Source organism: Salmo salar, chromosome ssa10 (assembly GCF_905237065.1).
Source record: "Salmo salar chromosome ssa10, Ssal_v3.1, whole genome shotgun sequence".
Classification (NCBI taxonomy): domain Eukaryota; kingdom Metazoa; phylum Chordata; class Actinopteri; order Salmoniformes; family Salmonidae; genus Salmo; species Salmo salar.
In genome coordinates this window covers 3,131,396-3,405,276 of record NC_059451.1, presented here as the reverse complement: position 1 = coordinate 3,405,276, position 273,881 = coordinate 3,131,396, and the positions used below count along the sequence as shown (strand labels likewise).

Sequence of the window (273,881 nt, the reverse complement as noted above, 5' to 3'; positions counted from 1 at the left end):
CTCCTCCTCATGGACTGCACTAGATTTGCCAGTACTTGCTGTGAGATGTTACCCCATTCTTCCACCAAGGCACCTGCAAGTTATAGGACATTTCTGGGGGGAATGGCCCCAGCCCTCACCCGCAGATCCAACAGGTCCCAGACGTGCTCAATGGGATTGAGATCCAGGCTCTTCACTGGCCATGGCAGAACACTGATAATTCCTGTCTTGCAGGAAATCACGTGCAGAACGAGCAGTATGGCTGGTGGCATTGTCATGCTGGAGGGTCAGCATGAGATTGCCTGCAATGACAACAAGCTCAGTCTGATGATGCCGTGACACACCGCCCCAGACCATGACGGACCCTCCACCTCCAAATTGATCCCGCTCCAGAGTATAGGCCTCAGTGTAACACTCATTCCTTCGACGATAAACGCGAATCCGACCATCACCCCTGGTGAGACAAAACCGCGACTCGTCAGTGAAGAGCACTTTTTGCCAGTCCTGTCTGGTCCAGCGACAGTGGGTTTGTGCCCATAGGCGACGTTGTTGCCGGTGATGTCTGGTGAGGACCTTTCTTACCACAGGCCTACAAGCCCTCAGTCCAGCCTCTCTCAGCCTATTGTGGACAGTCTGAGCATTGATGGAGGGATTGGGCATTCCTGGTGTAACTCAGGCAGTTGCTGTTGCCATCCTGTACCTGTCGCGCAGGTGTGATGTTCGGATGTACCGATCCTGTGCAGGTGTTGCTACACGTGGTCTGCCACTGCGAGGACAATCAGCTGTCCGTCCTGTCTCCCTGTAGCGCTGTCTTAGGCGTCTCACCGTACGGACATTGCAATTTATTGCCCTGGCCACATCTGCAGTCCTCATGCCTCCTTGCAGCATGCCTAACGCACTATCACGCAGATAAGCAGGGACCCTGGGCATCTTTCTTTTGGTGTTTTTCAGAGTCAGTAGAAAGGCCTCTTTAGTGTCCTAAGTTTTCATAACTGTGACCTTAATTGCCTACCGTCTGTAAGATGTTAGTGTCTTAACGACCGTTCCACAGGTGCATGTTCATTATTTGTATATGGGTCATTGAACAATCATGGTAAACAGTGTTTAAACCCTTTACAATGAAGATCTGTAAAGTTATTTGGATTTTTACAAATTATCTTTGAAACACAGGGTCCTGTAAAAGGGACGTTTCTTTTTTTGCTGAGTTTAGAATTTGGCAGTACGTTCAACCAGCCTCACAACCGCAGACCACGTGTAACCACGCCAGCCCAGGGCATCCACATCCGGCAAGTCAAATCTTATTGGTCGCATACACATATTTAGCAGATGTTATTGCGGGTGTGGCGAAATGCTTGTGTTCCTAGCTCCAACAGTGCAGTAGTATCTAACTAAATGCTTGTGTTCCCAGCTCCAACAGTGCAGTAATATCTAACTAAATGCTTGTGTTCCCAGCTCCAACAGTGCAGTAATATCTTACTAAATGCTTGTGTTCCTAGCTCCAACAGTGTAGTAATATCTAACTAAATGCTTGTGTTCCCAGCTCCAACAGTGCAGTAATATCTAACTAAATGCTTGTGTTCCTAGCTCCAACAGTGCAGTAATATCTAACTAAATGCTTGTGTTCCTAGCTCCAACAGTGCAGTAATATCTAACTAAATGCTTGTGTTCCTAGCACCAACAGTGCAGTAGTATCTAATTAAATGCTTGTGTTCCCAGCTCCAACAGTGCAGTAGTATCTAACTAAATGCTTGTGTTCCCAGCTCCAACAGTAATATCTAACTAAATGCTTGTGTTTCTAGTTCCAACAGTGCAGTATTATCTAACTAAATGCTTGTGTTCCCAGCTCCAACAGTAATATCTAACTAAATGCTTGTGTTCCTAGCTCCAACAGTGCAGTAGTATCTAACTAAATGCTGGTGTTCCCAGCTCCAACAGTGCAGTAATATCTAACTAAATGCTTGTGTTCCCAGCTCCAACAGTAATATCTAACTAAATGCTTGTGTTTCTAGCTCCAACAGTAATATCTAACTAAATGCTTGTGTTCCTAGCTCCAACAGTGCAGTAGTATCTAACTAAATGCTTGTGTTCCCAGCTCCAACAGTGCAGTAATATCTAACTAAATGCTTGTGTTCCCAGCTCCAGTAGTGCAGTAACATCTAACAATTCACAACAATAAAAAGGAATATAAAGAATATATAAATATTAGGATGAGCAATGTCGGAGTGGCATTGACTAAAATACAGTAGAATACAATACAGTATATACATATGAGATGAGTAAAGCAGTAGAATAGAATACAGTAGATACATATGAGATGAGTAAAGCAGTAGAATAGAATACAGTAGATACATATGAGATGAGTAAAGCAGTAGAATATAATACAGTATATACATATGAGATGAGTAAAGCAAAAATATGTAAACATTATTAGAGTGACTAGTGTTCCATTATTAAAGTGGCCAGTGATTCCAAGTCTATGTATATGGGGGAAAAAAGTATTTGATCCCCTGCTGATTTTGTACGTTTGCCCACTTACAAAGAAATGATCAGTCTATAATTTTAATAGTAGGTTTATTTGAACAGTGAGAGACAGAATAACAACAAAAAATCCAGAAAAGCGCATGTCAAAAATGTTATAAAATGATTTGCATTTTAATGAGGGAAATAAGTATTTGACCCCTCTGCAAAACATGACTTAGTACTTGGTGGCAAAACCCTTGTTGGCAATCACAGAGGTCAGATGTTTCTTGTAGTTGGCCACCAGGTTTGCAGACATCTCAGGAGGGATTTTGTCCCACTCCTCTTTGCAGATCTTCTCCAAGTCATTAAGGTTTCGAGACTGACGTTTGGCAACTCGAACCTTCAGCTCCCTCCACAGATTTTCTATGGGATTAAGGTCTGGGGACTGGCTAGGCCACTCCAAGACCTTAATGTGCTTTTTCTTGAGCCACTCCTTTGTTGCCTTGGCCGTGTGTTTTGGGTCATTGTCATGCTGGAATACCCATCCACGAACCATTTTCAATGCCCTGGTTGAGGGAAGGAGGTTCTCACCCAAGATTTGACGGTACATGGCCCCGTCCATCGTCCCTTTGATGCGGTGAAGTTGTCATGTCCCCTTAGCAGAAAAACACCCCCAAAGCATAATGTTTCCACCTCCATGTTTGACGGTGGAGATGGTGTTCTTGGGGTCATAGGCAGCATTCCTCCTCCTCCAAACACGCCGAGTTGAGTTGATGTCAAAGAGCTCCATTTTGGTCTCATTTGACCACAACACTTTCACCAGTTGTCCTCTGAGTCATTAAGATGTTCATTGGCAAACTTCAGACGGGCATGTATATGTGCTTTCTGGAGCAGGGGGACCTTGCAGGCGCTGCAGGATTTCAGTCCTTCACGGCGTAGTGTGTTACCAATTGTTTTCTTGGTGACTATGGTCCCAGCTGCCTTGAGATCATTGACAAGATCCTCCCGTGTAGTTCTGGGCTGATTCCTCACCATTCTCATGATCATTGCAACTCCACGAGGTGAGATCTTGCATGGAGCGCCAGGCCGAGGGATATTGACAGTTCTTTTGTGTTTCTTCCATTTGCGAATAATCGCACCAAATGTTGTCACCTTCTCACCAAGCTGCTTGGCGATGGTCTTGTAGCCCATTCCAGCCTTGTGTAGGTCTACAATCTTGTCCCTGACATCCTTGGAGTGCTCTTTGGTCTTGGCCATGGTGGAGAGTTTGGAATCTGTTTTATTGATTGCTTCTGTGGACATGTGTCTTTTTTACAGGTAACAAGCTACGGATGGAGCACTCCCTTTAAGGGGGCCTAATGAATTTATTTCAATTGACTGATTTCCTTATAAGAACTGTAACTCAGTAAAATCTTTGAAATTCGTGCATTTGTATTTTTGTTCATTGTTGTACCACCATACATGTGTGTATAGAGTGCATGTGTGTTGCATGAGTTACTTGATGTGGAATATAGGTCCATGTAGTCATGGCTCTGTGTAGCACCGTGCATTTTCCAGAGTCTATTCTGGGACTGTGAAGAGACCTTGTGGCATGTCTTGTGGGGTATACATACTGAGCTGTGTGCTAGTTGTTTTGAACAGACTGCTCAGTGCTTTCAGCATGTCAATACCTCTCACAAAGACGAGTAGTGATGCAGTCAATCTCTCCTCTACTTTGAGCCAGGAGAGACTGACATGCATGTAATTGCTCTCCATGTACATTTAAGGTCCAGCCGTGCTGCCTTGTTCTGGACCAGCATTAATTTGCCTACGTCCCTCTTTGTGGCACTTGACCATATGATTGTGCGGTAGTCCAGGTGCTACAAAACTAGGGCCTGTAGGACCTGCCTTGTTGATTGCAATGTCAAGAAGGCAGACCAGCGCTTTATTACGGACAGACCTCTCCCCATCTTAGCTTCTATTGTATCAATACGTTTTGACCATGATAGTTTACAATCCAGGGTTACTCACGTCAACTTGCTCATTTCCAACTTATTCATTACAAGATTTGGTTGAGGTTTATGGTTAAGTGAATGACTTGTCCCAAATACAATGCTTTTAGTTTTTTAAATATTTAGTATTTCTTGCCATCCATTCTGAAACTGACTGCCGCTCTTTGTTAAATGTTGCAGTGATTTCACTTGCTGTGGTAGCTTATGTTTTCCAAGATGGCGTAGCAGTTCAGACGTCTTTGTCTTGTTGTGTCCCATGTATATATATATATTTATTTTCCTTCGTATATATTTCGTATATATTTTTAATCTTTTTAACCTCTGTTTCAACATGCTCTCCTGCAACCCGCTTCCCCCAATGTGCTATTTTCTATACTTTAGAACAGGAACCCCCAACAGAAGCTAGCCAGCTAACTAACTACTAGCTAGTAGTCAGTTAGCCACTGTTAGCGGTCAGCTAACCTTAGCCCGGTCAACTCCTGCCAGTCTGCATAGCGCGATTCAACCCAGAGCATATCGGACTGCTTTTTCTCCACATCTCCGGATTCCGACTGCAAGCTCTGAACCTTTTCACCTGGATTATCGCAGCTAGCTAGCTTCTATCCGAGTGGCTACCCCCTGGCTAATGTCTCTGTCCCGAAGCAAGCACCAGTGAGCCTGGAACTAGCCTCGTGCTAGGCCCATCTCCTGGCTAGCTGAAGAGGTCCATCAGTCACTCCTTGGGCTTCAATACCTATTTTGCCAATTGCACTGGACCCCTTTTACTGCCGACATGGAGCCCCGCCGATCCATCACGACTGGTCTACCGACGTAATCCTTCCGAGGGGTTTCAACAGGCTCCTACGTCACGACGTTCCCTGAAGGCCTATCTGCTAGCCGCGGCCCGCTAGCTGTCTAGAGCATATCGGACTGTTAGCTGAAGAGGACCATCAGCCAATTTCTTGGGCTACAATACCTATTTTGCCAATTGGCCTGGACCCTTTTACTGCCTACACGGAGCCCTGCCGATCCAACACGACTGGTCTGCCGACGTAACCATCCGAGGGGGCTACAACAGACTCTTCCAAGGCCCGCTAGCTGTCTGAATCGCCGTGTCTCCAGCTCGCCTAGCTACCCACTGGTCCCTATGATCACTCGGCTACGCATGCCTCTCCCTAATCGCAATACGCCTTGTCCATTGCTGTTTTGGTTAGTGATTATTGTCTTATTTCACTGTAAAGCCTCCAGCCCTGCTCAATATGCCTTAGCTAGCCCTTTTGTTTGACCTCCCACACATGCGGTGACCTCACCTGGTCTAAATGATGTCTCTAGAGACAAAACCTCTCTCATCGTCACTCAATGCCTAGGTTTACCTCCACTGTATTCACATCCTACCACACCCTTGTCTGTACATTATGCCTTGAATCTATTCTTCCGCGCCCAGAAACCTGCTCCTTTTACTCTCTGTTCCGAATGTACTAGATGACCGTTCTTATAGCCTTTAGCCATACCCTTATCCTACTCCTCCTCTGTTCCTCTGGTGATGTAGGTGTTAATCCAGGCCCTGCAGCGCCTAGCTCCACTCCCATTCCCCAGGCACTCTCATTTGTTGACTTCTAACCGTAAAAGCCTTGGTTTCAAGCATGTTAATTAACCTCTTACATCTAGACGTTCCGCTAGCGGAACACCTGCTCCAATATCCAATGATAGGCGTGGCGCGAATGACAAATTCCTCAAAAATACAAAAACTTACATTTTTCAAAGATATGACTATTTCACAGCATTTTAAAGACAAGACTCTCCTTTATCTAACCACACTGTCCGATTTCAAAAAGGCTTTACAGCGAAAGCAAAACATTAGATTATGTCAGCAGAGTACCAAGCCAGAAATAATCAGACACCCATTTTTCAAGCTAGCATATAATGTCACAAAAACCCAGAAGACAGCTAAATGCAGCACTAACCTTTGATGATCTTCATCAGATGACACACCTAGGACATTATGTTATACAATACATGCATGTTTTGTTCAATCAAGTTCATATTTATATCAAAAAACAGCTTTTTACATTAGCATGTGACGTTCAGAACTAGCATACCCCCCGCAAACTTCCGGAGGAATTTGCTAACAATTTACTAAATTACTCACGATAAACGTTCACAAAAAGCATAACAATTATTTTAAGAATTATAGATACAGAACTCCTCTATGCACTCGATATATCCGATTTTAAAATAGCTTTTTGGTGAAAGCACATTTTGCAATATTCTAAGTACATAGCCCGGCGTCACAGGGCTAGCTATTTAGACACCCGGCAAGTTTAGCACTCACCAATATCAGATTTACTATTATAAAAGTTTTATTACCTTTTGTTGTCTTCGTCAGAATGCACTCCCAGGACTGCTACTTCAATAACAAATGTTGGTTTGGTCCAAAATAATCCATCGTTATATCCGAATAGCGGCGTTTTGTTCGTGCGTTCCAGACACTATCTGAAAGGGTAAATAAGGGTCGCGCGCATGGCGCAATTCGTGACAAAAAAAATCGAAATATTCCATTACCGTACTTCGAAGCATGTCAACCGCTGTTTAAAATCAATTTTTATGCAATTTATCTCGTAAAAAAGCGATAATATTCCGACCGGGAACGTCCATTTAGCTAAACAGAGGAAAGTAAACAAAGCTTTCGGTCGACGCGGGCACGAGCCTGAGTCTCACAGTACTGTAACCAGCCACTACCCAAACGCGCTACTTTTTTTCAGCCAGAGCCTGCAAAGCCACGATTCAGCTTTTTACCGCCTTCTGAGACCCTATGGCAGCCGTAGGAACTGTCACGGGACAGCTAAGATCCTCACTCTTCAATAAACAGAGACAAGAAGAACGACACCTTGTCAGACAGGCCACTTCCTGCATGAAACCTTGTCAGGTTTTTGCCTGCCAAATGAGTTCTGTTATACTCACAGACACCATTCAAACAGTTTTAGAAACTTTAGGGTGTTTTCTATCCATATGTAATAAGTATATGCATATTCTAGTTACTGGGTAGGAGTGGTAACCAGATTAAATCGGGTACGTTTTTTATCCAGCCGTGAAAATACTGCCCCCTAGCCATAACAGGTTAACATTAGTAGCCTCCTCCCAAAGTTTGTTGTATTCACTGCTTTAGCACACTCTGCCAACCCGGATGTCCTAGCTGTGTCTGAATCCTGGCTTAGGAAGGCCACCAAAAATCCTGACATTTCCATCCCTAACTATAACATTTTCCGAAAGATAGAACTGCCAAAGGGGGCGGAGTTGCAATCTACTGCAGAGATAACCTGCAGAGTTCTGTCATACTATCCAGGTCTGTGCCCAAACAACTCGAGCTTCTACTTCTTAAAATCCACCTTCCCAGAACCAAGTCTCTCACCGTTGCTGCTTGTAATAGATCACCTTCTGCCCCCAGCTGTGCCCTGGACACCATATGTGAATTGATTGCCCCCCCTCTATCTTCAGAGCTCGTACTGTTAGTTGACCTAAACTAGGACATGCTTAACACCCCGGCCGTCCTACAATCTAAGCTTGATGCCCTCAATCTCACACAAATTATCAATGGACCTACCAGGTACAACAACAAATCAGTAAACACGGGCACCGTGATAGCTGATGTTCTGAAAGAGTTACAAAATCTGGACCCCTACAAATTAGCTGGGCTAGACAATCTGGACCCTCTCTTTCTAAAATTATCCGCCGCAATTGTTGCAACCTCTATTACTAGCCTGTTCAACCTCTCTTTCATATCGTCTGAGATCCCCAAAGATTGGAAAGCTGCCGCGGTCATCCCCCTCTTCAAAGGGGGAGACAACCTAGACCCAAACGGTTACAGACCTATATCTATCCTACCCTGCCTTTCTAAGGTCTTTGAACGGCAAGTTAACAAACAGATCACCAACCATTTCGAATACCACCGTACCTATGCAATCTGGTTACCAAGCTGGTCATGGGTGCACCTCAGCCACGCTCAAGGTCCTAAACGATATAACCGCCATTTATAAAAGACAATACTGACAATACAGCCGTATTCATCAACCTGGCCAAGGCTTTTGACTCTGTCAATCACCACATTCTTATCGGCAGACTCAACAGCCTTGGTTTCTCAAATGACTACCTCGCCTGTTCAGTGTGTCAAATCGGAGGGCCAGTTGTCCGGACCTCTGGCAGTCTCTATGGGGGTGCCACAGGGTTCAATTCTCGGGCCGACTCTTTTCTCTGTATACATCAATGATGTCACTCTTGCTGCTGGTGATTATCTGATCCACCTCTACGCAGACGACACCATTCTGTATACTTTGGCCCTTCTTTGGACACTGTGTTAACTAACCTCCAGACGAGCTTCAATGCCATACAACTCTCCTTCCGTGGCCTCCAACTGCTTTTAAATGCCAGTAAAACTAAACGCATGCTCTTCAACCGATCGCTGCCCGCACATGTCCGCCCGTCCAGCATCACTACTCTGGACGGTTCTGACTTAACATATGTGGACAATTACAAATACCTAGGTGTCTGGTTAGACTGTAAACTCTCCTTCCAGACTCGCATTAAGCATCTCCAATCCAAAATTAAATCTAGAGTCGGCTTCCTATTTCACAACAAAGCATCCCCTTCACTCATGCTGCCAAACATACCCTGGGTAAAACTGACTATCCTACCGATCCTCAACTTCGGCGATGTCATTTACAAAATAGCATCCAACACACTACTCAGCAAATTGGATGCAGTCTATCACAGTGCCATCTGTTTTGTCACCAAAGCCCCATATAGTACCCACCACTGCAACCTGTATGCTCTCGTTGGCTGGCCCTCGCTTCATAACTTCAAACCTACTGGCTCCAGGTCATCTATAAGTCTTTGCTAGGTGAAGCCCCGCCTTATCTCATTTCACTAGTCACCATAGCAGCACCCACCCGTAGCACGCACTCCAGCAGGTATATTTCACTAGTCAGCCCCAAAATCAATTCCCCCTTTGGCCGCCTCTCCTTCCAGTTCTCTGCTACCAATGACTGGAACGAACTGCAAAAATCACTGAAGCTGGAGACTCATATCTCCCTCACTAACTTTAAGCATCAGCTGTCAGAGCAGCTCACAGATCAATGCACCTGTACATAGCCCATCTGTAAATAACCCATCCAACTACCTCATCCCCATATTGTTATTTATTTTTTTGCTGAACTTTTGAGGATCTGCGGACCCATGCCAAATCTTTTAAGTCTCCTGAGGGGAAAAAGGTGTTGTCGTGCCCTCTTCACGACTGTCTTGGTGTGTTTGGACCATGGTAGTTTGTTGGTGATGTGAACACCAAGGAACTTGAAACACTCAACTGGACGTGCTACCTTGCCTACCTTCATGGGCTATACTCAGCCTTGTCTCAGGGTAGTAAGTTAGTGGTCTGTTGATATCCCTCCAGTGGTGTGGGGGCTGTGCTTTGGCAAAGTGAGTTGGCCCTGTCTGGGGATATCATCGGACGGGGCCACAGTGTCCCCCGCCCCACTCTGTCTCAGTCTCCAGTTTCTATGCTGCAATAGTCTATGTGCCGGGGCTAGGGTCAGTCTGTCTTATCTGGTGTCCTGTGTGAATCTAAGTATGTTCCCTCTAATTCGCTCCCTCTCTCTCCCTCCCCTCCCAGAGGACCTGAACCCTAGGACAATGCCTTAGGACTACCTGGCCTGATGAATCCTGGTTGTCCCCAGTGCACCTGGTCGTGCTGCTGCTCCAGTTTCAACTGTTCTGCCTGCGGCTATGGAACCCTGACCTGTTCACTGGGCGTGCTACCTTGTCTCGGACCTGCTGTTTTCAACTCTCTCTCTATCGCATCTGCTGTCTAGACCTCTAAATGCTTGGCTATGAAAAGCCAACTGACATTTACTCCTGAGATACTGACTTGTTGCACCCTCTACAACCACTGTGATTATTATTTGACCCTGCTGGTCATCTCTGAACATTTGAACATCTTGAAGAACAATCTGGCCTTAATGGTCATGTACTGTTATAATCTCCTCCCGGCACAGCCAGAAGAGGACTGGCCACTCCTCAGAGCCTGGTTCCGCTCTAGGTTTCTTCCTAGGTTCCTGCCATTCTAGCCACCGTGCTTCTACATCTGCATTGCTTGCTGTTTGGGGTTTTAGGCTGCTGCTGATGTAAAAAAGGCTTTATAAATACATTTGATTGGTTGGTTGGTAGCAGGCTGATTGGATGGCTGTTTGAGCCAGTAAAGGGTGCTTTAATGTTTCTGGGTAGCAGAATGACTTTTGCATCCCTCCAGGCCTGAGGGTACACACTTTCCCGTAGACTTAGATTGAAGAGATGGCGATATCGTCTACTATCATCCTCAGTAATTGTCCATCCAAGTTATCAGACCCAGTTGGCTTGTCATTGTTCATAGACAACAATCCATTTTTCACCTCTTACACACTGACTTTACGGAATTCAAAATTACAATCTTTCATAATCTGGTCAGTTAAGTGTAACAGTCTAGCTTCCGTCTCTCTCCTCACCCCAACCTGGGCTTGAACCAGGGACCATCTGCACACATCAACAACTGACACCCTACGAAGCATCGTTACCCATCGCGCAACGAAAGCCACAGCCCTTGTTGAGCAAGAGGAACAACTACTTCAAGGCTGCGCACCACCGCTAACTAACTAGCCATTTCACATCGGTTACATATGCTTTTAGAATTTGTTGCTGGCATGTCATGCATAAGTTTGCTAATCCTGCCAATGAAAAAATCTGTATTTGACAATATCAAATGATCTGATTCAATGAGTGATGAAGAAGAGTTTGTATTTTTCATCAACATTTAATTCAAAGCTTTTTACTCATTATTTATGTCATTTATCTTTGTATCATAGCGCAGATTCTTCTTCTTTTTATTTAGTTACGTGATTTCTCAATTTACAGTACGTTTGCCGATCAGGATACTGCTCTAAAACATGTTGATGATTTAATTCCTGTGCTGTTTGTAACTACCCTGGTAGGTTGACTGATAACATGAACCAGGTTGCAGGTACTAGTTACAGTTTGAAGCTTTTTCCTGAGTGGGCAGCTTGATGAAAGCCAATGAATATTTAGGTACCCCAGAAAATATAACTCTCTGTTGATATCACATACATTATCAAGCATTTCACACATGTTATCCAGATACTGACTGTTAGCACTTGGTGGTCTATAGCAACTTCCCATAAGTACAGGCTACATCTGCATTGCTTGCTCTTTGAGATTTAAGGCTGGGTTTCTGTAAAGCACTTTGTGACAACAGCTGATGTAGAAAGGGCCTTATAAATACATTTTATTGAGGTGAGGCCGGTGAAACGGTGGCCATATCACTTCAACAGTATTTAACATGAGATCCTCTCTAGGCTTTACAGGAATGTGGTTCTGAATATAGACCGCAACCCCTCCTCCATTGACATTGCTGTCTCTACGGTAGATGGTATAACCTTGTATTGATACCGTTGTATCATCAAAGGTATTATCTAACTGAGTTTCAGAGATACAGTAGTCAGAATATGAATGTTATCTGTTACTAGCAAGTTATCGATTTCATTAACCTTGTTTCTTAGGCTACATTAACGTAGGCGATTTTGTGGGCTTTTCTAGGATGATTGATTGTTTTTATTGCTTTACTGGGAAGCTTATCAGATGTAGACATGACAGTAATATTTATGTTTGAGCTGATAGCGCAGGATGAGCTGCACACAGTGGACTTCCTACTAAGGCACACAGCCTTAGTGCTAAAAGTATAACTCTGGTTCATAGGCAGATTATTACTGCTGACAAAAGCTGTAGGATTGAAAGAGGCATTCAGGGGAGTTACAGGAACACGAGTTAGGTTACTTACACTATGACTTCCCACGCCCCTGGGACAATGTCTCAATGCGACCTTGAAATGCGTGGACACGGTCCAGGCACCAATATGATATGGATGGACTCGTCATTCCTGTAGCATCTTCTGTTTCCAGAAGGTGTCAAAGTTATCTTTAGCCAGATGTGTAATGGCAGTAGCCTGCTGAATCCAAGGCATATCTGTCAAGAGTTATACATTTTAAATTGCATCAACTGCATCATTGCCTAGCTCTCCATTCCCAAATAAATATGGTGGTTTTAAGGAGCAGCGTCTCGTAATTTGTTGTATGATTTACCGACCTGCTGCGGGGTTGTCACTAGTTACCACCGCCACAAAGTCAGAAACCCAGCCTATTTCTACAGTATCTCTTCTTCAAACGTGATTCTAAACAACCTTAACCACACTGCTAACCTAATTCCTAACCCTAACCTTAAATTAGTACCAAAAATCAAATGTTTGTTTTTATGAATTTTTACGCTATAGCCAATATTGACTTTGTGGCTGTGCTATCTAGTGGAAATATTGCTGTAGGTGTATTATGATGGTCGGTCACAAGGCGGCGCTGCTGCACTGAAAATGTCTTGACCACTTAGAAATATTATACTTTTTGTATTTCACATTGCATCTGAAACAAACTGTTGACAGACAGACACTTTTAGGCTACTATACTTTCATTTTATTAATTAGGAATTATGTAAAGCTTTATCGATATCTCAGATTTGAATCTTCAGACAACATTCGAGGATTACATTGTGGGAGATATAGTGATTGACGACCACAACAGTCTTGTCTGGAGATATTCTGAACCTGGACAGCCTAACGCGGCCATGATGTCAAAAAGATCCAGAGTAGGCGGGAATAACGGAGTTTATTGACCAATGAACAATCGTAAAAGCGCCCAGAGTCCAATGGTAAATGTAGTTGTCGTTTGACAACAGGAGCAGTAGACGGGTGAATACCAAACTATCAGACTGTGTATTGAGTGAAAGTACATCATTACCCCTAGAAGAATTTAACTCAGTGAAAGGTAAGTCGTCTCCGGCATGATATTGTTTTACTTTTAATATACATATTTTGAACTGTCCGCCTGTTTCTATCACTGACATAAAGTCCAAATATAACGTTTCTCCGTTATGTTGGTCAAGGCAGCACAAATGCGCTTCCATAGTCAAAGTCATAAACCCCGCTCATTTATACAATGTATCTTCTTAAAATTTGTTTTGAACATAACAGTAACCACACTGCTAACCTTATGCCTAACCTTAAATTAAGACCAAAAAGCCAATTTGAATTTTGTGTCTGTGAGTCTGACTTTGTGGCTATGGAAGCCAGTGGAAACCAGGTAGTGGCCGGTGGGGGAGAGACTAAACGGTCACGCTTGGAGTTGGGACGGATTTCAATCTGGCCCCAGCTAACTCATTCAATTATTTATGCTAATTTATGCTTGTTGCTCGAAACTTAAGCTGCCGATTTTAGCATGTCAATATTGGTGGTGCAAACTCAACCAATTTTTTTTTTAGATGCATGCCATCAAAGCCACTACAAAATATGTATTATTTTATTAGGCCTATGTGGCCTTAAAAAGGAGGGAAATACAATCACGAGGATCCACTTTTTATTGACTGTATGTTTGTTTATTCCATGTGTAACTCTGTGTTGTTGTTTGTGTCGCACTGCTTTGCTTTATCTTGGCCAGGTCGCAGTTGTGAATGAGAACTTGTTCTCAACTGGCCACCTGGTTAAATAAAGGTGAAAAAATAAAATAAAAATAAGCAGACAATGAAAGCTCTTACAATATTCAATGAGTACATTTCTCTAAAACTGTCTTTAGGCTACACGTGCACCACCAATTCAGAACTGTCAGCTAAGTTATGATGGGGAGAGGGAGTGCTAGTTATGATGGGGAGAGGGAGTGCTAGTTATGATGGGGAGAGGGAGTGCTAGTTATGATGGGGAGAGGGAGTGCTAGTTATGATGGGGAGAGGGAGTGCTAGTTATGATGGGGAGAGGGAGTGCTAGTTATGATGGGGAGAGGGAGTGCTAGTTATGATGGGGAGAGGGAGTGCTAGTTATGATGGGGAGAGGGAGTGCTAGTTATGATGGGGAGAGGGAGTGCTAGTTATGATGGGGAGAGGGAGTGCTAGTTATGATGGGGAGAGGGAGTGCTAGTTATGATGGGGAGAGGGAGTGCTAGTTATGATGGGGAGAGGGAGTGCTAGTTATGATGGGGAGAGGGAGTGCTAGTTATGATGGGGAGAGGGAGTGCTAGTTATGATGGGGAGAGGGAGTGCTAGTTATGATGGGGAGAGGGAGTGCTAGTTATGATGGGGAGAGGGAGTGCTAGTTATGATGGGGAGAGGGAGTGCTAGTTATGATGGGGAGAGGGAGTGCTAGTTATGATGGGGAGAGGGAGTGCTAGTTATGATGGGGAGAGGGAGTGCTAGTTATGATGGGGAGAGGGAGTGCTAGTTATGATGGGGAGAGGGAGTGCTAGTTATGATGGGGAGACGGAGTGCTAGTTATGATGGGGAGAGGGAGTGCTAGTTATGATGGGGAGAGGGAGTGAGGCACATGAGCTGCTAACAGCTACTCAACACACACGATGTATTATTTTCTTAGCTACAGCATACACATCTCCCTGGCAGATTACATCGTTTGCAGTGCCTTCGGAAAGTATTCAGACCACTTGACTTTTTCCACATTTTGTTACATTTCAGCCTTATTCAAAAATGTATTACATCATTTTTTTTACTCATCAATCTACACAGAATACCCCATAATGATAATAAAAATAAAAAAACGTTTTTTATTTTATTTTGGCAAATGTATTAAAAATAAAAAACAGATACCTTGTGCAGACCCTTTGCTATGATACTTGAAATTGAGCTCAGGTGCATCCTGTTTCCATGGTAATCCTGAAGACGTTTCTACAACTTGATTGGAGTCCACCTGTTAATTGGACATGATTTGGAAAGGCACACACCTGGTCCCACAGTTGACAGTGCATGTCAGAGCAAAAACCAAGCCATTAGGTTGAAGGAATTGTCTGTAGAGCTCCGAGACAGGATGTGTTGAGGCTCTGATCTGGGGGAAGGGTACCAAAACATTTCTGCAGCATTGAAGGTCCCCAAGAACACAGTGCCCTCCATCATTCTTAGTTGGAAGAAATTTGGAACCATCAAGACTCTTCCTAGAGCTGGCCGCCCGGCCGAACTGAGCAATCTGGGGAGAAGGGCCTTGGTCAGGGAGGTGACCAAGAACCCGGTGGTCACTCTGACAGAGCTCCAGAATTCCTCTGTGGAGATGGGAGAACCTTCCAGAAGGACAACCATCTCTGCAGCACTCCACCAATCAGGCCTTTATGGTAGAGTGGCCAGATGGAAGCCACTCCTCAGTAAAAGGCACATGACAGCCCGCTTGGAGTTTGCTCAAAGGCACCTAAAGACTCTCAGACCATGAGAAACAAGATTCTCTGGTCTGATGAAACCAAGATTGAACTCTTTGGCCTGAATGCCAAGTGTCACGTCTGGAGGCAAACTGGCACCATCCCTACGGTGAAGCATGGTGGTGGCAGCATCATGCTGTGGGGATGTTTTTCAGCCGCAGGGACTGGGAGACTAGTCAGGATTGAGAGAAAGATGAACGGAGCATTGTACAGTGAGATCCTTGATGAAAACCTGCTCCAGAGCACTCAGGACCTCAGACTGGGGCGAAGGTTCACCTTCCAACAGGAGAATGACCCTAACTACACAGCCAAGACAACGCAGGAGTGGCTTCGGGACAAGTCTCTGAATGTCCTTGAGTGGCCCAGCCAGAGCCCGGACTTGAACCCGATCGAACATCTCTGGAGAGACCTGAAAATAGCTGCTTAGCGACGCTCCCCATCCAACCTGACAGAGCTTGAGAGGATCTGCAGAGAAGAATGGGAGAAACTCCCCAAATACAGGTGTGCCAAGCTTGTGGCGTCATACCCAAGAAGACTCGAGGCTGTAATCGCTGCCAAAGGTGCTTCAACAAGCACTGAGTAAAAGGACTGAATACTTATGCAAATGTGATATTTAAAAAAGTAATGTAAATAAATTTGGCAAATTTAAAAAAAAGTTTTTGCTTTGTCATTATGGGGTATTGTGTGTAGATTGTTAAGGAAAAAAACTTTTTAAATACATTTTGGAATAATGCTGTAACGTAACAATGTGGAATAAGTCAAGGGGTCTGAATACTTTCTGAATACACTGTATGCAGCAGTATACAGGACATATTTTTGGACTCACCGTTGCTGTGCTCACATGAACGTGGCATGACGGTCTTTCTTGTGGGCTCACTTTGTCATCAAAGTCTGGCATTCTCTGGATTTATGGTGCTTTCAAGACAACTGAGAACTCTGAAAAAACAAGGTGGAATCATGACGTCAGTGATCTTCAGGTCAGAGCCTGAGTTCCTGACTTAGGATTCCGAGTTGGATGACCGTTCAAAACATACTTAACTAGTCCGAGCTCGTTTTTTTCCCCCAGAGTTCCCAGTCGTCTTGAATGCAATGAAGTCTGAGATTTCCCAGTTCTGAGTTTCCAGTTGTTTTAAACGCCGCAGATGTCATGCTGGAAGTCATGCAACCTTTTCTGGACCATTGTGTTGCGGGTGAATGTTTGTCCTTTTAAGCTTGGAAAAGAGACTCTTTCAGACCGATAATTTAAAATACTTGAACCCAGACTTGGGCCACACACCCTCTCCACTGAATAGCAGGCAGGGGAATCAAAATAGTGATTGCTTTGCAACGCTTGCAGTTAGCCATTGATTCCTTCCAAACCACTTATTGTTGAATTTGCAATTTCCGACTTATTGTGTACTGTTTATGTCCAATGGCCAACGAGCACCGATACATTTTTATCTATAATTTCTCTTCATTATTTCTCTTCATATGACAAGGATTAAAAAGGATTTGCCAGTAGATTGCCGACATTATTCATGATGATGACTGATTGTCTAGCTTGCTAGATAAGATTGTGAAAATATGATGTTGACATGATCAGTCCAATCAGAGCTACTGTAGATATAACGTGATTTGACGTAATTTTATTTGTGGCCAATGACCTTGAGCCTTCTTGGATGGGCACTTCTAATGTAAATCTATGGCAGTACCCAAGGGGGCTTGAACTGCCTAGTGTCAGAGTGTGTTCGCAACTGGTCGACGGAAGTCAGGTGCAGGAGAGCAGAGATGAGTGAACAGGTCCCACTTTATTCAGGCAGAGGAAAACAGCCGGACGCAACTGCATCATCACACTCCGGCCCAAGGAAAAAAACGATAAATACACAAATAGGTACAAATAACAAAACCACGGGTTACAACAATACCCGGCGCAAAACCAGCCCGTAGCGTCACACACGTAACGAACAAAACAATACCACACACAGACATGGGGGGGGGGGACGACAGATGATAATATACACGTAAAGTAATGAGGCGATGTAAACCAGGTTTTCGGGAAAACAAGACAAAACAAATGGAAAATGAAAGGTGGAGCGGCGATAACTAGAAGACCGGTGACGTCGAACGCCGAACGCCGCCCGAACAAGGAGAGGGACCGACTTCGGCGGGAGTCGTGACACCTAGCTCTCCCTGTAGATTTGGAGGTGACGTAGTGTCCTCGTGAGTGACAGAACACTGAGCCAATCAAGGAAACCTTTTTATTTACATTGTTTACAAACTGATATGTGACACGAATTAATGCAAATAGCATGGAAAACAGGAAGGGGGAAAAAAGGATGTTTTAGCTGCCTGTCACCCTGGCCTAATATTAGCTACTTCACTCTAAGGTACTGCATGCAGGACAGCAGCAAAGACAGTACTCTATGCGACAGCAGTGCACCGGGCAAGCGGGACTCAGGAGCGAAGGACACACTGAGCCCCTTGTTGCCGGCTTGCAGTGCAAACTCTCCCCATTGAGCAGCAGTAGGCTGTATGTATCATGGTGACCAGAGCTGTAAACTCTCCCCATTGAGCAGCAGTAGGCTGTATGTATCACGGTGACGAGAGCTGTAAACTCTCCCCATTGAGCAGGAGTAGGCTGCATCACGGTGACCAGAGCTGTAAACTCTCCCCATTGAGCAGCAGTAGGCTGCATCACGGTGACCAGAGCTGTAAACTCTCCCCATTGAGCAGCAGTAGGCTGTATCATGGTGACCAGAGCTGTAAACTCTCCCCATTGAGCAGCAGTAGGCTGTATGCATCACGGTGACCAGAGCTGTAAACTCTCCCCATTGAGCAGCAGTAGGCTGCATCACGGTGACCCAGAGCTGTAAACTCTCCCCATTGAGCAGCAGTAGGCTGCATCACGGTGACCAGAGCTGTAAACTCTCCCCATTGAGCAGCAGTAGGCTGCATCACGGTGACCAGAGCTGTAAACTCTCCCCATTGAGCAGCAGTAGGCTGCATCACGGTGACCAGAGCTGTAAACTCTCCCCATTGAGCAGCAGTAGGCTGCATCACGGTGACCAGAGCTGTAAACTCTCCCCATTGAACAGCAGTAGGCTGTATGTATCACAGGGACCAGAGCTGTAAACTCTCCCCATTGAGCAGCAGTAGGCTGTATGTATCACGGTGACCAGAGCTGTAAACTCTCCCCATTGAGCAGCAGTAGCCTGCATCACGGTGACCCAGAGCTGTGAACTCTCCCCATTGAGCAGCAGTAGGCTGTATCATGGTGACCAGAGCTGTAAACTCTCCCCATTGAGCAGCAGTAGGCTGTATGTATCACGGTGACCAGAGCTGTAAACTCTCCCCATTGAGCAGCAGTAGGCTGCATCACGGTGACCCAGAGCTGTAAACTCTCCCCATTGAGCAGCAGTAGGCTGATGCATCACGGTGACCAGAGCTGTAAACTCTCCCCATTGAGCAGCAGTAGGCGTGTATCACGGTGACCAGAGCTGTAAACTCTCCCCATTGAGCAGCAGTAGGCTGATGTATCACGGGGACCAGAGCTGTAAACTCTCCCCATTGAGCAGCAGTAGGCATGTATCATGGTGACCAGAGCTGTAAACTCTCCCCATTGAGCAGCAGTAGGCTGATGCATCACGGTGACCAGAGCTGTGAACTATCCCCATTGAGCAGCAGTAGGCTGTATCACGGTGACCAGAGCTGTAAACTCTCCCCATTGAGCAGCAGTAGGCTGTATGTATCACGGTGACCAGAGCTGTAAACTCTCCTCATTGAGCAGCAGTAGACTGTATCATGGTGACCAGAGCTGTAAACTCTCCCCATTGAGCAGCAGTCGGCTGCATCACGGTGACCAGAGCTGTAAACTCTCCCCATTGAGCAGCAGTAGGCTGTATCATGGTGACCAGAGCTGTAAACTCTCCCCATTGAGCAGCAGTAGGCTGTATGTATCACGGTGACCAGAGCTGTAAACTCTCCCCATTGAGCAGCAGTAGGCTGTATCATGGTGACCAGAGCTGTAAACTCTCCCCATTGGCTGTGAGACACACGATTTGACCCTCTTCTCACGCTCTCAAGGCACCTCTCTTATATCTCACGCATTGAAAAATACTGCTTTTATTTTTCGAATTAGTTCATTGTATTGTCAGAGCGTTAACTTTTCAACTGTGCTCCAAATCGTAGCATCTGCGCCTGCAATTTAATATCATGAGCAGAACCTACAGACAGACCTTCAGTATGTTGTGGTTTGGTGATTGGCATTTAGGCTGTGGCAACGAGAAGGCAGCAGACAGACCTTCAGTATGTTGTGGTTTGGTGATTGGCATTTAGGCTGTGGCAACGAGAAGGCAGCAGACAGACCTTCAGTATGTTGTAGCAGGTTTGGTAGGGTGACCTGATTTTTAGATATGATTTGTAGATATGAAAATCGTTTAGTCAAACAGATTGTGAACCCAAAAGTGTACGTTTGGTTCTAGAGGGGGGACAAAAAATATAAAAATAATTTGGTTAGGGTTTAGGGGCAGATTTATGTAATCTCGTTTTCAGGAGATTTTATTACCTACGCCACACTATACTATAGTACACTACACCAGTCCTATGAACAATACACTATACTATATTATATTACACTACACCAGTCCTATGAACAATACACTACACTGTATTACACTACACCAGTCCTATGAACAATACACTATACTATATTACACTACACTATACTATACTATATTATACTATACTATACTACATTACACTACACTATACTATAGTACGCTATACTATATTATAGTACACTACACTATACTATATTACACCACACTATACTATATTACACTACACTATACTATAGTACGCTATACTTTATTATAGTACACTACACTATGTTATAGTACACTACACTATATTATAGTACACTATACTGTATTACACTACACCAGTCCTATGAACAATACACTATACTATATTATATTACACTACACCAGTCTTATGAACAATACACTACACTATATTATAGTACACTACAATATACTATATTATAGTACACTATACTACACTATATTACACTACACTATACTATAGCACACTATACTATATTATAGTACACTACACCAGCCCTATGAACAATACACTACACTATATTACACTACACCAGTCCTATGAACAATACACTATACTATATTACACTACACTATATTATAGTACACTATACTACACTATACTATAGTACACTACACTATACTATACTATATTATACTATACTACATTACACTATACTATACTATAGTACGCTATACTATATTATAGTACACTACACTATACTATATTACACCACACTATACTATACTATATTACACTACGCTATACTATACTATAGTACGCTATACTATATTATAGTACACTACACTATGTTATAGTACACTACACTATATTATAGTACACTATACTATATTACATTACACCAGTCCTATGAACAATACACTATACTATATTATATTACACTACACCAGTCCTATGAACAATACACTACACTATACTATACTACGCTATACTATATTATAGTACACTATACTATATTACACCACACTATACTATACTATATTACACTACACCAGTCCTATGAACAATACACTACACTATATTACACTACACCAGTCCTCTGAACAATACACTATATTACACTACACCAGTCCTATGAACAATACATGACGGGACAAGGTGCCCTTACAGTCCTCTGAACAATACATGATGGGCAAGGTGCCCTTACAGTCCTCTGAACAATACATGACGGGGCAAGGTGCCCTTACAGTCCTCTGAACAAAACATGACAGGCAAGGTGCCCTTACAGTCTTCTGAACAATACATGACGGGCAAGGTGCCCTTACAGTCCTCTGAACAATACATGACGGGGCAAGGTGCCCTTACAGTCCTCTGAACAAAACATGACAGGCAAGGTGCCCTTACAGTCTTCTGAACAATACATGACGGGCAAGGTGCCCTTACAGTCCTCTGAACAATACATGACGGGGCAAGGTTCCCTTACAGTCCTCTGAACAATACATGACGGGCAAGGTGCCCTTACAGTCCTCTGAACAATACATGACGGGGCAAGGTGCCCTTACAGTCCTCGGAACAATACATGACGGGGCAAGGTGCCCTTACAGTCTTCTGAACAATACATGACGGGGCAAGGTGCCCTTACAGTCTTCTGAACAATACATGACGGGCAAGGTGCCCTTACAGTCCTCTGAACAATACATGACGGGCAAGGTGCCAACAATACATGACGGGGCAAGGTGCCCTTACAGTCCTCTGAACAATACATGACGGGGCAAGGTGCCCTTACAGCCCTCTGAACAATACATGACGGGGCAAGGTGCCCTTACAGCCCTCTGAACAATACATGACGGGGCAAGGTGCCCTTACAGCCCTCTGAACAATACATGACGGGGCAAGGTGCCCTTACAGTCCTCTGAACAATACATGACGGGCAAGGTTCCCTTACAGTCTTCTGAACAATACATGCCGGGCAAGGTGCCCTTACAGTCCTCTGAACAATACATGATGGGCAAGGTGCCCTTACAGTCCTCTGAACAATACATGACGGGGCAAGGTGCCCTTACAGTCCTCTGAACAATACATGACGGGGCAAGGTGCCCTTACAGTCCTCTGAACAATACATGACGGGGCAAGGTGCCCTTACAGTCCTCTGAACAATACATGACGGGGCAAGGTGCCTTTACAGTCCTCTGAACAATACATGACGGGGCAAGGTGCCCTTACAGTCCTCTGAGCAATACATGACGGGGCAAGGTGCCCTTACAGTCCTCTGAACAATACATGACGGGCAAGGTCCCCTTACAGGGGCTTTTTGTGTTTGGTTGAAGGGGCATTTGTGTTTGGATCCCTCCTTGTCTCTCCTCTCCTCCCTGTCTCCACTAATATCCCTCCTGGTCTCTCCTCCTCCCTGTCTCCACTAATATCCCTCCTTGTCTCTCCTCTCTTCCAGATGCAGTTCATGCTGCTGTTCAGTAGGCAGGGGAAGCTGCGTCTCCAGAAGTGGTATGTTCCTCTGTCTGATAAGGAGAAGAAGAAGATTACCAGAGAGCTGGTCCAGACAGTTCTGGCCAGGAAACCAAAGATGTGTTCATTTCTGGAGTGGAGAGACCTCAAGGTTGTTTACAAGAGGTGAGTAGAGATAGAGCTCAAGCACGTTGTTCCCTACAGTTGAATTCGGAAACATACACTTAGGTTGGAGTCATTAAAACTCGTTTTTCAGCCACTCCACAAATTTCTTGTTAACCTCTATGGGTTAACCTCTATGGGCTAGCGATAATATTCCGCCCGGGAAATCGTTTTTTATTACAAAGAGAGTGAAAGTAAAATCATGCTATCCCCTCATGCACGAGCCTCAGTCTAATGGCCCTCTGATAGAGCACTTGCCAAACGCGCTAATGTGTTTCAGCCTGGGGATGGAATTACATCGTTCAGCTTTTTCCCGCCTTCTGAGAGCCCATGGGAGCCGTAGGAAGTGTCACGACACCATTCAAACAGTTTTAGAAACTTTAGGGTGTTTTCTATCCAAAGCCAATAATTATATGCATATTCTAGTTACTGGGCAGGAGTAGTAACCAGATTAAATCGGGTACGTTTTTTATCCGGCCGTGCAAATACTGCCCCCTAGCCCCAACAGGTTAACAAACTATAGTTTTTGGCATGTCGGTTACGACATCTACTTTGTGCATGACACAAGTCATTTTTCCAGCAATTGTTTACAGACAGATTATTTCACTTATAATTCACTGTATCACAATTCCAGTGGGTCAGAAGTTTACATACACTAAGTTGAATGTGCCTTTAAACAGCTTGGAAAATTCCAGAAAATGATGTCGGCTTTAGAAGCTTCTTATAGGCTAATTGACATCATTTGAGTCAATTGGAGGTGTATCTGTGGATGTATTTCAAGGCCTACCTTCAAACTCAGTGCCTCTTTGCTTGATATCATTGGAAAATCAAAAGAAATCACCCAAGACCTCAGAAAAGAAATTTAGGACCTCCACAAGTCTGGTTCATCCTTGGGAGCAATTTCCAAACGCCTGAATGTTAATCTGTACAAACAATAGTACGCAAGTAAAACACCAAGGGACCACGTAGCCATCATACCGCTCAGGAAGGAGACGCGTTCTGTCTCCTAGAGATGAACGTACTTTGGTGCAAAAAGGTCAAAACAATCCCAGAACAACAGCAAAGGACCGTGTGAAGATGGAGGAAACCGGTACAAAAGTATCTATATCCACAGTAAAACGGGTCCTATATCGACATAACCTGAAAGGCCGCTCAGCAAGGAAGAAGCCACTACTCCAAAACCGCCATAAAAAAGCCAGACTACGGTTTGCAACTACACACGGGGACAAAGATCGTACTTTTTGGAGAAATGTTCTCTGGTCTGATGAAACAAAAAATAGAACTGTTTGGCCATAATGACCATCGTTATGTTTGGAGGAAAAATGGGGAGGATTGCAAGCCTCAGCATCATGTTGTGGGGTGCTTTGCTGCAGGAGGGACTGGTGCACTTCACAAAATAGATGGCATCATGAGGAAGGAAAATTATGGGGATATATTGAAGCAACATCTCAAGACATCAGTCAGGAAGTTAAAGCTTAGTCGCAAATGGGTCTTCCAAATGGTCAATGACCCCAAACAAACTTCCAAAGTTGTGGCAAAATGGCTGAAGGACACCAAAGTCAAGGTATTGGAGTGGCCATCACAAAGCCCTGACCTCAATCTTATAGAAAATTGGTGGGAAAAGGCAGTGTGGAGTGCTATTGAGATTGCATCATCTGTGGATCTGTTGGGGCGGTATACGAATTGGAATGGGTCTAGGGTTTCTGGGATAATGGTGTTGATGTAAGCTATGACTAGCCTTTCAAAGCACTTCATGGCTACCGACGTGAGTGCTACGGGGCGGTAGTCAAATAGGTAAGTTACCTTTGCTTTCTTGGGCCCAGGGACTATGGTGATCTGATTGAAATATGTCGGTATTACAGACTCGGTCAGGGAGAGGTTGAAAATGTCAGTGAAGACATTTACATTTACATTTAAGTCATTTAGCAGACGCTCTTATCCAGAGCGACTTACAAAATGGTGCATTCACCTTATGATATCCAGTGGAACAACCACTTTACAATAGTGCATCTAAATATTTTAAGGGGGGGGTTAGAAGGATTACTTTATCCTATCCTAGGTATTCCTTAAAGAGGTGGGGTTTCAGGTGTCTCCGGAAGGTGGTGATTGACTCCGCTGTCCTGGCGTCGTGAGGGAGCTTGTTCCACCATTGGGGTGCCAGAGCAGCGAACAGTTTTGACTGGGCTGAGCGGGAACTGTGCTTCCTCAGAGGTAGGGGGGCCAGCAGGCCAGTGGTGGATGAACGCAGTGCCCTTGTTTGGGTGTAGGGCCTGATCAGAGCCTGAAGGTATGGAGGTGCCGTTCCCTTCACAGCTCCGTAGGCAATCACCATGGTCTTGTAGCGGATGCGAGCTTCAACTGGAAGCCAGTGGAGAGAGCAGAGGAGCGGGGTGACGTGAGAGAACTTGGGAAGGTTGAACACCAGACGGGCTGCGGCGTTCTGGATGAGTTGTAGGGGTTTAATGGCACAGGCAGGGAGCCCAGCCAACAGCGAGTTGCAGTAATCCAGACGGGAGATGACAAGTGCCTGGATTAGGACCTGCGCCGCTTACTGTGTGAGGCAGGGTCGTACTCTGCGAATGTTGTAGAGCATGAACCTACAGGATCGGGTCACCGCCTTGATGTTAGAGGAGAACGACAGGGTGTTGTCCAGGATCACGCCAAGGTTCTTAGCACTCTGGGAGGAGGACACAAGGGAGTTGTCAACCGTGATGGCGAGATCATGGAACGGGCAGTCCTTCCCCGGGAGGAAGAGCAGCTCCGTCTTGCCGAGGTTCAGCTTGAGCTGGTGATCCGTCATCCACACTGATATGTCTGACAGACATGCAGAGATGCGATTCGCCGCCTGGTTATCAGAAGGGGGAAAGGAGAAGATTAATTGTGTGTCGTCTGCATAGCAATGATAGGAGAGACCATGTGAGGATATGACAGAGCCAAGTGACTTGGTGTATAGCGAGAATAGGAGAGGGCCTAGAACAGAGCCCTGGGGGACACCAGTGGTGAGAGCGCATGGTGCGGAGACAGATTCTCGCCACGCCACCTGGTAGGAGCGACCTGTCAGGTAGGACGCAATCCATGCGTGGGCCGCGCCGGAGATGCCCAACTCGGAGAGGATGGAGAGGAGGATCTGATGGTTCACAGTATCAAAGGCAGCGGATAGGTCTAGAAGTATGAGAGCAGAGGAGAGAGAGTTAGCTTTAGCAGTGCGGAGAGCCTCCGTGACACAGAGAAGAGCAGTCTCAGTTGAATGCCCAGTCTTGAAACCTGACTGATTAGGATCAAGAAGGTCATTCTGAGAGAGATAGCAGAAGAGCTGGCCAAGGACGGCACGTTCAAGAGTTTTGGAGAGAAAAGAAAGAAGGGATACTGGTCTGTAGTTGTTGACATCGGAGGGATCGAGTGTAGGTTTTTTCAGAAGGGGTGCAACTCTCGCTCTCTTGAAGACGGAAGGGACGTAGCCAGCGGTCAAGGATGAGTTGATGAGCGAGGTGAGGAAGGGGAGAAGGTCTCCGGAAATGGTCTGGAGAAGAGAGGAGGGGATAGGGTCAAGTGGGCAGGTTGTTGGGCGGCCGGCCGTCACAAGACGCGAGATTTCATCTGGAGAGAGAGGGGAGAAAGAGGTCAAAGCACAGGGTAGGGCAGTGTGAGCAGGACCAGCGGTGTCGTTTGACTTAGCAAACGAGGATCGGATATCGTCAACCTTCTTTTCAAAATGGTTGACGAAGTCATCCGCAGAGAGGGAGGAGGGGGGGAGGGGGAGGAGGATTCAGGAGGGAGGAGAAGGTAGCAAAGAGCTTCCTAGGGTTAGAGGCAGATGCTTGGAATTTAGAGTGGTAGAAAGTGGCTTTAGCAGCAGAGACAGAAGAGGAGAATGTAGAGAGGAGTAAGTGAAAGGATGCCAGGTCCGCAGGGAGGCGAGTTTTCCTCCATTTCCGCTCGGCTGCCCGGAGCCCTGTTCTGTGAGCTCGTAGTGAGTCGTCGAGCCACGGAGTAGGAGGGGAGGACCGAGCCGGCCTGGAGGATAGGGGACAGAGAAAATCAAAGGATGCAGAAAGGGAGGAGAGGAGGGTTGAGGAGGCAGAATCAGGAGATAGGTTGGAGAAGGTTTGAGCAGAGGGAAGAGATGATAGGATGGAAGAGGAGAGAGTAGCGGGAGAGAGAGAGCGAAGGTTGGGACGGCGCAATACCATCCGAGTAGGGGCAGAGTGAGAAGTGTTGGATGAGAGCAAGAGGGAAAAGGATACAAGGTAGTGGTCGGAGATTTGGAGGGGAGTTGCAATGAGATTAGTGGAAGAACAGCATCTAGTAAAGATGAGGTCAAGCGTATTGCCTGCCTTGTGAGTTGGGGGGGAAGGTGAGAGGGTGAGGTCAAAAGAGGAGAGGAGTGGAAAGAAGGAGGCCGAGAGGAATGAGTCAAAGGTAGACGTGGGGAGGTTAAAGTCACCCAGAACTGTGAGAGGTGAGCCATCCTCAGGAAAGGAACTTATCAAGGCATCAAGCTCATTGATGAACTCTCCAAGGGAACCTGGAGGGCGATAAATGATAAGGATGTTAAGCTTGAAAGGGCTGGTAACTGTGACAGCATGGAATTCAAATGAGGAGATAGACAGATGGGTCAGGGGAGAAAGAGAGAATGTCCACTTGGGAGAGATGAGGATTCCAGTGCCACCACCCCGCTGGCTCGATGCTCTAGGGGTATGCGAGAACACGTGGGCAGACGAAGAGAGAGCAGTAGGAGTAGCAGTGTTATCTGTGGTAATCCATGTTTCCGTCAGCGCCAGGAAGTCTAGGGACTGGAGGGTAGCATAGGCTGAGATGAACTCAGCCTTGTTGGCTGCAGACCGGCAGTTCCAGAGGCTGCCGGAGACCTGGAACTCCACGTGGGTCGTGCGCGCTGGGACCACCAGGTTGGAGTGGCAGCGGTCACGCGGTGTGAAGCGTTTGTATGGCCTGTGCAGAGAGGAGAGAACAGGGATAGACAGACACATAGTTGACAAGCTACAGAAGTGTTGTTTCTTTTATTATTGTCTCCTGTGTCTTTAGAGAACTGTTTCACTTTGATATCCTTTTTCTTCTGTCCTGATTTTCTCTTTCTTTTCTTCTGTTAACTAGATATTCTTTGTTGTTCTTCGTTAGCTAGCTAGCTTCTTCCAGAAGAGTCCCTAGCAACTGCTTAGCAACTGGTAAACAATTCAGCTAGCTAAGATAACTACAATTTTAGACAATTGCCAGTTGGTCCGCGTGCTCTGAGTACACATCCTGGTAATGTGGCTGTCCCTGCTGACTTGTAAATGTTGACCTGTTTAAAGGTCTTGATCACATTGGCTACAGAGAGTGTGATAACACAGTCGACCGGAACAGCTGGTGCTCTCATGCATGCTTCAGTGTTGCTTCCCTGGAAGCGAGCATAAAAGGCATTTAGCTTGTCTGGTAAGCTCACGTCACTGGGCAGGTCGCTGCTGGGTTTCCCTTTGTAGTCCATAATAGTTTGCAAGCCCTGCCACATCTGACGAGCGTCAGAGCTGGTGATGTAGGATTCAATCTTAGTTCTGTATTGACACTTTGCCTGTTTGATGGTTCGTCTGAGGGCATAGTGTCCGGTTTAGTGTCCCGCTCCTTGAAAGCGTCAGCTCTAGCCTTTAGCTCAGTGCGGATGTTGCCTGTAATCCATGGCTTCTGTTTGGGATATGTACGTACGGTCACTGGGGACGACGCTGTCGATGCACTTATTGATGAAGCCGATGACTGAGGTGGTGTACTCCTCAATGTCATTGGATGAATCCCAGAACATATTCCAGTCTGTGCAGCAAAACAGTCCTATAGCAGAGCATCCGCTTCATCTGACCACTTCCGTATTGAGCGTGTCACTGGTACTTCCTGCTTTAATTTTAGCTTGTAATCAGGAGGAAAGAATTATGGTCAGATTTGCCAAATGGAGGGAGAGCTGTGTGTGGAGTAAAGGTGGTCTAGAGTTTTTTTTCCCCCTCTGGTTGCACGTGACATGCTGGTAGAAATGAGGTAAAACAGATTTAAGTTTGCCTGCATTAAAGTCCCCGGCCCCTAGGAGCTCTGCTTCTGGATGAGCGTTTTCCTGTTTACTTATGTCCTTATACAGCTGGTTGAGTGTGGTCTTGGTGCCAGCATCTGTTTGTGGTGGTAAATAGACGGCTATGAATATTATTACATTTGACATTTTAGTCATTCAGTAGACGCTCTTATCCAGAGCGACTTACAGTAGTGAATGCATACATTTCATAAATGTTTTCCCCCTGTACTGGTCCCCCGTGGGAATCGAACCCACAACCCTGGCGTTGCAAACACCATGCTCTACCAACTGAGCCACACGGGACCTATAGATAAACTCTCTTGGTAGATAGTGTGGTCTACAGCTTATCATGAGGTACTCTACCTCAGGTGAGCAATATCTCGAGACTTCTTTAATATTAGACATCGCGCACCAGCTGTTATTGACAAATAGACACACACCCCCACCCCTCGTCTTACCGGACCTGGCTGTTGTATCTTGCCGATGCACGGAAAACAGCCCTGCTCCCACTCAGCCCAGTCCAAGCTCTTCTCTGTCCTGGCACCCCAATGGTGGAACCAGCTTCCCCCTGAAGCTAGGACAACAGCGTCCCTGCCCATCTTCCCCCTGAATCTAGGACAACAGAGTCCCAGCTCATCTTCTGTTCGTAGCTGCTCAGTGCACGGAAAACCCAGCCAGCTATATATTCTCTGTGTCTTCGTTCAGCCACAACTCGGTGAAACATAAGACATTACAGTTTTTAATGTCTCGTTGGTAGGATAGTCTCGATCATAGATCATCCAGTTTATTTTCCAGCGATTGCACGTTGGCCAATAGAACGGATGGTAAAGGCGGTTTACCCACTCGCTGACGAATTCTCAGAAGGCACCCCGACTTCCTGTATTTCTGTCTTTTCTTCATGCGGATGACGGGGATTTGGGCCTGGTCTTGGGGGAAGCAGTATATCCTTCGTGTCGGACTCATTAACGAAAAAAATCTTCGTCCAGTTCAAGGTGGGTAATCGCTGTTCTGATGTCTAGAAGGTCTAGAAGGTCAAAAGAGACGGTAGCAGCAACATTATGTACAAAATAAGTTACAAACAGAATAGCACAGTTGGTTTGGAGCCCGTAAAACGGCAGCCATCCCCTCCGGCGCCATTTTGTAAAATACCAGTTTAAAGTCCAAAAGACGGCCCCTTACATATCCCCAATCCCCAATCACTACCCAGAGGCATTGGAATATATTTTTTAGACCAGGGGAAAGAGTGCCTCTTACTGGCCCTTCACTTCCGGCAGCATCTGGTCTCCCATACAGGGACCGACCAGGACCGACCCTGCTCAGCTTCAGAGGGAAGTCAGCAGTGGTATGCTGCTGGTAGACATACAGTGCATCTGGAAAGTATTCAGACCCCTTGACTTTTTCCACATTTTGTTAGGTTACAGCGTTGTTCTAAAAATGGATTAAATAAAACATTTTCCTCATCAATCTATACACACTACCCCATAATGACAAAGCGAAAACGGGTTGTAATTTATTTTTGCAAATGTACACTACCGGTCAAAAGTTTTAGAACTCATTCAATGGTTTTTCTTTATTTTTACTATTTTCTACATTGTAGAATAATAGTGAAGACATCAAAACTATGACATAACACACATGGAATCATGTAGTAACCAAAAAAGTGTTAAACAAATCAAAATATATTTAATATTTGCGATTCTTCAAATAGCTACCCTTTGCCTTGATGACAGCTTTGCACACTCTTGGCATTGTCTCAACCAGGTTCATGAGGTAGTCACCTGGAATGCATTTCAATTAACAGGTGTGCCTTGTTAAAAGTTAATTTGTGGAATTTCTTTCCTTCTTTATGCGTTTGAGCCAATCAGTTGTGATGTGATAAGGTAAGGGGGGGGTAAACAGAAGATAGCCCTATTTGGTAAAAGACTAAGTCCATATTATGGCAAGAACAGCTCAAATAAGCAAAGAGAAATGACAGTCCATCATTACTTTAAGACATGAAGGTCAGTCAATATGGAACATTTCAAGAACTTAGAAAGTTTCTTCCAAGTGCAGTCGCAAAAACCATCAAGTGCTATGATGAAACTGGCTCTCATGAGGACAGACACAGGAATGGAAGACCCAGAGTTACCTCTGCTGCAGAGGATACGTTCATTAGGGTTAACAGCATCAGAAATTGCAGCCCAAATAAATGCTTCACAGAGTTCAAGTAACAGACACATCAACTGTTCAGAGGAGACTGCGTGAATCAGGCCTTCATGGTCGAATTGCTGCAAAGAAACCACTACTAAAGGACACCAATCATAATAAGAGACTCACCTGCACGAAGAAACATGAGCAATGGACATTAGATCGGTGGCAATTTGTCCTTTGGTCTGGAGTCCAAATTCACGATTTTTGGTTTCAACTGCTGTGTCTTTGTGAGACGCGGTGTGGGTGAACGGATGATCTCTGCATGTGTATTTCTCACCGTAAAGCATGGAGGAGGAGGTGTTATGATGTGGGGGTGCTTTGCTGGTGACACTGTCTGTGATTTATTTAGAATTCAAGGCACACTTAACCAGCATGGCTACCACAGCATTCTGCAGCGATACACCATCCCATCGGGTTTGCGCTTAGTGGGACTATCATTTGTTTTTCAACAGGACAATGGCCCAACACGCCTCCAGGCTGTGTAAGGGCTATTTGACCAAGAAGGAGAGTGATGGAGTGCTGCATCAGATGACCTGGCTTCCACAATCACCCGACCTCGACCCAATTGAGATGGTTTGGGATGAGTCAGACCGCAGAGTGAATTAAATGCAGCGAACAAGTGCTCAGCATATGTGGGAACTCCTTCAGGACTGTTGGAAAAGCATTCCAGGTGAAGCTGGTTGAGAGCATGCCAAGAGTGTTGTGGTGGATGAATCAGAATTAGTTGGGTAACATAGATAATGAAGATGTCTTATCTGCATAATATGTTGATGTGATATACTTGTTATTAGAATGTATCCCTTCAGACTCTGGTGTTGGCAGTTGCACTTCTTCCCTCAGCTGGGGCCTAGTCAACTGGGGCTCAGTCACCTGGGGCCCAGAGAGGGTTAGAGGTCAGGCCTGTCTTTTACATGTCTCTGGTGCTATGCAGAATATCAGAAAGTGAAGAGGACAGAATGGAACATTGTCTTCATATGTGAATGTGTCTTTACCTATTCTAAACCATGTGAAGGCATGGCGTGATTAATAGGGAACCAATTACTTGTCTCCACAATGTCTGTGCGCAAGTCACTCCCTCCTTTTCTATTGGGGGGAGGTGTATGGCAGTGTCTGGAACCATTGTATGTCCTCTCTGATGTTGCATTTATCTTGGGATAGTGTATGACTTAGAGACTCACTCCCCTCAATGAGCTTGTCCAGGAGTGGGGTCAAGAAGGGGTTTTACTTGAGATGGGAGTATCTAGAGTTGACAATTGATTTATGCCATTGGATGAGTTGGTGTTTTTGTGCTAGGAGTAACAGGAACAAGATAGCAACCTCGTCTTAGGGACCAAACAGAACGATAATTTATAGCGAATGTTATCTGGCTACGGGATACTCCTTTCTCATTTATAAAGTTTCACTTTGTGAACTGGTCCTAATATCTGTGATTTATGTCGACTAGGGGGTGGATCTTTGCTATAAAAGATCTCAGTAGCCATTGTTTTATCACTCTCAACAGTTCATTAGAAATAGGGAATCGTTGAAAGTCAATGCTTTTGCAAAGCTCTTATTATTAAAGATGTAGTTTAAGTATAACTCTGACTGGTGTGTGAAGTTTGTAACTCTCCTCATTTGATAATAAAGAAATGAACCACCACAGGGTGCAAAGCTGTCATCAAGGCAAAGGGAGGGTATTAGATGAATCTCAAATAGAAAATATATTTTGATTTGATTAACACTTTTTTTGGTTATGATTCCATATGTGTTATTTCAGTTTTGATGTCTTCGCTATTATTCTACACACATTCAAAACAACGCAGGAGTGGCTTCGGGACAAGTCTCTGAATGCTGACGAGAGAGGAGAGGATAGGCAGAGGGGAGAAGAGGCAGAGGATAGGATAGGAGAGGGGAGGGGGAGAGGCAGAGGATAGGAGAGGGGAGGGGGAGAGGCAGAGGATAGGGGAGGGGGAGAGGCAGAGGATAGGGGAGGGGAGAGGCAGAGGAGAGTCAGATGAAGGGAGAGGCAGAGTCAGATGAAGGGAGAGGAAGAGTCAGATGAAGGGAGAGGCAGAGGGGCAGGGAGGAGGAGAGGGAGAGGCAGAGGGGAGAATAGAGGGAAGAGGGGAGGAGGACAGGGGAGGAGAGGCAGATGAAGGGAGAGGAGAGTCAGATGAAGGGAGAGGCATAGGAGGGAGGAGAGGCAGGGGGGCAGGGAGGAGAAGAGGGGAGAGGAGAACAGGGGAGAGGTAGAGGGGAGAGGGAGAGGAGAGGGGATGAGGAGAGGAGATGGAGAGGCAGAGGGGAGAATAAAGGGAGGAGGACAGGGGAGTGGAGAGGTAGGGGAGTGGCAGAGCGGAGAAGAGGAGTGGAGGAGAGGGGAAGGGAGAGTCAGAGAAGATAGTGAAGAGGCAGAGGAGAGGGGTGAGGGAGGAGGGGAGAGAGTGACAGACAGAGCTTTGCCAACAGTGTCATACGAACTTCATCCCTCTCACCTCCTTCATCTCGACAGACTCGGCTCTGTCCTGTCACCTCCACAGAATCGGCTCTGTCCTGTCACCTCGACGGACTCGGCTCTGTCCTGTCACCGCGACGGACTCGGCTCTGTCCTGTCACCTCGACGGACTCGGCTCTGTCCTGTCACCTCCACGGACTCGGCTCTGTCCTGTCACCTCCACGGACTCGGCTCTGTCCTGTCACCTCCACGGACTCGGCTCTGTCCTGTCACCTCCACGGACTCGGCTCTGTCCTGTCACCTCCACGGACTCGGCTCTGTCCTGTCAACTCCACGGACTCGGCTCTGTCCTGTCACCTCCACGGACTCGGCTCTGTCCTGTCACCTCCACGGACTCGGCTCTGTCCTGTCACCTCCACGGACTCGGCTCTGTCCTGTCACCTCCACGGACTCGGCTCTGTCCTGTCACCTCGACGGACGCGGCTCTGTCCTGTCACCTCGACGGACGCGGCTCTGTCCTGTCACCTCGACGGACTCGGCTCTGTCCTGTCACCTCCACGGACTCGGCTCTGTCCTGTCACCTCCACGGACTCGGCTCTGTCCTGTCACCTCGACGGACTCGGCTCTGTCCTGTCACCTCGACGGACTCGGCTCTGTCCTGTCACCTCCACGGACTCGGCTCTGTCCTGTCACCTCCACGGACTCGGCTCTGTCCTGTCACCTCCACGGACTCGGCTCTGTCCTGTCACCTCCACGGACTCGGCTCCAATGTTGTTATTCTGTTTCTGCTGTGCCATGGAGGACCAGGACACCAAGCTGTGTTATTAACAGGCGTGGTGTGTGTGTGTGTGTGTGTGTGTGTGTGTTTCAGGTATGCCAGCCTGTATTTCTGCTGTGCCATAGAGAACCAGGACAACGAGCTGATCACACTAGAGATCATCCACAGATATGTGGAACTACTGGATAAGTACTTTGGCAGTGTACGTATCTATCTACTCCCCTCCCCTCTCCTACTTCCTACTCTTTACTTCCTATTGCCTACTCTTTACTCCCTATTCCCCACTCCCTACTCCCTACTATCTACTCCCCATTCCCTACTTCCTATTCCCTACTCTTTACTCCCTATACCCCATTCCCTACTCCCTACTATCTACTCCCTACTATCTACTCTCTATTCCCTACTATCTACTCTCTATTCCCTACTCTCGACTCTCTTCTCTCTACTCTCTATTCCCTACTCTCTATTCCCTACTCTTTACTCCCTATTCCCCATTCCATACTATCTACTCTCTATTCCCTTCTCTCTACTCTCTATTCCCTATTCCCTACTCTCTATTCCCTTCTCTCTATTCCCTTCTCTCTACTCTCTATTCCCTACTATCTACTCTCTACTCCCTACTATCTACTCTCTACTCCCTACTATCTACTCTCTACTCCCTACTATCTACTCTCTACTCCCTACTATCTACTCTCTATTCCCTATTCCCTACTCTCTATTCCCTACTATCTACTCTCTATTCCCTACTCCCTACTCTCTATTCCTTACTATCTACTCTCTATTCCTTACTATCTACTCTCTATTCCCTACTCCCTACTCTCTATTCCTTACTATCTACTCTCTATTCCCTACTATCTACTCTCTGTTCCCTATTCCCTACTCTCTATTCCCTTCTCTCTACTCTCTATTCCCTACTCTCTATTCCATATTCCCTACTCTCTATTCCCTATTCCCTGCTCTCTATTCCCTACTCTCTATTCCCTACTCTCTATTCCCTATTCTCTATTTCCTATTCCCTACTCTCTACTCCCTATTCCCTACTCTCTATTCTCTATTCCCTACTCTCTACTCTCTATTCCCTATTCCCTATTCCCTACTCTCTACTATCTACTCTCTATTCCCTACTCCCTATACCCTACTTTCTACTCTCTACTCTCTATTCCCTACTCTCTGCTCCCTATTCCCTACTCTCTATTCCCTACTCTCTGCTCTCTATTCCCTTCTCTCTACTCTCTATTCCCTACTCTCTATTCCCTCTCTCTACTCTCTATTCCCTACTCTCTATTCACTACTCTCTACTCTCTATTCCCTACTATCTACTCTCTATTCCCTACTTTCTATTCCCTATTCCCTATTCCCTACTCTCGACTCTCTTCTCTCAATTCTCTATTCCCTACTCTCTATTCCCTACTCTCTACTCCCTATTCCCTACACTCTACTCTCTATTCCCTATTCCCTACTCTCTATTCCCTACTCTCTATTCCCTATTCCCTACTCTCTATTCCCTTCTCTCTACTCTCTATTCCCTACTCTCTACTCTCTATTCCCTATTCCCTACTCCCTATTCCCTACTCTCTACTCCCTATTCCCTACTATCTATTCCCTATTCCCTACTCTCTATTCCCTACTCTCTATTCCCTACTCTCTATTCCCTACTCTCTACTCTCTATTCCCTACTCTCTATTCCCTACTCCCTACTCTCTATTCCCTATTCCCTACTCTCTATTCCCTACTCCCTATTCCCTACTCTCTTCTCTCTATTCCCTATTTCCTACTCCCTATTCCCTACTCTCTACTCCCTACTCTCTACTCCCTATTCCCTACTCTCTATTCCCTATTCCCTACTCTCTATTCCCTACTCTCTATTCTCTACTCTCTATTCCCTACTCTCTATTATCTATTCCCTACTCTACTCTCTATTCCCTACTATCTACTCTCTATTCCCTATTCCCTACTCTCTATTCCCTACTCTCTACTCTCTATTCCCTACTCTCTATTCCCTACTCTCTACTCTCTATTCCCTACTATCTACTCTCTATTCCCTATTCTCTATTCCCTACTCTCTATTCCCTACTCTCTACTCTCTTTTCCCTACTTGAATGTTTAGCAGGACAGGAAAATGCTCCCAATTCATGCACTTATCAAGACAACATACCTGGTCATCCATACTGCCTTTCAGTGGCGTGTATTCATGGTTGCCAAGGGAATCCAGTTTGGATTTGGTTTCACTCCAATCACATCACATCGAGAGCAGTACGTCATTGACAGAAACAACTTGAATTGTTGTGTTGTTGTCATCCGGTGGCTAGCTAGCTAAAACGGGCCCTTTTCCTTAATCATCCATGGATGGGATGTGGACTTGTGGTTGTGCTTCTCCGAACTGGCCAATGATTATAACAGTGATTCTGATCCAACCATTATTTCATCCATTGTTGTGCCCCTGGCCTGAGAGGATGTTAGTTCAACATGTAGCTAGATGCAGAAGGATAATGTTAACTAGCTAACGTTGCCCATGAAAGGAAGTTAGAATAGCGAGTACTGTATGACAGTCATAGACCATTTTTGTCTAGTCCTATCTAGGCCTATCTAGGGTTATCTAGGCCTATCTAGGGTTATCTAGGCCTTATCTAGGCCTATCTTGGGTTATCTAGGCCTATCTTGGGTTATCTAGGCCTATCTTGGGTTATCCAGGCCTATCTTGGGTTATCAAGGCCTATCTAGGGTTATGTTAGTCAACATGTTTCTTCTACACACATTTTTACATTGGACATTTTAGTAATTTAATGGAGGCTCTAATCCAGAGCCAATTTCAGAGTGAGTGCACACGTGTTCGTACTGGTCCCCCGTAGAATAGTGGAGGCAGCTCCAGTAACTTTCCGTACTTCTAAATCAATAGTTGTTCAGTAGTCTGAAAATGTGGGAAACATTACCTTGCTTCACCATGTTGTCATTTTTTATTAAGGTATCTTTGACAAATGGGTACTTTTTCCACCACTGTGTGTGTGTGTGTGTGTGTGTGTGTGTGTGTGTGTGTGTGTGTGGTGTGTGTGTGTGTGTGTGTGTGCTATAGGTTTGTGAGCTGGACATCATATTTAACTTTGAGAAGGCCTACTTCATCCTGGATGAGTTCTTGCTGGGAGGAGAGGCTCAGGACACGTCCAAGAAGAATGTACTAAAGGCTATAGAACAAGCTGACCTACTGCAGGAGGTAAAATACCTCACTGACCCCAAGACAGGGGACCTCTCTAATCTCCGTTAACCCAGACATATCACTCACTCACTCACTCACACACTCACTCACACACTCACTCTCTCTCTCTCCCACTCCTGCCTTTCCTATGCTATGATTTACAGAATGTAGATTTTCAGATCTCTTCCCAAGTACTGTCCATTAACCCTGCAGGAGCCAGACCTCACAGCCTCACTGCTACTCCTCACAGCCTCACTGCTACTCCTCACAGCCTCACTGCTACTCCTCACAGCCGTACTGCTACTCCTCACAGCCGTACTGCTACTCCTCACAGCCGTACTGCTACTCCTCACAGCCTTACTGCTACTCCTCACAGCCGTACTGCTACTCCTCACAGCCGTACAGCTACTCCTCACAGCCTTTCTGCTACTCCTTACTGCTACTCCTCACAGCCGTACTGCTAGTCCTCACAGCCGTACTGCTAGTCCTCACAGCCGTACTGCTACTCCTCACAGCCGTACTGCTACTCCTTACTGCTACTCCTCACAGCCGTACTGCTACCCCTCACAGTGTTTCTGCTACTCCTTACTGCTACTCCTCACAGCCGTACTGCTACTCCTTACTGCTACTCCTCACAGCTACTCATCACAGCCGTACTGCTACTCCTCACAGCTACTCCTCACAGCCGTACTGCTACTCCTCACAGCCGTACTGCTACTCCTCACAGCCTTACTGCTACTCCTCACAGCCGTACTGCTACTCCTCACAGCCTTACTGCTACTCCTCACAGCCGTACTGCTACTCCTCACAGCCGTACTGCTACTCCTCACAGCCGTACAGCTACTCCTCACAGCCGTACTGCTACTCCTCACAGCCGTACTGCTACTCCTCACAGCCGTACTGCTACTCCTCACAGCCTTACTGCTACTCCTCACAGCCGTACTGCTACTCCTCACAGCCGTACTGCTACACCTCACAGCCGTACAGCTACACCTCACAGCCGTACAGCTACACCTCACAGCCGTACAGCTACTCCTCACAGCCGTACTGCTACTCCTCACAGCCTTACTGCTACTCCTCACAGCCGTACTCAAATCAAAATTGAATCAAATCAAATTTATTTATATAGCCCTTTGTACATCAGCTGATATCTCAAAGTGCTGTACAGAAACCCAGCCTAAAACCCCAAACAGCAAGCAATGCATGTGAAAGAAGCACGGTGGCTAGGAAAAACTCCCTAGGAAAAACTCCCTAGAAAGGCCAAAAACCTAGGAAGAAACCTAGAACGGAACCAGGCTATGAGGGGTGGCCAGTCCTCTTCTGGCTGTGCAGGGTGGATATTATAACAGAACATGGTCAAGATGTTAAAATGTTCATAAATGACCAGCATGGTCAAATAATAATAATCATAGTAGTTGTCGAGGATGCAACAAGCACGTCCGGTGAACAGGTCAGGGTTCCATAGCCGCAGGCAGAACAGCTGAAACTGGAGCAGCAGCACGGCCAGGTGGACTGGGGACAGCAAGGAGTCATCATACCAGGTAGTCCTGAGGCATGGTCCTAGGGCTCAGGTCCTCCGAGAGAAAGACAGAAAGAGAGAAAGAGAGAATTAGAGAGAGCATATTTAAATTCACACAGGACACCGGATAAGACAAGAGAAATACTCCAGATGTAACAGACTGACCCTAGCCCCCCGACACATAAACTACTGCAGCATAAATACTGGAGGCTGAGACAGGAAGGATCAGAAGACACTGTGGCCCCATCCGATGATACCCCCGGACAGGGCCAAACAGGCAGGATATAACCCCACCACTTTGCCAAAGCACAGCCCCCACACCACTAGAGGGATGTCTCCAACCACCAACTTACCGTCCTAAGACAAGGCCGAGTATAGCCCACAACGATCTCCGCCATGGCACAACCCAAGGGGGGGGGGGCGCCAACCCAGACAGGAAGACCACGTCAGTGACTCAACCCACTCAAGTAACGCACTCCTCCCATGGACGGCATGGAAGAACACCAGTAAGCCAGTGACTCAGCCCCTGTAAAAGGGTTAGAGGCAGAGAATCCCAGTGGAAAGAGGGGAACCGGCAAGGCAGAGACAGCAAGGGCGGTTCGTTGCTCCAGCCTTTCCGTTCACCTTCACACTCCTGGGCCAGACTATACTTAATCATAGGACCTACTGAAGAGATAAGTCTTCAGTAAAGACTTAAAGGTTGAGACCGAGTCTGCGTCTCTCACATTGGTAGGCAGACCATTCCATAAAAATGGAGCTCTATAGGAGAAAGCCCTACCTCCAGCCGTTTGCTTAGAAATTCTAGGGACAATTAGGAGGCCTGCGTCTTGTGACCGTAGCGTACGTTTACATTTACATTTAAGTCATTTAGCAGACGCTCTTATCCAGAGCGACTTACAAATTGGTGCATTCACCTTATAATATCCAGTGGAACAACCACTTTACAATAGTGCATCTAAATCTTGTACTGCTACTCCTCACAGCCGTACTGCTACTCCTCACAGCTACTCCTCACAGCCGTACTGCTACTCCTCACAGCTGTACTGCTACTCCTCACAGCTACTCCTCACAGCCGTACTGCTACTCCTTACAGCTACTCCTCACAGCTACTCCTCACAGCCGTACTGCTACTCCTCACAGCCGTACTGCTACTCCTCACAGCCTTACGGCTACTCCTCACAGCCGTACTGCTACTCTTCACAGCCGTACTGCTACTCCTCACAGCCTCACTGCTACTCCTCACAGCCTCACTGCTACTCCTCACAGCCTCACTGCTACTCCTCACAGCCTCACTGCTACTCCTCACAGCCGTACTGCTACTCCTCACAGCCGTACTGCTACTCCTCACAGCCGTACAGCTACTCCTCACAGCCGTACTGCTACTCCTCACAGCCGTACTGCTACTCCTCACAGCCGCACTGCTACTCCTCACATCCTTACTGCTACTCCTCACAGCCTTACTGCTACTCCTCACAGCCGTACTGCTACTCCTCACAGCTACTCCTCACAGCCGTACTGCTACTCCTCACAGCTGTACTGCTACACTTCACAGCTACTCCTCACAGCCGTACTGCTACTCTTCACAGCTACTCCTCACAGCCGTACTGCTACACCTCACAGCCGTACTGCTACTCCTCACAGCCTTACTGCTACTCCTCACAGCCTTACTGCTACTCCTCACAGCCTTACTGCTACTCCTCACAGCTGTACTGCTACTCTTCACAGCCGTACTGCTACTCCTCACAGCCTCACTGCTACTCCTCACAGCCTCACTGCTACTCCTCACAGCCTCACTGCTACTCCTCACAGCCTCACTGCTACTCCTCACAGCCGTACTGCTACTCCTCACAGCCGTACTGCTACTCCTCACAGCCGTACTGCTACTCCTCACAGCCGTACTGCTACTCCTCACAGCCGTACTGCTACTCCTCACAGACGTACTGCTACTCCTCACAGCCGTACTGCTACTCCTCACAGCCGTACTGCTACTCCTCACAGCCTCACTGCTACTCCTCACAGCCTCACTGCTACTCCTCACAGCCGTACTGCTACTCCTCACAGGCGTACTGCTACTCCTCACAGCCGTACTGCTACTCCTCACAGCCGTACTGCTACTCCTCACAGCCGTCCTCACAGCCGTACTGCTACTCCTCACAGCTACTCCTCACAGCCGTACTGCTACTCCTCACAGCCGTCCTCACAGCCGTACTGCTACTCCTCACAGCTACTCCTCACAGCAGTACTGCTACACCTTACAGCTACTTCTCACAGCTACTCCTCACAGCCGTACTGCTACTCCTCACAGCCGTACTGCTACTCCTCACAGCTACTCCTCACAGCCTCACTGCTACTCCTTACAGCCGTACTGCTACTCCTCACAGCCGTACTGCTACTCCTCACAGCCGTACTGCTACTCCTCACAGCCGTACTGCTAATCCTCACAGCCGTACTGCTAATCCTCACAGCCGTACTGCTACTCCTCACAGCCGTACTGCTACTCCTCACTGCCGCACTGCTACTCCTCACAGCTACTCCTCACAGCCGTACTGCTACTCCTTACAGCTACTCCTCACAGCTACTCCTCACAGCCGTACTGCTACTCCTCAGAGCCGTACTGCTACTCCTCACAGCCGTACTGCTACTCCTCACAGCCGTACTGCTACTCCTCACAGCCGTACTGCTACTCCTCACAGCCGTACTGCTACTCCTCACAGCCGTACTGCTACTCCTCACAGCCGTACTGCTACTCCTCACAGCCGTACTGCTACTCCTCACAGCTACTCCTCACAGCCATACTGCTACTCCTTACAGCTACTCCTCACAGCTACTCCTCACAGCCGTACTGCTACTCCTCACAGCCGTACTGCTACTCCTCACAGCCGTACAGCTACTCCTCACAGCCGTACTGCTACTCCTCACAGCTACTCCTCACAGCCGTACTGCTACTCCTTACAGCTACTCCTCACAGCTACTCCTCACCGCCGCACTGCTACTCCTCACAGCTATTCCTCACAGCTACTCCTCACAGCCGTACTGCTACTCCTCACAGCTACTCCTCACAGCTACTCATCACAGCCTTACTGCTACACCTCACAGCCGTACTGCTACACCTCACAGCCGTACTGCTACTCCTCACAGCCGTACTGCTACTCCTCACAGCCGTACTGCTACTCCTCACAGCCGTACTGCTACTCCTCACAGCCGTACTGCTACTCCTCACAGCCTTACTGCTACTCCTCACAGCCGTACTTCTACTTCTCACAGCCGTACTGCTACACCTCACAGCCTTACTGCTACACCTCACAGCCGTACTGCTACTCCTCACAGCCGTACTGCTACTCCTCACAGCTACTCCTCACAGCCGTACTGCTACTCCTTACAGCTACTCCTCACAGCTACTCCTCACAGCCGTACTGCTACTCCTCACAGCCGTACTGCTACTCCTCACATCCGCACTGCTACTCCTCACAGCTACTCCTCACAGCCGTACTGCTACTCCTTACAGCTACTCCTCACAGCTACTCCTCACCGCCGCACTGCTACTCCTCACAGCTATTCCTCACAGCTACTCCTCACAGCCGTACTGCTACTCCTCACAGCTACTCCTCACAGCTACTCATCACATCCGTACTGCTACTACTCACAGCCGTACTGCTACTCCTCACAGCCTTACTGCTACTCCTCACAGCCGTACTGCTACTCCTCACAGCCATACTTCTACTTCTCACAGCCTTACTGCTAGACCTCACAGCCGTACTGCTACTCCTCACAGCCGTACTGCTACTCCTCACAGCTACTCCTCACAGCCGTATTGCTACTCCTTACAGCTACTCCTCACTGCTACTCCTCACAGCCGTACTGCTACTCCTCACAGCCGTTCTGCTACTCCTCACAGCCGTACTGCTACTCCTCACAGCTACTCCTCACAGCCGTACTGCTACTCCTTACTGCTACTCCTCACAGCTACTCCTCACAGCCGTACTGCTACTCCTCACAGCTACTCCTCACAGCCGTACTGCTACTCCTTACTGCTACTCCTCACAGCTACTCCTCACAGCCGTACTGCTACTCCTCACAGCCGCACTGCTACTCCTCACAGCTACTCCTCACAGCTACTCCTCACAGCCGTACTGCTACTCCTCACAGCTACTCCTCACATCCGTACTGCTACTCCTCACAGCCGTACTGCTACTCCTCACAGCCTTACTGCTACTCCTCACAGCCTCACTGCTACTCCTCACAGCCGTACTGCTACTCCTCACAGCCGTTCTGCTACTCCTCACAGCTGCTACTCCTCACAGCCGTACTGCTACTCCTCACAGCCGTACTGCTACTCCTCACAGCCGTACTGCTACTCCTCACAGCCGTACTGCTACTCCTCACAGCCGTACTGCTACTCCTCACAGCCGTACTGCTACTCCTCACAGCCTTACTGCTACACCTCACAGCCGTACTGCTACTCCTCACAGCCGAACTGCTACTCCTCACAGCTACTCCTCACAGCCGTACTGCTACTCCTCACAGCCGTACTGCTACTCCTCACAGCCGCACTGCTACTCCTCACAGCTACTCCTCACAGCCGTACTGCTACTCCTTACAGCTACTCCTCACAGCTACTCCTCACAGCCGCACTACTACTCCTCACAGCTACTCCTCACAGCTACTCATCACATCCGTACTGCTACTCCTCACAGCCTTACTGCTACTCCTCACAGCCGTACTGCTACTCCTCACAGCCGTACTGCTACTTCTCACAGCCGTACTGCTACTTCTCACAGCCTTATTGCTAGACCTCACAGCCGTACTGCTACTCCTCACAGCCGTGCTGCTACTCCTCACAGCTACTCCTCACAGCCGTACTGCTACTCCTTACAGCTACTCCTCACAGCTACTCCTCACAGCCGTACTGCTACTCCTCACAGCCGTACTGCTACTCCTCACAGCCGTTTGCTACTCCTCACAGATACTCCTCACAGCCGTACTGCTACTCCTTACAGCTACTCCTCACAGCTACTCCTCACAGCCGCACTGCTACTCCTCACAGCTATTCCTCACAGCTACTCCTCACAGCCGCACTGCTACTCCTCACAGCTACTCCTCACAGCCGTACTGCTACTCCTCACAGCTACTCCTCACAGCCGTACTGCTATTCCTTACAGCTACTCCTCACAGCTACTCCTCACAGCCGCACTACTATCTCACAGCTACTCCTCACAGCTACTCCTCACAGCTACTCCTCACAGCTACTCCTCACAGCTACTCATCACAGCCGTACTGCTACTCCTCACAGCTACTCCTCACAGCTACTCATCACATCCGTGCTGCTACTCCTCACAGCCTTACTGCTACTCCTCACAGCCTTACTGCTACTCCTCACAGCCGTACTGCTACTCCTCACAGCCATACTGCTACTTCTCACAGCCGTACTGCTACTTCTCACAGCCTTACTGCTAGACCTCACAGCCGTACTGCTACTCCTCACAGCCGTACTGCTACTCCTCACAGCTACTCCTCACAGCCGTACTGCTACTCCTTACAGCTACTCCTCACAGCTACTCCTCACAGCCGTACTGCTACTCCTCACAGCCGTACTGCTACTCCTCACAGCCGTGCTACCACAGCGACTCCTCACAGCCGTACTGCTACTCCTTACAGCTACTCCTCACAGCTACTCCTCACAGCCGTACTGCTACTCCTCACAGCTACTCCTCACTGCTACTCCTCACAGCTGCACTGCTACTCCTCACAGCCAGCTACTCCTCACAGCCGTACTGCTACACCTCACAGCTGCTCCTCACAGCTACTCCTCACAGCCGTACAGCTACTCCTCACAGCTACGTCACAGCTACTCCTCACAGCCGTACTGCTACTCCTCACAGCCGTACTGCTACTCCTCACAGCCGTACAGCTACTCCTCACAGCCGTACTGCTACTCCTCACAGCTACTCCTCACAGCCGTACTGCTACTCCTCACAGCTACTCCTCACAGCCGTACTGCTACTCCTTACAGCTACTCCTCACAGCTACTCCTCACCGCCGTACTGCTACTCCTCACAGCCATTCCTCACAGCTACTCCTCACAGCCGTACTGCTACTTCTCACAGCCGTGCTGCTACTCCTCACAGCCTTACTGCTACACCTCACAGCCGTACTGCTACTCCTCACAGCCGAACTGCTACTCCTCACAGCTACTCCTCACAGCCGTACTGCTACTCCTCACAGCCGTACTGCTACTCCTCACAGCCGCACTGCTACTCCTCACAGCTACTCCTCACAGCCGTACTGCTACTCCTTACAGCTACTCCTCACAGCTACTCCTCACAGCCGTACTGCTACTCCTCACAGCTACTCCTCACAGCTACTCATCACATCCGTACTGCTACTCCTCACAGCCTTACTGCTACTCCTCACAGCCGTACTGCTACTCCTCACAGCCGTACTGCTACTTCTCACAGCCGTACTGCTACTTCTCACAGCCTTATTGCTAGACCTCACAGCCGTACTGCTACTCCTCACAGCCGTACTGCTACTCCTCACAGCTACTCCTCACAGCCGTACTGCTACTCCTTACAGCTACTCCTCACAGCTACTCCTCACAGCCGTACTGCTACTCCTCACAGCCGTACTGCTACTCCTCACAGCCGTACTGCTACTCCTCACAGATACTCCTCACAGCCGTACTGCTACTCCTTACAGCTACTCCTCACAGCTACTCCTCACAGCCGCACTGCTACTCCTCACAGCTATTCCTCACAGCTACTCCTCACAGCCGCACTGCTACTCCTCACAGCTACTCCTCACAGCCGTACTGCTACTCCTCACAGCTACTCCTCACAGCCGTACTGCTATTCCTTACAGCTACTCCTCACAGCTACTCCTCACAGCCGCACTACTACTCCTCACAGCTACTCCTCACAGCTACTCATCACAGCCGTACTGCTACTCCTCACAGCTACTCCTCACAGCTACTCCTCACAGCTACTCATCACAGCCGTACTGCTACTCCTCACAGCTACTCCTCACAGCTACTCATCACATCCGTACTGCTACTCCTCACAGCCTTACTGCTACTCCTCACAGCCTTACTGCTACTCCTCACAGCCGTACTGCAACTCCTCACAGCCATACTGCTACTTCTCACAGCCGTACTGCTACTTCTCACAGCCTTACTGCTAGACCTCACAGCCGTTACTGCTACTCCTCACAGCCGTGCTGCTACCTCCTCACAGCTACTCCTCACAGCCGTACTGCTACTCCTTACAGCTACTCCTCACAGCTACTCCTCACAGCCGTACTGCTACTCCTCACAGCCGTACTGCTACTCCTCACAGCCGTACTGCTACTCCTCACAGCGACTCCTCACAGCCGTCTGCTACTCCTTACAGCTACTCCTCACAGCTACTCCTCACAGCCGCACTGCTACTCCTCACAGCTACTCCTCACAGCTACTCCTCACAGCTGCACTGCAACTCCTCACAGCTACTCCTCACAGCCGTACTGCTACTCCTTACAGCTACTCCTCACAGCTACTCCTCACAGCCGCACTGCTACTCCTCACAGCTACTCCTCACAGCTACTCCTCACAGCCGTACTGCTACTCCTCACAGCCGTACTGCTACTCCTCACAGCCGTACAGCTACTCCTCACAGCCGTACTGCTACTCCTCACAGCTACTCCTCACAGCCGTACTGCTACTCCTTACAGCTACTCCTCACAGCTACTCCTCACCGCCGCACTGCTACTCCTCACAGCTATTCCTCACAGCTACTCCTCACAGCCGTACTGCTACTCCTCACAGCTACTCCTCACAGCTACTCATCACAGCCTTACTGCTACACCTCACAGCCGTACTGCTACACCTCACAGCCGTACTGCTACTCCTCACAGCCGTACTGCTACTCCTCACAGCCGTACTGCTACTCCTCACAGCCGTACTGCTACTCCTCACAGCCTTACTGCTACTCCTCACAGCCTTACTGCTACTCCTCACAGCCGTACTTCTACTTCTCACAGCCGTACTGCTACACCTCACAGCCTTACTGCTACACCTCACAGCCGTACTGCTCCTCCTCACAGCCGTACTGCTACTCCTCACAGCTACTCATCACAGCCTTACTGCTACACCTCACAGCCGTACTGCTACACCTCACAGCCGTACTGCTACTCCTCACAGCCGTACTGCTACTCCTCACAGCCGTACTGCTACTCCTCACAGCCGTACTGCTACTCCTCACAGCCTTACTGCTACTCCTCACAGCCTTACTGCTACTCCTCACAGCCGTACTTCTACTTCTCACAGCCGTACTGCTACACCTCACAGCCTTACTGCTACTCCGCACTGCCGTACTGCTACTCCTCACAGCCGTACTGCTACTCCTCACATCCGCACTGCTACTCCTCACAGCTACTCCTCACAGCCGTACTGCTACTCCTTACAGCTACTCCTCACAGCTACTCCTCACCGCCGCACTGCTACTCCTCACAGCTATTCCTCACAGCTACTCCTCACAGCCGTACTGCTACTCCTCACAGCTACTCCTCACAGCTACTCATCACATCCGTTACTGCTACTACTCACAGCCGTACTGCTACTCCTCACCCTTACTGCTACTCCTCACAGCCGTACTGCTACTCCTCACAGCCATACTTCTACTTCTCACAGCCTTACTGCTAGACCTCACAGCCGTACTGCTACTCCTCACAGCCGTACTGCTACTCCTCACAGCTACTCCTCACAGCCGTATTGCTACTCCTTACAGCTACTCCTCACTGCTACTCCTCACAGCCGTACTGCTACTCCTCACAGCCGTACTGCTACTCCTCACAGCCGTACTGCTACTCCTCACAGCTACTCCTCACAGCCGTACTGCTACTCCTTACTGCTACTCCTCACAGCTACTCCTCACAGCCGTACTGCTACTCCTCACAGCTACTCCTCACAGCCGTACTGCTACTCCTCACAGCTACTCCTCACAGCCGTACTGCTACTCCTCACAGCTACTCCTCACAGCCGTACTGCTACTCCTTACAGCTACTCCTCACAGCTACTCCTCACCGCCGCACTGCTACTCCTCACAGCTATTCCTCACAGCTACTCCTCACAGCCGTACTGCTACTTCTCACAGCCGTACTGCTACTCCTCACAGCCTTACTGCTACACCTCACAGCCGTACTGCTACTCCTCACAGCCGAACTGCTACTCCTCACAGCTACTCCTCACAGCCGTACTGCTACTCCTCACAGCCGTACTGCTACTCCTCACAGCCGCACTGCTACTCCTCACAGCTACTCCTCACAGCCGTACTGCTACTCCTTACAGCTACTCCTACAGCTACTCCTCACAGCCGCACTTCTACTCCTCACAGCTACTCCTCACAGCTACTCATCACATCCGTACTGCTACTCCTCACAGCCTTACTGCTACTCCTCACAGCCGTACTGCTACTCCTCACAGCCGTACTGCTACTTCTCACAGCCGTACTGCTACTTCTCACAGCCTTATTGCTAGACCTCACAGCCGTACTGCTACTCCTCACAGCCGTACTGCTACTCCTCACAGCTACTCCTCACAGCCGTACTGCTACTCCTTACAGCTACTCCTCACAGCTACTCCTCACAGCCGTACTGCTACTCCTCACAGCCGTACTGCTACTCCTCACAGCCGTATGCTACTCCTCACAGATACTCCTCACAGCCGTTACTGCTACTCCTTACAGCTACTCCTCACAGCTACTCCTCACAGCCGCACTGCTACTCCTCACAGCTATTCCTCACAGCTACTCCTCACAGCCGCACTGCTACTCCTCACAGCTACTCCTCACAGCCGTACTGCTACTCCTCACAGCTACTCCTCACAGCCGTACTGCTATTCCTTACAGCTACTCCTCACAGCTACTCCTCACAGCCGCACTACTACTCCTCACAGCTACTCCTCACAGCTACTCATCACATCCGTACTGCTACTCCTCACAGCTACTCCTCACAGCTACTCCTCACAGCTACTCATCACAGCCGTACTGCTACTCCTCACAGCTACTCCTCACAGCTACTCATCACATCCGTACTGCTACTCCTCACAGCCTTACTGCTACTCCTCACAGCCGTACTGCTACTCCTCACAGCCGTACTGCTACTCCTCACAGCCGTACTGCTACTTCTCACAGCCGTACTGCTACTTCTCACAGCCTTACTGCTAGACCTCACAGCCGTACTGCTACTCCTCACAGCCGTACTGCTACTCCTCACAGCTACTCCTCACAGCCGTACTGCTACTCCTTACAGCTACTCCTCACAGCTACTCCTCACAGCCGTACTGCTACTCCTCACAGCCGTACTGCTACTCCTCACAGCCGTACTGCTACTCCTCACAGCGACTCCTCACAGCCGTACTGCTACTCCTTACAGCTACTCCTCACAGCTACTCCTCACAGCCGCACTGCTACTCCTCACAGCTACTCCTCACAGCTACTCCTCACAGCTGCACTGCAACTCCTCACAGCTACTCCTCACAGCCGTACTGCTACTCCTTACAGCTACTCCTCACAGCTACTCCTCACAGCCGCACTGCTACTCCTCACAGCTACTCCTCACAGCTACTCCTCACAGCCGTACTGCTACTCCTCACAGCCGTACTGCTACTCCTCACAGCCGTGCAGCTACTCCTCACAGCCGTACTGCTACTCCTCACAGCCGTACTGCTACTCCTCACAGCTACTCCTCACAGCCGTACTGCTACTCCTTACAGCTACTCCTCACAGCTACTCCTCACCGCCGCACTGCTACTCCTCACAGCTATTCCTCACAGCTACTCCTCACAGCCGTACTGCTACTTCTCACAGCCGTACTGCTACTCCTCACAGCCTTACTGCTACACCTCACAGCCGTATGCTGCTACTCCTCACAGCCGAACTGCTACTCCTCACAGCTACTCCTCACAGCCGTACTGCTACTCCTCACAGCCGTACTGCTACTCCTCACAGCCGCACTGCTACTCCTCACAGCTACTCCTCACAGCCGTACTGCTACTCCTTACAGCTACTCCTCACAGCTACTCCTCACAGCCGCACTACTACTCCTCACAGCTACTCCTCACAGCTACTCATCACATCCGTACTGCTACTCCTCACAGCCTTACTGCTACTCCTCACAGCCGTACTGCTACTCCTCACAGCCGTACTGCTACTTCTCACAGCCGATGCTGCTACTTCTCACAGCCTTATTGCTAGACCTCACAGCCGTACTGCTACTCCTCACAGCCGTACTGCTACTCCTCACAGCTACTCCTCACAGCCGTACTGCTACTCCTTACAGCTACTCCTCACAGCTACTCCTCACAGCCGTACTGCTACTCCTCACAGCCGTACTGCTACTCCTCACAGCCGTATTGCTACTCCTCACAGATACTCCTCACAGCCGTACTGCTACTCCTTACAGCTACTCCTCACAGCTACTCCTCACAGCCGCACTGCTACTCCTCACAGCTATTCCTCACAGCTACTCCTCACAGCCGCACTGCTACTCCTCACAGCTACTCCTCACAGCCGTACTGCTACTCCTCACAGCTACTCCTCACAGCCGTACTGCTATTCCTTACAGCTACTCCTCACAGCTACTCCTCACAGCCGCACTACTACTCCTCACAGCTACTCCTCACAGCTACTCATCACATCCGTACTGCTACTCCTCACAGCTACTCCTCACAGCTACTCCTCACAGCTACTCATCACAGCCGTACTGCTACTCCTCACAGCTACTCCTCACATCTACTCATCACATCCGTACTGCTACTCCTCACAGCTACTCCTCACAGCTACTCCTCACAGCTACTCATCACAGCCGTACTGCTACTCCTCACAGCTACTCCTCACAGCCGTACTGCTACTCCTCACAGCCGTACTGCTACTCCTCACAGCGTACTGCTACTCTGCTACTCCTCACAGCCGCTACTGCTACTCCTTACTGCTACTCCTCACAGCCGTACTGCTACTCCTCACAGCTACTCCTCACAGCCGTACTGCTACTCCTCACAGCTACTCCTCACAGCCGTACTGCTACTCCTCACAGCTACTCCTCACAGCCGTACTGCTACTCCTTACAGCTACTCCTCACAGCTACTCCTCACAGCCGCACTGCTACTCCTCACAGCTATTCCTCACAGCTACTCCTCACAGCCGTACTGCTACTTCTCACAGCCGTACTGCTACTCCTCACAGCCTTACTGCTACACCTCACAGCCGTACTGCTACTCCTCACAGCCGAACTGCTACTCCTCACAGCTACTCCTCACAGCCGTACTGCTACTCCTCACAGCCGTTACTGCTACTCCTCACAGCCGCACTGCTACTCCTCACAGCTACTCCTCACAGCCGTACTGCTACTCCTTACAGCTACTCCTCACAGCTACTCCTCACAGCCGCACTACTACTCCTCACAGCTACTCCTCACAGCTACTCATCACATCCGTACTGCTACTCCTCACAGCCTTACTGCTACTCCTCACAGCCGTACTGCTACTCCTCACAGCCGTACTGCTACTTCTCACAGCCGTACTGCTACTTCTCACAGCCTTATTGCTAGACCTCACAGCCGTACTGCTACTCCTCACAGCCGTACTGCTACTCCTCACAGCTACTCCTCACAGCCGTACTGCTACTCCTTACAGCTACTCCTCACAGCTACTCCTCACAGCCGTACTGCTACTCCTCACAGCCGTACTGCTACTCCTCACAGCCGATATTGCTACTCCTCACAGATACTCCTCACAGCCGTACTGCTACTCCTTACAGCTACTCCTCACAGCTACTCCTCACAGCCGCACTGCTACTCCTCACAGCTATTCCTCACAGCTACTCCTCACAGCCGCACTGCTACTCCTCACAGCTACTCCTCACAGCCGTACTGCTACTCCTCACAGCTACTCCTCACAGCCGTACTGCTATTCCTTACAGCTACTCCTCACAGCTACTCCTCACAGCCGCACTACTACTCCTCACAGCTACTCCTCACAGCTACTCATCACATCCGTACTGCTACTCCTCACAGCTACTCCTCACAGCTACTCCTCACAGCTACTCATCACAGCCGTACTGCTACTCCTCACAGCTACTCCTCACAGCTACTCATCACATCCGTACTGCTACTCCTCACAGCCTTACTGCTACTCCTCACAGCCTTACTGCTACTCCTCACAGCCGTACTGCTACTCCTCACAGCCATACTGCTACTTCTCACAGCCGTTACTGCTACTTCTCACAGCCTTACTGCTAGACCTCACAGCCGTACTGCTACTCCTCACAGCCGTACTGCTACTCCTCACAGCTACTCCTCACAGCCGTACTGCTACTCCTTACAGCTACTCCTCACAGCTACTCCTCACAGCCGTACTGCTACTCCTCACAGCCGTACTGCTACTCCTCACAGCCGTACTGCTACTCCTCACAGCGACTCCTCACAGCCGTACTGCTACTCCTTACAGCTACTCCTCACAGCTACTCCTCACAGCCGCACTGCTACTCCTCACAGCTACTCCTCACAGCTACTCCTCACAGCTGCACTGCAACTCCTCACAGCTACTCCTCACAGCCGTACTGCTACTCCTTACAGCTACTCCTCACAGCTACTCCTCACAGCCGCACTGCTACTCCTCACAGCTACTCCTCACAGCTACTCCTCACAGCCGTACTGCTACTCCTCACAGCCGTACTGCTACTCCTCACAGCCGTACAGCTACTCCTCACAGCCGTACTGCTACTCCTCACAGCTACTCCTCACAGCCGTACTGCTACTCCTCACAGCTACTCCTCACAGCCGTACTGCTACTCCTTACAGCTACTCCTCACAGCTACTCCTCACCGCCGCACTGCTACTCCTCACAGCTATTCCTCACAGCTACTCCTCACAGCCGTACTGCTACTTCTCACAGCCGTACTGCTACTCCTCACAGCCTTACTGCTACACCTCACAGCCGTACTGCTACACCTCACAGCCGAACTGCTACTCCTCACAGCTACTCCTCACAGCCGTACTGCTACTCCTCACAGCCGTACTGCTACTCCTCACAGCCGCACTGCTACTCCTCACAGCTACTCCTCACAGCCGTACTGCTACTCCTTACAGCTACTCCTACAGCTACTCCTCACAGCCGCACTACTACTCCTCACAGCTACTCCTCACAGCTACTCATCACAGCCGTACTGCTACTCCTCACAGCCTTACTGCTACTCCTCACAGCCGTACTGCTACTCCTCACAGCCGTGCTGCTACTTCTCACAGCCGTACTGCTACTTCTCACAGCCTTATTGCTAGACCTCACAGCCGTACTGCTACTCCTCACAGCCGTGCTGCTACTCCTCACAGCTACTCCTCACAGCCGTACTGCTACTCCTTACAGCTACTCCTCACAGCTACTCCTCACAGCCGTACTGCTACTCCTCACAGCCGTACTGCTACTCCTCACAGCCGTACTGCTACTCCTCACAGATACTCCTCACAGCCGTACTGCTACTCCTTACAGCTACTCCTCACAGCTACTCCTCACAGCCGCACTGCTACTCCTCACAGCTATTCCTCACAGCTACTCCTCACAGCCGCACTGCTACTCCTCACAGCTACTCCTCACAGCCGTACTGCTACTCCTCACAGCTACTCCTCACAGCCGTACTGCTATTCCTTACAGCTACTCCTCACAGCTACTCCTCACAGCCGCACTACTACTCCTCACAGCTACTCCTCACAGCTACTCATCACATCCGTACTGCTACTCCTCACAGCTACTCCTCACAGCTACTCCTCACAGCTACTCATCACAGCCGTACTGCTACTCCTCACAGCTACTCCTCACAGCTACTCATCACATCCGTACTGCTACTCCTCACAGCCTTACTGCTACTCCTCACAGCCTTACTGCTACTCCTCACAGCCGTACTGCTACTCCTCACAGCCATACTGCTACTTCTCACAGCCGTACTGCTACTTCTCACAGCCTTACTGCTAGACCTCACAGCCGTACTGCTACTCCTCACAGCCGTACTGCTACTCCTCACAGCTACTCCTCACAGCCGTACTGCTACTCCTTACAGCTACTCCTCACAGCTACTCCTCACAGCCGTACTGCTACTCCTCACAGCCGTACTGCTACTCCTCACAGCCGTACTGCTACTCCTCACAGCGACTCCTCACAGCCGTACTGCTACTCCTTACAGCTACTCCTCACAGCTACTCCTCACAGCCGCACTGCTACTCCTCACAGCTACTCCTCACAGCTACTCCTCACAGCTGCACTGCAACTCCTCACAGCTACTCCTCACAGCCGTACTGCTACTCCTTACAGCTACTCCTCACAGCTACTCCTCACAGCCGCACTGCTACTCCTCACAGCTACTCCTCACAGCTACTCCTCACAGCCGTACTGCTACTCCTCACAGCCGTACTGCTACTCCTCACAGCCGTACAGCTACTCCTCACAGCCGTACTGCTACTCCTCACAGCTACTCCTCACAGCCGTACTGCTACTCCTTACAGCTACTCCTCACAGCTACTCCTCACCGCCGCACTGCTACTCCTCACAGCTATTCCTCACAGCTACTCCTCACAGCCGTACTGCTACTCCTCACAGCTACTCCTCACAGCTACTCATCACAGCCTTACTGCTACACCTCACAGCCGTACTGCTACACCTCACAGCCGTACTGCTACTCCTCACAGCCGTACTGCTACTCCTCACAGCCGTACTGCTACTCCTCACAGCCGTACTGCTACTCCTCACAGCCTTACTGCTACTCCTCACAGCCTTACTGCTACTCCTCACAGCCGTACTTCTACTTCTCACAGCCGTACTGCTACACCTCACAGCCTTACTGCTACACCTCACAGCCGTACTGCTCCTCCTCACAGCCGTACTGCTACTCCTCACAGCTACTCCTCACAGCCGTACTGCTACTCCTTACAGCTACTCCTCACAGCTACTCCTCACAGCCGTACTGCTACTCCGCACTGCCGTACTGCTACTCCTCACAGCCGTACTGCTACTCCTCACATCCGCACTGCTACTCCTCACAGCTACTCCTCACAGCCGTACTGCTACTCCTTACAGCTACTCCTCACAGCTACTCCTCACCGCCGCACTGCTACTCCTCACAGCTATTCCTCACAGCTACTCCTCACAGCCGTACTGCTACTCCTCACAGCTACTCCTCACAGCTACTCATCACATCCGTACTGCTACTACTCACAGCCGTACTGCTACTCCTCACAGCCTTACTGCTACTCCTCACAGCCGTACTGCTACTCCTCACAGCCATACTTCTACTTCTCGCAGCCTTACTGCTAGACCTCACAGCCGTACTGCTACTCCTCACAGCCGTACTGCTACTCCTCACAGCTACTCCTCACAGCCGTATTGCTACTCCTTACAGCTACTCCTCACTGCTACTCCTCACAGCCGTACTGCTACTCCTCACAGCCGTACTGCTACTCCTCACAGCCGTACTGCTACTCCTCACAGCTACTCCTCACAGCCGTACTGCTACTCCTTACTGCTACTCCTCACAGCTACTCCTCACAGCCGTACTGCTACTCCTCACAGCTACTCCTCACAGCCGTACTGCTACTCCTTACTGCTACTCCTCACAGCTACTCCTCACAGCCGTACTGCTACTCCTCACAGCCGCACTGCTACTCCTCACAGCTACTCCTCACAGCTACTCCTCACAGCCGTACTGCTACTCCTCACAGCTACTCCTCACATCCGTACTGCTACTCCTCACAGCCGTACTGCTACTCCTCACAGCCTTACTGCTACTCCTCACAGCCTCACTGCTACTCCTCACAGCCGTACTGCTACTCCTCACAGCCGTACTGCTACTCCTCACAGCCGTACTGCTACTCCTCACAGCCGTACTGCTACTCCTCACAGCCGTACTGCTACTCCTCACAGCCTTACTGCTACTCCTCACAGCCGTACTGCTACTCCTCACAGCCGTACTGCTACTTCTCACAGCCGTACTGCTACTCCTCACAGCCTTACTGCTACACCTCACAGCCGTACTGCTACTCCTCACAGCCGAACTGCTACTCCTCACAGCTACTCCTCACAGCCGTACTGCTACTCCTCACAGCCGTACTGCTACTCCTCACAGCCGCACTGCTACTCCTCACAGCTACTCCTCACAGCCGTACTGCTACTCCTTACAGCTACTCCTCACAGCTACTCCTCACAGCCGCACTACTACTCCTCACAGCTACTCCTCACAGCTACTCATCACATCCGTACTGCTACTCCTCACAGCCTTACTGCTACTCCTCACAGCCGTACTGCTACTCCTCACAGCCGTACTGCTACTTCTCACAGCCGTACTGCTACTTCTCACAGCCTTATTGCTAGACCTCACAGCCGTACTGCTACTCCTCACAGCCGTACTGCTACTCCTCACAGCTACTCCTCACAGCCGTACTGCTACTCCTTACAGCTACTCCTCACAGCTACTCCTCACAGCCGTACTGCTACTCCTCACAGCCGTACTGCTACTCCTCACAGCCGTATTGCTACTCCTCACAGATACTCCTCACAGCCGTACTGCTACTCCTTACAGCTACTCCTCACAGCTACTCCTCACAGCCGCACTGCTACTCCTCACAGCTATTCCTCACAGCTACTCCTCACAGCCGCACTGCTACTCCTCACAGCTACTCCTCACAGCCGTACTGCTACTCCTCACAGCTACTCCTCACAGCCGTACTGCTATTCCTTACAGCTACTCCTCACAGCTACTCCTCACAGCCGCACTACTACTCCTCACAGCTACTCCTCACAGCTACTCCTCACAGCCGTACTGCTACTCCTCACAGCTACTCCTCACAGCTACTCATCACATCCGTACTGCTACTCCTCACAGCCTTACTGCTACTCCTCACAGCCTTACTGCTACTCCTCACAGCCGTACTGCTACTCCTCACAGCCATACTGCTACTTCTCACAGCCGTACTGCTACTTCTCACAGCCTTACTGCTAGACCTCACAGCCGTACTGCTACTCCTCACAGCCGTACTGCTACTCCTCACAGCTACTCCTCACAGCCGTACTGCTACTCCTTACAGCTACTCCTCACAGCTACTCCTCACAGCCGTACTGCTACTCCTCACAACCGTACTGCTACTCCTCACAGCCGTACTGCTACTCCTCACAGCGACTCCTCACAGCCGTACTGCTACTCCTTACAGCTACTCCTCACAGCTACTCCTCACAGCCGCACTGCTACTCCTCACAGCTACTCCTCACAGCTACTCCTCACAGCTGCACTGCAACTCCTCACAGCTACTCCTCACAGCCGTACTGCTACTCCTTACAGCTACTCCTCACAGCTACTCCTCACAGCCGCACTGCTACTCCTCACAGCTACTCCTCACAGCCGTACTGCTACTCCTCACAGCCGTACTGCTACTCCTCACAGCCTTACTGCTACTCCTCACAGCCTCACTGCTACTCCTCACAGCCGTACTGCTACTCCTCACAGCCGTACTGCTACTCCTCACAGCCGTACTGCTACTCCTCACAGCCGTACTGCTACTCCTCACAGCCGTACTGCTACTCCTCACAGCCGTACTGCTACTCCTCACAGCCTTACTGCTACTCCTCACAGCCGTACTGCTACTTCTCACAGCCGTACTGCTACTCCTCACAGCCTTACTGCTACACCTCACAGCCGTACTGCTACTCCTCACAGCCGAACTGCTACTCCTCACAGCTACTCCTCACAGCCGTACTGCTACTCCTCACAGCCGTACTGCTACTCCTCACAGCCGCACTGCTACTCCTCACAGCTACTCCTCACAGCCGTACTGCTACTCCTTACAGCTACTCCTCACAGCTACTCCTCACAGCCGCACTACTACTCCTCACAGCTACTCCTCACAGCTACTCATCACATCCGTACTGCTACTCCTCACAGCCTTACTGCTACTCCTCACAGCCGTACTGCTACTCCTCACAGCCGTACTGCTACTTCTCACAGCCGTACTGCTACTTCTCACAGCCTTATTGCTAGACCTCACAGCCGTACTGCTACTCCTCACAGCCGTACTGCTACTCCTCACAGCTACTCCTCACAGCCGTACTGCTACTCCTTACAGCTACTCCTCACAGCTACTCCTCACAGCCGTACTGCTACTCCTCACAGCCGTACTGCTACTCCTCACAGCCGTATTGCTACTCCTCACAGATACTCCTCACAGCCGTACTGCTACTCCTTACAGCTACTCCTCACAGCTACTCCTCACAGCCGCACTGCTACTCCTCACAGCTATTCCTCACAGCTACTCCTCACAGCCGCACTGCTACTCCTCACAGCTACTCCTCACAGCCGTACTGCTACTCCTCACAGCTACTCCTCACAGCCGTACTGCTACTCCTCACAGCCTTACTGCTACTCCTCACAGCCGTACTGCTACTCCTCACAGCCATACTGCTACTTCTCACAGCCGTACTGCTACTTCTCACAGCCTTACTGCTAGACCTCACAGCCGTACTGCTACTCCTCACAGCCGTACTGCTACTCCTCACAGCTACTCCTCACAGCCGTACTGCTACTCCTTACAGCTACTCCTCACAGCTACTCCTCACAGCCGTACTGCTACTCCTCACAGCCGTACTGCTACTCCTCACAGCCGTACTGCTACTCCTCACAGCGACTCCTCACAGCCGTACTGCTACTCCTTACAGCTACTCCTCACAGCTACTCCTCACAGCCGCACTGCTACTCCTCACAGCTACTCCTCACAGCTACTCCTCACAGCTGCACTGCAACTCCTCACAGCTACTCCTCACAGCCGTACTGCTACTCCTTACAGCTACTCCTCACAGCTACTCCTCACAGCTGCACTGCTACTCCTCACAGCTACTCCTCACAGCCGTACTGCTACTCCTCACAGCTACTCCTCACAGCTACTCATCACATCCGTACTGCTACTCCTCACAGCCTTACTGCTACTCCTCACAGCCGTACTGCTACTCCTCACAGCCGTACTGCTACTTCTCACAGCCTTACTGCTAGACCTCACAGCCGTACTGCTACTCCTCACAGCCGTACTGCTACTCCTCACAGCCGTACTGCTACTCCTCACAGCCGTACTGCTACTCCTCACAGCTACTCCTCACAGCCGTACAGCTACTCCTCACAGCCGTACAAATACTCCTCACAGCCGTACTGCTACTCCTCACAGCCGTACTGCTACTCCTCACAGCCGTACTGCTACTCCTGACAGCCTTACTGCTAATCCTCACAGCCGTACTGCTACTCCTCACAGCCTTACTGCTACTCCTCACAGCCGTACTGCTACTCCTCACAGCCGTACTGCTACTCCTCACAGCCGTACTGCTACTCCTCACAGCCGACAGCTACTCCTCACAGCCGCACAGCTACTCCTCACAGCACTGCTACTCCTCACAGCCGCGCTACTCCTCACAGCCGTACTGCTACTCCTCACAGCTACTCCTCACAGCCGTACTGCTACTCCTCACAGGTCCTGCTACTCCTCACAGCTACTCCTCACAGCCTTACTGCTATTCCTCACAGCCGTACTGCTACTCCTCACAGCCGTACTGCTACTCCTCACAGTTACTCCTCACAGCTACTCATCACAGCCGTGCTACTCCTGCTACTCCTCACAGCCTTACTGCTACTCCTCACAGCCGTACTGCTACTCCTCACAGCCGTACTGCTACTTCTCACAGCCTTACTGCTAGACCTCACAGCCGTACTGCTACTCCTCACAGCCGTACTGCTACTCCTCACAGCCGTACTGCTACTCCTCACAGCCGTACTGCTACTCCTCACAGCTACTCCTCACAGCCGTACAGCTACTCCTCACAGCCGTACAAATACTCCTCACAGCCGTACTGCTACTCCTCACAGCCGTACTGCTACTCCTCACAGCCGTACTGCTACTCCTGACAGCCTTACTGCTAATCCTCACAGCCGTACTGCTACTCCTCACAGCCTTACTGCTACTCCTCACAGCCGTACTGCTACTCCTCACAGCCGTACTGCTACTCCTCACAGCCGTACTGCTACTCCTCACAGCCGTACAGCTACTCCTCACAGCCGTACAGCTACTCCTCACAGCCTTACTGCTACTCCTCACAGCCGTACTGCTACTCCTCACAGCCGTACTGCTACTCCTCACAGTTACTCCTCACATCCGTACTGCTACTCCTCACAGCCGTCCTGCTACTCCTCACAGCTACTCCTCACAGCCTTACTGCTATTCCTCACAGCCGTACTGCTACTCCTCACAGCCGTACTGCTACTCCTCACAGTTACTCCTCACATCCGTACTGCTACTCCTCACAGCCGTACTGCTACTCCTCACAGCTACTCCTCACAGCCGTACTGCTACTCCCCACTGCCTTACTCCTACTCCTCACAGCCGTACTGCTACTCCTCACAGCCGTACTGCTACTCCTCACAGCCGTACTGCTACTCCTCACAGCCGTACTGCTACTCCTCAGAGCCTCACTTCTACTCCTCAAAGCCTCACTGCTACTCCTCACAGCCGTACTGCTACTCCTCACAGCCTCACTGCTACTCCTCACAGCCTCACTGCTACTCCTCACAGCCTCACTGCTACTCCTCACAGCCTCACTGCTACTCCTCACAGCCGTACTGCTACTCCTCACAGCCGTACTGCTACTCCTCAAAACTACTCCTCACAGCCGTACTGCTACTCCTCACAGCCGTACTGCTACTCCTCACAGCCGTACTGCTACTCCTCACAGCCGTACTGCTACTCCTCACAGCGTTACTGCTACTCCTCACAGCCTTACTGCTACTCCTCACAGCCTTACTGCTATTCCTCACATCCGTACTGCTACTCCTCACAGCCGTACTGCTACTCCTCACAGCCGTACTGCTACTCCTCACAGCCGTACTGCTACTCCTCACAGCCGTACTGCTATTCCTCACAGCCGTACTGCTACTCCTCACAGCCGTACTGCTACTCCTCACAGCCGCACTGCTACTCCTCACAGCCGTACTGCTATTCCTTACTGCTACTCCTCACAGCCGTACTGCTACTTCTTACTGCTACTCCTCACAGCCGTACTGCTACTCCTTACAGCCATACTGCTATTCCTTACTGCTACTCCTCACAGCCGTACTGCTACTCCTCACAGCTACTCCTCACCGCCGTACTGCTACTCCTCACAGCCGTACTGCTACTCCTTACTGCTACTCCTCACAGCCGTACTGCTTCTCCTTACTGCTACTCCTCTCAGCCGTACTGCTACTCCTTACTGCTACTCCTCACAGCCGTACTGCTTCTCCTTACTGCTACTCCTCTCAGCCGTACTGCTACTCCTCTCTGCCGTACTGCTACTCCTCACAGCTACTCCTCACAGCCGTACTGCTACTCCTCACAGCCGTACTGCTACTCCTTACTGCTTCTCCTCACAGCCGTACTGCTACTCCTCACAGCCTTACTGCTACTCCTCACAGCCTTACTGCTACTCCTCACAGCCGTACTGCTACTTCTTACTGCTACTCCTCACAGCCGTACTGCTACTCCTTACAGCCATACTGCTACTCCTTACTGCTACTCCTCACAGCCGTACTGCTACTCCTTACTGCTACTCCTCACAGCCGTACTGCTACTCCTCACAGCCGTACTGCTACTCCTCACAGCCGTACTGCTACTTCTTACTGCTACTCCTCACAGCCGTACTGCTACTCCTTACAGCCATACTGCTATTCCTTACTGCTACTCCTCACAGCCGTACTGCTACTCCTTACTGCTACTCCTCTCTGCCGTACTGCTACTCCTCACAGCCGTACTGCTACTCCTCACAGCTACTCCTCACAGCCGTACTGCTACTCCTCACAGCCGTACTGCTACTCCTTACTGCTTCTCCTCACAGCCGTACTGCTACTCCTCACAGCCTTACTGCTACTCCTCACAGCCTTACTGCTACTCCTCACAGCCGTACTGCTACTCCTCACAGCCGTACTGCTACTCCTCACAGCCGTACTGCTACTCCTTACTGCTACTCCTCACAGCCGTACTGCTACTCCTCACAGCCGTACTGCTACTCCTCACAGCCGTACTGCTTCTCCTTACTGCTACTCCTCACAGCCGTACTGCTACTCCTCTCAGCCGTACTGCTACTCCTCACAGCTACTCCTCACAGCCGTACTGCTACTCCTCACAGCCGTACTGCTACTCCTTACTGCTTCTCCTCACAGCCGTATTGCTACTCCTCACAGCCGTACTGCGGTTACTCCCCTGAGGCAGAGCTCTTGATAGTCCAACACCAGCTCTTATTGGATTTTGGTTTAAAACAGGGATCAGTTCCAGACAGGCAGAATGGCAGCTCACAGTCAAAGTCTCATTGTGTCTAGAGACCAGGCTACAGAGAGGAGAGACCAGAGAGAGGAGAGAGACCAGAGAGAGACCAGAGAGAGGAGAGAGACCAGAGAGAGGAGAGAGACCAGAGAGAGGAGAGAGACCAGAGAGAGAGGAGAGAAACCGGAGAGAGCAGAGAGAGGACAGGGGCCAGAGAGAAAGGAGAAAGAGGAGAGAGACCAGAGAGAGGTCAGAGAGGCAAGAGATTCCAGCGAGGAGAGATCCCAGAGAGAGGGGAGAGATGATAGACCAAAGAGAGACCCGGAGAGAGAGGGGAGAGACCAGAGAGACCAGAGAGAGGGGAGAGACCAGAGAGAGGAGAGAGACCAGAGAGAAAAGAGAGAGAGACCAAAGAGAGGAGAGAGAGAGGACAGGGTCCAGAGAGAAAGGAGAAAGAGCCCAGAGAGAGAGAGGAGAGACCAGATAAGAGGAGAGAGACCAGAGAGAGAGAGGGGAGAGACCAGAGAGACCAGAGAGAGGGGAGAGACCAGAGAGAGGAGAGAGACCAGAGAGAAAAGAGAGAGAGACCAAAGAGAGGAGAGAGAGAGGACAGGGTCCAGAGAGAAAGGAGAAAGAGCCCAGAGAGAGAGAGGAGAGACCAGATAAGAGGAGAGAGACCAGAGAGAGAGAGGGGAGAGACCAGAGAGATGAGAGAGGAGAGAGACCAGATAAGTGGAGAGAGACCAGGGAATGACCAGAGAGCCCCCCCCCTCCACCCACTTCACCCCCCAGCCACCCTCTACGGGGGAAAACAACGTTTTCAGGGAAAATGGAGAGAGCCTGTGACGCAATTTATTATTTCGGACATTAAAGTGCGACACTCAATCTTAATTCCTGCTTCATATTTACTGGATTGGTTCAACAGTGCAGAGGAGAACCTCCGCCCACAGTTATTTTTCTCTCTGCTCAGACCTGCTCAGCTGACCACTGAGAAACCTCTCTGATTGGCTGGTTGTGTGTTTGTAGATCCAGAGTGAGGACTGGGGAGGTTTACCTAATGAGGAGATCTTATAGCGGGACTGGAGTACCTCCCCTTTACACCAGGTCTTGCTGGGTAAATACCATGGTGCATGGTGTTCAGAGTGGAGTGTTGTATGACTGATACAGTCAGTCAGTCAGCATGGTGTGAACCAGCCAGCCAGTCAGCCAGCCAGTCAGTCAGTTACTCAGCATGGTGTTCAGAGTGGAGTGTTGTATGACTGATACAGTCAGTCAGCATGGTGTGAACCAGCCAGCCAGTCGGCCAGCCAGTCAGTCAGTCAGTCTGCATGGTGTGAACCGGCCAGCCAGTCAGTCAGTCAGTCTGCATGGTGTGAACCAGCCAGCTGGTCGGCCAGTCAGTCAGTCAGTCTGCATGGTGTGAACTGGCCAGCCAGTCAGTCAGTCAGTCTGCATGGTGTGAACCAACCAACCAGCCAGCCAGTCAGTCAGTCAGTATGGTGTGAACCAGCCAGTCAGTTGGCCAGTCAGTCAGTCAGCATGGTGTGAACCAGCCAGCCAGTCAGTCAGCATGGTGTGAACCAGTCAGTCAGCATGGTGTGAACCAGTCAGTCAGCATGGTGTGAACCAGTCAGTCAGCATGGTGTGAACCAGTCAGTCAATCAGCATGGTGTGAACCAGCCAGTCAGTCAGCATGGTGTGAACCAGGCAGCCAGTCAGTCAGCATGGTGTGAACCAGCCAGCCAGTCAGTCAGCATGGTGTGAACCAGCCAGTCGATCATTCTGCAATGTGTTCAGTGTGCTGTATTCGGTGACTGCATGTAGCATACTGACTGTGCTGTATTCGGTGACTGCATGTAGCATACTGTTCACCTTGTAATGCTGTGGGGAAAGTAGATGGCAACATCAGTCAGTCATCATCGGATATGAACCCAAACTGGACTGGTTTTGGCCGCGTCTGGGTATCTAAAGGTGGCCAGCAGGGGGCAGATATCAGAGGGGAGGAAACATTCCAGTGAAATGAGAATGGGGGCTTAGGTTTCTAGAGTAGTGTGCCATAGGGGTAGCACATGATGCACTAATTAATATGGAGGAAGGAAGGCATACCTCAGGGCTTAGGATGAAGCTATTTTAATGAAACTGGAGCAGCTCAGTGGTATTGCAGAGCGACCGCAGCGCTTTGTTAAAATACTGAGCAGATTCTAAATACACACTCAGCACTACAGGACGAAGGAAGGTTTCTTTGTATTCTGATAGGATAAGGAAAGTTTCTCTCTGTATTCTGATTGAATAGGGGAGGTTTCTCTCAGTGTACTGATTGGATAAGGGAAGTTTCTCTCAGTGTACTGATTGGATAAGGGAAGTTTCTCTCTGTATATTGATTGGATAAGGAAAGTTTCTCTCTGTATACTGATTGGATAAGGGAAGTTTCTCTCTGTATACTGATTGGATAAGGGAAGTTTCTCTCTGTATACTGATTGGATAAGGAAAGTTTCTCTCTGTATTCTGATTGGATAAGGAAAGTTTCGCTCTGTATATTGATTGGATAAGGAAGGTTTCTCTCTGTATTCTGATTGGATAAGGGAAGTTTCTCTCTGTATACTGATTGGATAAGGGAAGTTTCTCTCTGTATATTGATTGGATAAGGGAAGTTTCTCTCTGTATATTGATTGGATAAGGGAAGTTTCTCTCTGTATATTGATTGGATAAGGGAAGTTTCTCTCTGTATATTGATTGGATAAGGGAAGTTTCTCTCTGTATACTGATTGGATAAGGAAAGTTTCTCTCTGTATTCTGATTGGATAAGGGACGTTTCTCTCTGTATACTGATTGGATACGGTTTAAGGGAGCATGGGGAGCTCTGCTTACCATGCATACAGGTTCTTAAAGTTTGGGTTGAGTGACAAAATAAAGAGGTCAACAACGGGTTGCAAGTTTTATTTTCTCCTTCTCCACCGTTAATCAAAACCTCAGACTTCTATCTCTTAAGACTGGTCAAAGGATAAGAAGCACACAGGAGAACACCAATGAAATATACAAACAAAAACGGAGTCTGGTACAGGGTCGAGGGAAGCACTACTAGGGCTGTGGCGGAAATTTCATCAACCGGTGATTGTCAAGCAAATAACTGTCGGTCTCACGGTAATTGGCCGTTATTTAACATTTAGCATCTCATCACATTTAGCATCTCCTGGCTTACCACACCTTTGGAACATTTTTAAAAAGTCTAATAAATCCATTTAATATAGCCTACACCATGACAATAAATCCATTATTTATTTTAGACAGGTCTAAAGAAATATGATATGAAGAAAATGTAGTCTATTTCAGAAGAACAGAATAGCATCCTCTGAGTTGTCCTGATGTTAGGCCCTGATCTGTCTATTCCATATGGCTGTGGGCTACACTAGTTAATTTAGCAGGTCCTGATGTGGCTGTGGGCTACACTAGTTCATTTAGCAGGTCCTGATGTGGCTGTGGGCTACACTAGTTCATTTAGTAGGTCCTGATGTGGCTGTGGGGTGACACTAGTTCATTTAGCAGGTCCTGATGTGGCTGTGGACTACACTAGTTCATTTAGCAGGTCCTGATGTGGCTGTGCCATATGGCTGTGGGCTACACTAGTTCATTTAGCAGGTCCTGATGTGGCTGTGGGCTACACTAGTTCATTTAGCAGGTCCTGATGTGGCTGTGGGCTACACTAGTTCATTTAGCACGTCCTGATGTGGCTGTGGGCTACACTAGTTCATTTAGCAGGTCCCGATGTGGCTGTGGGGCGACACTAGTTCATTTAGCAGGTCCTGATGTGGCTGTGGACTACACTAGTTCATTTAGCAGGTCCTGATGTGGCTGTGCCATATGGCTGTGGGCTACACTAGTTAATTTAGCAGGTCCTGATGTGGCTGTGGGCTACACTAGTTCATTTAGCAGGTCCTGATGTGGCTGTGGGCTACACTAGTTCATTTAGCAGGTCCTGATGTGGCTGTGCCATATGGCTGTGGGCTACACTAGTTCATTTAGCAGGTCCTGATGTGGCTGTGGGCTACACTAGTTCATTTAGCAGGTCCTGATGTGGCTGTGGGCTACACTAGTTCATTTAGCAGGTCCTGATGTGGCTGTGCCATATGGCTGTGGGCTACACTAGTTCATTTAGCAGGTCCTGATGTGGCTGTGGGCTACACTAGTTCATTTAGCAGGTCCTGATGTGGCTGTGGGGCGACACTAGTTCATTTAGCAGGTCCTGATGTGGCTGTGGGCTACACTAGTTCATTTAGCAGGTCCTGATGTGGCTGTGGGCGACACTAGTTCATTTAGCAGGTCCTGATCTGGCTGTGGACTACACTAGTTCATTTAGCAGGTCCTGATGTGGCTGTGGGGCTACACTAGTTCATTTAGCAGGTCCTGATGTGGCTGTGGGCTACACTAGTTCATTTAGCAGACAAGATTTGCTAAGAATTCCATAGCATTATTTTATATTATTTTATAGTATGAAGAATACAGTTGATCAAAGCTGAATAAAATAGAAAGGATATTTTCTCCAAAAGATTTGAGGTAGTGCCCTCATGCAGCTATTCTGTGTTGAGCGGTTAACAAAGAAACAGGTCCTCCTATATGCTTCATGTAGAGTTATTTATGTAACTTTAGTTCTACCAACGTTGGGCTTTATGTTTTGATGTTTAATACATTGTAAGGCTGCATGATGAGACTCTAATGATGATTTGAAAACAGTATCATGAAAGGCCTGAGCTCTGCTTAGTTTATTGCGCAGGCTGTACACACTTCAACAGTCTCTCATTCACAATGAGACAAGCACTTGATAATGCCTCGAATTTCCCGGCAACATCCCCTTTGTGTGGCCGTAATGCCCCCCCCCATACTTGTGGGAAATGATAGATCCCAAATTAATACAACCTCTAGCATCCCAAAAACTTTTTTAAGCAATGAGGTTGACGCAACAGATCAGAACATTTAGCTTAAAATGTTAATAAACTATTAGGCTATTTATTCACATTATAATCTCAGCAATACGCACACAGCAGTAGGCAATAAGCGCAAATGTTTAAAAATGCAATAAATTTGCTGGAAAACACCATTCTGAAAAGTGACCGCAAATGACAATATGCATCTAATGCTTTTATTGCAAAGGGGAATTTTTATGGTGAAAATTGTCTTCCCCAAACTTGAAACTCAGGCCCTGCTTATGTATGCCAGTTCTCTACACCCGTTGTAAAGTGGATTAATGTGCTTTATTTTAAGAAGCTGTTTAGCCACCTTAGTGATACTAACCTTATTAAAACATATAGGACTATGGGCTAGGCTACATGAGGTGTGATACTAACCTTATTAAAACATATAGGACTATGGGCTACTAACCTTATTAAAACATATAGGACTATGGGCTAGGCTACATGAGTTGTGCGACTATGATTTGACAAAGTCGCAAAAAAAAGGCGCTGTTTCTTGCCTTGCTGCGCACAAGCTGGGCATCATTCACAATTGATAATATATCATTCACAAGTGATAGGCTAATATTGTCACCTATCAGACTATTCTTGATTTAATCTTGTCTTTACATAGACTAAATAATATATGTGTGAAATTTGTTTTGATTTAGAATGGACCATTATCATGTACCTGTCTCGAAACAGGGGGGGAAAAATACCTGTCATCTACAGACTTAAATAGCAAATGGAGGTTGCTTTTCCCGTGGTTCATTTTCATACCAGTCAGGTAGGCTATACTCCTGTTGTAAAGACAAGCAATGTGCTTAATATTAGGAAAGTTGAGAAATAAATATAGTAGGTCTAGCCTATAGAAAGCTGGTAGGATCCTCCTCTTTTTAATAGAGGCCATCACTCATGCATAGCCTATAGAAATGTTACGCAACATGAGCTCATGGGCTCACATGAAGTGTTTGATTAGATTTTTGAATATATTTGCATTGATGTCAGAGTGATTAGAGGGACAATAGAGTGCTGAGTACCAGGCAGTTAGCTAGTTTGGTAGGCTACTAATGACCATCATCAGAACTTGGAGAAGAATAATTACCGTGATTAAACGGACGCGTGGAATTTGACTGCCGTCATGACTCGTGACCACCGGTGTGGCGGTAACACGGTCACCGTAGCCCTAAGCACTACCTAAACATTAATTCAACTTCACTTTCTCTGTGCACTTCTGTATCAGTTCTGCCCCACATTTTGATGTAATTAAGACATTAAAAGGGTTTTAAGTACAGTGAGCTCAAAGTATTGGGACAGTGACAAATCTGTACTCCAGAACTGTGAGGTTAAAGTGCAGACTGTCAGCTTTCATTCTTTGGATGTTTTTAAAAAAAAAAATCATATCGGGTGAACCGTTTAGAAGTTACAGCCGTTTAGGGGACCAAAAGTATTCTGACAAATTCACTTATATATTATATATTCACACATTTTTCAATTTGGTCCCATATTCCCAGCACGCAATGACTACATCTAGCTTGTGACTACAAATTTGTTGGATGCATTTGCTGTTTGTTTTGGTTGTGTTTCAGATTATCTTGTGCCCAATAGAAATAAATGGTAAATAACGTATTGTGTCATTTTGGAGTCACTTTTATTGTAAATAAGAATAGAATGTTTCTAAACGCCTCTAAATTAAAAATACAGAGGCATAAATATTACCCCCCCCCCAAAAAAAGAATGCTAACCTCCCGTTATTGTAATGGAGAGAGGTTAGCATGTCGTGGGGGTATTATAACCTCCCCTGTTATTGTAATGGAGAGAGGTTAGCATGTCTTGGGGGTATGATAACCTCCCCTGTTTTTGTAATGTAGAGAGGTTAGCATGTCTTGGGGGAATGATAACCTCCCGTTATTGTAATGTAGAGGTTAGCATGTCTTGGGGGTATGATAACCTCCCCTGTTATTGTAATGTAGAGAGGTTAGCATGTCGTGGGGGTATGATAACCTCCCCTGTTATTGTAATGTAGAGAGGTTAGCATGTCTTGGGGGAATGATAACCTCCTGTTATTGTAATGTAGGGAGGTTAGCATGTCTTGGGGGAATGATAACCTCCCCTGTTATTGTAATGTAGAGAGGTTAGCATGTCGTGCGGGTATGATAACCTACCCTGTTATTGTAATGGAGAGAGGTTAGCATGTCTTGGGGGAATGATAACCTCCCCTGTTATTGTAATGGAGAGAGGTTAGCATGTCTTGGGGGAATGATAACCTCCCCTGTTATTGTAATGTAGAGAGGTTAGCATGTCGTGCGGGTATGATAACCTACCCTGTTATTGTAATGGAGAGAGGTTAGCATGTCTTGGGGGTATGATAACCTCCCCTGTTATTGTAATGGAGAGAGGTTAGCATGTCTTGGGGGTATGATAACCTCCCCTGTTATTGTAATGTAGAGAGGTTAGCATGTCGTGGGGGTATGATAATCTACCCTGTTATTGTAATGTAGAGAGGTTAGCATGTCGTGGGGGTATGATGACCTCCCCTGTTATTGTAATGGAGAGAGGTTAGCATGTCGTGGGGGTATGATAACCTCCCCTGTTATTGTAATGTAGAGGTTAGCATGTCGTGGGGGAATGCTAACCTCCTCTGTTATTGTAATGGAGAGAGGTTAGCATGTCTTGGGGGTATGATAACCTCCCCTGTTATTGTAATGGAGAGAGGTTAGCATGTCGTGGGGGTATGATATTTGTGCGTCTGTAGCTGGGGTGTGCTCGGTCCTCTTTTTCCTGTAGTCCACAATCATCACGTTTGTCTTGATCACGTTGAGGGAGAGGTTGTTGTCCTGGCACCACACGGCCAGGTCTCTCACCACCTCCTGTCAAATCAAATCAAATGTATTTATAAAGCCCTTCTTATATCAGCTGATATCTCAAAGTGCTGTACAGAAACCCAGCCTAAAACCCCAAATGGCAAGCAATGCAGGTGTAGATGCACGGTGGCTAGGAAAAACTCCCTAGAAAGGCCAGAACCTAGGAAGAAACCTAGAGATGAACCAGGCTATGAGGGGTGGCCAGTCCTCTTCTGGCTGTGCTGGGTCGAGATTATAACAGAACATGGCCAAGATGTTCAAATGTTCATAGATGACCAGCAGGGTCAACTAATAATAATCACAGTGGTTGTCGAGGGTGCAACAGGTCAGCACCTCAGGAGTAGATGTCAGTTGGCTTTTCATAGCCGATCATTCAGAGTATCTCTACCGCTCCTGCTGTCTCTAGAGAGTTGAAAACAGCAGGTCTGGGACAGGTACCATGTCCGGTGAACAGGTCACGACATTGCCGGTGTCTCAACATTGTCGGTGATCAGGCCTACCACTGTTGTGTCATCTGAAAATGTAATGATGGTGTTGGAGTCGTGCCTGGCCGTGAATTAACACTCCTCAGTTAACAGGCTCAAGCAAGCTAAAACCCACATGGTAGCAAAAACTAACTAGCAGAAATTGTTAACAAGTTAGAAATGATTTAAACACACTTTTCTGTAGGCTACTATTTACTAGTTGACAACAAATCATGTATGTCATATAAAATATATTCACCCCACCCAGTATTGTAATCAGAATGTACCAGAAAGCATGTAGTCCTTGGCTCAGACAGTGTAGTAGTGTGGGCTCAATAGCATCTCATTAGTGTGCAAGATCTTGAGAATCAGCTGTACATGTGATGGAAGAATGCACTGTGCATACAGAGGGTTGCAATTCCATTGAATTGGGGATAGTTTAACCAACATATGCCACACGACCTAGAATTGCCTTATGTGTATCCCACAAAAAAGGTTCACTGTTATAAGCTAACTTTTTTGATGAATTTAAGCAAAATTCCCCAAATTCAAGGGCTTAACTTCCCATGGAAAATTTTCGGAAAAATTCCGACCCTTTGCAACCCTAGTTGTGCATCAACCCCTAGTTATGAAGTCTGTTGGTCGTTCTTCAACCCCTAGTTATGAAGTCTGTTGGTTGTTCTTCAACCTCTAGTTAGGAAGTCTGTTGGTCGTTCTTCAACCCCTAGTTATGAAGTCTGTTGGTCGTGCATCAACCCCTAGTTATGAAGTCTGTTGGTCGTTCTTCAACCCCTAGTTAGGAAGTCTGTTGGTCGTTCTTCAACCCCTAGTTAGGAAGTCTGTTGGTCGTTCTTCAACCCCTAGTTAGGAAGTCTGTTGGTCGTTCTTCAACCCCTAGTTAGGAAGTCTGTTGGTCGTTCTTCAACCCCTAGTTGGGAAGTCTGTTGGTCGTGCATCAACCCCTAGTTATGAAGTCTGTTGTTGAGCATCAAACCCATATCTGGGCATCAAACCCATACCAGTCTGTTGTAACGTTTGGTATTCGTGGAAGGCAGTTACTAAATGTTTTTATTTCACTGGAAACCAGTGTGAGGGTTTGTGTCTGTGTTTTTTATCTCTGTGTACATTTGTCTAACCTGTAATCTTGTGAAGTCTGTTTAGCACTTTAAACAAATCTCAGGTTAAAGCCAACAATGATAGTTTGTCTTTACAGAACATTTCGACTGTTCTTCAAAACGGTATTATGATTATTTATACAGGCCTTTATTCACAGTGTGCAGATCTGTAGTCTATTAATCTATGAAGCTCTGCCTGCTGCTCCGTGTCATGCTTCCTCTCATCGCCCAGTCATGTGGATGCTGTATGTGTCTGTCTGTCGTGGGTCGGGGTGGGACCTGGGATGGCTGTTGTCTTACAGCTGTGTGCATCTCTCTTCCCTCAGCCCCGTCATGAGTACTTTAATGTGCCTGTGTACTAAACGTCCACTACTGCTGTCAGCTGCTGTCACCACTCCACTGCTGTCCTGTCAACTCTGCATGAGGAGCCCCTCCCACTCAACACGTGCCCCCCCCCAGCACATGGTCCCTCCAGCACCTGGCTCATCATCCTCAGCCCCCTAAAGCGCCATGCTTTACCAACTGATCCACACAGGACCACGGCTACATCGTCAAAGAGCGTCTGCTAAATGACTTAAATGTAAATGTAAATATCATTGGTCCACACTTTCAGTTTCTCACATACTTTCATCAGCTGTTTCCACTGTTTGTTGTCGATCTGAAGAGGCCATGGTTTACTGTGTATAATACAACGGGTGGGTCTAATCCTGAATGCTGATTGGTTAAATCTGCATTCCAGCCGGTCTATTCCACAAGTGACTACCGGCAAAATCTATGCCGTTAAAATGCCTATTTACTCTGTTCCATCTGACTGCGCAATCCACTGTCTCATCAGCCCAGCCAGGCAATTTATGAACTTGATCTCCACTATAAAAAGCATCTAGATATTATCTCATATTTCTTTTAGACTAGCATTTGGTTTTCAGCAGCGGTGATTTGTATAAACCTTGCTGTTTGTCTCTCAGACATGTGCAACATTGTTTCAATATTCAAATTCAATCTCCAGCTGTCCCGTAGTAATGAACATGACTGGATGAGACAGACAGGCAGGTAGCTTTTCTCAGCCAGTCGAAATCATGAATCATTTTTATGAATACAGTTGAAGTCTGAAGTTTAAATACAGTTAGGTTGGCGTCATTAAAACTTGTTTTTCAACCACTCCACAAATTTGTTTTTAACAAACTATAGTTTTGGCAAGTCGGTTAGGACATCTACTTTGTGCATGACGCAAGTCATTTTTCCAACAATTGTTTACAGACAGATTATTTCACTTATAATCCACTGTATCACAATTCCAGTGGGTCAGAAGTTTACATACACTAAGTTGACTGTGCCTTTAAACAGCCTGGAAAATTCCCGAAAATGATGTCATGGCTTTAGAAGCTTCTGATAGGCTAATTGACATCATTTGAGTCAATTGGAGGTGTACCTGTGGATGTATTTCAAGGCCTACCTTCAAACTCAGTGCCTCTTTGCTTGACATCATGGGAAAATCAAAAGAAATCAGCCAAGACCTCAGAATAAAATTGTAGACCTCCACAAGTCTGGTTCATACTTGGGAGCAATTTCCAAACACCTGAAGGTACCACGTTCATCTGTACAAACAATGGTACGCAAGTATAAACACCATGGGACCACGCAGCCGTCATACCACTCAGGAAGGAGACAAGTTTTGTCTCCTAGAGATGAACGTACTTTGGTGCGAAAAGTGCAAATCAATCCCAGAACAACAACAAAGGACCTTGTGAAGATGCTGGAGGAAACAGGTACAAAGTATCTATATCCACAGTAAAACGAGTCCTATATCGACATAACCTGAAAGGCCGCTCAGCAAGGAAGAAATCACTGCTCCAAAACCGCCATAAAAAAGCCAGACTACGGTTTGCAACTGCACGTGGGGACAAAGATCATACTTTTTGGAGAAATGTCCTCTGGTCTGATGAAACAAAAATAGAACTGTTTGGCCATAATGACCATCGGTATGTTTGGAGGAAAGAGGGGGAGGTTTGCAAGCCGAGGAACACATTTACGTCATTTAGCAGACACTCGGGGGTGGCAGCATCATGTTGCGGGGGTGCTTTACTGCAGGAGGGACTGTTGCACTTCACAGAATAGATGGCATCATGAGGATGGAAAATAATGTAGATATATTAACCTGTTGGGGATAGGGGGCAGTATTTGCACGGCCGGATAAAAAACGTACCCGATTTAATCTGGTTACTACTCCTGCCCAGTAACTAGAATATGCATATAATTGTTTGATTTGGATAGAAAACACCCTAAAGCTTCTAAAACTGTTTGAATGGTGTCTGTGAGTATAACAGAACTCATATGGCAGTCAAAACCCTGAGACAAATCCTGACAGGAAACTGAAATCTGATGTGTGGATATCACTTCAAACATTTGCCATTGAAACACACAGGGGCTTATGAATCATTTAGCACTCCCTAAGGCTTCCACTAGATGTCCCCAGTCTTTACAAAGTGGTTTGAGTCTCCTACTATCAAAACTGACTGAAAGAGAGTCTGTGGAAAGTGGTCACAGGTGGAGGGCCATTTACCATTATGACGCGGCCGCCCATGGCTACCCTCCCCTTTCGAAACGTTTTGAAAGACAATGCAAACGCCCCCATGGAATATTATTGAAGCTCTGGTTGAAAAAGGCCCTAAAGATTTATGTTATACAACGTTTGACATGTTTGAACTAACTTAAATATATTTTTTTTGTACATTCGTGACGACAAGTCCGACTCAGCACGGTACATTTTCAGTAGCCTTCGGAGCGCGCTAACAATTGGGACATAAATGATTAACTTTTTCGAACAAAACTACATTTGTTATGGACCTGGGATTCCTGGAAGTGCTTTCTGATAAAGATAATCAAAGGTACGGTTTTATTTGCAATAGTATTTTTTATGGTTGATCGTTCCAAGATGGCTCCAACATGTATAGCCTAGCCTATTTTGCTGGGCATACCACGTCGTTTATTGCAAAGTGTGATTTCCCTGTAAAGTTATTTTTAAATCTGGCAAAGCAGTGGCATTCAAGACATGTTAATCTATAGGTCTTTGAATGACAATATTACATTTTAACCTCTCTAGGGTCGGCGGGACGAAATCGTCCCACCTACTCAACAGCCAGTTGAATCCCGTGGCGCATTATTCAAATACCTTAGAAATGCTATTACTTCAATTTCTCAAACATATGACTATTTTACACAATTTTAAAGACAAGACTCTCGTTAATCTAACCACACTGTCCGATTTCAAAAAGGCTTTACAACGAAAGCAAAACATTAGATTATGTCAGCAGAGTACCCAGCCAGAAAGAATCAGATACCCATTTTTCAAGCTAGCATATAATGTCACATAAACCCAAACCACAGCTAAATGCAGCACTAACCTTTGATGATCTTCATCAGATGACAACCCTAGGACATTATGTTATACAATACATGCATGTTTTGTTCAATCAAGTTCATATTTATATCAAAAAACAGCTTTTTACATTAGCATGTGACTAGCATGTGACTAGCATTCCCACCGAACACTACCGGTGAATTTACTAAATTACTCACGATAAACGTTCACAAAAAACATAATTATTTTAAGAATTATAGATACAGAACTCCTCTTTCACTCGATATGTCCGATTTTAAAATAGCTTTTCGGTGAAAGCACATTTTGCAATATTCTCAGTAGATAGCCCGGCATCACAGGGCTAGCTATTTAGACACCCACCAAGTTTAGCACTCACCAAAATCAGATTTACTATAAGAAAAATGTTATTACCTTTGCTGTCTTCGTCAGAATGCACTCCCAGGACTGCTACTTCAATAACAAATGTTGGTTTGGTTCAAAATAACCCATAGTTATATCCAAATATCCTCTGTTTTGTTCGTGCGTTCAAGACACTATCCGAATGGTAAAGAAGGGTGACGAGCACGACGCATTTCGTGACAAAAAATGTCTAAATATTCCATTACCGTACTTCAAAGCATGTCAACCGCTGTTTAAAATCAATTTTTATGCCCTTTTTCTCGTAAAAAAGCGATAATATTCCGACCGGGAAAGCGTGTTTAGGTTCAAAGACGAAAGAAAATAAAACATGGGGTCGACTCGTGCACGCGCCTCAGCCCATTGTCCTCTGATAGAGCACTTGCCAAAAGCGCTAATGTTTTTCAGCCAGTGGCTGGAATTACATCATTCAGCTTTTTCCCGCCTTCTGAGAGCCTATGGGAGCTGTAGGAAGTGTCACGTTACAGCAAAGATCCTCAGTCTTCAATAAACAGAGTCAAGAAGCTCAAGGAATGGTCAGAGAGGGCACTTCCTGTACAGAATCTTCTCAGGTTTTTGCCTGCCATATGAGTTCTGTTATACTCACAGACACCATTCAAACAGTTTTAGAAACTTTAGGGTGTTTTCTATCCAAAGCCAATAATTATATGCATATTCTAGTTTCTGGGCAGTAGTAATAACCAGATTAAATCGGGTATGTTTTTTATCCGGCCGTGTAAATACTGCCCCCTACCCCCAACAGGTTAACAATGTTTTCGAATAGTAATTTTGTAAATTGTAGCGCTGATTGACCGGAAGCATTTGAGGGAAAAGATTTTCTGAATGTCACGCGCCGATGTAAAATGCTGTTTTTATATATAAATATGAACTTTATCGAACAAAAAATGCATGTATTGTGTAACATGATGTCCTAGGATTGTCATCTGATGAAGATTGTCAAAGGTTAGTGCTGCATTTAGCTGTGTTTTTGGTATTTGTGATGCATCTAGTTGCTTTGAAAATGGCTGTGTGATTATTTCTGGCTGGGTTCTCTCCTAACATAATCTAATGTTTTGCTTTTGCTGTAAAGCCTTTTTGAAATCGGACAACGTGGTTCGATTCAGGAGAGGTGTATCTATAAAACGGTGTAAAATAGTCATATGTTTGAGAAATTGAAGTTATAGCATTTATGAGGTTTTGCATTTCGCGCGACGCAATTCCACTGGCTGTTGATTAGGGTGGGACGCAAGCGTCCCACTGGCCCAGACAGGTTAAAGCAACATCTCAAGACTTCAGTCAGGAAGTTAAAGCTTAGTCACAAATGGGTCTTCCAAATGGACAATGACCCCAAGCATACTTCCAAAGTTGTGGCAAAATGGCTTAAGGACAACAAAGTGAAGTTGTTGGAGTGGCCATCACAAAGCCCTGACCTCAATCCTATAGAAGATTTGTGGGCAGAACTGAAAAGGTGTGTGCGAGCAAGGAAGCCTACAAACCTGATTCAGTTACACCAGCTCTGTCAGGAGGAAATGGGCCAAAATTCACCCAACTTATTGTGGGAAGCTTGTGGAAGGCTACCCGAAACATTTGACCCAAGTTAAACAATTTATAGGAAATGCTACCAAATACTAATTGAGTGTATGTAAACTTCTGACCCACTGGGAGTCAGTTAAGAACAAATTCTTATTTTCAATGGTGGCCTAGGAACAGTGCCACTGCCTTGTTCAGGAGCAGAACGACAGATTTTTACCTTGTCAGCTCGGGGATTCGATCTTGCAACCTTTCGGTTACTAGTCCGACGCTCTAACCACTAGGCTACCTGCCGCCCCAAATCATTCTCTCTACTATTATTCTGACATTTCACATACTTAAAATAAAATGGTGATCTTTACTGACCTAAGACAGGGAATTTTTACTAGGATTAAATGTCAGGAATTGTGAAAAAGTGAGTTTTTAAATGTATTTGGCTAAGGTGTATGAAAACTTCCTACTTCAACTGTATATACAAAGAACTATCAATAGAAAACAGGTCAAACGAAACGAAGTGCAGCTAGTTTACAGTCGTTCCTGATTTGGTTTGAAGTGATTGTGTTTAGCTGTGTTCTTGGCTCCTCTGAACAACAGTGTCCTGACGAGTGAGCCCTTTTTACACCAGGTGAAATTACGCATCTTTAGCTCATTGTTATGGATGTATCCAAATAAATGTCATTAGAAAACAGCTGAAACAAATGCAAATGCACCTCCTTTGTTGTTATTCTGGCTGCACTGTTTGACGTGACTGTAAGTTAGCCGTAGTTGGCTAGCTAGAAAGCAAGGGAGAAGAACGTTGCCAGCCAGTATGGGACATTTAGAACGAACGACTGGGATACGTCCATAGATACAGAACAAAAAGACCGAACGACTGGGTCACGTCTCTGGCAACCGAACCGATAGAACGAACGACCAGGCGGCTTGGGTAGCAACCGTAGATTTGTGTCAGGACTATATCTTGTGGAAGGATTAAATAGTATGAATAAATTCATTTAACTTTATTTTATGAAAACATGTCAATCATTATTTGAATATGTTGGTTAACCTTTGTATAAAAGTGATAGGTCCCTTGAAGCCGGTGTTTGGAGGATATATCGGCATGGTTTGCTGGGCCTAACAACACCCGTGCCAATATAGCCCTCAAGCACCGGCTTCGCGGGAATTATCACTTAAATCTTGACACATTCTCCTGTCTCTGGAGTCCATGGATTACTGTGTAATGTTGACACATTCTCCTGTCTCTGAAGAGTCCATGGTTTACTGTGTAATGTTGACACATTCTCCTGTCTCTGGAGTCCATGGTTTACTGTGTAATGTTGACACATTCTCCTGTCGCTGAAGAGTCCATGGTTTACTGTGTAATGTTGACACATTCTCCTGTCTCTGAAGAGTCCATGGTTTACTGTGTAATGTTGACACATTCTCCTGTCTCTGGAGTCCATGGTTTACTGTGTAATGTTGATACATTCTCCTGTCTCTGAAGAGTCCATGGTTTACTGTGTAATGTTGACACATTCTCCTGTCTCTGAAGAGTCCATGGTTTACTGTGTAATGTTGACACATTCTCCTGTCTCTGAAGAGTCCATGGTTTACTGTGTAATGTTGACACATTCTCCTGTCTCTGGAGTCCATGGTTTACTGTGTAATGTTGACACACATTCTCCTGTCTCTGAAGAGTCCATGGTTTACTGTGTAATGTTGACATATCTCCTGTCTCTGAAGAGTCCATGGTTTACTGTGTAATGTTGACACATTCTCCTGTCGCTGAAGAGTCCATGGTTTACTGTGTAATGTTGACACATTCTCCTGTCTCTGGAGTCCATGGTTTACTGTGTAATGTTGACACACATTCTCCTGTCTCTGGAGTCCATGGTTTACTGTGTAATGTTGACACATTCTCCTGTCTCTGGAGTCCATGGTTTACTGTGTAATGTTGATACATTCTCCTGTCTCTGAAGAGTCCATGGTTTACTGTGTAATGTTGACACATTCTCCTGTCGCTGAAGAGTCCATGGTTTACTGTGTAATGTTGACACATTCTCCTGTCTCTGAAGAGTCCATGGTTTACTGTGTAATGTTGACACATTCTCCTGTCTCTGAAGAGTCCATGGTTTACTGTGTAATGTTGACACATTCTCCTGTCTCTGAAGAGTCCATGGTTTACTGTGTAATGTTGACACATTCTCCTGTCTCTGGAGTCCATGGTTTACTGTGTAATGTTGACACATTCTCCTGTCTCTGAAGAGTCCATGGTTTACTGTGTAATGTTGACACATTCTCCTGTCTCTGAAGAGTCCATGGTTTACTGTGTAATGTTGACACATTCTCCTGTCGCTGAAGAGTCCATGGTTTACTGTGTAATGTTGACACATTCTCCTGTCTCTGAAGAGTCCATGGTTTACTGTGTAATGTTGACACATTCTCCTGTCTCTGAAGAGTCCATGGTTTACTGTGTAATGTTGATACATTCTCCTGTCTCTGAAGAGTCCATGGTTTACTGTGTAATGTTGACACACATTCTCCTGTCTCTGAAGAGTCCATGGTTTACTGTGTAATGTTGACACATTCTCCTGTCTCTGAAGAGTCCATGGTTTACTGTGTAATGTTGACACATTCTCCTGTCTCTGAAGAGTCCATGGTTTACTGTGTAATGTTGACACATTATCCTGTCTCTGAAGAGTCCATGGTTTACTGTGTAATGTTGACACATTATCCTGTCTCTGAAGAGTCCATGGTTTACTGTGTAATGTTGACATATCTCCTGTCTCTGAAGAGTCCATGGTTTACTGTGTAATGTTGACATATCTCCTGTCTCTGAAGAGTCCATGGTTTACTGTGTAATGTTGACACATTCTCCTGTCTCTGAAGAGTCCATGGTTTACTGTGTAATGTTGACACATTATCCTGTCTCTGGAGTCCATGGTTTACTGTGTAATGTTGACACATTCTCCTGTCTCTGAAGAGTCCATGGTTTACTGTGTAATGTTGACACATTATCCTGTCTCTGAAGAGTCCATGGTTTACTGTGTAATGTTGACACATTATCCTGTCTCTGGAGTCCATGGTTTACTGTGTAATGTTGACACATTCTCCTGTCTCTGAAGAGTCCATGGTTTACTGTGTAATGTTGACATATCTCCTGTCTCTGAAGAGTCCATGGTTTACTGTGTAATGTTGACATATCTCCTGTCTCTGAAGAGTCCATGGTTTACTGTGTAATGTTGATACATTCTCCTGTCTCTGAAGAGTCCATGGTTTACTGTGTAATGTTGATACATTGTCCTGTCTCTGAAGAGTCCATGGATTACTGTGTAATGTTGATACATTCTCTAATAAAATACAAAGTTAATATTTTATCCTCATGGCCATGGGCTCGTCCCTGGCTGGTAGTTAATCAGTTTATGTTTATAGTTGGTACGCTGGCACGTTAATCATGTCCATTGACTTGGCACCCTTAATCATGTTCATTGACTTGCAGAATTAAATAGTCCATTAATCAGTTTCACTACTTAAGAGTTCATGAGATTTAGAAGACAATAGAAACCATTGAGGAATCCACGATACAAATGTTACAAAATGGCTGTATTATTCTAAACTTTAAGCTGAACTAGCACTCTTAAAGGGATAGTTCACCCAAATTACGGAATTACATGCTGGTTTCCTTATCATGTAAGTAGTCTATGGACAAGGTATGACAGCAATCCACTTTTTGGCTGTTTCCCTGGCACTGTTTCCACATGCTAAAGTATACTGTATTTGCCCACAAATCCTCAATGTTTCAGAGAGGGAGCGTGCCCATACCCGATCTTCAATGGAGGATGTGCTGGATAAAGTTACAATCAATTACCACTTGAATTGTATTCAGGGGAAGTATTCAATTCCTCAAATCAGTGAGATAACAAACTGCTGCCTACATTACAGTCCCACCATGTGGTCAGGGCCTACATTACAGTCCCACCATGTGGTCAGGGCCTCCAGGGGTGTTGATGATACGTTACTGGTCATGCTGAACAATATCTACCAATATTTAGAACAGGCAAAAAGCCTAGTGAAAATTGTATTCATTGACTTCAGTAGCATGTTCAACACTATCCAACCCCACCTCATGGTGGATAAGCTTAATCATTTATAAAGGTCATGTTAACGGACTGATATCTCAGACAAAACCTATAACATCTCTTAAACCTGTGTTAACCTCAGACCTTATTTTTGGCGTTTATCCCAAAACCCTATTCTTTCCCCATTCATTTTCCCCAATAGGAATGGCTGAACGATCCAGAGGGAACGCATTTCCTCCATAGGAATGGCTGAACGAACCAGAGGGAACTCATTTCCCCATAGGAATGGCTGAACGATCCAGAGGGAACTCATTTCCCCCATAGGAATGGCTGAACGAACCAGAGGGAACTCATTTCCCCCATAGGAATGGCTGAACGAACCAGAGGGAACTAATTTCCCCCATAGGAATGGCTGAACGATCCAGAGGGAACTCATTTCCCCATAGGAATGGCTGAACGATCCAGAGGGAACTCATTTCCCCCATAGGAATGGCTGAACGAACCAGAGGGAACTCATTTCCCCCATAGGAATGGCTGAACGATCCAGAGGGAACTCATTTCCCCCATAGGAATGGCTGAACGATCCAGAGGGAACTAATTTCTCCCATAGGAATGGCTGAACGAACCAGAGGGAACTCATTTCCCCCATAGGAATGGCTGAACGATCCAGAGGGAACTCATTTCAGTTTTTTAGGACTACGTAAAACATTCAGCCTGCTGCACAGACCCTGTGGAGGCTCTAGTCTAGAGCGCCGTGACGTTCAGCCTGCTGCACAGACCCTGTGGAGGCTCTAGTCTAGAGCGCCGTGACGTTCAGCCGTTCAGCCTGCTGCACAGACCCTGTGGAGGCTCTAGTCTAGAGCGCCGTGACGTTCAGCCGTTCAGCCTGCTGCACAGACCCTGTGGAGGCTCTAGTCTAGAGCGCCGTGACGTTCAGCCGTTCAGCCTGCTGCACAGACCCTGTGGAGGCTCTAGTCTAGAGCGCCGTCGTTCAGCCTGCTGCACAGACCCTGTGGAGGCTTAGTCTAGAGCGCCGTGACGTTCAGCCGTTCAGCCTGCTGCACTGACCCTGTGGAGGCTCTAGTCTAGAGCGCCGTGACGTTCAGCCTGCTGCACAGACCCTGTGGAGGCTCTAGTCTAGAGCGCCGTGACGTTCAGCCGTTCAGCCTGCTGCACTGACCCTGTGGAGGCTCTAGTCTAGAGCGCCGTGACGTTCATCCTGCTGCACAGACCCTGTGGAGGCTCTAGTCTAGAGCGCCGTGACGTTCAGCCGTTCAGCCTGCTGCACTGACCCTATGGAGGCTCTAGTCTAGAGGCGCTGGTTAAATTGTGTTTAGGAGCATTTTTTTTTTTTTTTATCTCTAAATGGTTTAACTAGCGAGAAATATGTGATAATTGAAAAAAATCATTTTTACCTCAGATTGGTGATCTTAGTATAAAAGATAATACCCAACACGGGGACAGAAGATCAATAGCATAAAACCGATCAACATCTTTGGCTTTGTGCTGTTGATTTTGTCAGACATGCAGGCGGTCGCAGGACTTCGAACGCAGCTTTTAATTTCTTTCTCAAATGGCACTAATAATTCGGGCCGGTCTCTCTATAAAAGTTTCTGGCCACACAGCAATACACTGATTTCACAGTCAAACTATCACTTAAATAGCAAATACAAATTTGTAACTGTTGATATCATATGGCGGGTCGTGATTCCTTGAGGTTAACTAACAGGAAAAAGTGTTTTGTTCCCTTTCCTTGATGGCAGCCTCCCGAAATCAACATCCACTATTCCAGAATATAAACATTTACATTTTACATTTTAGCAGACGCTCTTATCCAGAGCGACTTACAGTAGTGAATGCATACATTTCATTTTTTTTTTTTCTCCGTACTGGTCCCCCGTGGGAATCGAACCCACAACCCTGGCGTTGCAAACACCATGCTCTACCAACTGAGCCACACGGGACCATAAATAGAAGCCTTCTGCAAGTTCCCATCTAACCAGCCAGGGATAGGTTATTCCAAGTTCTCATGTGGCCTTTGAATAGTGTTAGTTTGAACAGCGCTACCCCCCCCACCCCCCACCCCCCCCAAACGTTTCCCCCTGTTCTATTGGTTTCAGCGTGATATTGATGGAAGGAATTAACAAAAAAAGTGTTGCGTTACACAACCCACTTGAATCAAAATGCAACACTTTAAAATGTAGCTAGCCGTCTTCTACAAATTGTCCTGCTACCAGTGATGTACACATTATTCACAGATTACGTATATGTTTTTTTGAGCTGTGTTCATTTTAACAGGACGTGCAACCTCATCTCCCTCTCGCGCAATTGATTTCAACTTGATAATTGATGAATGATTGACAAAAACAGTGTTGCGTTTCTGTTTTGGTGACCCCCGTACTAAAATGCAACAACCCAAAATGTACAGTGCATTCGGAAAGTTTTCATTTTACCGGGTTAGTTGACTGAGAACACGTTGTCATTTACAGCAGCAACCTGGGGAATAGTTACAGGGGAGAGGAGGGGTGATGAATGAGCCAATTGGAAGCTTGTTACATTACAGCCTTATTCTAAAATGGATTTTTTTTAAAATCATCAATCTACACACAATACCCCATAATGACCAAGCAAAAACAGGTTTTTAGAAATGTTTGCACATTTATTAATGTGCATAAGTATTCAGACCCTTTGCTATGAGACTCGAAATTGAGCTCAGGTGCATCCTGTTTACATTGATCATCCTTGAGATGTTTCTACAACTTTATTAGAGTCCACCTGTGGTAAATTCAACTGATTGGACATGATTTGGAAAAGCACACACCTGTCTTTATAAGGTCCCACAGTTGACAGTGCATGTCAGAGCAAAACCAAACCATGAGGTCGAAGGAATTGTCCGTAGAGCTCTGAGGCAGGATTGTCTGAAAGTGAAACTCCTCAAGAACACAGTGGCCTCCATCATTCTTAAATGGAAGAACATTGGAACCACCAAGACTCTTCCTAGAGCTGGCCGCTGAGCAATCAGGGGAGAAGGGCCTTGGTCAGGTGACCAAGTACCCGATGATCACGCTGACAGAGCTCCAGAGTTCCTCTGTGGAGATGGGAGAACCTTTCAGAAGGACAACCATCTCTGCAGTATCAGGGCTTTATGGTAGAGTGGCCAGAGGGAAGCCACTCCTCAGTAAAAGGCACATGACAGCCTACTTGGAGTTTGCCAAAAGGCACCTAAAGACTCTCAGACCATGAGAAACAAGATTCTCTGGTCTGATGAAACCAAGATTGAACTTTTTGGCCTGAATCCCAAGCGTCACATCTGGAGGAAACCTGGCAACATCCCTACAGTGAAGCATGGTGGTGGAAGCATCATGCTGTGGGGATGTTTTTCAGCGGCAGGGACTGGAAGAATAGTCAGAATAGAGGGAAAGATGAATGGAGCAATGTAGAGAGAGATCCTTGATGAAAACCTGCTCCAGAGTGCTCAGGACATCAGACTGGGGCAAAGGTTCACCTTCCAACAAATCTGCAGAGAAGAATGGGAGAAACTCCCCAAATACAGGTGTGCCAAGCTTGTAGCATCATACCCAAAAAGACTCAAGACTGTAGTCGCTGCCAAAGGTGCTTCAACAAAGTACGGAGTAAAGAGTCTGAATACTTATATAAATGTGATACATTTCTAAAAATGTGTTTTCGCTTTGTCATCCTTCTAGACCTATCTGCTGCCTTTGATACTGTAAACCACCAGATCCTCCTCTCCACCCTCTCTGAGTTGGGCATCTCCGGCGCGGCCCACACTTGGATTGCGTCCTACCTGACAGGTCGCTCCTACCAGGTGGCGTGGCGAGAATCTGTCTCCGCACCACGTGCTCTCACCACTGGTGTCCCCCAGGCCTCTGTTCTAGGCCCTCTCCTATTCTCGCTATACACCAAGTCACTTGGCTCTGTCATATCCTCACATGGTCTCTCCTATCATTGCTACGCAGACGACACACAATTAATCTTCTCCTTTCCCCCTTCTGATAACCAGGTGGCGAATCGCATCTCTGCATGTCTGGCAGACATATCAGTGTGGATGACGGATCACCACCTCAAGCTGAACCTCGGCAAGATGGAGCTGCTCTTCCTCCCGGGGAAGGACTGCCCGTTCCATGATCTCGCCATCACGGTTGACAACTCCATTGTGTCCTCCTCCCAGAGTGCTAAGAACCTTGGCGTGACCCTGAACAACACCCTGTCATTCTCCACTAACATCAAGGCGGTGACCCGATCCTGTAGGTTCACGCTCTACAACATTCGCAGAGTACGACCCTGCCTCACACAGGAAGCGGTGGTAGTTTCAACAGGGCATATCCCCCCAATCAATGAGTGATTTTATTGGCACTTCAAAACAAGGTGCTTGTTTCAAAGAAATACCAGTTAATATGTTTACTATTGTTGCACATGTATGTGTAGATAGTACATTTGATGTTTTAGGTTTTCAATATATCACAAACTGTTTCTGCATATTGGTTATTGATTTGGACCCTTTAAAACTGTGTTTTGACATTGGGGCTATTTATCAATGTGTCTTGTCAACAGCACCCAGCAACAGGACCATGTTCAACTTAAGTTATAGGAATATAAATGGAACTTTCAACATGAATTGGTATTGTACTAGAGGGTAGGCAATAACACATCCCCCACGCTGACCCTCAACTCTGGAGCCCCTCAGGGCTGTGTGCTCAGTCCCCTTCTGTACTCCCTGTTCACCCACGACTGCGTGGCCGCGCACGACTCCAACACCATCATTAAGTAAAAACTAAATGCATGCTATTCAATCGATCACTGCCCGCACCTGCTCGCCCGTCCAGCATCACTACTCTGGACGGCTCTGACTTAGAATACGTGGACAACTACAAATACCTGGGTGTTTGGTTAGACTGTAAACTCTCCTTCCAGACTCACATTAAGCATCTCCAATCCAAAATTAAATCTAGAATCGGCTTCCTATATCGCAACAAAGCATCCTTCACTCATGCTGCCAAACATACCCTCGTAAAACTGACCATCCTACCGATCCTCGACTTCGGTGATGTCATCTATAAAATAGCCTTCAACACTCTACTCAACAAACTGGATGCAGTCTATCACAGTGCCATCCGTTTTGTCACCAAAGCCCCATACACTACCCACTATTGCAACCTGTACGCTCTCGTTGGTTGGCCCTCGCTTCATACTCGTCGCCAAACCCACTGGCTACAGGTTATCTACAAGTCTCTGCTAGGTAAAGCCCCGCCTTATCTCAGCTCACTGGTCACCATAGCAGCACCCACCCGTAGCACGCACTCCAGCAGGTATATCTCACTGGTCACCCCCAAAGCCAACACCTCCTTTGGCCACCTTTCCTTCCAGTTCTCTGCTGCCAATGACTGGAACGAACTGCAAAAATCACTGAAGCTGGAGACTCATATCTCCCTCACTAGCTTTAAGCACCAGCCGTCAGAGCAGCTCACAGATCACTGCACCTGTACATAGCCCATCTGTAAACAGCCCATCTATCTACCTACCTCATCCCCATACTGTATTTATTTATTTATCTTGCTCCTTTGCACCCCAGTATCTCTACTTGCACATCTACCATTCCAGTGTTTAATTGCTATATTGTAATTACTTCGCCACCATGGCCTATTTATTTGCACTCACTGTATATAGACTTTGTTTTCTTTTGTTCTACTGTATTATTATTGACTGTATGTCTTGTTTATTCCATGTGTAACTCTGTTGTTATATGTGTCGAATTGCTACGCTTTATCTTGGCCGGTCGCAGTTGCAAATGAGAAATTGTTCTCAACTAGCCTACCTGGTTAAATAAAGGTGAAATGAAATAAATAAATAAAAAGTTTGCTTATGACACTCACCATGGTAGGCCTGATCACAGACGACGATGATACAGCCTTTCGGGAGGAGGTCAGAGACCTGGCATTGTGTGTCCACATCACTAAGGAATTATCATGGTCCACACACACTAACATAGTCGCGATAACTTCTCCTCCCCCTCAGGAGGCTGAACAGATTTGGCATTGGCCCTCAGATCAAGGGATCATATTACCGCCACAGCGGCAGTCATGACCACGGTAAAATTCCACGTGACCGTTGAGTCATGTTAATCTCCTTTCTGGACATGCTTTGGTATGAAACTGTGTAAAACATGTATTATTAGATCAGGTTTAATATTGCAAATAGATGGTAGCTTCCATCAATGTAATTGTCTGCATCATTTCCAATCCCCCATATATATTTATACAGTACCAGTAAAAAGTTTGGACACACCTACTCACTTTATTTGTATTATTTTCTACATTGTAGAATAATAGTGAAGACATCAAAACTATGAAATAACACATATGGAATCATAACACCAAAAAAGTGTTAAACAAATCCAAATGTATTTGTATTTATTATGGATCCCCATTAGTTCCTGTCAAGGCAGCAGCTACTCTTCCTGGGGTTTATTATGGATCCCCATTAGTTCCTGCCAAGGCAGCAGCTACTCTTCCTGGGGTTTATAATGGATCCCCATTAGTTCCTGCCAAGGCAGCAGCAACTCTTCCTGGGGTTTATTATGGATCCCCATTAGCTCCTGTCAAGGCAGCAGCTACTCTTCCTGGGGTTTATTATGGATCCCCATTAGTTCCTGCCAAGGCAGCAGCTACTCTTCCTGGGGTTTATAATGGATCCCCATTAGTTCCTGTCAAGGCAGCAGCTACTCTTCCTGGGGTTTATTATGGATCCCCATTAGTTCCTGCCAAGGCAGCAGCTACTCTTCCTGGGGTTTATTATGGATCCCCATTAGTTCCTGCCAAGGCAGCAGCTACTCTTCCTGGGGTCTGGCAAAATGAAGGCAGTTTTAAAAACATTACAATACATTCATAACAGATTTCACAGCACAATAAGTGTGTGTCCTCAGGCCCATACTGCACTACCGCATATCTACAATACAAAATCCATGTGTACGTGTGTGTATAGTGCGTACGTTATCGTGTGTGTGTATGCATGTCAGGGCTCTGTGCAGGCCAGTCCAGTTCTTCCACATCGATCTTGACAAACCATTTCTGTATGGACCTCGCTTTGCGCACGGGGGCGTTGTCATGATGAAACAGGAATGGGCCTTCCCCAAACTGTTGCCACAAAATTGGAAGCACAGAATCATCTAGAATGTCATTGTATGCTGTAGCATTAAGATTTCCCTTCACTGGAACTAAGGGGCCTAGTCTGAACCATGAAAAACAGCCCTGCTCCTGTTCTGTGAGGTTGTGTGGTCTACCACTTCGCGGCTGAGCCCTTGTTGCTCCTAGACCTTTCCACTTCACATTAACAGCACTTACAATAGACTGGGGTAGCTCTAGCAGGGCAAAACTTTGACAAACTGACTTGTTGGAAAGGTGGCATCCTATGACGGTGCCACGTTGAAAGTCACTGAGCTCTTCAGTAAGGCCATTCTACTGTCAATGTTTGTCTATGGAGACTGCATGCCTGTGTTCTTCATTTTATACACCTGTCAGCAGCAGGTATGGCTGAAATAGCCAAATACACTAATTTGATAGGGTGTCCACATACTTTTGTCGTGTCTTTGGCATCATTAAATTGAAGGCTGTTATTTTATCATATCAATTCTCTGTAATTATTATTATGTGATTAAACGAATCATGTAAATGTAATTAACTAGGAAGTCGGGGCACCAAGGAAAATCTTCAGATTACAAAGTTATAATTTTCCTAATATAACTCTTCAGATATTTCAATATCTGATCAATTAGTCTTCTAATTAATTAATTATTATTTACCTTTACATTAGTCTCATTCCAAACGTCATAAATTGTTGGTTATCTGCACGAACCCAGCCTTCACTATGAATCAGCCATACACCAATTGTCTTAATCATTTATTTACTAACTAACTAAATAATCACAGAAATACATAAACAAACAGTAGATATGGTTAGAAGGAAATGATAGGGGAGGCTCCCTAGTGGGCTAAGCCGATATGACGGCTTGGTAGACAAAGGGAAGTGGGTGTGGACTGAGAAGGGCGCGAAAGACAAAAAAGTCACTACACAGTTGATAATTATAACAATTGAAATGCTAATCCTTTGCACATGAACGCTCACTCATTCGGGAATAATTGCAATCAATATATATATTTACGCTCAGTGTGTCGTCGTGATCTCTGTTGGAATCGTCCATCTTTCTGTTGGAAAGTTCATCCGCTTGTCTCTCCATCTGCTTCCAAGGAGTCTTTCGTGGTTAGAATGGATACTTCAGAGTCCATTCTTATAGAATAGATGTTTCGGCGGTTGTCTGTCTTCGCATTCAATGGTACAAAATTCCTAGCTGCAGACTAGTAATTAGTATCGAAGAGTTGCTCTTATTCTGTCGGAATCGATAGTCTCAAAGTTTAAAAAACCATTACAACCTTAGCTTATACTGAGATTATTGTGGTCTCTACTCAACCTTTGCTCCCTCAGCTGACAGAGGTAGGCGGGGTCTGAAGGGAATTTCTTCAGGTGGGGGTTATATTCGTAACAGTAGAAAAGGGCTGTCCCATGACGCCAGAACGATGTCTGTGCTCATGGGGGCAGGCCAATGACTTAGTTAAACTTTAAACACAATTCTCTCACATTAACGGTTCAACATCACCTTACATAATTTCACAAATAGTTTCATTTTTACTCTTTCATTTTATACAATAATTAGATGCAAACCTCATAACGGAGGCTCCTGTATAAACAGAGTTATGGTCATGTGGCTGTATTGTCTTTCCTGAGGTCACAATCATAAAACAAAACGGACCGGGTCGTAGCTGGCTTCTCCACCGACCGTTTACACATTCTCCAAAACATGGACATTGTTCAGTTCTCAAGTTCTGTGAGGTAGAAGAAGTTCCTTTGTTCTCTCTATGTGTCTCTTTCTGCTCGGTCTGGTAGTGCTCCAGTCCCAGCAACATCAAACTGTTTTAGAGACTGACAGACAGGGTCTGGTAATGCTCCAGTCCCAGCAACATCAAACTGTTTTAGAGACTGACAGACAGGGTCTAGTAGTGGTCCAGTCTCAACATCAAACTGTTTTAGAGACAGACAGACAGGGTCTGGTAGTGCTCCAGTCTCAACATCAAACTGTTTTAGAGACTGACAGACAGGGTCTGGTAGTGCTGCAGTCCCAGCAACATCACACTGTTTTAGAGACTGACAGACAGGGTCTGGTAGTGCTCCAGTCCCATCAACATCAAACTGTTTTAGAGACTGACAGACAGGGTCTGGTAGTGCTGCGGTCTCACAACATCAAACTGTTTTAGAGACTGACAGACAGGGTCTGGTAGTGCTCCAGTCCCATCAACATCAAACTGTTTTAGAGACTGACAGACAGGGTCTGGTAGTGCTGCGGTCCCGGTAGTGCTCCGGTCCCAGCAACATCAAACTGTTTTAGAGACTGACAGACAGGGTCTGGAAGTGCTCCGGTCCCGGTAGTGCTGCGGTCCCAGCATCATCAAACTGTTTTAGAGACTGACAGACAGGGTCTGGTAGTGCTCCAGTCCCAACAACATCAAACTGTTTTAGAGACTGACAGACAGGGTCTGGTAGTGCTGCGGTCCCAGCAACATCAAACTGTTTTAGAGACTGACAGACAGGGTCTGGTAGTGCTCCAGTCCCAACAACATCACACTGCTTTAGAGACAGACAGACAGGGTCTGGTAGTGCTCCAGTCTCAACATCAAACTGTTTTAGAGACTGACAGACAGGGTCTGGTAGTGCTGCAGTCCCAGCAACATCAAACTGTTTTAGAGACTGACAGAAAGGGTCTGGTAGTGCTCCAGTCCCAGCAACATCAAACTGTTTTAGAGACTGACAGACAGGGTGGTAGTGCTCCAGTCCCAGTAACAACAAACTGTTTTAGAGACTGACAGACAGGGTCTGGTAGTGCTCCAGTCCCAACAACATCAAACTGTTTTAGAGACTGACAGACAGGGTCTGGTAGTGCTCCAGTCCCAGTAACATAGACCTGTTTTAGAGACTGACAGACAGGGTGGTAGTGCTCCAGTCCCAGCAACATCAAACTGTTTTAGAGACTGACAGACAGGGTCTGGTAGTGCTCCAGTCCCAGCATCATCAAACTGTTTTAGAGACTGACAGACAGGGTCTGGTAGGGCTCCAGTCCCAACAACATCAAACTGTTTTAGAGACTGACAGACGGGGTGGTAGTGCTCCAGTCCCAGCAACATCAAACTGTTTTAGAGACTGACAGACAGGGTGGTAGTGCTCCAGTCCCAGCAACATCAAACTGTTTTAGAGACTGACAGACAGGGTGGTAGTGCTCCAGTCCCAGCAACATCAAACTGTTTTAGAGACTGACAGACAGGGTGGTAGTGCTCCAGTCCCAGCAACATCAAACTGTTTTAGAGACTGACAGACAGGGTGGTAGTGCTCCAGTCCCAGCAACATCAAACTGTTTTAGAGACTGACAGACAGGGTCTGGTAGTGCTCCAGTCCCAACAACATCAAACTGTTTTAGAGACTGACAGACAAGAACATAACGCAGGATATATTTTAGACAGGACACATTTTTCAGACAGGACACATATCACAGAACATACTTCAGACAGGACATAGATAAATTAGGTTACTCACAATAACCATAGTCTATGTTCCTTTAACTCTGCCTTTTAGTGAGTTTATACAAACTGTCATCTCCTACCATTCTGATAGATTGGAGACTGTCAGAAAACGTGGTTGTAACGTTAATCATTTGGTTGTTATTCCTTAGGTTACCTCTAGCCAGATGCCCCAGGGGCCGAGTGGCCCCACACTCATTGAATACGGCACTTTTAAATGTTAGCGCAATCACTAGTAAAACCTTTCTCATTAATGACCTCATTACTGAGCGCCAAGTTGATTGCATGTTTCTCCCTGAAACATGGCTGCTCTCCTTCCCCCAGACTACAGCTTTTCATACTCTAATCAGAAAAGGAAAAAGGGTGGGTGGGGGGACAGCCTGTATTTTTACTAATGCTATCAACTGTAAGGACATTTCATTTTGTGAATTTGCGTCTTTTTAGCATCCTGCTATAGTGTTTAAATGCCAGCCACCAGTGCTGGCCATAACCCTGTATAGGCCACCAAAGCACTGCCCCCACTTTCTATACTGATTTCTCTGAACTATTGTGTGAGTGGACCAAGTATGAGATTGCTCTAAAGCGGAAAGGTATAATAAACCGAGTCAGGAGCAGGTTTTCTTCATCGAACAAAGTTCTCTATTGAGGTATTTCTTTCTTCTTATGAACACCAACACAGTCAAGGATGATCTCCCAAGGAAAACACAAATCTTCTTCTTTACAAGAACAAGGAACATAAGGAGAGTATCTTTAAACTATAACATAAATCACGGGTGTGTCACCGCCTTAATGATGCGTCCGTGGAGAGGTCCCTTCGGGTGGTGGTCCTGATCCGTGGAGAGCTTCCTTCGGGTGGTGGTCCTGATCCGTGGAGAGCTTCCTTCGGGTGGTGGTCCTGATCCGTGGAGAGCTTCCTTCGGGTGGTGGTCCTGATCCGTGGAGAGCTTCCTTCGGGTGGTGGTCCTGATCCGTGGAGAGCTTCCTTCGGGTGGTGGTCCTGATCCGTGGAGAGCTTCCTTCGGGTGGTGGTCCTGATCCGTGGAGAGCTTCCTTCGGGTGGTGGTCCTGATCCGTGGAGAGGTCCCTTTGGGTGGTGGTGTGGATCCGTGGTGGCCATTCCCCAGAAGGTAGTTTGTCCCCTTCTTCTCCCTTCCGAAAGGTACGTCCTCTCCTTTAGAGAAGCAAACACTATTTTCTTTCTCCCTCTCCGTCGGTTCCCCCCTCTCTGCCGGGTTCCCTCCTCTCTCTTGTAGGGGAAAGGGAATAGCTCGTTAGCACCGTCAGCTGTGCTTAATTGCCTCTGATCACCTTGACTCACATGCAGGACTGGGCTACTGTCCGTGGGAGCAGCCTGCCCTCTGGTGGTCCTTCCACTATTGTCGATTGTCCTTGAACTATGATAAAATCTTTGTTGGGCGATTTTAATATTCATGTTGACAAAGAGACTGACTCCAAGGCCATTGAATTTATCAATCTCTTGAGCTCTATAGACGTTATCCAACATGTTACTGGGCCCACCCATAACCACAGCCGTACTCTGGACCTGGTTATTACCAAGAGGCTTTCTACTGGGCCCACCCGTAACCACAGCCGTACTCTGGACCTGGTTATCACCAAGGGGCTTTCTACTGGGCCCACCCGTAACCACAGCCGTACTCTGGACCTGGTTATCACCAAGGGGTTTTCTACTGGGCCCACCCGTAACCACAGCCGTACTCTGGACCTGGTTATCACCAAGGGGCTTTCTACTGGGCCCACCCGTAACCACAGCCGTACTCTGGACCTGGTTATCACCAAGGGGCTTTCTACTGGGCCCACCCATAACCACAGCCGTACTCTGGACCTGGTTATCACCAAGGGGCTTTCTACTGGGCCCACCCGAAACCACAGCCGTACTCTGGACCTGGTTATCACCAAGGGGCTTTCTACTGGGCCCACCCATAACCACAGCCGTACTCTGGGCCTGGTTATCACCAAGGGGCTTTCTACTGGGCCCACCCATAACCACAGCCGTACTCTGGGCCGGGTTATCACCAAGGGGCTTTCTACTGGGCCCACCCATAACCACAGCCGTACTCTGGACCGGGTTATCACCAAGGGGCTTTCTACTGGGCCCACCCATAACCACAGCCGTACTCTGGACCGGGTTATCACCAAGGGGCTTTCTACTGGGCCCACCCATAACCACAGCCGTACTCTGGACCTGGTTATCACCAAGGGGCTTTCTACTGGGCCCACCCATAACCACAGCCGTACTCTGGGCCTGGTTATCACCAAGGGGCTTTCTACTGGGCCCACCCATAACCACAGCCGTACTCTGGGCCTGGTTATCACCAAGGGGCTTTCTACTGGGCCCACCCATAACCACAGCCGTACTCTGGACCGGGTTATCACCAAGGGGCTTTCTACTGGGCCCACCCATAACCACAGCCGTACTCTGGACCTGGTTATCACCAAGGGGCTTTCTACTGGGCCCACCCATAACCACAGCCGTACTCTGGACCTGGTTATCACCAAGGGGCTTTCTACTGGGCCCACCCATAACCACAGCCGTACTCTGGACCTGGTTATCACCAAGGGGCTTTCTACTGGGCCCACCCATAACCACAGCCGTACTCTGGACCTGGTTATCACCAAGGGGCTTTCTACTGGGCCCACCCATAACCACAGCCGTACTCTGGACCTGGTTATCACCAAGGGGCTTTCTACTGGGCCCACGCATAACCACACAGCCATACTCTGGACCTGGTTATCACCAAGGGGCTTTCTATTGACATATCCTGTATTGTTGATGTTGTTTTATCTGATGACCACTGGGGATGTTTACTACCTTGTTGCCCAGAGCACAGGGTAATACTGAACACATTAAGAAACATTACCTGGCCTCTGAAGTTGGTGGCTCAAGAAGAAGCACATTAAGGTCCTGGAGTGGCCTAGCCAGTCTCCAGACCTTAATCCCATAGAAAATCTGTGGAGGGAGCTGAAGGTTCGAGTTGCCAAACGTCAGCCTTGAAACCTTAATGACTTGGGAGAAGATCTGCAAAGAGTAGTGGGACAAAATCCCTCCTGAAATGTGTGCAAACCTGGTGGCCAACTACAAGAAACGTCTGACCTCTGTGATTGCCAACAAGGGTTTTGCCACCAAGTACTAAGTCATGTTTTGCAGAGGGGTCAAATACTTATTTCCCTCATTAAAATGCAAATCATTTTATAACATTTTTGACATGTGTTTTTCTGGATTTTTTTGTTGTTATTCTGTCTCTCACTGTTCAAATAAACCTACCATTAAAATTATAGACTGATCATTTCTTTGTCAGTGGGCAAACGTACACAATCGGCAGGGGATCAAATACCTTTTCCCCCTGTCACGGTTGTCGTTGGAAAGGAGGACCAAAATGCAGCAGGATTGTGGATGCTCATCTTGACGTTTTATTTAACTCAAAAATACGAACACCAAAATAACAAACAACAAACTCACGATCAACACAACAGTCTTGTAAGGCTTACTCACGCTAAACAAGAAACAGGCAAAACAAGAAACAATCTCCCACAAAATACAAACCAAAACACACCCTAATATATAGGACTCTCAATCAAAGGCAAAGAGACAACACCTGCCTTCAATTGAGAGTCCCAACCCCAATTAACTAAACATAGAAACAGATTTACTAGACAAAACATAGAAATACATGAATATGACACAGTGCCCAAAAAACCACGGAATACATAAATCAAATGCCCTTCTACAAAAACCACCACCCCGAACCACATAAAACAAATACCCTCTGCCACGTCCTGACCAAACTACAATAACAATTAACCCTTATACTGGTCAGGACGTGACACCCCTCACTGTATTGTAGATATGTGGTCTGAGGTAACACACTAAATGTATTGTAGATATGTGGTAGTAGAGTAGTGGTCTGAGGTAACACACTAAATGTATTGTAGATATGTGGTAGTAGAGTAGTGGTCTGAGGTAACACACTAAATGTATTGTAGATATGTGGTAGTAGAGTAGTGGTCTGAGGTAACACACTAAATGTATTGTAGATATGTGGTAGTAGAGGTCTGAGGTAACACACTAAATGTATTGTAGATATGTGGTAGTAGTGGTCTGAGGTAACACACTAAATGTATTGTAGATATGTGGTAGTAGAGTAGTGGTCTGAGGTAACACACTAAATGTATTGTAGATATGTGGTAGTAGAGTAGTGGTCTGAGGTAACACACTAAATGTATTGTAGATATGTGGTAGTAGAGTAGTGGTCTGAGGTAACACACTAAATGTATTGTAGATATGTGGTAGTAGTCGTAGTAGTGGTCTGAGGTAACACACTAAATGTATTGTAGATATGTGGTAGTAGAGTAGTGGTCTGAGGTAACACACTAAATGTGTTGTAGATATGTGGTAGTAGTGTAGTGGTCTGAGGTAACACACTAAATGTATTGTAGATATGTGGTAGTAGAGTAGTGGTCTGAGGTAACACACTAAATGTATTGTAGATATGTGGTAGTAGAGTAGTGGTCTGAGGTAACACACTAAATGTATTGTAGATATGTGGTAGTAGAGTAGTGGTCTGAGGTAACACACTAAATGTATTGTAGATATGTGGTAGTAGAGTAGTGGTCTGAGGTAACACACTTAATGTGCTGTGAAATCTGTTGTGAAATGTATTGTAATGTTTTAAAAATGGTATAACTGCCTTAATTTTGCTGGAACCAAGGAAGAGTAGCCGCTGCCTTGGCAGGAACTAATGGGGATCCATAATAAACCCCAGGAAGAGTAGCTGCTGCCTTGACAGGAACTAATAGGGATCCATAATAAACCCCAGGAAGAGTAGCCGCTGCCTTGGCAGGAACTAATGGGGATCCATAATAAACCCCAGGAAGAGTAGCTGCTGCCTTGACAGGAACTAATGGGGATCCATAATAAACCCCAGGAAGAGTAGCTGCTGCCTCGGCAGGAACTAATGGGGATCCATAATAAACCCCAGGAAGAGTAGCTGCTGCCTTGGCAGGAACTAATGGGGATACATAATAAACCCCAGGAAGAGTAGCTGCTGCCTCTGCAGGAACTAATGGGGATCCATAATAAACCCCAGGAAGAGTAGCCGCTGCCTTGGCAGGAACTAATGGGGATCCATAATAAACCCCAGGAAGAGTAGCCGCTGCCTTGACAGGAACTAATGGGGATCCATAATAAACCCCAGGAAGAGTAGCTGCTGCCTTGGCAGGAACTAATGGGGATACATAATAAACCCCAGGAAGAGTAGCCGCTGCCTCGACAGGAACTAATGGGGATCCATAATAAACCCCAGGAAGAGTAGCTGCTGCCTTGGCAGGAACTAATGGGGATCCATAATAAACCCCAGGAAGAGTAGCTGCTGCCTTGGCAGGAACTAATGGGGATCCATAATAAACCCCAGGAAGAGTAGCTGCTGCCTTGGCAGGAACTAATGGGGATCCATAATAAACCCCAGGAAGAGTAGCTGCTGCCTTGGCAGGAACTAATGGGGATCCATAATAAACCCCAGGAAGAGTAGCTGCTGCCTCGGCAGGAACTAATGGGGATACATAATAAACCCCAGGAAGAGTAGCTGCTGCCTCGACAGGAACTAATGAGGATCCATAATAAACCCCAGGAAGAGTAGCCGCTGCCTTGGCAGGAACTAATGGGGATCCATAATAAACCCCAGGAAGAGTAGCTGCTGCTTTGGCAGGAACTAATGGGGATCCATAATAAACCCCAGGAAGAGTAGCTGCTGCCTTGGCAGGAACTAATGGGGATCCATAATAAACCCCAGGAAGAGTAGCTGCTGCCTTGGCAGTAACTAATGGGGACCCTTAAAAAACTCCAGGAAGAGTAGATGCTGCCTTGGCAGGAACTAATGGGGATACATAATAAACCCCAGGAAGAGTAGCTGCTGCCTTGGCAGGAACTCATGGGGATCCATAATAAACCCCAGGAACTAATGGGGATACAATACAAATAAAAAAATACTGAGGAGTGGCTTCCGTCTGGCCACTCCACCATAAAGGCCTGATTGATGAAGTGCTGCAGGGATGGTCGTCCTTCTGGAAGGTTCTCCCATCTCCATAGAGGAACTCTGGATCTCTGTCAGAGTGACCATCGGGTTCTTGGTCACCTCCCTGACCAAGGACCTTCTCCCCCGATTGCTCAGTTTGGCCGGTTGGCCAGCTCTAGGAAGAGTCTTGGTGGTTCCAAACTTCTTCCATTTAAGAATGATGGAGGCCACTGTGTTCTTGGGGGCCTTCAATGCGCCAGACATTTTCTGGTACCCTTCCCCAGATCTTATATAGACAGGTGTGTGCCGAAATAAGGTATTTCGTTTTTTACAATTATTAATACATTTTTAAAAAAAACAGGTATTGTTTGTAGATTGATGAGGGGGAAAACATTATTTAATCCATTTTAGAATTAGGCTGTAACGCAATTAATGTGCAAAAAGTGAAGGAGTCTGAATACTTTCCGAATGCACTGTACATAAAGCTTGATTTGATGTCTTCCCCGTTATTATCATGATCAGTGGAGGGTTAAATATTACACTGGAGAATTTGTTGATGGCACCCCACACACACATACACCCACGTTCAGCAGCCTGTTTATTTGATATAAAACAGCACATCTGATAGACAGTGTAGCAGTGTGTATAGAGCGATGTAACACTCATTTAGTTTACCTTTGGGGAAATGCCCTGAACCCTGATCGTGGCTATGCTGTCCTTTATATCACACTCCTTCAAACCTTGCGAGGTAGAAGCAGGAAGTAATGGTCACCTAATAAACAGCAGCACCTGGATTAACTACTACAGATGAGTAAAGGACGTCTCAGCCACATCAGAGGTGGACTAGTCCTTTTGCTAAATCGGTCTTTATCATTGTTGAACAAAGTGCTGCTTGAATATAGCAGGGAACCATTTAACCATTGATTCTTTATACAGTGATGAAACTCTGTAGTGTTCTTCTGCCTTCACATGGTGTCAATAAGCTTAACGCTTCTCAATAGAAAAATTAAGTTTGGCTACAGGACAGAGAATCTAGATGAGGAAACAGCATGAAACATCACAACAAAAGGCTGCTAGTTTTACAAAACATCAGAACAAAAGGCTGCTAGTTTTACAAAACAACATCACATCAAAAGGTTGCTAGTTTTACAAAACATCACATCAAAAGGCTGCTAGTTTTACAAAACAACAGAACAAAAGGCTGCTAGTTTTACAAAACAACAACAGAACAAAAGGCTGCTAGTTTTACAAAACAACAACAGAACAAAAGGTTGCTAGTTTTACAAAACAACATCAGAACTAAAGGCTGCTAGTTTTACAAAACAACAACAGAACAAAAGGTTGCTAGTTTTACAAAACAACATCAGAATAAAGGCTGCTAGTTTAAAAAAAAAAAGAGCAACAGCCTTTTTTCACTGAAATATCAGGCCAGTCTGAGATTATTTGACATGAATAGGATAAAATATACTGCTCAAAAAATAAAGGGAACACTAAAATAACACATCCTAGATCTGAATGAATTAAATAATCTTATTAAATACTTTTTTCTTTACATAGTTGAATGTGCTGACAACAAAATCACACAAAAATAATCAATGGAAATCCAATTTATCAACCCATGGAGGTCTGGATTTGGAGTCACACTCAAAATTAAAGTGGAAAACCACACTACAGGCAGATCCAACTTTGATGCAATGTCCTTAAAACAAGTCAAAATGAGGCTCAGTAGTGTGTGTGGCCTCCACGTGCCTGTATGACCTCCCTACAACGCCTGGGCATGCTCCTGATGAGGTGGCGGATGGTCTCCTGAGGGATCTCCTCCCAGACCTGGACTAAAGCATCCGCCAACTCCTGGACAGTCTGTGGTGCAACGTGGCGTTGGTGGATGGAGCGAGACATGATGTCCCAGATGTGCTCAATTGGATTCAGGTCTGGGGAACGGGCGGGCCAGTCCATAGCATCAAAGCCTTCCTCTTGCAGGAACTGCTGACACACTCCAGCCACATGAGGTCTAGCATTGTCTTGCATTAGGAGGAACCCAGGGCCAACCGCACCAGCATATGGTCTCACAAGGGGTCTGAGGATCTCATCTCGGTACCTAATGGCAGTCAGGCTACCTCTGGCGAGCACATGGAGGACTGTGCGGTCCCCAAAGAAATGCCACCCCACACCATGACTGACCCACCGCCAAACCGGTCATGCTGGAGGATGTTGCAGGCAGCAGAACGTTCTCCACGGCGTCTCCAGACTCCGTCACGTCTGTCACATGCTCAGTGTGAACCTGCTTTCATCTGTGAAGAGCACAGGGCGCCAGTGGCGAATTTGCCAATCTTGGTGTTCTCTGGCAAATGCCAAACGTCCTGCACGGTGTTGGGCTGTAAGCACAACCCCCACCTGTGGACGTCGGGCCCTCATACCACCCTCATGGAGTCTGTTTCTGACCGTTTGAGCAGACACATGCACATTTGTGGCCTGCTGGAGGTCATTTCAGGGCTCTGGCAGTGCTCCTCCTGCTCCTCCTTGCACAAAGGCGGAGGTAGCGGTCCTGCTGCTGGGTTGTTGCCGTTCTACGGCCTCCTCCACATCTCCTGATGTACTGGCCTGTCTCCTGGTAGCGCCTCCATGCTCTGGACACTACGCTGACTGACACAGCAAACCTTCTTGCCACAGCTCGCATTGATGTGCCATCCTGGATGAGCTGCACTACCTGAGCCACTTGTGTGGGTTGTAGACTCCGTCTCATGCTACCACTAGAGTGAAAGCACCGCCAGCATTCAAAAGTGACCAAAACATCAGCCAGGAAGCATAGGAACTGAGAAGTGGTCTGTGGTCACCACCTGCAGAACCACTCCTTTATTGGGGGTGTCTTGCTAATTGCCTATAATTTCCACCTGTTGTCTATTCCATTTGCACAACAGCATGCGAAATGTATTGTCAATCAGTGTTGCTTCCTAAGTGGACAGTTTGATTTCACAGAAGTGTGATTGACTTGGAGTTACATTGTGTTGTTTAAGTGTTCCCTTTATTTTTTTGAGTAGTATAATTAGTTATGTTAATTAAATATTGCGCTTTGCAAAGTGGAGGTATAAAGCGTAGTTGATAAATGCATTATTGACTAAAGACAAACTAAAATCAGTTGAGAATAAAACAGTCTACCCTACTCCTCCGTACATAATCAAAATGCTACAATAAATTACTAAATAAAACAGTAAATTATTATTGAACATAATACAAAGTGGTTGATGGTGCCATGTGAACAGAGCAACAGACTCTCAAGTACAGTCTATCGGAGGTGGATTATCAAAGACTGTAACATCATGGTTCATGGCAGTACAGTCCTGTGTAGAATAAATATGCACACACACACACACACACACACACACACAAAAACATATACACACACATATACACACACCTACTCAGTCCAGGGTTTTATTTTATTTTACTATTTTCTACATTGTAGAATAATAGTGAAGACATCAAAACTATGAAATAACACATATGGAATAATGTAGTAACCAAAAACATATCAAAATATATTTTAAATTTGAGATTCCTCAAAGTAGCCACCCTTTGCCTTGATCACAGTGCCATCCGTTTTGTCACCAAAGCCTCATACACTACCCACCACTGCGACCTGTACGCTGTCGTTGGTTGGCCCTCGCTTCATATTCGTCGCCAAACTCACTGGCTCCAGGTCATCTATATGTCTCTGCTAGGTAAAGCCCCACCTTATCTCAGCTCACTGGTCAACATAGCAGCACCCACCCGTAGCACGCGCTCCAGCAGGTATATCTCACTGGTCATCCCCAAAGCCAATTCCTCCTTTGGCCTCCTTTCCTTCCAGTTCTCTGCCGCCAATGACTGGAACGAACAGCAAAAATCACAGAAGCTGGAGACTCATATCTCCCTCACTAACTTTAAGCACCAGCTGTCAGAGCAGCTCACAGATCACTGCACCTGTACATAGCCCATCTGTAAATAGCCCATCCAACTCCCTCATCCCCATACTGTATTTATTTATTTATCTTGCTCCTTTGCACCCCAGTATCTCTACTTGCACATTCATCTTCTGCACATCTACCATTCCAGTGTTTAATTGCTATGTTGTAATTATTTCGCCACTATGGCCTATCTTTTGTCTTACCTCCCTTATCCTACCTCATTTGGACACACTGTATATAGACCTTTTCTATTGTGTTATTGACTGTATGTTTGTTTATTCCATGTGTAACTCTGTATTGTTGTATGTGTCGAACTGCTTTGCTTTATCTTGGCCAGGTCACAGTTGCAAATGAGAACTTGTTCTCAACTAGCCTACCTGGTTAAATAAAGGTGAAATAAATAAAATATTTAATTAAATCACAGCATTATACACTCTTGGCATTCTCTCAACCAGCTTCAGCTGGAATGCTTTTACAACAGTCTTGAAGGAGTTCCCACATACAGTATGCTGAGCACTTGTTGGATGCTTTTCCTTCACTCTGTGGTCCATCTCTTCCCAAACCATCTCAATTGGGTTGAGGGCGGGTGATTGTGGAGGCCAGGTCATCTGATGCAGCACTCATCACTCTCCTTCTTGGTCAAATAGCCCTTACACAGCCTGGAGGTGTGTTGGGTCATTGTCCTGTAGAAAAACAAATTATAGTCCCACTAAGCACAAACCAGATGGGATTATGTATCGCTACAGAATGCTGTGGTAGCCATGCTGGTTAAGTGTGCCTTGAATTCTAAATAAATCACTGACAGTGTCACCAGCAAAGCACCCCCACACCATCACACCTCCTCCTCCATGCTTCACGGTGGGAACCACACATGCGGAGATCATCCGTTCACCTACTCTGCTTCTCACAAAGACGCAGCGGTTGGAACCAAAAATCTCAAATTAGAACTCATCAGACCAAAGGACATATTTTCGCCGGTCTAATGTGCATTGCTCGTGTTTTTAGGCCCAAACAAGTCTTCTTATTGGTGTCCTTTAGTAGTGGTTTCTTTGCAGCAATTCAACCATGATGGCCTGATTCACAGTCTATTCTGAACAGTTGATGTTGAGATGTGTGTCACTTGAACTCTATGAAGCATTTATTTGGGCTGCAATTTCTGAGGCTGGTAACTCTAATAAACTTATTCTCTGCAGCAGAGGTAACCTCTGGGTCTTCCTTTCCTGTGGAGATCCTCATGTTTTATCACAGCGCTATGGTTTTTGCGACTGCACTTCAATAAACTTTCAAAGATCTTAACATTTTTCTGGATTGACTGACCATGTCTTAACCTCTTATGGCTAGGGGGCAGTATTTTCACGGCTGGATAAAAAACGTACCCGATTTAATCTGGTTACTAATCCTACCCAGTAACTAGAATATGCATATACTTATTATATATGGATAGAAAACACCCTAAAGTTTCTAAAACTGTTTGAATGGTGTCTGTGAGTATAACAGAACTCAAATGGCAGGTCAAAACCTGAGAGATTCCTTTACAGGAAGTGGCCTGTCTGACCATTTCTGGAACTTCTTTGCCATCTCTATCTTTTACTAAGGATCTCTGCTCTAACGTGACACTTCCTACGTCGTCCATAGGCGCTCAGAGCCCGGGAAAAACCTGAATGTCGTCATCCCAGCCCCAGGCTGAAACACATTATCGCCTTTCTCAAGTGGCCGATCAAGGGACTGTGGGCTTAGGCGCGTGACCTGGCCGCCCCGTCTTTGTGATTTTTTCCTCTGTTTGCCGAAAAGGAGATTCCCGGTCGGAATATTATCGCTTTTCTACGAGAAAAATGGGATAAAAATTGATTTTAAACAGCGGTTGACATGCTTCGAAGTACGGTAATGGAATATTTAGAATTTTTTGTCACGAATTGCGCCATGCGCACGACCCTTCTTTACCATTTCGGATAGTGTCTGGAACGCATCGAACAAAACGCCGCTATTCGGATATAACGATGGATTATTTTGGACCAAACCAACATTTGTTATTGAAGTAGCAGTCCTGGGAGTGCATTCTGACGAAGACAACAAAGGTAATGAAACTTTTGTAATAGTAAATCGGAGTTTGATCAGGGCTAAACTTGGTCGGTGTCTAAATGGCTAGCCGTGATGGCTGGGCTATCTACTGAGAATATTGCAAAATGTGCTTTCACCGAAAAGCTATTTTAAAATCGGACATATCGAGTGCATAGAGGAGTTCTGTATCTATAATTCTTTAAATAATTGTTATGTTTTTTGTGAACGTTTATCGTGAGTAATTTAGTAAATTCACCGGATGTTTGCGGGGGGTATGCTAGTTCTGAACGTCACATGCTAATGTAAAAAGCTGGTTTTTGATATAAATATGAACTTGATTGAACAAAACATGCATGCATTGTATAACATAATGTCCTAGGGTTGTCATCTGATGACGATCATCAAAGGTTAGTGCTGCATTTAGCTGTGGTTTTGTTTTTTGTGACATTATATGCTAGCTTGAAAAATGGGTGTCTGATTATTTCTGGCTTGGTACTCTGCTGACATAATCTAATGTTTTGCTTTCGCTGTAAAGCCTTTTTGAAATCGGACAGTGTGGTTAGATAAAGGAGAGTCTTGTCTTTAAAATGCTGTGAAATAGTCATATGTTTGAAAAATGTAAGTTTTTGTATTTTTGAGGAATTTGTCATTCGCGCCACGCCTATCATTGGATATTGGAGCAGGTGTTCCGCTAGCGGAACGTCTAGATGTAAGAGGTTAAAGTAATGATGGACTGTAATTTCTTTTTACTTATTTGAGCTATCATGCTATAATATGTACTTGGTCTTTTATCAAACAGGGCTATCTTCTGTATGCCACCCCTACCTTGTCAAAAAACAACTGATTGGCTCAAATGCATTAAGAAGGAAAGAAATTCCACAAATTAACTTTTAACAAGGCTCACCTGTTAATTGAAATGCATTCCAGGTGACTACCTCGTGAAGCTGGTTGAGAGAATGCCATGAGTGTGCAAAGCCTCATCAAGGCAAAGGGTGGCTACTTTGAAAAATCTCAAATAGAAAATATATTTTGATTTGTTTAACACTTTTTTGGTTACTACATGATTCCATATGTGTTATTTCATAGTTTTGATGTCCACCATTATTCTACAATGTAGAAAATAGTCAAAATAAAGAAAAACCCTGGAATGAGTAGGTGTGTCTAAACTTTTGACTGGTATTGTATATACAGTATGTACACACACACACACACACACACACACACACACACACACAGAGAGTGCATTCGGAAAGTATTCAGGCCCTTCCCTTTTTCCACATTTTGTTACGTTACAGCCTAATTCTAAAATGGATTAAATAAAACAAAATCCTCAATCTACACACAATACTCCATAATGACAAAGCAAAAACAGGTTTTTAGAAAGTATTCAGACCCTTTGCTATGAGACTCGAAATTGGGCTCAGGTGCATCCTGTTTCCATTGATCATCCTTGAGATGTTTCTACAACTTGATTGGAGTCCACCTGTGGTAAATTCAATTAATTGGACATGATTTGTAAAGGCACACACCTGTCTATATAAGGTCCCACAGTTGACAGTGTATGTCAGAGCAAAAACCAAGCCATGAGGTCGAAGGAAATGTCCATAGATCTCCGAGACAGGATTGTGTCGAGGTACAGATCTGGGGAAGGGTACCAAAACACTTCTGTAGCATTGAAGGTCCCCAAGAACACAGTGGCCTCCATCATTCGTCAATGGAAGAAGTTTGGAACCACCAAGACTGTTCCTAGAGCTGGCCGTCCGGCCAAACTGAGCAATCGGGGGAGAAGGGCCTTGGTCAGGGAGGTAACCAAGAACCCGATGGTCACTCTGACAGAGCTCCAGAGTTCCTCTGTGGAGATGGGAGAACCTTCCAGAAGGACAACCATCTCTGCAGCACTCCACCAATCAGGCCTTTATGGTAGAGTGGCCAGACGGAAGCCACTCCTCAGTAAAAGGCACATGACAGCCCGCTTGGAGTTTGCCAAAAGGCACCTAAAGACTCTCAGACCATGAGAAACAAGGTTCTCTGGTCTGATGAAACCAAGATTGAACTCTTTTGCCTGAATGCCAAGCGTCACGTCTGGAGGAAATTTGGCACCATCCCTAAGGTGAAGCATGGTGATGGCAAAATTATGCTGTGGGGATGTTTTTCAGCGGTAGGGACTGGGATACTAGTCAGGATAGAGGGAAAGATGAATGGAGCAAAGTACACAGAGATCCTTGATGAAAACCTGCTTGAGAGCGCTCAGGACCTCAGACTGGAGCGAAGGTTCACCTTCCAACAGGACAACGACCCTAAGCACACAGCCAAGACAACGCAGGAGGGTCTTCGGTACAAGTCTTTGAATGTGCTTGAGTGGCCAAGCCAGAGTCCGGACTTGAACCCGATCTCTGGAGACTTGAAAATAGCTGTGCAGCAACGCTCCCAATCCTACCTGACAGAGCTTGAGAGGATCTGCAGAGAAGAAATGGGAGAAACTCCCCAAATACAGGTGTGCCAAGCTTGTAGCGTCATACCCAAGAAGACTCCAGGCTGTAATCGCTGCCAGAGGTTCTTCAACAAAGTACTAAGTAAAGGGTCTGAGTACTTATGTAAATGTGATATTTCAGTACTTTTTTTATACATTTGCAAACATTAAAAAAAAAACTGTTTTTGCTTTGTCATTATGGGGTATTATGTGTAGATTGATGAGGTGAAAAAACAATTGAAAATATTTTAGAATAAGGCTGTAATGTAACAAAATGTGGAAAAAGTCCAAACACATTCGGAATTTTTATTTTGTATTTTTAACTTAATTACAATGACGGCCTAGCCCGGCCAAACGACGCTGGGCCAATTGTGCACCGCCCGAATGCACCGTATATATATATATTTCAACAAAAATATAAACACAACATGTGAAGTGTTGGTCCCATGTTTCATGAGCTGAAATAAAAGATCCCAGAAATGTTCCATACGCACAAAAAGCAAATTTCTCTCCAATTTTGCGCACAAATTTGTTTACATCCCTGTTAGTGAGCATTTCTGCTTTGCCAAGATAATCCATTCACCTGACAGGTGTGGCATATCAAGAAGCTGATTAAACAGCATGATCATTACACAGGTGCACCTTGTGCTGGGGACAATAAAAAGGCCACTAAATCTGCAGTTTTGTCACAACACAATGCCACAGTTGTCTCAAGTTTTGAGGGAGCGTGCAATTGGCATGCTGACTGCAGGAATGTCCACCAGAGCTGTTGCCAGAGAATTGAATGTTAATATCTCTACCATACTGCTGTCGATTTAGAGAATTTGGCAGTGCGTCCAACCGGCCTCACAACCGCAGACCACGTGTAACCACGCCAGTTCACGACCTCCACATCCGGCTTCTTCACCTGCGGGACCGTCTGAGACCAGCCACCCGGACAGCTGATGAAACTGAGGAGTATTTCTGCCTGTATTTAAGCCCTTTTGTGGAGAAAAACAAATTATGATTGGCTAGGCCTGGCTCCCCAGTGGGTGGGCCTATGCCCTCCCATGCCCAACCTTGGCTGTGCCCATGCCCAGTCATGTGAAATCCATAGATTCTGATGTAATGAATTTATTTCAATTGACTGATTTCCTTATATGAATTGTAACTCAGTAAAATCATTGAAACTGTTTCATGTTGCGTTTATTTTTTATTATTATTTGTTTATTTATTTAACCTTTATTTAGTGTAAATATATGATCTGCCATGTGTTCTGGTGGGGCTCCATTAGATTCAGGTCAGTGTTGAGATACTGAGGAGGAAACGTCAGCTAAACATTACAACTCCTCCAGTCTGGAGCTCTGCTCTTTGCTGCCATCTGTTGGGGTACTGCTGCTCCTCTCTGCTGCCCTTTAGTGGCCATAGGGTTCCACTGCAGTGAGGCCAGAGTGGTCAGGTCCATCATACACAGTTTGAGAAGTCATGTGCGTTTGGATCCCAGTGTCGCCCTCACAGGGCCATTCTCTGATCCAGGGGTCAGAGGTTACAGGCTCATCCTCTGCTCTAGCGGCAGGCTGTCCATCAGACACTTCAGCTGCTCCTCTCCCAGTTTAATCTTGTCCTCTAGTTTGCGCTGCTCAATAATGAGGGCAGACTTCATCTTGACAAAGTGTTGGTAGTCGGTCAGGCTCTCCTCTGGGAGGTAGGAGGCCAGGATGTTGTAGACCACTCTCTCCCGACGGTCCAGGTTCTCCTTCAGCTCCTTGGCATCCTCATGCTGCTGGATCAACAGCTTCCTCTTGTCTGTCAGGGTTCTCTGTGGAAGGGAGGGGGACAACATGTATCTGTTAATGAAGTAGAGCTGGGAGGAGGAGATAACATGTATCTGTTAATGAAGTAGAGCTGGGAGGAGAGATAACATGTATCTGTTAATGAAGTAGAGCTGGGAGGGGAGATAACATGTATCTGTTAATGAAGTAGAGCTGGGAGGAGAGATAACATGTATCTGTTAATGAAGTAGAGCTGGGAGGGGAGATAACATGTATCTGTTAATGAAGTAGAGCTGGGAGGGGAGATAACATGTATCTGTTAATGAAGTAGAGCTGGGAGGAGAGATAACATGTATCTGTTAATGAAGTAGAGCTGGGAGGAGAGATAACATGTATCTGTTAATGAAGTAGAGCTGGGAGGAGAGATAACATGTATCTGTTAATGAAGTAGAGCTGGGAGGAGAGATAACATGTATCTGTTAATGAAGTAGAGCTGGGAGGGAGATAACATGTATCTGTTAATGAAGTAGAGCTGGGAGGGGAGATAACATGTATCTGTTAATGAAGTAGAGCTGGGAGAGAGATAACATGCATCTGTTAATGAAGTAGAGCTGGGAGGGGAGATAACATGTATCTGTTAATGAAGTAGAGCTGGGAGGGGAGATAACATGTCTCTGTTAATGAAGTAGAGCTGGGAGGGGAGATAACATGTATCTGTTAATGAAGTAGAGCTGGGAGGGGAGATAACATGTCTCTGTTAATGAAGTAGAGCTGGGAGGGGAGATAACATGTCTCTGTTAATGAAGTAGAGCTGGGAGGAGGAGATAACATGTCTCTGTTAACCTGTTAGGGCTAGGGGGCAGTATTTACACGGCCGGATAAAAAACGTACCCGATTTAATCTGGTTACTACTCCTGCCCAGTAACTAGAATATGCATATAATTATAGGCTTTGGATAGAAAACACCCTAAAGTTTCTAAAACTGTTTGAATGGTGTCTGTGAGTATAACAGAACTCATATGGCAGGCAAAAACCTGAGAAGATTCTGACCAGGAAGTGGCCTGTCTGACAAGTTGTTGTTCATCTTGGCTCTTTTTATTGAAGACTGAGGATCTTTGCTGTAACGTGACACTTCCTACGGCTCCCATAGGCTCTCAGAACCCGGGAAAAAGCTGAATGACGTAATTCAAGGCCCAGGCTGAAACACACTAGCGCGTTTGGCAAGTGCTCTATCAGAGGGCCTTTAGACTGAGGCTCGTGCATGAGGGGATAGCATGCTTTTACTTTCTCTCTCGTTGAATGTAAACAGGCTTTGCCGGTCGGAATATTATCGCTTTTTTTACGAGAAAAGTGGCATAAAAATTGATTTTAACAGCGGTTGACATGCTTCGAAGTACGGTAATGGAATATTTAGAATTTTTTTGTCACGAAATGCGCCATGCTCGTAACCCTTATTTACCCTTTCGGATAGTGTCTTGAACGCACAAACAAAACGCCGCTATTTGGATATAACAATGGATTATTTGGGACCAAACCAACATTTGTTATTGAAGTAGAAGTCCTGGGAGTGCATTCTGACGAAGACAGCAAAGGTAATAACATTTTTCTTATAGTAAATCTGACTTTAGTGAATGCTAAACTTGCTGGGTGTCTAAATAGCTAGCCCTGTGATGCCGGGCTATCTACTTAGAATATTCCAAAATGTGCTTTCACCGAAAAGCTATTTTAAAATCGGACATATCGAGTGCATGGAGGAGTTCTGTATCTATAATTCTTAAAATAATTGTTATGTTTTTTGTGAACGTTTATCATGAGTAATTTAGTAAATTCACCGGAAGTGTTCGGTGGGAATGCTAGTCACATGCTAGTCACCTGCTAATGTAAAAAGCTGGTTTTTGATATAAATATGAACTTGATTGAACAGACATGCATGTATTGTATAACATAATGTCCTAAGATTGTCATCTGATGAAGATCATCAAAGGTTAGTGCTGCATTTAGCTGTGGTTTGGGTTTATGTGACATTATATGCTAGCTTGAAAAATGGGTGTCTGAAAATTTCTGGCTGGGTACTCTGCTGACATAATCTAATGTTTTGCTTTGTTGTAAAGCCTTTTTGAAATCGGACAGTGTGGTTAGATTAACGAGAGTCTTGTCTTTAAAATGCTGTAAGATAGTCATATGTTTGAGAAATTAAGGTATTTGAATAACGCGCCACGGGATTCAACTGGCTGTTGAGTAGGTGGGACGCAAGCGTCCCACCTAGCCCAGAGAGGTTAATGAAGTAGAGCTGGGAGCTCCTCAACTCTAACCTACCCTCCCCAACTCTAACCCACCCTCTCCTCTCCTCTCCCCTCCCCAACTCTAACCCACCCTCTCCTCTCCTCGCCCCAACTCTAACCCACCCTCTCCCCTCCCCAACTCTAACCCACCCTCTCCTCTCCCCTCCCCTCCCCTCTCCCCAACTCTAACCCACCCTCTCCTCTCTCCTCCCCAACTCTAACCCACCCTCTCCTCCCAACTCTAACCCACCCTCTCCTCTCCTCGCCCCAACTCTAACCCACCCTCTCCCCTCCCCAACTCTAACCCACCCTCTCCTTCTGCCCCAACTCTAACCCACCCTCTCTCCCCAACTCTAACCCACCCTCTCCCTCTCCTCTCCCCAACTCTAACCCACCCTCTCCTCAACTCTAACCCACCCTCTCCTCTCCTCGCCCCAACTCTAACCCACCCTCTCCCCTCCCCAACTCTAACCCACCCTCTCCTCTCTCCTCCTCTCCCTCTCCCCAACTCTAACCCACCCTCTCCCCTCTCCTCCCCAACTCTAACCCACCCTCTCCTCTCCTCTAACCCACCCTCTCCTCCCTCAACTCTAACCCACCCTCTCCGCTCTCCTCCCCAACTCTAACCCACCCTCTCCTCTCCTCTCCCTCTCCTCCTCAACTCTAACTCACCCTCTCCTCTCCCCTCTCCTCCCCAACTCTAACCCATCCTCTCCTCTCCCCTCTCCTCCCCAGCTCTAACCCACCCTCTCCCCTCCCCAGCTCTAACCCACCCTCTCCTTCCTCCCCTCTCCCCTCCCTCCCCAACTCTAACTCACCCTCTCCTCTCCTCCCCAACTCTAACCCATCCTCTCCTCTCCCCTCTCCTCCCCAGCTCTAACCCACCCTCTCCCCTCCCCAGCTCTAACCCACCCTCTCCTTTCCTCTCCCCTCTCCCCTCCCCTCCCCAACTCTAACTCACCCTCTCCTCAGGTGATGTACCCTCCTCCAGGCTGTTGAGGGCGTTCTCCACTCTGGCCAGGCGTCCGGACAGGGACAGCAGCAGGCTGACCACCTTGTCCAGGTCTCCTATGAACATCCTGAACTTGTCCAGCTGGTTTGGCTTACAGACCTGCTGCACCGTGGCCTCCACCTCCTCTCCTAGGGCGTTGTTATCATGGACGTCCTCCTGAAGACTCTCTCTGGCCTCACGCAGCACCTGCAGCTTCCTGCTGAGAGAGTCCACCAGCTCCTGCTGCAGGACAAGAGGGAGAGGGTTAGAGGTTAGGATCCTGGCCTCACGCAGCACCTGCAGCTTCCTGCTGAGAGTCCATGAGCTCCTAATGCAGGAGGAAAGGGTTAAAGGTCAGAATCAGAGGATGGTTAGGGAGAAAGTGGCAGTCAAGGGAGAAATGATCTCTAATCTCTTTCAGAACCACTACTATTTTTTATTTGATTTAACCTTTATTTAAACAGGGAGTCACAATGAGATTAAAAATCTATTTTACAAGAGAGCCTTGTATACATTACAATATAAACAATAATAAAACACACACGTGTATAAAACAATATAAACCAAAATAAAATATTTAATACAAGCAATCACATTCAACTACATAGACGTCCTCAATCAATAATGTTAACTGTCTGAGTGGCACCAGCACATCTAACTGCCTGAGTGGCACCAGCACATCTAACTGCCTGAGTGGCACCAGCCCATCTAACTGCCTGAGTGGCACCAGCCCATCTAACTGCCTGAGTGGCACCAGTACATCTAACTGCCTGAGTGGCACCAATACATCTGCCTGAGTGGCACCAGCCCATCTAACTGTCTGAGTGGCACCAGTACATCTAACTGCCTGAGTGGCACCAGCACATCTAACTGCCTGAGTGGCACCAGTACATCTAACTGCCTGAGTGGCACCAGTACATCTAACTGCCTGAGTGGCACCAGTACATCTAACTGCCTGAGTGGCACCAGCGCATCTAACTGCCTGAGTGGCACCAGCACATCTAACTGCCTGAGTGGCACCAGTACATCTAACTGTCTGAGTGGCACCAGTACATCTAACTGTCTGAGTGGCACCAGTACATCTAACTGCCTGAGTGGCACCAGTACATCTAACTGCCTGAGTGGCACCAGTACATCTAACTGCCTGAGTGGCACCAGTACATCTAACTGTCTGAGTGGCACCAGTACATCTGCCTGAGTGGCACCAGCCCATCTAACTGTCTGAGTGGCACCAGCCCATCTAACTGTCTGAGTGGCACCAGCACATCTAACTGTATGAGTGGCACCAGCACATCTAACTGCCTGAGTGGCACCAGCACATCTAACTGCCTGAGTGGCACCAGTACATCTAACTGCCTGAGTGGCACCAGTACATCTAACTGCCTGAGTGGCACCAGTACATCTAACTGTCTGAGTGGCACCAGTACATCTGCCTGAGTGGCACCAGCCCATCTAACTGTCTGAGTGGCACCAGCCCATCTAACTGTCTGAGTGGCACCAGCACATCTAACTGTATGAGTGGCACCAGCACATCTAACTGCCTGAGTGGCACCAGTACATCTAACTGCCTGAGTGGCACGTGTACATCTAACTGCCTGAGTGGCACCAGTACATCTAACTGCAGTGAACTCTGCAGATTGTTTGTATGCCGCTAATTTGTGGAACAGACTGAAGGGATCTCTGGTGTTATCCATTCCTGAGAAGGGGTTTGGTAACTTCTGATTCTTATCTTAGTTGATGTTACACATGGAGGGAGTTTCTGTCAGGTTGCTTTGTAAATAACTAAAAGAGAACGTAGCTCTCTTCTTACAGACAGAGAGGTCCATCCCACATTTTATACAGACTACAATGAGTCCTAAAATGGTCCCCTGTGATAAAACGTATTGCGGAATGGTAGACTGCGTCCAAGGGTTTCAAAACAGAGGTTGATGAATACATGTAAACAATATCACCAAAATCCAATACAGGGAGAAGCGTTGTTTGAACAATTTTTCTCCTATTTTCAATAGTGAGTAGGGTTGCACATTTTGGGGAATATTCAGAAGTGGAAACTTTCCGTGGGAATTAACAGAAATATATGCAAATTAATATTAATACCACTTAAAATGTAGATGTTTTTTGCATTGGATATATTTACCATATCATATGGAGACAGAAACATAAACCAACGAATAGAACTTTAATTAAATGAGTCGACTCTTCATATGGAATGATTTCACTGAACAACAAAAGGAAGGGAATATTGATCTCCAATGATCCATCACATCTCCCAAAAACGTTTTCAACATGCATCTGTAAAATGATAGTCTAGAAACTAAAGCTTTAATTGTCTTCCTCTCAGGCTTCCATGTCTTCTCCCTGGACCTCTGCAATGTCCACACTAATTTAAGATCTGTAAGTGATTTCTGAATTGAATCAAAGTCATGCTGAAGTTCAGGAATGGCCTGCTGCACTGAGGCGGCACAGGAATACAAACCTGTCATCTGCATAGAGATGAATGTTACAAGGAATAACAGTGTTTCCTATGTCATTAATATACAAGATGAACAATAATGGACCCAATATCGAACCCTGAGGAACACCTTTTTGAATCTCGAGAAATTCAGATTTAACCCCATCTGTCCAGATGGCCTGAGTTCTGTCACTGAGATAATTCTGATTTAACCCCCATCTATCCAGATGGCCTGAGTTCTGTCGCTAAGATAATTCAGATTTAACCCCCATCTATCAAGATGGCCTGAGTTCTCACTAAGATAATTCAGATTTAACCCCATCTATCCAGATGGCCTCAGTTCTGTCACTAAGATAATTCAGATTTAACCCCATCTATCCAGATGGCCTGAGTTCTGTCACTAAGATAATTCAGATTTAACCCCATCTATCCAGATGGTCTGAGTTCTGTCACTAAGATAATTCAGATTTAACCCCCATCTATCCAGATGGTCTGAGTTCTGTCACTAAGATAATTCAGATTTAACCCCCATCTATCCAGATGGTCTGAGTTCTGTCACTAAGATAATTCAGATTTAACCCCCATCTATCCAGATGGCCTGAGTTCTGTCACTAAGATAATTCAGATTTAACCCCCATCTATCCAGATGGTCTGAGTTCTGTCACTAAGATAACTCTGATTTAACCCCATCTATCCAGATGGTCTGAGTTCTGTCGCTGAGATAATTCAGATTTAACCCCCATCTATCCAGATGGCCTGAGTTCTGTCACTGAGATAATTCTGAAACCATAAACAGGCTGTATATCCCAGGCCAACTCTTGATAACTTCTTCAGCAAAACAGAATGATCAACAGTGTCGAATGCCTTTGACAGGTCAATAAACAAGGCAGCAAAGCTATTTTTAGCATCCAAGGCATTGACAACTAGCGTGGTGGCTGTGGTAGTACTATGCCCAGGTCTAAACCCTGATTGGTGGATATTAACAATACAATTATCAGATAAAAAAGGAAAGAAGTTGTACATTAAGCAAGGATTCTATAATCTTAGCTAAACATATACAGATTTCCATGCTTTTGGAATACTTCCTGATAACAATGTTAAATATAAAATGTGGGCCACTGAACCAGTAGTAAGGGGCACACTTCAGCAGACCAGGCTCTAAATTATCAGCCCCTGGGGATTTAATCATGTCTAATGATAGGAAAGCATCCAGGACTTCTGTATCAGTGAATTTCAGAAAACTCCTGACTAGCATTTTCACTATCATTCAATAGATTTACCGTCATTCAATAGATTTACCGTCATTCAATAGATTTACCGTCATTCAATAGATTTACCGTCATTCAATAGATTTACCATCATTCAATAGATTTACCATGAATAGATTTACCATCATTCAATAGATTTACCATCATTTAATAGATTTACCATCATTCAATAGATTTACCACCAACATCCAAACTACTCTTTTCAAGAGCTGGCTTTGAAATATATTGAAATATAAAGCCCGCAGAGATAAAATGGTGATGAAATGCATTAATGATATCCATTAGTAATAGGGCCAGAATGTAAATTAATTTATTGGGGGAGAGAAGAGGAGACATAACAGCTTTCCAAAATGTAGCCTGTACATTGAAATATGGTATTTACATAATAATCTGATTTAGCTTCTTTAACTAGTTTTACACACAGATTTCTCAAATCGCCTGAAAGACTGCCAGTCTGGGCCCCGAGTCTGTGAATCTAGCTTTGGCCCAGTCTGTTGTGTATGACTTCAGATAGCTCTGGACTGAACCAAGGGAAATAACTACTTTTAATTCTCAGTCTATGATCAATGCTGTTCATTAGTGGCATGTTTGGGGTCTTAGGTAAGCAAACCATGATTCACCAACTGTTCCCTGCCCCACTGTAAATGAGTGCAGCAGTTACAGAGGTCTGTAGAACACAGAGTTGGATGTCTAGCTACAGAGAGGTCTGTTACAGTAGAACACAGAGTTGGGGTTAGATGTCTAGCTACAGAGGTCTGTTACAAGAGAACACAGAGTTGGGGTTAGATGTCTGTTACAGTAGAACACAGAGTTGGGGTTAGATGTCTAGCTACAGAGGTCAGCTACAGTAGAACACAGAGTTGGGGTTAGATGTATGTTACAGTAGAACACAGAGTTGGGGTTAGATGTCTAGCTACAGAGGTCTGCTACAGTAGAACACAGAGTTGGGGTTAGATGTCTAGCTACAGAGGTCTGTTACAGTAGAACACAGAGTTGGGGTTAGATGTATGTTACAGTAGAACACAGAGTTGGGGTTAGATGTCTAGCTACAGAGGTCTGCTACAGTAGAACACAGAGTTGGGGTTAGATGTCTAGCTACAGAGGTCTGTTACAGTAGAACACAGAGTTGGGGTTAGATGTATGTTACAGTAGAACACAGAGTTGGGGTTAGATGTCTAGCTACAGAGGTCTGTTACAGTAGAACACAGAGTTGGGGTTAGATGTCTAGCTACAGAGGTCTGTTACAGTAGAACACAGAGTTGGAGTTAGATGTCTGTTACAGTAGAACACAGAGTTGGGGTTAGATGTCTAGCTACAGAGGTCAGCTACAGTAGAACACAGAGTTGGGGTTAGATGTCTAGCTACAGAGATGTCTGTTACAGTAGAACACAGAGTTGGGGTTAGATGTCTAGCTACAGAGGTCTGTTACAGTAGAACACAGAGTTGGGGTTAGATGTATGTTTCAGTAGAACACAGAGTTGGGGTTAGATGTCTAGCTACAGAGGTCTGCTACAGTAGAACACAGAGTTGGGGTTAGATGTCTAGCTACAGAGGTCTGTTACAGTAGAACACAGAGTTGGGGTTAGATGTCTGTTACAGTAGAACACAGAGTTGGGGTTAGATGTCTAGCTACAGAAGTCTGTTACAGTAGAACACAGAGTTGGGGTTAGATGTATGTTACAGTAGAACACAGAGTTGGGGTTAGATGTCTAGCTACAGAGGTCTGTTACAGTAGAACACAGAGTTGGGGTTAGATGTATGTTACAGTAGAACACAGAGTTGGGGTTAGATGTCTAGCTACAGAGGTCTGCTACAGTAGAACACAGAGTTGGGGTTAGATGTCTAGCTACAGAGGTCTGTTACAGTAGAACACAGAGTTGGGGTTAGATGTATGTTACAGTAGAACACAGAGTTGGGGTTAGATGTCTAGCTACAAAGGTCTGTTACAGTAGAACACAGAGTTGGGGTTAGATGTCTAGCTACAGAGGTCTAACAGTAGAACACAGAGTTGGGGTTAGATGTCTAGCTACAGAGAGGTCTGTTACAGTAGAACACAGAGTTGGGGTTAGATGTCTAGCTACAGAGGTATGTTACAGTAGAACACAGAGTTGGGGTTAGATGTCTGTTACAGTAGAACACAGAGTTGGGGTTAGATGTCTAGCTACAGAGGTATGTTACAGTAGAACACAGAGTTGGGGTTAGATGTCTGTTACAGTAGAACACAGAGTTGGGGTTAGATGTCTAGCTACAGAGGTATGCTACAGTAGAACACAGAGTTGGGGTTAGATGTCTAGCTACAGAGGTCTGTTACAGTAGAACACAGAGTTGGGGTTAGATGTCTAGCTACAGAGATCTGTTACAGTAGAACACAGAGTTGGGGTTAGATGTCCAGCTACAGAGAGGTCTGTTACAGTAGAACACAGAGTTGGGGTTAGATGTCTAGCTACAGAGGTCTAACAGTAGAACACAGAGTTGGGGTTAGATGTCTAGCTACAGAGAGGTCTGTTACAGTAGAACACAGAGTTGGGGTTAGATGTCTAGCTACAGAGGTCTGTTACAGTAGAACACAGAGTTGGGGTTAGATGTCTGTTACAGTAGAACACAGAGTTGGGGTTAGATGTCTAGCTACAGAGGTATGTTACAGTAGAACACAGAGTTGGGGTTAGATGTCTAGCTGCAGAGGTCTGTTACAGTAGAACACAGAGTTGGGGTTAGATGTCTGTTACAGTAGAACACAGAGTTGGGGTTAGATGTCCAGCTACAGAGAGGTCTGTTACAGTAGAACACAGAGTTGGGGTTAGATGTCTAGCTACAGAGGTCTAACAGTAGAACACAGAGTTGGGGTTAGATGTCTAGCTACAGAGAGGTCTGTTACAGTAGAACACAGAGTTGGGGTTAGATGTCTAGCTACAGAGGTCTGTTACAGTAGAACACAGAGTTGGGGTTTGATGTCTAGCTACAGAGAGGTCTGTTACAGTAGAACACAGAGTTGGGGTTAGAGGTCTGTTACAGTAGAACACAGAGTTGGGGTTAGATGTCTAGCTACAGAGGTCTGTTACAGTAGAACACAGAGTTGGGGTTAGATGTCTGTTACAGTAGAACACAGAGTTGGGGTTAGATGTCTAGCTACAGAGGTATGCTACAGTAGAACACAGAGTTGGGGTTAGATGTCTAGCTACAGAGATCTGTTACAGTCGAACACAGAGTTGGGGTTAGATGTCTAGCTACAGAGGTCTGTTACAGTAGAACACAGAGTTGGGGTTAGATGTCTGTTACAGTAGAACACAGAGTTGGGGTTAGATGTCTAGCTACAGAGAGGTCTGTTACAGTAGAACACAGAGTTGGGGTTAGATGTCTAGCTACAGAGGTCTGTTACAATAGAACACAGAGTTGGGGTTAGATGTCTAGCTACAGTGAGGTCTGTTACAGTAGAACACAGAGTTGGGGTTAGATGTCTGTTACAGTAGAACACAGAGTTGGGGTTAGATGTCTAGCTACAGAGGTCTGTTACAGTAGAACACAGAGTTGGGGTTAGATGTCTAGCTACAGAGAGGTCTGTTACAGTAGAACACAGAGTTGGGGTTAGAGGTCTGTTACAGTAGAACACAGAGTTGGGGTTAGATGTCTGTTACAGTAGAACACAGAGTTGGGGTTAGATGTCTAGCTACAGAGGTCTGTTACAGTAGAACACAGTTGGGGTTAGATGTCTGTTACAGTAGAACACAGAGTTGGGGTGAGATGTCTAGCTACAGAGGTCTGTTACAGTAGAACACAGAGTTGGGGTTAGATGTCTAGCTACAGAGAGCAGTACAGTAAAGAGAGGGTTCCTGGTACCTTTTTATTGGCCAGGTCGTGGTCCAACTCATCCGCTGACTCCTCCTCCAGCTCCTCCTCTAGCCCCTCCCTCTCCTGCATGTCTTTTAGCTTGATCAGAAGCTCCGCCTTTGGTGCCGACGTGCTGTAGTAGGTGGAGCTGGTCACCAAAGCAACCGCTGCCGCTACGCTGTCCCCCTCACCCCTGGAATAAGAGACGGACTCATTTAGAACACAAGTATAAACACACAAACCTGAAATGAGATTTGTGGGACTGAGCTGCAATTCAGAACTTCACCAGCAGGTGGCTAAATTCACCCTTTACTTTGAATGATGTCATTCTCATCAGATCTTTCTTATCACGAATACAAATCAAACCTCTTAAACATTTAACTATTATAATCCAGCTCCCACTACGAGAATACTATTATAATCCAGCTCCCACTATGAGAAGGAAGATTATAATCCAGCTCCCACTATGAGATGGAAGACTATTATAATCCAGCTCCCACTATGAGAAGACTATTATAATCCAGCTCCCACTACGAGACGGAAGACTATTATAATCCAGCTCCCACTATGAGAAGACTATTATAATCCAGCTCCCACTATGAGAAGGAAGATTATTATAATCCAGCTCCCACTACGAGACGGAAGACTATTATAATCCAGCTCCCACTACGAGAAGGAAGACTATTATAATCCAGCTCCCACTATGAGATGGAAGACTATTATAATCCAGCTCCCACTATGAGACGGAAGACTATTATAATCCAGCTCCCACTATGAGACGGAAGACTATTATAATCCAGCTCCCACTATGAGACGGAAGACTATTATAATCCAGCTCCCACTATGAGAAGGAAGACTATTATAATCCAGCTCCCACTATGAGACGGAAGACTATTATAATCCAGCTCCCACTATGAGAAGACTATTATAATCCAGCTCCCACTATGAGACGGAAGACTATTATAATCCAGCTCCCACTACGAGACGGAAACCTATTATAATCCAGCTCCCACTATGAGACGGAAGACTATTATAATCCAGCTCCCACTATGAGACGGAAGACTATTATAATCCAGCTCCCACTATGAGACGGAAGACTATTATAATCCAGCTCCCACTATGAGACGGAAACCTATTATAATCCAGCTCCCACTATGAGAAGGAAGACTATTATAATCCAGCTCCCACTATGAGACGGAAGACTATTATAATCCAGCTCCCACTATGAGAAGACTATTATAATCCAGCTCCCACTATGAGACGGAAACCTATTATAATCCAGCTCCCACTATGAGAAGGAAGACTATTATAATCCAGCTCCCACTATGAGACGGAAGACTATTATAATCCAGCTCCCACTATGAGACGGAAACCTATTAAAATCCAGCTCCCACTATGAGACGGAAGACTATTATAATCCAGCTCCCACTATGAGACAGAAGATTATTATAAGAGTAAGAGTTAAGTTAGCTTTAGGTAAGGGGTAGGGTTAGGTAAGAGTTAAATTAGCTTTAGGTAAGGGGTACAGTTAGGTAAGAGTTAAGTTAGCTTTAGGTAAGGGGCAGGGTTAGGTAAGAGTTAAATTAGCGTTAGGTAAGGGGTAGGGTTAGGTAAGGGGTAGGGTTAGGGTTAGGTAAGAGTTAAATTAGCGTTAGGTAAGGGGTAGGGTTAGGTAAGGGGTAGGGTTAGGTAAGGGTTAAGTTAGCGTTAGGTAAGGGGTAGGGTCAGGTAAGAGTTAAGTTAGCATTAGGTAAGGGGTAGGGTCAGGTAAGAGTTAAGTTAGCGTTAGTTAAGGGGTAGGGTTAGGTAAGAGTTAAGTTAGCGTTAGGTAAGGGGTAGGGTCAGGTAAGAGTTAAGTTAGCATTAGGTAAGGGGTAGGGTCAGGTAAGAGTTAAGTTAGCGTTAGTTAAGGGGTAGGGTTAGGTAAGAGTTAAGTTAGCGTTAGGTAAGGGGTAGGGTCAGGTAAGAGTTAAGTTAGCATTAGGTAAGGGGTAGGGTCAGGTAAGAGTTAAGTTAGCGTTAGTTAAGGGGTAGGGTTAGGTAAGAGTTAAGTTAGCGTTAGGTAAGGGGTAGCGATAGGTGTTAAGAGCAGTAACTGACCTGTCCTCTGAAGGCCGTTGTGAGGAGTGTTTGGGGGACACCTTCCTCCTCTCCTTCCCCTCCAGCAGCACTTCTCCCTGGGGGAAGAGTCCCTCCATCAGGTCCATGGTGGTCCTCCTCCGGCTCTTGTCCAAGATGTCGGCTAGGGACTGGTCCTTATTCATGATGTCTCTGGCCAGCTGCTCTCTCTTCACATCCTCCTCAGAGTGGGGGAGAGAGACGGGAAGGGACACGCAGTTACCGCTGGGGGGGTCTGGGTCCGAGGTGGTCTGCCGGCTGGGTGGGGATGTGGCCAGGACTGCCATTTGGCTGTTGTGGACCCTGAGAGGACCCATGTGTGTGTCTCTGTGTTGCTCCAGATCCATCTCAGGGGTTGGGGTTTGGTATGGGGGTAGGGGTGTAGGCAGTTCTGGCGCTGGGTTGCTGGGTGGAGCCAGTGTCTTCTCTCTCTCTGACCCCTGCTCCCTCTGCCGGCTGTAGGCACAGAACAGAGAGTAGGACTGTTCCGGGGCCGCTGAGGTCCCCAGGCTGCTGAGGGGGACCAGACCGGGCCCCTGGGCTTCTTCCACTGTGGAGTGACTTTGACGTAGCAGGTACTGCCGGCTCTCCTTCTCCTTCTCGCTCTCTGAGTGAACAATCTTTATAGGAACCTTCCTCACAGTGGTTGGCTCCATCACATTCTCCATCCTAGAATCATCACAGACACACACAGATGGAGAAAGGAGAGGGGGGGAGAGGGACGACCCAGAGAGAACACTCAGACCACGGAACAGGACGACCCAGAGAGAACACTCAGACCACGGAACAGGACGACCCAGAGAGAACACTCAGACCACGGAACAGGACGACCCAGAGAGAACACTCAGACCACGGAACAGGACGACCCAGAGAGAACACTCAGACCACGGAACAGGACGACCCAGAGAGAACACTCAGACCACGGAACAGGACGACCCAGAGAGAACACTCAGACCACGGAACAGGACGACCCAGAGAGAACACTCAGACCACGGAACAGGACGACCCAGAGAGAACTCTCAGACCACGGAACAGGACGACCCAGAGAGAACACTCAGACCACGGAACAGGACGACCCAGAGAGAACACTCAGACCACGGAACAGGACGACCCAGAGAGAACACTCAGACCACGGAACAGGACGACCCAGAGAGAACTCTCAGACCACGGAACAGGACGACCCAGAGAGAACACTCAGACCATGGAACAGGATGCCCCAAAAAGTCCAAAAGCTGTTATAACAAATGTTCCTCAGAGAGGAACTGAACTACAGTCATTCTACCATCTAGTGGCTGATTGTCACATGACTCTGTGCCCAACATCCTGGCAATGCTGAGAGGCTCTGGTGCCCCTCCCCTCACCCCTAACCCAGCATGGCTGGAATGTCCGGTACGCCACAGAGCTCTCTTCTCTACAGATGATATCAATTATGTTTCAACTCAGAGCTGCAACAAACGGCCTCTGTAACAGATCATGTCGGTCTGCTCTGGAAAGGCATCAGATCTAGGCTGTTGAACTATTCTGCTATTGCGTTGGAAGAGTTATTCACATGCTAATGCTGCTGGATGGAGACAATCAATAAGAGCCTTTGTACAGAGAGACTGAGGAGAGGAGCAGACCAGTCACTGCAGACTACTGCTGACTACTACCGACTACTACCGACTACTGAGGAGAAGAGGAGTAGACCAGTCACTACAGACTACTACAGACTAATGAGGAGAGGTGCAGACCAGTCACTACAGACTACTGAGGAGAGGTGCAGACCAGTCACTACAGACTACTACAGACTACTGCCGACTACTTCAGACTACTACAGACTACTACAGACTACTGCCGACTACCACCGACTACTACCGACTACTGAGGAGAAGAGGAGTAGACCAGTCACTACAGACTACTACAGACTAATGAGGAGAGGTGCAGACCAGTCACTACAGACTACTGAGGAGAGGTGCAGACCAGTCACTACAGACTACTACATACTACTACAGACTACTTCAGACTACTGAGGAGAGAAGCAGACCAGTAACTACAGACTACTACAGACTACTACAGCTATGCAATGGATAAGAAATAGATAACTCTAATGTCTATCTATCACAGTTCCAACTAGATCAGAGTGACTTCTAATAGATTTATTGGATACACGTGGAGTCTCCATCATTAACCAACCCTGTGGATACACGTGGAGTCTCCATCGTTAACCAACTCTGTGGAGTCTCCATCGTTAACCAACTCTGTGGAGTCTCCATCGTTAACCAACTCTGTGGAGTCTCCATCGTTAACCAACTCTGTGGAGTCTCCATCGTTAACCAACTCTGTGGAGTCTCCATCGTTAACCAACTCTGTGGATACACGTGGAGTCTCCATCGTTAACCAACTCTGTGGATACACGTGGAGTCTCCATCGTTAACCAACTCTGTGGATACACGTGGAGTCTCCATCGTTAACCAACTCTGTGGATACACGTGGAGTCTCCATCGTTAACCAACTCTGTGGATACACGTGGAGTCTCCATCGTTAACCAACTCTGTGGATACACGTGGAGTCTCCATCGTTAACCAACTATGTGGATACACGTGGAGTCTCCATCGTTAACCAACTCTGTGGATACACGTGGAGTCTCCATCGTTAACCAACTCTGTGGATACACGTGGAGTCTCCATCGTTAACCAACTCTGTGGATACACGTGGAGTCTCCATCGTTAACCAACTCTGTGGATACACGTGGAGTCTCCCTCGTTAACCAACTCTGTGGATACACGTGGAGTCTCCATCATTAACCAACTCTGTGGATACACGTGGAGTCTCCATCATTAACCAACTCTGTGATCTAGTCTTATAATCCACGTTTCTATATTTCAACAATGATATTAAGTAAATTGGTAGTTTATTGAGTAAGGCTTTATGCACAAAAACAGAATAATGAAGTGACCTACGTGTTTTTAGCGAGGTCTAACCAACCTCATGGTAAAGGATGCAGTGGTGAGGTCTAACCAACTTCATGGTAAAGGATGCAGTGGTGAGGTCTAACCAACTTCATGGTAAAGGATGCAGTGGTGAGGTCTAACCAACTTCATGGTAAATTGATGCAGTGGTGAGGTCTAACCAACTTCATGGTAAAGGATGCAGTGGTGAGGTCTAACCAACTTCATGATAAAGGATGCAGTGGTGAGTGGCATTACTGTCAGATGTTATAAAACATGCTTCGATAAATTGTGTCCAAGGGCTTCAAAACACTGGTAGCTGCACTCGTGTATATAATATCTCCATAATCTATAACAGGAATACATGTCGACTGAATGATCTGTGTTCTATATTTAATGAAAGACCCTATTTCTATAGAAGACCAACATTAATTCTTAATTTGTTGACTGACTCGTCAACATGCTTTTTACAAGATATCTTTTCGTCAATCCAGATGCCCAGATATTTATAGGCGGAGACACGTTCAATGAGGGCACCATCTAACGTACTTACGCACAAATCATCAGCTACATTATTACACGATTTGGAAAATAACATGTACTTGGTTTCCCCAGCGTTTACTACCAACTTCAGGTCAACCAAGGCTTTATGCAAGGTAGTAAAATCAGGTTGAAGAGTCAACAGAGCCTGGAGCTGCCGTATGGGCAGTAGCACAGATAGACCAATGCTGTTCATATTAATAGTGAAAACAACTTGGACCAACAATCGAACCCTGTGGGACACCTTTTGTTATGTCTCGAAATCCTGATTTAACGCCGTCAGTAAGTACACACAGTGTTCTGTCTTTTAAATAATTCTCAAACCAGCTACAAGCAGCTCGATAAATCCAATATCTATCTATCATAGTTCCAAATAGATCAGAGAGTGAAGTCTAATCTTACCTGTTGTTTTGGTCATAGTGCAGACAGACGGAGAGAGAGACAGGGTTGTCATGATGCTGCTGGAGAGAGACAGGAGGCTTGTCTGTCAGCTGAGGAGGAGCAAACTGAGGAGAGGGAGAACGATGGCACTCCATACTGGGCAGGGCAGGAAGGGCTGAACCGGGATTGGATGGCACTACCTGGTGTACCGCCTCCTGCTCCCTCTCCACCAATCCTCTGCTCTGCTCAGAATCCCCCCTTGGGGAGTGGGTGGGACCAGAGGCAAAGTGGGAGGAGACCGGGACGTGGGAGGCTGAAGCTCTGCCCTGAGAGCCAGACAGAGACTCCTGGGAGTGGGTGTTCTGTGGATATTTTGAATGGTCTTGTCTGGGTGGGGAGACCGGACCCGTCCTCCTGGTGCCAGGCTGGAGCTGGGTGTAAAGCTGGGGTATTGAGGTCTGAGGCTCAGTGTAGGACTCATCTGAGGGAAGGAGGTCAGTTTCCAGGGACTGGTAAGAGATGGATGTGGCTCTGTGGTAGGCAGGGCAAGGGGCAGACGTTACAGGGAGGGGGTCGTAGAGGGCAGCGGTGGATCTGATGTCAGGGCTCTCCTCGTTAGTCACGGGTAGAGGGGGTTCTGGGAAGTCTTTCAGCTCCAGAGGTTCCAGAGCCTTCTCTCTCTTCACTGTTCCTCTGAATTCTCCAACACGACATCTGTCAGACAACCTGGGAGAAAGCATAGTCAAACACTGTTCATATGACACAACACACACACACACACACACACACACACACACACACACACACACACACACAGTATACATACACATAACAGAGAATGTCATGTTGACAGCAACTAACTGAAGTAATGATGACTGTAACTAATAACGAGGACGTGACAGGACACACTCGTGTTCCCACATCCCCGTCACAGAGGAGAATAAATTATCCTCCTACGCCACTCTGGCCCAGATCACTCGTTCAGTCAGATCTTTAACCCTCGGATGTCAAAGCTGATGACTCAAGGCTGTGGGACAAAATGCTCCTGTGTGATGGCTGCTCTGAAGGGAGAAAATGGACTTTTGGGAGATGGATATTATAGCAGCAGTCCCTGTTCTCAAAGGCTCTCTGAGGACGTTCACAACCAAAACATCTACTTAAGTAGAGTATAAAGAGAGGATCAGCGTGTGTCACAATACATGTTAATCATATGGAGCCTATTACAGTATATATACACAGTGCATTCTGAAAGCATTTAGACCCCTTGACTTAACATTTTCTCACGTTACAGCCTTATTCTAAAATTGATTAAAATAGTTTTTTTCCCCTCATCAATCTACACACAATACCCCATAATGACAACACAAAAAAAAAGTTCAAACATTTCTGCAAATTTATATAAATCACATTTACATAAGTATTCAGACCCTTTACTCAGTACAAGCTTGGCACACCTGTATTTGGGGAGTTTTTCCCCATTCTTCTCCGCAGATTCTCTCAAGCTCTGTCAGGTTGGATGGGGAGCGTCACTGCACAGCTATTTTCAGGTCTCTTCAGAGATGTTCGATCGGGTTCAAGTCTGGGCCACTCAAGGACATTGAGATTTGTTTCCGAAGCCACTCCTGTGTTGTCTTAGCTGTGTGCTTAAGGTTGTTGTCCTGTTGGAAGGTGAACATTCGCCCCAGTCTGAGGTCCTGAGCGCTCTGAAGCAGGTTTTCATCAAGGATCTCACTGTACTTTGCTCCGTTCAGCATTCCCTTGATCCTGACTAGTCTCCCAGTTCCTGCCGCTGAAAAACATCCCCACAGCATGATGCTGCCACCACCATGCTTCACCGTAGGGATGGTGCCAGGTTTCCTCCAGACGTGACGCTTGGCATTCAGGACAAATAGTTCAATCTTGGTTTCATCAGACCAGAGAAACTTGTTTCTCATGGCCTGAGAGTCTTTAGGTGCCTTTTGGCAAACTCCAAGCAGGCTGTTGTGCCTTTTACTGAGGAGTGGTTTCCAACTGGCCACTCTACCATAAAGGCCTGATTGGTGGAGTGCAGCAGAGATAGCTGTCCTTCTGGAAGGTTCTACCATCTCCAGAGAGGAACTCTGGAGCTCTGTCAGAGTGACCTCCCTGACCAAGACCCTTCTCCACCAATTATTGTGTGTAGATGGATGAGGAAAAGTTTTGTTTAATCCATTTTAGAATAAGTCTGTAACGTAACAAAATGTGGAAAAAGTGAAGGGATCTAAATGCTTTCCGAATGCACCTACCCAAAATTGCACCTACCCAAAATCAAATAAAATGTTATTTGTCACATGCGCCGAATACAACAGGTGTAGACTGGTGTTCTTCCATGCCGTCCATGGGAGGGGTGCGTCACTTGAGTGGGTTGAGTCACTGACGTGGTCTTCCTGTCTGGGTTGGCGCCCCCCCTTGGGTTGTGCCGTGGCGGAGATCTTTGTGGGCTATACACGGCCTTGTCTTAGGACGGTAAGTTGATGGTTGGAGACATCCCTCTAGTGGTGTGGGTGCTGTACTTTGGCAAAGTTGGTGGGGTTATATCCTGCCTGTTTGGCCCTGTCCGGGGGTATCATCGGATGGGGCCACAGTATCTTCTGATCCCTCCTGTCTCAACCTCCAGTATTTATGCTGCAGTAGTTGATGTGTCGGGGGGCTAGGGTCAGTCTGTTACATCTGGAGTATTTCTCTTGTCTTATCCGGTGTCCTGTGCGAATTTAAATATGCTCTCTAATTCTCTCTTTCTCTCTTTCTTTCTCTCTCTCGGAGGACCTGAGCCCTAGGACCATGCCTCAGGACTACCTGGCATGACGACTCCTTGCTGTCCCCAGTCCACCTGGCCGTGCTGCTGCTCCAGTTTCAACTGTTCTGCCTGTGGCTATGGAACCCTGACCTGTTCACCGGACGTGCTTGTTGCACCCTCGACAACTACTATGATTATTATTATTTGACCATGCTGGTCATTTATGAACATTTTAACATCTTGACCATGTTCTGTTATAATATCCACCCGGCACAGCCAGAAGAGGACTGGCCACCCCTCATAGCCTGGTTCCTCTCTAGGTTTCTTCCTAGGTTTTTGGCCTTTCTAGGGAGTTTTTCCTAGCCACCGTGCTTCTTTCACATGCATTGCTTGCTGTTTGGGGTTTTAGGCTGGGTTTCTGTACAGCACTTTGAGATATCAGCTGATGTACGAAGGGCTATGTAAATACATTTGATTTAGACCTTAAGGTGAAATGCTTACTTACAAGCCCTTATCCAACAATGCAGTTTTAAGAAAATACCTAAAAAAAGAGATAAGAATAACAAATAATTGAAGAGCAACAGTAAATAACAATAACGGGGCCATATACAGGGGGTACCGGTACCGAGTCAATGTGCGGTGGCATCGGTATCGAGGTAATTGAGGTAATATGTACATGTAGGTAGAGTTATTAAAGTGACTATGCATAGATAATAACAGAGAGTAGCAGCAGCGTAGAAGAAGGGGGGGGGGGGGGCAATGCAAATAGTCTGGGTAGCCATTTGACTAGATGTTCAGGAGTCTTATGACTTGGGGTAGAAGCTGTTTAGAAGCCTCTCGTACCTAGACTTGGCGCTCCGGTACAGCTTGCCGTGCGGTAGCAGAGATGACTATGACTAGGGTGGCTGGACTATGACTAGGGTGGCTGGAGTCTTTGACAAGTTTTAGGGCCTTCCTCTGACACCGTCTGGTGTAGAGGTCCTGGATGTCAGGAAGCTTGGCCCCAGTGATGTACTGGGCCGTACGCACTACCCTCTGTAGTGCCTTGCGGTCAGAGGCCGAGGAGTTGCCATACCAGGTAGTGATGCAAACCATCAGGATGCTCTCGATGGTGCAGCTGTAAAATCTTTTGAGGATCTGAGGACCCATGCCAAATCTTTTCAGTCTCCTGAGGGGGAATAGGTTTTGTCGTGCCCGCTTCACGACTGTCTTGGTGTGCTTGGACCATGTTAGTGTGTTGTTGATGTGGACGCCAAGAAACTTGAAGCTCTCAACCTGCTCCACTAAAGCCCCGTCGATGAGAATGGGGGTGTGCTCAGTCCTCTTTTTCCTGTAGTCCACAATCATCTCCTTTGTCTTGATCACGTTGAGGGAGAGGTTGTTGTCCTTGCACCACATGGTCAGGTCTCTGACCTCCTCCCTATAGGCTGTCTCATCATTGTTGGTGATCAGGCCTACCAATGTTGTGCCATCAGCAAACTTAATGATGGTGTTGGAGTCATGCCTGGCCGTGCAGTCATGAGTGAACAGGGAGTACAGGAGGGAACTGAGCACGCTCCCCTGAGGGGCCCCCGTGTTGAGGATCAGAGTGGCAGATGTGTTGTTACCTACCCTTACCACCAGGAGGCGGCAGGTCAGGAAGTCCAGGATCCAGTTGCAGAGGGAGGTGTTTAGTCCCAGGGTCCTTAGCTCAGTGATGAGTTTTGAGGGCACTATGGTGTTGAACGCTGAGCTGTAGTCAATGAACAGCATTCTCACATAGGTGTTCCTTTAGTCCAGGTGGTAAAGGGCAGTGTGGAGTGCAATAGAGATTGCATCATCTGTTGGGGCGGTATGCAAATTGGAGTGGGTCTAGGGTTTCTGGGATGATGGTGTTGATGTGAGCCATGATTAGCCTTTCAAAGCACTTCATGGCTACAGACATGAGTGCTACGGGTCGGTGTCATTTAGGCAGGTTACCGTAGTGTTCTTGGGCACAGGGACTAAGGTGGTCTGCTTGAAACATATTGGTATTACAGACTCAGACAGGGAGAGGTTGAAAATGTCAGTGAAGACACTTGCCGGTTGGTTAGGGCATGCTTGGAGTACATGTCCTGGTAATCCGCCTGGCCCTGCGGCCTTGTGAATGTTGACCTGTTTAAAGGTCTTACTCACATCGGCTACGGCGAGCGTGATCACACAGTCATCTGGAACAGTTGGTGCTCTCATGCATGCTTCAGTGTTGCTTGCCTCGAAGCGAGCATAGAAGTAATTTAGCTCGTCTGATAGGCTCTTGTCACTGGCCAGCTCTCGGCTGTGCTTCCCTTTGTCGTCTGTAATAGTTTGCAAGCCCTGCCACATCCGACGAGCGTCGGAGCCGGTGAAGTACGATTCGATCTTAGTCCTTTATTGATGCTTTGCCTGTTTGATGGTTCGTCGGAGGGCATAGCGGGATTTCTTATAAGCTTCCGGGTTAGAGTTCCGCTCCTTGAAAGCGGCAGCTCTAAATGTTCATGCTACTGAATGTACCAAGAGTATTTTCAGATGTCGTTATCAACAAATACTGTGAAAAGTACAGTAAATGTAAAATGCCCATGAAGTCAACAGTGTAATGTTTGGATTCAGTCTCGTTTCAGGTGAACTGTTGTGTCCTCACCTTTAGTCTAATCATTTCCCCATCCTCTACAAACTGTTCCCTTTTAACTGCTACCATGGTTATGCATTCCATATTTCTTCTGGAAGAACCATTTCAATGTAGCCCTATCCATATCGGCCAATTCCCACCAGTGTAAGCAGTTAAAAAATAATCTCACTTTGGTTTGATAAAGATTTTTATACCACGACTGGCTATGATATTTCAGATTCACCCGCTGAACCGAACAATGGTGTTCTAGTAGAGAGCTAATGAGCCACATGCCTGCAGCAGACGGACCGGTCTGGTCTAGCAGAAGGTCTGATGACGACATATGAGCAGCCGGCCGGCCAGAGAGCGAATGTGTGTTGTTACAGCTGGCTTACGGCCACGCTACATTACGTACCACTGGTCTGACAGGGTTACGGCCACGCTACATTACGTACCACTGGTCTGACAGGGTTACGGCCACGCTACATTACGTACCACTGGTCTGACAGGGTTACGGCCACGCTACATTACGTACCACTGGTCTGACAGGGTTACGGCCATGCTACATTACGTACCACTGGTCTGATAGGGTTACGGCCACGCTACATTACGTACCACTGGTCTGACAGGGTTACGGCCACGCTACATTACGTACCACTGGTCTGACAGGGTTACGGCCATGCTACATTACGTACCACTGGTCTGACAGGGTTACGGCCATGCTACATTACGTACCACTGGTCTGACAGGGTTACGGCCACACTACATCACGTACCACTGGTCTACTGGTCTGACAGAGAACACCCTTGGGAAGGGTTACTCTACTGGCAAAGCCTCACAGCAGACATTACCATTGGGAGTCTATCATGGTGAGACAATAGATCCAAAGACTCCCAATCACAACATTTCCAAAAGAAAGGTACACCTGTAACATCACTCTCCTCAGTAACTAAAGACGGTCATCCGTTTCACCGGGCGACAAAACTGTTGAAAACTCCAGTTGACATTTCTCCTTGGAGGATTGCTATGAGAGCAACGTTCCCCAGACAGCAATGTAGTGTAAGTGTATAATTGTAGGGATATTAATGAGAGATGCTCACCTCGCAGTGGTGTTGTTGTCCTGTTGGGTAGGTTGGCTCTCCAGTTGGGAATATTCTGCTGACTTCCTCCCTGGAACGTGGCTCTGAGAGGAAGATGGAACATAAATGTTGTAAACTCACCAGCCATCAGACTACAACCCTCGCCATCAGACTACAACCCTCGCCACTGTAGCAACAGAGAATACAACCCTCGCCATCACACTACAACCCTCGCCACTGTAGCAACAGACAGAATACAACCCTCGCCATCAGACTACAACCCTCACCACTGTAGCAACAGAGAATACAACCCTCGCCATCACACTACAACCCTCGCCACTGTAGCAACAGACAGAATACAACCCTCGCCATCAGACTACAACCCTCGCCATCAGACTACAACCCTCGCCACTGTAGCAACAGAGAATACAACCCTCGCCAACACACTACAACCCTCGCCATCAGACTACAACCCTCGCCATCAGACTACAACCCTCGCCACTGTAGCAACAGACATAATACAACCCTCGCCATCAGACTACAACCCTCGCCACTGTAGCAACAGAGAATACAACCCTCGCCAATACACTACAACCCTCGCCATAGACTACAACCCTCGCCATCAGACTACAACCCTCGCCACTGTAGCAACAGAGAATACAACCCTCGCCAATACACTACAACCCTGCCCATCAGACTACAACCCTGCCCATCACACTACAACCCTGGCCATCACACTACAACCCTCGCCATAGACTACAACCCTCGCCATAGACTACAACCCTCGCCATCAGAATACAACCCTCACCACTGTAGCAACAGACAGAATACAACCCTCGCCATCAGACTACAACCCTCGCCATCAGACTACAACTCTCGCCACTGTAGCAACAGACAGAATACAACCTTCGCCATCACACTACAACCCTTGCCATAAACTACAACCCTTGCCATAGACTACAACCCTCGCCATCAGACTACAACCCTCGCCATCAGACTACAACCCTCGCCATCAGACTACAACCCTCGCCATCAGACTACAACCCTCGCCATCAGACTACAACCCTCGCCATCAGACTACAACCCTCGCCACTGTAGCAACAGACAGAATACAACCCTCGCCATCAGACTACAACCCTCGCCACTGTAGCAACAGACAGAATACAACCCTCACCATCACACTACAACCCTCGCCATAGACTACAACCCTCGCCATCAGAATACAACCCTCGCCATCAGAATACAACCCTCGCCATCAGAATACAACCCTCGCCATAGACCACAACCCTCGCCACAGACTACAACCCACGCCACTATAGCAACAGACAGACGACAACCCTCGCCATCACACTACAACCCTCACCACAATAGCAACAGACAGACTACAACCCTCGCCATCACACTACAACCCTCGCCATCACACTACAACCCTCGCCATCACACTACAACCCTCGCCATCACACTACAACCCTCGCCACTGCAGCAACAGACAGACAACAACCCTCACCACTGTAGCAACAGACAGACAGACAGACAACAACCCTCACCACTGTAGCAACAGACAGACACAGACAACAACCCTCACCACTGTAGCAACAGACACACACAGACAACAACCCTCACCACTGTAGCAACAGACACAGACAACAACCCTCACCACTGTAGCAACAGACACAGACAAACAACCCTCACCACTGTAGCAACAGACAAACAACCCTCACCACTGCAGCAACAGACAAACAACCCTCACCACTGTAGCAACAGACAGACAGACAACAACCCTCACCACTGCAGCAACAGACAGACAGACAACAACCCTCACCACTGTAGCAACAGACAGACAGACCACAACCCTCACCACTGTAGCAACAGACAGACCACAACCCTCACCACTGCAGCAACAGACAGACAGACAGACAGACAGCAACCCTCACCACTGCAGCAACAGACAGACAACAACCCTCACCACTGCAGCAACAGACAGACAACAACCCTCACCACTGTAGCAACAGACAGACAGACAGACAGACAACAACCCTCACCACTGTAGCAACAGAGACACAGACAACAACCCTCACCACTGTAGCAACAGACACAGACAACAACCCTCACCACTGCAGCAACAGACAAACAACCCTCACCACTGCAGCAACAGACAAACAACCCTCACCACTGCAGCAACAGACAAACAACCCTCACCACTGCAGCAACAGACAAACAACCCTCACCACTGCAGCAACAGACAGACAGACAACAACCCTCACCACTGCAGCAACAGACAGACAGACCACAACCCTCACCACTGTAGCAACAGACAGACCACAACCCTCACCACTGCAGCAACAGACAGACAGACAGACAGACAGACAACAACCCTCACCACTGCAGCAACAGACAGACAGACAGACAGACAACAACCCTCACCACTGCAGCAACAGACAGACAGACAGACAACAACCCTCACCACTGCAGCAACAGACAGACAGACCAAAACCCTCACCACTGCAGCAACAGACAGACCACAACCCTCACCACTGCAGCAACAGACAGACCACAACCCTCACCACTGTAGCAACAGACAGACCACAACCCTCACCACTGCAGCAACAGACAGACAGACAACAACCCTCACCACTGCAGCAACAGACAGACCACAACCCTCACCACTGCAGCAACAGACAGACCACAACCCTCACCACTGTAGCAACAGACAGACCACAACCCTCACCACTGCAGCAACAGACAGACAGACAACAACCCTCACCACTGCAGCAACAGACAGACAGACAGACAACAACCCTCACCACTGCAGCAACAGACAGACAGACAGACAGACAACAACCCTCACCACTGCAGCAACAGACAGACAGACAACAACCCTCACCACTGCAGCAACAGACAGACAGACAGACAGACAGACAACAACCCTCACCACTGTAGCAACAGACAGACAACAACCCTCACCACTGCAGCAACAGACAGACCACAACCCTCACCACTGTAGCAACAGACAGACAGACCAAAACCCTCACCACTGCAGCAACAGACAGACCACAACCCTCACCACTGCAGCAACAGACAGACCACAACCCTCACCACTGTAGCAAGACAGACAGACAGACCACAACCCTCACCACTGTAGCAAGACAGACAGACCACAACCTTCACCACATTAGCAACAGACAGACAACAACCCTCACCACTGTAGCAACAGACAGACAGACAGACCACAACCTTCACCACTGTAGCGACAGACAGACCACAACCTTCACCACTGTAGCGACAGACAGACCACAACCCTCACAACTGTAGCGACAGACAGACCACAACCCTCACCACTGTAGCGACAGACAGACCACAACCCTCACCACTGTAGCAACAGACAGACCACAACCTTCACCACTGCAGCAACAGACAGACAGACAACCCTCACCACTGTAGCAACAGACAGACAGACAACCCTCACCACTGTAGCAACAGACAGACAGACAACAACCCTCACCACTGCAGCAACAGACAGACAGACAGACAACAACCCTCGCCACTGCAGCAACAGACAGACAGACAACAACCCTCGCCACTGCAGCAACAGACAGACAGACAACAACCCCCACCACTGCAGCAACAGACAGACAGACCACAACCCCCACCACTGCAGCAACAGACAGACAGACCACAACCCTCAACACTGCAGCAACAGACAGACAGACAACAACCCTCACCACTGCAGCAACAGACAGACCACAACCCTCACCACTGCAGCAAGACAGACAGACAACAACCCTCACCACTGTAGCGACAGACAGACAACAACCCCCACCACTGCAGCAACAGACAGACAGACAACAACCCTCACCACTGCAGCAACAGACAGACAGACAACAACCCTCACCACTGCAGCAACAGACAGACAACAACCCTCACCACTGCAGCAACAGACAGACAACAACCCTCACCACTGCAGCAACAGACAGACAGACCACAACCCTCACCACTGCAGCAACAGACAGACAGACAGACAACAACCCTCACCACTGCAGCAACAGACAGACAGACCACAACCCTCACCACTGCAGCAACAGACAGACAGACAGACAACAACCCTCACCACTGCAGCAACAGACAGACAGACAGGCAACAAGATTTAGATTATTGTACGTCAGTGAAACATCCAGTCGGTTGTACAGTTACTAAACAAGATTACTGAAGGTTTTCGGTTTTGTGATCTCTCTCATCTGAGGGTGTGTCTTTGTGTTAACCTGGATTAATATTTGTTTACTATATTACTCACTCAGTCAACTTGTCCTAACATGATGAGGTCATACAGCGCCTTCAGAAAGTACTTTACCCTTTCCTTTTAACACATTTCAGCCTGAATTTAAAATGGATTCAATCGAGATTTTGTAACTGGCCTACACAAAATACCCCATAATGTCAAAGTGGATTATTTTTTGTCAATTCTTTTTTTTGAATTTAAGAAAAAAATAAAAGCTGAAATGTCTTCAGTCAATACGTTTTCATCCCCTTTGTTATAGCAAGCCTAAATAATTTCAGGAGTAAAAATGTGCTTAACAAGTCACATAATAAGTCACATGGACTCATTCAGTGTTCAATAATGTTTGAATGACTACCTCATCTCTGTACCCCACACATACAATTATCTATAAGGTCCCTCAATCGAGAAGTGAATTTCAAACACAGATTCAACCACAAAGACCAGGGAGGTTTTCCAATGTCTCGCAAAGAAGGGAACTGATTGGTAGATGTGTAAAAACGTAAAAAGCAGATGAATATCCCTTTGAGCATGGTGAAGTTATTAATTACACTTTGTAGTGACAGGGTATATTGATACACCATCGAAAGATACAGGCGTCCTTCCTAACTCAGTTGCCGGAGAAGAAGGAAACCGCTTAGGGATTTCACCATGAGGACAACGGTGATTTTAAAACAGAGTTTAATGGATGCAAGGTTTGAAATTATTATGTTTCAGTCAAACATATCTGTTTGGGCTTCTTGCGGTACATTTGCAGTGTTCAAATTATTTGTAATTATGTTCTGGCCTCCTGACCATCCGCTCCAGAAATGAAATCGGCCCGCAGCTGAATCTAGTTGATGATCTATGATGTACAGAATAAAAAATGTTCCAAAACATGCACACTAAAGTAAAACGTTTTTTTTTTTTTTTACATTACGTCCTACATACAAAGTGTTATGTTTGGGGAAAATCCAACACAACACATCACTGAGTACCACTCTTCATATTTTCAAGCATGGTGGTGGCTGCATCATGTTATGGGTATGCTTGTCACCGGCAAGGACTAGGGAGTTCTTAGTACAAAAATAAAAAATCTTTCATCAAGGGAAAGAAATGGACAACTCTGCTAAGGCGCGGGAACCTGTCGATCCAGCTGTGGCGTGGGAACATGGCGACCTAGAGCACCGGAGAGAGAGCATACATGACAGTACCCCGTCCCGTTCGGCTCCAGCTGCAGGACACCAACCACAGGGACGATCCCGGGGATCAGGAGAGGACCGGTCGCCTCCGCTGAGGCGCAGAAACCTGACGAACCCGGCTGAGGCGTGAGAGACTGATGAGCCGGCTGGGATCTCCCCGGTTGCCTCCATCAAGACACGAGAACCTGTTCACCCAGCTGAGGCATGGGAGCCTATCGACCCTCTCCTGTCCCAGCACACTGTGGACTACACTGGGAGACCCTGTCCCAGCACACTGTGGACTACACTGGGAGACCCTCTCCTGTCCCAGCACACTGTGGACTACACTGGGAGACCCTGTCCCAGCACACTGTGGACTACACTGGGAGACCCTGTCCCAGCACACTGTGGACTACACTGGGAGACCCTGTCCCAGCACACTGTGGACTACACTGGGAGACCCTGTCCCAGCACACTGTGGACTAACTGGGAGACCTGTCCCAGCACACTGTGGACTACACTGGGAGACCCTGTCCCAGCACACTGTGGACTACACTGGGAGACCCTGTCCCAGCACACTGTGGACTACACTGTGGACTACACTGGGAGACCCTGTCCCAGCACACTGTGGACTACACTGGGAGACCCTGTCCCAGCACTGTGGACTACACTGTGGACTACACTGGGAGACCCTGTCCCAGCACACTGTGGACTACACTGGGAGACCCTGTCCCAGCACACTGTGGACTACACTGGGAGACCCTCTCCTGTATCAGCACACTGTGGACTACACTGGGAGACCCTCTCCTGTCCCAGCACACTGTGGACTACACTGGGAGACCCTCTCCTGTCCCAACACACTGTGGACTACACTGGGAGACCCTCTCCTGTCCCAACACACTGTGGACTACACTGGGAGACCCTCTCCTGTCCCAGCACACTGGACTACACTGGGGGACCCTGTCCCAACACACTGTGGACTACACTGGGAGACCCTGTCCCAGCACACTGTGGACTACACTGGGAGACCCTCTCCTGTCCCAGCACACCGTGGACTACACTGGGAGACCCTCTCCTGTCCCAACACACTGTGGACTACACTGGGAGACCCTCTCCTGTCCCAGCACACCGTGGACTACACTGGGAGACCCTCTCCTGTCCCAACACACTGTGGACTACACTGGGAGACCCTCTCCTGTCCCAGCACACTGTGGACTACACTGGGAGACCCTCTTCTGTCCCAGCACACTGTGGACTACACTGGGAGACCCTCTTCTGTCCCAGCACACTGTGGACTACACTGGGAGACCCTCTCCTGTATCAGCACACTGTGGACTACACTGGGAGACTCTCCTGTCCCAGCTGTACATTGTTGAATAATAGTGAAGACATCAAAACGATGAAATAACACATATGGAATCATGTAGTAACCAAAAAAAGTGTTAACCTCTCTGGGCTTGCGCTTGCGCTTGCGTCCCACCTACTCAACAGCCAGTGTAATCCCGTGGCGCGATATTCAAATACCTCAAAAATGCAAAAACTTCAATTTTTCAAACATATGACTATTTTACACCATTTTAAAGACAAGACTCTCGTTAATCTAACCACACTGTCCGATTTCAAAAAGGCTTTACAACGAAAGCAAAACATTAGATTATGTCAGCAGATTACCCAGCCAGAAATAATCAGACACCCATTTTTCAAGCTAGCATATAATGTCACATAAACCCAAACCACAGCTAAATGCAGCACTAACCTTTGATGATCTTCATCAGATGACAACCCTAGGACATTATGTTATACAATACATGCATGTTTTGTTCAATCAAGTTCATATTTATATCAAAAACCAGCTTTTTACATTAGCATGTGACTAGCATGTGACTAGCATTCCCACCGAACACTGCCGGTGTATTTACTAAATTACTCACGATAAACGTTCACAAAAAACATAACAATTATTTTAAGAATTATAGATACAGAAATCCTCTATGCACTCGCTATGTCCGATTTTAAAATAGCTTTTCGGTGAAAGCACATTTTGCAATATTCTCAGTAGATAGCCCGGCATCACAGGGCTAGCTATTTAGACACCCAGCAAGTTTAGCACTCACCAAAGTCAGATTTAATTTAAGAAAAATGTTATTACCTTTGCTGTTCTTCGTCAGAATGCACTCCCAGGACTTCTACTTCAATAACAAATGTTGGTTTGGTCCCAAATAATCCATTGTTATATCCAAATAGCGGCGTTTTGTTCGTGCGTTCAAGACACTATCCGAAAGGGTAAATAAGGGTGACGAGCATGGCGCATTTCGTGACAAAAAATTTCAAAATATTCCATTACCGTACTTCGAAGCATGTCAACCGCTGTTTAAAATCTATTTTTATGCAATTTTTCTCGTAAAAAAGCGATAATATTCCGACCGGGAAAGCGTGTATACGTACAAAGAGAGAGAAAATAAAAACATCTCGTGCCCGAGCCTGAGTCTCAGAGTACTCTGACCGGCCACTATCCAAACGCGATAATGTGTTTCAGCCTGGGGCTGCCTCGATATCATTCAGCTTTTTCCCGGGCTCTGAGAGCCTATGGGAGCCGTAGGAAGTGTCACATTACAGCAAAGATCCTCAGTCTTCAATAAACAGAGACAAGAAGAACAAGATCTTGTCAGAGAGGGCACTTCCTGTAAGGAATCTTCTCAGGTTTTTGCCTGCCATATGAGTTCTGTTATACTCACAGACACCATTCAAACAGTTTTAGAAACTTTACGGTGTTTTCTATCCAAAGCCAATAATTATATGCATATTCTAGTTACTGGGCAGGAGTAGTAACTAGATTAAATCGGGTACGTTTTTTATCCGGCCGTGTCAATACTGCCCCCTAGCCCTAACAGGTTAAGCCAATCAGTTGTGTTGTGACAAGGTAGGGGTGATTCTGAACTTACAATGGCTAGCCCCAAGTCGTTGTGTATTTTTATCTTGTGCATTTTGCTATTTGCCTCATGACTACTGCATGCTTTGTTGACTATGAACTTTCTTGTTTACCCATCCGTGGGACCAACTGTTTGTTCCCACACTCGGGATTCTGACTCTCTATTGGTTACACAGACTTCTGGCCTCCCGTCCTATTCTAACCACCTCCCGCCAGCTTTGTATTCATGTTACCTGATGAAATTGCTGTATATGATCTTGTTGCCATCTAATGCACATTCAGATGTCATAAATCAGCACTGCAGAGCTCTCCCTGTCCTCTGCCGTGCCTTGATTGTATTACTGTTGATGATATCTGGAAATGTGTATGTACACTCTGGCCCATCTACTGTTGCTAACCCCAATTCTGACTTGTGCTCTGATATCTGCTTCACTGATTTCTGCTCTCGTAAAAGCCTGGGTTTTCTGCACTTTAACACTAGAAACTTATTACCTAAAATGGACCAATTGAAAGTGTGGGTTCACAGCTCTGATCCAGATGTGTTGGTCATTACTGAGATGTGGTTAAGAAAGTGTTTTGAATACTGATGTTAACCTTTATGGTTATAACCTTTTTCAGTAAGACAGATCTTCCAAAGGTGGTGGAGTGGCAATCTTTACAAAGGATCACCTTCAGTGCTCGGTTGTCTCCACCAAGTCTGTCCCCAAACAATTTGATTTGCTGGTTTTAAACATTAAACTTTCAAATAGCTCTTTGTTGACTGTTGCTGGGCGCTATCGTCCTCCATCAGCAAGTCTGAATTTGTCCTGCTTGGTGACCTAAACTGGGATATGCTTAAACCACCTGACCAAATCCTAAAACAGTGGGACTCCCTAAATCTTTCTCAGAGTATTAGCATTCCCACATGGTATGACTCCAAACACCCAGAAAAGGCTACTCTCCTCAGTTAACCTCACTAGGGTAGGGGGCACCATTCGGAATTTTGGATGAAAAGCGTGCCCAAAGTAAACTGCCTGCTACTCAGGTCCAGAAGCTAGGATATGCATATAATTGGTAGATTTGGATAGAAAACCCCCTAAAGTTTCCAAAACTGTTAAAATAATGTCTGTGAGTATAACAGAACTGATATGGCAGGCGAAAACCTGAGGAAAATCCATACAGGAAGTGCTATTATTTTAAAATGCCTGTTTTTCCATTGAAAGTCTATCCACCATACAAAGACTTATGACCCAGTTCATGACCCCTATGGCTTCCACTACATGTGGCCAGTCTTTAGGCATTCTTTCAAGCTTTTACGCTGAAAAATGAGGGAGAAACACCACTTTCAATGAGAGGACAGTGGACATTTCCAGACATGAGTCCTGCGCATGACCGGGAGCGCACATTCTTTTTTCTACTTTTATACTGACGAAGCTATTGTCCGGTTGAAATATGATCGATTATTTATGACAAAAACAACCTGAGGATTGATTATAAACATCGTTTGACATGTTTCTACGAACTTTTATGGTACTTCTTTGATTTTCCGTCTGTCTATTGTGACCGCGCTTTGTCCCAGTGGATTACTGAACAAAACACACCAACAAAATTGAGGTTTTTGAATATAAAGAGGGACTTTATCGAACAAAACAAACATTTATTGTGTAACATGGAGTCTTCGGATTGCAACCATATGAAGATCAAAGGTAAGTGATACATTTTATCGCTATTTCTGACTTTTGTTACTCCTCTTCTTGGTTGCTAACTGTTTGTAATGATTTGTCTGCTGGACGCTGTTCTCAGATAATCGCATGGTTTGCTTTTGCCGTGAAGCCTTTTTGAAATCTGACACAGGGGTTGGATTAACAAGAAGTTTATCTTTAAGCTGGTGTATAACACTTGTATGTTTCATGAATTCTTATAATGAGTATTTCTGTTTTTTAATTTGGCTCTCTGCAATTTCACTGGATGTTGGCCAGGTGGGACAGTAGCGTCCCACACCCCCTAGAGAGGTTAACCTCACAAATAATCCTGATAGGTATCAGTCTGGTGTTTTCTGTAATGACCCTAGTGATCACTGTTTTACAGCCTGTGTTCATAATGGCTGCTCAGTGAAATGGCCTGTCCTAATTTGTCAAAGACGCTTGCTAAAAAAACTTTAACGAGCAAGCCTTCCTTCATGACCTGGCCTCTGTCAAATGGTATAGAATCAGCTTGATCCCCTCTGTCAAAGACGCTTGGAACTTTAAAAAAATATTTTCAGTGATATTGTTAACAAACACGCCCCCATAAAGAAAATGAGAATTAAAAACCGGTTCAGCCCCTGGTTCGACAGTGATCTTGCAGAGTTACTCCACCTCAAGAATTGCATTTGGCGAAAGGCTCGGCACACACATACTCAGGCTGACTGACTGGCTCTTGATCAGGCAAAAGAGAAATAAGTGCATTCAGGCTATGCGGAAGGCCAAAGTTAGTTACTTTAAGGAGCAGTTCTCTCCCTGTGGGTCTAACTCCAAGAAGTTCTGGAAAACGGTTAAAGACCTGGAGAATAAACCCTCCTCCTCACAGCTGCCCATGTCCCTTAAAGTTAATGATGTGGTTGTTACTGACAAGAAGCACATGGCTGAGCTTTTTAAATCACCACTTCATTAAGTCAGGATGCCTATTTGACTCAGCCATGCCTCCTTGCCCGTCCAACATTTCCTCATCCCCCACCCCTTCTAATGTGACTATCCCTGACGCTCCTCCCTCTTTTTCCCCTGCCCCGATACAAAGTTTCTCCCTGCAGGCGGTCACTGACTCCAAGGTGCTAAAGGAGCTCCTTAAACTTGACCCCCAAAAAACATCTGGGTCAGATGGTTTAGACTAGAGGTCGTCCGATTAATCAGGGCCGATTTCAAGTTTTCATAACAATCAGAAATTGGTATTTTTGGATGCCGATTTTTTATTTTTTAGACCTTTATTTAACTAGGCAAGTCAGTTAAGAACACATTCTTATTTTCAATGACGGCCTAGGAACGGTAGGTTAACTGCCTTGTTCAGGGGCAGAATGACAGATTTTTACCTTGTCAGCTCGGGGATTCAATCTTGCAACCTTACAGTTAACTAGTCCAACGCTCTAACCACCTGCTTTACATTGCACTCCACGAGGAGCCTGCCTGTTACGCGAATGCAGTAAGAAGCCAAGGTAAGTTACTAGCGAACATTAAACTTATCTTAAAAAAAACAATCAATCATAACCACTAGTTAACTACACATGGTTGATATTACTAGTTTATCTAGCCTGTCCTGCGTTGCATATAATCGCTTAGGTACACGTTGCTCCAACCATAAACATCAATGCCTTTCTTAAAATCAATACACAAGTACCGTAAATTCCGGACTATAAGCCGCAACTTTTTTCCCAGGCTTTGAACCTCGCGGCTTAAACAATGACATATGGATTTTTCCCGCTTTCAATTTTTTTCCCCCCCCAAAAAACACATTCTGTGACGTGCTCAGTTTTTTGGCGGCATGAAGCTTTCATTAGACCAATGAAATTGCCGAACGGGTTAAGGTCAAACAACTATTTTTGTTTACTGTTTAGATTAAATCGAGCGCTCTCAAACTTCCCATCATTCTGATTACGGTAGTCATTTTGTCACCCTGATTCCTGGGGGTACAACAAAGTATTTGAGGCACTCGATATCAGTGTAAATCGTGCATTTAAGGTGGTGCTCCGTGTTCAGCGGGAAGCTTGGATGACAAGTGGGGAAAAATCCTTCACTAAAACTGGCCGCATGCGAGGAGCAACTTATGGTCAAGTCTGCCAGTGGGTCCTGACAGCGTGGAGCATTGTCAAAAAATCCACTATCATCAACGGGTTTTGAAAGGCTGGACTGCTGCATGTTGAAGAGGGCTCAGCGGGGGATTTGCCTCCGGATGAAAGTGACGAGAGCAACAATGAAAACGATCCAAGATCGGATTAAGCAATTCTGAGGCTATTCAACTCCGACACCGAAGGAGATGGTTTCAATGGTTTCAGTGCACAGGAGAAGGAAGATGGTGACCAATGACTTTCTTGGTAGGCTACTGTTTACTGCAAATGTTTTATTTTTGTTACAAGCCGTGTTTCGTTAAAGCCTATTTATTTTTGTTACAAGCCGTGTTTCGTTAAAGCCTGTGTAAAGTTAATTTGTTTCAATGTACCTGCGGCACCTGCGGCTTATAGACATGTGCGCTTAATAGTCCGGAAATTCCGGTATATATTTTTAAACCTGCATATTTAGTTAATATTGCCTGCTAACATGAATTTATTTTAACTAGGGAAAATGTGTCACTTCTCTTGTAAACAGAGTCAGGGTATATGCAGCAGTTTGGGCCGCCTGGCTCGTGAACTGTGTGAAGACTATTTCTTCCAAATAAAGACAGCCGACTTCGCCAAACGGGGGATGATTTAACAAAAGCGCATTTGCAAAAAAAGCATAATCGTTACACGACTGTACCTAACCATAAACATCAATGCCTTTCTTAAAATCAATACACAGAAGTATATATTTTTAAACCTGCATATTTAGCTAAAAGAAATCCAGGTTAGCAGGCAATATTAACCAGGTGAAATTGTGTCATTTTGCGTTCATTGCACGCGGTCAGGGTATATGCAACAGTTTGGGCCGCCTGGCTCGTTGCGAACTAATTTGCCAGAATTTTACGTAATTATGACATAACATTGAAGGTTGTGCAATGTAACAGGAATATTTAGACTTAGGGATGCCACCAGTTAGATAAAATACGGAACAGTTCCGTATTTCACTGAAATAATAAACATTTTGTTTTCAAGATGATAGTTTCCGGATTCGACCATATTAATGACCTAAGGCTCGTGTTTCTGTGTGTTATTATGTTATAATTAAGTCTATGATTTGATAGAGCAGTCTGAGCGATGGTAGGCAGCAGCAGGCTCGTAAGCATTCAGTCAAACAGCACTTTCGTGCGTTTGCCAGCAGCCCTTCGCAATGCATTGCGCTGTTTATGACTTCAAGCCTGTCAACTCCCAAATTTAGGCAGGTGTAACCGATGTGAAATGGCTAGCTAGTTAACCTGTTTGGGCTAGGGGGCAGTATTGAGAATTTTGGAAAAAATATGTGCCCATTTTTAACTGCCTCCTACACCAACTCAGAAGCTAGAATATGCATATTATTGTTCAGGTTTGGATAGAAAAGACCCTAAAGTTTCTAAAACTGTTTGAATGGTGTCTGTGAGTATAACAGAACTCCTATGGCAGGCAAAAACCTGACAAGGTTTCATGCAGGAAGTGGCCTGTCTGACAAGAAGTCGTGCGTCTTGCATCTGTTTATTGAAAAGTAAGGATCTTAGCTGTAACGTGACAATTCCCAGGGCTCCAATAGGCTCTCAGGACGCGGGAAAATCATGAAGGTTGACGAGGCAGCCTCAGGCTGAAACAGATTATCATCTTATTCAAGTGTCCCATTAGGTGACAACGGAGTGAGGCGCGTGCGCGATTAGCCCCCGTGGAGTATTTTAATTCGGCTGTTTAGTTTATTGCAGATTCCCGGTCGGAATATTATCGCTTTTCTACGAGATAAATGGCATAAAAATTGGTTTTAAACAGCGGTTGACATGCTTCGAAGTACGGTAATGGAATATTTAGAATTTTATTGTCACGAATTGCGCCATGCGCGCGACACTTCTTTACCATTTCGGATAGTGTCTGGAACGCACGAACAAAACGCCGCTATTCGGATATAACGATGGATTATTTTGGACCAAACCAACATTTGTTATTGAAGTAGCAGTCCTGGGTGTGCATTCTGACGAAGACAACAAAAGGTAATCAAACTTTTATAATAGTAAATATGATTATGGTGAGTGCTAAACTTGCCGGGTGTCTAAATAGCGAGCCCGTGATGCCTGGGCTATGTACTTAGAATATTGCAAAATGTGCTTTCACCAAAAAGCTATTTTAAAATCGGACATATCGAGTGCATAGAGGAGGTCTGTATCTATAATTCTTAAAATAATTGTTATGCTTTTTGTGAACGTTTATCGTGAGTAATTTAGTAAAATGTTAGCGAATTCCCCGGAAGTATGCTAGTTCTGAACGTCACATGCTAATGTAAAAAGCTGGTTTTTGATATAAATATGAACTTGATTGAACAAAACATGCATGTATTGTATAACATAATGTCCTAGGGTTGTCATCTGATGAAGATCATCAAAGGTGAGTGCTGCATTTAGCTGTCTTCTGGGTTTTGGTGACATTATATGCTGGCTTGAAAAATGGGTGTCTGATTATTTCTGTCTTGGTACTCTGCTGACATAATCTAATGTTTTGCTTTCGTTGTAAAGCCTTTTTGAAATCGGACAGTGTGGTTAGATTAACGAGTCTTGTCTTTAAATAGCTGTAAAATAGTCATATGTTTGAGAAATTGAAGTAATAGGATTTTTAAGGTTTTGAAAATCGCGCCACAGGCTGCAAGTGGCTGTTACGTAGGTGGGACGAATTCGTCCCGCCTAGCCCAGAGAGGTTAACCGGGTGCGCGCAAATAGCGTTTCAAACGTCACTCGCTCTGAGACTTGGAGTAGTTGTTCCCCTTGCTCTACATGGGTAATGCTGCTTCGAGGGTGGCTGTTGTCGATGTGTTCCTGGTTCAAGCCCAGGTAGGAGCGAGGAGAGGGATGGAAGCTATACTGTTACACTAGCAATACTAAAGTGCCTATAAGAACATCCAATAGTCAAAAGGTATATGAAATACAAATCGTATAGAGAGAAATAGTCCTATAATTCCTATAATAACTACAACCTAAAACTTCTCACCTGGGAATATTGAAGACTCATGTTAAAAGGAACCACCAGCTTTCATATGTTCTCATGTTCTGAGCAAGAAACTTAAACATTTTTACATGGCACATATTGCACTTTTACTTTCTTCTCCAACACTTTGTTTTTGCATTATTTAAACCAAATTGAACATGTTTCATTATTTATTTGAGGCTAAATTGATTTTATTGATGTATTATATTAAGTTAAAATAAGTGTGCATTCAGTATTGTTGTAATTGTCATTATTACAAATAAATAAAATAAAAAATAAAAAATTGGCCGATTAATCGGCATTGGCCTTTTTTGGGTCCTCCAATAATCGGTATCGGGATTGAAAAATCATAATCGGTCGACCTCTAATGTATAGACTCTGGAGCCATGACTACTACTAGAATGTGTTTGTACTTGCCTTTAACCAAAGTGTTAAATCATTGCAGCTCTTTAGTTCACAAGCAATGTTATTCAATTTAGGATGGCGGCTTGATATTTGAACTGTAAGGCAAGCGTGAATGTCTGATTGAAAACTTTTATGAGGCAGCTTTGAGCCACAGGTCGTTCTAGCTACATTTACAATCTAATCACATCGCATTATTTTGTGGGACAGCGTGGCGGTATGGAGAATCCTCATGACCAAGTGAAGAGTCTTGTAGTGTGTGACCCCCGTCTGTGTCAGATGGTTTAGTGTGTTCACCACTACATTGACAAAACACTACAGGAAATAATGTTGTTTAATGTGATAGGCTCAGCTATGGATTGTAAAGGCATTAAGCAACAACCCAAAGAATAACGAGTTGGTACGTCGGTAGAAAACAAGGACAATAACATCTCTAGCACACAACGACCAAAGGAAGGAGCACGCACAACCCCAACGGGATAGTTCAGTTGGAGCGAAGTTTGATAGCCTTTAGTTTTTCTGAAGGATCAGGCCTTCTCACCAATTCCCTAATTACCCTCTGGACATGCCAAAGGTCGCATTCATTGTAATATTGTAACCTGTAAAATGTGTTGTTTACAAGCTCAGTTTGATGTATGCCCTGGCTTAGTGCAGCTCCTGCGGTATGACATCATCCTCCTATCCTAGTATTGTTGTCTAGCTACATAGTATAGTCTCTACTGCAAATACTCCTGTTATTAGTTATGGCCAGCCAGGAATGTTCCAGAACACACACAACCTTATCAGCGTTTACATATCTTCATCTTACCCCCCCATGTGCTCCTGAGTTCTTGTGCTCTGACCTTTTAGTTGGTTAATAATAACCAGAAATGGAAACCTCGTCTTCAACCATCATTCCTGCACTCTACAGATGCACCATAGTGTCACTCCTCAGCCGAGCCCGAGGGGTCACTCCTCAGCCGAGCCCGAGGGGTCACTCCTCAGCCGAGCCCGAGGGGTCACTCCTCAGCCGAGCCCGAGGGGTCACTCCTCAGCCGAGCCCAAGATGGTCACTCCTCAGCCTAACCCAAGATGGTCACTCCTCAGCCTAACCCAAGATGGTCAATCCTCGTCCTTTTCTTTACAGGTTCCAAATGTTTTTTTTTAACAGTGTGAATCAGTGCGAGTTCTGCTCAGCTCAAGGTGAAGAGCGGAAAAATCTAAGGAATGAATCCGAGCCTCAGCATTATCACCTGTGGAAGGCAGAGCTTCCAGCGAGGCATGTTTTTTATTGGCCTTGTCAGGCGTGATCGTAAGTTCTTCAGTGGAGCAGAGAGCTACTCCCCATAGAGATACTGTACTGAGAGTAAAGTCATAACACGCAGGAACATTTGAACCAACAACGAGTTTGACAGTGACTCAGTTTCGAGACCTACGGGCCCTTGTAGTGCACTACAACAACACCTTGTCATAGAAGTCAGTGGAGGTTGAGGATAGGATGCCAGTATCTCACCTTGTCATAGAAGTCAGCGGAGGTTGAGGATAGGATGCCAGTATCTCACCTTGTCATAGAAGTCAGCGGAGGTTGAGGATAGGATGCCAGTATCTCACCTTGTCATAGAAGTCAGCGGAGGTTGAGGATAGGATGCCAGTATCTCACCTTGTCATAGAAGTCAGTGGAGGTTGAGGATAGGATGCCAGTATCTCACCTTGTCATAGAAGTCAGCGGAGGTTGAGGATAGGATGCCAGTATCTCACCTTGTCATAGAAGTCAGCGGAGGTTGAGGATAGGATGCCAGTATCTCACCTTGTCATAGAAGTCAGTGGAGGTTGAGGATAGGATGCCAGTATCTCACCTTGTCATAGAAGTCAGCGGAGGGTGAGGATAGGATGCCAGTATCTCACCTTGTCATAGAAGTCAGTGGAGGGTGAGGATAGGATGCCAGTATCTCACCTTGTCATAGAAGTCAGTGGAGGTTGAGGATAGGATGCCAGTATCTCACCTTGTCATAGAAGTCAGTGGAGGTTGAGGATAGGATGCCAGTATCTCACCTTGTCATAGAAGTCAGTGGAGGGTGAGGATAGGATGCCAGTATCTCACCTTGTCATAGAAGTCAGTGGAGGGTGAGGATAGGATGCCAGTATCTCACCTTGTCATAGAAGTCAGTGGAGGTTGAGGATAGGATGCCAGTATCTCACCTTGTCATAGAAGTCAGTGGAGGGTGAGGATAGGATGCCAGTATCTCACCTTGTCATAGAAGTCAGCGGAGGTTGAGGATAGGATGCCAGTATCTCACCTTGTCATAGAAGTCAGTGGAGGTTGAGGATAGGATGCCAGTATCTCACCTTGTCATAGAAGTCAGCGGAGGGTGAGGATAGGATGCCAGTATCTCACCTTGTCATAGAAGTCAGTGGAGGGTGAGGATCGGGACCTCTCGTGGACTGGGGCTGGTTTGGTCCTGTCATCTCCTCCAGGATCCAGGATGTTATCAGCAGACTGGGAGCGTCCTGAGCCTCTGGTCTCAGCTGCTTTCTTCTGGGTGTTCCAGGTGGTCTCGTACTCAGCAAAAGTCCCCAGTCTCTGCAGCTCCAGAAGGGCCTGCTGTCTGTGGTCCTGTCCCTGACACTCTCTCTGTTCCTTCCTGCCGCTGGACATGTCACAATCACCCCTGGCTATCTGTTTGCCCTCTCCACAGTCCTCTACAGGGCCTGGCAGGGCAGTTTTAGGGAGGGGTCTGGTGAAAGCAGGTCTGGCGGTGGAGTGTCGGTTCAGCAAGGCGCCTGCAGCCTCAGTGGGGGTCAGGTCCTCCTCCACCCCCACCTCATTGATTTTGTCTGGCTCAGAGAAACACCGGACCTTCTTCTCCATGGTGAAACGCTTCCTGCTTCCGATACGGGTCACCTGACTCTGGGCAGAGCCAGACCTGGCTGGGAGGCCCTCAGAGAGGTTGGACAGGGGGTTAGAGTTGTCGCTCCTCCCCAGACCAGAGGAGGAGTAGTCCGGCGGGGACCCTGCCTCGGACCCAGGGTGCTCCAGAAGGACAGGCTCGAGGTCTCTCCTTCTAAAGGAGGTGGCCTTCAGCACGCGGGCCTGCGCCTCCTTCAGATGATCCTTATAGGTGGAGGTGGAGGAGCCATCTGAAGAAGAGGTGGTGTCTTTGGGCCTCCAGACCTCTGGCACCTCATGGTCCTCCTCCGCTTCACAGGGTCCACTCAGGGAGGCAGCGCTCTTACTCTTCTGCAGCTGGGCTCGTCTCATCTGGATCTCATTCCTCAGGGTGGTGGCGAATCGGTCGGTCATGGTGCACTGGTTACTGGAGAGATCTACAGTCTCCCCAGTGGAACAGTCTCTGGGTACGAGGCCTGAGTTGCTGAGGCCGCTGGTGGTCTGAGGGCAGATCTGACTGTCTGGCAGCATCTCTTGATGGTGTATGGTGTCCTGCTGAAGAGGCTGTAGAGACTGTCTTCTAGGGGGGTAACTCATATAGTGGGGCTCTGCATTCGGACTGTTGTTTCTCTTCAGGCTGGGCTGGCCTGTAGAGGTGTCCAGTACAGCAGAGGGACAAATGGTAGCTGGCTGTTTGTGGCGGGAGCCGTCATCCTGTCTGCTGTATCCCTTACTGTCCTTGTTGTTGAGGGGTTGAAGTGGCTGGTACTTAGCCTTGGTAACCCCTGACCCAAGGGGAGTGAGTGACTTCTTATCTCTTCCACCCTGTACGATGCTCACTGCACTCCTCCTTTCACCGCAACCCTCCACACCCTCCTCTCTGCCCCCTCCACCCTTCCTTTCATCAGTCTTGACCAGCAAGGCCTGGGTGACCGGTTGACCAGGCTGTCTGGCCGTCACACAGTAGTACCAGCTGTCTTCAGTGCTGTCTGGGGTCTGGCTGTAGAGCTGGGTGTTCTGGGTATTGTAGTTGGTGGTCTGGCTGTAGAGCTGGGTGTTCTGGGTATTGTAGTTGGTGGGGAGCTCCTGCATACTGCTGTAGCAGCCGCTAACGTTCTGCTGTTTGGGGACAGACCAAGTCCTGGGGTGAGAGTAGAGAGAGCTCTCATTACTGTACTGTCTCTGGTGGCAGGGCAGGTAGGTAGGGGGGGGCTGGCCCTGCCTGACATCACTACTGGATAGAGAGCACAGCTTGTTACAGTTCACCTGGTTCTGATGACAGTTCTTTGGTGAAATGTAAGGAGGGACTATGTTGTCCATTCCTTTGTCCAGTGCTTTACCATGGGCCTTGGGCTGGGTGTGAGCACCAGGTCCCTCTGGACAGGCTATAACCAGAACCTTCTCATGGGACTTCGTAGCAGCAAAACTGTCACTGCGTACGGGCGGAGGGGGAGGAGAAGGATCAGAGGTCTTCTTCTTGTCAGGAACGTGCCAGACGGGCCCGCAGCTAGCCCTGGCAGAGCTGAAGGAGTGGGAAAAACCTGGCCCTGACTGCTCCTCTGTCCTGGGGCTGTCCCGGCCCATGCTGGCCCCATGTCCCACAGCCAGCTGCAGGTACCCTGGCCTCTCGTCCTGCCTGACAGCCTCACTACTCAGGCTGTGTCTGTCGTTACTGGGCCGGCCCCCTGATTCCCACTGGCTCACCTCATAGAGCATGTTCTCTGTGGAGGCAGCATTGCTCTTAGGGAGGTTGTAGTCTGGTGTCTTGGAGAGGGTGTAGTCTGGGGTACCAGAGTTGGTGGAAAAGGAGCTGTATGCCGAGTCCCTCTTGCCCCCTCCCAGGTGCTCCGTGCTGGTGTTGGACTTGACCGGGGAGAGGCGTCCTGGGGACAGGTGACCAGGTGGGTAGGGGTGGTGGGAGACGTCTAGACTGTCCATGCTGCCCAGAGAGCTGAACTGGTCTGATACTCGCCGTAGGTTAGTCTGGTTCTGGTCCCAGCCGGATGAGGAGAGGTTGGTAGAGGAGGAGCTAGGAAGGACAGAGACAGGCTGTTGGAGATACATAATGCATTGTCCTACATAATGCTGTAGTCTAACAGTACTTGGGGGGACATGCTAGTAGAGGACCATTGTCCTACATAATGCTGTAGTCTAACAGTACTTGGGGGGACATGCTAGTAGAGATCCATTGTCCTACATAATGCTGTAGTCTAACAATACTTGGTGGACATGCTAGTAGAGGCCCATTGTCCTACATAATGCTGTAGTCTAACAGTACTTGGGGGACATGCTAGTAGAGGCCCATTGTCCTACATAATGCTATAGTCTAACAGTACTTGGGGGGACATGCTAGTAGAGGCCCATTGTCCTACATAATGCTGTAGTCTAACAGTACTTGGGGGGACATGCTAGTAGAGGCCCATTGTCCTACATAATGCTATAGTCTAACAGTACTTGGGGGTCATATTAGTAGAGGCCCATTGTCCTACATAATGCCATAGTCCAACAGTACTTGGGGGACATGCTAGTAGAGGTCCAATGTCCTACATAATGCTATAGTCTAAAAGTACTTGGGGGGGACATGCTAGTAGAGGCCCATTTTCCTACATAATGCTGTAGTCTAACAGTACTTGGGGGGACATGCTAGTAGAGGCCCATTGTCCTGCATAATGCTATATTCTAACAGTACTTGGGGGACATGCTAGTAGAGGCCCATTGTCCTACATAATGCTGTAGTCTAACAGTACTTGGGGGACATGCTAGTAGAGGCCCATTGTCCTACATAATGCTATAGTCTAACAGTACTTGGGGGACATTCTAGTAGAGGCCCATTGTCCTACATAATGCTGTAGTCTAACAGTACATGGGGGGGACATGCTAGTAGAGGCCCATTGTCCTACATAATGCCATAGTCTAACAGTACTTGGGGGGACATGCTAGTAGAGGCCCATTGTCCTACATAATGCTATAGTCTAACAGTACTTGGGGGACATGCTAGTAGAGGCCCATTGTCCTACATAATGCTATAGTCTAACAGTACTTGGGGGACATGCTAGTAGAGGCCCAATGTCCAACATAATGCTATAGTCTAACAGTACTTGGGGGACATTCTAGTAGAGGCCCATTGTACTACATAATGCTGTAGTCTAACAGTACATGGGGGGGACATGCTAGTAGAGGCCCATTGTCCTACATAATGCTGTAGTCTAACAGTACTTGGGGGGACATGCTAGTAGAGGCCCATTGTCCTGCATAATGCTATATTCTAACAGTACTTGGAGGACATGCTAGTAGAGGCCCATTGTCCTACATAATGCTATAGTCTAACAGTACTATGGGGACATGCTATTAGAGGCCCATTGTCCTACATAATGCTGTAGTCTAACAGTATTTGGGGGACATGCTAGTAGAGGCCCATTGTCCTACATAATGCTATAGTCTAACAGTACTTGGGGGACATGCTAGTATAGGCCCATTGTCCTACATAATGCTATATTCTAACAGTACTTGGGGGACATGCTAGTATAGGCCCATTGTCCTACATAATGCTATATTCTAACAGTACTTGGGGGACATGCTAGTATAGGCCCATTGTCCTACATAATGCTATAGTCTAACAGTACTTGGGGGACATGCTAGTAGAGGCCCATTGTCCTACATAATGCTATATTCTAACAGTACTTGGGGGACATGCTAGTATAGGCCCATTGTCCTACATAATGCTATAGTCTAACAGTACTTGGGGGACATGCTAGTAGAGGCCCATTGTCCTACATAATGCTGTAGTCTAAGAGTACTTGGGGGACATGCTAGTAGAGGCCCATTGTCCTACATAATGCTATAGTCTAACAGTACTAGGGGGACATGCTAGGAGAGGCCCATTGTCCTACATAATGCTGTAGTCTAACAGTACTTGGGGGACATGCTAGTAGAGGCCCATTGTCCTACATAATGCTATAGTCTAACAGTACTTGGGGGAAATGCTAGTAGAGGCCCATTGTCCTACATAATGCTATAGTCTAACAGTACTATGGGGACATGCTATTAGAGGCCCATTGTCCTACATAATGCTGTAGTCTAACAGTACTTGGGGGACATGCTAGTAGAGGCCCATTGTCCAACATAATGCTATAGTCTAACAGTACTTGGGGGGACATGCTAGTAGAGGCCCATTGTCCTACATAATGCTATAGTCTAACAGTACTTGGGGGACATACTAGTAGAGGCCCATTGTCCTACATAATGCTGTAGTCTAACAGTACATGGGGGGGACATGCTAGTAGAGGCCCATTGTCCTACATAATGCTGTAGTCTAACAGTACTTGGGGGGACATGCTAGTAGAGGCCCATTGTCCTACATAATGCTATAGTCTAACAGTACTATGGGGACATGCTATTAGAGGCCCATTGTCCTACATAATGCTGTAGTCTAACAGTACTTGGGGGACATGCTAGTAGAGGCCCATTGTCCTACATAATGCTATAGTCTAACAGTACTTGGGGGACATGCTAGTGGAGGCCCATTGTCCTACATAATGCTATAGTCTAACAGTACTTGGGGGAAATGCTATTAGAGGCCCATTGTCCTAGATAATGCTGTAGTCTAACAGTACTTGGGGGGACATGCTAGTAGAGGCCCATTGTCCTGCATAATGCTATATTCTAACAGTACTTGGGGGACATGCTAGTAGAGGCCCATTGTCCTACATAATGCTATAGTCTAACAGTACTATGGGGACATGCTATTAGAGGCCCATTGTCCTACATAATGCTGTAGTCTAACAGTACTTGGGGGACATGCTAGTAGAGGCCCATTGCCCTACATAATGCCATAGTCTAACAGTACTTGGTGGGACATGCTAGTAGAGGCCCATTGTCCTACATAATGCTATAGTCTAACAGTACTTGGGGGACATGCTAGTAGAGGCCCATTGTCCTACATAATGCCATAGTCTAACAGTACTTGGGGGGACATGCTAGTAGAGGCCCATTGTCCTACATAATGCTATAGTCTAACAGTACTTGGGGGACATGCTAGCAGAGGCCCATTGTCCTACATAATGCCATAGTCCAACAGTACTTGGGGGACATGCTAGTAGAGGCCCATTGTCCTACATAATGCTATAGTCTAACAGTACTTGGGGGACATGCTAGCAGAGGCCCATTGTCCTACATAATGCTGTAGTCTAACAGTACATGGGGGGGACATGCTAGTAGAGGCCCATTGTCCTTCATAATGCTATAGTCTAACAGTACTTGGGGGACGTGCTAGTAGAGGCCTATTGTCCTACATAATGCCATAGTCTAACAGTACTTGGGGGGACATGCTAGTAGAGGCCCATTGTCCTACATAATGCTATAGTCTAACAGTACTTGGGGGACATGCTAGTAGAGGCCCATTGTCCTACATAATGCTGTAGTCTAACAGTAGTGGGGGACATGCTAGTGGAGGCCCATTGTCCTACATAATGCTATAGTCTAACAGTACTTGGGGGAAATGCTATTAGAGACCAATTGTCCTACATAATGCTATAGTCTAACAGTACTTGGGGGACGTGCTAGTAGAGGCCTATTGTCCTACATAATGCCATAGTCTAACAGTACTTGGGGGACATGCTAGTAGAGGCCCATTGTCCTACATAATGCTATAGTCTAACAGTACTTGGGGGACATGCTAGTAGAGGCCCATTGTCCTACATAATGCTATAGTCTAACAGTACTTGGGGGACATTCTAGTAGAGGGCCATTGTCCTACATAATGCTGTAGTCTAACAGTACTATGGGGACATGCTATTAGACGCCCAAAGTCCTAAATAATGCTGTAGTCTAACAGTACTTGGGGGACATGCTAGTAGAGGCCCATTGTCGAACATAATGCTATAGTCTAACAGTACTTGGGGGACATGCTAGTAGAGGCCCATTGTCCTACATAATGCCATAGTCCAACAGTACTTGGGGGACATGCTAGTAGAGGCCCATTGTCCTACATAATGCTATAGTCTAAAAGTACTTGGGGGGACATGCTAGTAGAGGCCCATTTTCCTACATAATGCTGTAGTCTAACAGTACTTGGGGGACATGCTAGTAGAGGCCCATTGTCCTACATAATGCTATAGTCTAACAGTACTTGGGGGACATTCTAGTAGAGGCCCATTGTCCTACATAATGCTGTAGTCTAACAGTACTTGGGGGGGACATGCTAGTAGAGGCCCATTGTCCTACATAATGCTATAGTCTAACAGTACTTGGGGGACGTGCTAGTAGAGGCCTATTGTCCTACATAATGCTGTAGTCTAACAGTACTTGGGGGGACATGCTAGTAGAGGCCCATTGTCCTACATAATGCCATAGTCTAACAGTACTTGGTGGGACATGCTAGTAGAGGCCCATTGTCCTACATAATGCTATAGTCTAACAGTACTTGGGGGGACATGCTAGTAGAGGCCCATTGTCCTACATAATGCTGTAGTCTAACAGTACATGGGGGGGACATGCTAGTAGAGGCCCATTGTCCTACATAATGCTGTAGTCTAACAGTACATGGGGGGGACATGCTAGTAGAGGCCCATTGTCCTACATAATGCTATAGTCTAACGGTACTTGGGGGACATGCTAGTAGAGGCCCAATGTCCTACATAATGCTGTAGTCTAACAGTACTTGGGGGACATGCTAGTAGAGGCCCATTGTCCTACATAATGCTATAGTCTAACAGTACTTGGGGGACATGCTAGTAGAGGCCCATTGTCCTACATAATGCTATAGTCTAACAGTACTTGGGGGACGTGCTAGTAGAGGCCCATTGTCCTACATAATGCTATAGTCTAACAGTACTTGGGGGACATGCTAGTAGAGGCCCATTGTCCTACATAATGCTATAGTCTAACAGTACTTGGGGGACATGCTAGTAGAGGCCCAATGTCCTACATAATGCTGTAGTCTAACAGTACTTGGGGGACATGCTAGTAGAGGCCCATTGTCCTACATAATGCTATAGTCTAACAGTACTTGGGGGACATTCTAGTAGAGGCCCATTGTACTACATAATGCTGTAGTCTAACAGTACATGGGGGGGACATGCTAGTAGAGGCCCATTGTCCTACATAATGCTGTAGTCTAACAGTACTTGGGGGGACATGCTAGTAGAGGCCCATTGTCCTGCATAATGCTATATTCTAACAGTACTTGGAGGACATGCTAGTAGAGGCCCATTGTCCTACATAATGCTATAGTCTAACAGTACTATGGGGACATGCTATTAGAGGCCCATTGTCCTACATAATGCTGTAGTCTAACAGTACTTGGGGGACGTGCTAGTAGAGGCCTATTGTCCTACATAATGCTGTAGTCTAACATTACTTGGGGGGACATGCTAGTAGAGGCCCATTGTCCTACATAATGCTATAGTCTAACAGTACTTGGGGGACGTGCTAGTAGAGGCCTATTGTCCTACATAATGCTGTAGTCTAACATTACTTGGGGGGACATGCTAGTAGAGGCCCATTGTCCTACATAATGCTATAGTCTAACAGTACTTGGGGGACATGCTAGTATAGGCCCATTGTCCTACATAATGCTATATTCTAACAGTACTTGGGGGACATGCTAGTATAGGCCCATTGTCCTACATAATGCTATATTCTAACAGTACTTGGGGGACATGCTAGTATAGGCCCATTGTCCTACATAATGCTATAGTCTAACAGTACTTGGGGGACATGCTAGTAGAGGCCCATTGTCCTACATAATGCTATATTCTAACAGTACTTGGGGGACATGCTAGTATAGGCCCATTGTCCTACATAATGCTATAGTCTAACAGTACTTGGGGGACATGCTAGTAGAGGCCCATTGTCCTACATAATGCTGTAGTCTAAGAGTACTTGGGGGACATGCTAGTAGAGGCCCATTGTCCTACATAATGCTATAGTCTAACAGTACTAGGGGGACATGCTAGGAGAGGCCCATTGTCCTACATAATGCTGTAGTCTAACAGTACTTGGGGGACATGCTAGTAGAGGCCCATTGTCCTACATAATGCTATAGTCTAACAGTACTTGGGGGAAATGCTAGTAGAGGCCCATTGTCCTACATAATGCTATAGTCTAACAGTACTATGGGGACATGCTATTAGAGGCCCATTGTCCTACATAATGCTGTAGTCTAACAGTACTTGGGGACATGCTAGTAGAGGCCCATTGTCCAACATAATGCTATAGTCTAACAGTACTTGGGGGGACATGCTAGTAGAGGCCCATTGTCCTACATAATGCTGTAGTCTAACAGTACATGGGGGGGACATGCTAGTAGAGGCCCATTGTCCTACATAATGCTGTAGTCTAACAGTACTTGGGGGGACATGCTAGTAGAGGCCCATTGTCCTACATAATGCTATAGTCTAACAGTACTATGGGGACATGCTATTAGAGGCCCATTGTCCTACATAATGCTGTAGTCTAACAGTACTTGGGGGACATGCTAGTAGAGGCCCATTGTCCTACATAATGCTATAGTCTAACAGTACTTGGGGGACATGCTAGTGGAGGCCCATTGTCCTACATAATGCTATAGTCTAACAGTACTTGGGGGAAATGTTATTAGAGGCCCATTGTCCTAGATAATGCTGTAGTCTAACAGTACTTGGGGGGACATGCTAGTAGAGGCCCATTGTCCTGCATAATGCTATATTCTAACAGTACTTGGGGGACATGCTAGTAGAGGCCCATTGTCCTACATAATGCTATAGTCTAACAGTACTATGGGGACATGCTATTAGAGGCCCATTGTCCTACATAATGCTGTAGTCTAACAGTACTTGGGGGACATGCTAGTAGAGGCCCATTGCCCTACATAATGCCATAGTCTAACAGTACTTGGTGGGACATGCTAGTAGAGGCCCATTGTCCTACATAATGCTATAGTCTAACAGTAGTGGGGGACATGCTAGTGGAGGCCCATTGTCCTACATAATGCTATAGTCTAACAGTACTTGGGGGAAATGCTATTAGAGACCAATTGTCCTACATAATGCTATAGTCTAACAGTACTTGGGGGACGTGCTAGTAGAGGCCTATTGTCCTACATAATGCCATAGTCTAACAGTACTTGGGGGACATGCTAGTAGAGGCCCATTGTCCTACATAATGCTATAGTCTAACAGTACTTGGGGGACATGCTAGTAGAGGCCCATTGTCCTACATAATGCTATAGTCTAACAGTACTTGGGGGACATTCTAGTAGAGGGCCATTGTCCTACATAATGCTGTAGTCTAACAGTACTATGGGGACATGCTATTAGACGCCCAAAGTCCTAAATAATGCTATAGTCTAACAGTACTTGGGGGACATGCTAGTAGAGGCCCATTGTCCTACATAATGCTATAGTCTAACAGTACTTGGGGGACATGCTAGTAGAGGCCCATTGTCCTACATAATGCTATAGTCTAACAGTACTTGGGGGACATGCTAGTAGAGGCCCATTGTCCTACATAATGCTATAGTCTAAAAGTACTTGGGGGACATGCTAGTAGAGGCCCATTGTCCTACATAATGCTATAGTCCAACAGTACTTGGGGGACATGCTAGTAGAGGCCCATTGTCCTACATAATGCTATAGTCTAAAAGTACTTGGGGGGACATGCTAGTAGAGGCCCATTGTCCTACATAATGCTGTAGTCTAACAGTACTTGGGGGACGTGCTAGTAGAGGCCCATTGTCCTACATAATGCTGTAGTCTAACAGTACTTGGGGGACATGCTAGTAGAGGCCCATTGTCCTACATAATGCTGTAGTCTAACAGTACTTGGGGGGACATGCTAGTAGAGGCCCATTGTCCTACATAATGCTATAGTCAAACAGTACTTGGGGGACATGCTAGTAGAGGCCCATTGTCCTACATAATGCTGTAGTCTAACAGTACTTGGGGGGACATGCTAGTAGAGGCCCATTGTCCTACATAATGCTGTAGTCTAACAGTACATGGGGGGGACATGCTAGTAGAGGCCCATTGTCCTACATAATGCTATAGTCTAACGGTACTTGGGGGACATGCTAGTAGAGGCCCAATGTCCTACATAATGCTGTAGTCTAACAGTACTTGGGGGGACATGCTAGTAGAGGCCCATTGTCCTACATAATGCTATAGTCTAACAGTACTTGGGGGACATGCTAGTAGAGGCCCATTGTCCTACATAATGCTATAGTCTAACAGTACTTGGGGGACGTGCTAGTAGAGGCCCATTGTCCTACATAATGCTATAGTCTAACAGTACTTGGGGGACGTGCTAGTAGAGGCCCATTGTCCTACATAATGCTATAGTCTAACAGTACTTGGGGGACGTGCTAGTAGAGGCCTATTGTCCTACATAATGCTGTAGTCTAACAGTACTTGGGGGGACATGCTAGTACAGGCCCATTGTCCTACATAATGCCATAGTCTAACAGTACTTGGGGGACATGCTAGTAGAGGCCCATTGTCCTACATAATGCCATAGTCCAACAGTACTTGGGGGACATGCTAGTAGAGGCCCATTGTCCTACATAATGCTATAGTCTAACAGTACTTGGGGGGACATGCTAGTAGAGGCCCATTGTCCTACATAATGCTATAGTCTAACAGTACTTGGGAGACGTGCTAGTAGAGGCCCATTGTCCTACTTAATGCTATAGTCTAACAGTACTTGGGGGACATGCTAGTAGAGGCCCATTGTCGTACATAATGCTGTAGTCTAACAGTACTTGGGGGGACATGCTAGTAGAGGCCCATTGTCCTACATAATGCTATAGTCTAACAGTACTTGGGGGACATGCTAGTAGAGGCCCAATGTCCTACATAATGCCGTAGTCCAACAGTACTTGGGGGACATGCTAGTAGAGGCCCATTGTCCTACATAATGCTATAGTCTAACAGTACTTGGGGGGACATGCTAGTAGAGGCCCATTGTCCTACATAATGCTATAGTCTAACAGTACTTGGGGGACGTGCTAGTAGAGGCCCATTGTCCTACATAATGCCATAGTCTAACAGTACTTGGGGGGACATGCTAGTAGAGGCCCATTGTCCTACATAATGCTGTAGTCTAACAGTACTTGGGGGGACATGCTAGTAGAGGCCCATTGTCCTACATAATGCTATAGTCTAACAGTACTTGGGGGACATGCTAGTAGAGGCCCAATGTCCTACATAATGCTGTAGTCTAACAGTACTTGGGGGACATGCTAGTAGAGGCCCATTGTCCTACATAATGCTATAGTCTAACAGTACTTGGGGGACATGCTAGTAGAGGCCCATTGTCCTACATAATGCTATAGTCTAACAGTACTTGGGGGACGTGCTAGTAGAGGCCCATTGTCCTACATAATGCTGTAGTCTAACAGTACTTGGGGGGACATGCTAGTAGAGGCCCATTGTCCTACATAATGCTATAGTCTAACAGTACTTGGGGGACGTGCTAGTAGAGGCCCATTGTCCTACATAATGCTATAGTCTAACAGTACTTGGGGGAAATGCTATTAGAGGCCCATTGTCCTAGATAATGCTGTAGTCTAACAGTACTTGGGGGGACATGCTAGTAGAGGCCCATTGTCCTGCATAATGCTATATTCTAACAGTACTTGGGGGACATGCTAGTAGAGGCCCATTGTCCTACATAATGCTATAGTCTAACAGTACTATGGGGACATGCTATTAGAGGCCCATTGTCCTACATAATGCTGTAGTCTAACAGTACTTGGGGGACATGCTAGTAGAGGCCCATTGTCCTACATAATGCCATAGTCTAACAGTACTTGGTGGGACATGCTAGTAGAGGCCCATTGTCCTACATAATGCTATAGTCTAACAGTACTTGGGGGACATGCTAGTAGAGGCCCATTGTCCTACATAATGCCATAGTCTAACAGTACTTGGGGGGACATGCTAGGAGAGGCCCATTGTCCTACATAATGCTGTAGTCTAACAGTACTTGGGGGACGTGCTAGTAGAGGCCTATTGTCCTACATAATGCTATAGTCTAACAGTACTTGGGGGAAATGCTATTAGAGGCCCATTGTCCTAGATAATGCTGTAGTCTAACAGTACTTGGGGGGACATGCTAGTAGAGGCCCATTGTCCTGCATAATGCTATATTCTAACAGTACTTGGGGGACATGCTAGTAGAGGCCCATTGTCCTACATAATGCTGTAGTCTAACAGTACTTGGGGGACGTGCTAGTAGAGGCCCATTGTCCTACATAATGCTATAGTCTAACAGTACTTGGGGGACGTGCTAGTAGAGGCCTATTGTCCTACATAATGCTGTAGTCTAACAGTACTTGGGGGGACATGCTAGTAGAGGCCCATTGTCCTACATAATGCTATAGTCTAACAGTACTTGGGGGACGTGCTAGTAGAGGCCCATTGTCCTACATAATGCTATAGTCTAACAGTACTTGGGGGAAATGCTATTAGAGGCCCATTGTCCTAGATAATGCTGTAGTCTAACAGTACTTGGGGGGACATGCTAGTAGAGGCCCATTGTCCTGCATAATGCTATATTCTAACAGTACTTGGGGGACATGCTAGTAGAGGCCCATTGTCGAACATAATGCTATAGTCTAACAGTACTTGGAGGACATGCTAGTAGAGGCCCATTGTCCTACATAATGCTATAGTCTAACAGTACTATGGGGACATGCTATTAGAGGCCCATTGTCCTACATAATGCTGTAGTCTAACAGTACTTGGGGGATATGCTAGTAGAGGCCCATTGTCCTACATAATGCTATAGTCTAACAGTACTTGGGGGACATGCTTGTAGAGGCCCAATGTCCTACATAATGCTGTAGTCTAACAGTACTTGGGGGACATGCTAGTAGAGGCCCATTGTCCTACATAATGCTATAGTCTAACAGTACTTGGGGGGACATGCTAGTAGAGGCCCATTGTCCTACATAATGCTATAGTCTAACAGTACTTGGGGGACGTGCTAGTAGAGGCCCATTGTCCTACATAATGCCATAGTCTAACAGTACTTGGTGGGACATGCTAGTAGAGGCCCATTGTCCTACATAATGCTATAGTCTAACAGTACTTGGGGGACATGCTAGTAGAGGCCCATTGTCCTACATAATGCTATAGTCTAACAGTACTATGGGGACATGCTATTAGAGGCCCATTGTCCTACATAATGCTGTAGTCTAACAGTACTTGGGGGACATGCTAGTAGAGGCCCATTGTCCTACATAATGCTATAGTCTAACAGTACTTGGGGGACATGCTTGTAGAGGCCCAATGTCCTACATAATGCTGTAGTCTAACAGTACTTGGGGGACATGCTAGTAGAGGCCCATTGTCCTACATAATGCTATAGTCTAACAGTACTTGGGGGGACATGCTAGTAGAGGCCCATTGTCCTACATAATGCTATAGTCTAACAGTACTTGGGGGACGTGCTAGTAGAGGCCCATTGTCCTACATAATGCCATAGTCTAACAGTACTTGGGGGGACATGCTAGTAGAGGCCCATTGTCCTACATAATGCTGTAGTCTAACAGTACATGGGGGGGACATGCTAGTAGAGGCCCATTGTCCTACATAATGCTATAGTCTAACAGTACTTGGGGGACATGCTAGTAGAGGCCCAATGTCCTACATAATGCTGTAGTCTAACAGTACTTGGGGGACATGCTAGTAGAGGCCCATTGTCCTACATAATGCTATAGTCTAACAGTACTTGGGGGACATGCTAGTAGAGGCCCATTGTCCTACATAATGCTATAGTCTAACAGTACTTGGGGGACGTGCTAGTAGAGGCCCATTGTCCTACATAATGCTGTAGTCTAACAGTACTTGGGGGGGACATGCTAGTAGAGGCCCATTGTCCTACATAATGCTATAGTCTAACAGTACTTGGGGGACGTGCTAGTAGAGGCCCATTGTCCTACATAATGCTATAGTCTAACAGTACTTGGGGGAAATGCTATTAGAGGCCCATTGTCCTAGATAATGCTGTAGTCTAACAGTACTTGGGGGGACATGCTAGTAGAGGCCCATTGTCCTGCATAATGCTATATTCTAACAGTACTTGGGGGACATGCTAGTAGAGGCCCATTGTCCTACATAATGCTATAGTCTAACAGTACTATGGGGACATGCTATTAGAGGCCCATTGTCCTACATAATGCTGTAGTCTAACAGTACTTGGGGGACGTGCTAGTAGAGGCCCATTGTCCTACATAATGCCATAGTCTAACAGTACTTGGTGGGACATGCTAGTAGAGGCCCATTGTCCTACATAATGCTATAGTCTAACAGTACTTGGGGGACATGCTAGTAGAGGCCCATTGTCCTACATAATGCTATAGTCTAACAGTACTATGGGGACATGCTATTAGAGGCCCATTGTCCTACATAATGCTGTAGTCTAACAGTACTTGGGGGACATGCTAGTAGAGGCCCATTGTCCTACATAATGCTATAGTCTAACAGTACTTGGGGGACATGCTTGTAGAGGCCCAATGTCCTACATAATGCTGTAGTCTAACAGTACTTGGGGGACATGCTAGTAGAGGCCCATTGTCCTACATAATGCTATAGTCTAACAGTACTTGGGGGGACATGCTAGTAGAGGCCCATTGTCCTACATAATGCTATAGTCTAACAGTACTTGGGGGACGTGCTAGTAGAGGCCCATTGTCCTACATAATGCCATAGTCTAACAGTACTTGGGGGGACATGCTAGTAGAGGCCCATTGTCCTACATAATGCTGTAGTCTAACAGTACATGGGGGGGACATGCTAGTAGAGGCCCATTGTCCTACATAATGCTATAGTCTAACAGTACTTGGGGGACATGCTAGTAGAGGCCCAATGTCCTACATAATGCTGTAGTCTAACAGTACTTGGGGGACATGCTAGTAGAGGCCCATTGTCCTACATAATGCTATAGTCTAACAGTACTTGGGGGACATGCTAGTAGAGGCCCATTGTCCTACATAATGCTATAGTCTAACAGTACTTGGGGGACGTGCTAGTAGAGGCCCATTGTCCTACATAATGCTGTAGTCTAACAGTACTTGGGGGGGACATGCTAGTAGAGGCCCATTGTCCTACATAATGCTATAGTCTAACAGTACTTGGGGGACGTGCTAGTAGAGGCCCATTGTCCTACATAATGCTATAGTCTAACAGTACTTGGGGGAAATGCTATTAGAGGCCCATTGTCCTAGATAATGCTGTAGTCTAACAGTACTTGGGGGGACATGCTAGTAGAGGCCCATTGTCAATGCATAATGCTATATTCTAACAGTACTTGGGGGACATGCTAGTAGAGGCCCATTGTCCTACATAATGCTATAGTCTAACAGTACTATGGGGACATGCTATTAGAGGCCCATTGTCCTACATAATGCTGTAGTCTAACAGTACTTGGGGGACATGCTAGTAGAGGCCCATTGCCCTACATAATGCCATAGTCTAACAGTACTTGGTGGGACATGCTAGTAGAGGCCCATTGTCCTACATAATGCTATAGTCTAACAGTACTTGGGGGACATGCTAGTAGAGGCCCATTGTCCTACATAATGCCATAGTCTAACAGTACTTGGGGGGACATGCTAGGAGAGGCCCATTGTCCTACATAATGCTGTAGTCTAACAGTACTTGGGGGACATGCTAGTGGAGGCCCATTGTCCTACATAATGCTATAGTCTAACAGTACTTGGGGGAAATGCTATTAGAGGCCCATTGTCCTAGATAATGCTGTAGTCTAACAGTACTTGGGGGGACATGCTAGTAGAGGCCCATTGTCCTGCATAATGCTATATTCTAACAGTACTTGGGGGACATGCTAGTAGAGGCCCATTGTCCTACATAATGCTATAGTCTAACAGTACTTGGGGGACGTGCTAGTAGAGGCCCATTGTCCTACATAATGCTATAGTCTAACAGTACTTGGGGGACGTGCTAGTAGAGGCCTATTGTCCTACATAATGCTGTAGTCTAACAGTACTTGGGGGGGACATGCTAGTAGAGGCCCATTGTCCTACATAATGCTATAGTCTAACAGTACTTGGGGGACGTGCTAGTAGAGGCCCATTGTCCTACATAATGCTATAGTCTAACAGTACTTGGGGGAAATGCTATTAGAGGCCCATTGTCCTAGATAATGCTGTAGTCTAACAGTACTTGGGGGGACATGCTAGTAGAGGCCCATTGTCCTGCATAATGCTATATTCTAACAGTACTTGGGGGACATGCTAGTAGAGGCCCATTGTCGAACATAATGCTATAGTCTAACAGTACTTGGGGGGACATGCTAGTAGAGGCCCATTGTCCTACATAATGCTATAGTCTAACAGTACTTGGGGGACATGCTAGTAGAGGCCCATTGTCCTACATAATGCCATAGTCCAACAGTACTTGGGGGACATGCTAGTAGAGGCCCATTGTCCTACATAATGCTATAGTCTAAAAGTACTTGGGGGGACATGCTAGTAGAGGCCCATTTTCCTACATAATGCTGTAGTCTAACAGTACTTGGGGGACATGCTAGTAGAGGCCCATTGTCCTACATAATGCTATAGTCTAACAGTACTTGGGGGACATTCTAGTAGAGGCCCATTGTCCTACATAATGCTGTAGTCTAACAGTACATGGTGGGGACATGCTAGTAGAGGCCCATTGTCCTACATAATGCCATAGTCTAACAGTACTTGGGGGGACATGCTAGTAGAGGCCCATTGTCCTACATAATGCTATAGTCTAACAGTACTTGGGGGACATGCTAGTAGAGGCCCATTGTCCTACATAATGCTATAGTCTAACAGTACTTGGGGGACATGCTAGTAGAGGCCCAATGTCCAACATAATGCTATAGTCTAACAGTACTTGGGGGACATTCTAGTAGAGGCCCATTGTACTACATAATGCTGTAGTCTAACAGTACATGGGGGGGACATGCTAGTAGAGGCCCATTGTCCTACATAATGCTGTAGTCTAACAGTACTTGGGGGGACATGCTAGTAGAGGCCCATTGTCCTGCATAATGCTATATTCTAACAGTACTTGGAGGACATGCTAGTAGAGGCCCATTGTCCTACATAATGCTATAGTCTAACAGTACTATGGGGACATGCTATTAGAGGCCCATTGTCCTACATAATGCTGTAGTCTAACAGTATTTGGGGGACATGCTAGTAGAGGCCCATTGTCCTACATAATGCTATAGTCTAACAGTACTTGGGGGACATGCTAGTATAGGCCCATTGTCCTACATAATGCTATATTCTAACAGTACTTGGGGGACATGCTAGTATAGGCCCATTGTCCTACATAATGCTATATTCTAACAGTACTTGGGGGACATGCTAGTATAGGCCCATTGTCCTACATAATGCTATAGTCTAACAGTACTTGGGGGACATGCTAGTAGAGGCCCATTGTCCTACATAATGCTATATTCTAACAGTACTTGGGGGACATGCTAGTATAGGCCCATTGTCCTACATAATGCTATAGTCTAACAGTACTTGGGGGACATGCTAGTAGAGGCCCATTGTCCTACATAATGCTGTAGTCTAAGAGTACTTGGGGGACATGCTAGTAGAGGCCCATTGTCCTACATAATGCTATAGTCTAACAGTACTAGGGGGACATGCTAGGAGAGGCCCATTGTCCTACATAATGCTGTAGTCTAACAGTACTTGGGGGACATGCTAGTAGAGGCCCATTGTCCTACATAATGCTATAGTCTAACAGTACTTGGGGGAAATGCTAGTAGAGGCCCATTGTCCTACATAATGCTATAGTCTAACAGTACTAGGGGGACATGCTATTAGAGGCCCATTGTCCTACATAATGCTGTAGTCTAACAGTACTTGGGGGACATGCTAGTAGAGGCCCATTGTCCAACATAATGCTGTAGTCTAACAGTACTTGGGGGGGACATGCTAGTAGAGGCCCATTGTCCTACATAATGCTATAGTCTAACAGTACTTGGGGGACATGCTAGTAGAGGCCCATTGTCCTACATAATGCTGTAGTCTAACAGTACATGGGGGGGACATGCTAGTAGAGGCCCATTGTCCTACATAATGCTGTAGTCTAACAGTACTTGGGGGACATGCTAGTAGAGGCCCATTGTCCTACATAATGCTATAGTCTAACAGTACTATGGGGACATGCTATTAGAGGCCCATTGTCCTACATAATGCTGTAGTCTAACAGTACTTGGGGGACATGCTAGTAGAGGCCCATTGTCCTACATAATGCTATAGTCTAACAGTACTTGGGGGACATGCTAGTGGAGGCCCATTGTCCTACATAATGCTATAGTCTAACAGTACTTGGGGGAAATGCTATTAGAGGCCCATTGTCCTAGATAATGCTGTAGTCTAACAGTACTTGGGGGGACATGCTAGTAGAGGCCCATTGTCCTGCATAATGCTATATTCTAACAGTACTTGGGGGACATGCTAGTAGAGGCCCATTGTCCTACATAATGCTATAGTCTAACAGTACTATGGGGACATGCTATTAGAGGCCCATTGTCCTACATAATGCTGTAGTCTAACAGTACTTGGGGGACATGCTAGTAGAGGCCCATTGCCCTACATAATGCCATAGTCTAACAGTACTTGGTGGGACATGCTAGTAGAGGCCCATTGTCCTACATAATGCTATAGTCTAACAGTACTTGGGGGACATGCTAGTAGAGGCCCATTGTCCTACATAATGCCATAGTCTAACAGTACTTGGGGGGACATGCTAGTAGAGGCCCATTGTCCTACATAATGCTATAGTCTAACAGTACTTGGGGGACATGCTAGCAGAGGCCCATTGTCCTACATAATGCCATAGTCCAACAGTACTTGGGGGACATGCTAGTAGAGGCCCATTGTCCTACATAATGCTATAGTCTAACAGTACTTGGGGGACATGCTAGCAGAGGCCCATTGTCCTACATAATGCTGTAGTCTAACAGTACATGGGGGGGACATGCTAGTAGAGGCCCATTGTCCTTCATAATGCTATAGTCTAACAGTACTTGGGGGACGTGCTAGTAGAGGCCTATTGTCCTACATAATGCCATAGTCTAACAGTACTTGGGGGGACATGCTAGTAGAGGCCCATTGTCCTACATAATGCTATAGTCTAACAGTACTTGGGGGACATGCTAGTAGAGGCCCATTGTCCTACATAATGCTGTAGTCTAACAGTAGTGGGGGACATGCTAGTGGAGGCCCATTGTCCTACATAATGCTATAGTCTAACAGTACTTGGGGGACATTCTAGTAGAGGCCCATTGTACTACATAATGCTGTAGTCTAACAGTACATGGGGGGGACATGCTAGTAGAGGCCCATTGTCCTACATAATGCTGTAGTCTAACAGTACTTGGGGGGACATGCTAGTAGAGGCCCATTGTCCTGCATAATGCTATATTCTAACAGTACTTGGAGGACATGCTAGTAGAGGCCCATTGTCCTACATAATGCTATAGTCTAACAGTACTATGGGGACATGCTATTAGAGGCCCATTGTCCTACATAATGCTGTAGTCTAACAGTACTTGGGGGACATGCTAGTAGAGGCCCATTGTCCTACATAATGCTATAGTCTAACAGTACTTGGGGGACGTGCTAGTAGAGGCCTATTGTCCTACATAATGCTGTAGTCTAACAGTACTTGGGGGACATGCTAGTAGAGGCCCATTGTCCTACATAATGCTATAGTCTAACAGTACTTGGGGGACATGCTAGTAGAGGCCCATTGTCCTACATAATGCTATAGTCTAACAGTACTTGGGGGACATGCTAGTAGAGGCCCATTGTCCTACATAATGCTATAGTCTAACAGTACTTGGGGGACATGCTAGTAGAGGCCCATTGTCCTACATAATGCTATAGTCTAACAGTACTTGGGGGACATGCTAGTAGAGGCCCATTGTCCTACATAATGCTATATTCTAACAGTACTTGGGGGACATGCTAGTAGAGGCCCATTGTCCTACATAATGCTGTAGTCTAACAGTACTTGGGGGACATGCTAGTAGAGGCCCATTGTCCTACATAATGCTGTAGTCTAAGAGTACTTGGGGGACATGCTAGTAGAGGCCCATTGTCCTACATAATGCTATAGTCTAACAGTACTTGGGGGACATGCTAGTAGAGGCCCATTGTCCTACATAATGCTGTAGTCTAACAGTACTTGGGGGACATGCTAGTAGAGGCCCATTGTCCTACATAATGCTATAGTCTAACAGTACTTGGGGGAAATGCTAGTAGAGGCCCATTGTCCTACATAATGCTATAGTCTAACAGTACTATGGGGACATGCTATTAGAGGCCCATTGTCCTACATAATGCTGTAGTCTAACAGTACTTGGGGACATGCTAGTAGAGGCCCATTGTCCTACATAATGCTATAGTCTAACAGTACTTGGGGGGACATGCTAGTAGAGGCCCATTGTCCTACATAATGCTGTAGTCTAACAGTACTTGGGGGGGACATGCTAGTAGAGGCCCATTGTCCTACATAATGCTGTAGTCTAACAGTACTTGGGGGACATGCTAGTAGAGGCCCATTGTCCTACATAATGCTATAGTCTAACAGTACTATGGGGACATGCTATTAGAGGCCCATTGTCCTACATAATGCTGTAGTCTAACAGTACTTGGGGGACATGCTAGTAGAGGCCCATTGTCCTACATAATGCTATAGTCTAACAGTACTTGGGGGACATGCTAGTGGAGGCCCATTGTCCTACATAATGCTATAGTCTAACAGTACTTGGGGGAAATGCTATTAGAGGCCCATTGTCCTAGATAATGCTGTAGTCTAACAGTACTTGGGGGGACATGCTAGTAGAGGCCCATTGTCCTGCATAATGCTATATTCTAACAGTACTTGGGGGACATGCTAGTAGAGGCCCATTGTCCTACATAATGCTATAGTCTAACAGTACTATGGGGACATGCTATTAGAGGCCCATTGTCCTACATAATGCTGTAGTCTAACAGTACTTGGGGGACATGCTAGTAGAGGCCCATTGTCCTACATAATGCCATAGTCTAACAGTACTTGGTGGGACATGCTAGTAGAGGCCCATTGTCCTACATAATGCTATAGTCTAACAGTAGTGGGGGACATGCTAGTGGAGGCCCATTGTCCTACATAATGCTATAGTCTAACAGTACTTGGGGGAAATGCTAGTAGAGGCCAATTGTCCTACATAATGCTGTAGTCTAACAGTACTTGGGGGACGTGCTAGTAGAGGCCCATTGTCCTACATAATGCCATAGTCTAACAGTACTTGGGGGACATGCTAGTAGAGGCCCATTGTCCTACATAATGCTATAGTCTAACAGTACTTGGGGGACATGCTAGTAGAGGCCCATTGTCCTACATAATGCTATAGTCTAACAGTACTTGGGGGACATGCTAGTAGAGGGCCATTGTCCTACATAATGCTGTAGTCTAACAGTACTATGGGGACATGCTAGTAGAGGCCCAATGTCCTAAATAATGCTGTAGTCTAACAGTACTTGGGGGACATGCTAGTAGAGGCCCATTGTCGTACATAATGCTATAGTCTAACAGTACTTGGGGGACATGCTAGTAGAGGCCCATTGTCCTACATAATGCTATAGTCTAACAGTACTTGGGGGACATGCTAGTAGAGGCCCATTGTCCTACATAATGCTATAGTCTAAAAGTACTTGGGGGGACATGCTAGTAGAGGCCCATTGTCCTACATAATGCTATAGTCTAACAGTACTTGGGGGACATGCTAGTAGAGGCCCATTGTCCTACATAATGCTATAGTCTAACAGTACTTGGGGGACATGCTAGTAGAGGCCCATTGTCCTACATAATGCTGTAGTCTAACAGTACTTGGGGGGGACATGCTAGTAGAGGCCCATTGTCCTACATAATGCTATAGTCTAACAGTACTTGGGGGACGTGCTAGTAGAGGCCTATTGTCCTACATAATGCTGTAGTCTAACAGTACTTGGGGGGACATGCTAGTAGAGGCCCATTGTCCTACATAATGCCATAGTCTAACAGTACTTGGTGGGACATGCTAGTAGAGGCCCATTGTCCTACATAATGCTATAGTCTAACAGTACTTGGGGGACATGCTAGTAGAGGCCCATTGTCCTACATAATGCCATAGTCTAACAGTACTTGGGGGGACATGCTAGTAGAGGCCCATTGTCCTACATAATGCTGTAGTCTAACAGTACATGGGGGGGACATGCTAGTAGAGGCCCATTGTCCTACATAATGCTATAGTCTAACGGTACTTGGGGGACATGCTAGTAGAGGCCCAATGTCCTACATAATGCTGTAGTCTAACAGTACTTGGGGGACATGCTAGTAGAGGCCCATTGTCCTACATAATGCTATAGTCTAACAGTACTTGGGGGACATGCTAGTAGAGGCCCATTGTCCTACATAATGCTATAGTCTAACAGTACTTGGGGGACGTGCTAGTAGAGGCCCATTGTCCTACATAATGCTATAGTCTAACAGTACTTGGGGGACGTGCTAGTAGAGGCCCATTGTCCTACATAATGCTATAGTCTAACAGTACTTGGGGGACGTGCTAGTAGAGGCCCATTGTCCTACATAATGCTGTAGTCTAACAGTACTTGGGGGGGACATGCTAGTACAGGCCCATTGTCCTACATAATGCCATAGTCTAACAGTACTTGGTGGGACATGCTAGTAGAGGCCCATTGTCCTACATAATGCTATAGTCTAACAGTACTTGGGGGACATGCTAGTAGAGGCCCATTGTCCTACATAATGCCATAGTCTAACAGTACTTGGGGGGACATGCTAGTAGAGGCCCATTGTCCTACTTAATGCTATAGTCTAACAGTACTTGGGGGACATGCTAGTAGAGGCCCATTGTCGAACATAATGCTATAGTCTAACAGTACTTGGGGGGACATGCTAGTAGAGGCCCATTGTCCTACATAATGCTATAGTCTAACAGTACTTGGGGGACATGCTAGTAGAGGCCCATTGTCCTACATAATGCCATAGTCCAACAGTACTTGGGGGACATGCTAGTAGAGGCCCATTGTCCTACATAATGCTATAGTCTAAAAGTACTTGGGGGGACATGCTAGTAGAGGCCCATTTTCCTACATAATGCTGTAGTCTAACAGTACTTGGGGGACATGCTAGTAGAGGCCCATTGTCCTACATAATGCTATAGTCTAACAGTACTTGGGGGACATTCTAGTAGAGGCCCATTGTCCTACATAATGCTGTAGTCTAACAGTACATGGTGGGGACATGCTAGTAGAGGCCCATTGTCCTACATAATGCTGTAGTCTAACAGTACTTGGGGGGACATGCTAGTAGAGGCCCATTGTCCTGCATAATGCTATATTCTAACAGTACTTGGAGGACATGCTAGTAGAGGCCCATTGTCCTACATAATGCTATAGTCTAACAGTACTATGGGGACATGCTATTAGAGGCCCATTGTCCTACATAATGCTGTAGTCTAACAGTACTTGGGGGATATGCTAGTAGAGGCCCATTGTCCTACATAATGCTATAGTCTAACAGTACTTGGGGGACATGCTTGTAGAGGCCCAATGTCCTACATAATGCTGTAGTCTAACAGTACTTGGGGGACATGCTAGTAGAGGCCCATTGTCCTACATAATGCTATAGTCTAACAGTACTTGGGGGACATGCTAGTAGAGGCCCATTGTCCTACATAATGCTATAGTCTAACAGTACTTGGGGGACGTGCTAGTAGAGGCCCATTGTCCTACATAATGCCATAGTCTAACAGTACTTGGTGGGACATGCTAGTAGAGGCCCATTGTCCTACATAATGCTATAGTCTAACAGTACTTGGGGGACATGCTTGTAGAGGCCCAATGTCCTACATAATGCTGTAGTCTAACAGTACTTGGGGGACATGCTAGTAGAGGCCCATTGTCCTACATAATGCTATAGTCTAACAGTACTTGGGGGGACATGCTAGTAGAGGCCCATTGTCCTACATAATGCTATAGTCTAACAGTACTTGGGGGACGTGCTAGTAGAGGCCCATTGTCCTACATAATGCCATAGTCTAACAGTACTTGGGGGACATGCTAGTAGAGGCCCATTGTCCTACATAATGCTGTAGTCTAACAGTACATGGGGGGGACATGCTAGTAGAGGCCCATTGTCCTACATAATGCTATAGTCTAACAGTACTTGGGGGACATGCTAGTAGAGGCCCAATGTCCTACATAATGCTGTAGTCTAACAGTACTTGGGGGACATGCTAGTAGAGGCCCATTGTCCTACATAATGCTATAGTCTAACAGTACTTGGGGGACATGCTAGTAGAGGCCCATTGTCCTACATAATGCTATAGTCTAACAGTACTTGGGGGACGTGCTAGTAGAGGCCCATTGTCCTACATAATGCTGTAGTCTAACAGTACTTGGGGGGGACATGCTAGTAGAGGCCCATTGTCCTACATAATGCTATAGTCTAACAGTACTTGGGGGACGTGCTAGTAGAGGCCCATTGTCCTACATAATGCTATAGTCTAACAGTACTTGGGGGAAATGCTATTAGAGGCCCATTGTCCTAGATAATGCTGTAGTCTAACAGTACTTGGGGGGACATGCTAGTAGAGGCCCATTGTCCTGCATAATGCTATATTCTAACAGTACTTGGGGGACATGCTAGTAGAGGCCCATTGTCCTACATAATGCTATAGTCTAACAGTACTATGGGGACATGCTATTAGAGGCCCATTGTCCTACATAATGCTGTAGTCTAACAGTACTTGGGGGACATGCTAGTAGAGGCCCATTGCCCTACATAATGCCATAGTCTAACAGTACTTGGTGGGACATGCTAGTAGAGGCCCATTGTCCTACATAATGCTATAGTCTAACAGTACTTGGGGGACATGCTAGTAGAGGCCCATTGTCCTACATAATGCCATAGTCTAACAGTACTTGGGGGGACATGCTAGGAGAGGCCCATTGTCCTACATAATGCTATAGTCTAACAGTACTTGGGGGACATGCTAGTAGAGGCCCATTGTCCTACATAATGCCATAGTCTAACAGTACTTGGGGGACATGCTATTAGAGGCCCATTGTCCTAGATAATGCTGTAGTCTAACAGTACTTGGGGGGACATGCTAGTAGAGGCCCATTGTCCTGCATAATGCTATATTCTAACAGTACTTGGGGGACATGCTAGTAGAGGCCCATTGTCCTACATAATGCTATAGTCTAACAGTACTTGGGGGACGTGCTAGTAGAGGCCCATTGTCCTACATAATGCTATAGTCTAACAGTACTTGGGGGACGTGCTAGTAGAGGCCTATTGTCCTACATAATGCTGTAGTCTAACAGTACTTGGGGGGGACATGCTAGTAGAGGCCCATTGTCCTACATAATGCTATAGTCTAACAGTACTTGGGGGACGTGCTAGTAGAGGCCCATTGTCCTACATAATGCTATAGTCTAACAGTACTTGGGGGAAATGCTATTAGAGGCCCATTGTCCTAGATAATGCTGTAGTCTAACAGTACTTGGGGGGACATGCTAGTAGAGGCCCATTGTCCTGCATAATGCTATATTCTAACAGTACTTGGGGGACATGCTAGTAGAGGCCCATTGTCGAACATAATGCTATAGTCTAACAGTACTTGGAGGACATGCTAGTAGAGGCCCATTGTCCTACATAATGCTATAGTCTAACAGTACTATGGGGACATGCTATTAGAGGCCCATTGTCCTACATAATGCTGTAGTCTAACAGTACTTGGGGGACATGCTTGTAGAGGCCCAATGTCCTACATAATGCTGTAGTCTAACAGTACTTGGGGGACATGCTAGTAGAGGCCCATTGTCCTACATAATGCTGTAGTCTAACAGTACTTGGGGGATATGCTAGTAGAGGCCCATTGTCCTACATAATGCTATAGTCTAACAGTACTTGGGGGACGTGCTAGTAGAGGCCCATTGTCCTACATAATGCCATAGTCTAACAGTACTTGGTGGGACATGCTAGTAGAGGCCCATTGTCCTACATAATGCTATAGTCTAACAGTACTTGGGGGACATGCTAGTAGAGGCCCATTGTCCTACATAATGCTATAGTCTAACAGTACTATGGGGACATGCTATTAGAGGCCCATTGTCCTACATAATGCTGTAGTCTAACAGTACTTGGGGGACATGCTAGTAGAGGCCCATTGTCCTACATAATGCTATAGTCTAACAGTACTTGGGGGACATGCTTGTAGAGGCCCAATGTCCTACATAATGCTGTAGTCTAACAGTACTTGGGGGACATGCTAGTAGAGGCCCATTGTCCTACATAATGCTATAGTCTAACAGTACTTGGGGGGACATGCTAGTAGAGGCCCATTGTCCTACATAATGCTATAGTCTAACAGTACTTGGGGGACATGCTAGTAGAGGCCCATTGTCCTACATAATGCCATAGTCTAACAGTACTTGGGGGGACATGCTAGTAGAGGCCCATTGTCCTACATAATGCTGTAGTCTAACAGTACTTGGGGGGACATGCTAGTAGAGGCCCAATGTCCTACATAATGCTGTAGTCTAACAGTACTTGGGGGACATGCTAGTAGAGGCCCATTGTCCTACATAATGCTATAGTCTAACAGTACTTGGGGGACATGCTAGTAGAGGCCCATTGTCCTACATAATGCTATAGTCTAACAGTACTTGGGGGACGTGCTAGTAGAGGCCCATTGTCCTACATAATGCTGTAGTCTAACAGTACTTGGGGGGGACATGCTAGTAGAGGCCCATTGTCCTACATAATGCTATAGTCTAACAGTACTTGGGGGAAATGCTATTAGAGGCCCATTGTCCTAGATAATGCTGTAGTCTAACAGTACTTGGGGGGACATGCTAGTAGAGGCCCATTGTCCTGCATAATGCTGTATTCTAACAGTACTTGGGGGACATGCTAGTAGAGGCCCATTGTCCTACATAATGCTATAGTCTAACAGTACTATGGGGACATGCTATTAGAGGCCCATTGTCCTACATAATGCTGTAGTCTAACAGTACTTGGGGGACATGCTAGTAGAGGCCCATTGCCCTACATAATGCCATAGTCTAACAGTACTTGGTGGGACATGCTAGTAGAGGCCCATTGTCCTACATAATGCTATAGTCTAACAGTACTTGGGGGACGTGCTAGTAGAGGCCCATTGTCCTACATAATGCCATAGTCTAACAGTACTTGGGGGGACATGCTAGGAGAGGCCCATTGTCCTACATAATGCTGTAGTCTAACAGTACTTGGGGGGACATGCTAGTGGAGGCCCATTGTCCTACATAATGCTATAGTCTAACAGTACTTGGGGGAAATGCTATTAGAGGCCCATTGTCCTAGATAATGCTGTAGTCTAACAGTACTTGGGGGGACATGCTAGTAGAGGCCCATTGTCCTACATAATGCTATAGTCTAACAGTACTTGGGGGACATGCTAGTAGAGGCCCATTGTCCTACATAATGCTATAGTCTAACAGTACTTGGGGGACGTGCTAGTAGAGGCCCATTGTCCTACATAATGCTATAGTCTAACAGTACTTGGGGGACGTGCTAGTAGAGGCCTATTGTCCTACATAATGCTGTAGTCTAACAGTACTTGGGGGGACGTGCTAGTAGAGGCCCATTGTCCTACATAATGCTATAGTCTAACAGTACTTGGGGGACGTGCTAGTAGAGGCCCATTGTCCTACATAATGCTATAGTCTAACAGTACTTGGGGGAAATGCTATTAGAGGCCCATTGTCCTAGATAATGCTGTAGTCTAACAGTACTTGGGGGACATGCTAGTAGAGGCCCATTGTCCTGCATAATGCTATATTCTAACAGTACTTGGGGGACATGCTAGTAGAGGCCCATTGTCGTACATAATGCTATAGTCTAACAGTACTTGGGGGACATGCTAGTAGAGGCCCATTGTCCTACATAATGCTGTAGTCTAACAGTACTTGGGGGACATGCTAGTAGAGGCCCATTGCCCTACATAATGCCATAGTCCAACAGTACTTGGGGGACATGCTAGTAGAGGCCCATTGTCCTACATAATGCTATAGTCTAAAAGTACTTGGGGGACATGCTAGTAGAGGCCCATTTTCCTACATAATGCTATAGTCTAACAGTACTTGGGGGGACATGCTAGTAGAGGCCCATTGTCCTACATAATGCTGTAGTCTAACAGTACTTGGGGGACATGCTAGTAGAGGCCCATTGTCCTACATAATGCTATAGTCTAACAGTACATGGTGGGGAAATGCTAGTAGAGGCCCATTGTCCTAGATAATGCTGTAGTCTAACAGTACTTGGGGGGACATGCTAGTAGAGGCCCATTGTCCTGCATAATGCTATATTCTAACAGTACTTGGAGGACATGCTAGTAGAGGCCCATTGTCCTACATAATGCTATAGTCTAACAGTACTATGGGGACATGCTATTAGAGGCCCATTGTCCTACATAATGCTGTAGTCTAACAGTACTTGGGGGACATGCTAGTAGAGGCCCATTGCCCTACATAATGCTATAGTCTAACAGTACTTGGGGGACGTGCTAGTAGAGGCCCATTGTCCTACATAATGCTATAGTCTAACAGTACTTGGTGGGACATGCTAGTAGAGGCCCATTGTCCTACATAATGCCATAGTCTAACAGTACTTGGGGGGACATGCTAGTAGAGGCCCATTGTCCTACATAATGCTGTAGTCTAACAGTACTATGGGGGACATGCTATTAGAGGCCCATTGTCCTACATAATGCTATAGTCTAACAGTACTTGGGGGACATGCTAGTAGAGGCCCATTGTCCTACATAATGCTGTAGTCTAACAGTACTTGGGGGACATGCTAGTAGAGGCCCAATGTCCTACATAATGCTGTAGTCTAACAGTACTTGGGGGACATGCTAGTAGAGGCCCATTGTCCTACATAATGCTATAGTCTAACAGTACTTGGGGGACGTGCTAGTAGAGGCCCATTGTCCTACATAATGCTATAGTCTAACAGTACTTGGGGGACGTGCTAGTAGAGGCCCATTGTCCTACATAATGCTGTAGTCTAACAGTACTTGGGGGGACATGCTAGTAGAGGCCCATTGTCCTACATAATGCTATAGTCTAACAGTACTTGGGGGACGTGCTAGTAGAGGCCCATTGTCCTACATAATGCTATAGTCTAACAGTACTTGGGGGAAATGCTATTAGAGGCCCATTGTCCTAGATAATGCTGTAGTCTAACAGTACTTGGGGGGACATGCTAGTAGAGGCCCATTGTCCTGCATAATGCTATATTCTAACAGTACTTGGGGGACATGCTAGTAGAGGCCCATTGTCCTACATAATGCTATAGTCTAACAGTACTATGGGGACATGCTATTAGAGGCCCATTGTCCTACATAATGCTGTAGTCTAACAGTACTTGGGGGACATGCTAGTAGAGGCCCATTGCCCTACATAATGCCGTAGTCTAACAGTACTTGGTGGGACATGCTAGTAGAGGCCCATTGTCCTACATAATGCTGTAGTCTAACAGTACTTGGGGGACATGCTAGTAGAGGCCCATTGTCCTACATAATGCCATAGTCTAACAGTACTTGGGGGGACATGCTAGTAGAGGCCCATTGTCCTACATAATGCTGTAGTCTAACAGTACTTGGGGGACATGCTAGTGGAGGCCCATTGTCCTACATAATGCTATAGTCTAACAGTACTTGGGGGAAATGCTATTAGAGGCCCATTGTCCTAGATAATGCTGTAGTCTAACAGTACTTGGGGGGACATGCTAGTAGAGGCCCATTGTCCTGCATAATGCTATATTCTAACAGTACTTGGGGGACATGCTAGTAGAGGCCCATTGTCCTGCATAATGCTATAGTCTAACAGTACTTGGGGGACGTGCTAGTAGAGGCCCATTGTCCTACATAATGCTGTAGTCTAACAGTACTTGGGGGACGTGCTAGTAGAGGCCCATTGTCCTACATAATGCTATAGTCTAACAGTACTTGGGGGGGACATGCTAGTAGAGGCCCATTGTCCTACATAATGCTGTAGTCTAACAGTACTTGGGGGACGTGCTAGTAGAGGCCCATTGTCCTACATAATGCTGTAGTCTAACAGTACTTGGGGGGAAATGCTATTAGAGGCCCATTGTCCTAGATAATGCTGTAGTCTAACAGTACTTGGGGGGACATGCTAGTAGAGGCCCATTGTCCTGCATAATGCTATATTCTAACAGTACTTGGGGGACATGCTAGTAGAGGCCCATTGTCGTACATAATGCTATAGTCTAACAGTACTTGGGGGGACATGCTAGTAGAGGCCCATTGTCCTACATAATGCTATAGTCTAACAGTACTTGGGGGACATGCTAGTAGAGGCCCATTGTCCTACATAATGCCATAGTCTAACAGTACTTGGGGGACATGCTAGTAGAGGCCCATTGTCCTACATAATGCTATAGTCTAAAAGTACTTGGGGGGACATGCTAGTAGAGGCCCATTTTCCTACATAATGCTGTAGTCTAACAGTACTTGGGGGACATGCTAGTAGAGGCCCATTGTCCTACATAATGCTATAGTCTAACAGTACTTGGGGGACATTCTAGTAGAGGCCCATTGTCCTACATAATGCTGTAGTCTAACAGTACATGGTGGGGACATGCTAGTAGAGGCCCATTGTCCTACATAATGCTGTAGTCTAACAGTACTTGGGGGGACATGCTAGTAGAGGCCCATTGTCCTACATAATGCTATATTCTAACAGTACTTGGGGGACATGCTAGTAGAGGCCCATTGTCCTACATAATGCTATAGTCTAACAGTACTATGGGGACATGCTATTAGAGGCCCATTGTCCTACATAATGCTGTAGTCTAACAGTACTTGGGGGACATGCTAGTAGAGGCCCATTGTCCTACATAATGCTGTAGTCTAACAGTACTTGGGGGACGTGCTAGTAGAGGCCCATTGTCCTACATAATGCCATAGTCTAACAGTACTTGGGGGACATGCTAGTAGAGGCCCATTGTCCTACATAATGCTGTAGTCTAACAGTACTTGGGGGACATGCTAGTAGAGGCCCATTGTCCTACATAATGCTGTAGTCTAACAGTACTATGGGGACATGCTAGTAGAGGCCCATTGTCCTACATAATGCTGTAGTCTAACAGTACTTGGGGGACATGCTAGTAGAGGCCCATTGTCCTACATAATGCTATAGTCTAACAGTACTTGGGGGACATGCTTGTAGAGGCCCAATGTCCTACATAATGCTGTAGTCTAACAGTACTTGGGGGACATGCTAGTAGAGGCCCATTGTCCTACATAATGCTGTAGTCTAACAGTACTTGGGGGGACATGCTAGTAGAGGCCCATTGTCCTACATAATGCTATAGTCTAACAGTACTTGGGGGACGTGCTAGTAGAGGCCCATTGTCCTACATAATGCCATAGTCTAACAGTACTTGGGGGGACATGCTAGTAGAGGCCCATTGTCCTACATAATGCTGTAGTCTAACAGTACTTGGGGGGGACATGCTAGTAGAGGCCCATTGTCCTACATAATGCTATAGTCTAACAGTACTTGGGGGACATGCTAGTAGAGGCCCAATGTCCTACATAATGCTATAGTCTAACAGTACTTGGGGGACATGCTAGTAGAGGCCCATTGTCCTACATAATGCTATAGTCTAACAGTACTTGGGGGACATGCTAGTAGAGGCCCATTGTCCTACATAATGCTATAGTCTAACAGTACTTGGGGGACGTGCTAGTAGAGGCCCATTGTCCTACATAATGCTATAGTCTAACAGTACTTGGGGGACGTGCTAGTAGAGGCCTATTGTCCTACATAATGCTGTAGTCTAACAGTACTTGGGGGGGACATGCTAGTAGAGGCCCATTGTCCTACATAATGCTATAGTCTAACAGTACTTGGGGGAAATGCTATTAGAGGCCCATTGTCCTAGATAATGCTGTAGTCTAACAGTACTTGGGGGACATGCTAGTAGAGGCCCATTGTCCTGCATAATGCTATATTCTAACAGTACTTGGGGGACATGCTAGTAGAGGCCCATTGTCCTACATAATGCTATAGTCTAACAGTACTATGGGGACATGCTATTAGAGGCCCATTGTCCTACATAATGCTGTAGTCTAACAGTACTTGGGGGACATGCTAGTAGAGGCCCATTGCCCTACATAATGCCATAGTCTAACAGTACTTGGTGGGACATGCTAGTAGAGGCCCATTGTCCTACATAATGCTATAGTCTAACAGTACTTGGGGGACATGCTAGTAGAGGCCCATTGTCCTACATAATGCCATAGTCTAACAGTACTTGGGGGGACATGCTAGGAGAGGCCCATTGTCCTACATAATGCTGTAGTCTAACAGTACTTGGGGGACATGCTAGTGGAGGCCCATTGTCCTACATAATGCTATAGTCTAACAGTACTTGGGGGAAATGCTATTAGAGGCCCATTGTCCTAGATAATGCTGTAGTCTAACAGTACTTGGGGGGACATGCTAGTAGAGGCCCATTGTCCTGCATAATGCTATATTCTAACAGTACTTGGGGGACATGCTAGTAGAGGCCCATTGTCCTACATAATGCTATAGTCTAACAGTACTATGGGGACATGCTATTAGAGGCCCATTGTCCTACATAATGCTGTAGTCTAACAGTACTTGGGGGACATGCTAGTAGAGGCCCATTGCCCTACATAATGCCATAGTCTAACAGTACTTGGTGGGACATGCTAGTAGAGGCCCATTGTCCTACATAATGCTATAGTCTAACAGTACTTGGGGGACATGCTAGTAGAGGCCCATTGTCCTACATAATGCCATAGTCTAACAGTACTTGGGGGGACATGCTAGTAGAGGCCCATTGTCCTACATAATGCTGTAGTCTAACAGTACATGGGGGGGACATGCTAGTAGAGGCCCATTGTCCTACATAATGCTATAGTCTAACAGTACTTGGGGGACATGCTAGTAGAGGCCCAATGTCCTACATAATGCTGTAGTCTAACAGTACTTGGGGGACATGCTAGTAGAGGCCCATTGTCCTACATAATGCTATAGTCTAACAGTACTTGGGGGACATGCTAGTAGAGGCCCATTGTCCTACATAATGCTATAGTCTAACAGTACTTGGGGGACGTGCTAGTAGAGGCCCATTGTCCTACATAATGCTATAGTCTAACAGTACTTGGGGGACGTGCTAGTAGAGGCCTATTGTCCTACATAATGCTGTAGTCTAACAGTACTTGGGGGGACATGCTAGTAGAGGCCCATTGTCCTACATAATGCTATAGTCTAACAGTACTTGGGGGACGTGCTATTAGAGGCCCATTGTCCTACATAATGCTGTAGTCTAACAGTACTTGGGGGACATGCTAGTAGAGGCCCATTGCCCTACATAATGCTGTAGTCTAACAGTACTTGGGGGGACATGCTAGTAGAGGCCCATTGTCCTACATAATGCTATAGTCTAACAGTACTATGGGGACATGCTAGTAGAGGCCCATTGTCCTACATAATGCTGTAGTCTAACAGTACTTAGGGGACATGCTAGTAGAGGCCCAATGTCCTACATAATGCTATAGTCTAACAGTACTTGGGGGGACATGCTAGTAGAGGCCCATTATCCTACATAATCCTGTAGTCTAACAGTACTTGGGGGACATGCTAGTAGAGGCCCATTGTCCTACATAATGCTATAGTCTAACAGTACTTGGGGGGACATGCTAGTAGAGGCCCATTTTCCTACATAATGCTGTAGTCTAACAGTACTTGGGGGGACATGCTAGTAGAGGCCCATTGTCCTGCATAATGCTATATTCTAACAGTACTTGGGGGACATGCTAGTAGAGGCCCATTGTCCTGCATAATGCTATATTCTAACAGTACTTGGGGGACATGCTAGTAGAGGCCCATTGTCCTACATAATGCTGTAGTCTAACAGTAGTTGGGGGACATGCTAGTAGAGGCCCATTGTCCTACATAATGCTATAGTCTAACAGTACTTGGGGGGACATGCTAGTAGAGGCCCATTGTCCTACATAATGCTGTAGTCTAACAGTACTTGGGGGGACATGCTAGTAGAGGCCCATTGTCCTACATAATGCTGTAGTCTAACAGTACTTGGGGGGACATGCTAGTAGAGGCCCATTGTCCTACATAATACCATAGTCTAACAGTACTTGGGGGGACATGCTAGTAGAGGCCCATTGTCCTACATAATGCTATAGTCTAACAGTACTTGGGGGACATGCTAGTAGAGGCCCATTGTCCTACATAATGCCATAGTCTAACAGTACTTGGGGGGACATGCTAGTAGAGGCCCATTGTCCTACATAATGCTATAGTCTAACAGTATTTGGGGGACATGCTAGTAGAGGCCCATTGTCCTACATAATGCTGTAGTCTAACAGTACTTGGGGGGACATGCTAGTAGAGGCCCATTGTCCTACATAATGCTATAGTCTAACAGTACTATGGGGACATGCTATTAGAGGCCCATTGTCCTACATAATGCTGTAGTCTAACAGTACTTGGGGGACATGCTAGTAGAGGCCCATTGTCCTACATAATGCTATAGTCTAACAGTACTTGGGGGACGTGCTAGTAGAGGCCTATTGTCTTACATAATGCTGTAGTCTAACAGTACTTGGGGGGACATGCTAGTAGAGGCCCATTGTCCTACATAATGCCATAGTCTAACAGTACTTGGTGGGACATGCTAGTAGAGGCCCATTGTCCTACATAATGCTATAGTCTAACAGTACTTGGGGGACATGCTAGTAGAGGCCCATTGTCCTACATAATGCTATAGTCTAACAGTACTAGGGGGACATGCTATTAGAGGCCCATTGTCCAACATAATGCTATAGTCTAACAGTACTTGGGGGGACATGCTAGTAGAGGCCCATTTTCCTACATAATGCTGTAGTCTAACAGTACTTGGGGGGACATGCTAGTAGAGGCCCATTGTCCTGCATAATGCTATATTCTAACAGTACTTGGGGGACATGCTAGTAGAGGCCCATTGTCCTACATAATGCTGTAGTCTAACAGTACTTGGGGGACATGCTAGTAGAGGCCCATTGTCCTACATAATGCTATAGTCTAACAGTACTTGGGGGGACATGCTAGTAGAGGCCCATTGTCCTACATAATGCTATAGTCTAACAGTACTTGGGGGGACATGCTAGTGGAGGCCCATTGTCCTACATAATGCTGTAGTCTAACAGTACTTGGGGGGACATGCTAGTAGAGGCCCATTGTCCTACATAATGCTATAGTCTAACAGTACTAGGGGGACATGCTAGTAGAGGCCCATTGTCCTACATAATGCTGTAGTCTAACAGTACTTGGGGGACATGCTAGTAGAGGCCCATTGTCCTACATAATGCCATAGTCTAACAGTACTTGGGGGGACATGCTAGTAGAGGCCCATTGTCCTACATAATGCTATAGTCTAACAGTACTTGGGGGGACATGCTAGTAGAGGCCCATTGTCCTGCATAATGCTATATTCTAACAGTACTTGGGGGACATGCTAGTAGAGGCCCATTGTCCAACATAATGCTATAGTCTAACAGTACTTGGGGGACGTGCTAGTAGAGGCCTATTGTCCTACATAATGCCATAGTCTAACAGTACTTGGTGGGACATGCTAGTAGAGGCCCATTGTCCTACATAATGCCATAGTCTAACAGTACTTGGGGGACATGCTAGTAGAGGCCCATTGTCCTACATAATGCCATAGTCTAACAGTACTTGGGGGGACATGCTAGTAGAGACCCATTGTCCTACATAATGCTGTAGTCTAACAGTACTTGGGGGACATGCTAGTAGAGGCCCATTGTCCTACATAATGCTATATTCTAACAGTACTTGGGGGGACATGCTAGTAGAGGCCCATTGTCCGACATAATGCTATATTCTAACAGTACTTGGGGGGACATGCTAGTAGAGGACCATTTTCCGACATAATGCTATAGTCTAACAGTACTTGGGGGGACATGTTAGTAGAGGCCCATTGTCCTACATAATGCTGTAGTCTAACAGTACTTAGGGGACATGCTAGTAGATGCCCATTGTCCTACATAATGCTATAGTCTAACAGTACTTGGGGAACATGCTAGTAGAGGCCCATTGTCCTACATAATGCTATAGTCTAAAAGTACTTGGGGGACATGCTAGTAGAGGCCCACTGTCCTACATAATGCTGTAGTCTAAGAGTACTTGGGGGACATGCTAGTAGAGGCCCATTGTCCTACATAATGCCATAGTCTAACAGTACTTGGGGGTACATGCTAGTAGAGGCCCATTGTCCTACATAATGCTATAGTCTAACAGTACTTGGGGGGACATGCTAGTAGAGGCCCATTGTCCTACATAATGCTGTAGTCTAACAGTACTTGGGGGGACATGCTAGTAGAGGCCCATTGTCCTGCATAATGCTATATTCTAACAGTACTTGGAGGACATGCTAGTAGAGGCCCATTGTCCTACATAATGCTATAGTCTAACAGTACTATGGGGACATGCTATTAGAGGCCCATTGTCCTACATAATGCTGTAGTCTAACAGTACTTGGGGGACATGCTAGTAGAGGCCCATTGTCCTACATAATGCTATAGTCTAACAGTACTTGGGGGGACATGCTAGTAGAGGCCCATTGTCCTACATAATACCATAGTCTAACAGTACTTGGGGGGACATGCTAGTAGAGGCCCATTGTCCTACATAATGCTATAGTCTAACAGTACTTGGGGGACATGCTAGTAGAGGCCCATTGTCCTACATAATGCCATAGTCTAACAGTACTTGGGGGGACATGCTAGTAGAGGCCCATTGTCCTACATAATGCTATAGTCTAACAGTATTTGGGGGACATGCTAGTAGAGGCCCATTGTCCTACATAATGCTGTAGTCTAACAGTACTTGGGGGGACATGCTAGTAGAGGCCCATTGTCCTACATAATGCTATAGTCTAACAGTACTATGGGGACATGCTATTAGAGGCCCATTGTCCTACATAATGCTGTAGTCTAACAGTACTTGGGGGACATGCTAGTAGAGGCCCATTGTCCTACATAATGCTATAGTCTAACAGTACTTGGGGGACGTGCTAGTAGAGGCCTATTGTCTTACATAATGCTGTAGTCTAACAGTACTTGGGGGGACATGCTAGTAGAGGCCCATTGTCCTACATAATGCCATAGTCTAACAGTACTTGGTGGGACATGCTAGTAGAGGCCCATTGTCCTACATAATGCTATAGTCTAACAGTACTTGGGGGACATGCTAGTAGAGGCCCATTGTCCTACATAATGCTATAGTCTAACAGTACTAGGGGGACATGCTATTAGAGGCCCATTGTCCAACATAATGCTATAGTCTAACAGTACTTGGGGGGACATGCTAGTAGAGGCCCATTTTCCTACATAATGCTGTAGTCTAACAGTACTTGGGGGGACATGCTAGTAGAGGCCCATTGTCCTGCATAATGCTATATTCTAACAGTACTTGGGGGACATGCTAGTAGAGGCCCATTGTCCTACATAATGCTGTAGTCTAACAGTACTTGGGGGACATGCTAGTAGAGGCCCATTGTCCTACATAATGCTGTAGTCTAACAGTACTTGGGGGACATGCTAGTAGAGGCCCATTGTCCTACATAATGCTATAGTCTAAAAGTACTTGGGGGGACATGCTAGTGGAGGCCCATTGTCCTACATAATGCTATAGTCTAACAGTACTTGGGGGGACATGCTAGTAGAGGCCCATTGTCCTACATAATGCTGTAGTCTAACAGTACTTGGGGGGACATGCTAGTAGAGGCCCATTGTCCTACATAATGCTGTAGTCTAACAGTACTTGGGGGACATGCTAGTAGAGGCCCATTGTCCTACATAATGCTATAGTCTAACAGTACTTGGGGGGACATGCTAGTAGAGGCCCATTGTCCTACATAATACCATAGTCTAACAGTACTTGGGGGGACATGCTAGTAGAGGCCCATTGTCCTACATAATGCTATAGTCTAACAGTACTTGGGGGACATGCTAGTAGAGGCCCATTGTCCTACATAATGCCATAGTCTAACAGTACTTGGGGGGACATGCTAGTAGAGGCCCATTGTCCTACATAATGCTATAGTCTAACAGTACTTGGGGGACATGCTAGTAGAGGCCCATTGTCCTACATAATGCTGTAGTCTAACAGTACTTGGGGGGACATGATAGTAGAGGCCCATTGTCCTACATAATGCTTTAGTCTAACAGTACTATGGGGACATGCTATTAGAGGCCCATTGTCCTACATAATGCTGTAGTCTAACAGTACTTGGGGGACATGCTAGTAGAGGCCCATTGTCCTACATAATGCCATAGTCTAACAGTACTTGGGGGGACATGCTAGTAGAGGCCCATTGTCCTACATAATGCTATAGTCTAACAGTACTTGGGGGGACATGCTAGTAGAGGCCCATTGTCCTGCATAATGCTATATTCTAACAGTACTTGGGGGACATGCTAGTAGAGGCCCATTGTCCAACATAATGCTATAGTCTAACAGTACTTGGGGGACGTGCTAGTAGAGGCCTATTGTCCTACATAATGCCATAGTCTAACAGTACTTGGTGGGACATGCTAGTAGAGGCCCATTGTCCTACATAATGCCATAGTCTAACAGTACTTGGGGGACATGCTAGTAGAGGCCCATTGTCCTACATAATGCCATAGTCTAACAGTACTTGGGGGGACATGCTAGTAGAGACCCATTGTCCTACATAATGCTGTAGTCTAACAGTACTTGGGGGACATGCTAGTAGAGGCCCATTGTCCTACATAATGCTATATTCTAACAGTACTTGGGGGGACATGCTAGTAGAGGCCCATTGTCCGACATAATGCTATATTCTAACAGTACTTGGGGGGACATGCTAGTAGAGGACCATTTTCCGACATAATGCTATAGTCTAACAGTACTTGGGGGGACATGTTAGTAGAGGCCCATTGTCCTACATAATGCTGTAGTCTAACAGTACTTAGGGGACATGCTAGTAGATGCCCATTGTCCTACATAATGCTATAGTCTAACAGTACTTGGGGAACATGCTAGTAGAGGCCCATTGTCCTACATAATGCTATAGTCTAAAAGTACTTGGGGGACATGCTAGTAGAGGCCCACTGTCCTACATAATGCTGTAGTCTAAGAGTACTTGGGGGACATGCTAGTAGAGGCCCATTGTCCTACATAATGCCATAGTCTAACAGTACTTGGGGGTACATGCTAGTAGAGGCCCATTGTCCTACATAATGCTATAGTCTAACAGTACTTGGGGGGACATGCTAGTAGAGGCCCATTGTCCTACATAATGCTGTAGTCTAACAGTACTTGGGGGGACATGCTAGTAGAGGCCCATTGTCCTGCATAATGCTATATTCTAACAGTACTTGGAGGACATGCTAGTAGAGGCCCATTGTCCTACATAATGCTATAGTCTAACAGTACTATGGGGACATGCTATTAGAGGCCCATTGTCCTACATAATGCTGTAGTCTAACAGTACTTGGGGGACATGCTAGTAGAGGCCCATTGTCCTACATAATGCTATAGTCTAACAGTACTTGGGGGACGTGCTAGTAGAGGCCTATTGTCCTACATAATGCTGTAGTCTAACAGTACTTGGGGGGACATGCTAGTAGAGGCCCATTGTCCTACATAATGCCATAGTCTAACAGTACTTGGTGGGACATGCTAGTAGAGGCCCATTGTCCTACATAATGCTATAGTCTAACAGTACTTGGGGGACATGCTAGTAGAGGCCCATTGTCCTACATAATGCTATAGTCTAACAGTACTAGGGGGACATGCTATTAGAGACCCATTGTCCAACATAATGCTATAGTCTAACAGTACTTGGGGGGACATGCTAGTAGAGGCCCATTTTCCTACATAATGCTGTAGTCTAACAGTACTTGGGGGGACATGCTAGTAGAGGCCCATTGTCCTGCATAATGCTATATTCTAATAGTACTTGGGGGACATGCTAGTAGAGGCCCATTGTCCTACATAATGCTGTAGTCTAACAGTACTTGGGGGACATGCTAGTAGAGGCCCATTGTCCTACATAATGCTGTAGTCTAACAGTACTTGGGGGACATGCTAGTAGAGGCCCATTGTCCTACATAATGCTATAGTCTAAAAGTACTTGGGGGGACATGCTAGTGGAGGCCCATTGTCCTACATAATGCTATAGTCTAACAGTACTTGGGGGGACATGCTAGTGGAGGCCCATTGTCCTACATAATGCTATAGTCTAACAGTACTTGGGGGACATGCTAGTAGAGGCCCATTGTCTTACATAATGCTGCAGTCTAAAAGTACTTGGGGGGACATGCTAGTAGAGGCCCATTGTCCTACATAATGCTATAGTCTAACAGTACTTGGGGGGACATGCTAGTAGAGGCCCATTGTCCTACATAATGCTGTAGTCTAACAGTACTTAGGGGACATGCTAGTAGATGCCCATTGTCCTACATAATGCTATAGTCTAACAGTACTTGGGGGACATGCTAGTAGAGGCCCATTGTCCTACATAATGCTATAGTCTAACAGTACTTGGGGGACATGCTAGTAGAGGCCCATTGTCCTACATAATGCTATAGTCTAAAAGTACTTGGGGGGACATGCTAGTAGAGGCCCATTGTCCTACATAATGCTATAGTCAAACAGTACTTGGGGGACATGCTAGTAGAGGCCCACTGTCCTACATAATGCTGTAGTCTAAGAGTACTTGGGGGACATGCTAGTAGAGGCCCATTGTCCTACATAATGCCATAGTCTAACAGTACTTGGGGGTACATGCTAGTAGAGGCCCATTGTCCTACATAATGCTATAGTCTAACAGTACTTGGGGGGACATGCTAGTAGAGGCCCATTGTCCTACATAATGCTGTAGTCTAACAGTACTTGGGGGGACATGCTAGTAGAGGCCCAATGTCCTACATAATGCTATAGTCTAACAGTACTTGGGGGACATGCTAGTAGAGGCCCATTGTCCTACATAATGCCATAGTCTAACAGTACTTGGGGGGACATGCTAGTAGAGGCCCATTGTCCTACATAATACCATAGTCTAACAGTACTTGGGGGGGCATGCTAGTAGAGGCCCATTGTCCTACATAATGCTATAGTCTAACAGTACTTGGAGGACATGCTAGTAGAGGCCCATTGTCCTACATAATGCTATAGTCTAACAGTACTATGGGGACATGCTATTAGAGGCCCATTGTCCTACATAATGCTGTAGTCTAACAGTACTTGGGGGACATGCTAGTAGAGGCCCATTGTCCTACATAATGCTATAGTCTAACAGTACTTGGGGGACGTGCTAGTAGAGGCCTAATGTCCTACATAATGCCATAGTCTAACAGTACTTGGTGGGACATGCTAGTAGAGGCCCATTGTCCTACATAATGCTATAGTCTAACAGTACTTGGGGGACATGCTAGTAGAGGCCCATTGTCCTACATAATGCCATAGTCTAACAGTACTTGGGGGGACATGCTAGTAGAGGCCCATTGTCCTACATAATGCTATAGTCTAACAGTACTTGGGGGGACATGCTAGTAGAGGCCCATTGTCCTGCATAATGCTATATTCTAACAGTACTTGGGGGACATGCTAGTAGAGGCCCATTGTCCTACATAATGCTATAGTCTAACAGTACTATGGGGACATGCTAGTAGAGGCCCATTGTCCTACATAATGCTGTAGTCTAACAGTACTTGGGGGGACATGCTAGTAGAGGCCCATTATCCTACATAATCCTGTAGTCTAACAGTACTTGGGGGACATGCTAGTAGAGGCCCATTGTCCTACATAATGCCATAGTCTAACAGTACTTGGGGGGACATGCTAGTAGAGGCCCATTGTCCTACATAATGCTGTAGTCTAACAGTACTTGGGGGACATGCTAGTAGAGGCCCATTGTCCTACATAATGCTGTAGTCTAACAGTACTTGGGGGACATGCTAGTAGAGGCCCATTGTCCTACATAATGCTATAGTCTAACAGTACTTGGGGGGACATGCTAGTAGAGGCCCATTGTCCTACATAATGCTGTAGTCTAACAGTACTTGGGGGGACATGCTAGTAGAGGCCCATTGTCCTACATAATAGCATAGTCTAACAGTACTTGGGGGGACATGCTAGTAGAGGCCCATTGTCCTACATAATGCTATAGTTAAACAGTACTTGGGGGACATGCTAGTAGAGGCCCATTGTCCTACATAATGCTGTAGTCTAAGAGTACTTGGGGGACATGCTAGTAGAGGCCCATTGTCCTACATAATGCCATAGTCTAACAGTACTTGGGGGTACATGCTAGTAGAGGCCCATTGTCCTACATAATGCTATAGTCTAACAGTACTTGGGGGGACATGCTAGTAGAGGCCCATTGTCCTACATAATGCTGTAGTCTAACAGTACTTGGGGGGACATGCTAGTAGAGGCCCATTGTCCTACATAATGCTGTAGTCTAACAGTACTTGGGGGGACATGCTAGTAGAGGCCCATTGTCCTACATAATGCTATAGTCTAACAGTACTTGGGGGACATGCTAGTAGAGGCCCATTGTCCTACATAATGCTGTAGTCTAACAGTACTTGGGGGACATGCTAGTAGAGGCCCATTGTCCTGCATAATGCTGTATTCTAACAGTACTTGGGGGACATGCTAGTAGAGGCCCATTGTCCTGCATAATGCTATAGTCTAACAGTACTATGGGGACATGCTATTAGAGGCCCATTGTCCTACATAATGCTGTAGTCTAACAGTACTTGGGGGACATGCTAGTAGAGGCCCATTGTCCAACATAATGCTGTAGTCTAACAGTACTTGGGGGGACATGCTAGTAGAGGCCCATTTTCCTACATAATGCTGTAGTCTAACAGTACTTGGGGGGACATGCTAGTAGAGGACCATTGTCCTACATAATGCTGTAGTCTAACAGTACTTGGGGGGACATGCTAGTAGAGGCCCATTGTCCTACATAATGCTGAAGTCTAACAGTACTTGGGGGACATGCTAGTAGAGGCCCATTGTCCTACATAATGCTATATTCTAACAGTACTTGGGGGGACATGCTAGTAGAGGCCCATTGTCCTGCATAATGCTATATTCTAACAGTACTTGGGGGGACATGCTAGTAGAGGACCATTGTCCGACATAATGCTATAGTCTAACAGTACTTTGGGGGACATGCTAGTAGAGGCCCATTGTCCTACATAATGCTGTAGTCTAACAGTACTTAGGGGACATGCTAGTAGAGGGCCATTGTCCTACATAATGCTATAGTCTAACAGTACTTGGGGGGACATGCTAGTAGAGGCCCATTGTCCTACATAATGCTATAGTCTAACAGTACTATGGGGACATGCTATTAGAGGCCCATTGTCCTAGATAATGCTATAGTCTAACAGTACTTGGGGGACATGCTAGTAGAGGCCCATTGTCCTACATAATGCTGTAGTCTAACAGTACTTGGGGGACATGCTAGTAGAGGCCCATTGTCCAACATAATGCTATAGTCTAACAGTACTTGGGGGGACATGCTATTAGAGGCCCATTTTCCTACATAATGCTGTAGTCTAACAGTACTTGGGGGGACATGCTAGTAGAGGCCCATTGTCCTACATAATGCTGTAGTCTAACAGTACTTGGGGGGACATGCTAGTAGAGGCCCATTGTCCTACATAATGATGTAGTCTAACACAGTATTTGGGGGACATGCTAGTAGAGGCCCATTGTCCTACATAATGCTATAGTCTAACAGTACTATGGGGACATGCTAGTAGAGGCCCATTTTCCTACATAATGATATATTCTAACAGTACTTGGGGGGACATGCTAGTAGAGGCCCATTGTCCTACATAATGCTGTAGTCTAAAAGTACTTGGGGGGACATGCTAGTAGAGACCCATTGTCCTACATAATGCTATAGTCTAACAGTACTTGGGGGACATGCTAGTAGAGGCCCATTGTCCAACATAATGCTATAGTCTAACAGTACTATGGGGACATGCTATTAGACCCCATTGTCCTAGATAATGCTATAGTCTAACAGTACTTGGGGGACATGCTAGTAGAGGCCCATTGTCCTACATAATGCTGTAGTCTAACAGTACTTGGGGGACATGCTAGTAGAGGCCCATTGTCCTACATAATGCTATAGTCTAACAGTACTTGGGGGACATGCTAGTAGAGGCCCATTGTCCTACATAATGCTATAGTCTAACAGTACTTGGGGGACATGCTAGTAGAGGCCCATTGTCCTACATAATGCTATAGTCTAACAGTACTTGGGGGACATGCTAGTAGAGGCCCATTGTCCTACATAATGCTATAGTCTAACAGTACTTGGGGGACATGCAAGTAGAGCCCCATTATCCTACTTAATGTTATAGTCTCACAGTCCAATGGCGACATGCTATTAGAGGCCCATTGTCCTACATAATGCTATAGTCTAACAGTACTATGGGGACATGCTATTAGAGGCCCATTGTCCTACATAATGCTGTAGTCTAACAGTACTTGGGGGACATGCTAGTAGAAGCCCATTGTCCAACATAATGCTATAGTCTAACAGTACTTGGGGGGACATGCAAGTCGAGGCCCATTGTCCTACATAATGCCATAGTCTAACAGTACTTGGGGGACATGCTAGTAGAGGCCAATTGTCCTACATAATGCTGTAGGCTTACAGTACTTGGGGGACATGCTAGTAGAGGCCCATTGTCCTACATAATGCTATAGTCTTACAGTACTTGGCGGACATGCTAGTAGAGGCCCATTGCCCTACATAATGCTGTAGTCTAACAGTACTGTGGGGACATGCTAGTAGAGCCCCATTGTCCTACATAATGCTATAGACTAACAGTACTTGGGGGGACATGCTAGTAGAGGCCCATTGTCCTACATAATGCTATAGTCTAACAGTACTTGGCGGGACATGCTAGTAGAGGCCCATTGTCCTACATAATGCTATAGTCTAACAGTACTTGGGGACATGCTAGTAGAGGCCCATTGTCCTACATAATGCTCTAGTCTAACAGTACTTGGGGGGACATGCTAGTAGAGGCCCACTGTCCTACATAATGCTCTAGTCTAACAGTACTTGGGGCGACATGCTAGTAGAGGCCCATTGTCCTACATAATGCTGTAGTCTAACAGTACTTGGGGGGGACATGCTAGTAGAAGTATTCACGGGTCAACCCCAACCCAAATACCCAATACTTGACCTGGAACCCGGGCAGGTCTGGTTCCAAAATTCGGGTCAGGTCCTGTGGGATGGTTATCAGGTCTATGTAACTACAGTTGCTAGACCCGATTGGACCTGACCACGGCTCTGCAGAGCCTATAGCATATTTTATGCTAATTAGGTGCATTTATTGACTTTTAGAAGGCCAAGCCAGCATATACAGCTGAAGTCGGAAGTTTTCATACACCTTAGCCAAGTACATTTAAACCCAGTTTTTCACAATTCCTGACATTTAATCCTAGTAAAAATTCCCTGTTTTAGGTCAGTTAGGATCACCACTTTATTTTAAGAATGTGAAATGTCAGAATAATAGTAGAGAGAATGATTTATTTTAGCTTTTATTTCTTTCATCACATTCCCAGTAGGTCAGAAGTTTACATACACTCAATTAGTATTCGGTAGCATTGCCTTTAAATTGTTTAACTTGGGTCAAACGTTTCAGGTAGCCTTCCACAAGCTTCCCACAGTAAGTTGGGTGAATTTTGGTCCATTCCTCCTGACAGAGCTGGTGTAACCGAGTCAGGTTTGTAGGCCTCCTTTCTCGCATACACATTTTTCGGTCTTCCCACAAATTTTCTATGGGATTGAGGTCAGGGCTTTGTGATGGCCACTCCAATACCTTGACTTTGTTGTCCTTAACCTCTATGGGCTAGGTGGGACGCTTGCGTCCCACCTACTCAACAGCCAGTGTAATCCCGTGGCGTGTTATTCAAATACCTCAAAAATGCAAAAACTTCAATTTTTCAAACATATGACTATTTTACACCATTTTAAAGACAAAGCCGTAGGAAGTGTCACGTTAGAGCAAAGATCCTCAGTCTTCAATAAACAGAGACAAGAAGAACAACAACTTGTCAGACAGGCCACTTCCCATATAGAATCCTCTCAGGTTTTTGCCTGCCATATGAGTTCTGTTATACTCACAGACACCATTCAAACAGTTTTAGAAACTTTAAGGTGTTTTCTATCCAAAGCCAATAATTATATGCATATTCTAGTTACTGGGCAGGAGTAGTAACCAGATTAAATCGGGTACGTTTTTTATCCGGCCGTGTCAATACTGCCCCCTAGCCCTAACAGGTTTTAAGCCAGTTTGCCACAACTTTGGATGTATGCTTGGGGTCATTGTCCATTTGGAAGACCCATTTGCGACCAAGCTTTAACTTCCTGACTGATGTCTTGAGATGTTGCTTCAATACATCCACATAATTTTCATTCCTCATGATGCCATACATTTTGTGAAGTGCACCAGTCCCTCCTGCAGCAAAGCACCCCCACAACATGATGCTGCCACACCCGTGCTTCACGGTTGGGATGGTGTTCTTCGGCTTGCAAGCCTCCCCCTTTTTCCTCCAAACATAACGATGGTCATTATGGCCAAACGGTTCTATTTTTGTTTCATAAGACCAGAGGACATTTCTCCAAAAAGTACGATCTTTGTCCCCATGTGCAGTTGCAAACCGTAGTCTGGCCTTTTTGTGGCAGTTTTGGAGCAGTGGCTTCTTCCTTGCTGAGCAGCCTTTCAGGTTATGTTGATATAGGACTCGTTTTACGGTGGATATAGATACTTGTGTACCTGTTTCCTCCAGCATCTTCACAAGGTCCTTTGCTGTTGTTCTGGGATTGAGTTGCACTTTTCGCACCAAAGTATGTTCATCTCTAGGAGACAGAACGTGTCTCCTTCCTGAGCGGTATGACGGCTGCGTGGTCCCATGGTGTTTATACTTGCGTACTATTGTTTGTACAGATGAACGTGCTACCTTCAGGCATTTGGAAATTACTCCCAAGGATGAACCAGACTTGTGGAGGTCTACAATTTTTTTTCTGAGGTCTTGGCTGATTTCTTTTGATTTTCCCATGATGTCAAGCAGAGGCACTGAGTTTTGAAGGTAGGCCTTGAAATACATCCACAGGTACACCTCCAATTGACTCAAATGATGTCAATTAGCCTATCAGAAGCTTCTAAAGCCATGACACAATATTCTGTCATTTTCCAAGCTGTTTAAAGGCACAGTCAACTTAGTGTATGGAAACTTCAGACCCACTGGATTTGTGATACAGTGAATTATAAGTGAAATAATATGTCTGTAAACAACTGTTGAAAAAATGACTTGTGTCATGCACAAAGTAGATGACGTAACCGACTTGCCACAACTATAGTTTGTTAACAAGAAATGTGAGGAGTGGTTGAAAAAAAGAGTTTTAATGACTCCAACCTAACTATGTAAACTTTCGACTTAACTGCAGATATATTTGTTAACCAGAAGAGCAACTTCACTGAGTACATTTTTTTTTTTGGTCCCTCAAGTCCAATCGGATCTGGTCTTGACCCTGACCCGTAAGGATACGGGTCTAGTAATCATCGGGTCCATTCAGGTCCGGGTCTGATCGTCCTGTTCCGTTCCAACTTTTTAGACCCGAGAAAACCACTACATGCTCAACTATCTACACAAACAGACAATATTTCAGGCACTTTGTATTGGATGACTCAGTAGAACAACGATGAAAAAAGGTCCATAGTGCATTGAGGTACAGAATAACTACTGGTCTTATTTTGAAACACTGTGGGCCAGTGGAAAGTAGCCACAGTAAAACTTTCATCAGAACATGGGGCCTGAATAGAACTCAGTTACCCGATCGAGCACAAGGGGCCCAGACATTCTACATCTAGGCCCGTTTTATTTTTCATGGTCTTCATTAAGCAGAGGAGCCCAAGCCGAGCTGTTGCTACGGATACTCACAGACCCAGAGCAGCAATGAGCAGACTGCATGCAGAGCAAGCTGCGGAGAGGGAGCAAGTGACAGACAGAAGCAGCTAATAGAATTACTAATGGAGGAAGTTATTTCTGATTTCGGCATTAAATTTGGCACAAACAATCGGGACCGAATGTTGCGGGCATGGGTAGGGCCCGAATGTTGCGGGCATGGGTAGGGCCCGAATGTTGCAGGCATGGGTAGAGCCCGAATGGGTAGGCCCCGAATGTAGTGGGCATGGGTAGGGCCCGAATGGGTAGGGCCCGAATGTTGTGGGCATGGGTAGGGCCCGAATGTTGTGGGCATGGGTAGGGCCCGAATGTAGTGGGCATGGGTAGGGCCCGAATGTAGTGGGCATGGGTAGGGCCCGAATGTTGTGGGCATGGGTAGGGCCTGAATGGTTAGGGCCCGAATGTTGTGGGCATGGGTAGGCCCTGAATGGTTAGGGCCCGAATGTTGTGGGCATGGGTAGGGCCTGAATGGTTAGGGCCCGAATGTTGTGGGCGTGGGTAGGGCCCGAATGTTGTGGGCGTGGGTAGGGCCCGAATGTTGTGGGCGTGGGTAGGGCCCGAATGTTGTGGGCGTGGGTAGGGCCCGAATGTAGTGGGCGTGGGTAGGGCCCGAATGTAGTGGGCGTGGGTAGGGCCCGAATGTTGTGGGCGTGGGTAGGGCCCGAATGTTGTGGGCGTGGGTAGGACCCGAATGTTGTGGGCGTGGGTAGGACCCGAATGTTGTGGGCAGGGCCCGAATGTTGTGGGTAGGGCCCGAATGTTGTGGGTGGTGCCCGAATGTAATGGGCATGGGTAGGACCCGAATGTAATGGGCATGGGTAGGGCCCGAATGTAGTGGGCATGGGTAGGGCCCGAATGTTGTGGGCATGGGTAGGGCCTGAATGGGTAGGGCCTGAATGTTGTGGGCATGGGTAGGGCCTGAGTGGGTAGGGCCTGAATGTTGTGGGCATGTGTAGGGCCTGAATGGGTAGGCCTGAATGTTGTGGGCATGGGTAGGGCCTGAGTGGGTAGGGCCTGAATGTTGTGGGCGTGGGTAGGGCCCGAATGTAGTGGGCGTGGGTAGGGCCCGAATGTAGTGGGCGTGGGTAGGGCCCGAATGTAGTGGGCGTGGGTAGGGCCCGAATGTTGTGGGCGTGGGTAGGGCCCGAATGTTGTGGGCGTGGGTAGGGCCCGAATGTAGTGGGCGTGGGTAGGGCCCGAATGTAGTGGGCGTGGGTAGGGCCCGAATGTTGTGGGCGTGGGTAGGGCCCGAATGTTGTGGGCGTGGGTAGGGCCAGAATGTTGTGGGTAGGGCACGAATGTTGTGGGCATGGGTAGGGCCCGAATGTTGTGGGCATGGGTAGGGCCCGAATGTTGTGGGCGTGGGTAGGGCCCGAATGTTGTGGGTAGGGCCCGAATGTTGTGGGTAGGGCACGAATGTTGTGGGCATGGGTAGGGCCTGAATGGGTAGAGCCTGAATTTTGTGGGCATGGGTAGGGCCTTGAATGGGTAGGGCCCGAATGTTGTGGGCGTGGGTAGGGCCCGAATGTTGTGGGCGTGGGTAGGGTACGAATGTAGTGGGCCTGGGTAGGGCCCGAATGTAGTGGGCGTGGGTTGGGCCCGAATGTAGTGGTCATGGGTAGGGGCCGAATGTTGTGGGCATGGGTAGGGGCTGAATGGTGTGGGCATGGGTAGGGCCTGAGTGGGTAGGGCCTGAATGTTGTGGGCATGTGTAGGGCCTGAATGGGTAGGGCCTGAATGTTGTGGGCATGGGTAGTGCCTGAATGGGTAGGGCCTGAATGTTGTGGGCATGGGTAGGGCCTTAATGGGTAGGGCCTGAATGTTGTGGGTAGGGCCCGAATGTTGTGGGTGGTGCCCGAATGTAATGGGCATGGGTAGGGCCCGAATGTAATGGGCATGGGTAGGGCCCGAATGTAGTGGGCATGGGTAGGGCCCGAATGTAGTGGGCATGGGTAGGGCCCGAATGTAGTGGGCATGGGTAGGGGCCGAATGTTGTGGGCATGGGTAGGGCCTGAATGGGTAGGGCCTGAATGTTGTGGGCATGGGTAGGGCCTGAGTGGGTAGGGCCTGAATGTTGTGGGCATGTGTAGGGCCTGAATGGGTAGGCCTGAATGTTGTGGGCATGGGTAGGGCCTGAGTGGGTAGGGCCCGAATGTTGTGGGCGTGGGTAGGGCCCGAATGTAGTGGGCGTGGGTAGGGCCCGAATGTAGTGGGCGTGGGTAGGGCCCGAATGTTGTGGGCGTGGGTAGGGCCCGAATGTTGTGGGCGTGGGTAGGGCCCGAATGTAGTGGGCGTGGGTAGGGCCCGAATGTAGTGGGCGTGGGTAGGGCCCGAATGTTGTGGGCGTGGGTAGGGCCCGAATGTTGTGGGCGTGGGTAGGGCCCGAATGTTGTGGGCGTGGGTAGGGCCCGAATGTTGTGGGTAGGGCACGAATGTTGTGGGCATGGGTAGGGCCTGAATGGGTAGAGCCTGAATGTTGTGGGCATGGGTAGGGCCTGAATGGGTAGGGCCCGAATGTTGTGGGCGTGGGTAGGGCCCGAATGTTGTGGGCGTGGGTAGGGTACGAATGTAGTGGGCGTGGGTAGGGCCCGAATGTAGTGGGCGTGGGTAGGGCCCGAATGTAGTGGGCCTGGGTAGGGCCCGAATGTAGTGGGCGTGGGTTGGGCCCGAATGTAGTGGTCATGGGTAGGGGCCGAATGTTGTGGGCATGGGTAGGGCCTGAGTGGGTAGGGCCTGAATGGTGTGGGCATGGGTAGGGCCTGAGTGTTGTGGGCATGTGTAGGGCCTGAATGGGTAGGGCCTGAATGTTGTGGGCATGGGTAGGGCCTGAATGGGTAGGGCCTGAATGTTGTGGGCATGGGTAGGGCCTGAATGGGTGGTGCCCGAATGTTGTGGGTGTGGGTAGGGCCCGAATGTTGTGGGCGTGGGTAGGGCCCGAATGTAGTGGGCGTGGGTAGGGCCTGAATGGGTAGGGCCTGAATGTTGTGGGCATGGGTAGGGCCTGAATGGGTAGGGCCTGAATGTTGTGGGCATGTGTAGGGCCTGAGTGGGTAGGGCCTGAATGTTGTGGGCATGGGTAGGGCATGAATGGGTAGTGCCCGAATGTTGTGGGTGTGGGCAGGGCCTGAATGTTGTGGGCGTGGGTAGGGCCCGAATGTTGTGGGCGTGGGTAGGGCCCGAATGTAGTGGGCGTGGGTAGGGCCCGAATGTAGTGGGCGTGGGTAGGGCCTGAGTGGGTAGGGCCTGAATGTTGTGGGCGTGGGTAGGGCCCGAATGTAGTGGGCGTGGGTAGGGCCCGAATGTAGTGGGCGTGGGTAGGGCCCGAATGTTGTGGGCGTGGGTAGGGCCCGAATGTAGTGGGCGTGGTGGGCCCGAATGTAGTGGGCGTGGGTAGGGCCCGAATGTAGTGGGCGTGGGTAGGGCCCGAATGTTGTGGGCGTGGGTAGGGCCCGAATGTTGTGGGCGTGGGTAGGGCCCGAATGTTGTGGGCGTGGGTAGGAACAGAATGTTGTGGGTAGGGCCCGAATGTTGTGGGTAGGGCACGAATGTTGTGGGCATGGGTAGGGCCCGAATGTTGTGGGCGTGGGTAGGGCCCGAATGTTGTGGGTAGGACCCGAATGTTGTGGGTAGGGCACGAATGTTGTGGGCATGGGTAGGGCCTGAATGGGTAGGGCCCGAATGTTGTGGGCGTGGGTAGGGCCCGAATGTTGTGGGCGTGGGTAGGGTACGAATGTAGTGGGCGTGGGTAGGGCCCGAATGTAGTGGGCGTGGGTAGGGCCCGAATGTAGTGGGCCTGGGTAGGGCCCGAATGTAGTGGGCGTGGGTTGGGCCCGAATGTAGTGGTCATGGGTAGGGGCCGAATGTTGTGGGCATGGGTAGGGCCTGAGTGGGTAGGGCCTGAATGGTGTGGGCATGGGTAGGGCCTGAGTGGGTAGGGCCTGAATGTTGTGGGCATGTGTAGGGCCTGAATGGGTAGGGCCTGAATGTTGTGGGCATGGGTAGTGCCTGAATGGGTAGGGCCTGAATGTTGTGGGTGTGGGTAGGGCCCGAATGTTGTGGGCGTGGGTAGGGCCCGAATGTAGTGGGCGTGGGTAGGGCCTGAATGGGTAGGGCCTGAATGTTGTGGGCATGGGTAGGACCTGAATGGGTAGGGCCTGAATGTTGTGGGCATGTGTAGGGCCTGAATGGGTAGGACCTGAATGTTGTGGGCATGGGTAGTGCCTGAATGGGTAGGGCCTGAATGTTGTGGGCATGGGTAGGGCCTGAATGGGTAGGGCCTGAATGTTGTGGGCATGGGTAGGGCCTGAATGGGTAGTGCCCGAATGTTGTGGGTGTGGGTAGGGCCCGAATGTTGTGGGCGTGGGTAGGGCCTGAATGGGTAGGGCCTGAATGTTGTGGGCATGGGTAGGGCCTGAATGGGTAGGGCCTGAGTGGGTAGGGCCTGAATGTTGTGGGCATGGGTAGGGCCTGAATGGGTAGGGCCCGAATGTTGTGGGCGTGGGTAGGGCCCGAATGTTGTGGGCGTGGGTAGGGTACGAATGTAGTGGGCGTGGGTAGGGCCCGAATGTAGTGGGCGTGGGTAGGGCCCGAATGTAGTGGGCGTGGGTAGGGCCCGAATGTAGTGGGCGTGGGTTGGGCCCGAATGTAGTGGTCATGGGTAGGGGCCGAATGTTGTGGGCATGGGTAGGGCCTGAGTGGGTAGGGCCTGAATGGTGTGGGCATGGGTAGGGCCTGAGTGGGTAGGGCCTGAATGTTGTGGGCATGTGTAGGGCCTGAATGGGTAGGGCCTGAATGTTGTGGGCATGGGTAGTGCCTGAATGGGTAGGGACTGAATGTTGTGGGTGTGGGTAGGGCCCGAATGTTGTGGGCGTGGGTAGGGCCCGAATGTTGTGGGCGTGGGTAGGGCCAGAATGTTGTGGGTAGGGCCCGAATGTTGTGGGTAGGGCACGAATGTTGTGGGCATGGGTAGGGCCTGAATGGGTAGGGCCCGAATGTTGTGGGCGTGGGTAGGGCCCGAATGTTGTGGGCGTGGGTAGGGCCCGAATGTAGTGGGCGTGGGTAGGGCCCGAATGTAGTGGGCCTGGGTAGGGCCCGAATGTAGTGGGCGTGGGTTGGGCCCGAATGTAGTGGTCATGGGTAGGGGCCGAATGTTGTGGGCATGGGTAGGGCCTGAGTGGGTAGGGCCTGAATGGTGTGGGCATGGGTAGGGCCTGAGTGGGTAGGGCCTGAATGTTGTGGGCATGTGTAGGGCCTGAATGGGTAGGGCCTGAATGTTGTGGGCATGGGTAGTGCCTGAATGGGTAGGGCCTGAATGTTGTGGGTGTGGGTAGGGCCCGAATGTTGTGGGCGTGGGTAGGGCCCGAATGTAGTGGGCGTGGGTAGGGCCTGAATGGGTAGGGCCTGAATGTTGTGGGCATGGGTAGGGCCTGAATGGGTAGGGCCTGAATGTTGTGGGCATGTGTAGGGCCTGAATGGGTAGGGCCTGAATGTTGTGGGCATGGGTAGTGCCTGAATGGGTAGGGCCTGAATGTTGTGGGCATGGGTAGGGCCTTAATGGGTAGGGCCTGAATGTTGTGGGCATGGGTAGGGCCTGAATGGGTAGTGCCCGAATGTTGTGGGTGTGGGTAGGGCCCGAATGTTGTGGGCATGGGTAGGGCCCGAATGTAGTGGGCCTGGGTAGGGCCTGAATGGGTAGGGCCTGAATGTTGTGGGCATGGGTAGGGCCTGAATGGGTAGGGCCTGAGTGGGTAGGGCCTGAATGTTGTGGGCATGTGTAGGGCCTGAATGGGTAGGGCCTGAATGTTGTGGGCATGGGTAGGGCCTGAATGGGTAGTGCCCGAATGTTGTGGGTGTGGGCAGGGCCTGAATGTTGTGGGCGTGGGTAGGGCCCGAATGTTGTGGGCGTGGGTAGGGCCCGAATGTTGTGGGCGTGGGTAGGGCCCGAATGTAGTGGGCGTGGGTAGGGCCCGAATGTAGTGGGTGTGGGTAGGACCCGAATGTAGTGGGTAGGGCCCGAATGTAGTGGGTAGGGCCCGAATGTAATGGGCATGGGTAGGGCCCGAATGTAGTGGGCATGGGTAGGGCCCAAATGTAGTGGGCATGGGTAGGGCCCGAATGTTGTGGGCATGGGTAGGGCCCGAATGTTGTGGGCATGGGTAGGGCCCGAATGTTGTGGGCATGGGTAGGGCCCGAATGTTGTGGGCATGGGTTGGGCCCGAATGTAGTGGTCATGGGCATGGGTAGGGCCTGAGTGGGTAGGGACTGAATGGTGTGGGCATGGGTAGGGCCTGAGTGGGTAGGGCCTGAATGTTGTGGGCATGTGTAGGGCCTGAATGGGTAGGGCCTGAATGTTGTGGGCATGGGTAGTGCCTGAATGGGTGGTGCCCGAATGTTGTGGGTGTGGGTAGGGCCCGAATGTTGTGGGCGTGGGTAGGGCCCGAATGTAGTGGGCGTGGGTAGGGCCTGAATGGGTAGGGCCTGAATGTTGTGGGCATGGGTAGGACCTGAATGGGTAGGGCCTGAATATTGTGGGCATGTGTAGGGCCTGAGTGGGTAGGGCCTGAATGTTGTGGGCATGGGTAGGGCATGAATGGGTAGTGCCCGAATGTTGTGGGTGTGGGCAGGGCCTGAATGTTGTGGGCGTGGGTAGGGCCCGAATGTAGTGGGCGTGGGTAGGGCCTGAGTGGGTAGGGCCTGAATGTTGTGGGCGTGGGTAGGGCCCGAATGTAGTGGGCGTGGGTAGGGCCCGAATGTTGTGGGCGTGGGTAGGGCCCGAATGTAGTGGGCGTGGGTAGGGCCCGAATGTTGTGGGCGTGGGTAGGGCCCGAATGTTGTGGGCGTGGGTAGGGCCCGAATGTTGTGGGCGTGGGTAGGGCCAGAATGTTGTGGGCGTGGGTAGGGCCCGAATGTTGTGGGTAGGGCACCGAATGTTGTGGGCATGGGTAGGGCCCGAATGTTGTGGGCGTGGGTAGGGCCAGAATGTTGTGGGCGTGGGTAGGGCCAGAATGTTGTGGGCGTGGGTAGGGCCCGAATGTTGTGGGTAGGGCCCGAATGTTGTGGGTAGGGCACGAATGTTGTGGGCATGGGTAGGGCCCGAATGTTGTGGGCGTGGGTAGGGCCCGAATGTTGTGGGTAGGACCCGAATGTTGTGGGTAGGGCACGAATGTTGTGGGCATGGGTAGGGCCTGAATGGGTAGAGCCTGAATGTTGTGGGCATGGGTAGGGCCTGAATGGGTAGGGCCCGAATGTTGTGGGCGTGGGTAGGACCCGAATGTTGTGGGCGTGGGTAGGGTACGAATGTAGTGGGCGTGGGTAGGGCCCGAATGTAGTGGGCGTGGGTAGGGCCCGAATGTAGTGGGCCTGGGTAGGGCCCGAATGTAGTGGGCCTGGGTAGGGCCCGAATGTAGTGGGCGTGGGTTGGGCCCGAATGTAGTGGTCATGGGTAGGGGCCGAATGTTGTGGGCATGGGTAGGGCCTGAGTGGGTAGGGCCTGAATGGTGTGGGCATGGGTAGGGCCTGAATGTTGTGGGCATGTGTAGGGTCTGAATGGGTAGGGCCTGAATGTTGTGGGCATGGGTAGTGCCTGAATGGGTAGGGCCTGAATGTTGTGGGCATGGGTAGGGCCTGAATGGGTAGGGCCTGAATGTTGTGGGCATGGGTAGGGCCAGAATGGGTGGTGCCCGAATGTTGTGGGTGTGGGTAGGGCCCGAATGTTGTGGGCGTGGGTAGGGCCCGAATGTAGTGGGCGTGGGTAGGGCCTGAATGGGTAGGGCCTGAATGTTGTGGGCATGGGTAGGGCCTGAGTGGGTAGGGCCTGAATGTTGTGGGCATGTGTAGGGCCTGAATGGGTAGGGCCTGAATGTTGTGGGCATGGGTAGGGCCTGAATGGGTAGTGCCCGAATGTTGTGGGTGTGAGCAGGGCCTGAATGTTGTGGGCGTGGGTAGGGCCCGAATGTTGTGGGCGTGGGTAGGGCCCGAATGTTGTGGGCGTGGGTAGGGCCCGAATGTAGTGGGCGTGGGTAGGGCCCGAATGTAGTGGGTGTGGGTAGGGCCCGAATGTAGTGGGTAGGGCCCGAATGTAGTGGGTAGGGCCCGAATGTTGTGGGCATGGGTAGGGCCCGAATGTTGTGGGCATGGGTAGGGCCCGAATGTTGTGGGCATGGGTAGGGCCCGAATGTTGTGGGCATGGGTAGGGCCCGAATGTTGTGGGCATGGGTAGGGCCCGAATGTTGTGGGCATGGGTAGGGCCCGAATGTTGTGGGCATGGGTAGGGCCCGAATGTTGTGGGCATGGGTAGGGCCCGAATGTTGTGGGCATGGGTAGGGCCCGAATGTTGTGGGCATGGGTAGGGCCCGAATGTTGTGGGCATGGGTAGGGCCCGAATGTTGTGGGCATGGGTAGAGCCCGAATGTTGTGGGCATGGGTAGAGCCCGAATGTTGTGGGCATGGGTAGGGCCCGAATGTTGTGGGCATGGGTAGGGCCCGAATGTTGTGGGCATGGGTAGGGCCCGAATGTAGTGGGCATGGGTAGGGCCCGAATGTAGTGGGCATGGGTAGGGCCCGAATGTAGTGGGCATGGGTAGGGCCCGAATGTAGTGGGCATGGTTAGGGCCCGAATGGAGTGGGCATGGGTAGGGCCCGAATGTAGTGGGCATGGGTAGGGCCCGAATGTTAGTGGGTATGGGTAGGGCCCGAATGTAGTGGGCATGGGTAGGGCCCGAATATTGTGGGCATGGGTAGGGCCCGAATGGGTAGGGCCTGAATGTTGTGGGCATGGGTAGGGCCTGAATGGGTAGGGCCTGAATGTTGTGGGCATGTGTAGGGCCTGAATGGGTAGGGCCTGAATGTTGTGGGCATGGGTAGGGCCTGAGTGGGTAGGGCCTGAATGTTGTGGGCATGGGTAGGGCCTGAGTGGGTAGGGCCTGAATGTTGTGGGAATGGGTAGTGCCTGAATGGGTAGGGCCTGAATGTTGTGGGCATGGGTAGGGCCTGAATGTTGTGGGCATGGGTAGGGCCTGAACGTTGTGGGCATGGGTAGGGCCTGAATGGGTAGGGCCTGAATGTTGTGGGCATGGGTAGGGACTGAATGGGTAGGGCCAGAATGTTGTGGGCATGGGTAGGGCCTGAATGGGTAGGGCCTGAATGTTGTGGGCATGGGTAGGGCCTGAATGTTGTGGGTATGGGTAGGGCCTGAACGTTGTGGGCATGGGTAGGGCCTGAATGGGTAGGGCTCTAAGTCTGATCAGAACACTGGGTTACCTTGCATTACATCTGGTGTTTGATCAGAACACTGGGTTACCTTGCATCATATCTGGTGTCTGATCAGAACACTGGGTTACCTTGCATCATATCTGGTGTCTGATCAGAACACTGGGTTACCTTGCATCATATCTGGTCTGCCAGACTGGCAGGGGCGGAGACTGAGTTTTGGCAGTCTCCGATTGGCTCTCGTTGAACTTGGTGGCGTGCCAGGAGTGAGGCCTGCTTACGGATTCATTCCTCCTAAAGATATGAGTGAGTGAGAGAGATAAACACTAGATTAGACCAAGTGAGAGAGATAAGCACTAGATTAGACCTAGATTAGACCAAATTAACAGGCCTCCACATTACTGTGACTGGCTGATTGACAACACAACAGAGTTACAGTAACACAACACAGAGTTACAGTAACACAACAGAGTTACAGTAACACAACACAGTTACAGTAACACAACACAGAGTTACAGTAACACAACAGAGTTACAGTAACACAACACAACACAGTAACGCAACAGAGTTACAGTAACGCAACACAGAGTCACAGTTACACAACATAGAGTTACAGTTACAGTAACACAACATAGAGTTACAGTTACACAACACAGAGTTAGTTACACAACACAGAGTTACAGTTACACAACACAGAGTTACAGTAACACAACACAGAGTTACAGTAACACAACACAGAGTTACAGTAACACAACACAGAGTTACAGTAACACAACACAGAGTTACAGTTACACAACACAGAGTCACAGTTACACAACACAGAGTCACAGTTACACAACACAGAGTTACAGTTACACAACACAGAGTTACAGTAACACAACACAGAGTTACAGTAACACAACACAACACAGTAACGCAACAGAGTTACAGTAACGCAACACAGAGTTACAGTAACACAACACAGAGTCACAGTTACACAACAAGAGTTACAGTTACAGTAACACATCATAGAGTTACAGTTACACAACACAGAGTTACAGTTACACAACACAGAGTTACAGTTACACAACACAGAGTTACAGTAACACAACACAGAGTTACAGTAACACAACACAGAGTTACAGTAACACAACAAAGAGTTACAGTAACACAACACAGAGTTACAGTCACAACACAACACAGAGTTACAGTAACACAACACAGAGTCACAGTTACACAACACAGTAACACCACAGAGTTACAGTAACACAACAGAGTTACAGTAACACAACAGAGTTACAGTAACACAACAGAGTTACAGTAACAACACAGTACAAAGGCAACATGACACGTCTGAAAATCACACACACACGACACCATAATCACTACGGCCATGACGCCATAATCACTACGGCCATGACGCCATAATCACTACGGCCATAATCACTACGGCCATGACACCATGATCACTATGGCCATGATCACTACGGCCATGACACCATGATCACGACACCATAATCACTACGGCCATGATACCATGATCACTACGGCCATGATCACTACGGCCATGATCACTACGGCCATGATCACTACGGCCATGATCACTACGGCCATGACACCATGATCACTACAGCCATAATCACAACGGCCATAATCACTACGGCCATGACACCATGATCACTACGGCCATGACACCATGATCACTACGGCCATGATCACTACGGCCATGATCACTACGGCCATGATCACTACGGCCATGATCACTACGGCCATGACACCATGATCACTACGGCCATGATCACTACGGCCATGATCACTACGGCCATGATCACTACGGCCATGACGCCATGATCACTACGGCCATGACACCATGATCACTACGGCCATGACAACATGATTAAGGCACAAGAAATACAAAGTGTGTGGACACTGCACACCATATTCACAACTATGAAAACCGCAGAGAAAGTTCTGGCTCACAAACCTTGAACCTTGACTATCAAACAACGACCAGTCTTATGCAGTAAAACAAAAACATACCCTTTAAAACCGTTCATTCTGTGATGCATGTGATGAGGTCACACCACAACAGGCAGTAGTAACACCACAACAGGCAGTAGTAACACCACAACACCACAACAGGCAGTATTAACACCGCAACACCACAACAGGCAGTATTAACACCACAACAGGCAGTAGTAACACCGCAACACCACAACAGGCAGTAGTAACACCACAACACCACAACAGGCAGTAGTAACACCGCAACACCACAACAGGCAGTAGTAACACCACAACAGGCAGTAGTAACACCACAACAGGCAGTAGTAACACTACAACAGGCAGTAGTAACACCACAACACCACAACAGGCAGTAGTAACACCGCAACGGCAGTAGTAACACCGCAACAGGCAGTAGTAACACCGCAACACCACAACAGGCAGTAGTAACACCACAACAGGCAGCAGTAACACCACAACACCGCAACAGGCAGTAGTAACACCACAACAGGCAGTAGTAACACCACAACACCACAACAGGCAGTATTAACACCGCAACAGGCAGTAGTAACACCACAACAGGCAGTAGTAACACCGCAACACCAGTGTGGACACTGCACACCATATTCACAACTATGAAAACCGCAGAGAAAGTTCTGGCTCACAAACCTTGAACCTTGACTATCAAACAACGACCAGTCTTATGCAGTAAAACAAAAACATACCCTTTAAAACCGTTCATTCTGTGATGCATGTGATGAGGTCACACCACAACAGGCAGTAGTAACACCACAACAGGCAGTAGTAACACCGCAACAGGCAGTAGTAACACCGCAACAGGCAGTAGTAACACCGCAACAGGCAGTAGTAACACCGCAACAGGCAGTAGTAACACCGCAACAGGCAGTAGGAACACCGCAACAGGCAGTAGTAACACCGCAACAGGCAGTAGTAACACCCCAACAGGCAGTCAGTAGCAACACCCCAACAGGCAGTCAGTAGCAACACCGCAACAGGCAGTCAGTAGCAACACCGCAACAGGCAGTCAGTAGCAACACCGCAACAGGCAGTCAGTAGCAACACCGCAACAGGCAGTCAGTAGCAACACCGCAACAGGCAGTCAGTAGCAACACCGCAACAGGCAATAGCAACACCGCAACAGGCAATAGAAACACCGCAACAGGCAGTAGCAACACCGCAACAGGCAGTAGCAACACCGCAACAGGCAGTAGCAACACCGCAACAGGCAGTAGCAACACCGCAACAGGCAGTAGCAACACCGCAACAGGCAGTAGCAACACCGCAACAGGCATTAGTAACACCGCAACAGGCAGTAGTAACACCGCAACAGGCAGTAGTAACACCGCAACAGGCAGTAGTAACACCGCAACAGGCAGTAGCAACACCACAACAGGCAGTAGTAACACCACAATAGGCAGTAGTAACACCACAACAGGCAGTAGTAACACCACAACAGGCAGTAGTAACAACGCAACACCACAACAGGCAGTAGTAACACCACAACAGGCAGTATTTAACACCACAACAGGCAGTACTGACAACACAACAGGCAGTATTTAACAACACAACAGGCAGTAGTATTAAGACATAAGGGCAGTGTAGATGGGCTGATAATGTTTATGATAACCATGGAAACTCCTCAACATGAATGACAGGTCAAGGTCTTGATATTAATCTTACTTATAGTCTATAAATCTCATGATAAAAGCATTATCCATGACACTACTCGATGAAGGAAAGAAAATGGTCACTTATGAAACAAAATGGTGACTAATCACGGGAGATGCTGAACTAGGAAGGAACACTGATGGTTGGAATGATGATATTACCACACAGCAGAAGAATGGCATTATGGGTAGAGGTCTGGGTGGATGACGGCAAGCGGAGGAGGAAGAGGGATGGATGTTATTGGCTAACTAGCTAATGGAAGCATACCTCATGGAACTCCGTAATATCTTGTTGAGAAAGCTCCTGGCCACATGGACATCAGTCTCAGAGGGCATTTGTCCAGTAGCTACTAAATCCACCATTGTCATATTCCTGCCAACAGGGAAGGAGGAACACAGGCTGAAACGCTGAACCAGAGAGCGGACACGTAGGACTCCATTTTAACAAACCTAACAAACGGTCAACCTAAGCGCTGGAGGGACTAGGCACAATAACCGTATAATCGTGTAAACAACGATTATGGATTAAGACCGTCATGAAAATAAAAAAATGTTTTGTTTGTTCTTGTAGAACGAACAGCTGACTGAAGACGGGACGGCCTCCATTTCCGCGGTAACACTCTTTACAATGCGATTAAACTTTGTTCCTCCTTGCGTAAACAAACATGTTTTTGGATGTGTAGGCAACACCACCCTCCCTGCAGCAGCAGCACATGCAGTCAGGAAGAGAAGAGAAAATGTGCGTTGTGTCCCAAATTAAAAATGTTTTCTGTTGGGAGGGTCATTTGGCTGACCAATATCCCGCCATCCAGAATTCCATGACTGTCACATCCCTTTTGTGATAGCAACATCTTCCCCCTCAAAATCAGAACTCAACTCCAACTTTGGAGTGTGATAGAGATAGTATACAAGGAGTTTTACTATGACTGCTGCAGTGCATGGCCGGACTAATCAATTCTCGGTCCCTGGGAAAGAACTATTTAAGAGTGCCACTGCACTGCAGAGTGCCACTGCACTGCAGTGCTAGAAACGTCACTACAGACCCGGGTTCGATCCTCGGCTGTGTTGCAGTCGGCCGTGATCAGGAGACCAATGAAGCGTCTCACAAGGGGAGGGTTTGGCCGGCCAGAATGTCCTTGTCCCATCGCGCTCTAGCGACTCCTTGTGGCGGGTCGAGCGCATGCACGCTGACTCAGTCACCAGTTGTACAGTGTTTCCTCCGACACATTGGTGCGGCTGGCTTCCCGGGTTATGCGAGCAGTGTGTCAAGAAGCAGTGCGGCTTGGCAGGGTCGTGTTTCAGAGGAGGCATGTCTCTCGACCTTTGCCTCTCCCGAGTCTGTACGGGAGTTGCAGCAATGGGACAAGACTAACTACCAATTGGATACCACGAAATTGTGGAGAAAAAGGGGTAAAAGTTTTAAAGAACTGTGCAATTACATTAACTTCATCATTCATTCCAACCAGGAAGTGTGGAAATCTGAGGTTTGTAGTTTTTCAAGTGATTCCCTATCCAGTATACAGTGTCAATGGGGTCATTTTGCACTTCCTAAGGCTTCCACTAGATGTCAACAGTCTTTAGAACGTTGTTTCATGCTTCTACTGTGACTGGGGAGAGAATAAGAGCCATTGGAATCAGATGACTGAGAAAATGACATGAGCTCACGAGGCGCGCGCTGATGTGAGAGTTAGCTGTGTTCCTTTTCTTTTTTGAAGACAAAGGAATCGTCCGGTTGGAATATTATGGAAGATTTATGATAAAAACATCCTAAAGATTGATTCTATACATCGTTTGACATGTTTCTACAAACTGTAGTATAACTTTTTGGACTTCTCGTCTGGACTTAGTAAGCGTGTGCCTTGCATTTGGAATAGTGAACCTAACGCGCAAACGAAATGGAGGTATTTGGACATAAAGATGAACTTTATCGAACAAAATCAACATTTATTCTGGAACTGGGATTCCTGGGAGTGCATTCCGATGAAGATCATCAAAGGTAAGTGAATATTTATAATGTAATTTTTGTCATTTCTGTTGACTCCAAAATGGCGGGTATCTGTTTGGCTTGTTTTGATATCTGAGCGCTGTACTCAGATTATTAAAAGTTGCTTTCGCTGTGAAAATTTTTTCAAATCTGACACAGCGGTTGCATTAACCTGTTGGGGATAGGGGGCAGTATTTGCACGGCCGGATAAAAAAACGTACCCGATTTAATCTGGTTACTATTCCTGCCCAGTAACTAGAATATGCATATAATTGCTTGATTTGGATAGAAAACACCCTAAAGTTTCTAAAACTGTTTGAATAGTGTCTGAGTATAACAGAACTTATTTGGCAGGCCAAAACCTGAGAAGATTCCAAACAGGAAGCGCCCTCTCTGACTATTTCTTGGCCTTGATCATCTCTATCCAAAACAGGGGATCTCTGGCATAACGTTACATTTTCTAACGCTCCCATAGGCTCTCAGAAGGCACCAGAACGTTGAATGATGACTTTGCAGGCCATGGCTGAAAAACAGTAGCGCATTTGGATAGTGGTCGATCTGAGAACAATGAGACTGGGGCGCGCGTGCACGAGACTCCACTATGTTTACATTTTCAGTCTTTGAACGAAAACAGGGTTTCCCGGTCGGAATATTATCGCTTTTTTATGAGAAAAATCGCATAAAAATGGATTTTAAACAGCGTTTGACATGCTTCGAAGTACGGTAATGGAATATTTTGATTTTTTTTGTCACGAAACGCGCCGGGCGAGTCACCCTTCTTTACCCTTCGGATAGTGTCTTGAACGCACGAACAAAACGGCGCTATTTGGATATAACTATGGATTATTTTGAACCAAACCAACATTTGTTATTGAAGTAGAAGTCCTGGGAGTGCATTCTGACGAAGAACAGCAAAGGTAATCCAATTTTTCTTATAGTAAATCTGAGTTTGGTGAGTACCAAATTTGGTGGGTGTCAAAATAGCTAGCCTGTGATGGCCGGGCTATCTACTCAGAATATTGCAAAATGTGCTTTCACCGAAAAGCTATTTTAAAATCGGACATAGCGATTGCATAAAGGAGTTCTGTATCTATAATTCTTAAAATAATTATGTTTTTTGTGAACGTTTATCGTGAGTAATTTAGTAAATTCACTGGAAGTGTTCGGTGGGAATGCTAGTCACATGCTAATGTAAAAAGCTGGTTTTTGATATAAATATGAACTTGATTGAACAAAACATGCATGTATTGTATAACATAATGTCCTAGGAGTGTCATCTGATGAAGATCATCAAAGGTTAGTGCTGCATTTAGCTGTGGTTTTGTTTTTTGTGACATTATATGCTAGCTTGAAAAATGGGTGTCTGATTATTTCTGGCTGGGTACTCTGCTGACATAATCTAATGTTTTGCTTTCGTTGTAAAGCCTTTTTCAAATCGGACAGTGTGGTTAGATTAACGAGAGTCTTGTCTTTAAAATGGTGTAAAATAGTCATATGTTTGACAAATTGAAGTAATAGCATTTCTAAGGTATTTGAATATCGCGCCACGGGATTCCACTGGCTGTTGAGTAGGTGGGACGCAAGCGTCCCACCTAGCCCATAGAGGTTAAGGAGAAGTGTATCTATAATTCTTTGAATAACAGCTGAATATTTTATCAACGTTTATGATGAGTATTTCTGTAAATTGATGTGCTCATTCACCGGAAGTTTTGGGAGGCAAAACATTTCTGAACATTACACGCCAATGTAAAATGTTTTTTTTTGATATAAATATGATCTTTCTCGAGCAAAACATACATGTATTGTGTAACATGAAGTCCTATGAGTGCCATCTGATGAAGATCATCAAAGGTTAGTGATTCATTTTAGCTGTATTTCTGGTTTTTGTGACGCCTCTCCTTGCTTGGAAAATGGCTGTGTGGTTTTTCTTGTCTAGGTGCTGTCCTAACATAATCTGATGTTATGCTTTCGCCGTAAAGCCTTTTTGAAATCGGACAGTGTGGTTCGATTAACGAGAAGTGTATCTTTAAAATGGGATATAATAGTTGTATGTTTGAGAAATTTGAATAAGATTTTTGTTGTTTTGAATTTGCCGCCCTGCTATTTCACTGGCTGTTGAATAGTGTGTTCCGCATGTCCCAGAGAGTCCCACATGTCCCAGAGAGGTTAAAAAAAAAAAATTGGGGGGGAAAAGTGTATCATTGATGGAGTACTGTTTGCCCTGTTGTGCATCTAAGGGCATAGTAGATGAATAATATGACAACTTCTTCCATAGACCCATTGGCCAAATGTGTTGTTTGTGGCAATATTTATAAAATAAAAAATGTCTGGCCACGTACCCCCTGCAGATCCCAGTTTGGACCCCTGCAGATCCCAGTTTGGACCCCTGCAGGACCCAGTTTGGGAACCACTGATCTAGGTGACATCATGAATGGAAAACATAGAAAAACAAGTTATAACACGTAGGCTCAGATCATTACACCTGCCCATCTGTAAATAGCCCACCCACCTCTCATCCCCATATCGTTTTGTTGCTCCTTTGCTCACCAGTATCTCTACTTGCACATTCATCTTCTGCACATCTATCACTCCAGTGTTTAATTGCTAAATTGTAATTATTTCGCCACTATGGCCTATTTTATTGCCTTACCTCCCTAATCTTACTTCATTTGCACACACTGTATATTGACTTTTCTATTGTGTTATTGACTGTATGGTTGTTTATTCCATGTGTAACTCTGTGTTGTTGTTTGTGTCGCACTGCTTTGCTTTATCTTGGCCAGGTCGCAGTTGTAAATTAGAACTTGTTCTCAACTGGCCTACCTGGTTAAATAAAGGTAAAATTAAAACATTTTTAAAAACTGTTGACGTTGAGACTGGTGTTTTGCGGGTACTATTTAATGAAGCTGCCAGTTGAGGACTTGTGAGGCGTCTGTTTCTCCAACTAGACACTAATGTACTTGTCCTCTTGCTCAGTTGTGCACCGGGGCCTCCCACTCCTCTTTCTATTCTGGTTACCGCCAGTTTGCGCTGTTCTGTGAAGGGAGTAATACACAGCGTTGTACGAGATCTTCAGTTTCTTGGCAATTTCTCGCATGGAATAGCCTTCATTTCTCAGAACAAGAATAGACTGACAAGTTTCAGAAGAAAGTACTTTGTTTCTGGCCATTTTGAGCCTGTAATCAAACCCACAAATGCTGATGCTCCAGATACTCAACTAGTCTAAAGAAGGCCAGTTGTATTGCTTCTTTAATCAGAACAACAATTTTCAGCTGTGCTAATGATCAATTAGCCTTTTAAAATTATAAACTTGGATTAGCAAACACAACGTGCCATTGGAACACAGGAGTGATGGTTGCTGATAATGGGCCTCTGTACGCCTAAGTAGATATTCCATTAAAAATCAGACATTTCCAGACGTTTTTCATTTACAACATTAACAATGTCTACACCGTATTTCTGATCAATTTGATGTTATTTTAATGTACAATATTTTTTTTGCTTTTCTTTCAAAAACAAGGACATTTCTAAGTGTCCCCAAACTTTTGAACGGTAATTTACATCAATACAAAACACAATAAAATACTAAATTACAAAACATTATCATAAAAAACAAACAAACAATCTTCAAAGTCTAGTGGCATCCATCCTACTGCTCGCCAGACCGGGGACATTCTAGCCCCTGGAGGTTGTCAGGGAGACAGAGCTGGTCAAAACCCAACCAGGCAGAGAGTTCCCAGCATTCCCTGGTTTTAACAGAAACCTCTCTAAGGTGAAGGACAGTGAGTTGTAGGGGTGGATGAGGTCCAACTGGAAGGAGTAGAGAAATGTTCCAGTTTGATTTAAAACAACTTGGGTGCCAGGATAGCTGGAAATATGGTTGGCTTAGTCTGACCATCAAACCCACTCTGAGGGAGACAGTGATTGAGAGGAGCAGCAGGAGGCGAAATCACTTCATGTTGTCACTAAATATTTCTTATTGATCTGGATTTATCAGCACAGATTTTATATTTTCCATGTATCATTGTTCTGTAAACAAAGTAAACATCAAACTTACATGTATGATTCTTGATTAATTCATCATTAAAATAAAATCATAATGTTAATTAACAGTTGAAATTAAACACCACAGACCGTTTTAATCAGTTGCATTTGGACAAGTAAGATACAGAAGGAAACAGTTTCATTTCTGAACAGTCATTCAACTAACTACTATTGAACAGGAAAGTCTGCAGGTCAAATTCCCTCCAGTTCTGATATAACTGCTGCTATAGCAGCATCAAAAACATCCTCAAGAGCAGCCAATCATTATGATTTGCAACTTCAGCGCCCAGTACAGGCGCTTGAGGCTAACGACTTCAGCGCCCATGAGGCTAACGGCCAACACTACTCATCCATGAGGCTAACAGCTAATAGTCTAGCACAATTCAACTATGAGGCTAACACAACTCATCTATGAGGCTAACACTACTCATCTATGAGGCTAACACTACTCATCTATGAGGCTAACACTACTCATCTATGAGGCTAACACTACTCATCTATGAGGCTAACACTACTCATCTATGAGGCTAACACTACTCATCTATGAGGCTAACACTACTCATCTATGAGGCTAACACTACTCATCTATGAGGCTAAGACTACTCATCTATGAGGCTAACACTACTCATCTATGAGGCTAACACTACTCATCTATGAGGCTAAGACTACTCATCTATGAGGCTAAGACTACTCATCTATGAGGCTAAGACTACTCATCTATGAGGCTAAGACTACTCATCTATGAGGCTAAGACTACTCATCTATGATGCTAAGACTACTCATCTATGATGCTAAGACTACTCATCTATGATGCTAACAACTAACAGCCTAAAACTACTCATCTATGAGGCTAAGACTACTCATCTGAGGCTAACACTACTCATCTATGAGGCTAAGACTACTCATCTATGATGCTAACAGCTAACAGCCTAGAACTACTCATCTATGATGCTAACAGCTAACAGCCTATAACTACTCATCTTATGAGGCTAACAATTAACACTACTCACCTATGAGGCTAACCGCAAATAGCCTAGAACTACTCATCTATGAGGCTAACCACAAATAGCCTAGCACTATTCATCCATGAGGCTAACTCTACTCATCCATGAGGCTAACAGCCTAGCACTATTCATCCATGAGGCTAACAGCCTAGCACTATTCACCCGTGAGGCTAACAGCCTAGCACTATTCACCCGTGAGGCTAACAGCCTAGCACTATTCACCCGTGAGGCTAACAGCCTAGCATTATTCACCCATGAGCTACCTCCACTCACCCATGAGGCTAACAGCTACCTCCACTCACCCGTGAGGCTAACAGCCTAGCATTATTCACCCATGAGCTACCTCCACTCACCCATGAGGCTAACAGCTAACTCCACTCACCCATGAGGCTAACAGCTAACTCCACTCACCCATGAGGCTAAAAGCTAACTCCACTCACCCATGAGGCTAACAGCTAACTCCACTCACCCAAGAGGCTAACAGCTACCTCTACTCATCCATGAGGCTAACAGCTAGGGGGAAACTTCCAAAAGGACAACCATCTCTGCAGCACTCCACCAATCAGGCCTTTGTGGTAGAGTGGCCAGACGGACGCCACTCCTCAGTAAAAGGCACATGACAGCCCACTTGGAGTTTGCCAAAGGGCACCTAAAGAACTCTCAGACCATGAGAAATAAGATTCGCTGGTCTGATGAAACCAAGACTGAACTCTTAAACCAATTCGTAGAACGGTTTCATTTACTTTAAAAGTCTTCATATCTCAAAATCAATGTTGTGTGGTTAATTAAAATTATATCTAAATAAAAATGATACAATTCTAAAAGTAACTTCTATTGACATTGCCATGTATGTAAAAATTGTCTACATAAAGCCAACAAACAACAACAGTGCAGCCTGCAGGTAGAAAATATCCTGATAAAAATATATATCCTATAAATCACATTGGCTATGCATGGCCTGTCTGCAACGAACTGGAATCATTGTATCAACTATTAACCTGGTCCAGCCCCAAACTGGTGCTAACCAACTTGCAACATTGTATCAACTATTAACCTGGTCCAGCCCCAAACTGGTGCTAACCAACTTGCAACATTGTATCAACTATTAACCTGGTCCAGCCCCAAACTGGTGCTAACCAACTTGCAACATTGTATCAACTATTAACCTGGTCCAGCCCCAAACTGGTGCTAACCAACTTGCAACATTGTATCAACTATTAACCTGGTCCAGCCCCAAACTGGTGCTAACCAACTTGCAACATTGTATCAACTATTAACCTGGTCCAGCCCCAAACTGGTGCTAACCAACTTGCAACATTGTATCAACTATTAACCTGGTCCAGCCCCAAACTGGTGCTAACCAACTTGCAACATTGTATCAACTATTAACCTGGTCCAGCCCCAAACTGGTGCTAACCAACTTGCAACACTGTATCAACTATTAACCTGGTCCAGCCCCAAACTGGTGCTAACCAACTTGCAACATTGTATCAACTATTGATCAGACTGGTGTCTCGTGTACCAACATTTTTGTAAATATATTTGCCACTGCTCGACTAAAAATATATATATCTTACATGGTTCGACCAACAGCCTATCGACCAAACAATCGACCAGTCGACTAAATGCGGTCAGCCCTACTTTGAATTGCACTGAGTTAAATTCTACTTCCTTTCACTCAAACGCTACATCCTGTGGGTGTGGGAAATTCAACTTGAATTTCAACTCATGAGTTGAATGTGAGTCAATAACAACATTCTGAATTGAGCTGAACCCTGGCATACTCCATCCTGAATACGGGAATCTTCCAATCGGATTGCTGGAACACCGGGACATGTTGCAACCCTAGGTGGGGTCTTTCCCGCACCTGGCTGGGGGTGGCCTTAACCCGCACCTGGCTGGGGGTGGCCTTAACCCGCACCTGGCTGGGGGTGGCCTTAACCAAACCTGGCTGGGGGTGGCCTTAACCAAACCTGGCTGGGGGTGGCCCGGTCAGATACACTACTACATCAAAATGTAATTCTTTCCTCCCCCTCCTGTCTCTTCCTCCCCCTCCCCCTCTCATCTTAATCAGTACTGCTGGAAACTGTCAACAACCCTAAACTCTCAACTGCTGCTGCAATCTCACAGCACACAACCAGCCTGCTATCACAGCCCTGTAGCAGACAGAGCCCCAGCACAGAGCAGAGCCTCAGCCCTGTAGCAGAGCCTCAGCCCTGTAGCAGAGCCTCAGCACAGAGCAGAGTCACAGTCCTGTAGCAGAGCCTCAGCACAGAGCAGAGCCACAGCCCTGTAGCAGAGCCTCAGCCCTGTAGCAGAGCCCCAGCACAGAGCAGAGTCACAGCCCTGTAGCAGAGCCTCAGCCCTGTAGCAGAGCCTCAGCCCTGTAGCAGAGCCTCAGCCCTGTAGCAGAGCCTCAGCCCTGTAGCAGAGCCACAGCCCTGTAGCAGAGTCACAGCCCTGTAGCAGAGTCACAGCCCTGTAGCAGAGCCTCAGCCCTAGTCCAGACAGCCCTGTAGCAGAGCCTCAGCCCTAGTCCAGACAGCCCTGTAGCAGAGCCTCAGCCCTAGTCCAGACAGCCCTGTAGCAGAGCCTCAGCCCTAGTCCAGACAGCCCTGTAGCAGAGCCTCAGCCCTAGTCCAGACAGCCCTGTAGCAGAGCCTCAGCCCTAGTCCAGACAGCCCTGTAGCAGAGCCTCAGCCCTAGTACAGACAGCCCTGTAGCAGAGCCTCAACCCTAGCCCTAGTCCAGACAGCCCTGTAGCAGAGCCTCAGCCCTGTAGCAGAGCCTCAGCCCTGTAGCAGAGCCTCAGCACAGAGCAGAGTCACAGTCCTGTAGCAGAGCCTCAGCACAGAGCAGAGCCACAGCCCTGTAGCAGAGCCTCAGCCCTGTAGCAGAGCCCCAGCACAGAGCAGAGCCACAGCCCTGTAGCAGAGCCTCAGCCCTGTAGCAGAGCCTCAGCCCTGTAGCAGAGCCTCAGCCCTGTAGCAGAGCCACAGCCCTGTAGCAGAGCCTCAGCCCTAGTCCAGACAGCCCTGTAGCAGAGCCTCAGCCCTAGTCCAGACAGCCCTGTAGCAGAGCCTCAGCCCTAGTCCAGACAGCCCTGTAGCAGAGCCTCAGCCCTAGTCCAGACAGCCCTGTAGCAGAGCCTCAGCCCTAGTCCAGACAGCCCTGTAGCAGAGCCTCAGCCCTAGTACAGACAGCCCTGTAGCAGAGCCTCAACCCTAGCCCTAGTCCAGACAGCCCTGTAGCAGAGCCTCAGCCCTAGCCCAGACAGCCCTGTAGCAGAGCCTCAGCCCTAGCCCTAGTCCAGACAGCCCTGTAGCAGAGCCTCAGCCCTAGTCCAGACAGCCCTGTAGCAGAGCCTCAGCCCTAGTCCAGACAGCCCTGTAGCAGAGCCTCAGCCCTAGTCCAGACAGCCCTGTAGCAGAGCCTCAGCCCTAGTCCAGACAGCCCTGTAGCAGAGCCTCAGCCCTAGTCCAGACAGCCCTGTAGCAGAGCCTCAGCCCTAGTCCAGACAGCCCTATAGCAGAGCCTCAGCCCAGACAGCCCTGTAGCAGAGCCTCAGCCCTAGTCCAGACAGCCCTGTAGCAGAGCCTCAGCCCTAGTCCAGACAGCCCTGTAGCAGAGCCTCAGCCCTAGTCCAGACAGACTGACACTGTGCAGAGAAGATCAGCTCAGTGATAGCCCAGGGACCTCCATCTCATCTCTCCCCTGTAACCATAGGGACCGGTTACCTGGAGGGGCAGCCAGGGGGATAAGAACAGCCGTTATGTGTTGGGGTGTGTGTGGTTTCCTACCTCTTGACAACCAGATTGAGGGTCTTGTATGACCCCTTGACCAGACAGATGGCTTCCTGCCTGTAACCGCTCAGAGGAACCTGGTTGATGTTCACCATCTCGTCTCCAACCTGGAGGCTGACCGCTGCTGCCTTGCTGCCCTCCTCCACCTATACCAAACACAGCAGGGTTAGGGTTGACACGGCAGGGTTAGGGTTGACACGGCAGCTTTAGGGTTGACACGGCAGCTTTAGGGTTAACACGGCAGGGTTAGGGTTGACACGGCAGCTTTAGGGTTGACACGGCAGGGTTAGGGTTAACACGGCAGGGTTAGGGTTAACACGGCAGGTTAGGGTTAACACAGCAGGTTAGGGTTAACACGGCAGGTTAGGGTTAACACGGCAGGGTTAGGGTTAACACGGCGGGGTTAGGGTTAACACGGCAGGGTTAGGGTTAACACGGCAGGTTAGGGTTAACACGGCAGGGTTAGGGTTAACACGGCAGGTTAGGGTTAACACAGCAGGGTTAGGGTTAACACAGCAGGGTTAGGGTTAACACAGCAAGGTTAGGGTTAACACAGCAGGTTAGGGTTAACACAGCAGGTTAGGGTTAACACAGCAGGTTAGGGTTAACACAGCAGGGTTAGGGTTAACACAGCAGGTTAGGGTTAACACAGCAGGTTAGGGTTAACACAGCAGGGTTAGGGTTAACACAGCAGCTTTAAGGTTAGGGTTAACACAGCAGCTTTAAGGTTAGGGTTAACACAGCAGGGTTAGGGTTAACACAGCAGCTTTAAGGTTAGGGTTAACACAGCAGGGTTAGGGTTAACACAGCAGGGTTAGGGTTAACACAACAGGGTTAGGGTTAACACAGCAGGGTTAGGGTTAACACAGCAGGGTTAGGTTAACACATCAGGGTTAGGTTAACACATCAGGGTTAGGTTAACACAGCAGGTCAGGGTTAACACAGCAGGTCAGAGTTAACACAGCAGGGTTAGGGTTAACACAGCAGCTTTAAGGTTAGGGTTAACACAGCAGGGTTAGGGTTAACACAGCAGGTTAGGGATAACACAGCAGGTTAGGGATAACACAGCAGGTTAGGGATAACACAGCAGGTTAGGGTTAACACAGCAGGTTAGGGTTAACACAGCAGGTTAGGGATAACACAGCAGGTTAGGGATAACACAGCAGGGTTAGGGTTAACACAGCAGGTTAGGGTTAACACAGCAGGTTAGGGATAACACAGCAGGTTAGGGATAACACAGCAGGTTAGGGATAACACAGCAGGTTAGGGATAACACAGCAGGGTTAGGGTTAACACAGCAGGGTTAGGGTTAACACAGCAGGGTTAGGGTTAACACAGCAGGGTTAGGGTTAACACAGCAGGGTTAGGGTTAACACAGCAGGGTTAGGGTTAACACAGCAGGGTTAGGGTTAACACAGCAGGGTTAGGGTTAACACAGCAGGGTTAGGGTTAACACAGCAGGGTTAGGGTTAACACAGCAGCTTTAGCGTTAACACAGCAGCTTTAGGGTTAACACAGCAGGGTTAAGGTTAGGGTTAACACAGCAGGGTTAGGGTTAACACAGCAGGTTAGGGTTAACACAGCAGGTTAGGGTTAACACAGCAGCTTTAAGGTTAGGGTTAACACAGCAGGTTAGGGTTAACACGGCAGCTTTAAGGTTAGGATTAACACAGCAGGGTTAGGGTTAACACAGCAGGGTTAGGGTTAACACAGCAGGGTCAGGGTTAACACAGCAGGGTCAGGGTTAACACAGCAGGTCAGGGTTAACACAGCAGGTCAGGGTTAACACAGCAGGTCAGAGTTAACACAGCAGGTCAGGGTTAACACAGCAGGTCTGGTATTTATTGGGATCCATTATCCGCTGCAAAAGCATCAGCTACTCTTCCTGGGGTCCACATGAAACATGACATACTACACAAGGACTGAACTACGTAAATGTAAAAAAATATTAAGATATTTAAAACAAAACAAAATCACACTGTGTATGTACTGACATGTAGGCGATCTGTGTAATACATACGGGCAAATTACAATAGAACGTTGGAGTCTATATTTGAGTCCGTTTCATTTCCTCAACTTGCTATCTAGGGTTACAGCAGTTTAGTCTCCTCAACTTGCCATCTAGGGTTACAGCAGTTTAGTCTCCTCAACTTGCCATCTAGGGTTACAGCAGTTTAGTCTCCTCAACTTGCCATCTAGGGTTACAGCAGTTTAGTCTCCTCAACTTGCCATCTAGGGTTACAGCAGTTTAGTCTCCTCAACTTGCTATCTAGGGTTACAGCAGTTTAGTCTCCTCAACTTGCTATCTAGGGTTACAGCAGTTTAGTCTCCTCAACTCGCCATCTAGGGTTACAGCAGTTTAGTCTCCTCAACTCGCCATCTAGGGTTACAGCAGTTTAGTCTCCTCAACTTGCTCAATCACCACATTATTCAGTAATGGATCGAAATTAGGTTTAACGTTGAGCGAGTGATTTGTCCCAAATGATGCTTTTAGTTTGAGACATTTAGCATCAGTCTATTGTTAGTTACTAATTCTAGAACTGACTGTAGTTCTATGTTAAACCTATTGGTAGTTACCCATTCCAGAACTGACTGGAGCTCTAGCCTTCCCTGTGGCTCAGTTGGCAGAGCATGGTGTTTGCAACGCCAGGGTTGTGGGTTCGATTCCCACGGGGGGCCAGTACAAAAAAATATATATATAATAAGAAAAAAATGTAAAAAGAAAAGAATGTAAAAATATATAATACAAAAAAAAAGGTATGAAATGTATGCATTCACTACTGTAAGTCGCTCTGGATAAGAGCGTCTGCTAAATGACTAAAATGTTAATGTATGTTAAACCTATTGGTAGTTACCCATTCTATAACTGACTGCAGCTCTATGTTAAACCTATTGGTAGTTACCCATTCTATAACTGACTGCAGCGCTATGTTAAACCTATTGGTAGTTACCCATTCTAGAACTGACTGCAGCTCTATGTTAAACCTATTGGTAGTTACCCATTCTATAACTCACTGTAGCTCTATGTTAAACCTATTGCAAGTTACCCATTCTATAACTGACTGCAGCTCTGTGTTAACCTGTTAGGGCTAGGGGGCAGTATTGACATGGCCGGATAAAAAAACGTACCCGATTTAATCTGGTTACTACTCCTGCCCAGTAACTAGAATATGCATATAATTATTGGCTTTGGATAGAAAACACCCTAAAGTTTCTAAAACTGTTTGAATGGTGTCTGAGTATAACAGAACTCATATGGTAGGCCAAAACCTGAGAAGATTCCATGCAGGAAGTGGCCTGTCTGACAAGTTGTTGTTCATCTTGGCTCTTTTTATTGAAGACTGAGGATCTTTGCTATAACGTGACACTTCCTACGGCTCCCATAGGCTCTCAGAACCCGGGAAAAAGCTGAACGATATCGAGGCAGCCTCTGGCTGAAACACATTATCGCGTTTGGCAAGTGGCCGATCAGAGTACTATGGGCTTAGGCGCGTGCCCGAGTCGACCCCATGCTTTATTTTCTTTCGTCTGTTCACCTAAACGCAGATTCCCGGTCGGAATATTATCGCTTTTTTACGAGAAAAATGGCATAAAAATTGATTTTAAACAGCGGTTGACATGCTTCGAAGTACGGTAATGGAATATTTAGAATTGTTTTGTCACGAAATGCACCATGCTCGTCACCCTTATTTACCCTTTCGGATAGTGTCTTGAACGCACGAACAAAACGCCGCTATTTGGATATAACAATGGATTATTTGGGGCCAAACCAACATTTGTTATTGAAGTAGCAGTCCTGGGAGTGCATTCTGATGAAGAACAGCAAAGGTAGTAACATTTTTCTTATAGTAAATCTGACTTTGGTGAGTGCTAAACTTGCTGGGTGTCTAAATAGCTAGCCCTGTGATGCCGGGCTATCTACTGAGAATATTGCAAAATGTGCTTTCACCGAAAAGCTATTTTAAAATCGGACATATCGAGTGCATAGAGGAGTTCTGTATCTATAATTCTTAAAATAATTATGTTTTTTGTGAACGTTTATCGTGAGTAATTTAGTAAATTCACCGGCAGTGTTCGGTGGGAATGCTAGTCACATGCTAATGTAAAAAGCAGTTTTTTTATATAAATATGAACTTGATTGAACAAAACATGCATGTATTGTATAACAATGTCCTAGGGTTGTCATCTGATGAAGATCAAAGGTTAGTGCTGCATTTAGCTGTGGTTTTGGTTTATGTGACATTATATGCTAGCTTGAAAAATGGGTGTCTGATTATTTCTGGCTGGGTACTCTGCTGACATAATCTAATGTTTTGCTTTCGTTGTAAAGCCTTTTTGAAATCGGACAGTGTGGTAAGATTAACGAGAGTCTTGTCTTTAAAATGGTGTAAAATAGTCATATGTTTGAAAAATTGAAGTTTTTGCATTTTTGAGGTATTTGAATAACGCGCCACGGGATTACACTGGCTGTTGAGTAGGTGGGACGCAAGCGTCCCACCTAGCCCATAGAGGTTAAGTGTCTCAGTTATTTATTTTACTGTTGCAGCCGAAGTGTTTACTGTTGAGTCGTCAGCGTACATAGACACACAGGCTTTATTCAAGGTTATTAGTAAAAACAGAAAACAATAATGGCCCTAGCCAGCTTCCCTGTGATACACCAGACTCAACTGAATTTGCATTAGAGAGGCTTCCACTAAGGAAAACCCTCTGTTCTACTAGGTTCATCTCAAGCCATAATAAGGCAGAGAATGCAAATCCATAACACCTAAGTTTTTTTCAATTGATAAAAAAAAAAAAAATCCAAAAGTTTGCAAAAGTACTTGTAACAGGCTGATTGGTCAGCTGTTTGAACCATTAAAGGGTGCTCTGCTATTCTTGAGTAGCTTAATGACCTTTGCCTCCCTCCATGTCCGAGGGCACACACTGTCTTCCGGGCTTAAATTGAAGATGTGGCAAACAGGAGTCACAATCGGGTTAACTCAACAGGGTTAGGGCTAAAACCCCTGATTTAGGGTTAAAACAACATGGTTAGGGTTAACTCAACAGGGTTAGGGTTAACACAACAGGGTTAGGGCTAAAACCCCTGATTTAGGGTTAACACAACAGGGTTAGGGCTAAAACACCTGATTTAGGGTTAACACAACAGGGTTAGGGCTAAAACCCCTGATTTAGGGTTAACACAACAGGGTTAGGGCTAAAACACCTGATTTAGGGTTAAACCAACATGGTTAGGGTTAGGGCTAAAACAGAGTATTCATTGACGTTCCTTTCCATGTTCAATGGAAACATAACAATCCACATTGAAGCATTTCGATCTTTACTGAACAAAAATCTAAAACAACATGTAAAGTGTTGGTCCTGTTTCATGAGCAGAAATAAAATATCCCAGAAATGTTACATACGCACATCCCTGTTAGTGAGCATTTCTCCTTTGCCAGGATCATCCATCCACCTGACAGGTGTGGCATATCAAGAAGCTGATTAAACAGCATGATCATTACACAGGTGCACCTTGTTCGGGGGACAATAAAAGGCCACTAAAATGTGCAGTTCTGTCACACAACACAATGCTACAGACGTCTCAAGTTAAGGGAGAGTACAATTGGAATGCTGACTGTAGGAACGTCCACCAGAGCTGATGCCAGATAATTTAATGTTAATTTCTCTACCATAAGCCGCCTCCAAAGTCGTTTTAGAGAATTTGGCAGTACGTCCAAACAGCCTGCAGACCATGTGTAACCACGCCAACTCAGGACCTCGACATCCGGCTTCTTCACCTGCTAGATCATGAGACCAGCAACCCAGACAGCTGATTAAACTGTGGGTTTGCACAACCGAATAATTTCTGAACAAACTGTCAAAAACCGTCTCATGGAAGCTCATCTGCGTGCTTGTCATCCTCACTAGTTTTGACCTGACTGCAGTTCGTCATTAGTGGACAAATGCTCACCTTCGATGGCCACTGGTACGCTGGAGAACTGTGCTCTTCACAGATGAATCCCAGTTTCAACTGTACCGGGCAGATGGCAGACAGAATGTATGGTGTTGTGTGGGCGAGGGGTTTACTGATGTCAACGTTGTGAACAGAGTGCACCATGGTGGTGGTGGGGTTATGGTATGGGCAGGCATAAGCTACGGGCAACCAACACAAATGTATTTCATCGATTGCAATTGGAATGAACAGATACCGTGACGAGATCCTGAGGCCCATTGTCGTGCCATGCATCAGCCACCATCACCTCATGTTTCAGCATGATAATGCACGGTCCCATGTCGCAAGGATCTGTACACAATTCCTGGAAGCTGAAAATGTCCCAGTTCTTCCGTGGCCTGCATACTCACATGTCACCCATTGAGCATGTTTGGGATGCTCTGGATTGACAGCGTGTTCCAGTTCCCGCCAATATCCAGCAACTTCACACAGACATTGAAGAAGAGTAAGACAACATTCCACAATCAACAGCCTGATCAACTCAACGCAAAGGAGATGTGTTGCGCTGCATTAGGCAAATGGTGGTCACACCAGATACAGACTGGTTTTCTGATCCACACCTCTACCTTTTTTTAAGGTGTCTGTGACCAACAGATGCATATCTGGATTCCCATTCATGTGACATCTATAGATAAGGGCCTAATGAATGTATTTAAATTGACTGATTTCCTTAAATAAACTAACTCAGTAAACTCTTTGAAATTGCTGTATGTTGCATTCCTATTTTAGTTCAGTGTATTTACACTATAATAGATTATAAAGAGCATGAATTGATGTAAACATTTTTGGTAAGGGCTTCTCATTACCGTAATGCCCAATTCTCATTACCATATGGTTGTCTGTTATGGTAATTAGGTCAGTTAGGGTAATAATGAAAACTGTTTCTGATGCATGTACAATGTAACGTCATCACACTGTGGGTGCAACAGATAAGCCACGAACCAGACAACGGGGCCCCCGCGCCACTAACCAGACAACGGGGCCCCCGCGCCACTAACCAGACAACGGGGCCCCCGCGCCACTAACCAGACAACGGGGCCCCCGCGCCACTAACCAGACAACGGGGCCCCCGCGCCACTAACCAGACAACGGGGCCCCCGCGCCACTAACCAGACAACGGGGCTCCCGCGCCACTAACCAGACAACGGGGCTCCCACGCCACTAACCAGACAACAGGGCTCCCACACCACGAACCAGACAACAGGGCTCCCGCACCACTAACCAGATAAGTGCTAAACTTAAGTCGCATTACTTCTGCCTCACATACCAATTCATGTTGACCAGAAAAAGTGAATTATTCCTCAATATTCAAAAATAGAAGGCTGTGAAATCAGCTCTATCAGACACACGCTTCACCATCGCACAGCTTAAAGTGACGCCAGATAAGTGGTGAGACATCCAAGCCAGGGTATCAGCCTTAGACAGAAGTCATGACACATTAACTCCTGGCTCTGGACTCAGTCAGACAGCTCTGCTGGAGGTTAGCCTGGCTCAGAGTCCTGGACCCGTACAAATCAGCTGGGCTAGACAATCTGGACCCTTTCTTTCTAAAATGATCCGCCGCCATTGCTGCAACCCCTATTACTAGACTGTTCAACAGCTTTTTCGTATTGTCTGAGATTCCTAAAGATTGGAAAGCTGCCGCGGTCATCCCCCTCTTCAAAGGGGGAGACAGTCTAGACCCAAACTGTTATAGACCTATATCCATCCTGCACTGCCTTTCTAAAGTCTTTAAAAGCCAAGTTAACAAACAGATCACCGACCATTTCGAATCCCACCGTACCTTCTCCGCTATGCAATCCGGTTTCAGAGCTGGTCATGGATGCACCTCAGCCACGTTCAAGGTACTAAACGATATCATAACCGCCATCGATAAGAGACATTAGTGTGCAGCCGTATTCATCGACCTGGCCAAGGCTTTCGAATCTGTCAATCAACGCATTCTTATCGGCAGAGTCAACAGCCTTGGTTTCTCAAATGACTGCCTCGCCTGCTTCACCAACTACTTCTCAGACAGAGTTCAGTGTTTCAAATCGGAGGGCCTGTTGTCCGGACCTCTGGCAGTCTCTATGGCGGTACCACAGGGTTCAATTCTCAGGCCAACTCTTTTCTCTGTATATATCAACGATGTCGCTCTTGCTGCTGGTGATTCTCTGATCCACCTCTACGCAGACGACACCATTCTGTATACATCTGGCCCTTCTTTGGACACTGTGTTAACAAACCTCCAAACGAGCTTCAACGCCATACAACACTCCTTCCATGGCCTCCAACTGCTTTTAAATGCTAGTAAAACTAAGTGCATGCTCTTCAACCGATCGCTGCCTGCAACCGCCCGCCCGACTAGCATCACTACTCTGGATGGTTCTGACTTAGAATATGTGGACAACTACAAATACCTAGGTGTCTGGTTAGACTGAAAACTCTCCTTCCAGACTCACATTAAGCATCTCCAATCCAAAATAAAATCTAGAATCGGCTTCCTAATTAGCAACAAAGCATCCTTCATTCACACTGCCAAACATACCCTCGTAAAACTGACTATCCTACCGATCCTCGACTTCGGCGACGTCATTTACAAAATAGCCTCCAACACTCTACTCAGCAAACTGGATGCAGTCTATCACAGTGCCATCCATTTTGTCACCAAAGCCCCTTATACCACTGCAACCTGTATGCTCTCGTCGGCTGACTCTCGCTACATATTCGTCGCCAAACCCACTGGCTCTAGGTCATCTACAAGTCTCTGCTAGGTAAAGCCCCGCCTTATCTCAGCTCACTGGTTACCATAGCAGCACCCACCCGTAGCACGTGCTCCAGCAGGTATATTTCACTGGTCACCCCCAAAGCCAAAACCTCCTTTGGCCTCCTTTCCTTCCAGTTCTCTGCTGCCAATGACTGGAACGAACTGCAAAAATTGCTGAAGTTGGAGACTTAAATCTCCCTCACTAACTTTAAGCATCAGCTATCTGAGTAGCTTACCGATCGCTGCAGCTGTACACAGCCCATCTGTAAAGAGCCCATCCAACTACCTACCTCATATTGTTTTTGACTTTTTTGCACACCAGTATTTCTACTTGCAAATCTATCATTCCAGTGTTAATTTGCTAAATTGAAATTACTTCGCTACCATTGGCCTATTTATTGCCTTACCTCCTTACTTCATTTGCACACACTGTATATAGATGTTTCTATTTTGTTATTGACTGTATGTTTGTTTATTCCATGTGTAACTCTGTGTTGTTGTTTCTGTTGCACTGCTTTGCTTTATCTTGGCCAGGTCGCAGTTGTAAATGAGAACTTGTTCTCAACTGGCCTATTTGGTTAACCTCTATGGGCTAGGTGGGACGCTTGCGTCAACAGCCAGTGTAATCCCGTGGCGCGATATTCAAATACCTTAGAAATGCTATTACTTCAATTTCTCAAACATATGACTATTTTACACCATTTTAACCTCTTCGAGTTCGCCTAGGATAGGGGGCGCTACAGCGCGTTTTGGAAAAAAATTGTGCCCATTTTCAACGGCCTCCTACTCAAACTCAGAAGCTAGGATATGCATGTAATTAATATATGTGGATAGAAAACACCCTAAAGTTTCTAAAACTGTTTGAATGGTGTCTGAGTATAACAGAACTCATATGGCAGTCAAAACCCCGAGACCGATCGTAACAGGAACATCAACGTATTAAAGACATAACATTTAAAAATATATTCCGTTCCAAATATGCTGCTGTATTTGTTCATTTAGTCAGACGCCCTACTGGGGGTAGGCCTGGGGGGGTAGGCCTGGGTCCTGGGCCAGAGCAGAGGCTCACAGAAAACATTTTAATCATTGCATTTTCATAGCATTTCGACGCTAGCCTTTCATATCTGAAATATAGAGCTACTGTCCGAGACCCTGACTCCATGGCGGGTGTGACTGAATTAGGACGAAGGGAAAGCGGGATACCTAGTCAGTTGTCCAACAGAATGTATTAAACTGAAACGTGTCCACCGCATTTAACCCAAGCCCTCTGAATCAGAGAGGTAACTTAAATCGACATCCACGTCTTCGGCGCCCGGGGAACAGTGGGTTAAGTGCCTTGTTCGGAGGCAGAATGACAGATTTTTACCTTGTCAGCTCGGGGATTCAATCCAGCAACCTTTCAATTATGTAGGTTTATTGAGACCGAGGACTTTAAAGTCCACCCAGACCTTTGGCAAAACTTAACGGTATGGGAGGAATTTAAAGAATTTTAATTAGAAGCAGATTATTTTACATTACTGATAAGCAACCTACCTTGGTTTCTGGGAGGGGAGGGGAGCATGGTTTCTGGGTGGGGAGGGGAGCGTGGTTTCTGGGAGGGGAGCGTGGTTTCTGGGAGGGGAGCGTGGTTTCTGGGAGGGGAGGGGAGCGTGGTTTCTGGGAAGGGAGGGGAGCGTGGTTTCTGGGAAGGAGGGGAGCGTGGTTTCTGGGAAGGGAGCGTGGTTTCTGGGAGGGGAGCGTGGTTTCTGGGAGGGGAGCGTGGTTTCTGGGAGGGGAGCGTGGTTTCTGGGTGGGGAGCGTGGTTTCTGGGTGGGGAGGGGAGCGTGATTTCTGGGTGGGGAGGGGAGCGTGATTTCTGGGTGGGGAGGGGAGCGTGGTTTCTGGGTGGGGAGGAGAGCGTGGTTTCTGGGTGGGGAGGGGAGCGTGGTTTCTGGGAAGGGAGGGGAGCGTGGTTTCTGGGAGGGGAGCGTGGTTTCTGGGAGGGGAGCGTGGTTTCTGGGAAGGAGGGGAGCGTGGTTTCTGGGAAGGGAGGGGAGCGTGGTTTCTGGGAAGGGAGGGGAGCGTGGTTTCTGGGAAGGGAGGGGAGCGTGGTTTCTGGGAAGGGAGCGTGGTTTCTGGGAGGGGAGCGTGGTTTCTGGGAGGGGAGCGTGGTTTCTGGGAGGGGAGCGTGGTTTCTGGGAGGGGAGCGTGGTTTCTGGGTGGGGAGCGTGGTTTCTGGGTGGGGAGGGGAGCGTGATTTCTGGGTGGGGAGGGGAGCGTGATTTCTGGGTGGGGAGGGGAGCGTGGTTTCTGGGTGGGGAGGAGAGCGTGGTTTCTGGGTGGGGAGGGGAGCGTGGTTTCTGGGTGGGGAGGGGAGCGTGGTTTCTGGGAGGGAGGGGAGCGTGATTTCTGGGAGGGGAGGGGAGCGTGGTTTCTGGGTGGGGAGGGGGGCGTGGTTTCTGGGTGGGGAGGGAGGCGTGGTTTCTGGGTGGGGAGGGGAGCGTGGTTTCTGGGTGGGGAGGAGAGCGTGGTTTCTGGGTGGGGAGGAGAGCGTGGTTTCTGGGTGGGGAGGGGAGCGTGGTTTCTGGGTGGGGAGGGGAGCGTGGTTTCTGGGTGGGGAGGAGGCGTGGTTTCTGGGTGGGGAGGGAGGCGTGGTTTCTGGGTGGGGAGGGAAGCGTGGTTTCCGGGTGGGGAGGGGAGCGTGGTTTCGGGTGGGGAGGGGAGCGTGGTTTCCGGGTGGGGAGAGGAGGGGAGCGTGGTTTCCGGGTGGGGAGAGGAGGGGAGCGTGGTTTCCGGGTGGGGAGAGGAGGGGAGCGTGGTTTCCGGGTGGGGAGAGGAGGGGAGCGTGGTTTCCGGGTGGGGAGAGGAGGGGAGCGTGGTTTCCGGGTGGGGAGGGAGGCGTGGTTTCTGGGTGGGGAGGGGAGCGTGGTTTCTGGGTGGGGAGGGGAGCGTGGTTTCTGGGTGGGGAGGGGAGCGTGGTTTCTGGGTGGGGAGGGGAGCGTGGTTTCTGGGTGGGGAGGGGAGCGTGGTTTCTGGGTGGGGAGGGGAGCGTGGTTTCTGGGTGGGGAGGGGAGCGTGGTTTCTGGGTGGGGAGGGGAGCGTGGTTTCTGGGTGGGGAGGGGAGCGTGGTTTCTGGGTGGGAGGGGAGCGTGGTTTCTGGGTGGGAGGGGAGCGTGGTTTCTGGGTGGGAGGGGAGTACGGTTTCTGGGTGGGAGGGGAGCACGGTTTCTGGGTGGGAGGGGAGCACGGTTTCTGGGTGGGAGGGGAGCACGGTTTCTGGGTGGGAGGGGAGCACGGTTTCTGGGTGGGAGGGGAGCACGGTTTCTGGGTGGGAGGGGAGCACGGTTTCTGGGTGGGAGGGGAGCACGGTTTCTGGGTGGGAGGGGAGCACGGTTTCTGGGTGGGAGGGGAGCACGGTTTCTGGGTGGGAGGAGGGGAGCATGGTTTCTGGGTGGGAGGGGAGGGGAGCATGGTTTCTGGGTGGGAGGGGAGAGGAGCATGGTTTCTGGGTGGGAGGGGAGAGGAGCATGGTTTCTGGGTGGGAGGGGAGGGGAGCATGGTTTCTGGGTGGGGAGGAGGATGGGGACTGAGGGGGGAATGGGTTATCTTTGTACCCCCTTCTGAAAAATAAAAAGTTGGTCACAAAACAACAACAAAAATAATATGTAGTTTTCAGGTTGAAACAACGCTGCTCTCTGACTGGCTGTCTGGTTGAAACAACGCTGCTCTCTGACTGGCTGTCTGGTTGAAACAACGCTGCTCTCTGACTGGCTGTCTGGTTGAAACAACGCTGCTCTCTGACTGGCTGTCTGGTTGAAACAACGCTGCTCTCTGACTGGCTGTCTGGTTGAAACAGCACTGCTCTCTGACTGGCTGTCTGGTTGAAACAGCGCTGCTCTCTGACTGGCTCTCTGGTTGAAACAGCGCTGCTCTCTGACTGGCTGACTGGCTGAAACAACGCTGCTCTCTGACTGGCTGAAACAACGCTGCCCTGTGACTGGCTGAAACAACGCTGCCCTGTGACTGGCTGTCTGGTTGAAACAATGCTATATTATAATCTTCAATCTGCTGGTCGTCTGTGCGCTTTAATTTACGCATTCAAGAAGAATTAACTACCAGAGGCTCTATCGTCAGCTCTGCTCTCTGTGTTCCTCAGCACAGTTCCAAGAGAATGATCTGTACTTCACACAAAGTAAATAAATAAATAAATAAATACAACTAATGTAAAACACATTCCAAGATATTACACCAGTCATTTCAGAATCCCATACTCAACAAGAACATGTTTCAGTAATTCAGAGAATGTAGGGTATCATAAGAAGAACCTCCTGATGACAAACCGACCGGGTCAACTGGAGGGGTCATGAACCCCTGATGACAGACCGACCGGGTCAACTGGAGGGGTCATGAACCCCTGATGACAGACCGACCGGGGCAACTGGGGGTCATGAACCCCTGATGACAGACCGACCGGGGCAACTGGGGGTCATGAACCCCTGATGACAGACCGACCGGGGCAACTGGAGGGGTCATGAACCCCTGATGACAGACTGACCGGGTCAACTGGAGTCATGAACCCCTGATGACAGACTGACCAGGGCGACTGTCTCAGCCTCCAGTAATTATGCTGCAATAGTTTGTGTCGGGGGGCTAGGGTCAGTCTTATCTTCTTGGTGACAGGGGGCATTATTCGGAAATTCAGATGAATAACGTGCCCAAATTAAACTGCCTACTACTCGGGGCCCAGAAGGTAGGATATGCATATTATTAGTAGATTTGGATAGAAAATATTAATCGGAGTATTCACAATCAGGGTAGGACCTTTATTTTTCATTATTATAATATTTATTTTTTTAAATGTATTTTTTTAATTTTTTTTTAAATGGTCGACCAGCCACTGTGGTAGTTAGATTTGAAAAACCTACCTGCCAAAATATTTTCACGTCATAACACCAAAATTCACATAACGGATGAGAATGCTTTGGAATGTTTATAAAACAAGAAATGTATTACTAGTGAGAAGTAATGTGGTATATTGCTCAATTCCATTTAAAACCTGTTATGGCTAGGGGGCAGTATTCGAATTCAGGTGGATAAAAAACGTACCCGAATTAAACTGGTTACTAATCCTACCCAGTAGCTAGAATATGCATATACTTATTATATTTGGATAGAAAACACCCTAAAGTTTCTAAAAATGTTTGAATGGTGTCTGTGAGTATAACAGAACTCATTTGGCAGGCAAAACCCTGAGACAGATTCTGACAGGAAGTGGATACCTGATGTGTTGAATTACCTTTAAGCCTATGCCATTGAAACACACAGGGGCTTATTAATCTTTTGGCACTTCCTATTGCTTCCACTAGATGTCACCAGCCTTTACAAAGTGTTTTGAGTCTTCTACTGTGAGATCTGACCGAACAAGAGCCTTGGAACGGTGATGGCCGATTAGACTCTGGCGCGCGAGGTCATGTTGGGTACCCTCGTTCCAATACGTTTTAAAAGAGAATGCATTCGTCCACCTTGAATATTATTCATGTTCTGGTTCAAAAAGGCACTAATGATTTATGCTATACAACGTTTGACATGTTTGAACGAACGTAAATATATTTTTTCCCCTCGTTCATGAAGTGAAGTCCGGCGGGCTTAGATCATGTGCTAACAACACGGAGATTTTTGGACATAAATGATGAGCTTTTTTGAACAAAACTACATTCGTTATGGACCTGGGATTCCTGGAAGTGACATCTGATGAAGAGAATCAAAGGTAATGGATTATTTACATAGTATTTTCGATCTCTCCAACATGGCGGTTAGTCTGTATCGCAAAGCGTATTTTTCTGGGCACAGTGCTCAGATTATTGCAAAGTGTGATTTCCCAGTAAGGTTATTTTTTAATCTGGCAAGTCGATTGCGTTCAAGAGATGTAAATCTATAATTCTTTAAATGACAATATAATATTTTACCAATGTTTTCTAATATTAATTATTTAATTTGTTGTGCTGACTTGACTGCCGGTTATTGGAGGGAAACGATTTCCTGAACATCAACGCCATAGTAAAACGCTGTTTTTGGATATAAATATGAACTTGATAGAACTAAAAATGCATGTATTGTCTAACATAATGTCCTAGGAGTGTCATCTGATGGAGATTGTCAAAGGTTAGTGCATTACTTTAGCTGATTTTATGGTTTTGGTGACGCCTGTCTTTGAATTGACAAAACATTACACACAGCTATTGTCAATGTACTCTCCTAACATAATCTAACTTTATGCTTTCGCCGTAAAACCTTTTTGAAATCGGACAACGTGGTTAGATTAAGGAGATGTTTATCTTTCAAAGGGTGTAAGATAGTTGTATGTTTGAAAAATTTGAATTTTGACATTTATTTGGTTTCATATTTGCCGCTCTTGAAATGCACCTGCTGTTGATAGGGTGCACCACGGGTGGCACGCTAGCGTCCCACATAGCCCCAAGAGGTTCATATGGTGCGTTAGCCAGGCTCAGCAAGACAAGATTCTGAAAATGGAAAAGCTTAATGCGAAGAAGATTAAAAGCCATGTACCTGGTGCTTATGCTAGGTTGAGGAGAGTCGTCACTAGGGGTCCCAATATCTATGTCCATAGATGATATTAAAGAAAAAGTGATAGGAGGCAGAGTGATTGATGCCAACAGATTGATAAATAGGAAAGAGAGTCAAAGTAGTGTAAGCCTATCAGTGATGCTGAGGTTTGACAAAGTCTTGCCCGGAAAAGTACAGATAGGATTCCTTAGTTTCAATGTTAGAGAATTTGTCCCATATGCATTGCAGTGTTTTAGATGCCAAAGAAAGGGATATGTAGCTACGCAGTGTAAATTCAAGAAAAGATGTGTGGAGGGGAACATGATTACAGGGAATGTGGAAGCAAGGTGAAGGTTAAGTGTTGTGCAGCATTTGGTAGATGCCAGGTACAGAGAGAGGCTCAGAGATATAGGAGCAGTCATGACGAATGGTACGCAGAGGGGGTAAAACAGATTGGTAGAACTACAGTGCTATTGGTGGATCTTACAATGGATGTACTTATGCTAGTGTAACAGTGTAGGTTCCGTCCCTCTCTTCGCCCCAACCCGGGCTCGAACCAGGGACCCTTGCACACATCAACAACTGACACCCACGAAGCATCGTTACCCATCGCGCCACAAAAGCCACGGCCCTTGCAACGCAAGGGGAAACCCTCCTTCAAGTCTCAGAGCGAGTGACGTCACTGATTGAAACGCTATTAGCGCGCACCACCGCTAACTAACTAGCCATTTCACATCGGTTACACTGGGTGGACCTACTGTCAGGACTGGCGCTTCCGATTGTCCTGACATGGTTTCGAGGCCTGTTCAGAAATCTGGTGCTCATGAATGTGTGGCGTCAAAAGGACACTTTGATAATGAATAAAGTTGACTTCATTAGCTTTTATTGGTAAGGTCATCAATACGACGACTCGGGTTGTGGAAAGCAGAAATGCCAACTTGAAGGTTATTGTGGAGACGGCAAGAGATGTTGGGAGTAGCAGATGTTACTGTTGAAATGAATGTTGACATGCTGAACAATCCTAAGGGTGGAGTGTTTCAGCATGATACAGTTTAATGGGGTGTTAGAAGTTAGGGATTTATTTGGTTTAGGATCCTGATTGATCGTACATTCCAGCACAGGAAGTGGCGGCATGCACGCCATGACGTCATAGAGGACCGCCATGATGTCATAGAGGACCGCCATGATGTCATAGAGGAAGAACACCTGCGAGAGAGACTGTCTAGTATGGGAGAACGCAGAGCACTTAAATCAGCTCAATTTGAAACGTACTTCGATGTGACCTCTAACCTAAACAGGAAACGGCATCATCACGTAGCCGGTGTTAACAAAGCTAGCTAGGTAAGTCAGTTTAAATTATAGTGCTAGCAATTCAATGAAGAACTATCCCAGAATGGTAATATTTAACAAGTATAAGTCATATTTACATTTTAGTCATTTAGCAGACGCTCTGATCCAGAGCGACTTACAGTAGTGAATGCATGCATGAAATGAAATGTATTTTTTTTTTGGTTCGTTTTTTTTTGTACTGGCCCCCCATGGGAATCGAACCCACAACCCTGGCGTTGCACACACCATGCTGGCGTTGCAAACACCATGCTCTACCAACTGAGCCACAGGGAAGACGTAACAGAATCAATTTTCTCTGTACCGGTTAAGTGAATTAACTTGACACAGACCAGAATCATTTTACGTGGGGTCCTCCTCTCGCAAATTGCTTGTTCTGCTGCTACGTCGTTGAGGATGTTTGACAGATAAGCTTTTATGCATCGCACAGAGGCTGAATGAACAAAAAAAATGAAAACCTATTTTGCTTCCTGTTTGAGAATGATAAATAGCCAGAATAGTGGCGTTTCAACGTGAAGCTAATATCGCAATGCATTAGGATTGCTGGTGTTATATTTCTTGTGATTATTGTGATTTTGCCATTGTAATTGTTTGTTAGATACATTTTAGACTACAAATGCTATGATCGTATGCTATCCATTTGTCTTTTTGTATGTTCTTTGTATGCCATTTTTTTTAAAATATTTGAGTTAACCAATGATATTAGGCCACACTTGGCCATGATTAAACACCTGTGTGTCTTCTGACACTATATAAATGACTAATCTCGCAGTGTTTGTGATGATACCCTGATGAAGACAGCTTTGCTGTCGAAACGTTGGTTATTAGGTTATTACATTTTTGCATCTGAGCTCAGAGTGTGCGGCTTTCCCTTATTTTCTAGTTATATTTCCAATGACCAGGTTTGCGTTGTGAAAAATTCATACAGCTATAACGCCCATGCACATTATTAAATGACAGTGAGGTTCACGATAGCTTGGTTTTATGTTCACCTTATGCATTGATAAATAATTGATAGACGATACGATGCAATATTAGATTAGAAGGCCTAGACTACTTCCTCCTAATGTGAGCTAAACGCATTGGATACAAAACCAACACTGGCATCTTCTAAAGAAGAATATGTCCTTTAAACATATTCTCTGCAGTCCCCAGATAATGCCTGTCTCTCTCCTTGCAGGGGATTAGACAGATGAACTGCAGTCCCCAGATAATGCCTGTCTCTCTTCCTCTCACCAGGCAGTTAGTCGTTGAGGTGTGACGGACGTTTTCTCTGCTGGTCCCCCTGGAGCGCTGGCTGGCTGTTCTAGAAGCCTAGGGTGGGATTGGGCAATCTCCAGCTTTCCATACCATTCCTCTACAATACTAGGGTATACTGTATTACCGGCAGTGCACACAAGGGGCGCTATTTCATTCCAAAACAAAATATTTTTGATGCACAAAACAAAATTTAGGCATCAGGGATCTTTATCCAGGAGGGGATTGATTCTCTGCTGTAACTAAGAAGATTGGTTTGCTAACTAGCTAGATGTCAAGATCAAACGCATAGCTGGATCCCTGAGCTGGAGATCACTTATAGTTATGGCGTAGCATGCACCCCTCCAAACTTTAGGGTGTCCCACACACACAAAACAGAAAAAGAGGCATTTAAAATCATAAAGCGGGCATTTCAGAATACCCTGCTATACACGGTATACTGCCCAAGTTTACACTAGGGCACTGCTGGCTGTTCTACATTTTAGTCATTTAGGAGACGCTCTTATCCAGAGCGACTTACAGTAGTGAATGCATACATTTCATTTCATACATTTATTTTTATTTTTCCCGTACTGGCCCCCGTGGGAATCTAACCCACGGGGCCCTGAGCTACACGGAAGGCCCTGAGCTACACGGAAGGCCCAAGACTGTGTGACAAACGCCACTGAACTCCTGCCAAGACAACTAAAGCCAACTTCAGTCCAGAACGTTACGCTTGGTTAGTGGCTTAAACACTAAATCATTCAGCAGCCGGACCCACCTGACCATAAGCTTCTCAGGAATTCTGCTGGTGTGGACCACGTCCCTTAACCTTAGGGAGAGAAGGAAGGTGCTTTGAGCTGCTGTACTGTGTTGGGACTGAGCCCACTGTGACAGCACTAAACACTGTGAGCTCTGCATGCTGGAGGTGAGCTGCTGAACTTTACACCTGTTTGGGTCAATACAGAACGCTACACAAAAGAAGAAGAGATTCACAGCAATCGGACTACAGGAGCTGCCTGCTGTCATACCCCCTGGAACTATCCGGTGAAAACCTTGCTGGTTAATCATTAACCTGCAGCTTAAGCTGACAAACAAGTTAGTGGGATTTTTAGAACGATTCTGTATGATTGTCTACGGCCAGATGGACTTTAAAAAAGTTTTAAAAGAGTTTAAAAAATCTCCCTTGGTACTATAATGGTGCATCTCCCAACTAGCCTAGCACACAGTTCCCTCAGGAAGTATTCACAACTCTTTACTTTTGAGACATTTTGTTTTGTTTTGTTTTGTTACAGCCTGAATTTTAAATTGAGATTGTGTCACTTGTTATGGCAAACCTAAATAAATTCAGGAGCAGGGCCTCTACGTGTCAAACGGGTAACAATGTCTAATTCACCAGCCACGTTGGCGCGTGGTAACACTCCAGGCTCTACAGTGTGGGCATCTAACACAAATAGTCAAGTATGGGCACAAGTGAGAGTTGTGATTGTAATAGCTAAATAAATGCTGTAGTAGCTGTTTTCAAAGTATTTCTGCTAATTTGTTTCATATCTGGTAACTCATAAACGGAATCCTAATGTTATAGCTATCCCACCTCGCATAGCAACACTGCCTTTCTGGGGAGCTGTGAGCACTGAAAGATTTGTGTTTAGAAGCAATGGAGACAGGGACAAAAGTTATTTATTCGAAAGCCTGCTAAAGTGAGACTTTGTCCTCGTTTCTTGGCTAGTTACACTTGTTCACAAGCTAGGTTGCTTTTACAAATGTTTGAGTTAGCTCCCACTGCAAGCAAGAGACATTGGCCTTTAATGTACAGTGATGACTCCAGTGGCCCTGTTACCAAGGTAACCTTAAAATTCTGATTTGTTAAAATACTAAGGTCAAAGAATATTAAAATGAGCAATATACCACATTACTTCTTACTAGTAATACATTTCTTGTTTTAGAAACATTAATAAGCACGCACATCTTTTTATTGTTGTTTATTTGTGTAATTAGGGCAACAACAACAAAAAGTGGACGCTATCTACAGCGCATTCGGAAAGTATTCAGATCCCTTGACTTTTTCCAAAATTATTTAGGTTACAGCCTTATTCTAAAATGGATTTCCTCATCAATCTACACACAATACCCCATAATGACAAAGCAAAAACAGGCTTAGTAAAAATCAATTCTAGGCAAGTCAGTTAAGAACAAATTCTTATTTACAAGATTCTCTGGTCTGATGAAACCGAGATTTAACTCTTTGGCCTGAATGTCAAGCGTCACACCTGGAGGATACCTGGCACCATCCCTACAGTGAAGCATGGTGGTGGCAGCATCATGATGTGGGGATGTTTTTCAGCGGCAGGGACTGGGAGACTAGTCAGGATTGAGAGAAAGATGAACGGAGCATTGTACAGTGAGATCCTTGATGAAAACCTGCTCCAGAGCGCTCAGGACCTCAGACTGGGGTGAAGGTTCACCTTCCAACAGGACAACGACCCTAAGCACACAGCAAAGACAACACAGGAATGGCTTCGGGACAAGTATCTGAATGTCCTTGAGTGGCCCAGCCAGAGCCCGGACTTGAACCTGATCTAACATCTCTGGAGAGACGTGGAAATAGCTGTGCAGCGACGCTTCCCATCCAACCTGACAGAGCTTGAGAGGATCTGCAGAGAAGGATGGGAGAAACTCCCCAAATACAGGTCTGCCAAGTTATCTTCATACCCAAGAAGACTCGAGGCTGTAAGCGCTGCCAAAGGTGCTTCAACAAAGTACTGAGTAAAAGGACTGAATACTTATGTAAATGTGATTTCAGTTTAGTTTTAATACATTTGCAATAACATTTTAAATAAACTGTGTAGATTGCTGAGAATTTTTTTTCTTAATCAATTTTAGAATAAGGCTGTAATGTAACAAAATGGGGTCTGAATACTTTAGGAATGCACTGTACCTGCCACTGTGTCTGGTATACAAAACACCACAAAGACCAGGGAGGTTGTCCAACATCTCACAAAGAAGGGCACCTATTGGTAGATGGGTAAAAATGTAAATAGCAGACATTAAATATCCCTTTGAGCATGGTGACGTTGTTACACTTTGGATGGTGTATCAATACACCCAGTCACTACAAAGATACAGGCGTCCTTCCTAACTCAGTTACCGGAGAGGAATGAAACCACTGGGATTTGACCATGAGGCCAATGGTGACTTTAAAACAGTTACAGAGTTTAATGGCTGTGATAGGAGAGAACTGAGGATGGATCAACAACATTGTAGTTACTCCACAATACTAACCTAATTGACAGAGTGAAAAGACGACAAATATTCAAAAACATCCATCCTGTTTGAAATAAGGCACTAAAGTAAAACAACTTTGTCCTAAATACAAAGCGTTATGGTTGGGGGCAAATCCTACATCACTGAGTACCACTCTTCATATTGTCAAGCATGGTGGTGGCTGCATCATGTTATGGGTATGCTTGTCTTCAGCAAGGACTAAGGAGTTTTTTTTAGCATAAAAATAAACATTACAGAGCTAACAACAAGCAAAATCCTGGTTCTGCTTTCCAACAAACACTGGGAGACAAATTCACCTTTCAGCAGGACAATAACCTAAAACACAAGGCCAGATATAGACTGGAGGTGCTTACCAAGACTACACTGAATGTTCCTGAGTGGCTGAGGTACAGTTCACTTAAAGCTACGACAAGACTTGAAAATGTCTGTCTAGCAATGATCAACAACCAACTTGACGAGATTGAAGAAGTGGAAATATTGTAAGAGCCTGGTATGCAAAGCTTTTAGAGAGTTACCCAGAAAGACTCACAGCTGTAGTCGCTGCCAAAAGGTGATTCGAACATGTATTGACTCCGGGGCGTGAATACTTACGTAAATAAGACCTGTATTTAATTTTAAATACATTTTCTAAAAATGTATAAGAACACGCTTTCACTTTGTCGTTATTGGGTATTGTGTGTAGATGGGTTACAAATAATCTATTTTATCTTTTTTTTTTTTTAATCAGACTAACAAAATGTTGAATAAGTCAAAGGGTATGAATACTTTCTGAAGGCTTTGTAGGTAGTAGCCACCGAATGTAATTTTTGGGGAGTTTGGACATTAACAAGTAAATGTGAACGAGAGACATTGTGCAAATGAACAACGTTTTGAAACATGCTTCTCTGATGGAAGAAGAGCACTGGCTCTGGAGCAGCTAGGGCCCGCTCAGAGAAGAAGAAGGAGCAGCAGCTAGGTCCCGCTCAGAGAAGAAGAAGGAGGAGCAGCTAGGGCCCGCTCAGAGAAGAAGAAGGAGGAGCAGCTAGGGCCCGCTCAGAGAAGAAGAAGGAGGGAGCAGCTAGGGCCCGCTCAGAGAAGGAGGGAGCAGCTAGGGCCCGCTCAGAGAAGAAGAAGGAGGAGCAGCTAGGGCCCGCTCAGAGAAGAAGAAGGAGGAGCAGCTAGGGCCCGCTCAGAGAAGAAGAAGCAGCTAGGGCCCGCTCAGAGAAGAAGAAGCAGCTAGGGCCCGCTCAGAGAAGAAGAAGGAGGAGCAGCTAGGGCCCGCTCAGAGAAGAAGAAGGAGGAGCAGCTAGGGCCCGCTCAGAGAAGAAGAAGGAGGAGCAGCTAGGGCCCGCTCAGAGAAGAAGAAGGAGGAGCAGCTAGGGCCCGCTCAGAGAAGAAGAAGGAGGAGCAGCTAGGGCCCGCTCAGAGAAGAAGAAGGAGGAGCAGCTAGGGCCCGCTCAGAGAAGAAGAAGGAGGAGCAGCTAGGGCCCGCTCAGAGAAGAAGAAGGAGGAGCAGCTAGGGCCCGCTCAGAGAAGAAGAAGGAGGAGCAGCTAGGGCCCGCTCAGAGAAGAAGAAGGAGGAGCAGCTAGGGCCCGCTCAGAGAAGAAGAAAGGAGCAGCTAGGGCCCGCTCAGAGAAGAAGAAGGAGGAGCAGCTAGGGCCCGCTCAGAGAAGAAGAAGGAGGAGCAGCTAGGGCCCGCTCAGAGAAGAAGAAGGAGCAGCTAGGGCCCGCTCAGAGAAGAAGAAGGAGCAGCTAGGGCCCGCTCAGAGAAGAAGAAGGAGCAGCAGCTAGGGCCCGCTCAGAGAAGAAGAAGGAGCAGCTAGGGCCCGCTCAGAGAAGAAGAAGGAGCAGCTAGGGCCCGCTCAGAGAAGAAGAAGGAGCAGCTAGGGCCCGCTCAGAGAAGAAGAAGGAGCAGCTAGGGCCCGCTCAGAGAAGAAGAAGGAGCAGCTAGGGCCCGCTCAGAGGAGAAGGAGCAGCTAGGGCCCGCTCAGAGAGAAGAAGGAGCAGCTAGGGCCCGCTCAGAGAAGAAGAAGGAGCAGCTAGGGCCCGCTCAGAGAAGAAGAAGGAGCAGCTAGGGCCCGCTCAGAGAAGAAGAAGGAGCAGCTAGGGCCCGCTCAGAGAAGAAGAAGGAGCAGCTAGGGCCCGCTCAGAGGAGAAGGAGCAGCTAGGGCCCGCTCAGAGAAGAAGGAGCAGCTAGGGCCTGCTCAGAGAAGAAGGAGCAGCTAGGGCCCGCTCAGAGAAGAAGGAGCAGCTAGGGCCTGCTCAGAGGAGAAGAAGGGAAGATAGCTATACAGCTAACACTGCTGCTAACTCATCCAAAGCGCTTTGACTTCTCAAACACGGCAGAAAGCTAAAACCACATGATGCCCCGTCGCCTTGTTAATTCAGCCACTTACTAAGATAACTAGCATGTTAAACTAAATACACAGCTAGACTCATCTCCTGTTGTGTAATTTACAAACAAACAAACACGTGACTGGCTCAACTTTTCTGATGAACTATGGTAAGCTTCAGAATGCATTATAATGTGACAGGTGAAATGAAGAACGCAATCTGCTTTATCTCTCAACGTATTCCACAAGTCGACTGCAGGAATTGACTTACAGTAGCTACTAGGGCCGTGGCGGTCACAACATTTCGTCAGCCGGTGATTGTCAAGCAAATAACTGTCGGTCTCACGGTAATTGACCGTTAATTAACGAACACATTTAGCATCTCCTGGCTTCCGCGTTAATATAGTCTACACCTTCACAATAAATCCATGTAATATAGTCTACCTACACCATCACAATAAATCCATGTAATAGTCTACACCATCACAACAAATCCATGTATATAGTCAAACCTCCACCAGCGTGCTGGGTGAGAGGTCAAACCTCCACCAGCGTGCTGGGTGAGAGGTCAAACCTCCACCAGCGTGCTGGGTGAGAGGTCAAACCTCCACCAGCGTGCTGGGTGAGAGGTCAAACCTCCACCAGCGTGCTGGGTGAGAGGTCAAACCTCCACCAGCGTGCTGGGTGAGAGGTCAAACCTCCACCAGCGTGCTGGGTGAGAGGTCAAACCTCCACCAGCGTGCTGGGTGAGAGGTCAAACCTCCACCAGCGTGCTGGGTGAGAGGTCAAACCTCCACCAGCGTGCTGGGTGAGAGGTCAAACCTCCACCAGCGTGCTGGGTGAGAGGTCAAACCTCCACCAGCGTGCTGGGTGAGAGGTCAAACCTCCACCAGCGTGCTGGGTGAGAGGTCAAACCTCCACCAGCGTGCTGGGTGAGAGGTCAAACCTCCACCAGCGTGCTGGGTGAGAGGTCAAACCTCCACCAGCGTGCTGGGTGAGAGGTCAAACCTCCACCAGCGTGCTGGGTGAGAGGTCAAACCTCCACCAGCGTGCTGGGTGAGAGGTCAAACCTCCACCAGCGTGCTGGGTGAGAGGTCAAACCTCCACCAGCGTGCTGGGTGAGAGGTCAAACCTCCACCAGCGTGCTGGGTGAGAGGTCAAACCTCCACCAGCGTGCTGGGTGAGAGGTCAAACCTCCACCAGCGTGCTGGGTGAGAGGTCAAACCTCCACCAGCGTGCTGGGTGAGAGGTCAAACCTCCACCAGCGTGCTGGGTGAGAGGTCAAACCTCCACCAGCGTGCTGGGTGAGAGGTCAAACCTCCACCAGCGTGCTGGGTGAGAGGTCAAACCTCCACCAGCGTGCTGGGTGAGAGGTCAAACCTCCACCAGCGTGCTGGGTGAGAGGTCAAACCTCCACCAGCGTGCTGGGTGAGAGGTCAAACCTCCACCAGCGTGCTGGGTGAGAGGTCAAACCTCCACCAGCGTGCTGGGTGAGAGGTCAAACCTCCACCAGCGTGCTGGGTGAGAGGTCAAACCTCCACCAGCGTGCTGGGTGAGAGGTCAAACCTCCACCAGCGTGCTGGGTGAGAGGTCAAACTTCCACCAGCGTGCTGGGTGAGAGGTCAAACTTCCACCAGCGTGCTGGGTGAGAGGTCAAACCTCCACCAGCGTGCTGGGTGAGAGGTCAAACCTCCACCAGCGTGCTGGGTGAGAGGTCAAACCTCCACCAGCGTGCTGGGTGAGAGGTCAAACCTCCACCAGCGTGCTGGGTGAGAGGTCAAACCTCCACCAGCGTGCTGGGTGAGAGGTCAAACCCCCACCAGCGTGCTGGGTGAGAGGTCAAACCTCCACCAGCGTGCTGGGTGAGAGGTCAAACCTCCACCAGCGTGCTGGGTGAGAGGTCAAACCTCCACCAGCGTGCTGGGTGAGAGGTCAAACCTCCACTAGCGTGCTGGGTGAGAGGTCAAACCTCCACTAGCGTGCTGGGTGAGAGGTCAAACCTCCACTAGCGTGCTGGGTGAGAGGTCAAACCTCCACTAGCGTGCTGGGTGAGAGGTCAAACCTCCACTAGCGTGCTGGGTGAGAGGTCAAACCTCCACTAGCCTCTTTACTCCAGGAGACCTGTACTTGGTCTCCCGTCGCAGAAGGTGACATCCCGTACTCCAAAAACATATTTAACAGCCCTCTGTTTGACCCATTTCTGAGAAACTTCCGTCACTAAAAACAAATCTATAAACCGGAATGCCTTACCAGTCGGCAGGGGCCATACAATGTGTGAAAATAAATGTTTAAATCCAACTTTTCCAGAGTTTACTGAATTCTAATCGTATCTCCCTAAAGGTGCCATTTGGGATGACGCAGTAATCTCGCGAGGTTAACTACTACGGCGAATGGGAACTAGGCAGTGAGCTTAGCAAAATGTAGATTTAAACATGTATTTTTACCACAGTTAACACATTGTATGGCCCCTACCGACTGGTAAGGCATTCGGGTTTATAGATTTACCTTTTGTGACGGGAAGTTTCTCAGAAATGGGTCAAACAGAGGGCTGTTAAATATGTTTTTGGAGTACGGGATGTCACCTTCTGCGACGGGAGACCAAGTACAGGTCTCCTGTGGTAAAGAGACTGGTCTACACATTTTTACATTTTAGTCATTTAGCAGACGCTCTTATCCAGAGCGACTTACAGTAGTGAATGCATACATTTCATACATTTTTTAAAATCTTTTTCGTACTGGTCCCACGTGGGAATCGAACCCACAACCCTGGTGTTGCAAACCCCATACTCTACCAACTGAGCTACACATGACCTACTGGATATACTCCTTCAGACTGACAGGCAAATCCCATCACACTTCCTTCTACAACAGGAAACACTTGTCAAAGTTATCAGGAACATAAAACAGTAAAGAGTGTACCGTATTAATGTCCTCTCATATTTCACAACTCAGACTTGGAAGAGGGCCTTTCTTGCATGGTATTAAATGTTTGTTTAAATTAGAGCAGACCAGACTCCTGAATTACCTTGGTGATGAGCAGTGGTTCTTGGTGTTCTCTGCCTCCTTTGAGAGTGAATCCCCATGGAGCACCCCCGGAGAGCAGGACATCTACCAGCCGCCACCCTTCCCGACTCCTCTGATCCAGGTCTTCCGGTTTCTCCATCAGCCAGTGGTTGTGATCGCCTTCAGAATATCGGGGCTCACTCCTACTATCCAAGGTGTCCATGGAGCTTAGAAAAACACCTCACTTGATCAAAGACAAGAGGTCAGTTTTCAATAACAGAAAAAAAAGGGTTTTCTTGATAACTGAAGAAAAAAAAAAACATTTTACTACACCACTATGCTGCCTTCTCCTGATCACACTCCAGACTGTAACACCCGATGTCCACCAGATATATCTGCGTTTTATTTTGCCAGATGTCTAGCCCACATTTTTATACTTGATGCACCTGCATCGCTTTTTCAACTTGTTGGAGTGTGTGTGTGTGTACTTCCGTTTGTACCACGGTACTGTAAAACAAAGCAGGAGTGGAAAAGGTTGAATAACTCAAACCTGGTGCTGCATCCCCAGCGGAGAGTTTCGCACTGCTCCATTTACAATGAATTACTTCCGCCGGAACGCAAACAATTTGATGAATCTGGTGGACATGAGGCGTAATGCTCTTAGTTCAGACTTCAAATATGTTGTCAGTATGCAGGGGGGTTTAAACTAATTTTAATAACTAAATAACTCATCCAAATACACTGGGAGTAGGACCCCCCTCCCTGCTTTGTTACTTACTGTAATAAGTTATCACATGAACAGGCAAAGTTGTATCTCTAGCTAGTTATCTAAAATACGTTTCATGTAATATTTAACTAGCCAGCTAAGATCACACTGTTCACAAACAACACAAAGTGTCAATGCACGTCAAGCTAGTTAATGTTTGCTAGGCTAACTCCAAACTAGCAGTCGATTAGCTATTTTCCCAAACACATGGAAAAAGACCTGGGACTTGCTAGAAACTGGTATAGAAATTCAATAAAGCATTACACTCGACTTAAATAAATTAAACATTCAGACATGAACTGTTGTTTTCTAGAGTAATTAATCGCAGAGGTTGAAACTCGACAGTGTTACATTTTGTTTCCATCGTTAGCTACCTGGGAATTCAATTTGTTGGAAAAAAGGACCGATCTTGACCTGGTTAGCTTTTTTGTCGACGAGCACAGCTTTCAAAGTGATGTATTCTTCATAATATTCGTCACTTGTCTTCTGCCAATTCAACGAAATACGTGGAATTATGTAGTTTTCAAGCGACCCACCTTTTTTACAAGAGACTAGCTAGCATGCTAGTTTATTAACCTGTGGATTGAGTCGCCTGCCAATGCAATGGATTACACAGCAACCTGGGATTTGGACGGTTGCAGCCTGGAGTCATACACTAAACATAACATAGTAAACGTAAACCCAGAGCACTCGATGAGTATGATATGTTGAAGGTATACTTCAGGATTTTGGCAATGAGGCCTTTATCTACTTCCCCAGAGAAACATGAACTTATGGATACCATTTTAAGTCTCTGTCCAGTATGAAGGAAGTTAGAGATAGTATTGGCTTTGCAAAACTAACTAGCATTAGCGCAATGGCAGGAAGTCTATGGGTATCTGCTAGCACATATATTATACATTGTAATTCGCAACATATCATATGAAATGTATGATAGACAACCACAAATGAATACATACAATACGAAACGTAACATATAGTAATTGAGTTATCAAAATGTATTTTTTTACTAAGTTACGTCTACCCGTGAGTCTAGGTTGATCTTCCAAATTGCCAACGAGCCTCAGCTAAAAACTACAACAGCACCACCTGGTGTTGTAGACATGTAACTGTACCTCGAATAGGATGACAGTAGTTTATTGTTACGGATACAGGTATCCTGATTTATGTTACGGGTCTCGTATCCATCCCCCCCTAGACTGCTGGGCCAAAGGGATTCGTAACATTTATGCACATAAAGTTTACGTGCTGTCGAGTAGATACTTTAGACTTTAGTCTATAGAGCTCGCCAGCTTGAAGTAGGCAGGGCAAACCCGTTTTGGTGATTTCTGGTATATCAAATCACGTTTTTGGACTCATTTAGACTTTACAGTGATGTGCTACTAGCCCTTTCCCAACATTGCAGACTTAAAAAGTAAGGAAAGTGTAACACAATAGATAATAATGAGGGTATATACAAGGAGTAGCGGTACAGAGTCGATGTGTAGTAATATGTAGGTGTAGGTAGGGGTAATAGTCACTTGGCAATCAGGATAGATAATCAACAGAGTAGCAGCAGCATATGTGTGTGTGTGTGTGTGTGTGTGTGTGTGTGTGTGTGTGTGTGTGTGTGTGTGTGTGTGTGTGTGTGTGTATGTGTGTGTGTGTTGGAGTGTCAGTGTATGTGAGTGCGTAGGTAGAGTCTAGTGAGTGTGCATAGAGCAGTGGCGACCCGTCATTCAGGGCGACCCATAATTCAGGTCGACCCGTCATTCAGGGTGACCCATCATTCAGGGCGACCCGTCATTTCGGGCGACCCGTCATTCAGGGCGACCCATCATTCAGGGCGACCCGTCAGACCCGTCATTCAGGGTGACCCGTCATTCAGGGCAACCCGTAATTTGAGCCCCACCTGTTTAGCATGTTATTTTGGCATTAATATGTGCATCAAAGCTGGGACCGATAGACTGAAAAACAGCTTCTATCTCAAGGCCATCAGACTTTTTAACAGCCATCACTAGCATTGAGTGGCTGCTGCCAACATACTGACTGAACTCCACCCACTTTAATAATGAAAAATACATGTATCACTAGCCACTTTAAACAGTGCCACTTAATATAATGTTCTCATACCCTACATTACTAATCTCATATGTATATACTGTACTCTATACCATCTACTGCATCTTGCCATCTTGATGTAATGTATCACTAGCCACTTTTAACAATGCCACTTTATATAATGTTTACATACCCTACATTACTCATCTCATATGTATATATACTGTACTCTATACCATCTACTGCATCTTGATGTAATGTATCACTAGTCACTTTAAACAATGCCACTTTATATAATGTTTTCATAACCTACATTACTCATCTCATATGTATATACTGTACTCTATACCATCTACTGCATCTTGCCAATGCCGTTCGGCCATCGCTCATTCATATATTTATATGTACATATTCTTATTCATTCCTTTACACTTGTGTGTATAAGGTAGTTGTTGTGAAATTGTTAGGTTAGATAACTTGTTAGATATTACTGCATGGTCGGAACTAGAAGCACAAGCATTTCGCTACACTCGCATTAACATCTGCATGTCACAAATACAATTTGATTTGATCAGTTTGCAAACAGTGTAAAAAAATATATACAAAGATGGTCTCTTTGCTTTCTTGAGTAAGGCAGCTCCAAAATACAGGTGTTTCAGCCCAGCTCAGTGCTTTCTGTGGTGGACGGGCAGCCAGAGGAATATACAGGTGTTTCAGCCCAGCTCAGTGCTTTCTGTGGTGGAGGGGCAGCCAGAGGAATATACAGGTGTTTCAACCTAGCTCAGGGCTTTCTGTGGTGGTGGGGCAGCCAGAGGAATATACAGGTGTTTCAGCCTAGCTCAGTGCTTTCTCTGGTGGAGGGGCAGCCAGAGGAAAATACAGAGCTTAGGGGTTGGTAATGTTCCCTAGTTTCGCCGTGATTGGCTCAGTGTTCTGTCACTCATGAGGACACTACTTCACCTCTAAATCTACGGGGAGATTTAGATTTACATTAGAAGTGCCCATTCAAGAAGGCCCAAGGTCATTGGCCACAGATAAAATGATGTCAAATCACGTTATATCTACAGTAGCTTTGATTGGACTGATCATATCAACATCATATTTTCACAATCTTATCTAGCAAGCTAGACAATCAGTCATCATCATGAATAATGTTGGCAATCTACTGGCAAATCCTTTTCAATCCTTGTTATGTGAAGAGAAATGATAGATTAAACATATCGGTGCTCATCGACCATTGGACATAAATATTACACAACATGTTGGAAATCGGAAATTCAACAATTTGCGATTTCACATTCAATAAGATGTGCCAGAAAAGGTTGAATACATTGGCCTTGCTGTCATCCATCATGACTTCTGCCACGTTCAAAACAACTGGGAACTCTGAGCTGGAAAATCTCAGACTTCAGTGAGTTCAAGACAACTGGGAACTCTGGGCTGGAAAATCTCAGACTTCAGTGAGTTCAAGACAACTGGGAACTCTGGGAATAACTAGCTCCGACTGGGAAAATACGTTTTGAAAAGTCATCCAACTCGGAATTCCAAGTCGGGAACACTGTCCTCTTTCTAGAGCTCCGACCTGAAGATCACTGACGTCATCATTCAACCTTGTTTTTTTCAAAGTTCCCAGTTGTCTTGAAAGCATCATAAATCCAGAGAATGCCAGACTTTGATGACAAAGTTTGATGACAAAATTTGCCCACAAGAAGGACCGGCACGCCACCTTCCTGTTCAAGTGAGCACAGCACAACAAGGTGAGTCCAAAAATGTCTTGTATGCTGCTGCATAAATTATGTAATATCCCACGGCGATATGTATACTGTAGCTAAGGAAGTAATACTAAGTGTATGTTGTGTAGTAAGCTGTTGGTAGCCCTTGTGCCTCGCAGTAATAATTTGGTCCCTTTCCCCCTCATAACTTAGCCTACTGTTCTGACTTGGTGGTGTACATATAGCCTATAGCCTGTTTTAGAGAAATGTAATCACTGAATATTGTAAGAGCTTTCATTGTCTGCTTATATGTCCCCTTTATTTATCCTACGGTTCTGACTTGGTGTACAGGGAGAATACTGTAAGAAAGGCCCATGTTCTGAATTCTGTCACTGTACATTTCAAATGTGCTGAACAAATAATTATATTGACTACGTCCGTCCTAGTTTACTTATAAATGTCTTTATCGAAATTACAGATTTTTTTTTTTACCCCCTTTTTCTCCCCAATTTCGTGATTACGATCTTGTTTCATCACTGCAACCCCCCAACGGGCTTGGGAGAGGCGAAGGTCGAGTCATGTGTCCTCCGAAACATGACCCGCCAAACCACGATTCTTAACCTGTTAGGGCTAGGGGGCAGTATTGACACAGCCGGATAAAAAACGTACCCGATTTAATCTGGTTACTACTCCTGCCCAGTAACTAGAATATGCATATAATTATTGGCTTTGGATAGAAAACACCCTAAAGTTTCTAAAACTGTTTGAATGGTGTCTGTGAGTATAACAGAACTCAAATGGCAGGCCAAAACCTGAGAAGATTCCATGCAGGAAGTGGCCTGTCTGACAAGGTGTGTTTTATCTTGGCTCTTTTTATTGAAGACTGAGGATCTTTGCAATAACGTGACACTTCCTACGGCTCCCATAGGCTCTCAGAGCCCGGGAAAAAGCTGAAGGATATCGAGGCAGCCTCTGGCTGAAACACTTTATCGCTTTTGGCAAGTGGCCGCTCAGAGTACTATGGGCTTAGGCGCGTGCCCGAGTCGACCGAATGCTTTCTTTTCTTTTGTCTGTTTACCTAAACGCAGATTCCCGGTCGGAATATTATCGCTTTTTTATGAGAAAAATGGCATAAAAATTGATTTTAAACAGCGGTTGACATGCTTCGAAGTACGGTAATGGAATATTTAGAAATCTTTTGTCACGAATTGCGCCATGCTCGTAACCCTTATTTACCCTTTCGGATAGTGTCTTGAACGCACGAACAAAACGCCGCTGTTTGGATATAACGATGGATTATTTTGGACCAAACCAACATTTGTTATTGAAGTAGAAGTCCTGGGAGTGCATTCTGACGAAGACAGCAAAGGTAATAACATTGTTCTTATAGTAAATCTGACTTTGATGAGTGCTAAACTTGCTGGGTGTCTAAATAGCTAGCCCTGTGATGCCGGGCTATCTACTGAGAATATTGCAAAATGTGCTTTCACCGAAAAGCTATTTTAAAATCGGACATATCGAGTGCATAGAGGAGTTCTGTATCTATAATTCTTAAAATAATTGTTATGCTTTTTGTGAACGTTTATCGTGAGTAATTGAGTAAATTCACCGGCAGTGTTCGGTGGGAATGCTAGTCACATGCTAGTCACATGCTAATGTAAAAAGCTGTTTTTTGATATAAATATGAACTTGATTGAACAAAACATGCATGTGTCCCACCTAGCCCATAGAGGTTAACACCCACTCACTTAACCTGGAAGCCAGATGCACCAATGTGTCAGAGGAAACACCGTTCAACTGACGACCGAGGTCAGCCTGCAGGTTCCCGGCCCGCCACAAGGAGTCGCTAGAGCGCGATGAATCAAGTGAAGCCCATCTGGCCAAACCCTGCCATAACCCGGACGACGCTTGGTCAATTGTGCGCTGCCCTATGGGACTCCTGGTCATGGCCGGGAGGCCACGGATTGCCTCTTATACGCTCTTCGTTTCCTTATGCCATAGTTTGTACATCTCACTTGTCAGTAGAAACCACATTTCTTTAAGCAAGTCAGCCATATCAGCTATGTTTTTTAAAAAGGCAGTAAATGAGGCTGAATTAACTGTTTTGCAACCAGACAAGGCTCCCCTGATAACCAGGTGTAGCAGTGGTAAGGATTCACTCCATGGTGCTGAAAAGAAAGCTCTGCTGTTGGCACAGCTTTATGCCTCTAACCCTATTACAGGGGCTGAGTCACTGGCTTACTGGTGCTCTTCCATGCCGTCCCTAGGAGGGGTGCGTCACTGAGTGGGTTGAGTCACTGACGTGATCTTCCTGTCTGGGTTGACTCCCCCCTCGGGTTCGTGCCGTGGGGGAGATCTTTGTGGGCTATACTCGGCCTTGTCTTAGGACGGTAAGTTGGTGGTTGAAGGTATCCCTCTAGTGGTGTGGGGGCTGTGCTTTGGCAAAGTGGGTGGGGTTATATCCTGCCTGGTTGGTCCTGTCTGGGGGTATCATCGGACGGGGCCACAGTGTCTCTCGACCCCTCCTGTCTCAGCCTCCAGTAATTATGCTGCAATAGTTTGTGTCGGGGGGCTAGGAATCAGTCTTATATCTGGAGTATTTCTCCTGTCTTATCCGGTGTCCTGTGTGAATTTAAGTATGCTCCCTCTAACTCTCTCTCTCTTTCGCTCTTCTCTCGGAGGACCTGAGCCCTAGGACAATGCCTCAGGACTACCTGGCCTGATGACTCCTTGCTGTCCCCAGTTCACCTGGTCGTGCTGCTGCTCCAGTTTCAACCGTTCTGCCTGTGGCTATGGAACCCCTGTTCAATGGACGTGCTACCTTTCCCCGGACCTGCTGTTTTCGACCTTCTCTCTCTCTACCGCACCTGCTGTCTCTAACTCTGAATGCTTGGCTATGAAAAGCCAACTGACATCTACTCCTGAGGTGCTGACCTGTTGCACCCTCTACAACCACTGTGATTATTATTATTTGACCCTGCTGGTCAGCTATGTACATCTTGGCCATGTGCTGTTATAATCTTCACTCAGTACACCCAGAAGAGGACTGGCCACCCCTCATAGCCTGGTTCCTCTCTAGGTTTCTTCCTAGGTTCCTGCCTTTCTAGGGAGTTTTTCCTAGCCACCGTGCTTCTACACCTGCATTGCTTGCTGTTTGGGGGTTTTAGGCTGGGTTTCTGTATAGCACTTTGTGACATCGGCTGATGTAAAAAAGGGCTTTATAAATACATTTGATTGATTTGATATTATTATTCAATAACACAGACCCCAAAGGAAATCAGGGGGAGAAAAATAGGTTTATTCAAAGAGGACAAATCATGGATGTTATGCTAGGAAGTAGATGGTTCCTCCTCTCCTGTCCTCGGTGACTTTCTCTCCACAGAACAAAGTAACCAGGTGTAATTTATAACCCCCACCTATTTCCATTGATCGTTAATTCCTTGTTGACCATAATAATGTATCTATGTATTTAATTAATACGTTTAATTAATAATTAATTAATTAGTTTAATTAATTAATAAGTATTTAATTTAATAAGTTAGTCATTCACTAAACCCTAAAACCTCAACTAAATCTTGTAATAAATAACGTGGAAATTGCTTCTCCCCTGTCCTCGGTGACTTTCTCTTCACAGAACAAAGTAACCAGGTGTAATTTATAACCCCCACCCCTAGCCTGAGGTTGACCAATTAGAAGTCCTTGCAGTTAAATTGGGCCAATGGCCTGTTTCAGGCTCAATGTACAGATGATTCAGACCAATGAAAACGTAGCACACGTAGCCATGAGTCCAGGACTGACATTTCTACACAGATTATAAACAGATTTTGAACTGAAAACCAACTCTTTCCATTGATCGTTAATTCCCTGTTGACCGTTAGTACTCTGCGTTGTGTATTATCTTAAAATGTTCTTACACAAGGAATAAGTTAGTCATTCACTAAACCCTAAAACCTCAACTAAATCTTGTAATAAATAACGTGGAAATTGAGCAAGTTGATGTGACGAACCTGCTTGGAGTAACCCTGGATTGTAAACTGTCCTGGTCAAAACATATTGATACAACAATAGCTAAGATGGGGAGAAGTCTGTCCATAATAAAGCGCTGCTCTGCCTTAACACTATCACCAACGCAGGTCCTACAGACTCTAGTTTGGTCGCACCTGGACTACTGTCGTGGCACCTGGACTACTGTCGTGGCACCTGGACTACTGTCGTGGCACCTGGACTACTGTCGTGGCCCCTGGACTACTGTCGTGGCACCTGGACTACTGTCATGGCAGCTGACCAGTCGTGTGGTCAGGTGCCAAAAAAAGGGACAAAAAAGGGCTCAGAACAGGGCAGCACAGCTGGCCCTTGGATGTACACAGAGAGCTAACATTAATAATATGCATGTCAATCTCTCTTGGCTCAAAGTGGAGGAGAGATTGACTTCATCACTACTTGTATTTATGAGAGGTATTGACATGTTGAATACACCGAGCTGTCTGTTTAAACTACTGGCACACAGCTCAGACACCCATACATACCCCACAAGACATGCCACCAGAGGTCTGTTTAAACTACTGGGACACAGCTCAGACACCCATCCATACCCCACAAGACATGCCACCAGAGGTCTGTTTAAACTACTGGCACACAGCTCGGACACCCATACATACCCCACAAGACATGCCACCAGAGGTCTCTTCACAGTCTCCAAGTCCAGAACAGACTATGGGAGGCACACAGTACTACATAGAGCCATGACTACATGGAACTATATTCCACATCAGGTAACTGATGCAAACAGTAAAATTAGATTTAAAAAAACAGATAAAAATACACCTTATGGAACAGCTGGGACTGTGAAGAGACACAAACATAGGCACAGACATGCATACACACACACGATAACATAAGCACGGAGAAAATTTTTTATGAAATGTATGCATTCACTACTGTAAGTCGCTCTGGATAAGAGCGTCTGCTAAATGACAAAAAAAAAAAAAATTATAAAAAATTGCATTGGCCCCCCTTTTACACCGCTGCTACTCTCTGTTGTCATCTATTCATAGTCACTTTAATATCTCTACCTACACGTACATACTACCTCAACTAACCGGTGCCCCCGCACATTGACTCTGTATCGGTACCCCCCCCTGTATATAGTCTCACTATCGTTATTTTACTGCTGCTCTTTAATTACTTGTTACTGTTATCTCTTATTCTTCTATTCTTATATGTATTTTTTTTAACTGCATTGTTCATTAGGGGCTCATTGTCAAGTCCTCCTCTTGTTCACCATCCAAAGGACACAGGGACAACTCAATTTTCCAACTCAATCTTTTTTATTTTTAGTTTGCCTTCAGTTGATTGGTCTGTCCAGTAATTTAGCCAGTAAATTAGCCAGTAAATTAGGTTGTAAACCTTTAAAGACAGAACAAAAAGTTACCATCTTAATTAAAAATTTTAATGAACTTAAATTAGTTTAAACATTTAAATAACATTCTAAATAACTAAGATGAATTAACCATTTAAGCCTTTTACCATTGGCGTCTTTGGACTGAACCTGTGAGTGAACTTGGAGTTTTCCCTCTGAAGTTTGTTCTTCTGAATGACTGACGCCCTCCATGCCTTCACAGGTGCTCCAAATCAGTGAAAATGATTGATCAGGTGACAAACAGCCGGTTAGACTGTCTGAACTCACTACAAGAGATCAATAGACTGTCTGACTGAACTCACTACTACAGACCAATAGACTGTCTGACTGAACTCACTGCTACAGATCAATAGACTGTCTGAACTCACTACTAGAGATCAATAGACTGTCTGAACTCACTACTACAGATCAATAGACTGTCTGACTGAACTCACTACTACAGATCAATAGACTGTCTGACTGAACTCACTACTACAGATCAATAGACTGTCTGAATGAACTCACTACTACAGATCAATAGACTGTCTGACTGAACTCACTACTACAGATCAATAGACTGTCTGTCTGAACTCACTACTATAGATCAATAGACTGTCTGAACTCACTACTACAGATCAATAGACTGTCTGACTGAACTCACTGCTACAGATCAATAGACTGTCTGAACTCACTACTACAGATCAATAGACTGTCTGAACTCACCGCTACAGATCAATAGACTGTCTGAACTCACTGCTACAGATCAATAGACTGTCTGTCTGAACTCACTACTACAGATCAATAGACTATCAGAACTCACTACTACAGATCAATAGACTGTCTGTCTGAACTCACTGCTACAGATCAATAGACTGTCAGTCTGAACTCACTACTACAGATCAATAGACTGTCTGAACTCACTACTACAGATCAATAGACTGTCTGTCTGAACTCACTGCTACAGATCAATAGACAGTCTGAACGCACTACTACAGATCAATAGACTGTCTGACTGAACTCACCACTACAGATCAATAGTCTGTCTGAACTCACCACTACAGATCAATAGACTGTCTGAACTCACTGCTACTGATCAATAGACTGTCTGTCTGAACTCACTGCTACAGATCAATAGACTGTCTGAACTCACTACTACAGATCAATAGACTGTCTGAACTCACTACTACAGATCAATAGACTGTCTGTCTGAACTCACTGCTACAGATCAATAGACTGTCTGAACGCACTACTACAGATCAATAGACTGTCTGACTGAACTCACCACTACAGATCAATAGACTGTCTGAACTCACTGCTACTGATCAATAGACTGTCTGTCTGAACTCACTGCTACAGATCAATAGGCTGTCTGTCTGAACTCACTACTACAGATCAATAGACTGTCTGAACTCACTACTACAGATCAATAGACTGTCTGAACTCACTACTACATATCAATAGACTGTCTGAACTCACTACTACAGATCAATAGACTGTCTGACTGAACTCACCAATACAGATCAATAGTCTGTCTGAACTCAACACTACAGATCAATAGACTGTCTGAACTCACCACTACAGATCAATAGACTGCTGTCTGAACTACTGCTACAAATCAATAGACTGTCTAAACTCACCACTACAGATCAATAGACTGTCTGTCTGAACTCACCACTACAGATCAATAGACTGTCTATCTGAACTCACTGCTACAAATCAATAGACTATCTGAACTCACCACTACAGATCAATAGACTGTCTATCTGAACTCACCACTACAGATCAATAGACTGTCTGACTGAACTCACTGCTACAGATCAATAGACTGTCTGAACTCACTGCTACAGATCAATAGACTGTCTGAACTCACCACTACAGATCAATAGACTGTCTGACTGATCTCACTACTACAGATCAACAGACTGTCTGAACTCACTACTACAGATCAATAAACTGTCTGACTAAACTCACCAATACAGATCAATAGACTGTCTGAACTCACTACTACAGATCAATAGACTGTCTGTCTGAACTCACTGCTACAGATCAATAGACTGTCTGAACTCACTGCTACAGAACAATAGACTGTCTGAACTCACTGCTACAGATCAATACACTGTCTGAACTCACTGCTACAGATCAATAGACTGTCTGAACTCACTGCTACAGATCAATAGACTGTCTGTCTGAACTCACTACTACAGATCAATAGACTGTCTGTCTGAACTCACTGCTACAGATCAATAGACTGTCTGAACTCACTACTACAGATCAATAGACTGTCTGAACTCACCAATACAGATCAATAGACTGTCTGACTGAACTCACTGCTACAGATCAATAGACTCTCTGTCTGAACTCACTACTACAGATCAATAGACTGTCTGAACTCACTACTACAGATCAATAGACTGTCTGACTGAACTCACTGCTACAGATCAATAGACAGTCTGACTGAACTCACCACTCCTATCAATAGACTGTCTGAACTCACTACTAAGATCAATAGACTGTCTGAACTCACTACTACAGATCAATAGACTGTCTGTCTGAACTCAGTGCTACAAATCAATAGACTGTCTGAACTCACTACTACAGATCAATAGACTGTCTGTCTGAACTCACTACTACAGATCAATAGACTGTCTGTCTGAACTCACTACTACAGATCAATAGACTGTCTGAACTCACTGCTACAGATCAATAGACTGTCTGTCTGAACTCACTACTACAGATCAATAGACTGTCGGAACTCACCGCTACAGATCAATAGACTGTCTGAACTCACTACTACAGATCAATAGACTGTCTGAACTCACCACTACAGATCAATAGACTGTCTGTCTGAACTCACCACTACAGATCAATAGACTGTCTGAACTCACTACTACAGATCAATAGACTGTCTGAACTGACTACTACAGATCAATAGACTGTCTGACTGATCTCACCACTACAGATCAATAGACTGACTGAACTCACTGCTACAGATCAATAGACTCTCTGTCTGAACTCACTACTACAGATCAATAGACTGTCTGAACTCACTACTACAGATCAATAGACTGTCTGACTGAACTCACTGCTACAGATCAATAGACTGTCTAACTGAACTCACCACTCCTATCAATAGACTGTCTGAACTCACTACTACAGATCAATAGACTGTCTGAACTCACTACTACAGATCAATAGACTGTCTGTCTGAACTCACTGCTACAAATCAATAGACTGTCTGAACTCACTACTACAGATCAATAGACTGTCTGTCTGAACTCACTACTACAGATCAATAGACTGTCTGAACTCACTGCTACAGATCAATAGACCGTGTGTCTGAACTCACTACAACAGATCAATAGACTGTCTGAACTCACCAATACAGATCAATAGACTGTCTGAAATAACCGCTACAGATCAATAAACTGTCTGAACTCACTACTACAGATCAATAGACTGTCTGAACTCACCACTACAGATCAATAGACTGTCTGAACTCACCACTACAGATCAATAGACTGTCTGTCTGAACTCACCACTACAGATCAATACTGTCTGTCTGACTGAACTCACCACTACAGATCAATAGACTGTCTGAACTCACCACTACAGATCAATAGACTGTCTCACTGAACTCACTGCTACAGATCAATAGACTGTCTGACTGAACTCACTGCTACAGATCAATACTGTCTGTCTGAACTCACTACTACAGATCAATAGACTGTCTGAACTCACTGCTACAGATCAATAGACTGTCTGTCTGAACTCACTACTACAGATCAATAGACTGTCTGAACTCACTACTACAGATCAATAGACTGTCTGTCTGAACTCACCACTACAGATCAATAGACTGTCTCACTGAACTCACTGCTACAGATCAATAGACTGTCTGACTGAACTCACCGCTACAGATCAATAGAATGTCTGAACTCACCACTACAGATCAATAGACTGTCTGAACTCACTACTACAGATCAATAGACTGTCTGAACTCACTACTACAGATCAATAGACTGTCTGTCTGAACTCACCACTACAGATCAATAGACTGTCTCACTGAACTCACTGCTACAGATCAATAGACTGTCTGACTGAACTCACTGCTACAGATCAATACTGTCTGAACTCACTACTACAGATCAATAGACTGTCTGAACTCACCACTACAGATCAATAAACTGTCTGAACTCACTACTACAGATCAATAGACTGTCTGAACTCACTACTACAGATCAATAGACTGTCTGTCTGAACTCACCACTACAGATCAATACTGTCTGTCTGACTGAACTCACCACTACAGATAAATAGACTGTCTGAACTCACTACTACAGATCAATAGACTGTCTGTCTGAACTCACCACTACAGATCAATAGACTGTCTCACTGAACTCACTGCTACAGATCAATAGACTGTCTGACTGAACTCACTGCTACAGATCAATAGACTGTCTGAACTCACCACTACAGATCAATAGACTATCTGAACTCACTACTACAGATCAATAGACTGTCTGAACTCACTACTTCAGATCAATAGACTGTCTGTCTGAACTCACCACTACAGATCAATATACTGTCTCACTGAACTCACTGCTACAGATCAATAGACTGTCTGACTGAACTCACTGCTACAGATCAATACTGTCTGTCTGAACTCACTACTACAGATCAATAGACTGTCTGAACTCACCACTACAGATCAATAGACTGTCTGAACTCACTACTACAGATCAATAGACTGTCTGTCTGAACTCACTACTACAGATCAATAGACTGTCTGAACTCACTGCTACAGATCAATAGACTGTCTGTCTGAACTCACCACTACAGATCAATACTGTCTGTCTGTCTGAACTCACTGCTACAGATCAATAGACTGTCTGACTGAACTCACTGCTACAGATCAATACTGTCTGTCTGAACTCACTACTACAGATCAATAGACTGTCTGTCTGAACTCACCACTACAGATCAATACTGTCTGTCCGTCTGAACTCACTGCTACAGATCAATAGACTGACTGTCTGAACTCACTACTACAGATCAATAGACTGTCTGAACTCACTGCTACAGATCAATAGACTGTCTGTCTGAAATCACCACTACAGATCAATAGACTGTCTCACTGAACTCACTGCTACAGATCAATAGACTGTCTGACTGAACTCACTGCTACAGATCAATACTGTCTGTCTGAACTCACTACTACAGATCAATAGACTGTCTGAACTCACTGCTACAGATCAATAGACTGTCTGTCTGAACTCACTACTACAGATCAATAGACTGTCTGAACTCACTGCTACAGATCAATAGACTGTCTGAACTCACTGCTACAGATCAATAGACTGTCTGTCTGAACTCACCACTACAGATCAATACTGTCTGTCTGACTGAACTCACCACTACAGATAAATAGACTGTCTGAACTCACTACTACAGATCAATAGACTGTCTGTCTGAACTCACCACTACAGATCAATAGACTGTCTCACTGAACTCACTGCTACAGATCAATAGACTGTCTGACTGAACTCACTGCTACAGATCAATACTGTCTGTCTGAACTCACTACTACAGATCAATAGACTGTCTGAACTCACTGCTACAGATCAATAGACTGTCTGTCTGAACTCACTACGACAGATCAATAGACTGTCTGAACCCACTACTACAGATCAATAGACTGTCTGTCTGAACTCACCACTACAGATCAATAGACTGTCTCACTGAACTCACTGCTACAGATCAATAGACTGTCTGACTGAACTCACTGCTACAGATCAATAGACTGTCTGAACTCACCACTACAGATCAATAGACTATCTGAACTCACTACTACAGATCAATAGACTGTCTGAACTCACTACTACAGATCAATAGACTGTCTGTCTGAACTCACCACTACAGATCAATAGACTGTCTCACTGAACTCACTGCTACAGATCAATAGACTGTCTGACTGAACTCACTGCTACAGAGCAATACTGTCTGTCTGAACTCACTACTACAGATCAATAGACTGTCTGAACTCACTGCTACAGATCAATAGACTGTCTGTCTGAACTCACCACTACAGATCAATACTGTCTGTCTGTCTGAACTCACTGCTACAGATCAATAGACTGACTGTCTGAACTCACTACTACAGATCAATAGACTGTCTGAACTCACTGCTACAGATCAATAGACTGTCTGTCTGAACTCACCACTACAGATCAATACTGTCTGTCTGTCTGAACTCACTGCTACAGATCAATAGACTGTCTGTCTGAACTCACCACTACAGATCAATACTGTCTGTCTGACTGAACTCACTGCTACAGATCAATAGACTGTCTGAACTCACCACTACAGATCAATAGACTGTCTGAACTCACTACTACAGATCAATAGACTGTCTGAACTCACCACTACAGATCAATAGACTGTCTCACTGAACTCACTGCTACAGATCAATAGACTGTCTGTCTGAACTCACTACTACAGATCAATAGACTGTCTGAACTCACTGCTACAGATCAATAGACTGTCTGAATCACCACTACAGAAAAACTGAACTCACCACTAAAGATCAATACTGTCTGTCTGACTGAACTCACTGCTACAGATCAATAGACTGTCTGTCTGAACTCACCACTACAGATCAATACTGTCTGTCTGACTGAACTCACCGCTACAGATCAATACTGTCTGTCTGAACTCACTGCTACAGATCAATACTGTCTGTCTGACTGAACTCACTGCTACAGATCAATACTGTCTGTCTGACTGAACTCACTGCTACAGATCAATACTGTCTGTCTGACTGAACTCAATGTTACAGATCAATACTGTCTGACTGACTGAACTCAAAGCTACAGATCAATAGACTAGGTGAGTCACCTGTAAACAGGGCCAGTCTGTTTGTGCCATCTTGCCCTGTGTGTTTACAATAAGCAATGGAATCTCCGTGGAAATGATTATTGTAGTAATAACATTGTAGGAAGTGTAATTTTATTAAAGCTTATGCTGAATCTGACCACTATGTAGCTGATATTACAAACATTCTGTTTACTGTCAGTCATCATCGTATGTTATTCTATTTTATTTTGATCACAGTCACATTAATTAATCATTATATATCAGTGATGATACTGACAGACAATACAATCCATGATAAACATGTTTCCAAACTCCCCCAATGCGACTGTATCGTTGACATATTCACAATTATTAATTACAAAGAAAGACCAAGTGGGCAAACATAAAATGTAAATGTAACATTAACACAATTAAAATGTGTGTGTTTGTTTATGTTTTATTTCTATGGTCGGCTCACACAGGTGCAGTCCTGAAAGACAACATGAGAGAAAGCTATAAGGCTATAAGGTTGCTACTATGTGTTCCTACAGTACAGTTATTAAGAGGCGTTTCCTTTGAAACTGGAACACTTCAGTGAAGGGAAGGTAACTCTGGAATGTCAATCATGTTGTTTATTAGCTGAGGATGGAGTTTCTGGTTCAGTCTGTCATCACCCAGTTCAATATACACCTGAAAGTACAGGTGAGTACAGTATAACTCGGGGCTACGTCCAGTTCAATATACACCTGAACTTGTTTAACACACAGTACAGGTGAGTACAGTATAACTCGGGGCTACGTCCCAAATGGCACCCTAATCTGTTTAGGGGAACACACAGTACAGGTGAGTACAGTATAACTCGGGGCTACGTCCCAAATGGCACCCTAATCTGTTTACAGTATAACTGCTTTAGAATCATGGAGGGAAGAAGCCTCTGGCATATGTCCTCTCATAATGATAAACAATAACAACATGCATCCCAAATGGCACCCTATTCTCCATATAGTGCACTACTGTTGACCAGAGCCCATAGGGAACATAGGGATCAGGGCCCATATGGAACATAGGGACCAGGGCCCATAGGGAACATAGGGACCAGGGCCCACATTGAATATAGGGACCAGGGCCCATAGGGAACATAGGGACCAGGGAACATATGGAACAGGGCCCATAGGGAACATAGGGATCAGGGCCCACATTGAATATAGGGATCAGGGAACATAGGGACAAGGGAACATAGGGAACATAGGGACCAGGGCACATATGGAATATAGGGATCAGGGCCCACATTGAATATAGGGATCAGGGCCCATAGGGAACATAGGGACCAGGGAACATAGGGATCAGGGCCCATAGGGAACATAGGGACCAGGGCCCATAGGGGACATAGGGATCAGGGAACATAGGGATCAGGGCCCATAGGGAACATAGGGACCAGGGCCCATAGGGGACATAGGGATCAGGGCCCATAGGGGACATAGGGATCAGGGCCCATAGGGGACATAGGGACCAGGGAACATAGGGATCAGGGCCCATAGGGATCAGGGCCCATAGGGAACATAGGGACCAGGGAACATAGGGATCAGGGCCCCACTATATAGGGAATAGGGTGCCATTTGGGACTAATTAACTTGTCTGTCCTCCTCAGACAATACTTATACAGAGGTATAAACACGTCACAAGGCTCTTTGTTTGTGTTCAGGGACAGAGTTGAAGTCGGAAGTTTACATACACTTAGGTTGGAGTCATTAAAACTCGTTTTTCAACCACTCCACCAATGTCTTGTTAAACAAACTATAGTGTTGCCAAGTCGGTTAGGACATCTACTTTGTGCATGACACAAGTCATTTTTCCAGCAGTTATAATTCACTGTATCACAATTCCAGTGGGTCAGAAGTTTACATACACTAAGTTGACTGTGCCTTTAAACAGTTTGGAAAATTCAAGAAAATGATGTCATGGCTTTAGAAGCTTCTGATAGGCTAATTGTGTCACATTCGATGGAATGATCGGACCAACGTGAGTAGCGTTCCACATCTTTTATTAGAAAGTGAAACTAAGCAAAATACAAAAACAATAAAGAATAAACGAACCGTGACGACAACGCAACTACACATAAACAATATCCCATAACCCACAGGTGGAAAAACATGCTACTTAAGTATGATCCCCAATTAGAGACAACGATTACCAGCTGCCTCTGGAATCATACACAATCACCAACATAGAAAAACAAACCTAGAACCCCACATAGAAATAATAAACTAGACTAACCCCCCAGTCACGCCCTGACCGACTCTACCATAGAAAATAAGAGCACTCTATGGTCAGGATGTGACAAATTCACATCATTTGAGTCAATTGGAGGTGTACATGTGGATGTATTTCAAGGCCTACCTTCATACTCAGTGCCTCTATGCTTGACATCATGGGAAAATCAAAAGTTCATCTGTATAAACACCATGGGACCACGCAGCTGTCATACCGCTCAAGAAGGAGACGCGTTCTGTCTCCTAGAGATGAACGTACTTTGGAGCGAAAAGTGCAAATCAATCCCAGAACAACAGCAAAGGACCTTGTGAAGATGCTGGAGGAAACAGGTACACAAGTATCTATATCCACCATAAAACGAGTCCTATATCGACATAACCTGAAAGGCCGTTCAGCAAGGAAGAAGCCACTGCTCCAAAACCGCCATAAAAAAGCCAGACTACGGTTTGCAACTGCACATGGGGACAAAGATCGTACTTTTTGGAGAAATGTCTTCTGGTCTGATGAAACAAATATAGAACTGTTTGGCCATAATGACCATCGTTATGTTTGGAGGAAATAGGGGGAGGCTTGCAAGCCGAAGAACACCATCCCAACCGTGAAGCACGGGGGTGGCAGCATCATGTTGTGGGGGTGCTTTGCTGCAGGAGGGACTGGTGCACTTCACAAAATAGATGGCATCATGAGGCAGGAAAATGATGTGGATATATTGAAGCAAGATTTCAAGACATCAGTCAGGAAGTAAAAGTTTGGTCGCAAATGGGTCTTCCAAATGGACAATGGCCCCAAGCATACTTCCAAAGTTGTGGCAAAATGGCTTAAGGACAACAAAGTGAAGGTATTGGAGTGGCCATCACAAAGCCCTGGCCTCAATCCTATAGAATATTTGTGGGCAGAACTGAAAAAGCGTGTGCGTGCAAGGAGGTCTACAAACCTGACTCAGTTACACCAGCTCTGTCAGGAGAAGTGGGCCAAAATTCACCCAACTTATTGTGGGAAGCTTGTGGAAGGCTACCCGAAACGTTTGACCCAAGCCCAAGTTTAACAATTTCAAGGCAATGCTACCAAATACTAATTGAGTGTATGTAAACTTCTGACCCACTGGGAATGTGATGAAAGAAATAAAAGCTGAAATAAATCATTCTCTCTACTATTATTCTGACATTTCACATTCTTAAAATAAAGTGGTGATCCTAACTGACCTAAGACAGTGGCATTTTTATGAGGATTTAACGTCAGGAATTGTTGACAAACAGAGTTTAAATGTATTTGGCTAAGGTGTATGTAAACTCCCGACTTCAACTGTATGTCATCACACTGTGTTCCAAGACTACAGTCAGTTCCCAGAACAGTTAAAACATGCAGAGACAGTCACAAGCTGCCGTGACTGAAGCAGAGAGGATTGAGGCCTGTGCCTCATATGTTCAGTCCTTCTGCGTATTCTAGGACTGTAGATCAACACAGCAAATAAAACAGCAGATAAAACAGTTGGTAACAACAGATCATAGCAGATAAAACAGTTGTTTACAACAAATCGTAGATCTGTCTCCGGTTGGATCCTATAAAGATCCAGGTAAAGTATTTCACTGGTCCCAGATCAGCAACAGGTCCTAATCTGGAGGGTGAGGATATCTTCAGAGCAGAGGTCCATTCTGACTGTTAGGTCACTGCCAAACAGAGATTTTTGTGTCTGAAAATTACAGATTGACTGAAGGACCACAGAGATGGTCTCAAAGAACATCCACAACATGTCTGTCTTTTTATGGATGCAACTTGTCCGAAAACTGTTGACTTGAGTTTAATTTACGGCAGACAAAAACAGACATTATGATTTAATCCATTTTTAAATGGGTCTTTGTGTGGCTGACGCCTTATGGTTTAAATCTGTCGTCTGTCCTCCAGTCCAGTGGGGGGCGCTGTGCTGTTAGATGGGGATAGAGACGATGGTCGGTAGCTTCCCGATAGGAGGAGGGTTGTATTTCTCTATTCTCATCAGGCGACGTAGGACGTCATCTCTGTCCCTAGGCCAGCTGTAGACATGAGTGTTCTGGAGCCACGTAGGAACGTGACACTGAGGGAGGGAGGGAGGGAGGGAGGGAGGGAGGGAGGGAGGGAGGGAGGGAGGGAGGGAGGGAGGGAGGGAGGGAGAGAGGGAGAGAGGGAGAGAGGGAGAGAGGGAGAGAGGAGAGAGAGAGAGAGAGAGAGAGAGAGAGAGAGAGAGAGAGAGAGAGAGAGAGAGAGAGGAGTGAGCTTCATAAGAAACACTACCACAGACAGATGAGCCAGATATTCCACCGGATGTATAAATGTGATGCATCCAGTTGGCGTTTCCTCTCACTACCAAATATGATGATGAGAGGAAGCCCGTTTGCCGGCAGTGGGAGGAGATTGAGCTAGATGGATTTCGGGTCGACATCCTGATAATTTTCTCATCAATGAAACATTTGATCTCCATACAGTTTTCTGTTTCCAAAACTAGAATCTATAACAAACAGAGTGCACTACGTTTGGTAGACTTGACTTACCTAAGTGTTTATAGAGATGACATTGTTTAGGACAAGTGCACTACGTTTGGTAGACTTGACTTACCTAAGTGTTTACAGAGATTACATTGTTTAGGACAAGTGCACTACGTTTGGTAGACTTGACTTACCTAAGTGTTTATAGAGATTACATTGTTCAGGACAAGTGCACTACGTTTGGTAGACTTGACTTACCTAAGTGTTTACAGAGATTACATTGTTTAGGACAAGTGCACTACGTTTGGTAGACTTGACTTACCTAAGTGTTTATAGAGATGACATTGTTTAGGACAAGTGCACTAGATAGTGGGCGTTTTCCTAATGAACGTCATGCATATTCATAAGGCACAAATGGTCTTCATCTTGCTGGTGGTAGCTAGCTAGCTTGTCCCAAGTAGATAGTCATGAATAGTTACTTAAAGTTAGCTACATCAACTCAAGTGTTGAAGTCCCTCTTCTCCAAATCTCCAGGCCAACGTCTGCATCTCATTTTGAACTTAATTTGAATACGATGAACATGTATTTTATTGACGTCACTAAGTCATCTGATTGACATCTGATAGACCAATAAACGCGACTTTGAAAAACCCATCTTGATCTCACCTACTCGGCTCACTTGCCTCCCATTGGAAACGGCAGGATGTGGTCTATCTTAGTAGAACATATTTGACACTACTGTAGTCCAACTTTGGGTAGCTGCAGGCCAATATGGTGACTGGAGTACGGGTAGCTGCAGCCCAATATGGTGACTGGAGTATGGGTAGCTGCAGCCCAATATGGTGACTGGAGTATGGGTAGCTGCAGGCCAATATGGTGACTGGAGCACAGGTAGCTGCAGCCCAGTATGGTGACTGGAGTATGGGTAGCTGCAGCCCAGTATGGTGACTGGAGTATGGGTAGCTGCAGCCCAGTATGGTGACTGGAGTATGGGTAGCTGCAGGCCAATATGGTGACTGGAGTATGGGTAGCTGTAGGCCAATATGGTGACTGGAGTATGGGTAGCTGTAGGCCAATATGGTGACTGGAGTATGGGTAGCTGCAGCCCGATATGGTGACTGGAGTATGGGTAGCTGCAGGCCAATATGGTGACTGGAGTATGGGTAGCTGTCCCCCAATATGGTGACTGGAGTATGGGTAGCTGTCCCCCAATATGGTGACTGGAGTATGGGTAGCTGCAGCCCAATATGGTGACTGGAGTATGGGTAGCTGTAGGCCAATATGGTGACTGGAGTATGGGTAGCTGCAGCCCAATATGGTGACTGGAGTACGGGTAGCTGCAGCCCTATATGGTGACTGGAGTATGGGTAGCTGTCCCCCAATATGGTGACTGGCGTATGGGTAGCTGCAGGCCAATATGGTGACTGGAGTATGGGTAGCTGTAGGCCAATATGGTGACTGGAGTATGGGTAGCTGCAGCCCAATATGGTGACTGGAGTACGGGTAGCTGCAGCCCTATATGGTGACTGGAGTATGGGTAGCTGTCCCCCAATATGGTGACTGGCGTATGGGTAGCTGCAGGCCAATATGGTGACTGGAGTATGGGTAGCTGTAGGCCAATATGGTGACTGGAGTATGGGTAGCTGCAGCCCAATATGGTGACTGGAGTACGGGTAGCTGCAGCCCTATATGGTGACTGGAGTATGGGTAGCTGCAGGCCAATACGGCGACTGGAGTATGGGTAGCTGTAGGCCCATATGGTGACTGGAGTATGGGTAGCTGCAGACCAATATGGCGACTGGAGTATGGGTAGCTGCAGGCCAATATGGCGACTTGAGTATATGCGAATGAGGGTGTCAAAAGGTATGGGTGTATGGAAAGCGAATCAGCTATTTGGGCAGATTTGTTGTCACTCAAGACCGTTTTACGTGGCTGTTTGGGATGCACAACGAGTCGAAAAGCTGGCGACCAGAGCATCATCAACATGGTCCCTACTGGGCACCTGTATCACGGGCATGTCTTCATCAACATGATCTCTACTGGGCACCTGAATCACGGGCATGTCTTCATCAACATGCTGGGCACCTGAATCACGGGCATGTCTCCATCAACATGGTCTCTACTGGGCACCTGTATCACGGGCATGTCTTCATCAACATGCTGGGCACCTGAATCACGGGCATGTCTCCATCAACATGGTCTCTACTGGGCACCTGTATCACGGGCATGTCTTCATCAACATGGTCCCTACTGGGCACCTGAATCATGGGCATGTCTTCATCAACATGGTCCCTACTGGGCACCTGAATCACGGGCATGTCTCCATCAACATGGTCCCTACTGGGCACCTGTATCACGGGCATGTCTTCATCAACATGGTCCCTACTGGGCACCTGTATCACGGGCATGTCTTCATCAACATGGTCCCTACTGGGCACCTGAATCACGGGCATGTCTTCATCAACATGGTCCCTACTGGGCACCTGTATCACGGGCATGTCTTCATCAACATGGTCCCTACTGGGCACCTGTATCACGGGCATGTCTTCATCAACATGGTCCCTACTGGGCACCTGTATCACGGGCATGTCTTCATCAACATGGTCCCTACTGGGCACCTGTATCACGGGCATGTCTTCATCAACATGGTCCCTACTGGGCACCTGAATCACGGGCATGTCTTCATCAACATGGTCCCTACTGGGCACCTGTATCACTACGGCGCTAGCTGTCTCCTAGCTAACGGGCATGTTGCCGGCGCTAGCTGTCTCCTAGCTAACGGGCATGTCGCCGGCGCTAGCTGTCTCCTAGCTAACGTGGCATGATTTTAAAAGTTGACATCAGTGTAATGTTGTGTTGACTATAAAGCAGCTACAGCAGCAGAGAGAGAGAGAGAGAGAGAGAGAGAGAGAGAGAGAGAGAGAGAGAGAGAGAGAGACACAAACAAACAAACAAACAAACAAACAAACAGAGAGACAGAGAGAGACAGATGGATATATTTTACCTTGTTAGCCCCAGGGAACAGGACAGGGATGAACCGGAAGTTCTTACTGCCGTTCTGAATGAACTCATTCTGCAGCTGCAACACAAAGACACAGTATGAAACATGTCAGCCAGCGTTATGACCCGGTCAGAACCACATTATAATGACATGTCACCCAGCGTTATGACACGGTCAGAACCACATTATAATGACATAACATGTCACCCAGCGTTATGACCCGGTCAGAACCACATTATAATGACATAACATGTCAGCCAGCGTTATGACCGGTGAGAACCACATTATAATGACATAACATGTCAGCCAGCGTTATGACCCGGTCAGAACCACATTATAATGACATGTCAGCCAGCGTTATGACCCGGTCAGAACCACATTATAATGACATAACATGTCAGCCAGCGTTATGACCCGGTCAGAACCACATTATAATGACATAACATGTCAGCCAGCGTTATGACCCGGTCAGAACCACATTATAATGACATAACATGTCACCCAGCGTTATGACCCGGTCAGAACCACATTATAATGACATGTCAGCCAGCGTTATGACACGGTCAGAACCACATTATAATGACATAACATGTCAGCCAGCGTTATGACCCGGTCAGAACCACATTATAATGACATAACATGTCAGCCAGCGTTATGACCCGGTCAGAACCACATTATAATGACATAACATGTCAGCCAGCGTTATGACCCGGTCAGAACCACATTATAATGACATAACATGTCAGCCAGCGTTATGACCCGGTCAGAACCACATTATAATGACATAACATGTCACCCAGCGTTATGACCCGGTCAGAACCACATTATAAGGACATAACATATCAGCCAGCGTTATGACACGGTCAGAACCACATTATAATGACATAACATGTCAGCCAGCATTATGACCCGGTCAGAACCACATTATAATGACATGTCAGCCAGCGTTATGACCCGGTCAGAACCACATTATAATGACATAACATGTCACCCAGCGTTATGACCCGGTCAGAACCACATTATAATGACATAACATGTCAGCCAGCGTTATGACCCGGTCAGAACCACATTATAATGACATGTCAGCCAGCGTTATGACCCGGTCAGAACCACATTATAATGACATAACATGTCACCCAGCGTTATGACCCGGTCAGAACCACATTATAATGACATAACATGTCAACCAGCATTATGACCCGGTCAGAACCACATTATAATGACATAACATGTCAGCCAGCGTTATGACCCGGTCAGAACCACATTATAATGACATGTCATTAACTGTTTTAACGACACTGTCGTGGCACATTCACACCTGTTGTGACATATTTTGCATTATTTTATGACTGGTTATGACACCTACATGAGAGTGTTAAAAGTC

General features: G+C 46.6%; 3 protein-coding genes across 11 annotated transcripts in view; 1 reads left to right on the top strand and 2 right to left on the bottom strand.

The window, feature by feature from the left end:
- Positions 1-13,185: 13,185 nt before the first annotated feature.
- Positions 13,186-72,681, top strand: LOC106593666 (AP-1 complex subunit sigma-2). 2 transcript variants are annotated; one of them, XM_045687244.1, is made up of 6 exons: positions 13,186-13,318; positions 22,728-22,906; positions 34,445-34,553; positions 37,422-37,559; positions 63,418-63,505; positions 72,104-72,681. In XM_045687244.1, exons 2-5 carry the CDS (start codon positions 22,728-22,730, stop codon positions 63,463-63,465), a joined length of 474 nt encoding a protein of 157 aa, XP_045543200.1. In that variant the 5' UTR covers positions 13,186-13,318; the 3' UTR covers positions 63,466-63,505; positions 72,104-72,681. The 2 variants fall into 2 exon arrangements, with proteins under 2 accessions (XP_045543200.1, XP_045543201.1); XM_045687245.1 differs by lacking the exon at positions 63,418-63,505.
- Positions 72,682-107,450: 34,769 nt separating this feature from the next.
- On the bottom strand, positions 107,451-249,380 carry shroom2a (shroom family member 2a). 6 transcript variants are annotated; one of them, XM_045687237.1, is made up of 12 exons: positions 249,139-249,380; positions 248,021-248,242; positions 221,531-221,679; positions 210,967-211,071; positions 207,202-207,324; positions 149,181-151,701; positions 131,271-131,353; positions 124,835-125,539; positions 120,948-121,634; positions 118,857-119,040; positions 111,273-111,545; positions 107,451-108,076 (listed from the first exon to the last, which is right to left on the bottom strand). In XM_045687237.1, exons 2-12 carry the CDS (start codon positions 248,219-248,221, stop codon positions 107,804-107,806), a joined length of 5,304 nt encoding a protein of 1,767 aa, XP_045543193.1. In that variant the 5' UTR covers positions 248,222-248,242; positions 249,139-249,380; the 3' UTR covers positions 107,451-107,803. The 6 variants fall into 6 exon arrangements, with proteins under 6 accessions (XP_045543193.1, XP_045543194.1, XP_045543196.1 ...); XM_045687238.1 differs by having other exon boundaries at positions 249,179-249,380; XM_045687240.1 differs by having other exon boundaries at positions 249,301-249,370.
- Positions 249,381-268,025: 18,645 nt separating this feature from the next.
- The window catches only part of traf3ip2l (TRAF3 interacting protein 2-like), a 191,284-nt gene continuing 185,428 nt past the window's right edge, over positions 268,026-273,881 (bottom strand). Inside the window, exons 10-11 of one of the 3 annotated variants that reach the window (XM_045687235.1) lie at positions 272,501-272,575; positions 268,026-269,108 (exon numbers count right to left, since the gene is read on the bottom strand). In XM_045687235.1, the coding sequence (XP_045543191.1) occupies positions 268,962-269,108; positions 272,501-272,575 (222 nt within the window). In that variant the 3' untranslated portion in view covers positions 268,026-268,961. The remainder of the gene's footprint in view (positions 269,109-272,500; positions 272,576-273,881) is intronic. The other 2 variants (XM_045687234.1, XM_045687236.1) reach the window with 2 other exon arrangements.

Bases quoted from the DNA above. Each gene is read 5' to 3' on its own strand.
- LOC106593666 (XM_045687244.1), top strand. From the start codon at position 22,728: ATGCAGTTCATGCTGCTGTTCAGTAGGCAGGGGAAGCTGCGTCTCCAG. The intron at 34,554-37,421 runs GTACGTATCTAT...TGTGTGCTATAG, and splicing joins TGGATAAGTACTTTGGCAGT to GTTTGTGAGCTGGACATCAT. The intron at 37,560-63,417 runs GTAAAATACCTC...GTGTGTTTGTAG, and splicing joins AAGCTGACCTACTGCAGGAG to ATCCAGAGTGAGGACTGGGG.
- shroom2a (XM_045687237.1), bottom strand. From the start codon at position 248,221: ATGGACACCTTGGATAGTAGGAGTGAGCCCCGATATTCTGAAGGCGAT. The intron at 119,041-120,947 runs GTCAGTTACTGC...CTCTTATTCCAG, and splicing joins CAACGGCCTTCAGAGGACAG to GGGTGAGGGGGACAGCGTAG. The intron at 108,077-111,272 runs GTGAGTTAGAGT...TCCCTTCCACAG, and splicing joins GTACATCACCTGAGGAGAGG to AGAACCCTGACAGACAAGAG.